Genomic DNA, 225,847 nt, shown 5'->3' with positions numbered 1-225,847 from the left:
GTATTTTAGAAGACATTCTAGAAGTGTGAGAAGGAAGATTATGCCTTCGAATTTTCATCTGGTGGACTAGAACCTTAAACATTTTCCATGTGTCCTGTGAGAAGACTGGCTGACACTCCCTCAGACTCACTATCTTTCCCACCTCTACCTCCATTAAGGCTCCCCACCCTCTGCCTCTCCATTTTCCATCTCTGTGACAGGACTAGTAGAAACGTGGGAATTTCTTTAGGCCTCTAACAGAAAGATGTGTACTTGATTTCTACCTCTCACTAATTCACCCATTTCTTTTTTTTAAAAATTTTTTTTTCAACATTTATTTATTTTTGGGACAGAGAGAGACAGAGCATGAACGGGGGAGGGGCAGAGAGAGAGGGAGACACAGAATCGGAAACAGGCTCCAGGCTCTGAGCCATCAGCCCAGAGCCCGACGCGGCGCTCGAACTCACGGACCGCGAGATCGTGACCTGGCTGAAGTCGGACGCTTAACCGACTGCGCCACCCAGGCGCCCCTAATTCACCCATTTCTTAAAAAACAATGTGTTTCTTATTATTTTTAAGTGAAATTTTGAGTATTTTAAATAAATATTATTTAAATATCTCATTTTTAACTTCTAATATCATAAATATTGATAGCTATAACCAATATAAACAAGATCTCTTTAGGTCCTCAACAATAGTTCAGAGTGTAAAGGGGTCCTGAGACTAAAAAAATTGCCAACCACTGCTTTAGATAATATAACCTTTTGTCCTAGTAATCTAGAACATAAAATTGCACAGAAAAATTCATGCACAGTATGTTCATTGCAGCACATTTATCAATATAATCAACCTAAGTCTCTGAGAAGACATATATTTCATACTTGTTCATAAGGTAGAATATTATACAGTTACTGAACATATTTTCAAAGACTTTTAATGAATACAGACAAACTAATTTTATTTAAAAAAATGTTTTAAATGTTTATTTTTGAGAAAGAGAGAGGGACTGAGTGTGGGTGGGGGAGGGGCAGGGAGAGAGGGAGACACAGAATCTGAAGCAGGCTCCAAACTCTGAGCTATCAGGACAGAGCCCAATGTGGGGCTCAAACCCACACACCAAACCGTGAGATTATGACTTGAGCTGAAGTTGGACACCCAATTGGTTGAGCCACCCAGGCTCCCCCAGACAAACTAATTTTAGACAAAAGTGCCAAGAATACACAGATGAAGAAAGGGTGTCTTCAATAAATGGTGTTGGGAAGACATTGTATCTACCTGCTAAGAATGAAATTGGATGCGTATCTGACACCATACACAAAAATCATCTCAAAATAGATTAAAGACTTAAATCTAATACCTCAAACCATAAAATTTCCAGAAGAAAACAGAGGGCAAAACTCCTTGACATTGGTCTTGGCAATGATTTTTTGGACATGACACCCAAAGCACAGGCAACAAAAGCAAAAATAATCAAATGCGACTACATCAAACTAAAAAGGTTCTGCACAGCAAAGGAAACTGTTAACAAAATGGGAACACAACCTATGGAATGGGAAAAAGAATTGTAAATTGCTTATCTGATAAGGGGTTAATATCCAAAATATATACAGAACTCTTACAACTTAATAAACACAAAAACAAAACAAAACCCAAATAACCTGATTAAAAAATGGGCAAATGACCTGAATAGACATTTTTCCAAAGAAGACATACAAATGGCCAACAGATGCATGAAAAGGTGCTCATCATCACTAATCATCAGGGAGATTCATATCAAAACCAAAATGACCAGATTTCAAGCTGTATTACAAAGCTGTAATCATCAAGACAGTATGGTACTGGCACAAAAACAGACACTCAGATCAGTGGAATAGAATAGAGAACCCAGAAATGGGCTCACAAACATATGGCCAAGTAATCTTTGACAAAGCAGGAAAGAATAACCAATGGATAAAGACAGTCTCTTCAGCAAGTGGTGCTGGGAAAACTGGACAGCGACATTCAGAAGAATGAACCTGGACCACTTTCTTACACCATACACAAAAATAAACTCAAAATGCATGAAAGACCTAAATGTAAGACAGGAAGCTGTCAAAATCCTTGAGGAGAAAGCAGGAAAAAACCTCTTTGATTGTGGCCACAGCAACTTCTTACTCAACACATCTCCAGAGGCAAGGGAAACAAAAGCAAAAATGAACTGTTGGGACCTCATCAAAATAAAAACTTCTGCACAGTGAAGGAAACAATCAGCAAAACTAAAAGGCAACCAATGGAATGGGAGAAGATATTTGCAAATGACATATCAGATAAAGGGTTAGTATCCAAAATCTATAAAGAACTTATCAAACTCAACACCCAGAAAACAAAGAATCCAGTGAAGAAATGGGCAAAAGACACGAATAGACACTTCTCCAAAGAAGACATCCAGAAGGCCAACTGACATATGAAAAAATGCTCAACATCACTCATCATCAGGGAAATACAAATCAAAACCACAATGAGATACCACCTCACCCCTGTCAGAATGGCTAACATTAAAAACTTAGGCAACAACAGATGTTGGCAAGGATGCAGAGGAAGAGGATCTCTTTTGCACTGCTGGTGGGAATCCAAACTGGGGCAGCCACTCTGGAAAACAGTATGGAGGTTCCTCAAAAAATTAAAGATAGAACTACCCTACGACCCAGCAATTGCACTACTAGGTATTTATCCAAGGGATACAGGTGTGCGGTTTCTAAGGGGCACATGCACCCTATAGCAGCACTATCAACAACAGCCAAAGTATGGAAAGAGCCCAAATGTCCATTGATGGATGAATGGATAAAGAAGATATGGTGTATATATATATAATGGAGTATTACTTGGCAATCAAAAAGAATGAAATCTTGCCATTTGCAACTATGTGGATGGAATTAGAGGGTATTATGCTAAGCGAAGTTAGTCAGAGAAAGATAAATATCATATAACTTCACTCATATGAGAACTTTAAAATACAAAACAGATTAACATAAGGGAAGGGAAACAAAAATAATATAAAAATAGGGAGGGGGACAAAACATAAGAGACTCTTAAATATGGAGAACAGAGGGTTGCTGGAGGGATTGTGGGAGGAGGGATGGGCTAAACGGGTAAGGGGCATTAAGGAATCTACTCTTGAAATCATTGCTGCACTATATGCTAACTAACTCAGACGTAAATTAAAAAAATAAATTAAATTTAAAAATTTTCCAACCCCCCTCCAAAAATCCATAATGTGATATCACCTCACACCAGTCAGAATGGCTACTATCAAAAAGACAAGAAATAACAAACGCTGGCAAAGACATGAAGAAGAGGCAACGTTTGCACACTTGGTGGGAATGTAAACTGATATAGCCATTTTGGAAACCAGTGTGGAGTTTCCTCAAAAAATTAAAAATAGAACTACCATTTGATCCAGCAATCCCACGTCTGGGTATATTCCCAAGGGAAATAAAATCACTATTTTGAAGAGATATATACACCCCCGTGTTCATTGCAGCAGTATTCACAATAGCTAAGATATGGAAACCACCTAAGTGTCCATCAACAGATGAATAGAAAAGAAAATGTGATATATATATCTACATATACAATGAATATTATTCAGCCTTAAAAAAAAAAGGAAATCCTGCCATTTGCAAAAACATGGATGAACATAGAGGGCATTATGCTAAGTGGAATAAACCAGAAAGAGAAAGACAAATACTCTATAGTATCACTTAGATGTGGAATCTAAAAGAAAGAAAGAAAAGACAAGAAAGAAAAGACAAGACAAGAGAAAAGAAAAGAAAAGATCAAACTCCTAGAACAATAGTTGCCAGGGGCACCTGGGTGACTCAGTTGGTTGAACGTCCAATTTCGGCTCAGGTCATGACCTCATGGTTCATGAGTTCGAGCCCCAAGTATTGCTCTGTGCTGACAGCTCAGAGCCTGGAGACTGCTTCAGATTCTGTGTCCCTCTCTTGCTCTGCCCTCCCCAACGTGTGCTCGCTCTCTCTCTCTCTCTCTCTCTCTCCCTCAAGAATAAATAAAACATTAAAAAAAATTTTTTTAAAGAACAGTAGTTGCCAGGAGCTGGGGCGGGGTGGGGTGGGGGGGACATGGGAGGATGTTGGTCAAAGGGTACAGCTTTCAGGTGTAAGATAAATAAGTTCTGAGGATCTAATGCAGAATAGTGACAATAGTAAATAATACTGTATACTTGAAATTTACTAAGAGAGTAGATCGTCAGCACTCTCATATACAAGACAAGATAACTGTGAGGTGATGGATGTGTTAATTTTATTTGTAACTTGATTTGATTTCACAATATATCTGTTGTATATTTTAAATATATTATAAACTTATTTGACAATTATACTTCAATAAATCTGAGGGAGGGGAAGAATGGTAATGATATGGGGAAAGGCTGGCAGGATAATATTAATTGAAATATGAGACAATATTAGGTATAATCCCAATTTTGTATATATGTGTGCTTATGTGTGTGTAAAGGCTTAAAGAAAATTTACCAAATACACTAAATCACTCACAGTGATTAGCCATCTTTGGGTAATTGGGCTTTGATCGATTTTGTGTCTTTATATTTACCGGTATTTCACATGTTGTCTGTAAAAAACTCAAGTATCATTTTTATACTTAGAAAAACACAAATGTTATTTTTTAAAACACTTATAACATCACATTTATATTTTTAATGCAGAAGCTTCCAGCCCTCCAAAAGGACAGGGATCCACAATTTACATTTTTTTGGAGAAGGAGCATTTGCTACAGCACTTACAAATTTGAAAATTTATATAGCCACTGCTTCAATATCCAAGCATGTATCTGGAATCTGAAAAGTCATTTCATTCATAAAACATCTTGTTCATAAACTACGACCAGGATAGGCCAGAAATCATGGAAAACCAGTGGGAGCAGGTGGAGGCCACTGACCTGACATAGGTGCACGGCTGAGGGTGAAAATGCCAAGACCAAAAGATGAGTGTCAGGGGAACAGACAGGTGGACTTTGACTTCTACAAACCAAGTCACAGTAGGATCTGAAGGTCAGCCCAAGCTGAGATGGAGTAGGCAGTGGCAGGTGATTGGAAGAAGGCCAAGGAGACTAGCAACAGGGAGATTCAGCAGCAGGCACTCAGGCACCAATCCCAGGTACTGGAACTTATGGGTAATCTGAGGCAACTGAGGAACCAGAGCACATAGTTCCCCATTTCAAGAGGCCATAGATAAAAATGGGAAGGGCACCTGGGTGGCTCAGTCCATTAAGCGTCCGAATCCCTGCTTGGGATTCTATTTCTTTCTCTCTCAAAATAAATAAATAAACTTTGACGGCAAATAATGGGAAAACCTTGGTTTCACAGACACACCCGAGAGACCTAGCTCAGACATACTCAGTTCAGCCAAGTGACCTCGTGCTAATTTCTACCTCACAGGGTAATGGCGGAGATTAAGTAAAATATGGCAGATGAAATACCGAGCACAGAGCCTACGTAGGAGAAATAAATTGAAGTCGCTACTGTTATTAATGTTACTGCTTTTTCAACTCTCATCAAATGGGGACTTGGGTATATGTAGGTAAGAATCGATGTTCCTCAGAAACAAATATTTCCTCGGAAACGTTTTGCCTAATGGACCCAGCCTAGAAATTCTTCAGTAAAGTCCACTGGGACACATGTTCTCACTAGACCTGCAGGAGCGCAGGTCAAGGGGAACTTATAGTGACATGCTGATTATTTTATCTTCAGGCAAGGCTTTTTCGCCGGGAGCTCCTTGTCTGTACCACGCCTGTATGTGCAACCTGTAAAAATGAGGTTTTACTGCCTTTATTGGTCTCTGTTGGGAACAGAGGGACTCAAAGCAGAGTTCTTTTTTTTTTTTTTTTAATGTTTATTTATTTTTGAGAGAGGGAGAGAGACAGAGATGGAGCATGAGCAGGGAAGGGGCTGAGAGAGAGAGAGAGAGAGAGAGAGAGAGACAGAATCTGAGGCAGGCTCCAGGCTCTGAACTGTCAGCACAGAGCCCGATGTGGGGCTCAAACTCATGAACTGCGAGATCATGACCTGAGCCAAAGGCGGACGCTTAACTGACTGAGCCACCCAGGCATCCCAGAGTTCACTTTCTTAAGCCTTTAATCATAATGTTGACAAACATTATACCTTTTATGATTAAGAAACAGAATCACACATGTAGACTATGAATCATATCTTAATCCAATTGGCTAAGAGTTATATAACACAGTTGCAACTTTTTCTTGGAGGGATTATAAATGTTTACCTTCAAATTTCCAACATTATATCAACCATAACAGGAAAAATAAGGGGAATTTCCCTCCGGATTTTAATGCCCTTCACTCAAAACTAAGAAAACGTGCCGATACCTTTTGCTGCTACCTGTGTCAGATTCTGCGTTCCCAGCCTTGTTTCCCTGTAGGTTCAAGGTCAAGTCCACTCAGATCCTGAACTAAAATAAGACTTAGGCACAGCTAATAATTGCTATTTGGTCCCAGTGTATGAACTTTAAGCTCTGGGTACAATTAGACCAACTTAATAATTAGTTTTAATTTTTTTTCCCCAGATCCAGAATAACCCCCTGCTTCTTTTGGTAACACTATCATATCTTTTTTTGGTGGGTGTGGGGTAGGAAGAGGAAAAGTGGGGGATGAATTCCTCCCTGGCTGCGTGTAGTCAGAGTGGAACTCTCACAGCATTCTGCTTTCCTCACATGGAGGCAGGCAATGTGTTTATGAAATAAGACTTTCAGGCTCCAGATATGTGGTTGGATATTTAAACACTGGCTGTACCAACCATCCTCGGAGATTCCAATTCAGTTGGGGCCAGGGCCTCTGTATTTTTTTTTAATTAAAAAAAAATTTAAAGTTTATTAATTCATTTTGAAAAGAGAGGGAAACTGGGACAGGCAGAGAGAAAAGAGGATAGAGAGATAATCCCAAGCAGGCTCTGCACTGTCAGCACAGAGCCCAACGTGGGGCTCGAACTCAGGAACCATGAGATCATGACCTGAGCTGAAACCAAGAGTCAGAGGCTTAACCAACTGAGCCACCCAGGCGCCCCAGGGCCTCTGTATTTTTTAAGCTCCCTGTGTGGTCCTAGTGTGCAGACAATGTTGAGGTCCACTGGATCTGGGCAAGCATTCCATGACAGTAGAGCCTGACAGTTCCTGTCTCTCCCCAACTCAAGGGACTCTCTTTCCCCCTGCCCTTTCCCCCTCTTTCTCCCTCTTGAATTTCCATCTGGCTTATTCATATTATAGAGTGGATATTTGTGCCATGAAGTTAATACGGAACTAAGGTTTTTAGATTTGAAAAACCCGCTGGGGGATAGTGGCTCATTTGTGACATTTTTTATTATTCTCAGACCCAATTGCAGGTTTGTGTTATCTTTAACAGACTCTACCGTTCCCAACATGGCATATTTGTGTTAACAGGAAGATTGTTCTGCCAGTCTTGTGAGAAGGAGACTAGTAATGAGAAGCAGAAAGAAGTTTGGAGGCTGATTCTAGGGTGTAATGGGCATATTCTAACACCCTACAGTGGAGGGAGACATGGGGTCCAATAAGATTAAAATGAGCCTTGTAATTCTGTAAAAAGACCTACTCTTCTCATTTTTGTGCTATCTGGACACCAGAATTTTGATATAGATACTTATGGAGGACTCATACAGTTCAGAAACTAGATATAGCTAGAGGTCCAAAACATATATTTTTAATTCCTTAAATCAAGACTTTATAAAGATAACAGACAAATGAATTTGTTTGAAAAGACCGAGCCCATGCTCTCAATGCAAACCATGTAGTTTACCTTCACAGAGGTTCCTGTGTAACAAACTATAACATGATACTTTCTGTGGAACATCACTCAATCTCTCTCTGGCAGCAGCAGCTGGAAATTACTGTTTAAACATCCATGCTCACTGATCCATGGGCTATCCAGGCACAATGCTGAAAGTATTTAACTCCCTGTCTGAGGTTAGCTTTCCACCTGCTTTCCAGTTCAGTGACAGAGACACCTGTTGTAAATGCAGTCTGAATTAATAAAAGCCAATGATCTCTGGCCAAGCCACAATTTTTATTAGTAAAATTTGGAGGTAATACTGTGACAGTTTTCCTCATTTCCCTCATCCATTTCACACGCAGCAACCAAGGAACTTCTCTGTGTCAGGCATTGGGTTAGGCACTGGTGATTCGAAGATAATACACAATTATAAGAAATTGTGCTACACGTGACTCAGAAGTATGAACAAAGTAGCATGGAGAAACGAAGTTTTCTTAGGAAGTATTAAGGCTTTTTTTTTTTTTAAACAGGGGGAAGTCATGTTCAAGTTGGGTCTTGAAAAGTAAATGGGAGTTTCCCTAAGACAAAGGTAGAGAATGGTACTCCAGGCAGAAAGAATAGTATGTACAAATGCAAATGAGGGAAAAAAAAAAGCGTGGCAACTTTGAGAGCAGTGAGAAATTCATTGTCACTTAGAGCAATGAGTATCGGGAATAGGGTTGCACATGAGACTAGCCAGGTATTTTTGAAGGGTTTTTGTAAGCCTTGCTTGAGGGTTTAGATTTTACTCTACAAGCACACAGAGTAAAGTCATTATTTCCAAGCACAGCCTGTTCTTGTTACAAAAGAAAATCAACCAGCTATATGAGGAAAAGACTAGAGGAGAGAGGCAGAAAAGGCAGCTTCAAGGCTCTTTCAAGAGCAACAGTTTTCAACCAGGGGAGATTTTTGCATGCAGGGGATGTCTGGCAAAGTCTGGAGACATTTTTAGTTTCATGAAGGAGGTAGAAGGTGGGGAGAAGGGGTGGTGGTGGTATATAGTGAGGAGAGGCCAGGGATGCTGCTAACATCTTACAAGGTACAGGACTTCACCCCTTCTCCCCTACCCACGCCTCAAATTATCCAACCCAAAATGACAACGGTACCAAGGTGTAGAAATTCTGTTCTAGGCTGTTAAGTGGACAGTTGCTGCTTTGGGTTGCTGGATGTCCATCCCTTCTTCTTTGGAAAAGCACCTTGATTTGTTTTTCATTCGGATGTTCCCCTTCTCCTAGAAAGCCAAGTGCTTCAGGGGAAGCTGACCCCGCCCCCACCCTGGAGGTAAGGCTGAATCGGATTAAGCCAATCAGCTCATCCCATTCCCCTCAAGCTTTCATTTGAGTAGAGACCAAGCTAGGGTAACAAAGAGACCCAAAAATAGAGCTTTAAATAAGATGGAAATTCACTTCTAACTCTCATGAAAGTCAGCGGTCAGAGATCTAAGGCTAGCTGGGTAATTCTGTGCCACCTGCGGTTAACTAACACAGATTACTTTGATTTTACTGTGCCACCATCTCCTGAGGTGCCATTCTCCTCTCCTGGTGGAGACTGGCTGAGCTCCGCCTCTGAGTTCCAGTCTGCAGGAAGAGCGAAGAGAGTTCACTGCAAGCATTTTTGGTCTTTAAGGGGCGATCTAGAAGTTGCACACATCACTTTCCCTCCCATCCCATTGACCTGAATTTAGTCACTTGATCCTGTTCACCCAAAAGAGAAACAGGGTAGTGGCCCTGTTTTCAGCTAAAAATCGTGGAAGGCACTGGTTCTTCTGCTGGAAGGAAAATGGTTAGTGTGGAAACTGAGGGGTAATTAACATCTCTGTAACACCTAGATTGAGTGGGTGGTATGCTGTTCAGGACCTTGACTTAATATAGGCCCATGAGGTATGAAAACATGTGAAAAACACATTTGCTGGAAGCTTCTGGGAAAGAAGCTAGTAAAATTCAAATCAACCTAAAAGTAACTTACAACGCCCTGATATTTTTTCTTAACCTTATTAGATCTCTTCCTCCAAACTGCATTTTTATTCTTTCAGTTTCCACACTGTCCTATTTGCATCAGCGGAAATCACTGTCATAGTTTCCCCATCATAATGAATTGATGATACTTGACATTCTCTTTGTAGCCCCTGTAACTAGTCACTTATGAAGGCAAAGCTCTATTTTCTAATGTCCCTCTTTTTTTTAAACAACTTTGTTTATAATTCACATACCATGCAGTTCACTCATTTATAATTACAATTACACCCAACTGCAGAGTACAATTCTGTGGTTTTTAGTATATTCTCAGATAATGTGCAACCATCACTGTAGTCAGTTTTAGAACATTTTCATCATCTCCAAATGAAAGCCCACATTGTCTGGCTGTCACCTCTGTAGATCCCCATCACCCCCCTCAAACTTAAGCAACCACTAATTTGCCTTCTATCTCTATAGATCTCCCCATTCTGGACATTTTGTAAGAATGGAATCATAAAACATACGGTATTTTGTGACTGGCTTGTCTCACTTAGCATAATGTTTCCAAGGTTCATTCATGTTGTAGCCTATATCAGTACTTCATTCCTTTTTATGGCTGAATAATAATCCAATTATGGCCATATTACATTTTGTTTATCCATTTCCCAGTTGAAGGACATTTGGGTTCTTTCTACCTTTCATCTATTGCGAATAATGCTACCCTAAACATTTGTGTACGCATCTTAAATGGAGTACATTTTCATCTCTCTTGGGTATATACCTGAGAGTGGAGTTGCTGGTTCATACGGTAACTCTAAACATTTCACGAACTGCCAGACTGCTTTTCAAAGCAGGTGCTCCATGTTACCTTCTGACCAGCAGTGTCAAGAGTTCTGATTTCTCCAAATCCTCATCAACACTTATGTAACTTTTTTATTCTAGCCATCCTCTGTTCTTTTCCAAGAGGTATCATCTAGGCTAAGCCTTCAGCTGGTCCATTGGTCCCTGATTTCACACCTTTTCTAGCACTTCCAACCTCTGTGTTTTCCTGTCTCAAACTCTCAGTTATTCATACTGAGCACCTGGCTTACTCCCATCTGCCTGGCCTTGCCCTCTTGAACCAACGAGAGAGACCCATCAGGCAACATGCAGGTGATTATCTGCTCCAGAACTGCCCAATCCTCCCTACACACACTGAATTTGAAAAGAATTAAAATACCATGACCACACGTTGGTAGAGCTGGTTGGTATAGCAGTTGGTATAGCAATTATGGAAAACAGAGTGGTAGTTCCTCAAAAATTTACACATAGAACTACTGGGGTGCCTGGGTGGTTTTGTGGGTTAAGCATCCGACTCTTAATCTCAGCTCAGATCTTGAACTTAGGGTCGTGAGTTCAGGCCCTGCATTGCGCTGTGCGCTGGGCATGAAGCTTACTTAAAAAATAAATAAATTTAAAGAATAATAATAAAATAAAATAAAAATAGAATTACCATCTGATTCAGTAATTCAACTTCTGGGTATATATCTGTGATGGTTCACTTCTGGGTATACACCTGAGATGTGTCAACTTGATTGGGTCACAGGATGCCCAGATGTCCTGTTCAACAATATTTCTGGGTGTGTCTGTAGGTTGTTTCTAGAAGAGATTAGCATTTGAACAGTTGGGCTGAGTAATGCAGATGACCCTTCACAATGTGAATGGTCACCATTCAATCTGTTGAGGATCTGAACAGAACAAAATGTGGAGGAAGAAAGAATTCTCTCTCTCTGCCTGATGGTTGAGCTGCTCTCAGAATGGGACTTACATCATCAGTGCTCCTGGTTCTCAGGCTCAGACTTGGATTAGAACTACACTACTCGCTTCCCTGGTCTCCAGCTTGCATATGGCACATTGGGACTTCTCCAGAATCACCTGAGCCAATCCCTCATAATAAACCTCATTATGTATATAATTCCCATTGTTATACATACAGTTTCCTATTGTTTCTCTGGAGAACTGTAATACAATATACAAATGAATTGAAAGCAGGAGTTTGAACAGATATTTGTACACCCATCAGCATTACAGGTGAACAGATTTTTGTACACCATTCATAGCAGCATTATTCGCAAAAGCCAAAAAGTGGAAAAACCCAAGTGCCCAAGTGCCCATCAACAGCTGAATGGGTAAACAAAACGTGGTGTACACATTTGGAATGGAATATTATTCAGCCTTAAAAAGGGAAGAAATTCTGCCACATGTTGCTGTGTGGATAAGCCTTGAGGACATTACGCTAAGTGGAATAAGCCAGTTACAAAAAGGCAAATACTGTGTGATTTCACTCATATAAAATACCTAGAGTGTCTTCACAGAAGTAGGAAATAGCATGGTAGTTACCAGGGACTGGGGAAGGAGGTATTGAGAGTTATCTTTTAATGGATACTTCTCAGTTTGAGAAGAAAATGTTTTGAGATGCATGGTGATGTCAGTTGCATAACAATGTAAATGTAGTTAATGCCACTGAATTGTACACTTAAGAATAGTTAAGATGGGGGAGCACATGGGTGGCTCAGTTAGTTGAAACTGACTCTTGGTTTCAGCTCAGGTCATGATCTCACAGTTCGTGAGTTCGAGCTCCACATCGGGCTCTATGCTGACAGTGCAGAGCCTGCTTTGGACTCCCTGTCGCTCTCTCTCTCTGCCCCTCCCCCACTGGCTGTCACTCTCTCTCTCAAAAATAAACATTTAAAACAATTTTTTAAAAAGAAAAGATAGTAAATTTTATGTTGTGTGTATTTTACTACCATTAGAAATTATAAAAATCATGATGCCAAACATGTATAAATGAGGTACGATTGAGCCATAAAGAGAAATGAAATACTGATACATGCTACAACATGGATGAACCTGAAAATATTACACTATGTGAAAAAAAAACCCAACAGAAAAGGTTACATTGTGTGATTCCGTGTATATGACACATCTAGAATAGGTAAATCCACAGAGACGGTATGCAGATTGGTGGTTGCCAGGGGCCGGGTGGAGGAGGAAACGGGGAGAAAGTGCTTAATGGGTACAGAGTTTTATTTCCGAGTGATGGAAATGCTTTGGAACTAGACAGAGACTGTGGTTGCACAATCCTGTGGATGTACTAAATGCCACCGAATTGTTCACTTAAAATGGCTAAGCATGTGGTATGTGAATTTCACCTCAATACATTAAAAATTAAAAATATACGTATGGGGTGCCTGGGGGGCTCCATCAGTTAAGCATCTGACTATTGATTTCGGCTCAGGTTGTGATCTCATGGCTCATGAGTTCAAGCCCCACATTGGGCTCTGCACTGACAGCAGGGGGCCTGCTTGGGATTCTCTCTCTCTCTCCCTCTCTCTCTTTCCCTCCCCCATTCTCGCTTACAGTCTTTTTCTCTCTCTCAGAATAAATATATAAACTTTAATATATATATTATATACTATATATGCCATTATATACCATATATACTGTATATACTATTATATACTATATATATATATATATATATATATATATATATAAATTTTTTTTAATCTCGTGACTGGTATCTGTTTCCTGCTCGACACCAAGCACTGCAGCTGCTCCATAAGGGGCAGCCCTGATCATGTTCCTCTGAGGGGAGGCTGGCCACTCAAGTGACCCTCTTCTTCTCTCCTTTCTTAGGTACTCCCCTTTTTTCCTTCTCTCCTTTCCTCATCCCTCTTACCATCTTCATTACCAGGCCTACCCACCTTGCCCCCAGCCTGACCCTTTGAGCCCTTTCTTATCACCCTCCCCTTGGCTTACCGTCCTCCATGGACACCGGCCTCACAGTTGAACAGACCAAATAAGCTGCCCCCTCGCCGCTTGCACTGGCTGCACCCCCAGCAGCTGTAGTGGTGCCCGGCTACTTACTTGCTTTGCCCTCCCTTTGGGTCCCCACTCTAATGTCACCTACACAGAAAGGCCTTTTGTAACCACTCTGTCTACATTTTAAGTATTATCTACCATGTTCTCTGTCTCCTTCCTCTGCCTTTTCTTTTCCTTCAGAACAGTTATCACTAGACTTGTCATATTTGCCTCAGATCTTTCTAAAATAAAAAAATATATACATGAAGGTCCTTTTTCCATCTCCCCCAATATCACTCCCTTTTTCCTCTTTTACCAAAGGAACTATCATAATTCTGGTCTCTGATTCACATATTCTTCTACTTACTTACTTACTCATTTATTTATACTTCATATGTGTGGGTATAAACAACAGACAGGAATTGCTTTTTCTGTTTGTTTTAAATATTATTTTATTTTATTTTATTTTAATTTTTTGTAATGTTTTGTTTATTTTTGAGAGACAGAGACAGAGCACAAGCAGGGGAGGAGCAGAGAGAGAGGGAGACACAGAATCTCAAGCAGGCTCCAGGCTCTGAGCTGTCAGCCCAGAGCCCGACATGAACCGTGAGATCATGACCTGAGCTGAAGTTGGACGCTTAACGGACCGAGCCACCCAGGTGCCTCTGTTTGTAATTAATCGTTTTTATAGTTATCTATCATGATGCACGTATCTCTACAACACACACACTCACATGTACATGCACACTTCTATCTATCCAGTTCATTCATTTTAATGGCTGCACTATATTTTAACAAATGAATATACCTCAATTTTTCTAGCTCCTTATTAATGAAGCTTTCCCTCTAGTTTATGGCTACTATGAGAAATGCTACAAGACAATATTTGTGCATACCTTTCACACACGTGGAGTTTCTATAGGGTGTAAACCTGGAAGTAGAATTGTGGTATGCCAGATGTTTTCCATTTGCCCCTCAGTTCCACTCTCTCCTCTACTCTGTTCTGCACCCCAGGAAGCTGACCTTTATGGACTACATCAATGAATGCCCTTTTCCTCTGCCTTCTTGTTGGATCTGGCCAGTGGGAGGTACCAGCAGGAAAGCAGGGGAGTGGGTGGGTAGGAGGAAAGGGGGTTGAGATCAGGGCATTTATTCTCCTGGTCTCTATCATGCTGGGTCTCTGTGGGTTGGCTACATTCCTCTCCCTAAGGCTCCCTAAGTTTCCCTAAGACTGTTGCTCCTTGGATTCTGGAGATCTGGTAACCACTTTCTCTCTTTTCCCCTTCAGACCTAGGGATAACCATGAAGTTCCCCAAATTTCCCTGCTACTGCTACCCTCATTGATTTTTTAAATTTCCATTAACTGTACCTGTGTTCTTGTAAATAGTCCTTTTATGAAACTGTCCTCAATAACCCAGGGTTAGAGCACATTCTGTTTCTTGCAAGATGCTGATCAGTACATATGATGATATGTGCATTTTCAACTTTACCAGATGCTAATCAGTTAAAGGAAGCTAGCTTCCTGTCTCTATTTCTCCCAGAGGATTCATTGATGAGATCTCAAGATATTTTCCAATGCCACTAAAATGTGACTTCCTTGCTTTTCACCACATGAAATCCCTGCTCTAGGTAGATTGGCCTATTCACTGGTCCCTGAACATCCTTGTGCTCTTAAGTCTTCCTTAGATAAAATATTCCTCCCCATTCTATTTCCTCCTTTTTCATTCTGTGATGATCTGCACCCTTCCACTTCTCTTCCCCGCCCCCCCTCTCCCCCTTCCAACCAAGCTTCCTAGGAAGGAATCTCACTTGCTTCATGAAATCAAGCTACTAAGGGAGCTAATGACCATGAGCTCCTAATACTTATTGTCCCCACTATGCAGCTGGTCCTCTGCCTCTCAAAAATCTCTTGTGCTTGTGGGGGCACCTGGGGGCCTCAGTTAGTTCAGCATCCGACTCTTGATTTCAGCTCAGATCATGATCTCGTGGGTTCGCGAGATTGAGCCCTGAGTTGGGCTCTGTGCTGACAGCATGGAACCTGCTTGGGATTCTCTCTCTCCCTCTCTCCCTCTCTCCCTCTCTCCCTCTCTCCCTCTCTCCCCCTCCCCAGCTCATGTGTGTTCTCATTCTGTCTCTTTCCCAAAAATAAGTAAATATACTTTAAAAAAATCTCTTGTGCTTGTTTTCCACTTTTAGTTTTCCCTATGTATATGTCTAATGTCTTCAACTATACTATGCTTCCTTGAAATGTAACCGACTTCGAGCTCTGTTTTTTTTTTTTAAGTATCTACCCACATTATTTAACTGTCGTGTTCAAGAGGTACTCAGTTAATATCTTTGATGGCTCAGTAAATAAATCTATTGCCCTAATATCACTAACCAACATGCAATCTGATGACCTGGAGTCCTCTCTGCACTTATAAATAGATATAATTTCCCTTTTTCATGCCAGTTGAATTCATTCGTATGTTAAATGCATCCTATTAAATAGCCTGTGTGTCTGAGCTCTGAGAAGTATATGTTTTGGGTAATGAATGAATTAATGCCTGTGAATTTACTGTAGACCTAAAACTACTATTAAAATTAAAATTAAATTAAAGTATTTGTATTCTTGGGTCAGTTGCCTGGCTGGGTCAGTTGGAAGAGCATGGGACTCTTGATACCGGGGCCATGAGTTCGAGGCCCATGTTAGGTGTAGAGATGACTAAATAATAAAATAATAATAATAATAATAATAATAATAAAAATAAATTAAAAAAATTGTATTCTCATTATGAAAAAAGTTCTTAGCAGTGAAAACAAGGATGATGATACCCAACCAAGTTAGTTACCAGGGATCAAGGGCCTTCCATTCTCCACCCTCTCCAATGTGAAAATCTGAGGTTTCTTTGTTGACTTTGAAGTATCTGTTAACATCTGCAGACATCCTAAGGGAAATTGGCAAACGATAAATAGATCCATGCTATTTTTAACTCTACTGGGGGGAAGAAAAGCAAGGAGAAATTAGGTTTCTCTAGGTGAAAACAGGAAGAGAGATGTTTTTCAGGAGCCTACCTAAGCAAAAAGAAACAAAAATTAGTCCTAACCTCCTTCATGGCCACCCCAAACGCAGTTGCCTATCTCTATCTAACATATACCCAGTAGTCATAAAGTTACAAATAATCCTTGAGAACGATCAAGTAGTGAACAGAGTAGAAGAAAGGTTACAGAACATTAACAGAGGGGATGAATGGTGAAGAAATGAAATTGATCAGCATAAACAATTGTAATCATTTGCAAGAAAAAGAGAGAGATAAGACGATGTTAAGGAGTAGCTCTATCAAGGGAAGGTGTTTTTGTCATCAGAACTCTTGCATCATGGGCGACCACGCTTGGCTCAGGGAAAGGACGGGCAGGTTTATCTGTTGAGGAGAGAGATGTGGAATGGGTGCTAAGGTGGTGGTCCTCCAAATATTGTCCCCTGTCCAGCAGTGCCACCTGGGAACTTGCCAGAGAGGCAAACTTCAGACCACCTGACTCAGAATCTCTGGGGGACAGGACTTAGCAGTCTGTCTGTTAACAAGCCAGGCAGTCGATTCTGATGTCTGCTCAGGTTTGAGAACTACCGTGCCAGGTGATTGTTTATACAATACCTATCTGTATGTGAGCCTCTGCCGTTAAACTATTTGAGGTTTTTCCTGTCAGGAAATGTTTCCCACTTGGCTCTTCATTGTTCACTCCAGGCAAGGGGAGCGGTGGGTGCCTGTGGGCTCAGGCAGACTCTGAAGCACTTCTAGTCCTGAGGAAGGTGTATAGAATTACAGGTACACTAGGAGGTCTACTGTGGAGGTCACTAGGAGGTCTAACTAGGAGGTCACAAACCGTGAGATCATGACTTGAGCCAAAATCAAGAGTCAGATGCTTACCCGACTGAGTCACCCAAGTGCCCCCAAGAGTTTAATTTTTAAGCAATCTCCACACCCAATGTGGGGCTCGAACTCACAACCCCGAGATCAAAAGTCACATGCTCCACTGACTGCACCAGTCAGGTGCCCCGCAAATGATTTAAATAGAGAGAAATTCAATGCTATGACAAAAGTCTGTATGGGGAAACGAGGAAGCCCAAAGAGAGGACATTTAGATCAGGGAAGGTCTCCTGGAGAAATTAGTACCTGCTCTTCAGAACACAGAAGATGTACTTAAAGAAAAAGTATGAAAGTAGCTGAGAGGAAAAGGGGGAGGTATATGTTTCTGGTGAAAGGAATAGCATAATCAAAGACAGGGAGTTCCAACAGGACGACAAATACTGGGAATGAAGATTCTCAGAAGTCAGCCTCGGACAGAAGCACATAGGAGCTGGAGAGAGGGATAGAGGGTGACCACCTGTCTGGCTTTCCCCAGAATGGTCTCAAGTTTAGCACTGAAAGTCCCCTGTTCCTCCATTCTAGACAAACCAGGATGGTTGGTTGGTCATACTTGGATAGAGGCCAGAGTGCAGAAGATCAGATGTGCCATAAAAAGAAGCACATATTTGATCTACAAGGATGTCCGTCAGGATGTCACTAAAGGCGACAGGATATATTTGGGAAAATCTTACATGGCTGAATTAATAAGAATAGGGGCTCACGAGAAGGGAAGGCAAAGTCAACCCTCCTCGCTTTTGCTGTTCCACACAAGTGGGGACATATAAAAAACATTGTTAAAGAGGGAGGAAGGAAAGGCAGGAAGGCAAGGAGGGAGGATAAGTCTTGAAGTCGGGAGTTCTGTGTTCACTCTTTCCACTTACTCATACACATTCTGTAAGCTTCAATTTCCACATCTGTGAAATGGGATAATACCTACCTCCTTGGTTTGTTTTGATGATCAAACAACAGAGTGCTTGTGAAAAAGCTTTGTGAACTCTAAAGCACTATATGGGTATTACTAATAGGAGCACTATCAAACTCCAAATATATCCAACCACATCAATCTAGAGAGTGTAATTTGGGTTGTAATTGCATCACACTGCCGCCTGCTTTTCTACCAGCACCGTCGTCATTAAAACGCCTGTATGTTGGCTGGCTTCAGTGGGATTCAGAGTGGCTGGGGAGAACTGCCAAGGGGGAGGCAGTCCAGGTCCTTCCTTCTCTTCCCCCACACCATAAACATTCAAACCAGGCAAAGTGGGATTAAAAAGAACAAGAGAGGGGTAGGGGGACAGAAAGGAATGGAAGCGATTTATTCTAGAGCCCAACAATACTGTTCTAAGGGTTGATATCAAGTCAAGTCATGGCCTTTTTATAATTCTCTTTGCCCATGGGACATGACTCATACTTCTTGATCAGGTCCCTGCCTACCTCTCCAGGTTGTCTCCGGTCCGTCCTCCATATGCTGCATTGCCACCACAACAAACTGCTAGCCATGGTGGAATTTGTCCTGGTCTCTTCCTGCCTGTGCTCTCCCCTTTGCCAACTTCCCTCCTTAGACTTCTGGGATGGGCTCAGATGCTACCTCCAATGTGAAGTCTACTTTGGCTTCCCCGGGCAAAGCCAGGCATCAGGGGGCCCGAAGCATCTTGGGCACTTTTCTAGCATGGGGAGCGTGTAATGCTGTGTCGCAGACAAAAGCTTAGGTTTTCAGTCATATTCTGGCTTTTATGCCCAGGTGGGCCATTTACTCTTCTGCGCGCAAGGCGTAAGAGAAGCCTTGCAGTGGATTGTGAACAGCATAGATTCTGTCTGGAAATCCAGACAGCCCGGATGTGGGAACGTGGACCAAACTCTTGGGTCCCTAAATATGTCAAAAGGGGGTAATGAGGTTAGTATTGACGTCATAGGGTAGTCGTGAGGGTAAAACGAGTTAACACATGAAAACCACTGAGAACGGGGCCTGGCATATACTTGTTAGTTCTTGCTGTTACTCTCATGGTTTCTTCTCTCGCGAAATGGGAATAGCACTCACCAAAGAGGGCTGATTGGAGAATTACTCAAGCGGAAGTGCTTGGCTTAGAGAAAGTCCCTGATAAATCTTTTACTTGCCCTTTCAGCTCTTGCCATTTGTATCACACTTCTTCACTTAAAGATATTTCCACCGCTAAAAACTCTTAGCTCCTCCAGGGAAGAGAGACATTCATCCATCTTTGTGTCCTCAGTGTCTGGCACATACTAGGTGCTCAAGAAAAACTTGGGAAATGAACTGATAAAAATGTAGTCTTGGCAAAACTCAAAATGGCCTTAAGTGGCCTCTTAGCTATATACTAAAAGGCCACCAAATAGGAATGCAATCCCTAAAAATCTGTATTTTTATAAATCTGTGTAAAATTCATCATTTGACTATTAGGTCTTTTGTGTTTGTGTTTCTTGTTTTGTTTTATTTTATTTCTTCCCTAGCCGTCTCTCTTCCCTGTTTTCATCTTGGGTAGGGTTTCTCAATCCTGGCACCAGCAATGGTTTCGAGACAGTCCTGTGATTGTCGGCTGTTTAGCAACATCCTCGGCCTCTACCCACAAGATGCCAGTAGCATCTCCCACCCCTAGTTCTGACAATCTAATGCCTCTAGACACTGCCAAGAGTCTGGGAGACGGGGCAAAATCCACGCTCATACCCCACCATTGAGAGCCACTGGTCTAGGGAATCTGCTCAAACATTTCCAGATAAACTAAATTTTGGTAAGGACTGATTTTTTTTTTCTCTTTTTCTCCAACGCAGAAATTTGGTTCAAATGCCTCCAAATTGAATAGACTCTGACAACAGTGAAGGAAAAGGAATCCCTTCTTCCTTGACTGCAGTATTCCTCTAGATTCTCATCCTTAGAAATGGAAGGGTTGGGGCGCTTGGGTGGCTCAGTCGGTTAAGCATCCGACTGTGGCCCAGATCATGAGGTCATGATCTCACCATTCATGGGTTTAAGCCCCGTTTCGGGCTCTGTGCTGACAGCTCAGAGCCTGGATCCAGCTTCAGATTCTGTGTCTCCTTCTCTCTCTGCCCCTCCCTGCTCACAATCTGTGCTGCTCTCTCTCAAAAATAAATAAAAACATTAAACCAAAAAAAATTTTTTAAATAAAAAAGAAATGGCAAGGTTAGGGAAAGGGCTTAAGAGCACATTTTATTTATCTAGACATACGCCCCTGACATAGCAATTGCATATTTCTCTTACTTCATTTTGTGGGGAAACTCAAAGAATGCAGTGTTTTACAATTCAAATTAAAGCAACAAACACATCAAGCTGTCTGATTTTCTGGGAGTGAGAAGTGGGGGAGGGGCTTTATGATGGCATAACTGCCTGAAAACTTTTCAACACCAGAAAAACGGTTTGCAGCACGAAAGAAAAATGTGCATGTTGAGAAAGAACATGAATGCTAAAAACGCATTGTTACTATAAATTTTGAATCTGAGACACAATTCACAATGCTGCTTTACTAATAGTGCAGTTTTAAACCTATTTAAGCTGGGAAATTTGTTATCAGGTGACTCATACATGTGGGGAAATCCAGTTCATGTGTGCCAAAGATGAAAGAAAGCGATTAGGTGTTTAAATGTTAAGATTCCATTCAGTCTTGTGAATGAACTGCAGTAATCTCAGATGAGAAGAAAAGCAAGAGGGCAGTTATTCATCAAGTTAAAAAATGTTAAAGGACTCTCTGTATTTAAATAATAAAACCTTACATTTATGACACATTTATCTTTCAAATACCGTAAGGACTTTTCTTTTTTATTTCGAAACATTCACAAAGTTAAAAAAAAAAGTTAAGTACAGTGCAAACAACTTTTTGTCCTTAAGCATATTGAAAGTACAGACCTGAGGCCCTATTGCCCACAAATACTTTTTCCTACAGACAAGGACTCTCTCCTGTATAATCACAATGCAACCGTTAAAAGCAGGCAATTAACACTAATGCGTGACTGCTAGGTAAGCCTCAGGCTCTGCTCACGTTCTGCCAATTTATCAATGATGTGTTTTCTAGCAACAGGTTCAGAAGCACAGCCTGCACTAAGTTGTCCTGTCTCCGTCATCTGCCTCTGCCTGAAACAATTCCCTGGTCTTTCTCAGACTTTCATGACTTTGGCACTTCGGAGTTATCCTGTAACCTGTCCCTTGATTTGGATTTTGCTGGTGTTTCCTTAGGATTATATTCAGGTTATACAACCTTGGCAGGAATATCATAGAAGTGATGTCACTTTCATCGCTTTATATCATGTCATGTGGCACATAATTTCAGTCTGTCCCATTACTAATGATGTTTACTTTGATTCCTTGCTTAAGGTAATATCTGCTAGGCATATCCTCTGTGAAGATATTCTTTTTCCTAGTGAAACCATGTAAATACCCCATTCCTCAGCAAACTTTTGATGTACTCATTTATTTATGTCTTTGTAGTCATAATTTTCTATTTTATTCAATGCGTGATGATATTTTACTGTCATTTTAAATTTTGATGCTCGATTTGTTCCTGACTTGGCCAATGGAAGGCTCTTCAAGTGGTTTCTATGTCCTTGTGACACTTTCACAGTATTCCTTGAGCCCTTCCTTGCTCTGTCACAACAAAGTGTTCCAAGCTTATACTTCCCCTGCCCCAGATGTGGGATCAGTCATTTCTCTAAGGAGCCCTGGTTCCTCTTGGAGAAAAGCGTTATTTAGAAGCCAAGATCTTGACACTACCTGTGATCACTGGTATCAGGCTGTCACCATGCCTAAACTTGCTGTGGTGCCTATAAAATGTGCCACTTGGGGGCAGCTGGGTGGCTCCACCGGTTGAGCGACTGACTTCGACTCAGGTCATAATCTCGCGGTTTGTGGGTTCGAGCCCCACGTCAGGTTCTGTGCTGACAGCTCAGAGCCCGGAGCCTGCTTCGGATTCTGTGTCTCCCTCTCTCTCTGCACTTCCCCTGCTCACTCTCTGTCTCTCTCTCAAAAATAAACAAACATTAAAAACAATTAAAAAATGTGTCACTCGGATCTCCTGCTACAGGTAACATAATTGACTGACAGCCCCTACTACTGCCCCCCCCCCCAATCTATCACCCTGTTTGTACTGAGGCCATACTCCCCAAGGGTTACTCCCAGTCAATACTTAAGCATAGCAGGCTCAGGGGGCCCATTCTGCAAGACATAGGAATTCTTCAATGGGCAACTTTGGTTTGGGAACTCCCCATCTACTTAGTAAATCCATTCTTGGAACTGTGCGGCTGTGCAAGACTTGTCCTACTCCTGTCCTTCTTTCCTTGTCTCCTTCCACAAATGTCAGAAGACATCTCAGGCTGAAGGATCTCTCTCCCTTCTCCTTTCTTACTTGTATTAGTTACCTATCACCGTGTAGCCATTACCTTCGAAACATATTAACTTAAAACAAAATACATATTTATTATTTCATAGTTTTTGTAGGTCAGGAATTTGAGAGCAGATTACCTGGTCCGGAATCTCTCATGATGTTGCTGTCAAGAGGTCAGCCACAGCACAGTCATCTGATGGCTTGACTTGACCCTGGAGGGTGTATTTCCAAGATGACTCAGTTGGCTATTGGCAAAAGGTCTCAGTTCTTCACTACAAGGACCATTCCTTAGGGTCCCTTGAGCGTCCTTGTGACATGACAGCTGACTTTAGCCCTACACAAGTGCTCCAAGAGAAGGCAGAGCCACTGTTAAAGACAAGCCAACAGGTCCAAAATGGAGTCACTTATGCTAAGCCCCATGCCACCAAACTGAAACTTACAGTTTCGCCCTCTCCCAGAAATGGAATCTTAAACCAATCAATTAGGAATCACCAGGTCAGCACTGGTGAGGTAACCTGCCTGATAGACCCTTGCCATTCCCTGAAGGAAAGTGACTGTGCCACAACGGATCCATTATTTTGCTAGTATAACTTTCTTGTCCCACTCCCTTCTACTGATAAAAGTCTTCCATTTTGTATAGCTCATCGGAGCACTTTTCTATCTGCTATGTAGGTTGCTGTCTGATTCATGAATCATGGACTAAAGCCAATAACATCTTTAATTTTTTTTAAGTTTATTTATTATCTTTGAGAGAGAGAGTGAGAGAGAGAGAGCACAAGCAGGGGAGGGGTAGAGACAGAGGGAGACACAGGATCCGAAGCAGGCTCCAGGCTCAGAGCTGTCAGCACAGAGCCTGATGTGGGGCTCGAACTCATGAAATGTGAGATCATGTCCTGAGCCCAAGTCGGACACTTAACCAATTGAGCCACCCAGGCGCCCCGCTAATAGCATCTTTAAAATTTACTCAGTTGAATTTCTTTTTAATACATGTCTTGTATTGTCTAACCTTAAATTCACATCATGTCATTGCAGAAATAGGTAAACTCTATTCATTTTGGGAAGGACTTTCCAGGTGTGAGAACGCCAAGAAGTAAGAATCATTGGGGGCCACCTTGGAGGCTGCCACGCTCCTCCTATATATCTCTTGCACATCTAATCTTGTGCAAGAATCTTGGTAACTCCTTCTTAGTAAACATGAACTGACACACCTGCTTGGTGGACAGAGCTAGGGAATACACACACACACATACACACACACACACAAAGTCACATATTCATTTATAGCTATTTATTTCTATATCTATCCACATATACTGAAAACCATAAATTCATATCGATACATCCAATATCGATACATTCCAATAAAGAATCACAGCGTCTGTTCTAGTGTTTTCTCTTTCTGTATTTGTAACTGCTTTGTACGTGTTGAGATACCTGGACATGTAGATTTACCTATTTTATCAAATATGGGAAGTTTTTGACTCATTCCTTCAAATATTCTTTTTTTTTAATGTTTACTCATGTTTTTGAGAGAGAGAGGGAGAGAGAGAGACAGAGATAGAGAGTGTGAGTTGGGCAGGGTCAGGGAGAGAAGGAGGCACAGAATCTGAAGCAGGCTCCAGGCTCTGAGCTGTTAGTACACAGCCCAATGCAGGGCTCGAACCCACGAACTGTGAGATCATGACCTGAGCCGAAGTTGGACACTTAACCGACTGAGCCACCCAGGTGCCTCCTTCTTCAAATATTCTTTATGTCCCTTTCTCTTTGTTACTGGAAACCCTGATTGCCACCTTCTACATTGCTACTGCACCATGGAAAGAAGGGCAGACAAGAGTAAATTAAAACACAACAAACTTCTTCTACCATGTTTCAGTGCTCATTCTCTCTCTTTTTTTAATGTTTATTAAATAATGTTTATTATTTTGAGAGAGAGAGAGAAAAAATGTGAGCGGGGGAGGGGCAGAGAGAGAGGGAGACACAGAATCTGAAACCGGCTCCAGGCTCTGAGCTGTCAGCACAGAGCCCGATGTGGGGCTTGAACTCATGAACTGTGAGATCATGACCTGAGCTGAAATCGGACGCTTAACCAACTGAGCCACTCAGGCGCCCAGTGTTCATTCTCTTAAAAAAAAACCAAAAAAACAAAAACAAAAAAACCCTTTATTTATTTGTTTGTTTAAATGTTTATTTATTTATCTTGAGACAGAAAGAGAGAGTGCAAGCAGGGGAGGGGCAGAGAGAGAGGGAGAATCTCAAGCAGGCTCCACACTGTCAGTGCACAGCCTGACACAGGGCTCTATTTCACGAACCGTGAGATCATGTCCTAAGCCAAAATCAAGAGTCAGATGCTTAAATGACTGAGCCACCCAGGTGCCCCTCAGTGCTCATTCTCTTGACTAAGCATTTGCTTGGTTGCTATAAACCTTTCACTGTCTTGTAGAGCTCTGATAAAGTTGACTCTGAGAGTTTTTGCCAGTGTTTTTTTTTTTTTTTTTTTCAGTATTTATGGGAAGAGACAGGCCCCTGGATTTCCCCACTCCATCATTTTCATTGACATTGACATCGATATATCTGCCTTCTATTTGTGATTCCGTCCTCCAACAGAAAGCCAGCTTCTATTATTCTTATTTACTTTTTGATTAATCCCTCTGTATGTAACCAATATTCCGCTCCCTCTATCATCCCCTTCCCTGCATGGACCCCTCCTCTCTGCTCCGTCTACATCCAAGTCCCTGCGACAGAGTGTCCTCTGCTGTAGGAATCCTTTAATTCTGTTGGGGCTAACCTGAGTACTTCAGTGCACAGTGTTTTCATTTATTGATCATTAAAAAGTTTTATTAGGTTTTACTGAGGGGTTATACGGCCACTGATGAAATAAGAAACAAATATTATTAGGAACAAAGTATACTTCTTTTCAAATTATAACTATATTTAGGCATCTCATGCAATACTCTTATTCTGTAGCTAGGAATGACTATTAAATCCCATTCAAAGATGGAAAAATAGAGGTAAGGTACTCTTATGGTATCCCCCAAATTTATGGTGAGCAGCTGCAGTCACACCCTGTCCGATGTTAAGAAACCTTGTAACACGTCCTTTGTCACTTCCCTCTTCCATTTCCAGCAGCAACTCTTCTACATCTTTATCACATTTCTGAAGCCCACGCTGTATTCTTTCTTACTTCACTCTGAATAGATTAACTTTGCTTTTTAAAAAAAAATTATTTATTTATTTTTTTATTTTAGAGAGGGGAGAAGAGGGGGAGAGGGGCAGAGGGAGAGAGAGAAAGTCCCAAGCAGCGTGGAACATGACATGGGGCTTGTTCCCACGACACCGGGATCACGACCCAAGCCAAAATTGAGTCGGATACTCAACTGACTGAGCCACCCAGGCACACCAAACTTTGCTTTTTGAATACAGTGGTCTCCCCTTACCCATGGGGTACACATTCCAATCCCCCTGAGGGTGCCTGAAACCATGTTTCTTCCTAAACATAAAAGCTTAACTTATAAATTAGGTGCAGTAAGAGATCAACAATAGTAACTAATAATAGAACAGGGGTGCCTGCCTGGCTCAGTGGGGCATACGATCTCGATCTCAGGGTCATGAGTTCAAGCCCCGTGTTGGGCACAGAGCTTACTTAAAAAAATGGAACAATTATAACAATATAGTGTAATAAAAGTTCTGTGAATGTGGTCTCCGTCTCCCCAAATATCGTATTGTACTATACTCACCCTTCTGCTTGTGATGACGAGATGCTAAAATGCTCCCATGATGAGATGAGATGAAGTGAGGTGAGTAACATTGTGCCATAACATTAGACTACTAGTCTTGATCTTCTGATGACAGGGACTGTGGTTGGCTGTGGGTAACTGAAACCAGGGAAAGTGAAACTTTAGATAAGGGGGGACTACTGTATTAAGCAAATAAAGGCCATCAAATGTAAACTCTTTCAAATATTTGTCTCTGTTATCCCATTGCCCCCAAACCTATAGTTACAAGGGGCAGATTCGGGTTTTGTGGTACCTGAGCACATGCAACTGGAAAAGGAGGAATTAAAAAAAAAAAAGAATTCAAAAAAATTTACCCTGGAAAATTTTATAAAAACATATGACCATGTCATATCCTGGTCATGGTCCCTCCCAGAGCCTCTGGAAGCAGCCTGTGAAAGTAGGGGTGGAAAAAGGGAGTTGGAACTTCAGCAGCTTTTGACAGGTCTCCTCCTTCTCTCGCATCTGGAAGTGGTGGTTTTCCTCCTCCCCCCGTCCAAGGCCAATTCATCCTGTACGCTCTCTCTCTCTTCTTCCCTTCTAAACAATTCCATCACACAGAACATACTGTTCTCTAACTTGTTCTTCAATTAACAGTATATCAAGGCTACACTTCCAAATCTACACAATTCTTTTTAACAGCTGTATAGTATTCCACAATAAGGACAGACCATTGTTTCTTCAACTATTCCCTTTTGAATGCATTCAGGTTTTTTTTTTTCTTATTAGATTGAAACATATAAAACTGGGGCGCCTGGGTGGCGCAGTCGGTTAAGCGTCCGACTTCAGCCAGGTCACGATCTCGCACTCCGTGAGTTCGAGCCCCGCGTCAGGCTCTGGGCTGATGGCTCAGAGCCTGTTTCTGATTCTGTGTCTCCCTCTCTCTCTGCCCCTCCCCCGTTCATGCTCTGTCTCTCTCTGTCCCAAAAATAAATAAACGTTGAAAAAAAAATTAAAAAAAAAAAAAAGAAACATATAAAACTACCATATTTGTAGGCTTGTTTGTTTTGTTCATTTTATATTACAACGTTTTACTAAATATCTATGTCTCTATAAATTTTGTTCCTGTGGATAAATTCTAAGAGGTGGGATTCTATTTTAAAAGAGGTGGATATTGGGGGGGGGGCACTTGAGTGGCCCAGTCAGTTAAGTGCCGGACTCTTGATTTTGGCTCAGGTCATGATCTCACAGTTTTGTGAGTTTGGGCCTTGCCAAGAACACTGTGCTACAGGTGCAGAGCCTGCTTGGGATTCTCCCTCTCTGTCCCTCCACCACTCGTGTGTTCTATCTTTCTCTCTCACATGCAAAATAAACAAATAAAAAAAATTTTTTTTAAAAAGGTGTGTAGGGGCGCCTGGGTGGCGCAGTCGGTTAAGCGTCCGACTTCAGCCAGGTCACGATCTCGCGGTCCGTGAGTTCGAGCCCCGCATCAGGCTCTGGGCTGATGGCTCGGAGCCTGGAGTCTGTTTCCGATTCTGTGTCTCCCTCTCTCTCTGCCCTTCCCCCGTTCATGCTCTGTCTCTCTCTGTCCCAAAAAATAAATAAATGTTGAAAAAAAAATTAAAAAAATAATAAAATAAAATAAAAAGGTGTGTATAACGGGCTACCTGGTTGGCTCAGTGAGTTAAGCATCGACTTGATTTTGGCACAGGTCATGATCTCATGGTCCTGAGATAGAGTCCTGGCATCAGGCTCCTTGCTTGGTGTAAAGCCTGCTTAAGATTCTCTCTTCCTCTCTCTCTCTCTCTGCCCCTCCCCCATGTACACCCCTCCCCTCCCTAATAAAAAAATAAAATAAAAGTTGTGTATATTTTACTCCTAGATTGCTTTCCTAAAATGTTGGCATAATGTATGCTCCCATCAATGACCTTTTATAAGTCACAGCAGCCTTGTTTCAGTGCTTCTCAGAGCAGACTGTCTCCACCATACCCTGTATTCGCCATTATTGACCGCACCTTCTCTCACAACTCTTCAACCAGTTTTCCACCTTCCCCCTTTCGGTTTATGTCTCTAGCTTCTCTTTTTCTATTTATTCCTAGATACTTGTATTCCACATGCATCTGCTCTGGCTCACTTTTCTAGCCACAACGAGTGCTCTCTTCTCCCCTTAGGTAAGTTTATGGCTTCAGCTGTAACCTCTACCCTCAGCCCACCAGTGAGGTGGCCCCAAGTTCACTTCACCTGAATTATGAAAATGCCCTCCCTTCCTGCAGATGTCTTACTGTCATCCTCCAGAAAATTGTGGTAATAACTATTTACTATTCTACAGCACATTCCTGGATTGTGTGGTGTATAAGTTCCACAATCATCACTGAATAGCTATATTTTCTGCTCCTCTCCTGAGTCCAAACTTCTACATCAAAACTGTGTACTGTATATCTCCAGCTGGAAGTTTTACAGGTAGGGCCAATACAAAAGACCCATTGTTGAACTTATCATCACCTCTCCTGAAATCCTCCTTAGGCATTTCTTTTCTTAGTAAATGAGACTCTCATTCACTTGGGTGCATAACTTAGAAACCTGGAAATTCACCCTAGACTTCTTCTCTCTCTCTTTCTTTCTCTCTCTCTCTCTCTCTCTCTCTGTCTCTCTCAATTCACATCGGATAGGTTCCCAAGCCCTGTGGTTTCTACCCCATATTCCTCAAATCCATGATCTCTTTAATCCCCTGGGTTGTTGGCCTGACCATCTCTTTCAGGGGCTAAAAATAACTTCCTCCTTGGTCTTCCTACTTTTTGCCTTGCCTCCCTTCTATTATCCACACTGCAGTCAGAGATATTATTTAACACGTAAATCAATTCTCTACCATGAGAAAAATGCTTCAAACTCCACACTGTCAGCAGGCTAAAATCTGAATGACTAAGCATGACTTAAAAATCAATTTATCCAATATCTACTTAATGGCCTGCCTCATTTTCTGACATTCTCTAAAAGCACCCTATGCTTCAGCTATATGGATCTACTTTCAAATCTCCAACATGCCAAGCTCTCTAATAATTCAGTGCCTTTGCACCTGCTACCCTTCTGCTTGGAATTCCTTGTCAGTCTTGTTGGCCTGACAGACTCCGACTTAAATTTCAGGCTTAAGCTCTCAGGTTATTTTCCTTTTTTTAAATGGTGCAGGCAGACAAACACTCAAGTTCCTTATTGATATTCTGCACACCTACACCATAGCAATTTTAACATTTAAATTATTTGTTTTATCAATTAGTGTTTCTAAACACAGTTGTAAGCTTTTGGAGGGTAGGAGCCATGATTAGTCTCATCTTTGCATCCCCAACACATAACACAGTGACCTGCATCGAATATTTAATAGGCATTTGAATGAATGCAAAAATAAATTAGTTAAGTAGTAAGAATGATGTCCAGGCTAGGGCTTAACCTTAAGCTACATAGATTTTTCACTTAAGTACCTCTTAAAAAATTGGAAAAACAGAAGAATATATTAACGGAAATTTAAGAAATAAAAAGTAAAAAAAATCTCATATTACTTTACCATCATAATGCCTGTTTTAATGCAGTTACTATTTACTTTTGGTCTTTTTTCCAATATGTGGTAAATAAGGAAGTATATTTATACTATATGCTTGTTTTTATATTTACATTTTACATGGTTGTAATGAAGACATACGTGCACTTTCACGTTTTTAAGTTTAACTAACTGTAAACATTTTCCAGCACTGTTGTGTAGTCATCTGAACCATCACTTTTCAACATTGTATGATACTTCCTCTCTCTACTTAGGATGACGGCTATAGAAACTTAGGTTGTACTCGGTTTCCTATTATAAATAGGAACAGATCCAGGTTTTATGGAACTTGAAATTTATATAATTTTGAGAGACGTTTTCAGTAAAAGAATACAAAAAAGCCTTACTTTTGCAAACTTTGTGAATACATTGTTAGGGACCCTCCCGGGGTCTGGAAGGGGCCTGTGAAAGTGAAGCTTAACTGTCACTTAATTTAAGTGAAGGTTAATTTTCATCAGCTTCACAGTTGTCTACCTCCAATTATAAATAATCCTGTGATAAGCATTTTGAGCATGTGATTTTTCCCTCTCTTCTATTATGTTCCAAGGATTCCAAGTTATTATAACACCATAATATGGTCATATTATGACACCTTTCTCACCTTGAGGTTGAGAAAGGAAATGATTATTTATTGAGCACCTATTATATACTGATATATTATTTATCAATATAGTTTAGATATATTTAAAAAAATTTTTAATGTTTATTTATTTTTGGGAGAGAGAGAGAGGGAGAGAGAATGAGCAGGGGAGAAGCAGAGAGAGGGAGACACAGAATATGAAGCAAGGAAGCTCCAGGCTCTAAGCTGTCAGCACAGAGCCTGACACGGAGCTCCAACCAACGAATCGCAAGATCAGGACCTGAGCCAAAGTTGGACGCTTAACCGACTGGGCCACCCAGGCACCCCAATATACTATTTAATTTAATCCTTACTACAAGCCTGAAGGAGGTATCATCCCCATGTTACAGACGAGAAAACTGAGGTGCAGTGGGTTTTGTACATCACGTACATCTTTGAGTAGTTACATCTTGTAACTGGTAGGGTTTGGATCCAAAGCTCACGCCTTCTCTTCTCCACTACATTATGGTGTTTCCACAGCCTCACTAGCTTCACAGTAATACATTTTCTAGGCTATTGCTGAAAAACCTGGTTCACAGTTACCTGTTTTGAGGAGGCCAGGAGGCCAAATTTGCAGTCTTGACATGGTTCTTGGAAGAAGGTAATTTAAATCAGTGGTGGCTAGATTTTCTTCAGGTGAATTTAGGAGAAAGTGATTTGACTGTTTCTGCCCTCTGTCTGCTTACAGACCTGTATCACTTAGTTCAGCACATATTTCTTGGAAGAAGCAGTGTCTGAAGTTGAAAGACCTGGGCTGGGTTTGGGTCCTGCTGTTAACTACTTGAGTGGCCTTGGCGAAGTCATTGAACCCCTCATTTTCCTCCTCGGTGCAATGAGGATAATAAGTAACAGATCCTGCCTCACTCCAGGCTAGTGTCCAATACGATAATGTGCGTGCAAACCCTCAGTGAACTCCAATGTCACTGAGGTACAGTAGTGCCCCCTTATCAGAGGTTTTTGCTTGCAGTGGTTCCCCGCAGCCAACCACGATGGGAAGCAGATCATTCTTCTTCTGACTGTTGTCAAAAGTCAATAGTAGCCTAAGGCTACGTCCCAATGCCTGCATCATTTCACTTCACTTCATCTCTCGTGTAGACATTTTATCATTTCACATCATCACATGAAGAGTGAGTACAGGGAAGATAGTTTGAGAGACAGACCATAGTCACATAACTTTTATTACAGTATATTGCTGTAATTAATCTATTTTATGGTTAGTTATTGTTGTTAATCTCTTCGTGTGCCTAATTGATAAGTTAAACTTTAACTCAGGTACGTATGCATAGGTAAAACCGGTATATGTAGGGCTGGGTGCTATCCATGGTTTCAGGCACCCGCAGGAGGTCTTGCAGTTAAGGAGGAATTTTTGTATAAGTAACATGGTGGAAGTTCCTCCACTTGCTCGCCCGTCTGCCTCCAGGTAAGGGCCTGTGACAGCCGTACAGAATTCACCTGATGGCTCCCTTATGGTTAACTCTGGCTGGAGTTGCCTCCTCAGCTGAAGTTGCCACTTCTTTTTATGGGGTGGATGTCTGGGCTGTTCCACCGGGAAGCATCAAAAGCAGCAGAGGCTGTGCAAAACCAGGCTGAGATTCTGGTGAATCTTTTCCTCCTCAAGCTGCGAGCTGATCAAAAAAATGGTAAAGATTTATCTATAAATGCAACTCGTAAAATCCCAAGCGCAGTCCTTACCAGAGTCCCTTTGCTCTGTCTTAGGTGCTGACGCATTTATCCTGGAATTTTACCTGGCCGATTAGAAATCTTTAGTCCTTGTGGGACCTAATTCTGGGGATGGTCTGTAATTCTGGAAAGCCACGAGAAAATAAAAATCTCTGTTCTGAGTTGGCGTTTGGACATCCTCCCCGTATCACGTTTAAAGCTGGTGTAAGCAGCATTAGTCTTTATTTTCCTTAACAGAGAAAAGCGTAAACCCATTTCCAAGCCCCAAGATTGAACTCGTCACCCTGTGCCGGACCCCGCGCGGCTCCCCGCGCACGGCCTGAAGCTCCGCAGCCGGCCCGCCGCCTCCCGCGTCCCCAGCCCAGGTGTCAGGCAGCGGGTGCCCGGACCTCCACCTGGCTCGGCCGGCGGCGACCGCACAAAGAGCGGAGCAGGCGGAGGCCCGGCCGAGCCGCAGAAAGTAGTCCCGACCACGCCGGGCCGATGTTGTTCGACGTCGCTTCACGCCCTCCGCGGGGAGGGCCGCAGCGGCCGACCCAGGAAAGAATCCCATAGGAATGCGCCGGCGGGAGGCCTTTTCCCTCCAGTTCGCCACTGCTCGCCTGGCAGATCTCCCGGGGTCTCCAAGCAGAAGCCGTGCGCGCGGCCCCCCACCTTCTTCCGCAGCTGCTCGGGAGGCGGTGCCGAGGGAGGGGCTCGCCCGCGCGCAGGGAGACCTTCGCGGCGACCCGTGGCGGCGGCGGGGCCGCGGTATCCCTGCGCCGCTGCGTGAGAGGAAGAGGCTGAATGAGGAACTGCGCGGGGGAAGCGGGGCGCCGGGGGAGGAGGCGGCGGGATGGAAGCAGACGCTGGCGTCGCGCGAGCCCCCGGCAGAGCGGCGCGGTAGAGAGGGCGGCGGCGGCGCGCGCGGAGCCTTGACGTGCCCCTTTCTTTCTTCTCTCTTTCTGGAAAGCTGGGAAGCATGAGCGTGCAGACCTGCCGCTGCGGCGGCCGCCCCGGCTCCTCGCCTCCCCCTTTTCTGGCCGCCCCTCGCCGGTGAGAGAAGAGAACGCGAGAAGGGAAGATGGGGGCCGTCCTGAGGAGCCTCCTGGCCTGCAGTTTCTGTGCGCTCCTGAGAGGTGGGAAAGGGGGGGGAGCGGGAAAGTTGGTGGGATTTGGGGGGGGAGGTGGCCTTGTTTTGTGTGTGTCTGGGGGGAGGGGGAGGGAGGGAGGAGAAGGGGAAGAGGAGCCAGGAGAGGCCTGGTCGTGGGGAAGGAGAGAGAAAGGGGCCCGGGAGAAGGGGCTGTGCGCTCCGCCTGGCCACAATGCAGACCCCTTCCTGGGGTTCCGGACCTTCCCTGGACACAGAGGAGCTTCATCCGGGCTGCTTGTGTAGGTGAACCCCTGGAGCTCCATTCTATCGCAGTGACTGAGGGTCTGCGTGTCCCTTTCTGCCGGGAGTCATCTGGGAGAAGGGTCTTTGTATGGATTTTGGCTTTTAAAATGTTGGAGCCGAAGATGCTTTAACGTTGGTCTTCTCTCTGGAAGCCCCCACCTTTTCTGTGTCTCTTACGTGAACTTTTAGAGCCTTCTTACTATTTTTCCAGGCCTTGTTACTACTAATAATTGGCTTCCGTTGGGGATCTAATGATCCTGGGTGAGAGCACAGTTGGAAAGTGACTCCGAGGTTATAGGTCGAGCGTTTCAGCACTGGGAATCTTCTGAGCTTCAGCCCATAATAAAATAGAAACGTTGCCCTTGTAACCCCTGGTATTCAGGACTTGCCCCTATTTTCGGAGCCTGCAAGTGTACAGTTGGCACTGAATAGGAAAGTCATCCTTGTGTGAAGAGGAGCCTGTCCTGGGACCTAAGTTATCGTTTGCTGCGCTCCCCTGGGGGACTGCTTGGCACTTTGGTAAAAAACGTGGGCTATTCTAGGTATTTTGCTCCGAGAATCGCATAAATTCGACGGCCCTGTGGTTTTTTGAATTGCCCTGTAAAGCTGTCACATACGCCGTGACTTTTATTTTGTGACAGTTCACTAAGGTTTTTGATTGGCCCGCAAGATTTCAACAGCTCTTCTCAAACTTATCCGTGTGGAAGTGGTGATGAGTCTTGCTATTGAACATTTACCAGCAGAGGAATTTACGTGTGGATCGATGCAGTGGCTGTGGCTTTGGTTTTGTTAAAATTCTCACGTGTTCATGGCAAATTCTTTTCAGGTATAAGACCTCTTGAGTCCATGGAGATTTTTAGCTCTTCATTTAACAAACTAAACTTTTGTTAAGCCTCCATAACTTGCTAAAGTTTACAGGGCACGATAGTAACTCATGGTCTTGTGCAAATGAACCCAAGATGCCTTCTGTGTGTGTATATTTGTGTTGGATGAATGTGATTGACTTTTTTTTTTTTTTTTTGAGTAGGAGGAATTTTTTTTTTTCTGTAGTTACTCTTGCAGGATTATTACGTTTGCATGTTATATCTACTTATACTTAATAATTATGACTCACTGTCAGCATATTCCAAACTATTTTCGCATGTCACCCCCAGAAAGACAGTGCTCGCTTAATTGTCTTGGCAGAGAATTTAATACAGTGTTGTGTACTTGAAAGGCTTAATAAGTGTATGTTTATTTCATCATCGTATAGTCTTTGTTGAAAGGGGATCTTGCTCTAGTTGTGAGAAACATATTTGACCTAAGAATATGCATATATTTTAAGACAGAATGTTAGTAGTTAAATATGAGAGTCAGCTGGTTGGTTAAAGTCCTCGGGAAATCTAAGTCCATAACCTGGGATGCTTCTGGTTGCCTGGCTGTATTTCTTGGAGGGTAAGGGTGTGACATAAATGCCATTTGTTTAACACCAAGTTTGAGTCTAGAGTTGGGTTTGTTCGTTACTGGACTTCAGAGAAATTGTACTTGAAGTATTAATTTGAAGTACGGTGTTATGTAATAAGACCTAAAAGAGTTAATAGTTTAAACTGCCTCATTTCTACCGGCAAATTTCCAAAAGTGGACCTCTCATTTTCAGTGTAGCATAATGATAGTATAAGGTGGTCTTTGAATTTATCAGTGCTTAACTGTGAGTACATATTATTTGAACTAAAAAATAGTCTTTTGATGTGAAAGATTTTCATTCATAATTTAGGTTTTTTTCATTCCTTGATAATGTCATTCTGTGTTATAATAGTGGCATTAGTTGACCTTGGACTCTGAGGAGAAAAATGTGATTAACTTGTCGCGTTAAGGTAATTTTTTCTGTAGAGGAGTTGTTATGAGGAGTTAATATCGGGATGATGGGTTGATGAGAGAGTTCGGGAGACCTTTTGTCCTGTAGCGCTGTTAAGTCAATAGCTGAAAGCCAGGGAATAATGCGGTCATCTCTGGGCTGCATCCCTAACCCCTATCATCTGAGGACAAAGTGTAATGGAAAGATTTGGGGATTTCAGCACTAAAATCTTGGGTTCAAAGTCTGTGCTTCTCTGTTTAATAACCTTGTGATTCTGGTCTAGTCAGTCAATTTCTCTGGGTCTCAGTTTCTTTACCTGTAAAATGTAAATAGTAATACTGACCTAATTTGCATGTTTAACAGACATATTAAGTGAAATGACTATCAAGTGATTTGCTAATGTTATTTTTTGTTATAATTTTTTATTGTGGACATATTCTCAAATGCCAGGAATTTGAGACTTAATTTGTGTAAGATTTACAAATTCTTTTTTTTTAATTTTTTTTAATTTTTTTTTTTAAATTTTTTTTTTTCAACGTTTATTTATTTTTGGGACAGAGAGAGACAGAGCACGAACGGGGGAGGGGCAGAGAGAGAGGGAGACACAGAATCGGAAACAGGCTCCAGGCTCTGAGCCCATCAGCCCAGAGCCTGACGCGGGGTTCGAACTCCCGGACCGCGAGATCGTGACCTGGCTGAAGTCGGACGCTTAACCGACTGCGCCACCCAGGCGCCCCAAGATTTACAAATTCTTGTGGCCAGAAGAGATTTTGATCATTCTGGTCTAACTGCTTAATTTGCAAGTGAGGATACTCAGAATCAAACAGATTATGATCTGATTAAGCTCCTGTAGCTAATTAACAGTGGAAGGATGGTAGGGATTTATTGGTAGGGATTTATTAATAGTAGGGATTTATTGTTCATTCTTTTAGCAAATATGTATGGGAATACCTGCCTACTGTATATCAGGCTCTGATGGTATAGTGGTGAGCAAAATAGCCATGTCCCTGTTCTAATGGACCTCACAATCTCGGTTGCCATCCTTACTGTTCTCTTGGTTCCATCCAGGTACTGATTAGAAAAGATTATATCTCCAATTTTCTAGAGCAAATATATACATATATATATATATCTTTAAATATTTATTTATTTTTGAGACAGAGGGAGAGCGAGAGCATGAGCAGGGGAGGGGCAGAGAGAGAGAGAGACACAGAATCTGAAACAGGCTCCAGGCTCCGAGCTGTCAGCACAGAGCCCAATGTGGGGCTTGAACTCACAAACCGTGAGATCATGACCTGAGCTGAAGTCGGACACTTAACCGACTGAGCCACCCAGGTGCCCTTAGAGCAAATATTTTTATAAGATTTTTATAAATTTTGGAATACCATTGTGTGTATAATCTGTAAATACTATGTCCCAACTTATGTTGAGGAGGCTTTGTTGTTTCATAAAAATTTTTTGCTACTTAGTTTTTTAGAAAATATTATTAGTTTTTGTGGGATGGTGGTAAATACTGTACAAACAAGCCACTAGTGTTTTCTGTCTTACATTTTGTAGAAGTGGTCCTTGGAAAAGCATTTGCTTTAATATCAAGTGGAACAAAATCTTGAGGAGGTAGAGTGAATTTTGGAGTGGGAATCAGGAGAATTAAGTTCTCATTCTAAGTTTGCCATTAGCTAGCTGTGTCGTGACCTTGGGTAAGTCACTTAATCTCTGTATACCTTATTTTCATTAGGTATACAGAGATGCGTAATTCATATTAAAATGTTAAGATCTCTGAGAGAACGTGAAGAGACCAATTTTAATTTTGTTTAACTATTTCCCAAACTTGGGAATATTTTTTCCATAAATTTTTTTAACATTCTGGTGAATCTTCGATCTAAGCAACACACCTGGAGAGGGCTGGACTGGATGACCTTTTGAGCATTATGTTGATTAACATGATTGATGCTTTTTAAAAACTTATTTTGAGAGAGAGAGATTGCACGTGCACATGAGCAGGGGAGGGGCAGAGAGAGAGGGAGAGAGAGAATCCCAAGCAGGCTTTGCACTGCCAGTGCAGAGCCCAGTGTGGGGCTTGAACCCACAAACGGTGAGATCATGACCTGAGCTGAAGTCAAGAGCTGATGCTTAACCGACTGAGCCACCCAAGCACCCCTGATGTGATTGATACTTGATGGTAATTTCATATAGTTAAATGTGATACTTTCATTCCTAGTTACTTGGCTTTAGGTTTGCTTATCTGGCTAAGGAATAATTTGATTGGGTACGAGTAAGATTTCAGCTCTTTGTTATTATGAGGCCTAACAGATTTTTCCCATTGGTTTGGTTTTTCAGCGACTTCTTTGTTTTGCCTTTTTTTTTTTTTTTTAAGTTTATTCATTTATTTATTTGGAGAGAGAGAGTGTGCATGCATGAGCAAGGGAGGGGCAAAGAGAGAGACAGAGAGAGAGAGAGAGAGAGAGAGACAATCCCAAGTAGGCTCTGTGCTGTTAGTGCAAAGCCCACTGTGGGGCTTGAACTCATGATCCATGAGATGATGACCTGAGCCGAAGTCCAGAGCTGGACGCTTAACCAACTGAGCCACCCAGGCGCCTCTGTTTTGCTTTAATTGGAGGTTTTTCCATTTGCTGAACTGAAATATTCTTTCCGTATAGTTATACATGCTTTGGCTATCAGAAAGGACTCTTTTTTGAATATCAAATAAGACTCTGTGGAGGGTATATAAATGAAAATGTTTTACGTGAGTTTATAATTTGAACATGTTGGAAAAACAAGTAACACAATAACCTGTTTAGGTCATTGTAGATACTCTTGAAATTTTAATTTCATCATGGAAACTTCATTGCAAGTTATATTTAGAGAAGATTATAAAGAGGGGCAGGAAGATATAGGCTTTGTGGATAAATTAAGTTCAGATATTCTACTACTTTATGTAGTCTTGGACAAGTTACTTAGCTTTAGTTTCCTCTCCTGTTAAGTAGAGGTAATATCGTACAAGATTTCTATGAGAACTGATGGGATAATATTTGCAAAGGGAGAGTATGGTGCACAGTCAGTAGTAGACTTTGAATAAATGGCTACTAATATTAGGATGGCTAAATTAAAAGAAACATTAATGCTCAGGAAAGACTAGTAAAACATTTAAGTGTCAGGCACTGTTTTAGGGAGCCAATAATTTTAGGCCAGTGGTTTTTGAACTTTTTGACTCTTCTACAACTGAAACAAAAACTCCATGAAATACCTTTATTTCTGATATTGTCTTTTTTTTTATTAAAAAAAATTTTTTTTTAATGTTTATTCTTGAGACAGAGACAGAGCATGAACAGGGGAGGGGCAGAGAGAGAGGGAGACACAGAATCTGAAACAGGCTTCAGGCTCTGAGCTGTCAGTCAGCACAGAGCCTGACGCGGGGCTTGAACCCATAAACTGTGAGATCATGACCTGAGCCGAAGTCGGATGCTTAACCGACTGAGCCACCCAGGTGCCCCTGATATTTTCTTTTTTAAGTTTTTATTTATTTTTTTAAGTATTCTGTACCCCCAACGTGGGACTCAAACTCTTGACCTTGACATCAAGAGTTGCATGCTCCTCTGTCTGAGCCAGCCAGGCTCCCCACTTCTGATATGTTATGTTTTATTTTATATAACTAAGATGGTCGCTATTAAGTTTACTTTACCTTCTAAAGGATTGAAGCTTTATTTAACACTATTTTAGGTGAGTATTATAGATAAACCAGAGGATAAATAGTGCAGTTGATTGTGATACTTATTTACTTGTTTAAGAGTTTAGTATGGGCAGAATGATTTTATCAAAACATTGTCTAATTGAGAAAAAATTTTAAAAATGTTTATTTCTTTTGAGAGAAAGAGAGGTAGAGCATAGGCAGGGGAGAGGCAGAAGAGAGGGAGAGAGAGAATCCCAAGCAGCCTCCGTGCTGTCAGTGCAGAGCCAGATGTAGGGCTTGAACTCACAAATCATGAGATCGTGATCTGAGCTGAAATCAAGAGTTGGCCGCTTAGCTGACTGAGCCACCCACGTGCCCTGAGAAAATTTTTTTATTCTATTATTTTGTTATAACAGTTAAAATTATTCAATTGATGAACTTCTCCCTGCAGGATGGGTAAATGCTATACCAACTTCCAGCATTGCATGTTTCACTCTTCATATGAAAGTTTTTAATGTGTCTTCTGTAAAATGAGCCTTGCATTGTATGTTTTACTCTTTTTTTAAAAGTAGTATATTTTATTTATTTTTCTTATTTATTTTTGAGAGAAAACGTGTGTGCACATGCACGAGGTGGGGAGGGGCAGAGAGAAAGGGGGACAGAGGATACAAAGTGGACTCTGCACGGATCAGCAGAGAGCCCAACGTAGGGCTCGAACTCATGAACCATGAGATCATGACCTGAGCCCAAGGTAGATGCTTAACTGAGCCACCCAGGTGCCCCCATGTTTTATTCTTCATATGAGAATTTTTATGTGTTTTCTGTAAAATGAGCCTCACCTTAATGAATAGAACTCTGCTCCATGTGAATAACTTTGAAATTACATAGTCAAATACGTAGACTAGGTGACCTAAGAATAGGATATTTGCCCTTGAAATTACTAATTTAAAATTAGAGGAAAACAGTGTTAATTTGATATTATTAGCACACACTTTGTTTCTCAACTGTTTATTTGTGGCAGTTGACTATCTTCACAAAAAGTTCAAGACATTCAGATGTGCCTGGGCTCTGTTGAAAATTAGTGGTGCTTTAATGCTGTGATCCTCTTAGCTGTAATGTAACTTGCTAATTTTTGTTTCTGTGATACCTTGCTTGGCAGGGCCAGGAGATTGGGGATACAAAGTGAAATCATATTTTTAGCTGAAAAAATTTATTAGTTAAGTGAATTTTTAAGTTATAAATTGACATTAGGCTTAAAATTATTGATTACATTCTCAGTAAAAATAAAAATGCAGGGCGCCTGGGTGGCTCAGTCAGTTAAGCAGCCGACTTCAGCTCAGGTCATGATCTTATGGTTCGTGGGTTCAGGCCCCGCGTTGGCCTCTGTGCTGACAACTCGGAGCCAGGAGCCTGCTTCAGATTCCGTGTCTCCCTCTCTCTCTGCCCCTTTCCCGCTCTTGCTCTGTGTCTCTCTCAAAAATAAATAAACATTAAAAAAAGTTTATAAAAATGCAGAGGTGAATATGATTTGCAGTAGCCATGTTTTTCAAGAAAATAGTCACTCACTTATTGGAAAATGATACCTTTATCAAATTCTATATGTTTGGCCAGGAAGCTCTTTTCTCTGATGGCCTTGGTTAGTCATCCTAGACCATTTATCATCCTAGACGTTATCATTCCTAGACCAAAATCACTGGATATAGGGAAAGGAGTCTTTCTCATTATTGGCCAGCTTTTATTGAAAGATGGAATTTAAGTGTATCCATATATCCAATTTAAAGATTCTGTATTTTGCAAGTCTGAGAAAGCTAACATCTGAACTTGATTAATATGAACTCTTAGCTACAATTTATATGGTCTTTATTTGTAGGTTTCTTGATTTATGCCAGTGAAGACAACAGCTCTTTGTTAGATATAAGCTGTTTCAAGAATAGGTATTTTTCCTTCAGTACTACCATGTATCAGAGCTTTGCCTGTATTAGGTATTCTAAATTTTACATTTAAAGCGGTATAAAAAGATGTGAATTTTTATGGCATTTATACAGTTTGTTTTGGGGCTTCATTTTGTGTTTTGTCTCAAGTCATTTATTAGATATGGTATAAATTTGTAGGTACTGTAATTTCTTTTAGCACAGATTAGATAGAGAAAACTGAATCAGAAATAAATCAGCATGTTTCTATGTGAGAAACTAATCAGAAATAAATCAGCATGTTTCTACCTGAGAAACTAATCAGAAATAAATCAGCATGTTTATATATCTGAGACTGAATTTGAAATGTGAATTATGTAATATGTTGTCTGGTTTTAGGATATAACTCTTGCATTGGTAATATAATTAGCAATCTCAAGTACTTTTTTAACCCTGTTTTTTTTTTTTTTTTGTTAAAGATATACTTCACATACCATAAAGTTCTCCATTTTAAAGCGTCCAGTTCAGTGGTTTCTAGTATATTCACAGGATTTTACAGCCATCACCACTGTCTAATCCCAGAACATTTCATCACCCCCAAAAAGAAACTCCATACTCCTTAGTAGTCACTTTCCATTTCCCCTTTCCCCCAGCCTCTGGTAATGAGTAATCTACTTTTCTGTGTCTACAGATTTGCTTATTCTGAACATTTCATATAGAAGGAATCATATAACATGTAGCCTTTTGTGTCTTGGTTTCACTTAGCATAATGTTTTAAAGGTTCATTCACATTTATAGCATGTATCAGTATTTCCTTTTTATGGTTGAATAATCATTGTATGGATACATGAAGTACTTTCGAATGAGTGTGGTTTTGATCATTGGGATCTTTATTTGGAGAAATTATTTCTGAAATCTCTTTCTGAAGTTATAGACATTAAAAAAAGTCCCAAGTTCCTCTTTTTTCTGCTGGAGAAGCACTGAGTAGTTCACCAGCGTCTCGTTTCTGTGTACTAACTTATACAGAGCCCTGTCTCAGTTAACCTTTTTTTGCCAAATTCATATTAGATTAATAGGATAGAAGGGATATTAGAAATTACCTGGCCCAAATTCTTCATTTCATGAAGGAGAAAGGTGAATGACTAACTTAAGTCTGGATTGCTGGTACTCTGGACGGTAATTTCACATGCATTGCTTTCTGTATGTACTTAATTTTACCTGGGCCTTATTACAGTTTTGAAGATGATACCCGTCATTTAAAACATTTTTTTAATGTTTATAACTGAGAGAGAGAGAGAGTGCAAGCGACGGGGGTGGAGGAGGGGGAGACAGAATCCGAAGCAGGCCCTAGGCTCCGAGCTGTCAGCACAGAGCCTGACGTGGGGCTCGAACTCATGAGCCGTGAGATCATGACCTGAGATGAAGTCGGGTGCTTAACCACCTGAGACACCTAGGCTCCCCTATACCAGTCATCTTTAATAGAGGAAAATAAATATCAGTGTTATTTTAGACTTTGCAATAGGTGGTTTGTCATTATACTGTTAAATAAAAACTAGTCCGGATTTAGGTAAGGAGAGACTATTTGAAAAGATTATTATAATAGGGAGAATGCTCTGACTGAAAGATCTGCAAGTGTCTCAAATTAAAACACAAAAAACTTTTACAGAGTAGGGTAAGCTGGGCCAGCAGGAGCTTTCAGTGGAGGTGAGTAAAGTGGGTGGGGGTGAGCAGATTGCATGATCAGGATAGTTTAACTGGATTTGTTTCCCCCCTATGGTCAGCAGATGCATGGAATGAGCTGTTAAGAGAGGAAGTCCTGGGGCGCCTGGGTGGCTCAGTCGGTTGAGCGTCCGACCTCAGCTCAGGTCACTTCAGCTCAGATCTTGTGGTCTGTGAGTTCGAGCCCCGCGTCAGGCTCTGGGCTGATGGCTCAGAGCCTGGAGCCTGCTTCCGATTCTGTGTCTCCCTCTCTCTCTGCCCCTCCCCCGTTCATGCTCTGTCTCTCTCTGTCTCAAAAATAAATAAATGTTAAAAAAAAAATTAAAAAAAAAAGGAAGTCCTGCATCTACTTCCTTAAACTTAGGGCAAGCCAAAGTTTAGGGGCTTGTGGGAAAGGGGAAAAGCCTGACTAAAGTTTGGTCAAGCCAACTCAGTGGATTAAGTAATGAACAGTTGTGAACACTTGGTTAGTCCCCCTGTTCAAAACAGAATTTTTCACTATTAGGGGTATGTTTTAGTCTGCTAAGGCTTAGAGGCTTTTTGCTATAACAAAAATAGTGTAGGGGTGCCTGGGTGGCTCAGTTGGTTAAGCGTCCGACTTCAGCTCAGGTCACGATCTCATGGTTCGTGAGTTCGAGCCCCGCGTTGGGCTCTGTGCTGACAGCTCAGAGCCTGGAGCCTGTTTCAGATTCTGTGTCTCCTTCTCTCTCTCTGACCCTCCCCCATTCATGCTCTGTCTCTCTCTGTCTCAAAAAGTAAATAAACATTAAAAAAATTTTTAATAAAAAAAAAACAAAAATAGTGTAGTTTGGGTAGCTTATAAACAACAGAAATTTATTTCTCATGGTTCTGGTGGCTTAAAGTCCAAGATCAAGGTTCCAGCATGATCAGTTTTTGGTTGAGGATCTTCTGTGGATTGCAGACTACTTACCTTGCTATCCTCACATGGTGGATAGCAGAGAGAGGAAACAAGCTCTCGACTCTTGAAAGGGTACTAATCCCATTCATGAGGACTCCATCCTCATGACCTTATGTAATCCTAATTAGTCCCCAAAGACCTCATCTCCTAATACCTTCACATAGTGGGGGTAAGGTTTCAACATAAGAGTTTTAGGGAACACAAACATTCAGTCCATAACAGGGTAGAGTAAGAGTAATTGTGAAGTTGATATCATTAGATTTGACCTGATTATTTATGTAGGTATAGGCCTTATAAGTTTGCTTTGCTGAACATTTTTATAAGGAATCTTGGATTGGACTTGGAGGAAAAAATTTAGTATTGAAGTATAATTGCCATGCAATGTTATTATTAGCTTCATGTATACAGTACAGTGATTTGACAATTGTGTACATTACTCAGTGCTTATCATGATAAGTGTAGTCACCTCTGTCACCATTTAGTGTTACTACAGTATTATTGGCTATATTCCCTATGCTGTACTTGTCATCTCTGTGACTTATTTTATAAGTAGAAGTTTGTATCTCTTAATCCTCTTCATTTTTTGCCCATTCCCCCACCCATCTTCCCTCTGGTAACCACCAGCTTGTTCTCAGTATGTATGTACGAATTTATTTATAAAATGTATTTATTTAAATTAGGTTCCATGCTCACTGTGGGGCTTGAATTCTTGACCCTGAGATCAAGAATCATACACTCTACTGACTGAGCCAGCCAAGCGCCCTTGTTTTTTGTATTTAATAGTTTGCTTTGTTTTTTAGATTCCATATATAAATGAAATCATATGCTATTTGTCTTTGTCTGACTTATTTCACTTAGCATAATACCCTCTAGATCCATCTATGTTGTCACAAATAGCAAGATCTCATTCTTTTCTATGGCAGAGTGATAGTCCTGTGTGTGTGTGTGTGTGTGTGTGTGTACATATACCACATCACCACACTTTCATTCATTCATCTAGTGATGGACACTGGATTGCTTCCATATCTTAGCTATTGTAAATTATTGTAAACATAGGGGTGTGTATATCTTTTCAAATTAATGTTTTGCATTTTCTGTGGATTAATAGCCAGTAGTGGAATTACTGGAGTATATGGCATTCTATTTTTAATTTTTTTTTTTTACGTTTATTTATTTTGGAGACAGAGAGAGACAGAGCATGAACGGGGGAGGGTCAGAGAGAGAGGGAGACACAGAATCCGAAACAGGCTCCAGGCTCTGAGCTGTCAGCACAGAGCCCGACGCGGGGCTCGAACTCACGGACCGCGAGATCATGACCTGAGCCGAAGTCAGCCGCTTAACTGACTGAGCCACCCAGGCGCCCCTCTATTTTTAATTTTTGAGGAACCTCCATACTGTTTTCCACAGTGGTTGCACCAGTTTACATTCCCACAAACTGTGCCTGATATTCCCTTTTCTCCACATCCTTGCCAATGCTTGTTGTTTCTTGTGGTTTTGATTTTAGCCATTCTGACAGGTGTGAAGTGATAATTTCATTGTGGTTTTGATTTGCATTTCTCTGATGATTAGTGATGTTGAGCATCATTTCATGTGTCTCTTGTAATGTGTATGCCTTTGGGAAAATGTCTCTGCAGGTCCTCCGCTTATCTTTTTTTTTTTTTTTTTTAAGTTTATTTCTTTACTTTTGAGAGAAAGAGAGCAAGCACGTGGGGGAAGGGGTAGAGAGAGGGAGAGAGAGAGAGAATCCCAAGCAGGCTCCGCATTGCAAGGGTGGAATCTGATGTGGGGCTTGAATTCAGGAACGTGAGATCATGACCTGAGCTGAAGTTGGACGCTTAACCAACTGAGCCACACAGGCGCCTTTGTCTGCTCATCTTTTAATCAGATTGCTTTTTGTGTGTGTTAAATTGTATAAGTTCATTATGTATTTTAGATACTAATTCCTTACAAGTATCAAATTTGTACAAATTTGCAAGTATCTTCTCCTACTCAGTAGGTGGCCTTTTTTTTTTTTGTTAATGGTTACCTTTGCTGTGCAGAACTTTTTATTTTGGATTTCATTTTTAAAAGCTTCTTGAAGCCAGGAAGCCAACTCAAGAATTCACTATCAGGTTTCACTTGTAGTACCTATAGATGCCGGTGAATTCTTGACATTCTCACATGTGTCCTAGGGTTCTTGGGCCTGCCTGGGAGTGATCTTGCTTACTTCTGCAAAGCTTGGAACTCCAAGCCAAGTACCAGTCCTTTTTTTCCTAAGAGGACTGTGAGCACTGGCTTCATGAAGTCAGCCACAGCTCCTTAAATCTGTCTAGTCATATTTGATTAAATGAGCACCACTTTCAAAAATGGCATGCCAGTCAAAGCCTTGGTTGCATAACCAATGTTTCCAACTAGTGGGACAGACTCTTATTGAACTTATGCAAATAACTGTATTGCTGGGAAAATAAGAATACACAATGAAAGTTTTTGAATTATGGAGGAGTCAGACAAGGAGGAAAAATGTTTTATTTCTGTTTACAGAAGCATAGTCTGCTTAAATCATTAATGAGTTATAGATAACTTAAAAGAAAAAAGAAAAGAATTTTTTATATCCAGAAAATGGGACATTTAAAGCATCAGCAGTATCTTAAATAAAACTTGTGATCATTCTTCATCAGTTTATTCAGTCCTGTTAATTCTTGTCCTTCTAGATCTTTGGTTAGTAGTCTTATGAACCTATCTGCTTCTCCACTGGCTTTTTAGAAATCCTGATTTAGTCCACTGGTACAGTCTCAAAGTTATTTAAGTGATCAGAAGCCCCAGAGTACCTGGTATAGTCCTTTTTCAACAGTCCTTTGAAGATGAGCACTCTAGCTAGCTTATACCTGATTTGCAAGCACTTTCAGGAAAGCATCAGAATAAAAAAAAAACAAACCTGTAGATGACAAAAGACTTAAAATGGTGGTGATTAACTTACTCCTGATTATTTAATTTAATTAACCAATTTATTATTAAGTAATTTCTATGGTCAATGTGGGGCTTAAACTCATGATCCCAAGATCAAGAGTTGCATTCTCTTCTGACTAAGTCAGCCAGGTGTCCCACTATGGATTATTTTATTTTTAAAGTTTATTTATTTTAAGAGAGAGAGAGTGGGGGAGAGGGAGACAAAAGGGGAGAGGGAGAGGGAGAGGAAGAGGGAGAGGGAGAGAAAGAGAGAATTCTAAGCAGGCTCCACACTGTCGGTGAGGAGCTCGATTTGGGGCTCGAATTCATGAACCATGAAATCATGACCTGAACTGAAGTCTGATGTTTAACTGACTGAGCCACCCAGGTGCTGCCACAACCCCCCCCCCCCCCCCCCAGTAATTTTAAAAACGAAAGATCTGATGAGAGTTTGTTATAAAACATAATGCAATTGGTTAGGAAATTTGGTTTTGTGACATGCAAACCAAAGTCAGGTCAATCCAAAAAAGTTTTAGACAAAATATAACAATAATGATTAACCTTATTTTAAAGAAGAGTGGATATTATATCATCTATGTGATGAATGTATATGATCTTTGCAGAGAATAAAACTGTAAAATATATCATAATCCTGGGCCACATGTCCCATCAAACATAGAGTTAGCACATCAAGAATATATCAAAATTAAGAGGGAATGGGGTGGGAAGGAGGCCAAGAACAACAACAAAGAGAATATATCGAGATTATTAAGTAAAAATTTTAATAAGTCTGGAATAAGTCCTAAACATCTATATAGTAAAATTCCTTAAGTAAGTGATGTGAATTCTGACTAACACGAGCCTATTGTATATGACGAAGTTAACATAAAAATGTGTAACTGAAATGATCACTGATGACACAGTATTGTTGTCTAATATTAGGAAAAGCAGCACCAGGACTCCTGATAAATAGAAACATATCATTAACAGAATATTGATAAATTCCTAGGAACTTCATGTAATTTGTTAAATAATATTTTACTCATATGATTTAATCTAGGGAATGTAAGCATCACTTCTGATTTGCCATGTAATAACATTTTTTTTAAAGATTTAATTTTTTTTTTTTTTTAATTTTTTTTTTCAACGTTTATTTATTTTTGGGACAGAGAGAGACAGAGCATGAACGGGGGAGGGGCAGAGAGAGAGGGAGACACAGAATCGGAAACAGGCTCCAGGCTCCGAGCCATCAGCCCAGAGCCTGACGCGGGGCTCGAACTCACGGACCGCGAGATCGTGACCTGGCTGAAGTCGGACACTTAACCGACTGCGCCACCCAGGCGCCCCTAAAGATTTAATTTTTTTAAGTAATCTCTGTACCCAACGTGGGGCTCAAGCCCATAACCCCAAGATCAAGAGTTGCATGCTGTACCAACTGAGCCAGCAAGGCGCCCCACAAATCATAACATTGATCAAATTAACCTAGTTATTTTTAACACCTCTTTTTAGAAGATGAAAGAAGAAATTCTTTGTGAATTCCCAGGGACCCTTTGGGAAATTTCGAAGATAGTCATAGGGGCAAAATATATCATTTAGGACTTGATTTAGTAAAAGCAGAGTGTCAGAGTTGTAGGAGATTTGGAGATTTGAACGTTTGATTAGATAGGATGATGGGTCACTGAGAAGAACTAGTTGGCTACCCATTTAACCAAAGTGTAAAAAATTTTATTTAAAGTAACCATAGGAAGGAACATGATGAAGCATAGCTCTCTCAAAAGTGAGAAGGATTTTTGTTCTGTTTTGTTTTTTTAAATAATCAAGATATGATAAAGTCAACATCAAGCACAGGAAATTCTAATTTTTTTTTTTTAACATTTATTCATTTTTAAGAGACAGAGACAGAGCATGAATGGGGGAGGGCAGAGAGAGGGAGACACAGAATCTGAAGCAGGCTTCAGGCTCTGAGCTGTCAGCACAGAGCCTGATGTGGGGCTCAAACTCATGAACCATGAGATCATGACCTGAGCCAAAGTTGGACCCCCAACCAACTGAGCCACCCAGGCGCCCCTCAAGCACAGGAAATTCTGATAAGATACGGGATTTTCACTTTCTAGGGAGATTATTTAGAAGGCAAAGAAAAACCTTTTATAACCTCTTTATTAAGAGCAGACCAGTAACCCGAGAAAATTTTGTCATTTTAATAGACTGAATTTTACTTTTGTGCAAGTAACAATATTTGATACTAAAGCACTTTTTGAAAATCTAACAAATAAACCCATCAGATCCTAGCCAGCTTTGACCACAACAAAAAAATGTCTTTTTCATAAACTTTTTGTAACTTTCTGTAACCATTCAGCTTTTGTCTTGCATCTTCTTCTTTCTATTCTGGAATAATTAGTCATTTTACTTTGGGACTATTTTCTTTTTCTTAATAAAAACACATCCTGCACACCTGTATACAAAGTTGTTCTTTTCTGTCACTTTTTCTCCTAGTAGAGTTTCATTTATGAAATTATGGGGGCACCTGGGTGACTCAGTTGGTTAAGTGTCTGGCTCTTAATTTTGGCTCAGGTCGTGATCTCATGGTTCGTGAGATCAAGCCCTGTGTTGGGCTCTGAGCTGACAGCTGGGGGCCTGCTTGAGATTCTCTCTCTGTCTCTGTCTGTCCCCTGTGCATGCACGCTCACTCTCTCAAAAATAAATAAACGTTAAAATAAATGTAAGATTATGACTTAATAATTGCTTCTATTTTACGGAGTTGGAGACCTGAACTGCCTGTCATGCACCATCATTTTTCAGTAGACTGGCAGAGCTTATGAATATATGTATCTTACAACTTTTTATAGCCATACACTTCTCAATGTGGCAAAAATGAATATGCTTATAAGTAAACTCAAATATATGTATATATAGCTGCTCGGTAACCCTCAAAGTAAGGGGTAAAAAAAATATATAAACTTGAAATGCTTATGCTGTATTCTATCTTATAGAAATGACCTTGTTATTTAATAAATATTGGTGAATTAGCATAGTTCTTGCAGTTTTTTTAAACATTTTTTTTAATGTTTATTTTTGAGAGAGAGAGAGAGCACGCGGGCGAGCAGGGTAGGGACAGAGAGAGAGGAAGACACAGAATCCGAAGCAGGCTCCAGGCTCTGACCTGTCAGCACAGAGCCTGATGCAGGGCTCAAACCCACAAACCGTGAGATCATGACCTGAGCAGAAGTCGGATGCTTAATCCGACTGAGCCATCCAGGTGCCCCAGCATAGTTCTTAACGTGTTAAGAAAATATTTTGGAAACTATCTTCAAGTTGGTTTATTACAAAACATAGTTACCAGCTGAAATAATGATTGCCAGAACAACTTGGCTGAATACAAATGTAGATGTAAAGCTAGTTTATTCTGTTAGTAAACCTGTAAAAGTTTAGGAAGAACATATCCAGATAGAATAAAAATGTATGCTTGTCTTAATTTTATGTCGATAACTCAGAAGACATAGCTATTTTTATTATACCAACAATATTGAACTAGTCTCATTTTCCAAAGATTTACTTAAATATGTGTTACTTTGGATTCTTAAAATACGTGGGTTAGTTTCTATGAAAAATACTTTTGAAAGTAGAAGAAGGTTAAGTTCCTTGATTTTTGGAAATCTTAGGAATATTCAATTTATATGAACAAGTGTTTACTTTCAAACCAATTAGAATAGAACTCTTTTAAGGGATTTTATAATCTAAAATTATAATTGGTAATACCATCTAGAGATAGGAAAATATTTTATGTATGTATAACACATGTTACATTAAAAAACATGTATTAAAATACTGTAATAGCATTCTGTAGTGACAGTTGGTAACTACACTTGTGGTGAGCATGGCATAGATTTTTGAAATCATCATGTTGTACACCTGAGAGTAATGTAACATTGTGTATTATCTATACTTAGTTCACTTGCTCTGCATGAATAAAAGTTCTTTTAAAAAAGATTATGAAGGATTCATGGAAACAACTAGTGCCCATTTCAGGTTTGACACGGTACTGACTATAGGAGAGGGAGGTGAGAGCCTTAGGCACTGAGACACAGGGAAATTTGGGTTGGTGTTTGGAGTCCAGCTTTGGAATCAGACCTGGGATTGAATTTGTTCTCCACATCATAAGCTTATTAATTGGATGGTCTTGAGTTAGGTAGTTAACATCATTGATTCTTGATTTCTTCATCTGTAAAATTGGCATAATGATACCACCTACTTTACAGTGTTGTAAAAATTAAATGAAACTATATGTAAAGCACTAAGCATGCTGCTAAGTTGTAGCTGATGTCATCCTCGTTATGTGTATAACTGTATTCTGGCATTTTTGGCATTATGATGGAAAAGTAGAATTCTGGTTAATGGGAAAGCACTGTGGGTAGGTGTCAGAATGAGCAGATTTTTGTAAGAAAATATGGAACCTAGGAGAACTCTAGATTCCTTACTGACTGGCTCTGTGACCACGGATAGGTCACTTCTTTGTGTCTTAATTCTCTTAATTACCAGTGAGGTAGGGACACCTGACTCAAAACCCTCACAGGGAGGACATGGAAATCAAGTGGAATCATACGTGTTAAACTGTTCTTTAAAATACAAAATATTGTATGCAAAAGTGATGGCTCTGTTATTTTTGTTATGAAGGTTAAGCATCAGAAGTTTTGCTGTGTCTCCCCAGTGGGGCTCTATTAACAGGCTACTTTAATGCCACTGCTCACATTTTTATTAATATTGGTTATTAATTTGGCCATATCATTATTAGAACTTTATTTATTTATTTATTTATTCATTTATTTACTTATTTATTTACGAGAGAGGGTGCGAGTGAGTGAGGGGCAGAGAGAGGAGACAGAGAAGTGGGGCTCATCCGAAGTGGGTCTCGAGCTCCCCCAATGTGGGGCTCTAGCTCATGAACCATGAAATCATGACCTGAGCTGAAGTTGGACGTTTAACCAAAGGAGCCAGCCAGGCGCCCAGCATTGATCTTGTTGAACATCTCCATCAGCGCTTTTGAGTGACCAGATGCATTGTCAACGAGGAGTCATATTTTGAAAGTAATCTTTTTTTTTTCTGAGCAGTGGGTCTCAACAGTGGGCTTAAAAACCAGTAAACCATGTTGTCATCCAGGCTTTGCTGTTCCATTTATAGAACAGGCAGAGTAGATTTAGCATAATTTTTTTTTTTATATATATGAAATTTATTGACAAATTGGTTTCCATACAACACCCAGTGCTCATCCCAAAAGGTGCCCTCCTCAATACCCATCACCCACCCTCCCCTCCCTCCCACCCCCCGATTTAGCATAATTTTTGAGCACCCTAGGATTTTCAGAATGGTGAATGAGCATTGGTTTCAATTTAAAGCCACCAGCTGCATTATCCCCTAAGGAGAGAGTCAGTTGGTCCTTTGATGATTTGAAGCCAGGCATTGACTTTTCTCTAGCTGTGGAGGTTCTAGATTTGTGTTTTTCTAATATAAGGTTGTTTTGTCTACATTGAAAATGTGTGATTTAGTGTAGCCACCTTCCTTAATTATCTTATCTAGATTTTCTGAATAACTTGCTTCTGCTTCTATATTGATACTTGGTGCTTTTCCTTGCACTCTTATGTTATGGAGAGGCTTCTTTCTTTAAACCTCAAGAACCATCCCGTGTTAGCTTCAGACTTTTCTGCAGGTTCCTCACCTCTCTCAGCCTTCGTAGAACTGAAGAGAGTTTGGGCCTTGCTCTGGGTTAACCTTTGGCTTAAGGGAATGTTGTGGTTGGTTTGATCTATCTAGACTGCTAAAACTTTTTCCATTATCATCAATAAGGCTGTTGTGCTTTCTTATCATTTGTGTGTTCACTCTAGTAGTACTTTTAATTTCCTTCAAAAGCTTTCCCTTTGCATTCACAACTTGGCTTATTGGCACAAGAGGCCTAGCTTTTGGCCTATTTCTGCTTTTGACATGCCTTTCTTACTAAGCTTAATCACTTCTAGCTTTTGATTTAAAGTGAGAGATGTGGGCCTCTTACTTTCACTTGAACACTTAGAGGCCATTATAGGGTTATTCATTGGCCTGATTTCAACGTTGTTGTGTCTCGGGACCTGAGGAGAGGGAGAGACACGGGAATGTCTGGTTGGTGGCACAGTCAGAACACATAAAACACTTACTGATTTTGTTGTCTTTGTGGGTACAGTTTGTGGTGCCCCAAAACAATTACAGTAGTAGTATAACAGGTCACTGATCAAAGATTACCATAACAAATACAACAATAATGAAAATATTAGAAATATTAGGAGAATTAACCATAAGGTGAAGTACATACATGAAGTGAGCAAATGCTATAGGAAAAATGGCACCAGTAGACTTGACGCAGAATTGCCACAAACCTTTAATTTGTAAAAAAGGCAGTATCTGCAAAGTGCAGTAAAGTGCAAAGTGCAGTAGGGTGAGGTGTGTTCCCTTGTGATGAGCCAAGGAAATTGCCTCTGTAATCTCCACTGGAGGAGTCAAGGGAGAATAGAAAAGGCCTCACAGAATAGCTGGGAATATTCCTGCTCAAGGTTAGGGTGTGATTCTCTACTCAAAGAGCCAGAGAAAAAAATTTCTTGGCTGGAAAATATCAAAGTACCATGTTGCAACAGACTAGATGTATGGAGCACTGATTCAGGAGTTGAAATTGAGGAAAGATACATGAATTTCTGGACAGGAGAGAAGTTTACATAGAATTATCAAGGTAGGGATGGTGTATGTCCGTAGTTGAAGCCCAGTCCTCATCCAAGTCATGTCACCATACCAGCGTCAAAAATAAATCCCTACTTAGGATGACACTTTATTTGGAAAGACTGTTGTGATGCTCTGACCATGAGGTACGTAGGTGTCTGAAAATCAAATACCAAAAGGCTTTTCTCTTATAGATACAAGTGAATAGTTCCAGCAGGATCTTTGTGGGAGAGTGGGATAAACTGGTGGGGGTGAGCAGATGACATGACCGTGGTAATTTAACAGATGTTTTTTTCTGTGGTCACCTTATGCTCGGAACGAGTCCTTAAAAGAGGATGTTCTGCATTGTCTTGCTTAAGCTGAGAGCTAGCCAAAGTTTAGCAGTGCGTGGCGAGGAGGTAAACTTGACTAAACTTTGGACAAGTCAATAGGTAAGAAATGGGCATTTGTGAGCCCTTGGCCAGTACTTAATGTAAAATCCTTTTGGGTTAATGGCAGATATATTGGTTCTGGAAAATACCTTTTAGATATTAGTGCAGGTTCTAGAAAATACCTATTCGATATTAGTAAATATGTTTACCGTATTATTGTCAGGCAGTAAACTCTGCCAGGGTTTGGGGATAAACTTAGTTATAAGATATTGCTGCTGTTCTCAAGGGACAGAGGTCTTGGTTGAAATAGTAAATGTATTTTTAAAAATGCTAATATCAAATACATGGTAAAGACTGTAAGGTCTCAAAGAAGGAAAGCTGAGGCAGTAGGAAAGATTGATGGAATAGGTAAGGTTTAAATCTGGCCTTGAAGAACTTGCTTGCTGGGATAATGAGAGAGAAATACGGAGTATGGAAAATGAATACACTGTGGTGATGTAGTGCTCACAGTATGTTAAAAACCAGTTTGTATGATCCAGAGGCTATGAAAGTAAGTTAGAGTCATAGGTAGAAGTCACCTGGTGGTGGCCTGAAGTATTGAGCCTTTTTTATTTTAGGCAAAGGAAATCAGAAAGCTTTTTGAGTGAGATAAAGCAGAAGTATTTGAGGTGGAAAAGGATTGGGAGAGTATTGAGATCACTTACTATTAGTTTAGGTGTAAGGTCATGAAGGTCTAGAGTAGGATAGTGGTTTTAAAAATGGAAAAGAAACAGATTTAAGGACATCTAAAGAAGGATCAGCAAGACAGTAATTGGCAGACTGGGGGAAGAGGGAGGTGTCAAAGAGGGTACCAGTGAGATTAGAAAATGGTACTGTCAGTGTACCAGTGAGATTAGAAAATGGTACTGTTGACTCTTGAAGTGTTGTTTTGTTTTGTTTTTGGTGGGTTGGGGGGCAGGTGATGAATTGAATTTAATGGCTAGAGGAGATAGCCAACAAGAGGTTATAGGTCCAGTAGTGAAGATTAGACTGGAGATGAAAAAATTACCTGAATAGAGTTGCTTTATTGACCAGGTGAACTTGGCTTTCTCTACTATACTTTTGCATTTCAGGAACAAGAAAGAGAGAATCTTGGGGATATCTATAATTGAGAAGTGGGGGGGGGGGAGATTTGAAACTAAAAGGCAAATGAAGCATGACCAGAAAAATAAGAATAATAGCGTAGTATAGTATAAGGAGAACATTGTGTATAGGTAGAGCTATCGTCAACACTGTTGAATGCTAAAGAGAGGTCAAGAATAAGGACTGAGAAAAGGCCATTGGATTTGGTTAGGAAGACTTGGAGAGAGTAGGATTAGTTGAGTGATGGGTGGAGAGTTACTGTAAATTAGAATAAGAGGTGGTGGTATGAAGTATATTCAATATTGTAAGATTTTGTGGTGAGGAGAAATACAATTCTCTTGGTGGTAGCAAGGTTTAGGATATTAAAGTTTTTGATAGCAGGGACCTGGCAGGAGTCATTGAAGATCTAAGAAATAGGGAATAATCCATAGAGCAAAGTTGCAGAGAGGAAGTAGGGAGGCTGAATCAAAAGTTTTGCTTTAACCTTAAAAAGGAGAAAGGGTAACTTGTCATTTGAGACTGTGGACAAGATAAAGGAGGATGGGTGGGACATGTGGAGATTTTTGAGAAGTTTAAATTAAGTTGTTGGGGATATATGACATTTACCTTGTTAGAGTGAACTCTAGGATTTCCTTTTAACAGTTCGTAGGTTTAAGTATAGTCCTTTATTTCTTTCTGTATTTTTTTTTTTTAAAGATCTTATTTTTAAGTAATCTCCACACCCAACATAGGACTTGAACTCAACAATGCTGAGATCAGGAGTTGCATGCTGTAGTGACTGAGCCAGCAGGAGTCCCTAAGTATAGTCCTTTAGAAATCTTAAACAGTACTGCTAAGTTAAAAGAAGTTAACTTGTTCCCCACCCCAACCTTCTTTTATTCCTCTTGTACTTAGGCTTCTGAAGCCTTAAATTGTCAGATGGGTTCTTTGGATTTTGTAGACCACATGTTCAGTAGAAATGTTTGACTTGAAAGTCATAAACAGACTTACTATTACTAGATTTAGCTGATACTTAATGCCATATGCAGATTTGGTCCACAGTTTTCCAAAGATAGTGCCAAAGAAAGGTGCTCAATAAATATTAGATTATTATCAGTTTTGGACTTTAAATTATAAGTGCTCAGACTTAGCCTTGTGCAGCACTTGGCATTGTACCCTTCATTAATAGAGACCTTTTTCCTGATTTTTTGAATTGGCTCCTAGTATGAGGGGCTCAATATAAGAGAGTGCACTGGACACTGTGAGTACTGATAAATCAGTGTGATGAATGAAGGCATGAAATTAGTTAAAAGTGAATCTGTGAGGGAGATTTATAAATTTGTCAGTAACAGTATCAGATGTACAGAATAAGCAGAAAGAGCTCTTAGTCACTTTTTAAAAAATCTATCCACCCATTTGTTTTTGACTAAGAAAGTTGAATTTAAGCTTTGTTAGAAGGGAAATTCATGTTATACTTATAGATGAAAATAGTGGATTTTATAACTCCATTTGGCAGCCATAATCCATAAACTGGCTTAAACATCATTTTTTTTCTTTATGCTTTTTTGAGCACCTTAATTTTTTGAAATTAATTTCTTAAAAACGAGGTAGAGTTACTTTTAAATGGTATGTGGTATTGGCTTTGGATGACACAGTTTTAGACCTTCAGTAAGTAATTGTGGGAGAAGATTATGTAGATTATTGTATAATTCTGGTATTATTTTTCCTTCCTCATTTGTCTTATCTCAGCCTTTAGATCTGTGCTATCCAATACGACCACTTGTCTACTTAAATGTAAGTGAATTAAAATAAAATAAAAGATTTGATTTCTTAGTCATACTAGCCATGTTTTGGGTGCTTCCTAGCCACATGTGGTCAGTGGGTACTGTATTGCCCAGTGGAGAGTCTATTTCTATTATCATAGAAAGTTGTGTTGGATAGTTGTAGTCTAGATCTTTAATTACTAATAATGCCTGGAAAGTAAATATCAGGAACTTGGAATAGATACTTAAAACACCCCACACCATGGAATTTATACAACTTCAATCCTAACAAAGTCAGCCTTCTAAAAGTTAAATATTATTTCTTTAGGATAGCCTTTGTATTTAATTTTATTGATAGCAGGGACCTGGCAGGAGTCATTGAGTAAGGTCTTAGGCCTTACTCAGAAGTCATTCTGATAATAATGTAAGACAGAATAAAGTAGTTGTGCTAAGAGCTGTCTCTGCCAGACTGTTTCTTTAACAGCTTAATTAAGATATAATTGATGATACAATAAATTGTGCGTATGGAAAGTATAACATTTAATAAAGTTTTGATATGTATATATCTCTGGAACCATCATCATAGCCAACCTAATATATCTATTACCTACAGGTTTCCTCATGCCTCTTTATAATCCCTCCCTGTATAAGCCCTGTTCTTTTTTTACCCTTTCTGTTCACCTCTAGACAATTGTTGATTTGCTTTCTGTCACAATAGAGTAATTTGAATTTTCTAAAATCCTGTATAAGTGGAGTCATGCAATCTATACTCTCTTTTTTTTGGTCTGACTTCTTTCACTCTCCATAATTATTTTGAGATTCACATATTGTATGAGATTCCATATTACATGTACACATAATTCATTACTTTTTATTGTATGGATGTATCACAGTTTGTTCGTCTATCTGTTGATGACTGCTGCTGTTGATAAGCTGCTATGAACATTTATGTACAGGTCTTTGTATTGACATATGCTTTTATTTCTCTTGAGTAAATACCTAGGCATGGAATGGCTGGATAATATGGTAGGTTGTATGTTTAACCTTTTAAGAACTATTTTCCAAATTGGCTGCACCATTTTACATTCTCCCCAGTAGGGTGTGAATGTTCCATTGGTTCCATCGTTGCAAATTCTTGGAACGGCCAAGCTTTTTAATGTGACAGACTATTTTAACCAGAAAAGACTGTCCTAGGAGAATTAATTCCTTGTTCTTGCAACTTTTTGTATTTAAGTGCTACAAAAATAGTATTTTGTGAAAAGATTTTAAGACAGTCTTCTACAGATTTATTTACTCTTATTTTTGATAGTATTTGTTCATTAATGCTGATTTGAAACTCAATTTATGAGAGCCATTACATTTCCTTTCTTACTTATTTCTCTTTTTTTTGTTCTAGCGGCCCCTTTGTTGCTTTATGCAAACAGACGGGACTTGCGATTGGTTGATGCTACAAATGGCAAAGAGAATGCTACGATTGTAGTTGGAGGCTTGGAGGATGCAGCTGCGGTGGACTTTGTGTTTGGTCATGGCTTGATATACTGGAGTGATGTCAGCGAAGAAGCCATTAAACGAACAGAGTTTAACAAAACTGAGAGTGTACAGAATGTTGTTGTCTCTGGATTATTGTCCCCTGATGGACTGGCATGCGATTGGCTTGGAGAAAAATTATACTGGACAGATTCTGAAACAAATCGGATTGAAGTTTCTAACTTAGATGGATCTTTACGAAAAGTTTTATTTTGGCAAGAGTTGGATCAACCCAGAGCTATTGCCTTAGATCCTTCAAGTGGGTAAGTTTTGTGCAATGTACAAAGGCTATTGCATCTCTGTTTCCTGGTTTCTTTCTGCTAGCATAGACTCCTCCATCCCCAAGAGAAAAGAGGTCAAAAACCCAATTTTAGATTCTTTGAGCTTCTTTTCAAGTAGACTTGAATGTGGAAGATTGTGTTGTGTTCTTTAAGATGTTTCTGTAAACCGTTTTGTTTCTAATATCACTTACGGGACAGCAATATATAGAGTTCTTGGTTTGTTTTCTACATTTAATAAGTACAAGAGGATAATTAGAAGAAGGAATGAAGACCTAAAAGAGTAGTATTCATTTATGGATCTTAAAACTTTCATTGTATATGCAATCATTTTGTAGTACTAGTGTTTTTTTAATTGAACTCTGAACTATTATTTAATAATTTAATATGCCAGTATTGAATGAACAATAAAAATTAAGTTGTTAACTCATTTCTAATTCAAGAGATTTGCTGTAAAGATTTATTTTCTAATGAGAAGGGAATCGTAAAGCCAAGGGTAAATCCTGTTAGAAAATGTGAACTGTGTCATTATATGCTTCTGTTACTGTGCTTCACTTCTACCATATACCATTCCTTGATACTTGTTTATTGAATATGTTGTCATGCCACCTGTCATGGTAGGGGTAGATAAACATCTAAACATGAACCTGAAATGAATTACTAGTAATTTAAAATCTAAAGATAAATAACCTGCAAATAACCATTTTAACACTTTGTTTTCTTTGACTTCCAAGTATGTTGGAATGTTTTAAAATTCATTTATAGGAGTGCCTGGGTGGCTCAGTCGGTTAAGCGTCCGACTTCAGCTCAGGTCATGATCTCATGGTTCGTAAGTTCAGGCCCCTTGTTGGGCTCTGTACTGAAGGTCAGAGCCTGGAGCCTGCTTCAGATTCTGTTTCCCCCTCTCTTCTGCTCCTCCCCTGCTTGTACTCTGACTCAGTATAGTGAAACTTTAGGATGAGAAGTCTGGAACACACATGTAATTTTTATGTGTGTGTATTTATATTTATATATATGTGTGTGTGTGTGTATTAAAATTGTATAATTTTCAGAGGGGCATTAAGAGGTATCTGCTAAAGTCAGGATGGTCTTTTAATAAAGCATGATAAAATACAGTGGTTCTAGTGGAAGGAAAAAGTATTGAGTGGCCCAAGGAGGAGGTCACAGATGTTGGATATGCAATAAACTGTACAGATTGAAGAATTTGGTTGTTGAGAACTTGAAAGATATTTTTGACAAATGGAATCTGTGTTTTTCCAACAGAGTTTGAGAGTCTCAGTGTTGAAATGTTTGTGAGGTTACTGCTTTATAGAGCATACAGGGTTTTTGGTGCTTTCAGTGGTCATTAGGGAACTTTGGTGAAAAGACAAATAGTTCTTAAAATTTTTTTTTTGACAGACTTAATTTTATAACTGTAAGGGTAATGATGGCAATTTAGCCAAATATCCATTAAATAGTATGTTTAGAGTTCTGCTTTTTGTGTTCTTGTTGGGGAGAAAGAATATCTTTAAGGATTTTCAGTGTATTTAAAGACAGAAAACTTGGGAGAGAGAACTTTCCCTTCTTCAAAAGCCTGTTTACTTGCATTATGTAGTGTGTAAGTGGAGAGGGGAAGAGTGTTAAAAAAAATTGGAAGGGCCACAGAGCTCTTGTGGAGGATGGGTAGATAAAAGAGCTTGATTACCACAGTTCTGGAGCAGCATGTAGATCATTTCTATAAGGAATAATACGATAGTACATCATATAAGGGATAATGTGATGGTACCTATTCAAGGAAGGTAACTCTTCACTCAGGATTTGATAATTTAATGATTAAATGAGTCATTCTCATTTTGTGCCCTAAAGCTGATCAGCTTTACTTCTGGGTGTCACGTCTGATAAGTATCTAGGAAGTAAGTTTACCGTATGATTAAAAAATACATTAGAGTTTTTCTGTGGCTAACTTCCCAGTATTGAAGATGAGAAACCACCAAAGACTCAGCTGATCAAGAATATTACTGGAAGAATCAATAAAACTGTGCTTTGAAGGTAGACAGTAGTGTTATTTAAGCTTCTAAGGGATGTTCAGTGAAGGCGTAAAGTTTGCTCAGACACTCAAATATTTTTTCATTATTTTTGAAGGTTGTGGTTAGTGTTGCTTATGTGTAGGAGTGTGTATGTAAATTTACTCCCCCTCCCATTCTTAAAATCTTTTTAATTTTTGGAAAGTTATGTGTCATATGGCTATTTTTAAAATTACACAACTGGAAATAAATAGAATGCAGCCAAATGGTATACATTTGGTAGTTAGCATGATGGAGTGTAAAATTATATTTTAAACTCATGCATTTAAAAATATATCCTATCAGTCTTCAGTGTTGATCTTAAATTTATGTTAAGGATTGTGGTTTTACTGGAAAAGTAATTTTAGATTGAGTACATCACTTATCAAACAGAAGAGATGATTTCCAGATTTATTTTTGGGGGGAGAAATGAAGTTTACTTTCCAGAGAAAGTACATGAAAACAGTGCTGAAGAAAAATGTAGGCCTTATCAAAGTTCCAGTATCCTGGGTTATGGGGTTCAGAAGAGCTGACTGAGCTCTCTCACATCAGCTTATGTAAAAGGAAAGCTATTGAATGACTGGTATTGTTTGAGCCCTGGGAACTAGTGCAGACATCTGTGTGCTTTCGGATGTATGGAGTTCTTTGTGTGATCAGTCCATTTAGCCTAGACTGAAGGAAGATTTTTATTTCCCTCCCTAAATTTGGCCTCTGTTAGTCTGAGATTTTTTTTTTTCTTTCTTTTGAGTGATGGCAGTGTAGAATTCAGAATAAGGGGCAGGAAAATGTGTGTATACAAATTGTTCCAGAAATGAACAACCATAGTTAGAGAAAGCAGTATCCTTACTTTATAGGGAGAGATATTCCTGACTGTGTGGCTGCTCTAATTGTAAGTTCCTTAGTCTGTTTCACAATGACTGTACTAATCTTAGTGATGTTGAGGGCCAGCTGTTTCAGGTACACATAAAGCAGTTTTAAGGGTTTTTTGTTTGTTAAGGATCTGTTCATATTTCAAATCCTTTTGGATATTTTTGAAACAGTTAAGCTTTAGTGATTCAGTCTGAAGTGAATTCATACTGAACCACTTTGAATGATACATATTTTTAAAATATATTCTTATCATGAAGAATAATATTTATAGTACTAAGAGCTCTGCTTTAAAAATGCTTGCAGAACTCAGTGGAAAAAGAATAATGTATACTTTCCTCAACAATTATATACATTTAATTGTCATATCTTGAGTATGTTTAAAAGTATTTTCTACACTGTTTTGTTCCAGGTGACAAAAATCATTCCTGCCACATAGAAGGTGTTCAATAAATATTTAAAAAATTTTTTAATATTTATTTAATTTTGAGAGAGAGACACAGACAGAGCAGGAGTGGGGGAGGGGCAGAGAGAGAAGGAGATACAGAATTCAAAGCAGGTTCCAGGCTCTGAGCTGTCAACACTGAGCCCACTGCGGGGCTTGAACCCATGAACTCTGAGATGACCTGAGTCCAAGTTGGCCGCTTAACCAACTGAGCCACCTAGGCACCCCAATAAATATTTTTTGAGTGACTGGATTTTTTATTTTCTTTCATAATCCTTTTAGTTTTCCTTGTTAAGAGGAGAAAATGTTTTCTAAGCAAATGTAAATTTTAGCATCATCTCATGAATTCTACCTCAGTATGGTTTTGATTATAATTTCTTACTTAAAACATAATAAGGTTTTTAGTTTTTTCAATTCAGTTCATCAAGATTATATTTTATGGAAATAGAAAAGTCACTTATAAAGTCACTTATAAATAGAAGTCATTTTATCTTTTTGGACTTCAGTTTTCTCATCTCTAATACGATGGGTTTCTTTCAGTTTTGACATTGTTTAAACTTAAAAAGTGAAGATATTTAAATAAGTACTCTATATCAATTTAAAATTTTTTACTTTACAATTACACATTCAAGTCCATAATTTAGTGTATGTTACACTTAGAATTATTTCTGCAGAACAGATTCTTTTTAAAAATTTTTTCTAAAGTTTTTTTTAATGTTTGTTTATTTTTGAGAGAGAGAGAGAGAGAGAGTGCACAAGTGGGGGAAAGGCAAAGAGAGAAGGGGACGGAGGATCTGAAGTGGGCTCTGTGCTGATAGCAGAGAGCTCGGTGTGGGGCTGGAACTCGTGAACCTTGAGATCATGACCTGAGCCAAAGTCAGATGCTTAACCGACTGAACCACCCAGGCGCCCCTTTGCAGAACAGATTCTTAAAATTTGTTTCTACTGCTCTTATTGCATAGGTCATCACACTCAACAACTCCCCCCCCCCCTTTTTTAGGGCTATTCGACTCGTAAAACCAGTTTGCCAGTTCTATGTGATGTAAATTGGAAAATACTGTAAACTGTCAAAGGTTCTTTTTGTTTGAAGAATGAAAAAGATAGCAAATTACTTTCAGGCAGATTATATAGGTTAAACATATGTTTGGGAGGTGAGGTTTTGAGATTACTACCCAAAATTTAAGAGAAACGTATTAGAAAAGCCACTAATCCAGGAAATCTGGATTATTGGTTTGGCTTTACCCGCCTCTGGGATATGATGCAAGGTCCTTGAAAATGAAAAGAAAACTTTTTAAGAATAAGTGTGTGTGTATATGTATATTTTCAAATGTTAGCGTAGGGATCTTTACTTAAAAAAAAGAAAAATCTTAACCCACATCCAATTTTTACAAGAAATCTTAATCCCATCCAATTTTTAGTTCTTTATGTCTACTATTCTTTATGTCTACTATCCATTACCCTTAGATTGAGTTTTAATTATGTAGTCAAAATTTTTTTATGTCCTCTATCTCCAGACCCACTTTTATTGAAGGAATATTAAAAAGGAATATTTGCAGTATAACTAAATGACTTTACCTAGCCCAGTCTCTTAATAGTTTTGGTTTTTCAGTAAACGCTTTCCTTACTTGCAGCACTGACCTTTTAATTCAGCCTAAGCAGAAAGAAGAATAAAATTTTGTGAGAGTAAACAACAGGATACCTTTAACTGTCTGTATTTTGGTGATCTTACGTACCCTTGCTGTATTCCACTGTGACTGGCTCTTTAGAAACTACAGTAAATTATTTTTAACTGGCACCAAATATTTGTGCCATTGAGCCTTTAAGATTTTGGAAGGAGTTTGCCAGAGAGCTGATTTGTGAGGTAGGAATAAAATGATTGTCTTTAGTCTTTTTCACATTATTTAATATTGATACTGTATTCCTTTTAGAAGTTTTTCTCTTAAGACTTCCTGATTTTTATACTCTTTGGTTTTCCTATCACTTGGACCACTCTTTTCCTTCCTTCACTAGCTCTTGAGATACGGAATAGTAAAAGTGCATCATTTTCTTTATTCTTTCCCTGAGATTATATCCATTTCCATAGCTTTTGCATAGAAGCAGATAGCCAATTATGCTAAAATAGAAAGCTTCATACTAGTCTTTGCTGTAAAACACTGGTTCTGTGTATGAAGGATCTTGCTTCATATCTCAGCAACGTACAGTTTTGAAAGATGTCCTGCAAACTGGGGGAGCCTATTTTCTACCCATTAAATCCTAGAACTGGTAGGAAATCTTGAGGATCTTATAGCTAAAGGCCTTCACTTTTTGGCTAAAGAAACCAAGGCCTTGGCCAAAATAAGAGACAGCTAGATTCTAATTTACAATTTTTTTTTTCTTTTTTTGTAATTTGAGAGAGAGAGAGAGAGTGAGCAGGGGAGAGGGGCGGAGGTGTGGGGGGGAGGATGCAGGAGAGGGAGAGGGAGAGAGAGAATCTTAAGCAGGCTTCATGCTTGGTGCAGAACTTGATGGAGGGCTCAGTCTCACGACCATGGGGTCATGACTGACCTAAGCTGAAATCAAGCGTTGGACGCTTAACCAACTGAGCCATCCAGGCACGCCAAGACAGCCAGATTCTTAGCTGAGATTTTCCAGTCTCACAGTTGGTGCTTTTTTCTTCATGAAAAGCATCTTGATAAAGCTGTGTTTTTTGTTTTGTTTTGCAAATTGAATTACTTTAAAAATGCAACATGGTAGCTTTATTTAAAGAAGGATTTTTGTAAATTCTTTGTTTTTTAGATTTATACCCTATCATTTTTTATTTTACCATTGCTTTTTGCATGCTCTTAGTCCACTTGGGTTCAGCTTCCTTATATTGAGGTATGTTCTTCAGCCTTTTTTAGCAAAAGTTGATTAATTACAAACTCTTGGTCTTCATCTGAAAATGTATTTAGTTTGCCCTCATTTGTTAGTGAAAATTAGTTGATTATAGAATCTGGGCAATAGTTATTTTCATTCAGTTGTAGGAGGGTCTTATGATTTTAATTGTTGCTATGAGAGGTCTGTTATTTTCTAATTAACATTGTGGCTAAGTACTTTATCTGTTTTTTTTTTTTTTCCTGGTTCTTTAGAAGCAGCCCATAAGCATCTCTTAAGTTTTGATATTTTGCAGCTTTTCCTACACTGTCTAGATGTAGCTCTATTTTTTTTTTTTTTTTTTTTTTTTTTTTTTTTTTTTTTTTAGTCCTGCTTAGAACTCATGTTTGTAAAATCTATTATTATTGTTTGGTAGTTCTAGAAACTTATCATCCATTATTTTTTACTTTTCCCTCATCATCCTTAGAATCCTTTGGAACTCCTTTCTGCTCCATGACTCTTAATCTTGCTTTCATATCGTCTCTTTATTTCTCTGGGCTAGTGTGTAGTTTATTTTTTTACTTGTCTTCCAGATAACTAATTCTTTTCTCAGGTGTGCCTAATTTTGCAGTTTAATGAATCAGTTGAGCTTTTAATGTCAGTGACTATGCTTTTCTAGAAGCTCTTTGTACTCCTCATTTAAAAGACTTATGAGAAAATGTCAGCCTACATGAAAGTAGAGAGAATAGCATACCAATAATTTTAGACTTATAAAAAAGTTACAAAAATAGTACACCCTGCATCCCTTAAGATTAACATTTTATTTAACCATAGAACAGTTATATAGACCAAGAAATTAATGTTGATATAGTACTGTATCTCTGTATACCATATTTAAATTTGTTCAGTTTTCCTACTAGTGTCCTTCTGGTCTAGGATCCCGTATTGCATTTAGTTGGTATCTACATGGTCTTTTCTAATCTGGGACATTTTAGCAGTCTTTGTCTTCATAACCTTGACCTTTTGAACATTACTGGACAGTCATTTTTTAGAATGTCTCTCAATTTGTGTTTGTCTGATGTTTTCTTATGATTTGATTAAGGTTATACTTTTTTGGCAAGAATACCACAGAAGTGATGTGTGCTCTTCTCAGGGCATCCATCATATCAATAGTGCATGATATGAATCCTGGCGATGTTATATTTGATTACTTATGATGTTGTCTACCAGAGTGTTTTTTTTTTTTTAAACTGGATTTACTGTTATTTTCCTTGCAATAAATATTGGAAGCTATGTAGTTACCTTGTTTCTCATCATTCTTTTATCCACTAATTTAGGCATTCTTTGATGGTTTTTGCCTGCCAACGATGATTGCTGTGGTTTTGCCACATGGTGATTTTTCTAGTTCCATTGTTTCTTCCACATGTATTATTAAATTCTACTTTAATGAAGAGCTATCTTGTTCTTCCCACTTATTTATTTAAGTATTGTTTATATTAGTATGGGCTCATGTGCATTCCTTTAATTCTATAGATTATAGTCCAGTATAATGTCATCATTTTTTGCTTAAACTGTCCCAGATTTGGCCATTGGGAGCTCCTTCAAATTTGTTTCTGTGTCCTTTTGATAAGTCCTCATCATTTTTTGAGTACTTATAATGGTCTTACTGTGGAAGATGTTTCAGACTTATCTTGTCCTTTTTCTACTTCGTGCTTAGAATCAACCATTCCTCCAAGGAGCTCTGTCTCCTTTTATTGGAAAATGGTATTTATTTATTTATTTATTTATTTATCTATCTATCTATCTATCTATCTATCTATTTATGAGAGAGAGCGAGCGAGTGAGAGAGCTGGGGAGGGGCAGAAAGAGAGGGAGACACAGAATCCAAAGCAGGCTCCAGGTTCTGAGGTGTCAGCACAGAGCCTGACGTGGGGCTCGAACCCACAAACTATGAGATCATGATCTGACCCAAACTCGGACACTTAACTGACTGAACCAGCCAGGCACCCCTGGAAAATGGTATTTAGAAACTAAGATCTGGAAGCTAAGTGTGTTCATTGCTACTAGGTTTTCATTGCTTTTAAGACCTCTCAGTACACAGAGTTAAGAAATACATGGATGTGTACACGTGCACATAGTTCTGTGTATTTTCATCTTTGTCTATATATTCAAAAAAACATGAGTTCATTATATCTAGTTCCAACCCACTGCTGCAAAATTATATTACAGTCTTGTCCTTTTCTTCTTTTGGTCTGTTCTGTGATATTGAGAAACCTGGTCTTATGCACAGTATATTTTTGTATACCTAGTGTGCAAGGGTTTCAGAATTGCTAACCTATTCTATGAGTAACAAATTTACTGTCTAGAATACAATGCTATGAAACTACTGTCCATAGAGTCAAAATACTGTCTTTGAAATTTATTTAGGTAATTTCTTTCTTATCTGTTGCAGTGTGGCTATGTTCTTCATTTATAAAACAATTGTTACTGTTTGTATTCCATTTCGAATGTTCCCCTGTATCCTAGCTGATTTTAAGTATTGATTTATATTGGAGTTTGTCAAACAATTGCCATTTTTTAAAAGTTAGAAATAACACAAAAAGTTATACTCTGAGTAGTGTCCTTCTTCCCCATCTCTTTTACCCTGGTCCTATTCCCCCTTCCTGTCCAGTCTGTTCCCTCTTATTTATAGGTATTTTACTTTCATTAATTTTTGGTTTTATCTTCTTGAATTCCTTTTTGCACAAATGAGCTAATGACGAGTGTTCTTTTATAGTTCTGTGTGTTTCCGTCTTTGTCTACATATGAAAAGAACATGAGTTCATGTTGATAACTCCAGTTCCAGTCCACCACCACAAAATTACATACTAGTCTTGTCCCTTTCCTCTTTTGGTCCATTCTGTGATAGTGGAAGCCTGGTCTTATCCACCTCCCCCTGCCTTTTTTCCCCTCTCATCCTGTTGCCTTACTGGAAAGATTGTACAGTTATCCAGTAGAATGTTGTAGATTTTGGATTTTCTAAGTGATCCTTGTAATGTTTTACTTATTTTTATGTCTTTACATTTCTTATAAAATGAAATTTAAAATAGAAGACTTAGTGACAAATTCAACATTTTGCACGAATGCTTCATAGGTAGTACTAAGTACTTTGTATTCATCACATCAGAAAGCACATGATATCTTGTCCTCCTTGTAGTGATAATAAGATAGTTCATTAGGTTCAGATGGTGAAAGTTAACATCTTTATTATAAAGCTGAGTTTTTCCTCTTATATCCTTCACATATTTGTGGGATTATCCTTTTGTACCATGCCAATATCCAGTTCCTCACCTATTGATTGTTTTAACACCCACTGAACATTATTTTTTTGTATTATTTCATTAGGAATATGTGTTACTGTTTTATGATGTTCTATCTCATGTATTTTATTCCATATTTCATGTGTTTTAATCTTTTTAAATATTTATAATCTCTATCAGATTGCTCGGTTGTCTAAAGTTTTTAGAAATTCACTTCTGTGCTTTGTTATATTTGCTGTTTCTTGCTTAAGGTGAACTGTTGTTTTTATAGGTACTGTATAGTTTCGGATTGTGAGCTGATCTTCAGAGGAGTTACTGGCCTCGGGGGTAGGGGGTTGGTGGTGCATATCCCTCCAGAGAGGTTTTAGTTTGCTTCTGCTAACTACCCTACAGGGTTTCCAGGGACAACTTTATTTTCTATTTTTAAATTGAAATATAATTTCTATACAGTAAAATGCACAGACCTTGTTTATGCGGTTTTAGCAGATGTGTACACCTATGTTATCACCTTGTTTAAGCAGAGATCGTTTCTTACATTTAATTTTTGGAGTTCGAAGTTCCTGTACCATGTACAGAGAATTAATTCAACCTCTAAACCGATGTGAGGGCAGTGTGTGGTTACAAAGTCTTTGCTGATTTTTCCTACCTTTTCAGAACCTAGGCCAAGACTGAAAAGCTCCTTTGCCTTCCTCTGCCAGTGGCAGATTTTTGTATTTCATTGTTCCCAGGGAGTCTGTGAAATGTGCAAGAATCTTCTCACAGTGTGTTTCTTATGTGTCAAGGCCTTATCTTCCCTGTTTTGCTGCTGAAACAGAAGTCCCTCAGTTTCTGAGATGAGAACATCCTAAAGGGTTGTTGTAACATCAAGCATGTACTGCTTTTTACCTCCCTGTTCATTTTTGGCTGTCTAGAGATTTCTTCCCCTACTTTCATGATACTTAGCTCTATATTTAAAAGCTTGTTTATGTATTTTTATTTTGTGTATATGTATGTCTTAGTCTGTTTGGGCTGCTGTAACAAAATAGTGAGTGGCTTATAATGACAAATTTATTGCTTACAGTTTGGAGGCTGGGAAGTCTAAGATTAGGGTGCCAGCATGGCCCCTTCTGGTGAGGGCCCTCTTTTTGGTTCTTAGCTGGTGCCTTCTTGCTGTGTCCTTACACGGTGGAACAACGTAGGGGTTTCTTTGTAGCTCTGTCCTCATTACTAAGCACCTCTCAAAGGCTCCACATCTTATCACCTTTGAGGATTAGAATTTCAACATACGAATTTTGAGGGGACACAAACATTCAGACCATGGCAATGTATAAATCAAATAAAAGTGGTTCTAGAGGTTTTGTAAAAGAAGGGTTTTCTGCTTATTTTATTATTAAATTATCAGAAATAGAAATTCTAACTTTCATGTTTTTAAATATTGCCTTTTCTTATTGTGGATATATATGCAAGATAAGCATTATTCATACTTACTAATATGTGTATTAATGACTTTTAATTATAGGTAGGATTAAATAGGTAACTTCAAGAATCACAAAATGATTTATGATCAAGTATAGATCTGGTTCATTTAGTTTTTATGACTCAATTCTAAATGTTCTCTTTATTAGCCACCTTTGTGTGTAATTACATCTTGTAAAGGGTACAAAACCTAAACCAGTTTAGGTTTATTGAAACTGAGCGCTTCTGGATATTTTTGTTAGGGGAAACTGGATTCGGAATGGAGAACATACTAGACTAGGGTTTGTGAACATTTTGGAAAATTTATTATTTTATCCTTACCTAAATTGTAGACATTATTATGCTTTGGATTGTAGTAAATTTGTATAAAATGGTTGATATCTAGTCTGATTGTCAATTGAGGTATTTTTACTTCCTGGTATAAGAAATTTTGATGTTTTAAAAACTTAACAGTTTCTTTACTTACTGTAATTACTTCCTAATTAAAATAAAGCCTGTCTTCAACCCTTCACTTCATTTAAAATTTATTTTCCAGAAAGTATTGCAGTGGATATCAGGCCAGATACAACAATAAAATTACATTTGTATGGAAACTAGTGAATAGCATTTAACAACCTGGTACTGGTTCATGATTTTTGATGAATAGCAGATGTGAATACTATTGCAAACTGGCGCTGTAACCGTATATGTTTAATTCTTCAGTATCAAGTCAGAATGTTTATCTTCTCTTAAGTCAAAGCCAAAACAGAACCCATTGAAGCCAAAATAAATTAGGGGCCAAATAGACCACATAATTGAGAGCTAGTAATAATTGTTGCTGAAGATTTTTTCTATATGAGCCTGTAGCCTGGCCTGTGAGAAGCCACAGGCAACATTTATCAAACAGTCTTGCATCCTAAGGATACTAAAATTGGCTTTTCAATATGATGCGGATAAAAAACTTTTGCAGAATATATTACACAGCTAGTTGAATTTAGACACTTTATTGTTGAGTACATTCAGGTAATCATAGAGTTTCTAAGCTAGGTTAACTCCCCAAACAAAAAACCTAAGCTAAACCAAACCTACTTTTTAATATGTGTTATTTTTTATTTTTGGAAAGATACAGTGATGTAGTCAAGGAGTTTACCTTGTAGTCTTATTTTAAAGCAGGTGGTTTAAGAGGGAGGTGTCAAGCCTCAGTGTCAGATATTCCTCATTCTAATAACAAAATATTTAAGTCATATTCTAACAGAGAATATAGAGAATGTTTTTTTCCTCAGAAATCTTTTTTTCCCTGCATCCTAAAATCTCTATTCTGCTGCAGTCTGTTTTTATTTAACTGATAGATCTTTAAAAAGTTTACACCTTTCTCTTATTGGCTGGTGCCCAACCCCCTTTAAAGATTAACTTTGTCTTAAAAGTACTAGCACCCAAAGATTGCTCTTTATGAAGTCTGACACCTTAGTATGACTGACACTCAGGCTTCTAGCAGGTGCTCCACACTCAGCGTGGAGCCTGACACAGGACTTGATCCTACAGCCTTGGGATCATGACCTGATCCAAAATCAACAGTTGGTCTCTCAACTGACTGAGCCACCCAGGTGCCCATATGCTGTATATTTAGTTCTGGAAATGGCCTTCACTTACCTTTCCAATGCAGATGTATCTCTTGATGACTTATTTGACATTCATTGCCCCCATGATGCTTTCTATTGGCAACTCTACCCTAGCTGTTTCTGGAAATTTTGAAGTCAGAATTATTTTGAAATATGACAAACAAAAGTCCCTAAAGGATCCAATTTTGTTTTTAAATTGTCTGTATTTAATAAATTAATGTGAAAAACTCTAAAGTTAAAGTTTACTGAGAATTTTTAAAGCTCTTTTATAAACTTGGGATTTTTCTAGTTTACATAATCTTTCTGATACATAGAATGGACCTTTAATTTCTTTTAATACCTAGGTGTCTGTTAAGTTTATAGAGATATCGTATCTTTGTACCATGTCTGGATTATACATATTTGAGAACAGAGCATGGTACTCTTATCTTGTACTACACTTGTACTAAGGGATGTAAATTGGTATTCATTACTGTAACTCAGCTTTGTCTCCCCACCTGGCTCAAATAAAGTCCTCAGATAATCATAACCCAGTTTAACAGAGTAAGTCTTCTGTATCTACTTTGGATACAGGAGATACTTTATCTGATTTTGGAGGACAAATCAATCCCATTAGATGTTTTCTTTCCTCTGTTAGGGTTGTTCTTTTCCCCTCATGCTGAATGATGGATGAGTTTGGGTTTACAAAATGGAACTATCCGTGTGATCAGCTGCCATAGTTCTCCAACATCACATCCCTTTATAGTGTCCTCTGAGCAGGGCTCAATAACTTCCACTCCTTTTGGATCAGCTTCATTGATGCATCCCTGAGTGCCATGAATGCTTCTCTCCTGACTCTCTAGGACCTGTTGCCATTTTACTGTGCTCCTTGGAGAGGGACAAAGTTGAATAAAGCAGATTCTGAGCCTGAAGCCTAGGGAAAAATATAATGTGACTGCTGTGGAGAGGACCCAAGCACAGAGCCTCATTCTGCTGTCAGGTCATTCCGTTCCTGGAGACACCCACTTGTTGCATTTTAAGAATAACATTAATTTCTTTCAGGCTCTGTTTCTTATTCTTTCCTGTGGATACATAATTTAGCTGCCTTTGGGAAAAAGTACCAATTGAAGATTTGGTACCAATCTTACTGACCAATACAAATGAGTACTAAGCTTTATAGAACAGTAAACTGAAGCAAAAGGGCTTTGTCTTTTTTTTTTTTTTTAAGTTTACTTATTTTGAGAGAGTGAGAGAGAGAAAGAGAGTGTGTACACATGAGCAGGGGAGGGGGTAGAGAGGGAGAGTGAGAGAATCCCAAGCAGTCTCCACACCGCCAGTGCAGAGCCTGATGCGGGGCTCGAACTCATGAACTGTGAGATCATGACCTGAGTCAAAACCAGGAGTCAGATGCTGAACTGACTGAGCCACCCAGGTGCTCCACAATTTTTAAAATTTATTTTTATTTTTAAATTTTTATTTAAATTCAAGTGAGTTAACGTATAGTTAACTGTATGTTTCAGGAGTAGAATTTAGTGATTCATCACTTAAATATAACACCCAGTGCTCATCCCAACAAGTAAGTGCCCTCTTTAATGCCCATCACCCATTTAGCCCATCCTCCCAACCCAGCACCCCTCCAGCAGCCCTCAGTTCTCTGTATTTAAGAGTCTCTTATGGTTTGCCTTCCTCTCTGTTTTTATCTTATTTTTTCTTCCCTTCCCCTGTGTTCATCTGTTGTGTTTCTTAAATTCCACATAGGAGTGAAATCATATTTGTCTTTCTCTCACTGACTTATTTCACTTAGCATAATACATCCCACCTGTTATTTTGTAGACTTATTTATTTTTTTAATAAATTAAAATTTTTTTTAGTGTTTATTTTTGAGAGAGATAGAGACTGAGTGCAAGCAAGGGAGGGGCAGAGAGAGAGGGAGACACAGAATCCGAAGCAGGCTCCAGGCTCCTAGCTGTCAGCACAGAGCCCGATGCGGGGCTCAAACTCGCAAACCACGAGATCACGAATGACCTGAGCTGAAGCCGAACGTTCAACCGACTGAGCCACCCAGGCGTCCCTTATAAAATTTTTTTAATGGTTATTTGTTTTTGAGAGACAGAGAGAGAGAGGGAGACACAGAATCCGAAGCAGGCTCCAGGCTCTGAGCTGTCAGCACAGAGCCTGACATGGGGCTCAAACTCACGAACCGTGAGATCATGACCAGAGCTGAAGTCAGACGTTTAACTGACTGAGCCACCCAGGTGCCCCATTTTGTAGACTTTTTTAAAGAGAAGTTTTAGGTTCACAGCAAAATTGAGTGTGACAAAATCTTTCTTTCTTTCGTTCTTTCTTTTTTTTTTTTTTTTAATTTTTTTTTCAATGTTTTTTATTTATTTTTGGGACAGAGAGAGACAGAGCATGAACGGGGGAGGGGCAGAGAGAGAGGGAGACACAGACTCGGAAACAGGCTCCAGGCTCCGAGCCATCAGCCCAGAGCCCGACGCGGGGCTCGAACTCACGGACCGCAAGATCGTGACCTGGCTGAAGTCGGACGCTTAACCGACTGCGCCACCCAGGCGCCCCCGTTCTTTCTTTTTTAAAAAATGCTTATTTATTTATTTTGAGAGAGACACTGAGAGCGTGAACGGAGGAGGGACAGAGAGAGACACAGAATCTGAAGCAGGCTTCAGGCTCTGAGCTGCCAGCACAGAGCCTGATGTGGGGCTCAAACCCTTGAACCGCAAGATCATAACCTAGGCCAAAGTTGGATGCCTAACCGACTGAGCCACCAGCACCACCCCCTGCCCTCTCCGCTGGGACAAAATATTTCTAATTCCTCCCTTCTGTAATAAAAACTTTTATTTTCTATTCATTTATTCCTTCTCTAATGCTCTTCCTTTCTTTAATGTAGATCTGAGTTTCTTATTTATATCATTTTCTTCTCTTTTCAGAACTTCTTGCAAGGCAGGTCTACAGGCAAAAATTCCCTCAAGTTTTGTTTGAGAAAGTCTTTTTTCACTTTTGAAGAATAATTTTGGAGGGTACAGAATTCTAGGTTGGTAGGTTTCCCCGGACCTTTCATCTCTCTAAATACTTCAAATATTTCCATCCAGTCTTTTCTTGCTTGCATGGTTTCTGAGGAAAAGTTAGATGTCATTCTTATCTTTGCTCCTCTGTATCTGAGGTGTGTTTTTTTCTTCTGCATTTTGTTTTCCCAAGATTTTTTCCATGTCTTTGAATTTCTGGGGTTTAAATATTTGCTTAGGTGTAGGTTTTTTTTTTTTTTTTTTTTTGTATTTATGCTGCTTTGCTGTTCTGTGAGCTTCTTGGATCTGTGGTTTGGTGTCTGACATTAATTTGGAGAAATTCTGAGTCATTATTGCCTCACATATTCCTTTTTCTTTTCCTTCTGGTATTCTCATCATGCATATGTGTATCTTTATGTTATATCTTTTGTAGTTGTCCCCCAGTCCTTGGATATTCTGTTCTGTTTTACCCCACACCCCCCCCTCCCCCCCCCCCCAGTCATTTTTCTCTTTGGCTGTTTCTGTGGACATATCTGTAAGCTCAGATTCTTTCCTTAGCTGTGTCCTGTCTACTATTGATTCCATTAAAGTCATTCATTTCTGTTACAGTGTTTTTGATCTCCATCTTTTTTTTTTTTTTTTTTATTCTTAGAATTTCCTCCATCTCTTGGGTCCTATTACCGATCTGTTCTTACATGTTGCCTATCTTTTCCATTAGAGTCCTTGGGATATTAATTATGATTGTTTAAATTTGTAGTCTGATAATTCCAACATGCCTGCCATATCTGAGTCTGTTTCTGATGCTTGCTTGCCTTGTCTTTTCAAAATAATTTTCTTTTTAATATGCCTTATAATTTTTCGTTGAAAGCCAGCTATAATATACTAGGTAAAAGGAATTGCAGTAAATTGGCCTTCAGTAATGTGTTGAGTAATGTGTTTTGGGAGAGAAGCATTCTATAATTCTTTCACTGGGGCCAAGTTTTGTTGGTTTGGTTTTTTTTTTTTAAGTTTACATCCAGGTTAGTTGGCATAAAGTGCAACAATGATTTCAGGAGTAAATTCCTTAATGCCCCTTACCCATTTAGCCCATCCTCCCTCCCACAGTCCCTCCAGCAACCCTCTGTTCTCTCTATATTATTTTTTATTTAAAAAAATTTTTTTTTAACGTTTTTATTTATTTTTGAGACAGAGAGAGACAGAGCACGAACGAGGGAGGGTCAGAGAGAGGGAGACACAGAATCTGAAATAGGCTCCAGGCTCTGAGCTGTCAGCACAGAGCCCGACGCGGGGCTCGAACTCATGGACCGCGAGATCATGACCTGAGCCGAAGTCGGCCGCTTAACCTACTGAGCCACCCAGGTGCCCCTCTCTGTTCTCTATATTTAAGAGATGTTTTGTTCCCTCCCTGTTTTTATATTATTTTTGCTTCCCTTCCCTTATGTTCATCTGTTTTGTATCTTAAATTCTTCATATGAGTGAAGTCATGATATTTGTCTTTCTCTGACTAATTTTGCTTAGCATAATACCCTCTAGTTCCATCCACGTAATTGCAAATGGCAAGATTTCATTCTTTTTCATTGCCAAGTAATACTCCGTTGTGTATATATACCACATCTTCTTTATCCATTCATCCATCGATGGACATTTGGGCTCTTACCATACTTTGGCTATTGTTGATAGTGCTGCTATAAACATGGGGGTACATGTGCCTCTTTAAAATCGTACACGTGTATTATCCCTTGGATAAATACCTAGTAGTGCAATTGCTGGGTCATAGAGTAGTTCTTCTATTTTTAATTTTTTGAGGAACCTCCATACTGTTTTCCAGAGTGGCTGCCCCAGTTTGCATTCCCACCAGCAGTGCAAAAGAGATCCTCTTTCTCCTCGTCCTCGCCAACATCTGTTGTTGTTTGAGTTGATGTTAGCCATTCTGACAGGAGTGAGGTGGTATCTCATTGTGGTTTTGATTTGTATTTCCCTGATGATGAGTGATGTTGAGCATTTTTTCTTGTGTCAGTTGGCCATCTGGATGTCTTCTTTGGAGAAGTGTCTATTCGTGTCTTTTGCGCATTTCTTCATTGGATTCTTTGTTTTCTGGGTGTTGAGTTTGATAAGTTCTTTATAGATTTTGGATACTAACCCTTTATCTGATATGTCATTTGCAAATATCTTCTCCCATTCCATTGGTTGCCTTTTAGTTTTGCTGATTGTTTCTTTCACTGTGCAGAAACGTTTTATTTTGATGAGGTCCCAGTAGTTCATTTTTGCTTTTGTTTCCGTTGCCTCTGGAGACGTGTTGAGTAAGAAGTTGCTGTGGCCAAGATCAAAGAGGTTTTTGCCTGCTTTCTCCTCGAGGATTTTGATGGCTTTTTGTCTTTTGTTTAGGTCTTTTCATCCATTTTGAGTTTATTTTTGTGTATGGTTTAAGAGAGTGGTCCAGCGAGGTTCATTCTTTTGCATGTCGCTGTCCAGTTTTCCCAGCACCACTTGCTGAAGAGACTGTCTTTATTCCATTGGATATTCTTACCTGCTTTGTCAAAGATTAGTTGGCCATACATTTGTGGGTACAATTCTGGGTTCTCTCTTCTGTTCCATTGATCTGAGTGTTTTTGTGCCAGTACCATACTGTCTTGATGATTACAGCTTTGTAATACAGCTTGAAGTCTGGGATTGTGATGCCTCCAACTTTGGTTTTCTTTTTGAAGATTGCTTTGGCTATTCGGGGTCTTGTTCCATATAAGTTTTAGGATTATTTGTTCTAGCTCTGTGAAGAATGTTGGTGTTAGTTTGATAGGGATTGTGATTAGGGACCAGTTTTTTTTTTTTTTTTTTTTTTTGAATGTTGTATTTATTTTTGAGACCAAGAGAGACAGAGCATGAGCAGGGGAGGAGCAGCAAGAGAGGGAGACAAAGAATCCTTAGCAGGCTCCAGGCTCTGAGCTATCAGCACAGAGCCTGACACGGGCCTCAAACCCACAAACCATGAGATCATGTCCTGAACCGAAGTTGGATACTCAGCTGACTGAGCCACCCAGGCGAGGGCCCAGTTTTTTAGTGAGCCTGTGCTCCTGAGCTGTGAGCTTGACAAATGCTTCTTAGTTTTTTTCCTCATTAGGTGGGTCAAGGTGGCTACAGGATGCTGGAGTTGGGTAATTCCCTTCCCTTAGGTGGCTTAGGCTCTGATAAAACCCCAATAGTTTAGGCTCTGGTAAATTTATGTCCCTCTAGGGCAGGCCTTGCTAAGAAGAATACAATGTGTTGATGTATTTTAAAATGGTTAGTTTATCCTTCCTCCTGCTGGGAGCATGAGGTGATTTTTCTTTGATCTTCACTGTGAGGACCTGGTAGAGTTCCTGGAGGTAAAACTTTCCGAAGTGTGAGGGCCCCCTCATGACTGACTCCCTTTAGAATTTTTAACTTTCAGATTTGTCTAAGCTAAGGCTCTTACAAGTCAAATACAGTTTAGGTTTCCTACCCTACTACTGATTCTCCTGGAGGTTTCTGTTTATGGGTTTCTGCTCTTGTAAGTTGTGATATTCTGGATTTGCTTTTCTCCAGTTTTGAGGGCACCAATTTGCTATGTGACCCTGCCTCTCTGATGGATCTAAGAATTGTTGATTTTTCAGTTCAGGTTTTTGCTGGTCATGAGAATGGAGTGATGACTTCTGAGCTACTTTCACACTGGACTTAAGTTGGAAGTTAGAGCTTTGTTTTTTTTTGCATTGAAAATATGAATACATGACACATGGGAAAATAATAATATATTTATTAACCAAGAGGATCTTACACAGTATAGTCTGGAATTTTAGTTTTGATAGATGAGTTCTAGGAATATTCAGAGGTCTTTATCTGGTTTGGGGCAGGCTTTAGGGGCTAGAACCTATGTGCAGTTGTATCTTATTTATATTCTCAGTCAAATTCCCTGAATCATTAGTATTGGATTTAATAATATTGTTATTTATTAAAATAAACTTAATCTACAGTAAGCAGATACTGTTTAGACTAGACTGACTTTGTGTAAAAATCTTTACAGTGAGACTGAGATAAGCAAATCTGCCTCGTATCAGTTTGTATATGGGAGGACCAAAGTGGAAGTGAAATCAGCAAAATGAATTCATAACTGTCTTTATATGCTTTCATTAATTTATTAATGATAGAGGTGTGAGTAAAACTCTCAAAACTTGGTTGTAAAATAAGATGAAATCTGTTTTCTTATATACTGTAACAATTTTTCTTTTAAGCCTAATCATGAGCAGACAACTGTTAGTAATCTGAAAGCAAAGTTTTCTGAAATGAGTCTCCTCAGAGATTGTGGAAAGAGTGGTATGTGCATAGAGATAAGACTACAAACATGAAAACTCTGTATCCTGTTTAGTAGAATTGAAGATGACTTTGGAAATGTGTGTGTTTGCCTGTAGAATGAGTGGTAAAATTGTAAGATGCTTTATGTTTATAAAAGATGAGAAGCATCATAAAAAAGCTCACTGTGCATTTGTCAAAACCCATAGAACTTTAACTGAGAAAGTGAACCTTAATATATGCAAATTAAAAAAAATCATTTAGAAGGTTGGAAGACCTTAGGTAGATTGCAGATTGAGACAGAAGATTCTAATTCTGTTAGAAATTATGAAAGAATCTCACTGACAGAGTTGGGGAGGAAAGGTGCTGACTTAATTAACTTTGGAAATGCATGGAACCTGAAAGACTAAAGGCGAAAGGAACTGCACATAAGCAGTGTACTCCAGTTGTCAGTGTTGCTTCCCGTAGCTGTGATTGCATGCTAGAATTAAGCAGTTAAGTAAAATAGATCGTACGAGGTAGGAACCAAGTTTCTTACTTGGGATGGGAAGGTACAAATAAACAAGGGGAAGGATGATCCTCGCGGTAGTGAATTAGAATCGAAGACCTCAGTATGAGCTCATGTGTAACTTAATACACAGTGTACATTTTAAGTCGGTTTAGTTCATTAACCTCAAAGCAATCAAACGTAAAAAATCTCAGCCCTGGAATTAATGAACAGTTTTTCATATTTAAGGTAGAACTAGTAGAAAAGTATATTATAGTTAATTATTTTCAACATTGGCTTTCAAAAGCATTGTAGGATTTGTTAGACCTCACAGAAAGAATGTGGGAGAGTCCTAAATCCAAACCTGTGTATTAGCAATCATATTGTTGAATGACTTTGGATATGAGGGAGGTTGGATTGATACAAACAAATACATAACCCATAATTGTAGAGTAATGATTGCATTTTGCACTATTTGTAATTTTATTTAAAGTACTGGTAAATATATGTGGTATGCTTCTTTCTTCTCTGTCTCTTTCTCTCTTTCATTCATTCCCAGGAGGAAACACAGCAACAGAGTTTCAGTGTAGCTAATACTTGTACCTAATTTTCAGTTAAACAGTTTGTGGCAAGACTTGTAGAATGACCATTTTCAAGTCATTCTGGGGCTGAGATAAATGACTGTAGTATGCCATATAAAGTCTTGGGAAAATTCAAGTCCTGTTTTTTCTTTTGATGAAATGAAGGGCTTGAGTGAAATAATTAGGGAGATATTTCTTAGAAACCTTGGAGCATCTTTGTAATTTTTTATTATGCATGCTTATTACCACATTTTCTGGGAGAATGATTTAAAATATTTTATCTTAGTGTTGCATTGTATCAACTATAATTTTGAATTGGGAAAATACAGTCACAATATCACTGAGATTTAATTGATGCTTTATCTGAATTGATGGTAGTTTTATACTAGAAATATTGCTTAGTGTTTTCTAGAGTTGTATATACTACTTATGTTATTATATATTTACTGTGTATTTTCTGATATTCCAAAGACCCATCTCTATGGAAAGGTAATACTTTGGTTTTACTCTGTTACAATGCATGTTCTGATTTAGTACTTTTGGATGGAGCTTGAGATTTTCTGAGGCTGTTGCTACATGGTCTATATTTTGAGTTGTAAGGCTTTAGAGCAAAGGGTGGTCCAAGTTTTCTAGAAACATTCAGAGTGTAAACATTTTAGTCTTTGTGGGCCACATACAGTCTCTGTTGCATGTTCTTTTTTCTTTTTCTTTTTTTCTTTCTTTCTTTCTTTTTTTTTTTTTTAACAACCTTTAAAAATGTAAAAACCATTCTTAGCTCATAGGGCCATACAAAAACAAAGCATGGGCTAGATTTGAAACCCTTGTCATAGTTTGCCATTTTTGCTTTAGAGAAAAAGGATGTATGCATTCAGTTGTTGATACAAGCAAAAATTCTAGAATTGGTGTTTGTAGCTTTTCAGCATTTCAGATCATATGATTTTTCTCTGACATAATTAATGAAGTGAATTATGGTTCAGAAGCTGATGGTTCAGAAACTTGTTGCTTTCGTTTTTTTGCTTATTGTAATTGAGGTATAATGTTACATAAAGTAAAATGTACCTTTTTTTTAGTATATGATATTGCAAATTTTGACAAATGCATACAATTCTGTGTTGTCAAAGATGAACAAAGCTTGGGGCGCCTGGGTGGCGCAGTCGGTTAAGCGTCCGACTTCAGCCAGGTCACGATCTCGCGGTCCGTGAGTTCGAGCCCCGCGTCAGGCTCTGGGCTGATGGCTCGGAGCCTGGAGCCTGTTTCCGATTCTGTGTCTCCCTCTCTCTCTGCCCCTCCCCCGTTCATGCTCTGTCTCTCTCTGTCCCAAAAATAAATAAACGTTGAAAAAAAAATTAAAAAAAAAAAAAGATGAACAAAGCTGGACCCTAGTTAAAAGGGTAAGTTCAGATTTTAATCAGTAATATATTATTGCAGTGTGGAATAGAGTGCAGTGTAAATTGAATTCTACTTTGATTTGTACATGGGTAACTCAGTGTTTTAAAGGGAGAATGAAGGAGTAGGGAGGCGGTGAGCAGGGGTTCAGTAGAGTCAGGGGAGTGATAAATTACAAAAAAACTGGAAGGGGAAATTGGTCTGTGTGAAACCATCTGGGTTGGTTAACTGGCACTTCTCCAAGGCTCCTGCCCTCCCACAGAGACTGGCAGACAGGGGCCCTATGTTCAGGTGTTGGCTGGAACAAACAGTAAATTCTTTTGGCAGCAGTGAGTTTTCTCAGGCAGGCACTTTATGAGGGACTAGGGTCATCTTAGGGATGCAGCCTTGAGCTATTAGAAGCTATGTTAGTATTCTGTTCAAGTCTTTGTAGGCCAAGGTTGAGGCCTAGCTGAGAAAGGACTCAATGGAACCTAGATAGAGGTTAGTCAGAGAATCTTTGTCAGTACCAGCACCACAATTGAGATATGGAAGTGTTCTACTACCCCCCAAAATTTCCTTGTGTGTTTTTGTACTTCTTGCCCCCCACTCTCAGCTCCTTGCAGTTACTGACTTGTTTTCTGTTCCTATAGTTTTGCCTATTCCAGAATGTCATATAAATGGAATCATGCAGTATGTAGCCTTTGAGATTGGCTTCTTTGAGGCTGAATAATGCATTTGAGGTTTATCTGTGTTGCTGTGTGTATCAGTAGTTTTTATTGTTGTGGCTGAGTAAGATTGTATGGATGCTTTACAGTTTGTTTATCCACTAATTAGTTCAAGAATATTTGGGTTGTTTCTAGTTTTGGCAGTCACAAATAAAGCTGCTTTAACTATTCGTATTATGTATGAGCCTAAGTTTTTATTTCTCTTTCATTACTCTTGGGTAAATACCTAGGAGTCAGATTGCTGTGTTCCGTGGTAACTATAATTAACTTTATAAGAAACTGAAAATTTGCCAAAGTGGCTGTGCCATTTTTCATTTCCACTAGCAGTGTATGAGAGTTCCAGTTGCTTTGCATCCTCACGAGTACTTGATATTGTCAGTTTCCTTTAACCCATTCTTACATGTATGCAGTGGTATCTTGTATGTGTATTTGTGTGTGTGTGTGTGTTTGTGTGTGTGTGTGTGTGTGTGTGTTTTAAACTGTCAAATCAGCTTTATTATTCAGAGCCACTTTGCGGAATTCAAAGAATATGGCACTTTCATAGGTTGTTTGCAGGCATCATTCTAGAGATATGGAAGGAAGGTTTTAAGTATAAATACAGTGGATTCTGAGCCTTGCCATATGCTGCTTCTATTGGAGGGTGGTGTTTCCCAGTCTAGGGAGCACATGGCCCCCATTCTCAGGGCTGGTTAATCCCTGGGTAAAGTCACCAACCTAGGCTCTACCTGGGTTGGCATATAAGTCAGGGTATGGCTAGTAAAACATAAACTACTAGGCTTTTTAGACAGAATTTAAAAAAATAACATTCCATTTATTTAAAAGTACAGTTCTTTCCAAAGCTTTTATTTATTTTTAATGTTTGTTTATTTATTTATGTATTTATTTGTTTTGAGAGTCTAAGAGAGAGCCTGGGTGTGTTTGTGTGTGAGTGGGGGAAGGGCAGAGAGATAGAGAGGAGAGAGAATCTTAAGTTTCTGACAAGCACAGAGCCTGATGAGGGACTTAATCCCGTGAACTGTGAGATCGTGACCCAAGCTGAAACTGACTGAGCCACCCAGGCACCCTTCTAAAGCCTTTAAATTTAGCTGATAGATCTTATTTTTTTTAATTAAAGTATGGTTGACATAAAACACTATATTAGTTTCAAATGTACAGCATAGTGATTCAATAATTACATATACATTATGAAATGCTCACTGTGATAAGTGTTGTTACCATCTGTCAACATAAAAAGTTATTACAGTATTATTGATTATATTCCTTATGCTGGACTTTTCATGCCTGTGACTTATTCATAACCGTAAGTTTATAACTCTTAATCCGAGTCACCTATTTTGCTTATCCCCCCTTCCCTAAAACCATTCTCACTTTTGACCCAGTTGCAGATTGAGGGTTGTCATAACTACCTGTAGGTTCAGTAATTCACTAGGACTTCCAGAATTCACTGAAAGTTGTTATATGCTGGTTATGGTTTATTTCAGTACAAGTAAAAATCAGCCAGGGAAAGAGGTGCACAGGACAGGGTCCAGGAGAATTCCAAGTGCAGACCTTCAGTTGTCTTCTCCCAGTAGTGTTAGGTGTGTGGACAGCGCTGACTTCTCCCAGCAATGTGTGCCAACATGTGAAGTGATGCCAAATAGGGAAGTCAGATGAGACTTGGTGTGTGTTTTATTAGGGTTTGGTCATGTAGACATGATGACTTCCTGCTTTGCTGACTATAGTCTCTAGCCCCCCCAGAGGTTGGGCTTACACTGAGTGGCCCAAAGCCCCTACACATTATCTGAGGTGGCTTATGGCCTCAGATCAACAAAAAGGCACTCTTAGTAAAGACAATTCAAGGGTTTAGAGATTACCTTACACTGGCTGAGGGCAAAGGCCAGCCCTATGTAAGGAAAAGGTTAATCATCTACTGCAGTTATGTATTTAGAAGTGTATTGGTTAATTTCCAAATTTTTAGGATTTTGTAGATATCTTTCCTTATATATTCTACTCTAATTTTCTTGTGGCCAGAGAACATACCATGTATGATTTCAATTCTTTGTTGCATAGCCCATATTCTTGTGAATATTCTGTATGTACTTGAGAATACTGTTTATTCTGCTATTCTGGAATGTTTTCTTTTCTAGTACATTGCAGTAATTTTTGTCTTAAGATTAGAATTATTTGGTCTTTGAAAATTTTAGAGAATTTACCAGTAGATGTATGGGCTATGTTCTCCCTCCCTTTTTCTCCCACCTGGGAAACATGAATTTACTCTCTTGATTTTATTAATAGTTGTAGCTTATTCAGGTTTCTAAAAACTTGTCTTGATGTAGTTTTGTAAGCTCATGTTGTTCCTATACTTTTGGAAAATCTGTGGTACTTTTTTTATTTTATTTTTTTACTTTAGGGATTTCTTCTCCCTTTATTTTTCTTATACTTTTTTTGGATTAGCTCTTTACTTCTCATCCTTTTAGCTTTTATAATTTAAACATCCTTAGTACTATTTTTACCTGTACCTCAAAGTTTCATTATTTGCATCTAATATTTAGTAATAATGTAATAATCTAATAACGGAAATTTACAATTTCCATTGAGGTTTCTTTGAACTGTGTTTTTTTAGAAATGTGATTCTTAATTTCGAAACAGATATGGATTTTTCCTAGTTAATATTTCTAGGTTAATTAATTACAATTGCTGTGTGGCATGTATGGTAGTCCTGTACTTAAGGTATGCATTATGGTCCAGTGTGTGGTTATATCTAGAAAATATTGGGGCGCCTGGGTTGCTCCGTCATTTGAGCATCTGACTCTTGGTTTTGGCTCAGGTCATGATCTCACAGTTCTTGGGATCAAGCCTGTGTAGGGTTCTGCACTGACAGTGGGGAGCCAGTTCAGATTTCTCTATCCCTCTCTCTATGCCCCTCCCCCAAGCACACGTGCTCCCATTCTCTGTCTCTCCTTCTCTCTCAAATAAGTAAACTTAAAAAAAATTCCATGTGGGGCATGACTCTTGGTCTTGAGGTTGTGAGTTTGAGCTCTATGTTGGGCGTAGAGCTTACTTTAAAAAATTTTTTTAAAATCTTAAAAAAAAATAAAAATATTCTATGTGTGCTTAAGAAGATTGTATATTCTGTGTTTTTTGAATGCAGTGTTCTAGATGTGTCCATTCAATCAAATTTGTTCTGTTGAAATCTTCTGATTCCTGATTTTTAAGTCTCTGATTTATTGCTGAGAGAAGTGTGTTAAAAATATTTCGCTTGGTGATTAATTTGGCAGTTTCTTTCTATAGATATGCTATTTTGCTTTATGTGCATTAAGGTAGTGTTTTGAAATAGAGGTAAGATAAAGACTTTTCTTCCTAACGTACTTATACCATTATTTATTGACTTAGTTGCTGCTAATGCATTTTGCCCCAGAGTTTTGTTAGGTATTGCTTGCCATATCCACTTTTCTCTGGTAAGTTTTTGCCTCATTTATATAGTGTTCCATCTTTTTACTTTTTGTGTGTTTATATTTTCTAGGTGTTTCTTTTTTAAGTAGCATATAGTTGCAGTTTTTGGGTTGATTTTAAATCCATTGTTAAAGTTTGTCTTCTACTGAAGCTTTTTAAAAAAATTTTTTTAAAAATGCTTTTATTTATTTTTGAGAAAGACAGAACACAAGTGTGGGGTCGGGGACAGAGAGAGAGGGAGACCACAGAATCCGAAGCAGGCTCCAGGCTGTCAGCACAGAGCCTGATGTGGGACTCGAATTCATGAGCCGTGAGACCATGGCCTGAGCTGAAGTCTGACTGAGCCACCCAGGCACCCATCTACTGAAGCTTTTTAAAGTCCTTTTACAACTTGTGCTTATTGTGGTTGCTCATGTATTTGGATTCATATCTGACATTTTATTTTGAGTTTTCTATTTGTTCTGCCCATTTCTTTTCTCTTCTTTCTTGTCTTTCATATCGATTATATTTTGTCATTCAGTTTTTTCCATCTGCAAATTTGCAGTCTTTTGAGAATTTTAAAAATTTTATTTTTTTGAGAATTCTTAAAATTCTAGGATTTTTTTGACATGTATACTTATGAAATCCTTAGTATACTTTATCTCTGCTTATTATCCTTTTGTTTTATATATGTCATTATCGTGAGTTTAAGTTCTCCTGCATTGTTTCCAGCCCACAAGACATTATTTTTAAAATTGAGGTAAAAAGAATAACATAATAATTATGGTATGCCTACTATATATACAAGCTAATCAATAGAATATTACCAGTACAGATTGTTGTCTATACTGGTTGCCTCTTTGCTTGCACCATACATCATACTTAATTCTTTAATTGTTTTTGGCGTTGTGAAGTAGTGTGAGACTCTAAAGAGAACCCCCCTCTCCACCATGAGTTTTAAAAATATACACTAGATTTTCAATTTGATAAATTTTGAGAGTTAGATTAGAAATTAATTCCTAGTCAGGTCCCATTTTCTTTTTGTCAGTTATTTCAATTTAAGGAAAAAGTTTATTCTGTAGCTTTCAAACGATTTTGTCCTTCTTCTTTTCTACCTGCTTTCCATCTCTGGTAGATTAATGAATGCCTATTGAAATGCCTACTGAGGGGCGCCTGGGTGGCTCAGTCGGTTAAGCCTCCGACTTCGGCTCAGGTCATGATCTATGGTCCATGAGTTCGAGCCCTGCGTCGGGCTCTGTGCTGACAGCTCAGAGCCTGGAGCCTGTTTCAGATTCTGTGTCTCCCCCTCTCTCTGACCCTCCCCCGTTCATGCTCTGTCTCTCTCTGTCTCAAAAATAAATAAAACATTAAAAAAATTAAAAAAATGCCTACTGAAATGTACTCTTCGGTTTTTTTTAAGTAGTATTTATATAGAACTTAATAGCAAATTAATATCTTACCTGTTGCTTTATATTCTTTTGGTAAGTAAATCGGTGTGAAGTCATCCTATTTGAAATACGTGTTTCTGATGTTTTAAAAAGTAAGTATTAAATGACTGTTTCTCTTTTGTTATTTTCTGTGGTTACCTTGAAGTTTTTTCTTTGACTTGTTTGATTCCAGGGTGAAGTTGGAAGTAACTAATTCTTGCTTTTTGGCCCTAGTTAGTATCCAGGTAGCTCTAAAATTAGCACCATTATCAGAAGACTGGAGATTTTCTAGCTACTATTTCATTCTGAGTTTTGGAGTCTCAGAAAAAAATGGAGTCTATAGTTTTGTCAAAGAATCTTAATCTCCCCCCTTTCCCCCCCCACAAACAGTAGGTCTACTGTGGGTGTCTGATTAAGATTGCAGACTTTTCTCTGTTGATTTATGTGGATTTGAAAAAGAGTGAAAAGTGATGGCTTTTTATTTTCAGGAGTGTTTAAACATTTGGAAGTATACCAGTTTTCCCAGGTGAAATCTCAGCATTATTAATTGGTTTCGAGTAATGCAGTTTTTTTAAAGGCACGATGGCTTCTCCTATTTGACTGGACCTACTTGAAGGACAAAACAAAAAATTTATGATTATTTTAAAAAACATTAGTTTTGTGGGGCACCAGAGTGATTCAGTCAGTTAAGTGTCTGATTCCTGATTTTGGTTCAGGTTGTGTCCCAGGTTGTGTTATGGGATTGAGCCATGTGTTGGGCTCTGAGCTGAGCATGGAGCCTAGTTGGGACTGTGTACCTCTCTCCCTTTGCCTCTCTCTCTCGCGTATGCTTGCTGTTTGTCTGTCTCTCTCTAAAATAAAAACAACAACAACAACAAGAAAGCATTAGTTTTGTGATCTTTTTCACACTTTATTAAGAATAGCTAATGGTTGATGTAAGTCACCCAGTGTCAAAGTAATACAGTGTCAAAGTGACTGCACTATTTATATTGTGTATATTTTTATGAAAATTCGTAGGTAAGTTAACATAATGCCTCTTTTACCACTTTGGCAGAATTTTCTAAACTGAGAATACAAGCGTTTAAAGGATATTTAATTATATTCATTTGTTCATATCTTATAAGTAAAATGAGACTCTGGTGTGTATAATATATCGAGTGAAGAAGCAAACTAAAACATCACTGAGGGTTACCACTAAATATTTATATATGTAAAGAATTGGATACTAAAAGCTTGAATTTGTAATAGAAGTTTGACAGTCTATTTTTATCTTCACAGATCTTTGGATATTTATACTCAGTAAAATATAAGCAGTAATTGTGAAATCTAAAAATTCTACTTCTCAAGTTATAAAACTTTTGAGGAAAATATGGAAGACTGTTGTGTGGGAAGTAATTTATTTGGTGCTTTTCTTCCTAATATGATTTTCCATAGCTTTAAGAGCTAATTATTAACTAATATTTAGGGCCAACTGGCTAGTGAGTTAAATACATTAACACCACTGTAAAAGAACAGAGTGCTAAGGACAAACAGATGCTTCAGAAAGTCGGATTCTTCTTCACTAGTTTTGAGCCCTAAGTGAATTAGAATTCCTTGAGGATCTTTTATTTTTATTTATTTTTTGCTGGAGAGTATTTAATGTGGATGCTCAAGGCCTGGGCAGAGTGGGGAGTGCTCTGGAATTAGGCAGACAGACAAGGTGGGTGGTTTGCAAGTCCACACCTGACCCTAGGAGAGGATGCTGGGTGGTGGGGGCTGGCTCAGGCATGCCAAGGGGAGTACCAGAAGGATGGCCCAGGCAGGCAGACTCACCAGGGGACTCGCAGGCCAGCCCATGAGAAGGTATCTAACCCAGGTGGTGAGTGCCCAGGCCAGAACATAACCCAGGGTTGTAGCTGGTTGGTGGTTCCCAGAGCCTAGGAACTGGCATTGTTAGGGATCTTCCTGAGCTGCTGCTGGAATGCAAGGCATATCTGCTGGGTGGACTCAAGCAGCTTCTGGAGGCAGGCATGGAGGGGGTCATTTTTCTCCTCCTAAGTGGTCCAGACAGGAGTTGATCTGGTCCATCATGGAGTTGACGGCAGCATGTTCTGCTTCGCAGAAGCCATCATCCTTGCCTTTTGTGCCTGCCTCCATCGGCATGCCCAGGTCCCTGTTGGGGCCTGACATTGTGCTATGATGGAATGCTGTGTTGGGTGAAAGGTCAAGGTGCTTTTAGACAATATTGATGCTTGGGTCCCAACCCAGACCAATTTAATCAGAATCTCTGATGGAAGAGCCGAAGTTATTGATATTTTTAAGAGTTTCTTTTTTTCTTTTCCTGATATTTTTTTTTTTTAATTTTTTTTTTCAACATTTATTTATTTTTTGGGACAGAGAGAGACAGAGCATGAACGGGGGAGGGGCAGAGAGAGAGGGAGACACAGAATCGGAAACAGGCTCCAGGCTCTGAGCCATCAGCCCAGAGCCCGACGCGGGGCTCGAACTCCCGGACCGTGAGATCGTGACCTGGCTGAAGTCGGACGCTCAACCGACTGCGCCACCCAGGCGCCCCTCTTTTCCTGATATTTTTAAGAGTTTCTGAAGTAAGTCATTCCCAAATGCTGCTGGGATTGAAAATTTATGCTTTTGGTATTTCATCCTGGTGGTGGTGATGGTGGCATCGTCATCATCATTAGTGTGTGTGTATATGTGTGGAGGAGGGAGCACAGTCTAAGAAACACTATGTTAAAGAAAACTTGTATTAGTCTGTTCAGGCTTCTATAACAAAATACCATTACTGGTGACTTAAAAATAGCAGAAATTTATTTCTCTCAGTTCTGGAGGTTGGAAGATCCAAGATCAAGGTGCTGGCAGATTTGGTGTCTGCTGAGGGCCTGCTTTCTAGATGGCTGTTTTTCACTGAAACCTCACAAAGTAGAAGAGACAGGGGAGCTTTCTTGGGCCTTATTAGTAAGGGCAGTAATCCTATTTATGAGGGCTCTACCCTAGTGACTATTTACCCCCAGAAGCCCTACCTCCTAATACCATCACAGTGAGAGTCGAGATTGCAACATACGAGTTTTAAGGGGGATGGACTTTCATACCATAGCATAATTGCTATATTTACAATTCTAGTTTCTGAATATTCAAGGACTGATGATTGGGTTTTGAAGTTACGAAAGTGTGAATAAATCAGACAGTTTAGCTGAGTTTTCTTCCTTTAACAGTTCATTGTTTCATTGTTTATGGTGACATAAATATCAAGTTTTATTTATATTTTTAAAAAAATGTTTTTTAACGTTTATTTTTGAGACAGAGAGACAGAGCATGAACAGGGGAGGGTCAGAGAGAGAGAGAGGGAGACACAGAATCTGAAACAGGCTCCAGGCTCTGAGCTGTGAGCAGAGCCTGATGCGGGGCTCGAACTCACAGACCTCAAGATCATGACCTGAGCTGAAGTCGGACGCCCAACCAACTGAGCCACCCAGGCGCCCCACAAGTTTTAATGTTAAGTTGGCTTTTCTGTCACAGATTGTTCTCTTTATATCAGTTTTCATCAAGATACTGTTTTAGGTAAGACCACAGATGGAAGGTTCAGGATGTGATTTCCCTGGTCTTTCTCTGCCAGTCATTCTCATGGATGTTGACATTGGCCCTTATGAGAGGAGTCCCGGTAGATTGAAGGAAGAGCTGTGAGACTTTTGAAAACACACCATTTGTAAGATGTTGCGAATGGGGGTAGTTATATGAGGCCTTGTTGGGAGAAGAGTTGAAGTGACTGTCTAAACTTTAAAGTGATGCTTTTGGGTGGTATTTGGATCTAAAAATTGATGTTCGTGTTCACAGTTTATTTTTATTTTTAGAGAGCAAGCGAGTGGCGGAGAGGGGCAAAGGGAGAGAGAATCTAAAGCAGGCTCCATGCCCAGTGTGAAACTGGACACAGGGCTCAATCTCACGACCCTGGGATCATGACCTGAGCCAAAATCAAGAGTTGGACGCTCAACCGACTGAGCCACCCAGGCATCCCCATCGTTTTAAGTAACAGAAGTCCCTGTGATTTAAACAGAAAAAGTATTTTTAAAGAGGTTATTGGGTTACTCCTAATAATATTGGGTTATTTCCTAAATGGTAGGAGAACCAGCCTTCGAATCTGTAGCCAGGAACAATGCTACAAATCATACCACAGATGTGATCCAGTGATAGCACTGGATGTTAGGTAGCATATTTGCCACTATTTGTACTCTCACTGACATGAGGCAACAGATATTCCTAAAATTGCTGCTAGTTCTTTTTGCAAAAGTGGATTAAAGAAGGCTGAATTAATTCAAACTAGATTTAATTTTCTTTTGCTATTGCCCCCAACCTCACCAGCATGGATTGCTTGTGGTCCTTGCTGTGCTGCTCTGCTGTTGCTTCCTTCTTCTCTGCCTCCTCTTCCTCCTTTTCTTGGTTTGTCTGACTGGCAAAACCCAAATCTTATGCACCTGTCCCACTTGCAGGGGAGGTTCGGAAAGCAAATAGCTGCTGCTTTCAGTTTCTTTAGTTTCAAGTGATTCTGTCTCATAAAGTGGAAGATTCTTTAAGCATAGGAAGGTAGTTTAGATACTAGATGGCCCCCTCAGATGCCAGGTATCCATGGCAGACATTTTGTAAGTGAATGATCATAGGATTTGTGGCTATCTTTGCCATGATTTGAGTATTGGTTCTATTTTCCCCCCTTTTTAATGTTGAAAGAGTGAATGAGGTATGGTGGTGGACATAAAGGAAGAAGAGAGTTAATAGAACTATAAGTTTTGTAACTGGAATGGGCCCCAGGAAAAATCTTAAGCCAATCTAAAAAAGAAAATACCAATTATAAGAGTTAATGTTCTTTAGGTAGATGTCGTTCTCTGAGAAGTCATCTTGACTCCTAATAATGAAACCGATTTTTACCCCCATTAGTCCTCATAAGAAAGCTGCTATATAATGTAATGAACAATACCATTATAATACCCACAAGTCATAGATTTCTTTGGCATTTATCCCTGTTGCATCAGGGCAAAGTGCAATTTTGTAAAAGCAGGTAAGATGAGCTGGAGAGGTGAACTGAGGAAATATTCAAGGGTAAAGGCAAGATTCTCCTCAAAAACTAATTTTGGGATTTCTGTAATCGATAGTAATTAAAGGCGTGACTGAAGTAATTTTACCTTGAAAACATAAATTCTCTCCACCAGGCCATTAAAAAAAAAGTCCATGAAACTATCTATGTATAACTTCTGGTTTTGAGCGATGGGATGTTCTAGTATACCCTCTAATGTGACCTTGTAGCAAAATGTGTCTTGAGTAGACTAATTATATGGGTTTATTAGGTATAAACCAGTTTTAAATTTAGGGGAAATATTGTTGCAGTAAAGTGTTACAGGTATTTCTATATCAATCTGTACAGTAGGGGAACAAAGGAGAGAGTATTCAGTTTTATTTTGGGGGCTATTTCAGATTGACCTTTTCTAGCTGAGCAGTTGATTTCCAGAGGGACAAGGTATGGAAATGGGTAATAGTTTTTAGTCAGTAGGAACACTATGTGCCAGACTCTTTCATGCTGTTGCACGTTCAAGGAATAGCAAACAGCTTGTAACTGGAACATAGTAGAAGAATAATGATATTTGTTAAAATAAAATTCTGCCTTTATTTTTTAAGGTTATGGTTTCTGTAATACACACATACAAAATGTCCCAAGAGCAGGTGAATGCAAACCATTATTAAGCATTTGAGTGCTGACTGTACATACTCTTGCCATTATATTAGATTGTTTTGTGATAGGGGTTACAGTAATAAGTAAGGCAAGGACCTGGAATATAGAGGGGTGGGAAATGTGTGAAGAGCCCTAATATTTTATGTATTTGATGTACAGGGGATATTGAAATGTACAGGGAGAGTGTGCTTGAGGGAGTCATGAAATTCTTCACCAAATATCACTAATGGTGACATTTGAACTCGTCTGAAGAATCAGGATATTTATGACAGTATAGAAGGAGGAGAGAGACATTCTAGACAGTATATCCTCTATTATATTTAAAGGACCTCAAAATGCATCACCTATGATTTCTTCAGAAAGGATTGTAGACAATAGCAATTTGGGAAAATGCATAACTTGGAGATATTGGGGGTTTAGTTCCATACTACGGCCATAAAGTGAATATCACAGTGAAGTGAGTCAAGTGAACTTTTAGGTTTGCCAGTACATATAAAAGTTATATTTACACTATACTGTAGTCTATTACTGTATACTGTAGTCTGTTAAGTGTGCAATAGCATTATGTCTAAACAATGTATATACCTTAATTAAAAAATACTGCTAAAAATGCATACCATTATTTGAGCTTACAAAGTGAGTGATGATCACAGATCACCATAACAAATATAATAGTAATGAAAAGTTGAAATATTGGGAGAATTACTAAAGTGTGACGGAGACATGACGTGAGAAAGTGCTGTTGGAAAATGGTTCTGATGGACTTTCTTGATAAAGTGTTGTCACAAACCTTCAATTTGTAAAAACAAAACAAAACAAAAAAACATAGTATCTGTGAAACGCAATTTAACAAGGTATGCCTGTATTATAGTTAGCATTTTGTTTGATAATAGGGAATTAAATGGATTTAGTATGTTATTTATTTCCAGGTTTATAAACTTTATCTTCTTAGAGTGGTATATTAGTATTATTTCTGAATTAAATTTATTCTTTTTTTTTTTATTTTTTTTTTCAACGTTTATTTATTTTTGGGACAGAGAGAGACAGAGCATGAACGGGGGAGGGGCAGAGAGAGAGGGAGACACATAATCGGAAACAGGCTCCAGGCTCCGAGCCATCGGCCCAGAGCCCGACGCGGGGCTCGAACTCACAGACCGCGAGATCGTGACCTGGCTGAAGTCGGACGCTTAACCGACTGCGCCACCCAGGCGCCCTTAAATTTATTCTTTATATTATGTCCAACTTTTTGAAATTAGTCAACTAGACTGAGTGTTTAAGGATCATTCTTAGCAACCTAATTTTCTCCAGGATAACCAGTTTATATATGTAGAATTCCATTATGATGAATATTATCACAGCAAAGAGTCTATTTAATAGAGCCATCCCCATGTTCCTTCTTGTCCCTCAATAGTAGAATCTTTTTCATATGGTTACTGTACATTTTCTTTGAAAAAAAAAAACAACCTCTAAAATGAATGCTTTCACTGCCTTTTGTCAATCACCACTTATTGTTAAAATGTGATACAAACACAGTCAAGTAGAGGGGAAGCATGGAATTATAGCCGACTTCTTCACAGTTCTTTTTTTTCTTTGTTGTTCTATCAGGAAACATATCCTTGAATTCTCCAACCTCCACTTCACTTAAAAGCCCAATTTACTAACCAAAGTAAGATGGAACTGGTGCAGGGGTCAGGAAGAGGAAGAGTGTATGAATTTCACATGATACTTTTTTTTTTCACTTTCATTAGAGTAGTCAAAATTTTTTTCACTGGTTGTAAAATTTCACCTTCTATATGTCACATTATGTTCTTAGAATGTGGCATGACTCCTACACTTTGGGGCTGGTTTGGTTTCATATGCAGCTTTTTATTGCAGTTTCTTTTGCCCTGTTCCTATAGCCCAACTTTTTATTTTACTAAGTAAGACCCTTTTTATTTTATTTACCTTTTCTGCCCAACTCTCCTAATTTTTGCACTAATTTTTCTTTTACTCTGTTGAGTGGTTCCATGGTTGTAGAAGGAAAAACAATGAGATAAAGATGCTCATTTCATCCTTCTCTGAAGTCATCATGCTGCCCCCTAAACTCTGTCTCTATTCCGTTTTGTTGAATGACACCAATGTGGACTCATTCACATTTGCCAGCTCTTGAGAGCCATCCTGCTCTATCATTTATCTTTCTTCTCCCACATTGTTCCATCTTTCCACTTTTGTTTTCATCAGTTCTCATTTGGAATATTTCAGAAGTTTTGTGCTTTGCTTTTCTTTCTTGAATTTCTTCACCTTATCACCAGTGATTAAAACGATCATCTTACTGCTTTAATTTTCTGTTTAGAGTCTAAAATACCTTTGCATCACCTATAGGTCATGCAGTTCAAGCTTCTTTGCACATCAGAATAGGTCCCTTCTGTGGGATTTCTTTTGTTGGCAGGTGTTCCCCTCAATCCACTATATTCTGCAGCTCTACTGATCTTGCTCTTTATTGAATGTGTCATGACTTCTGATGTCTTTTGCATATGCTGTGTCTTCCTGGAATGCTGTTTCTCATTTTGGGAACTGCCTAAATAAAAGTACTGTTTCTCTGGCAAGCTTTTATTGACAGCTGTTAACATTTACTAGCTTGATTAAGTATCACTTCCTTGTACTCTCTTAGCACCCTGTTCATACATCTCCTGCTACGTTTATCACTCCTTGCCTAGATGCAGGTTTCATAGGAACAGTTGTTTTGCCTTGCTTATTTTTGTATTTCTTATGTCAAGGATGATGCTTAGCTCCTAATAGGTGCTTAGTACATTTTAAAAAATTGAATAATATCTTGGTAATTTATAAAATACTTCTGTGTTTTTCTACTTCCTGTGGCTCTTTCTCTTTCTATATTAAACTTGTAGTGAGTTTTTAACTTAAATGTTAATCAGGTAACATAGGGAAATTTTAGTATTTATAGATGAAATTTATTACTTTACATTTTAAATATTTGAACAAATGAAGGTATCAGCAAGATTTACTTCTAAATTTTTATCAAATTTTCATCTTGACAAATGTCTCATTTTCACTTGTATTTGAAGCTTTTAACCTTGAAGTAACATGACTTGGTATATTTTTTACTATTAAATAGTGTGAGAATTATCTATTAGCTTTGATAAGCAGTGGCATACAAATAATTTTATTACTAAAATTCTAATTGAGCTAATTTATTAACAACTTTTTAAAAAATATAATTTATTATCAAGTTGGCTAGCATACAGTGTATACAGTGTGCTCTTAGTTTTGGGAGCTTACATACAACACCCAGTGCTCATCCCAACAAGTGCCCTCCTCAATGCCCATCACCCATTTTCCCCTCTCCACACCCCTCCCCCCGCCGCCCCACCAACCCTCAGTTTGTTCTGTGTATTTAAGAGTCTCTTACGGTTTGCCTCCCTCCCTTTCTGTTTGTAACAATTTTTTCCCCCTTCCTTTCCCCCATGGTCTTCTGGTAAGTTTCTCAAGTTCCACATATGAGTGAGAACATACGATATCTGTCTTTCTGTGACTGACTTATTTCACTTGGCATAATACCCTCCAGTTCCATCCACGTTGCTACAAATGGCAGGATTTCATTCTTTCTCATTGCTAAGTAGTATTCCATTGTATATATAAACCACATCTTCTTTATCCGTTCATCAGTTGATGGACATTTAGGCTCTTTCCATAATTTGGCTATTGTTCAAAGTGCTGCTAAAAACATTGCGGTACCTGTGCCCTTATGCATCAGCACTCCTGAATCCTTTGGATAAATTCCTAGCAGTGCTATTCCTGGGTCATAGGGTAGGTCTCTTTTTAATTTTTTTGAGGAACCTCCACAGTGTTTTCCAGAGTGGCTGTACCAGTTTGAATTCCCATCAACAGTGCAGGAGGGTTCCTGTTTCTACACATCCTTGCCAGCATCTGTTGTTTCCTGAATTGTTAATTGTAGCCACTCTGACTGGTGTGAGGTGGTATCTCAGTGTGGTTTGGATTTGTATTTCCCTGATGGTGAATGATGTTGAGCAGCTTTTCATGTGTCTGTTGGCCATCTGGATGTCTTCTTTGGAGAAGCGTGTATTCATGTCTTCTGCCCATTTCTTCACTGGATTATTTGTTTTTCGGGTGTTGAGTTTGGTAAGTTCTTTATTAGATTTTGGATACTAACTCTTATCCGATATTTCATTTGCAAATATCTTCTCCCATTCTGTCGGTTGCCTTTTAGTTTTGTTGATTGTTTCCTTTGCAGTGCAGAAACTTTTTACTTGATGAGGTTCCAAAGTTCATTTTTGCTTTTAATTCCATTGCCTCTGGAGATATGTTGAGCAAGAAATCACTGAGGGTGAGGTCAAAGAGGTTGTTGCCTGTTTTCTCCTCTAGGGTTTTGATGGTTTCCTGTGTCATATTTAGGTCTTTCATCCATTTTGAGTTTATTTTTGTGTATAGTGTAAGAAAGTGGTCTAATTTCATTTTTCTGCATGTTGCTGTCCAGTTCTCCCAGCACCGTTTGCTAAAGAGACTGTCTTTTTTCCATTGAATACTCTTTCTTGCTTTGTCAAAGATTAGTTGGCCATACATTTGTGGGTATGATTCTGGGTTCTCTGTTCTATTCCATTGGTCTATGTGTGTGTTTTTGTGCCAGTACCATATCGTCTTCATGATTACAGCTTTGTAGTAGAGGCTAAAGTCCGGGATCATGATGCCTCCTGCTTTGGTTTTCTTTTTCAATATTACTTTGACTATTCGGGGTCTTTTCTGGTTCCATACAAATTTTAGGATTGTTTATTCTAGCTTTGAGAAGAATGCTGGTGCTATTTTGATTGGGACTACACTGAATGTGTAGATTGCTTTGGGTAGTATTGACATTTTAACAATATTCTTCCAGTCCATGAGCATGGAACGTTTTTCCATTTCTTTGTGTATTCTTCAATTTCGTTCATAAGTTTTCTGTAGTTTTCAGCATACATCTTTGGCTAGGTTTATTCTTAGATATTTTCTGGTTCTTGGCCCAGTTGTAAATGGGACCAATGTCTTGATTTCTCTTTCTGGTGCTTCATTATTGATGTATAGAAATGCAACTGATTTCTGTATATTGATTTTGTATCCTGTGACTTTGCTGAATTCTTGTATCAGTTCTAGCAGCTTTTGGTGGAGTCTTTTGGGTTTTCCATGTAGGGTATCATGTCATCCGCGAAAAGTGAAAGTTTGACTACTTCTTTGCCAATTTGGATGCCTTTTATTTCATTTTGTTGTCTGATTACAGAGGCTAGGACTTCCGACACTATGTTAAACAACAGTAGTGAGAGTGGACATCCCTGTCGTGTTCCTGATCTCAGGGGGAAAGCTCTCAGTTTTTCCCCATTGAGGATGATATTAGCTGTGGGCCTTTCATATATGGCTTTTATGATGTTTAAGTATATTCTTTCTATCCCTACTTTCTTAAGGGTTTTTATTGAGAGAGGGTACTATATTTTGTCAAATGCTTTTTCTGCATCTATTGACAGGATCAAATGGTCCTTATTCTTTATTTTATTAATGTGATGTATCACATTGATTGATTTGCAAATATTGAGGCACCCCTGCAGCCCAGGAATGAATCCCACTTGATCACGGTGAATAATTCTTTTTATATGCTGTTGCATTCGATTTGCTAGTATCTTGTTGAGAATTTTTACATCCATGTTCATCAGGGATATTGGCCTGTAATTCTCCTTTTTAGTGGGGTCTCTGTCTGGTTTGGGAATCAAGGCAATGCTGCCTTCAGAGAATGAGTCCGGAAGTTTCCCTTCCATTTCTGTTTTTTTGGAACAGCTTGAGAAGGAAAGGTATTAATGTCTGGTAGAATTCCCCTGGTAAGCCATCTGGCCCAGAACTCTTATTTGTTGGGAGATTTTTGATAACTGATTCAATTTCTTCACTAGTTAGTTATGGGTCTGTTCAAATTTTCTATTTCTTCCTGTTTGAGTTTTGGTAGTGTTTGGGTGTCTAGGAATTTGTCAATTTTTCTGACATACAACTTTTCATAGTATTCTCTGATAATTGTATTTCTGAGGGGTTTGCTGTGATAAGTCCAATTTCATTTGTGATTTTATCTATTTGGGTCCTTTCTCTTTTCTTTTTGAGAAGTCTGACTAGGGATTTATCAATTTTATGTTTTCAATAAACCAGCTCTTAGATTCATTGATCTGGTCTGGTTTTTTGTTTTTTTTTTGTTTTTTTTGAGTCTTTATTGTTTATTTCTGCTCTGGTCTTTATTATTTCTCTTCTTCCCTTGGCCTTGAGGTTTCTGAGCTTTTCTGCTTCTTGTTCCTTTAGGTGTGCTATTAGATTTTGTATTTGGGATTTTTCTTGTTTCTTGAGATAGGCCTGGATTGCAATGTATTTTCCTCTTAGGACTGCCTTTGCTGCATCCCAGAGGGTTTGGACTTTTGTGTTTTCATTCATTTGTTTCCATATATTTTTAAATTTTCTCTTTAATTGCCTGGTTGACCCTTCCATTCTTTAGTAGGATGTTCTTTAACCTCTATTCATTTGGAGGTTTTCCAAACTTTTTCCTGTGGTTGATTTCAGGTTTCATAGCATTGTAATCTGAAAATGTGCATGGTATGGTATGATCTCATTTCTTTTATATTTATTGAGGGCTGTTTTGTGACCCAGTATGTGCTCTATCTTGGAGAATGTTCCATGTGCAGTAGAGAAAATGTGTATTCTGCTTTTGGATGAAAAGTTCTGAATATATCTGTCAAGTCTATCTGGTCCAGTGTATCATTCAGGGCCACTGTTTCTTTATTGATATTCTGTCTAGATGATCTGTCCATTGTTGTAAGTGGAGTATTAAAGTCCCCTGCAATTACCACATTCTTACCAATAAGATTGCTTATGTTATTGTTATATATATTTGGATGCTTCTGAATTCGGTGCATAGCTCTTCTTGATGGATAATTGTTAACTCGTCTTGATGGATAGACCCTGTAATTATGATATAATGCCCTTCTTCATCTCTTGTTACAGCCTTTAGTGTAAAATCTAGTTTGTCTGAAAAAAGTATGGCTACTCCAGCTTTCTTTTGACTTGCAGTAGCATGATAGGTGGTTCTCCATCCCCTCACTTCAATCTGAAGGTGTCCTCAAGTCTAAAATGGGTCTCTTGTAAGACAGCAGGTAGATGGATGTTTTTTGTTGTTGTTTTTTTTAATCCATTCTGATACCCTGTGTCTTTAGATTGGAGCATTTAGTCCATTTACATTTAGCATTTTTATTGAAAGATAGGGATTTAGTGTCATTGTGTTATCTGTAGGTTATCTGTAGGTTTCATGCTTGTGGTAATGTCCCTGGTCCTTTGTAGTCTTTGCAACATTCCACTCACGGAGTCCCCTTTAGGATCTCTTATAGGGCTGGTTTAGTGGTGATGAACTCCTTCAGTTTTTGTTTGGGAAAACCTTTATCTCTCCTTCTATTCTGAATGACAGCCTTGCTGGATAAAGGATTCTTGGCTGCATATTGTTCCTATTCAGCACATTGAATATTTCCTGCCACTCCCTCCTGACCTGCCAAATTTTAGTAGATAGGTCTGCTACTACCCTTGATGCATCTACCCTTGTCGGTTAAGGCCCATGTGTCCCTAGCTGCTTTCAGAATTTGCCAGTTCAAGTACACTTTCCGCCCCTTTCTCTCTGTCTTCTTCCGGAACTCCTGTTACATGGATACTATTTCATTTCATTGAATCACTTAGTTCTCTAATTCTCCCCTCGTGGTCTAGAATTTTATCTCTCTTTTTCTCAGCTTCATCTTTTTCCATAATTTTATCTTCTGTTTCACTTATTCTCTTCTCTGCCTCTTCAATCCTTGCTGTTACTGCCTCCAGTTTATTTTGCACCTCATTTACAGTATTTTTTAATTCATTATGACTATTTTTTAGTTCCTTGATCTCTGCAGTAATAGATTCTCTGCTGTCTTCTATGTTTTTTTTTCAAGCCCAGAGATTCATCTTATGACTATGATGCTACATTCTTTTTCTTATACTGCTTTTATCTATTTTGATCAATTCTTTAACGGTCACTGCTTCCTGGAATTTCGTCTGAGGGGAATTCTTCCATTTCATCATTTTGGATAGTTTTCTATCCCTTGTGTGTTTTAAAAACTTGTTATGTATCCTGCACCTGTGAGCAGTACTGTATTAAAGAGGGGTCATACACTGTCTGGGGCCTGGCCCTTCAGGAAGTGTTTTTTGGAGTGTGTTGTGTGCTCTCTGTTGTTGTGATTCTGGTTGCTGTATCTCCCTACTCGTAGTGATTGTTTTGGACCCTCCACCAGGTGTGCTTTGATTTGTTCATTGAAGTAACTTTGGAAGAAAAAATTAAAAAAAAAAAAAAAAGAAGAAGAAAAGCGGGGGGGGGGTGGCGGTGGTGGTGGTAGTGGTAGAAGAATCCTTAACCCATACAAAAAGAGAAATGACAGGAGTGGGGAAAAATAAAAGAAAATTGATTGGGCAGAGAAACTATGCGGTTTAATCCAGAGAGAGGGAGAGGAAAATAAAGAAGGAGATACAGAACAGGTGTAAAGAGAATATATTAAATATGTCTTCTTAAACAAACCAACAATCAGAATAACCAGACTAGAAGAGGGAAAAAAGAAAGAGAAAGGGAAGGAAAAAAAAATATACACACACACGTGTGTGTGTGTGTGTGTGTGTGTGTGTGTGTGTGTACACATAAAATAAGAATTGACCAAGAATTAAATCAGAAAATGCAAAACCTCTGGGTGCCTTGGATCCACTGACAGCGCTGGTCTGGAGGAGAGGCTGTCTGGTTGGTTAGCGTCAGTCGCAGGTAGATGTGCAGTTACCAGGTGTGGAGGGGTGTGGTTTGGTATAGGTGGGTCCCCCATCCACTGTGGGCCGCTGTCCATTCCCTGAAGCCCCACCTTGTTGGTGATGTGGAGAAAAATGGCGGCATCCCAGACCAGGTACCCTAAACCACTCTGTTCAGGCCATTAGTGGGCTGTTTTTTGTTTTTTCTTTTTCCCTTCCCTCCATAGTCTCCTATGCCTCCCTGGGGCTTGTGTGGGATTCAAACCCAGATGTCTTCAGGGGTCCCGCTCCACGCTCCCAATGCCAGGGGAGTACCACTCTGCCCCACCAATGGATGACCTCACAGTGCTGTGCGGGTGCTAGCGAGGCGGTTTGTCCTGCTCCCCTGACTCCCTTGCTTCCTTTGCCTCCCTTGCCTCCCTTGCCTCCCTTGCCTCCCTGGCTCTGGATTGGGATTCTAACTTCTTAAAGGGTCCCAGTCCACGTGCCAAGTTTCAGGGAAGTGCCTTCTGCCCTGCCCATAAATGGCCTCTGGCTGTTGGGTGCAGGCAGTCTTTGTTTTTTGAATGGTTATATATCTTCTTCCCATAGCGGTTATATATCTTCTTCCCATAGCACTCGAAGGAGGGGATTGCTTTCTCCCTCTATGCCTCTGAACTAGTTACCGATCCTGGGGCTGGCTCCCTTCCTCCCCAGGTGCGTGAACAGGGCAGCCGGCCCCAGTGTGGAGAAAGCCCTGCAGTTAGAAATTGGATCTTTCTCTTTTTTTCCGATCCCAGTCAGTGGTTTTTCTCTTGTCCAAATACAGTCCTACACTTCCACAGCCTCTCTTTCTCTTCCCTTTGTCTCTCTGCAGAAGGGGATCCCTCCCCTCCGTGCCTATGCTGCCTGTTTTATCTCCTCAGTTCTCAGTTACGCACCTATGGCCCACCAGGTTGTCCCCGTGGACTCCTGTAGACGTCTCTGTCACTGCAGCCTGGACTCTTAGAATTCAAAGCCCTTTGGCCTCAACACTGCTGTGTTTGAGGGACAAGGGAACTTCAGGTCCCCCTACTTCTCCACCATGTTGGATTCCCCTCGTATTAACAGGTTTTTATTTCACCATAAACTAGACACTGAATTCTTATTTATTAAATAAGTTTAATGCTTATTTAGGTTAATAACAATTTGTAGAGCTGCCTAAATTTTATTGTACAAAATAGACAACACCACTTACTGCTGTATACATCTTGATAGTGTGCAAAATCACTTATGATCAGTCCATATAAATTCTTCATAGTTTATATACAAACTGGGATAAGTGCTACAGCACAGTGAAACATGCTGCGGGAGCACCTAGGAGGGAGTAACTCTGGGCAAGCTAGGAAAGGCTTCTATAGAAAAGAAGGTACTTTTGAATTAGTTTTAACATTTTTTTTTTTAATGTTTATCTTAGAGAGAGACACAGAGACAGAGCACAAGTTGGGGAGGGGTAGAGAGGGGAGACACAGAGTCTCCTTCTGTGGGGCTGGAACTCACCAACTATGAGATCATGACCTGGCTCAACTGACTGCGCCACCCAGAGGCCCCATCGTATTTGTGCTTTAAGCAGCTTTATTGAGATATAATTTATATGCAGAAATATGCATATTTTTACATTTGTAGCTTGATGTTTTGATAAATGTATATGCTTACCTTTCCTCCCCCTAAGTTTTTCATCACATCACTCCAGAAAGCTGCCTGAGCCCCTTTCAAGTCAATCTCTGCTTCTACCTAGTAACTACTGATTTCTATCACTGTAGATTGGTTTTGCGAATCTGGAACTTCATAGAATAGAGTCATGAAGTAGGTACTCTTTTTTGTGTCCGGCTTCTTTTGTTCATCCTAAATTTAAAAATTCATCCTGTTTTGGAATGTAATGTGGTTTTTTTTGTATTGCTAAGTAGTATTTCATTGCATGAATATACCAGAATTTTATATCATCCTATTAATGGATATTTGTGTTGTTTCTAGATTTTAGCTATTATGAGTAAAGTTTCTGTGAACTAGCATGTACAATTGTTGTGTAGATGTGGTTTTTTTCCCTTTTTTTTCTTTAAATTTATATTTTAGTTAACATACAGTGCACATTGGTTTCAGGAGTAGAATTCAGTGACTCATCACTTACATACAACACCCAGTGCTCATCCCAACAAGTGCCCTTCTTAATGTCCATTACCCATTTAGCCCATCCCCCATTCACCTCCCCTCCAGTAACCCTCAGTTTGGCCTCTGTCATTAAGAGTCTTTTGTGGTTTGTTTCCCTCTCTTTTCTCCTCCCGCCTTCCCATATGTTCGTCTGTTTTGTTTCTTAAATTCCACATATCAGTGAAATCATATAGTATTTGTCTTTCTCTGAATGACTTATTTCACTTAGCATAATATTTTCTAGCTCCATCCACATCATTGCAATTGGCAAGATTTCATTCTTTTTGATGGCTGAGTAATATTCCATTGTGTGTGTGTGTGTGTGTGTGTGTGTGTGTGTGTGCGCGCGCGTGTGCACGTGCGCACGTGCGCGCGTCACATCTTTATCTGTTCATCAGTTGATGGACATTGGGCGCTCTCTATAGTTTGGCTATTGTTGATAATGCTGCTATAAACATGGGGTTGCATGTATCCCTTTGAATCAGTATTTTTGTATCCTTTGGGTAAACACCTAATAGTGCAGTTGCTGGATTGTTGGGTAGTTCTATTTTTAGTTTCTCGAGAAACCTCTATACTATTCTCCAGAGTGGCTCCATCAGTTTGCATTCCCACCAATAATGTCAGAGGGTTCCCCTTTCTCTGCATTCTCGCCAACACCTGTTGTTTCTTGTGTTGTTAATTTTAGCCATTCTGACAGATGTGAGGTGGTATCTCATTGTGGTTTTGATTTGTATATCCTTGAGTGTATATCCTTGAGCATTTTTTCATGTGTCTGGTAGCTATCTGGCTGTCTTCTTTGGAAGAGTGTCTGTATTCATGTTGTCTGCCCATTTCTTAACTGGGTTATTTGTGGATATGTTTTTATTTCTCTTGGATAAATACCTAAAGGTAGAATTGCTGGTTCATAGAGTTAGATGTATATTTAACTTTATAAGAAACTGACAAAGTGTTTTCCAAAGTGATTATACTAGTGGTGTATGAGAGTTCCACTTGCTCCATTGTTACCAACACTTAGTATTGTTAGTCTTTAATTTTTTTAATTATTTATGTTATTTTATATAGAGAGAGAGCACAAATGAGGGAGAGGGGCAGAGAGAGAGAGAGAATCTCAGGCGGGCTCCACACTGAGTAACCTGATCCCACGACTCTCAGATCATGACCTGAGCCAAAATCAAGAGTCGGACACTCAACCAATTGAGCCACCCAGGTGCCCTAGTATTGTTAGTCTTTTAAGTGTTAGCCATTTTAGTGGGCGTGGAGTGATATCTTACTATGGTTTTAATTTGCATTTCCCTGATGATTGATGATATTGAGCATTCCTGTATCTAGTAAAGTCTTGCATCCATTAAAAAAATTAAAGTAAAATTTACCTACATTACATTTATATTTTTGGACCAGTATTGCTTGGGATAATAGCCCTCTCTGATTGTTTGCCATGGAGAGCACTCTTGTTTTTAACAACATTCCTGGGCATAGGTTTTTCCATTACTTGCTTCAAATAAAGTCAGCATTCTCTTGCAGGGCCAGGTAGCTGCCAAGTTTTAAGGTCTGCCGTGTCTTCTAAGGTGTGCCACACACTTAGCAGGGTGGATGGGGTGCACATAACTTCTGGCTGAAATGTCACACTTCCTCCTGAGATTTAGTAGATATTCCTAAATAAATGCTTCTCATTTTGTTGTTTATCCTTTGGTCAATTTTCACAGACTCTAATTACTTTTGACTGTCCCTTTTTTTCTTTTCTTTTTTGGTTTTAGAGGAGAGGATTTGCTGAGTTTCTCACAGAGCCATTTTGGGAGTTCTGGCCTCTTTGTATTCGTTTTTTTTCTTGTTTTCCTGCAGTCTTTTTCTATACTGCAGCCACTCTTCTCCTCCTTGGCTGCTCCACTCCTCCAAACCTCACAAAGCCAGTCATATCACTTTCAATCTTAAGTCTTCAGGTGTTGTTATTTGCTCTTAGAATAAAACCCAGAAAATTTTAAGATGGTCTAAAATTGTCTGGCTTGCTTTTTTTGTGTACTTTTATCTTGCATGAATCTGATCATTCTCCTCATTCTGGACAATATCCAATCATTATCCTCATTTTAGGGGACACTGCCTTCTCTATTCCTTACAAATCAAAGGCATAATAAGTGTTGGCTTTGCAATCGGGGGATGTAGGTTTGAATTTCTGTTCTGCATTTATTAGCTGTGTGACTTTAAGTAATATGCTAACTCTTCTGAGTTGTCTGAAATACAGTGATGGACAAATATATTTCATAACACTGCTATAAGGCCTAAGTGAGATAATGTATGTAAAACCATCAGCACAATATCTTGTATCTAGGTACCTGATATTCTCTTCCCCTAATTCCCCTGAGTAAACAGTTTATATGAAATACCTATTTGTACAAGCGGAATCATTTTAGTATTACCATTCCAACATTATTTTTGAGTAAAATTTATGCCTGAATTTCTATTGTGTTTGAACATGTTTATTTGGGTATCTCATATCTAATTCAGAGCACCTTCATTAACTTAAAAAATATGCTTTTAATTGAAATATAACACATTAAGAATTTTACCTTTAACAAGGAAAATTTTCTCCACCCTCCCCCCCCCCCAAAATGAGACTATTAATAATAGATTTCTGTTTTTTTTTAATTTTGGAAAAAGCTTCAAACTTGTAGAATAGAAGCAAAAATGGTACAATGAACTCCTATATACTCTAACCACAGTACAAGGATCGTATTTAGGAAATTACATCAGTACATTTCTGTTAGGTAATTTGATAGTCCCTTAGATTTTCCCAGGTTTCCTAATAATGTTTTCATAGCATTTTCCCCAGCTGCTTGGTCTAGAACCATGCACTTTATGTAGTTACCATGTGTCTTTATTGTGTTCTAATGTAGATTAGATTTATTCTGCTCAAATCTAATCTAATCTAGATTAGTTTCTCAGCCTTTCTTTGACTTTCATGACATTGATATTTTCAAAGGCCATTTGTTTTCTAGAAGTTTCTCAATTTTCTCCACTTTTTCATAATTGTGTTCAGGTTATGCATTTTTTGGCAGATACTATTTAAGAGAGTCTGCATGAAAGATAGCATATCCTTTCCAGTGCATCACATATGTGACACCAGTTTGTTCCCTCTCATTAATGATGTTAACTTAGGTGATGTGGTTAAGGTAGTATCCACCAAGTTTATTTTCTCTAAAGTTACTGTTTTCCCCTTTGTCATCAATAAGTAACCTGTGGGGAGATACATTGAGAGTGTGAATACCCTTTTTCTTAGTAAATTTTGATCACACAGTGTTTGCATGCTTGATGGTGCTTATCTGAATCAGTTATTACCATGGTGGTGACAAAAAGGTAAATTGTTAAAATTTTGATAATACCCAGGGGTTTTAGTTTTAGTGTTCTTTAGGGAGCTTTCTTTATCTAATAGTGATAGTTAAAAATTATTTGGGTATTACCTTGCTTATGTCATGGATTTGTTTATATGGTTTTTAGGTTCATGTACTGGACAGACTGGGGAGAAGTACCAAAGATAGAACGTGCTGGAATGGATGGTTCAAGTCGCTTCATTATAATAAACACTGAAATTTACTGGCCAAATGGACTGACTTTGGATTATGAGGAACAGAAGCTTTATTGGGCAGATGCAAAACTCAATTTCATCCACAAATCAAATCTGGATGGAACAAATCGGTAAGATTGCCTTATTAAGTTTATTTTTAAACTTTAAGTAAACATCATGGTGTTTTGATATCGTAAGCAAATTATAAAGGCCTAATTTTATTATGAATAAATTTATGTATTTTTGGCCAAGTGTCAAAGAGGAAGAAGAGTACCCTTTTAGTTTGCTCTTGACAAAAGGTAACTACATTTCATCTATCTTGATAGGACTTAGAACTTACAGACTGTATTTTTTTTCTTCTTTCTTTCTTTCTTTCTTTCTTTCTTTCTTTCTTTCTTTCTTTCACTCTGAGCTAATTTAGTTATAATACACAAACATGGAATTTCTTGTCAGATCATGTTCAGAATTTTACTGACACTTTCTATTTATGTTCTTGTGTTTGAATGATTATTTTGTTTTCTAGTGGTCTCATTCTTAAGACCTCAACAGAAACAGAGAACCTTACATAGTTGAAGGAATTTTTCCAAGTGTAAACATTTGTAAGTTATCTGAACCATGAATCAGGAAGCATTTAGAAGTCTTGAAAATCATGAAAGGTTTAAATAATTTATTAAAATAAAGTTTTTGTAACTATGGAGTTGGGAGTATTTTCTTGCCTTGTTTTAAAAAAGAATGAAACGACTTATAACAAGATGGTTTAAAAACAATTGGAAATAAATGAAGGAAAGTAAGAAGTATGTGATGAATATAAAAACATAATTGCTTTCTTTGTACTTCTCTCGCTTTGAGAGAGATGCTAGGAAGTAAATCTGGTCATGTCATAGTTTTTTTGACTTTCTCAGAATACTCGTACAAAAACTAATGAAACTAGATAGCAAATTCAGAAGCATACCATAAAACTAACCTCAGGCATCCAGAAGTCAAAGCAGGTAAGAGCAGACCACTAGCAGCCACAAGAGAAAGTTGAATGGGGTATTGCATAGAACTTGAAAACAGAAGACCTCCAAAATAGCTTCAACTATTTAGTAGACAATTTGCTGGACTATATTAAGAGCAGCAGCTGAAATGAGACAGTGGCGGGAGTTGCCCACTCCAGTATCAGCCAAATACAGTGTGTTCATGGTAAAGACAGAAGAGGATAGAGCCGTCTGGCTCCTGAGAATTCTTGAAACAGAACTTCTAGAGTTCTCTACCAGTACAGGGTGTAGCGCACTGAATGGAAACAAAATACAATAGTAGCATCAAATGAGCAGAATAGGGAAAGTTAGAGGGTCAGAAGAGGAAGAAAAGAGAAAGTTCAGATAAGAATTGGCAGAGAAACAGCTGGGAGGTCTCAGAAAGGAAGCTGCCATATTGTTTAACATTACAGGAAAACAATAAAAGAGTCAGTTCTGTAAAACTGGAAAAACTACCTTGAACGCCATCTTCTAAAAATTCAGGAAAACTAATTTTCCATTAACATGAGAAACACAATAGTGTCAAGGTAAAATCCCATTTAAAATTATTATAAAGAATATCTGACATTTATAACAGTTTTTTAAGCTAATAACAGCTTTGAATGCATCTTAGCTTTATAGTTTTTACTCTCCCACATTTAATGTTTCTGTCACAGTTTGCATCTTTTTACCTTATGTATCCATTAACACATTATAGTTACTTTTACTACTTTTATTTTTTAACCTTCATACTAGATTTATAAGTGATTTACCCACCAATATTACAAAATTAGAGCATTCTGAATTAAACCATATACTTACCTTTTTACCAATGAGATTTATACTTTCATGTTTTCTTGTTACTAATTAGCGCTCTTTTTGTTTCAGCTTGGAGGAAGTCCCCTTAACATTTCTTGTAAGGCTGGTCTAGTGGTGATAAACTCCTTCTGCTTTTCCTTTTCTAGAAAATTCTTTATTTCTTCTTCCATTCAGACAGCTTTGCCAAGTAGAGTATTCTTGGTTGGCAGTTCCCCCGCTTCTCGGCACTTTTAATATATTTTGCCATCCTCTCCTGGCTCCCAAAGTTTCTGCTGAAAAATATGCTGATGGTCTTACGAGGATTCCCTTGTGTGAAACAAGTTCTTTTTCTCCTGTTGTTTTTAAGATACTCTTTGTGTCTTTAACATTTGACAATTTAATTAAAATATATCTTGGAGTAGGTTTTTTTGGATTCATCTTTTTTGAAACTTTCTGGGCTTCTTGTATCTGGATGTCTATTTCTTTCCCCAGGTTAGGGCAGTTTTCAGGCATTTTCTTTCAGTAAACTTCCTGACCCTTTGTCTTCATCCTCTCCTTCTGGGGCCATTATCATGTGAGTAGTGGTCTACTTGCTGATCTCCTAAAATTCCCATAAACTATCTGGGACACTTGGGTGACTTAGTCGACTAAACGTCTGACACTTGATGTCGGCTCAGGTCGTGATCTCACAGTTTGTGGGATTGAGCCCTGTGTTGGGCTCTGTGCTGACAGCATGGAACCTGCTTGGGAGTCTCTCTTCCTCTCCCCTGCGTGTGCTCTCTCTCTCAAGATAAAAAAAGTAAATTTAAAAAAGTCCCTTAAACTGTCTTCACTTTTATTGTTTTTTCTTTCTGTTTCTTTGGATGAATTCTACTGCCCTGTCTTTGAATTTCCTGATACTTTCTTCTGCTTGATCTAGTCTGCTGTTGAACTCCTCTCTCAAATTTTTCAGTTCAGTTATTGTATTCTTTGCTGTGTAATTTTTATTGGTGCTTTCCTATATTTTCTCTCTTTGTTAAAATTCTCACTTTATTCATGCATTGTTCTGACCTTGGTGAACATGTTTATGACTGTTACTTTGAACTCTTTATCAAGTAAATCACTTATCTTGTTTCACTAAGGTCTGTTTCTGGAGTTTTTTCTTGCTCTTTTGTTTGGAACATATTCTTTTTGTTCATTTTTCTTTACTCTGTGTTGGTTTCTACACGTTAGATTAAAAAAAAAAAAAACCGGAGTGCCTGGGTGGCTCAGTCGGTTGAGCAACTGACTTCAGCTAGGGTCATGATCTCACAGTTCATGGGTTTGAGCCTCATGTCAGGCTCTGTGCTGACAGCTCGGAGCCTGGAGCCTGCTTCAGATTCTGTGTGTCTCTCTCTGTTCCTTCCCTGTTCGTTCTCTGTCTCTCAAAAATAAATAAACGTTAAAAAAAAAAAAACCCAAAAAAACCCAAAACACCACCCCTCCTAGTTTTGATGGACTGGTATTCTGTAGGACATCAACCTTATCAACCAGCCTGATGTGAGTTCTTGGTTGTCTCTCATACTTGGGTGATTGCCCAAAGTGCCTTCTTCTTCTTCTTCTTCTTTTTTTTTTTTTTTAAATTTGTTGTTTATTTATTTTGAGAGAGAGAGACAGAGAGAGAGAGAGAGAGAGAACGAGAACACAAGTGGTGGAGGGGCAGAGAGAAGGAGAGACAGAATCCCAAGCAGGGTCCACACCATCAGCACAGAGCCTGATGTGGGGCTTGAATTCACGAACTGCAAGATCATGACCTGAGCCCAGATTAAGAGTTGGATGTTTAACCAACTGAGCCAGCCAGGCACCCCCCAAACTGCCTTCTTTATTCTTAGTGGCTCCCAGTAGTTGAGAGTATGCCCAGATTTATCAGGTGTGCCAAAGGGAAGGATCACAATCAGCACCTGCAGGCTGATTGGAAGCTAGATCACCCAGGAAATAACTGGGAAAGTATATAGTTAGGGGCCTTACAGGGAGAGACTTAGAGATGGACATTTCTGCCTGTTTCCACAGCATTGGACCCAGGTATACAGCCTGGGTACACAGGTATATATACCCATTAAGAACTACCTCATTGCTACAGCCCTGTGCAGCTTATAAATGTAAACCCCATTAGTTTTCAGAGACAGGTGATCCAGAGTCCCATCTCTTGGGTGGCATCTGTAAAAGCTGGGGCTTCAGATGTGTCTGTAAGCTGATTGTGTGGAGATACTGGAGATTTGGATTGGGCTAGAGAGAAAAGGTGGAGGTGGTGTCTGTAGAACTCCCTGGTCTCCTGGGATGATTGTTGTCAGCCCCTGGATATCTGCTAAATTAGAAACCTTACTTCAGGTTTCTTTCAGGGAAATAGACTTCCTATAGGGAGAGATTGGGACATGGGTGATTCTGACTATTTCCTCTGTGCTGAGCCCTGCTGGGATAGATGTCCTACATAAGTTTCCTGGTAGCCAACAGCAAAAATCTATTGTATACACAGAAAAGATTAGTAGGAATCTAAGCATACCAATATAGAATATCATCACAAAGAGAGCAAGAAAAGAACAAATGAAATACAAAACAGCCAGAAAACAATGAACTAAATGGCAAGATTAAGTCCATATCTATCAGTTATTACTTTATATAGAAATGGACTAAATTCTTTAATGAAAACTCATAGAGTGGCTGAATGGATAAAAACACAAGACTCACTATATTCTGCCTACAAGAGACTCACTTTAGCTTTTAAGGTCATTGAGGCAGAAAATCAATAGGACTAAAATTACCTGTGAGACCAGGTAGACTTAAGAGACATTTAAAAACATTCCATCCAGTAGCACCAGAACACTCATTTTTCTCAAGTGCATATGGAACATTCTCCAAAATAGATCTTATGTTAGTCCACAGACAAATGTTAATAAATTTAAGAAGGTTAAAATCATATCATGCATTTTGCTGACTACAGTGGTATGAAACTAGAAATCAGTTACAAGAAGAAAAGTGGAGAATTATCATCTCATACCTGTTAGAATGGCTGTTATGAAAAAGACAAGAAATAACAAGTGTTGGCAAGGATGTGGAGAAAAGGAAACTCTCGTGCCCTGTTGGTGGTAATGTAAACTGGGACAGCCACTGTGGAAAACAGTATGAAAGTTCGTCAAGAAATTAAAAATAGAACTACCATGTGATCCAGCAATTCTACTTCTGAGTATTTATCTGAAGAAAATAGAAATACTAGCTTAAAAATATATATACACCCCCATGTTCATTAAAGCGTTATTTATAATAGCCAAGATATGGAAATAATCTCAGTGCCCTTTGATGGATGGATGACGAAAATGAGGTAAATTCCAAAAAAGAATATTACTCAGTTTTAAGGAGAGTGAAATCTTACCATTAGAGTGAACATGGATGGAACTTAAGGGCATTCATTATGCTATGTGAAAAAAGTTAGAGAAAGACAAATACTATATGAACTCACTTATGTGTAGAATCTAAAAAACAAAACCAAGCTCATAGATACAGAGAACAGATTGGTGGTTGCCAGAGACAGGGGATGGGCATGGGCAAAATGGATGAAGGGAGTCAAAAGAAAAAGGTACAGACTTTAATTATAAAGTAAGTAAGTCAGGGGGATGTAATGTACATCATGGTGACTATAGTTAATGGTACTGTATTGCATACTTTAAAGTTATTAAGAGTAAATCTTTTTTTAATGTTTACTTACTTATTTTGAGAGAGAGAGTAGGGGAAGGGCAGAGAGAGGGAGAGAGAATCCCAAGCGGGCTCTGCCCCAGCATGGGGCTTGATCTCACAAATTGTAAGATCATGACCTGAGCTGAAATCAGGAGTTGGATTCTTAATCAGCTGAGCCACCCAGGTGCCCAAGAGTAAATCTTAAATGTTCTTGTTGTATGGAAACCAATTTGACAATAAATTCCATATTAAAAAAAAATCTTAAATGTTCTTATTACAAGAAGAATGTTTTGTAACTATGTATGGTGATGGATATTAACTGGACTTACTGTGGTGATCATTTTGAAATATATACAGATATTGAATGCTTATATCATACCTGAAACTAATATAAAGTGTGTCAATTATTCCTCAATTAAAAAAAAAGAAAATTAGAAAATTTACTGATATGTGGTGGTGAAACAAGAAATTCCTGAAAAATCTCTGGGTTAAGGAAGAAATCAAAGGAGAAATCAAAAGTATCTGAGACCAATAAAAATCCAAATGCAACATCTCTCAAAACTTAAGAGATACAACAAAAGCAGTTTTAAGAGGGAAGTTCATAGGGATAATTGCCTATAGTAAGGAACGAAAGCTCAATCTACATTTATTCTTCAAAGAACTAGATAAAGAGAACAAACTAAGCCCAGAGTTTTTGGAATGAAGGAAATACCAAAGAATTAGAGTGGAAATTCATGAAATAGAGACAATAAAGGCAATAGAAAAGATCTATCTAATCAAATTAAGAGCTCTTTTTGAAGAGAGGAACAAAATAGACAAACCATTAGCTAGGCTTAACAAGAAAAAAGAAGACTGAAGTAAAATCAGAAGTGAGAGAGTAGACATTACAACTGATACCACACAAATACAAAGGATCAGAGGAGACTACTATGAACAAGTATACACCAAACAAATTGAGCAACCTAGAAGAAATGGAATATTCCTAGAAACATACAGTCTGTCAAGACTGAATCATGAAAGGGGTGCCTGGGTGGCTAAGGGGTGCCTGGGTAGCTCAGTCGGTTAAGTATCCAACTTCGGCTCAGGTCATGATCTCAGGGTTCGTGAGTTCAAGCCCCGTGTCAGGCTCTGTTGTCACAGCTCTCAAAAATGAATAAACATTTAAAAAATAATAATAATAAACCCTGAATCATGAAGAAACAGAAAATCTGAATGGATCAGATACTTACAAGGAGATTGAATTAGCAATCAAAAGCCTCTCAAAAAACAAAAGTCTAGGACCAGACTGCTTCACTGGTAAACTCTACCACACCCTTGAGGAAGAATTAATACCAACCCTTCTTAAAATCTTCTACAGAATAGAAGAGGGGGGAGTACTTTCCCATTTTATAGCTATTATATTACCTTGATATTAAAATCAGACAAGGGACCTACAAGAAAGAAAAATTACCATCCAATATTCCTAATGAATATAGATGCATAAGTCCTTTTTTTTAAATGCATAAATTCTTAACAAAATACTAGCAAACCAAATTCAACAGTACATTAAAAAGATCGTGATCAAGTGGTATATATTCCAGTGGCAAAATTAAATATTCATGATTAAATCTCAACAAAATGAGTATATAGGGAACATACCTTAACATGATAAAGGCTATATATGATAAACCCATAGCTAATACTATACTCAAAAAGTGAGAAGCTGAAAACAAGATAAGGGTGCTCACTCTTGCTGTTATTCAACCTAGTACTGGTGGTCCTAGCCAGTGCAGTTAGGCAAGAAAAAGAAATAAAGAGCATCCATAAAAGAAAGGATTAAGTAAAATTGTCTCTATTTGCATAAGACCTGATGTTATATATAGATAATCCTAAAAACCACCAAAAAACTATTAGAATGAATAAATTCGGTAAAGGTGCAATATACAAAATCAATATACAAAAATCAGTTGCATTTCTATATGCTAGTACTATCAGAAAGAGAAACTAAGAAGACAATTGTATTTACTATAGCATGAAAAATGTATGTATATAACACACAGTAAGAGATTTAAACAAGGAAGTGAAAGGTCTGTACCTTGAATACTATAAGATGCTGATGAAAGAAACTGAAAAAGACAAAAATAAATGTAAAGATAATCCTTTCTTATGGGTTGGAAGAATTCGTTTGTTAAAATGGCCATAGTACCCAAAGCCACCTCCAGAATCAGTGTAATGCCTATCAAAATTCCAGTGAAATTTTTCACAGAAATGGAATAAACATTTGATGACACCACAAAAGCCCCCTAATAACCAATGCAGTTTTGGGAATGAAGAACAAAGCTTAGAGGCATCATGCTCCCTTATTTCAGACTATATTCCAAAGCTACAGTAATGAAAACAGTATAGTGGTGGCAAAAAAACAGGCACCTAGATCAGTGGAACAGATTAGAGAGCCCAGAAATAAACCAGTGCATATATGATCAATTAATTTATGACAAAAGAGCTAAGAATGTACAGTAGTGAAAGGATAGTCTTGCCCATATAATGATGTTGGCAAAATTGAGCAGATACACAAAAGAATAAAACTGGACAGGGTGCCTGGGTCGTTCAGTTGGTTAAGCTCAGATCATGATTTCATGGTTCACGAGTTCGAGCCGTGCTATCATTGCAGAGCTTGCTTGGGATTCTCTCTCTCTCCCTCACTTTCTGTCTCTCCTCCCCCACTTGTGCTCATGTTCTTTCTCTAAAAAGTAAATAAACTTAAAAAAAAAAACAATAAAACTGGACCTGTATTTTATACTATGCACAAAAATCAACTCAAAATGGGTTAAAGACATACATTTAAAACTTGAAACCATAAAATGCCTAGAAGAAAACATGGGGTAAGCTCCTTGACATCAATATTGACAGTGATTTTTTGGTTTTGTCAACAGAAGCAAGATAATGAAAGCAAAAATAAATAAGTAGGACTGCATCAAACTAAAAAGCTGCACAATAAAGGAAACCATCAACAAAATGAAAGGCAGCATGCAGAATGGGATAAAATATTTGTAAATTTTGTGTTTGATAGATTGCTAACATCCAGAATGTATAAAAAACATACATAACCGAATCGTAAAAAATCTCAAGAAATGGACAGATGGGGCACCTGGGTGGCTCAGTCGGTTAAGCATCTGACTTTTGATCTCAGCTCACATCTTGATCTCAGGGTCCTGAGTTCAAGCCCTGCATTGGCTCCCTGAGGCACACGAAGCCTACCTTAAAAAAAAAAAAAAAAAAAGGGCAAAGGAACTTAATTTTTCCAAGGAGGACTTGCAGATGGCCATCAGGCATGTGAAAAGGTGCTCAATATAACTAATCATCAGGGAAATGCAAATTAAAACTACAGTTATCACTTCACACTTATTAGAATTTCTACCATCAAAAAGTTGAGATAAGTGTTGGCAGGAATGTCAAGAAAAGGGAACCCTTTTGCACTGTTGATGGGATTGTATATTGGTGCAGCCAGCATGGAGGCCCCTCAGAAAATTAAAAATATTATTACCATGTGATCCAGTAATCTCACTTTGGGGTGTATGTCCAAAGGAAATCAAAATAGGGTCTTGAGATATCTGCATTCCCATGTTCATAGTAGCATTATTCATAATACCCAGTACATTGGAAATATTTATGTCTGTCAGTGAATGAATAAAGAAGATGGTGGTATATATACATTCAGTACAGTATCATTCAGCCATGAGAAGGAAGGACATCCTGCTGTTTGTGATGACATGGGTGGACCTTGAGGCCATTAGGCTTAGTGAAATGAGCCAGGTAGAGAATGACAAATACTGCATGGTATCAGATGTATGTGGAATCTTTTTTTTTTTTTAAGTTAATTTCATAGAAACAAAGAGAAGAAAAGTGGTTACCAGGGAATGAGGGGTGAGGTAAATAGGAAGAGGTTTTGTAAAAAGGTGTATAAACTTTCAGATTGAAGATGAATAAGTTCTGAGATTTAATATGTAACATTGTCTTTTTAGTTGATAACATTGTACTATATAATTGAAATTTGCTAAATGTTTCCCCCTCCCCAACAAAAAGAAAGACAAAACCAAAAATGCATGAGATGTGATAATTAACTAGGTGTGGAGAATCATTTTACACTTTATGTGTATGTCGTATCATCACTATGTACACTTTAAATGTTTTTCAATTTTATGTCAGTTATACCTCAATAAAGCTGAAGAAAAAGGATGAGAAAAAGAATAATGTCCTTACATAGAAAACTCCTCCAGAAAGATATGTCAATAGGACTGATCAAACCTCCATTTAGAAATGCACAATCAGATTGAGACACCAATGTCACATGTCAAAGATCAAAAGAAATTAAAATGAGAAAATTCAGAAATGAGATGACAACTAAAAATTATAAGTGAAGAAAGATTATTTGAGGAAAGATAGCTAAAGTAGAAGGGACATAAGACTGAATAAACAGAAAAGATCTTTAAGTAGGAGTTGAAAAAGAAGAAACTTTTTTTTTAATTTTAATTTTTTTTTCAATATATGAAATTTATTGTCAAATTGGTTTCCATACAACACCCAGTGCTCATCCCAAAAGGTGCCCTCCTCAATATCCATCCCCCACCCTTCCCTCCCTCCCACCCCCCATCAACCCTCAGTTTGTTCTCAGTTTTTCAGAGTCTCTTATGCTTTGGCTCTCTCCCACTCTAACCTCTTTTTTTTGTTGTTGTTTTTTCCTTCCCCTCCCCCATGGGTTTCTGTTAAGTTTCTCAGGATCCACATGAGAGTGAAACCATATGGTATCTGTCTTTCTCTGTATGGCTTATTTCACTTAGCATCACACTCTCCAGTTCCATCCACGTTGCTACAAAGGGCCATATTTCGTTCTTTCTCATTGCCATGTAGTACTCCATTGTGTATATAAACCACAATTTCTTTATCCATTCATCAGTTGATGGACATTTAGGCTCTTTCCATAATTTGGCTATTGTTGAGAGTGTTGCTATAAACATTGGGGTACCAGTGCCCCTATGCATCAGTACTCCTGTATCCCTTGGGTAAATTCCTAGCAGTGCTATTGCTGGGTCATAGGGTAGGTCTATTTTTATTTTTAAAAAAAATTTTTTTTTCAACGTTTATTTTATTTTTGGGACAGAGAGAGACAGAGCATGAACGGGGGAGGGGCAGAGAGAGAGGGAGACACAGAATCAGAAACAGGCTCCAGGCTCTGAGCCATCAGCCCAGAGCCCGACGTGGGGCTCGAACTCACGGACCGCGAGATCGTGACCTGGCTGAAGTCGGACGCTTAACCGACTGCGCCACCCAGGCGCCCCTTAATTTTCTGAGGAACCTCCACACTGTTTTCCAGAGTGGCTGCACCAGTTTGCATTCCCACCAACAGTGCAAGAGGGTTCCCGTTTCTCCACATCCTCTCCAGCATCTATAGTCTCCTAATTTGTTCATTTTGGCCACTCTGACTGGCGTGAGGTGATATCTGAGTGTGGTTTTGATTTGTATTTCCCTGATAAGGAGCGACGTTGAGCATCTTTTCATGTGCCTGTTGGCCATCCGGATGTCTTCTTTAGAGAAGTGTCTATTCATGTTTTCTGCCCATTTCTTCACTGGGTTGTTTTTCGGGTGTGGAGTTTGGTGAGCTCTTTATAGATTTTGGATACTAGCCCTTTGTCGATATGTCATTTGCAAATATCTTTTCCCATTCCGTTGGTTGCCTTTTAGTTGTGTTGTTTGTTTCCTTTGCTGTGCAGAAGCTTTTTATCTTCATAAGGTCCCAGTAGTTCATTTTTGCTTTTAATTCCCTTGCCTTTGGGGATGTGTTGAGTAAGAGATTGCTACCGCTGAGGTCAGAGAGGTCTTTTCCTGCTTTCTCCTCTAGGGTTTTGATGGTTTCCTGTCTCACATTCAGGTCCTTTATCCATTTTGAGTTTATTTTTGTGAATGGTGTGAGAAAGTGGTCTAGTTTCAACCTTCTGCATGTTGCTGTCCAGTTCTCCCAGCACCATTTGTTAAAAGAGACTGTCTTTTTTCCATTGGATATTCTTTCCTGCTTTGTCAAAGATTAGTTGGCCATACGTTTGTGGGTCTAGTTCTGGGGTTTAAGAAGAAACATTTAAAGACCAAAGTGAAATGTAAAAATTTTAAAAAGGTGTGAGAGAGTGACAAATATTGAAGGTAGTCAAAGAAGAAACAACAGAGATAAAAGACCCTTTTAGGAAGATAACCAAAGTGAGGGAATAGACCACATAAGAAAAACTATAATTCAGGCAAAGTTAAAACAAGATTTGAAACTACAGATCGAAAGAGAACACTATGTACCTGAGAATAATAGTCAAAGCAAACAACACCAAGACATTCTGGTAAAATTACTCTATAGAGAAAAAAAATACTCTCTTGATCTCTAACATAATTTAAAAGGAAAAGAGAATTGAATTAGCATCAGACTTTCTCTCACAGTTTCACTTCATGTCAGGATTAAATAGAATAATAATTTCAAGATACTTGAGTAAGAAAATGTGAGGCAGTTTTTTTTTTTTAATCATAACTGGCTTTCTCTTATAAAGGTATAGATACACTATTACCAACATGCAGGAGGTCGAGAAATACTGTTTCCCTGAGTCATTCCTGAAAATGTGCCAGTGCCTGAGCTTTAGACAACCAAAATGATGAGTGAGATATTTTTTAAAAAGGTTTGGTGAAGAGCATTAATTATATAATTATTTGTAGTATGAAAACTAAAAGAGGATTGAAATTGAGAGGGTTATAGTATGTAGCAATTACATTTTAGATAAGATAGCTGAAGTGCCACTATAAAAAATGAAGCAAGAATAGAGGGTACTATATGCAGAAATTCTGTTGAACTCTTCATAGTAACTACATTGGTGTATTGGCATTAATGCTCAATTCTGAGGGGTTTTTTTTTTTTGAGATTGTTTAATTTTGGATTAAGTGAGTAATCATTGGATATATTCTTTTGCCCTTGGATAAGCAGGATTTTCAGTGTGGAAGAAGTGAAATAAATGTAATATTTTAGAGGTTAAGGAAGGAAGACTGATAATTCTGCATTTTAATTGGAAGTAATGGCATGAGCTTAGTAGGTATTTTATGTTACACAGATACATATACAGAAATATGTATGTTTCCTCACTATGACTGCTAAACTATGACTGCTAAAGAGGAATAGGGAGAAAAAACATAAAATAACTATGTTATAACCTTAGAAAACTCTTCCACCTTAAAAGAATTCATACATTTCAGGTGAAATGGTTGATTTTATGTCTATGGCAAGAAATGTACAAGATAAGCTGGAACATATGAATTCATACATTTCAGGTGAAATGGTTGATTTTATGTCTATGGCAAGAAATGTACAAGATAAGCTGGAACATATGACGTACCAGATAGCAAAGAGTCTATTACAGACTACTGGGGTCATTTTAGTAAGCCTGGAGAAGTAACTTGAGAAGTGCCTCTCAGGTCAAAGATGGAAAGAAACTCATCAAGTATGTTTAAATCCTTGAGTTCATGATGACATTGTAGAAGGGAAGTGGTCAGTTTGAGAGGATGACAGGGAACCAATTCATTACTTCTAACGTCGGTGATAAAGGGAAAGAATCAAGCAATTCATTTTCCCTTTCCTAACTGAAGCTACCAGTAGTTGACAGAATAGTAGATACGAGAAAGCTATTCCCACTAATATATGAAAAATAAATGATAAAATCAGCATATCAGCATTTTATAATTTCCAGTGAAATTGGATGTAGGCAGTGAAGGTCAGTGGCTGCTGACATCATAACCAAGAAAAAAACAGACGTTATTTGCCAATGGAAGAAAAGTACACCATCTTTCATTTTGCCAAAGGTGTCAGTTTGACATGCATCTGACCAAACTTTGAATTTGCAGGAAATATGCAGGAAAAACAGGGACAGAGAAACATAACTGAATTGCTCTATGAGTATGCATCAGTGGACATAAAGGTCAAATATAACTCGGGTCCGTCAACAGATAAACTGTGAAGAATGATGATGGAACTTGTAGATTAAAAGAGACTAAAAAGGGGGTTGAGGGATGAATAGGCTGCACACAGGATTTTTAGGTAGTGAAAATAATTCTGTATGATACTATAATGATGGATACATTTCATGGATTTGTCCAAGCCTGTAGAATGGACAACATCCAAGAGTGAACCCTAATGTAAGCTATGGACTTCGGGTGATTATGATACATTAGTGTAGATTCATCAAGTATAACAAAAGTACCAGTCTGGTGGGGGATGTTGATGATGACGAAGACTGTGCATGTGTGGAGGTAGGAGGTATATGGAAAATTTTCTGTATCTTCCCCTCAATTTTGCTGTGAACCGAAAGCTGCTCTAAAAAAATATGACTTAACAGACTTAGTAAATGAAAAAAAAAAGGTGGTAAAGGCTAGACTTTTTTGTGGATGCACACTTAGCTAGTAAAACTATAAAGAAAAGTAAGGAGGTGATTACTGTAAACTCAGATTAATGGTTACTTTTGAGGAGAAGGAAGGGTTGGTACAGGGTCCATGAATAACCTTCTGAGGTGGTTGACAAATTTCTTTCCTGATTTGGGTGAAGGTTATGGGGTGTTTACCATATGATAACACATTAAATTATTCATTTATTTTCTGTATTTTTTTCTGTATCAGTGTTATAATATAATAAAAGGTTAAAAACAAGTTATCTTTAAGCTTCTCATCAGATAAAGTTCATTACCAGTACACAGTATTGGAAAGGTGGAAGCCTATGAGTTCTTTGCAAGAGAATGTTTTCATCAGATTAAATTTGAGAGGAAAATTTTCACATGGAGTCACTAAGAGTTGTGGTGTATTAAAAAGTTGCAATTTTTTGTGTATGTTAAGTTTATATTACTTTCCCATGGTGGTCTCTGTTTAAAATTGGGGGCATAATTCAGTAGAGGTAATTCTACAAATGAGTAAGCTAATGTTATTCAAAATAGAAATCTTCTGGAAGTTAAACTAAAGATAGGCCTTGGAGTACCCAGGGAAGGTGTAAACTCTACATCCCTTAAATGGTCGTCCTTTAATCATCATTTGCTTTTTTTTTTTTTTTTAATTTTTTTTTTTTATTTTTTTAAATTTTTATTTATTTTTTTTTTCAACGTTTATTTATTTTTGGGACAGAGAGAGACAGAGCATGAACGGGGGAGGGGCAGAGAGAAAGGGAGACACAGAATCGGAAGCAGGCTCCAGGCTCTGAGCCATCAGCCCAGAGCCCGACGCGGGGCTCGAACTCACAGACCGCGAGATCGTGACCTGGCTGAAGTCGGACGCTTAACCGACTGCGCCACCCAGGCGCCCCAATCATCATTTGCTTTTGATAAGAGTATGTAGCAGACCACAGTAGCCAGTACTTATTAGGTGTTCAGTAAAAGTGTATCAGTTGATATTATTTATTATAGAATAATAATTGTGTGCTATTCTTTATGAAAATGGTTCTTTGAATTAGTCATTAGCAAGGCGTGAGCTTTTTAGCCACCCTTCTACTGAGAATGGATTTTTCCTTAAACTTCCACACTTTGAGTGCCTTTTGAGACGAACATCAGTGCATTTGTCAGAAAGCCATCCAAGCACTTGAAGGATTGCACTTTGGTCTTAGAAGGAGTAAGCTAATTGATTATCAGTTGAGAATAATAACCTTAGATCTATTACATGCTACAAAGAAATCTCACACAAAAGTAAAAAACAGTCTTACCATTCAGTTCTGGGAAAAGCTACATAATTGTTGATTCCAAATCTGGAAACCCACACGAGCAGTGCAGTTTCCATGATGAGCTTCAAAGATTCTTAATTGCTTCTCTTCCTTAACAGAAAATAAACAACAGGAATTTGTAGCATACACTTAGTTATTCTATATTTGTATATCTCATTTCAAGCAGTCTTCATATAAGCTGTGGAATATAGTTTTAAGTATATCAGTTATTTTTGGACATAGATAACTCAAAGCTCTCATATGCATTTCCCAAAATGCATTAATAATGCCTCCTAAGCACTATCTCTGCAGAAGGTACATTACCTGTAAGACTGTTTTTATTTTATTTTTTTATGTTTATTCATTTTTGAGAGACAGAGGGCAAGCGGGGGTGGGGCAGAGAGAGAGGGAGACACAGAATCCGAAGCAGGCTTCAGGCTCTGAGCTGTCAGCACAGAGCCTGACATGGGGCTCGAACTCGCCAATGGTGAGATCATGACCTGAACTGAAGTTAGATGCTTAACCGACTGAGCCACCCAGGCGCTCTTACTACCTACTGTTACATGTGTTGTGAAATATAAAACGCATAGTTCTTTCATTTCCAGTTGCAACAGTGGGAAGACTGCAATATTTATCTTTGGGAAGATTTGCAGTATTTAGTTTTTAAGAAAAAAATTATCAATATCCAGTTGACTCTTGAACAACATCAGTTTGAGCTACACAGGTCCACTTGTATGCAGATTTTTTATAAATACAGTACAATAAATGTATATTTTCTGAGTAGCATTCTCTAGCTTTATTATAAGAATATAGTGTATAAAACATATACAAAACATGTGTCAGTGGGCTGCTTATGTTATCAGTAATGCTTTTGATCAACAAACGGTAGGCTATTGGTAGTTAAGTTTTTGAGGAGACAAAAGTTATTTGTTGATTTTCCACTGTGTTAGGGGTCAGTGCCCCTTAACCCCCTGCCTTGTTCAAGGGTCAACTGTATTGTTAAGATGGCATTTCTCCCTAAACTAGTCTATAGATTCAGTACAGTCTCAACAAAAATTCCAAGAGTTTTTGAGACAGTGTGTGTGTGTGTATGTGCATGTGTGTACATGTGCACGCACACTTTTTAAATAAATGACAAATTGAATCTAAAATTTGTATGGTTATGCCCAGGACCCATTAAAATAGTTCAACAGATTTTTTTAAGATTTAAAAAAATGTATGACATTTTTCAACTTGATTTCAAGATTTACCATAAAGCTAGAGTAATTAAAATGTATTAAATCTAAGGATAGAGATCAGTGGAACAGAATACAGTTCAGAAGCAGGTGCATTTAACTGACTTTAAAGCATGTATCAAGGGTGTAAATATGTTATTTTAACCTGCCTTGACAGACATTGAAGAAAAATAATAAACTTTAAAATCTTGGGGAAATAATAAAAGCCCTCTCTATGGAAAATAATTCCTAATGACTAGAGTCAGGGTTTTTGTTGTTGTTTTGTTTTGTTTTTTAAAGGTTATTCCTTTATTTTGAGAGAGAGTTCAAGTGGGCAAGGGGTGGAGGGAGGGGGAGAGAAAGAGAGAGAAAGAGGGAGGGAGAGGGAGAGGGAGAGGGAGAGGGAGAGGGAGTGGGGGAGAGAGAGAGAGAGAGAGAGAGAGAGAGAGAGAGAGAGAGAGAGTATCCTAAGCAGGCTCCATGCTGTGAGTGCAGAGCCCAACATAGGGCTCGATCTCAGGAGATGTGAGATCATGACCTGACCAGAAATCAAGAGTCAAGACACCTAACCGACCCAGGCGCCCCTAACAGTCAGGTTTTTAAATTAAGGTTTTTAAAGAACACTTTGTTTTGTCAGTGTTATTCAGCAGCAGTAGGAAATGTGGGGGAATGGTTGGAGGCAAGTCTAGGAGGATGGATAGGAGCCAGATCATGTAGGGCCTAGTATTCATTCTAAGATAAGGCATTTGGATTTTATCCTGAAAAGTAGTAGGAGTCTTTGGAGATTTTCAGATAGCAGATTGACCTAGCTGGATTTATCTTTTAGAAGTCCCAATTTGATGGTTGTATAGAAAATGGTTTGAAGATGAGTTATAATTAGTCCTCTTCCTTAAATCTTCCAGTAAATCATCACTATTCTCAGGTGAAGCACAAACTCTTTTCATTGTGACTTAAACCATATAATTCCTTTCTCTCATTTTAGACAAATGTTCTCACCATTTCCTCCCTTGTACACTGTGCCCAATCCTGATAAACTACCTGTTGCTCTCTGAAGATGTCTGTGATGACTCCTGTTTCTGCTTTGAATGGCTAGTTAGATGAAAGTGCCACTCATTTGAGATGGATTCAGAAATGTAGAATAGATTGTTTTTCCTTTCTTTACTTGTTTCTTTCCTTTTTTAAATGTGGGAAGAGAGCTGAGTTCAGCTTTGGACATGTTTGGGTTGCTTAGAGAAAACCATGGTTATGAAGTCTGGAGAGCTCTGAATATATGAGCCTGCAGCTCAGCAGAGCAGTCTCAGAGGAAGATATAGATTTATAGTCATTATCAAGTTAATGATTATTAAAGCCATGAACTATAAACATAGGGGAATTTTGCATCAGTGTCAGAGACTTAGGCAAAGATAATAACATAACAGAAACCTTGAAGAGTTTCTGCAGGGTTCAAGATTGAAAGATGTCTCAGTCTGACTGAGCTGTTGTGTGATTAACCATCGTTTTTTGCCCGGGTTTCAGGAAACCCCTCAGACCCAGGCAGATGGACATAGTTCCATCACTTACTCAGCTTGTGAAGAATCTGTTTCCCAAGGAAGCAAGTTGAAGAGATTTATGCAAATAAGTAATAATAACCATGGCTCTCCAGAGATGGTGGCTGGAGTGAGGTTGATGAGGGGGAGGAAGTGTGGGGTGAGATAAAAGGTAGGCCTCATCTGGATTCTTTTAGCACTTTTGGGAAATATATACCAGGTATGGAAGGACACATATGTTATGGCAACCATACTTGACATGATTGAGCATGTTAGGCAAAGGTCAGAGGTGTAGTTACAGCTGGCTTGTGAATGAGCACAGTGGTGTCAGAGAATAAGCAGTCTCACTATATAAACAGACTTCTTGGTGCTACCAGAAATTTGAAAAAACAATACATGAATATGCTATTATTGCTAGTGTCAAATCCCCTGCCCCCGACCTAGTGTGAATTGATTTCCAAATTAAAGCTGCAAATTGAAAATTTATTGCCTTCTCCCTTCTGGATCTGAAAGCCTGGACTAGGAATTTGTAGACTGCAACAGAATTGACATCAACTTCCAATTAAGTACAGACCTCCCTCTGAAATACAAGCAAATAGGAAAAAAAAAAAATAACAGGGCGCATAAGAAGATACTACAGTTCAAATGAATGACCCATATTAAGGAATCAGAGCAAATGTCTTCCTGTAATTTCCTTTAAGATAGAGGAGGAAAAAATATCAGCGTTCAAAAGGACACAGTATACATGAAAATAGAGTAGGTAGTGTGAAAGAATACATTTAAGATCAGTAAAAACAGAATGATGATAAAGAGCATGATTGTTTAAAACAGTTTAAGCAATGGGGGATCTAGACAGATGACTAAAAAGAAATCAAATCAGTGAAATGGAATTTAACCTTGAGAAATTATCCCACAATTTGGAGAAGCAGAGATGAAAACAGTGGAAGAAAAGAAAAGATTTGGGATTTGGAGGTTGATGCAGGAGTTGTTATGTGTTACTGCAACAGAAAGCTATACAAGGGAATATGCAAGGGAATATGCAAGATATGCAAGGAATCAAAATACACTATATTGCTCTTTCTGAAAAAGTTACTTGATATACCTCAGAATTAAAATGTAGAGCTTGAGTGAGGAAGTCAGATAAGTAAATATTTGTGAAGAAGTTAAACATGGAGTTAAATCTAGTAATTGCTGTTAATGTGCTTTTAAAACTTAATGAAACCATGAGATATTTTGAAATAGAAGATAAAAAAGTACATAATAAACATCTAAATATCAGGTGTTATCAATAAAAAAATGAGAAATGGTAGTGGGATGGTCAGATGAAGAAGAAAGACACACAGGAATAAAACCCTATTAACATCTTGCCTTAATATATGGCAGTGTCAGTAGATACTGTCTTATTCTTGAAGTTGGTTATCATCTAAAATAAGATCAAATATTTAAAAACATAAAGGTAATTAAAATTGAATAAAACAGTTTGTATATCTTCCCAAACCCTAGAGCCTAGAGACATAAAAGGAGCATATAAATTCAATCTAGTGGGAAAAGTCCATGAAAAAGGAGAGAGGAGGAGTGTAAGGAAAGAATAAAAGTAGAATATAAGAAAAGAGTATGATCAAACAGTTATGTTATTAAATATAAATTGAAGATATAAATAATACAATCTGAATGTTGAATAATGTATTTTTTAATGTTTGTTTGTTTTTGAGAGAAAGCAACAGTATGAGTGGGGGAGGGGCAGAGAGAGAGGGAGACCACAGAATCTGAAGCAGGCTCCAGGCTCTGAGCTGTCAGCACAGAGCCCAAAGAAGGGCTTGAACCCACAGACCGTGAGATCACGACCTGAGCCGAAGCTTAACTGACTGAGCCACCCAGGTGCCCGAATAATATCTTTTAAGCATACTGCCCTATTGTGAACCACTCAAGTTGTAATTTTTTACTTTTACAAATAATTGTTACAATAAAGAAGAGCCTATATGAATTTGCATCTTTGATTACATCTTAGAATTAATGATTAGAAATGGGATTTATATATCAGGGTACATAGAGATTTTAAGGCCATCTTTTTTTTAGTGGAATGATTTTATTGATTTTCACTGTCACAAAGTGTATGTCCACATATCATTTTTTACATGAAGTTTAAGAAAAAATGTTATTCACTCTGAAATTTTAAAATATATTTTACTTGTATTAAGTGTATTTTTTCTTTACTAGTGAGAGCAGGTATTTTCCATAGTGTTAATTATAGTGGATTCTCGTTGTTCATGGTACTTAATTCTACAGAGTTGTTGCAAATATTGAAATAGTGAATACAGAACCAGTGCTCTTGGGAAATACAGAATTAGATTTCTGCCAGCTTGTGGTCAAAACATTTTTATCAACTGATTATTCATAATCTTTATTTTTAATGCATGTTTCTGTTTAAAAATACCTTATTTAGAGGCTCGTGGGTGCCTCAGTCAGTTAAGCATCACCTGACTTGATTTTGGTTCAGGTTGCGATCTCTCAGTGTGTGGGATCGAGCCCCGTGTAGGGCTCTGCAGTGACAGCGTGGAGCCTGCTTGGGATTCTCTCCCTCCCTCTCTTCTGCCCCTGCCCTGCTCATGCTCTCCCTCCCTCCCTCTATCTCAAAATAAACAAATGTAAAAAAACCCTTATTTAATATATAATGTTGAATGTTGAACAATACGGGTGTTTAAATTATAGCACCATCATTCAATGCAGTGTTACATAGCCATCAAAAATAATGTGAAAGAGATGTTTAATAACATGGTAAAAATCTTTATGTTGTTAAACGAAAACAGGTCATTATGATGCAGCAAATGCCTCGAATTTACAACAGCTCACTTTTGTGGGGAAAAAAATCCAGAGGAGAGGGTGAGTTGGAGTCTTTCAAAATAAATTGACCATTTTCTCAAGGCAAATTCACCACTGTTACAGGGAAACGAAGACTTTGGGGCCTGCTGCATATATTCCCAGTGAAGAAGCTCAGTAACTAGGGTGCTAAATATAAATACTCTTTATTCTTGGCTTAGTGCAGGTGGCTCCATCATCTCTTGGTTTGGCTCCGCTCTTTTCCTTCTGTGCTTTGGGGCTCTATGATTTAGAGCGAGTGGATTTTTACTAAATTGTAAATTCTAAATCTTGTTGGTTATTTGGGCCTTAACTATTTTAAAAACAGAAACCAGTTGTTCCATTCCTTGATGATTGGGAATTGCTTGTATGTGTATATAGAGATGTACATATTGTTCATATGCATAAAATAAAGGACTAGAAAGATGCTCTTTATATTTCTTTTTCCAAATTTCTATGGGGAACATTCATGTATTTCTTCTATAATCAGGAGAAAACAAGTAATTTGGATAAAACTAAATACTAGATTTTGATAAATTGAGTTAGATCCCTTTAATGTGTCTCCCATTTCTACTCCAGATACAGTATTAACTGTACTTCCTGTCTGGCCTACTAGACTACAGTCTTTTTGAACACAGTGTGGTTCAGCTCGCTTCATGTGAGGCCCTGTTATGTCTAAGACACTATTCAAGTTGTTTACCCATTTTTAAATTATTTATCTCACTGAATTGTAAGAGTTTTCTGGAAACACGTTTTTCATTGGGTATGTGATTTAGTAATATTTCCTGTCCATCTGTAGTTTTTGTTTTCATTTTCTTGTCAGTGTGTTATGAAGCACAGAAGTGTTTAATTTTGTAAAGTTTAATGTGTTAGTTTTTCTTTTGCTAAAAGTGTACTTGATATCTTTAGAAATTATTGCCTGATCCAAAGTCATAAAGATTTACAGCTGTGTTTTCTTCTATGAGTTTTATTATTTTAACTTACATTTAAATTTGTGCTACATTTTTTGTATGGCATCTTATACTCTTATGTCAAATTTATTCTGAAGTATTCAGTTATTTTTTGTGGTGTTCTGAGTGAATTATTTAATAAATTTCAATTTATGTATTCTTTTAAGATGCCACATCTGAGACCATATCTGTCTGTCTCTGACTTATTGCACTTAGTATAATATTACTGTTGTTGCAGGTGACAGGATTTCCCTTTTTTATGGCTGAATAGTATTCCATTGTATATATACACACCACATTTTCTTTATCCATTCATTTATCCATGGACACTTAGGTTGTTTCCGTGTCTTGGCTATTTTAAATAATGCTTTAGTGAACATGAAGATACAAGTATCTCTTGGACATAGTGATTTCATTTCCTTCAGAAGTGGGATTGCTGGATCGTATGGTTCTCTTTTTAATTTTAGAGCAACTTCCTTACTGTTTTCTGTAGTGGCCGTACCAATTTACATTTCCACTATCAGTGCACACAGGTTCCCTTTTCTGCACATTCTTGTCAGCATTTGCTGTCTTGTGTTTTTTTCTCTTTTTAATGGGTGCCTCGCCCTGTGGAAAGGTCTGCTGGAGGGCCTGTGGTTGAGCTGATTTATCATTTTCCTCCTCCTTATGAGGAAGCTTCTGCCACATTCCTCACAGTCCCTTAGCCTGGGGCTAAGCTGTTTTTTCTTCTGAAAATGAGATTTGAGATTCTGTCTAGGGGGTCCCTGTCTGGGTGAATCCAGAGCAGAGATCCTTGAGGGTGAGCACATGGGACATTCATCAAATACATAGGAAGCCCCACTAGGTTCAGGCAACTTTCTAGGCATTAACCATGACCATAATCCAATGCACAGAGCAGACAACATTACTGCCCTCCAGGGTTCCCGTCTAGTTGGGAGTCAGACAGTCACACTAGACGTTACAAGCAGGTAGTGTCCACAGTGCAGTTGATATGACATCATCCTGGCTTCCTCTTGAAATGGATGAATCTTCCTTCCTTCCTTTCTTCTTTTTTTTAAATTGAAGTACAGTTGACACACAATGTCACATCAGTTTCAGGTGTACAGCGTAGTGATTTGACAAGTTTATGCCTTATGTTATGCTTGCCACAAGTGTAGCTACCATCTGTCACCATACAATTCTTTCACAGTATCATTGACTGTATTCCCTATGTGTTATCTCTTGTCTTTTTGATGGTAGCCAATTTGCAAATATTTTCTCCCACTCAGTAGGTTACCTTATCATTTTGTTAAGCACTTCTTTTGTTGTGTAGCGCTTTCTAGTTTAATGAAGTCCCACTTGCTTATTTTTTATCTTGTTGTTTGTGCTTCGGGTGTCCTATCCAAAAAATTGTTGTCAAGAAGCATGCCAAGGAGCTTTTTCCCTGTGTTCTTTTCTTCTAGGAGTTTTATGTTTTTCAGGTCTTAGGTTTAATCCATTTTGAGTTAATTTTTGTAAATGGTATTAAGATAGGGGTCTAGTTTCATTCTTTTACATGTGAATGTCTAATTTTCCCTGCATCATTTATTGAAGAGGCTGTTTTTTCTCTACTGACTATTCTCGGCTTTCTTGTCAAATACTAATCGTATCGATTTCTGTATTTTTCATTGCTAGTATATAGAAATACAGTTTATTTCCATATATTGACCTTATATACTGTAACTTTACTGGATTAATTAGGCCTGGGAGTCTTAAAAAAATATTCTTTAGTATTTTCCACTCGTAGAATCATGGACTGTGAACAATGACAGTTTTACTTCTTCCTTTCCAATCTAGATGTCCTCTATTCCTGTTTGATTGTACTGACTAGGTCCTCTGTTACAGTGTTGAATAGAAGACATCCTTGTTTGTTCCTGATCTTTGGGGGAAAATAATTTATTATTATTATTATTTTTTTTTTTTTTTTTTTTTTTTTTTTTTTTTTTTGCCATTGAGCATGATAGCAGTAGGTTTTTTTTGTAGACCCCTTTTGTGGAAGTTTCCTTTTATTCCTGGTCTCTTCACAATTTATACCATGACAGAGTATTATATTTTGTCCAATCCTGTTTAGTATTAGCAATAGATACTACCAGTGCTTTTAGCAGTAGATTCAGTCTATGGAGATGATTATATGATTTTATTTTTTAATTTGTGAACATGATGAATTGCATTAATTGTTTTTAGTTGTTAAACCAGTCTTGCGTTCTTGGGGTAAATCCCATTTGGTTATGGTTTAGAATCCTGTTTAGATGTTAAGAGATTCAGTTTCTGACAATCTGTTGAGGATTTTTATGTCTTTATTCATAAGAGGTATTGGTCTGTAGTTGATTTTTCTTATCCTGCCTTTGTCTGGCCTTGGTGTAATACTAACCTCATGGAATGAGGTGGGAAGTGTCCCCTCTTCCACTGTTTCCTGGAAGAGTGTGGGATAGACTGATATTATTTCTCCAGTAACTATTTCGTAGAAGCCATCAGTGAAGCCATCTAGGCCTGGGGATTTCTTTATGGGAAGATTTTAAGTTGTTAAGTCAATTTCTTTAATTGTATTGGGTCTTTAGATTTTTTTTTATTTCTTCTTGATTCACTTTTGTTTGTCTCTTTCCAGGAATATTTCCATTTTATCCGAGTTGTCTACATTGGCATAAAGTTATTCATTGTATCTCCTTATAATCCTTTTAATTTCTGTTAGGTCAGTTGTGATGTTCTTCTTGTATACATGATTTTATTCACAAATTGCCCAATTTATGTCTTTTCTCTTTTTTGGGAGGCCAGTCTGAGTCTAGCTAAAGGATAGTCAATTTTGTGAATCTTTTCATAGAACTCACATTTAGTTTTACTGAATTTGTCTTCCTCTACTGTTTTTGTGTTTTAATATGCCATTGATCACTACCCTAATATTTTTGTTTTCTTATGCTAGCTTTGGATTTAGTTTACTCTTTTTTTTCTAGTTTCTTAAGCTTGAAGCTTAGTTTATTGATGTGTAATTAGCTTCTTTTCTAATATAGGTACCTAAAGGGTAAATGTATAGAATTTACCCTAGGAAGTTCTAGGGTAACTTAGAACCCTAGTTTTTTTTTGCAAAGTTAATGTATGTTGTATTTTCATTTCCTTTTATCTCAAAACATTTAAAAGAACTTCTTGTGATTTCTTCTTGGGCCCATTGCTTATAGAGAAGACATTAAGAATTTAGAAAATTCTCATTTGTGGACTTCTCATATATTATTGTTGTAGATTTATTAATGAATTCCGTAGTTCTCAGAGAATATACTTCATATGATTCAGTCTTTTAAAGTGAATTGAGACTTGTTCTGTGACCTAGTATGTGGTCTCTCCTAGAGTAACTTCCTTGCATAGTTTGAAGAATGTATATTCTCTTGTTATTGGATGGGACTTTTCTGTAGAGGCTAGTTTAAATTGGTTAATAATGTTCAGATTTCCATATCCTTAATGTTTTCCTGTCTAGTTGTTGTTGTTGTTGTTGTTGTTGTTCTTCTTCTTCTTCTTCTTTTTTTTTTTTTTTAAGATTTTATTTTTAAGTAATCTCTACTCTCAACGTTGGGCTCAGACTTACAACCTTGTGATCAAGGTTGCATGCTCTTCCAACTGAGCCTACCAGGTACCCCATTTCTGCCTAGCGGTTCTAAACTTTATTAACATAAGAGTAGGATGTTGAGATCTTGGACTGTTAATGTTGAACTATTTATCCATTGCTGTCAGTTTTTTCTTCATTTGTTTGAGGCTCTGTTTTTATGTGTGTATATGTTTATAGTTGTATCTTCCTCATAATTTGATCCTTTGTCATTATAAAATGTGCTTCTTCTTTACCTCTTATATACTTTTTGTCTTGAAGTATATATTATCTGATAGAGCCTCTCCATCTCTCTTAATGGATTTACTGTTTGTTGTAACGTTTTACCTTCAACCACTTTGTATGTTTCAATACAAAGTACGTCTTTTGTAGACAGCATATAGTTGAATCTTGTTTTGTTTTACCTAGTCAAACAATCTTTGTCTATATAGATAGAAGTATTTTTTTTGAAAAGGAAAAACTGTATCTATTTAAAGGGTTCAGCCTTTTGCCTTTTGATTGAAGTGTTTAATATATTCACATTTAGTGTTATTAATGATGTGGTTGGGTTTACAGCTGACATTTTGATGTTTTTTTTTTTATATCTTTCTTTTTTGTTTAGTTTTGGCTCTTTTTTGCCTCCTTAAGTAGATATTTTCTGGAGTGCCATTTTTAATCCCTTTGCTGATTTTTTAAAACTATATTTTGGACAATAAAATAATTTTAGTGTTATTCTAGTGCAATTTTTTGCATTTTGTCAAAAAATACTTTATGATAATACTGGGTCAATTTCTGTAAAGTATAGAAGTTTCACTCTAGTATAACTCCATTTCCTCCCTCTTTTTTGCTGTTGTCATTTGTATTACATTTCTGTTGTAACCAATATGAAGTCATACTAATTTTTGCTTAATAAGATCTTACGTGTTTTAAAGGGTTAAAAAGAAAAAAGGAGAAAGCATTATTTGTAGTCTTTTGTATTAACGCACATATTTGTGGTTTCTGGTACTCCTTCATGCTTCCTAGGGATTTAAGTTCCCATTTGGTGTCCTGCTCCAATATAATTTTATTCTTTCCCATGTCCTTTGTGTTCCATATCTTTTACTTTTTAAACTTTTTTTGTGCTATTTCTTTTTGATTTTTAAAAATCCCCCCTTAGGGGGGCGCCTGGGTGGCGCAGTCGGTTAAAGCGTCTGACTTCAGCCAGGTCACGATCTCGCGGTTCGTGAGTTCGAGCCCCGCGTCGGGCTCTGGGCTGATGGCTCGGAGCCTGGAGCCTGTTTCCAATTCTGTGTCTCCCTCTCTCTCTGCCCCTCCCCTGTTCATGCTCTGTCTCTCTCTGTCCCAAAAATAAAAAAAAAAAAAAAAAAAAAAATCCCCCCTTAGGGATGTAATATACAGCATAATGACTATACTTAACACTGCTATATGATACAGGAAAGTTGTTGAGAATAAATTCCATGAATTCTCATCACATAGAGAAAAGACTTTTTCTTTTCTTTTTAAAAGTTTCTACATGATGAATATTAGCTGAATCTATTATAATCATTTCACAATATATGCATACCAGATCATCATGTTGTATGCTTTAAACTTTATAGTGATGTATGTCAATTATTTCTCAAAACTGAAAAAAAATCACAAAAAATTCCTCCTTTTCACCTTCTATTTCTGTTTCCTTATTTTTTTTTAATTGATTCTTGTGTTATTTCTACTTTAGACTTCATTTCTGAAGTGATTTATTCTTGTACTTCTAATTCTTTCATCCTGTCACCTCAGTTTTGAAGTTTGTAATTTTGTTTTATTCTTTTATGGCTAGTATGAAAGTATTATTTTGCAGTAGGTGATAAATTATATTCTAGAGCCATATATTTCTGTCATATTTTAATTGTAGGAATGTTATTTTTTATTTTGTTTTGAATATTAACTTTTTAAATTTTTTTTTTCAACGTTTTTTATTTATTTTTGGGACAGAGAGAGACAGAGCATGAACGGGGGAGGGGCAGAGAGAGAGGGAGACACAGACTCGGAAACAGGCTCCAGGCTCCGAGCCATCAGCGCAGAGCCCGACGCGGGGCTCGAACTCACGGACCGCGAGATTGTGACCTGGCTGATGTTGGACGCTTAACCGACTGCGCCACCCAGGCGCCCCTGAATATTAACTTTTTAAAAAAAATGTTTAATGTTTCTTTTACTTTTGAAAGAGAGAAAGAGACAGACAGACAGACTGTGAGCAGGGGAGGGGCAGAAAGAGAGGGAGACACAGAATCCAAGGCAGGCTTCAGGTTCTGAGCTGTCAGCACAGAGCTTGATGTGGGTCTCAAACCCGTGAACTGCGAGATCATGACCTGAGCCGAAGTTGGATGCTTAACTGACTGAGCCACCCAGACACCCCTTGAATATTAGCTTTTAAAATGGGATTTGCCCTTAATACCTTTATTATTTTATTTTCATGTATAATTATTTTTCTTAAACTTGTCAAAGAAGGCAGTGTTCGTCATAACTTTTATAACTTCACAGAACTCTTGTGTGTGTTTCAAAATATGGCAGCTTGCTTTCTGAGATTTACTGGCTCTGTTTCCTCCTCCCACTTTTTTCTGTGCCTTATTTTTCCATCATCTCTCATTTTTCATTCTACTACCAGTAATTTATCTTCAGTATGGAGCTTTGTCTGGAAGGTCAGCTTTAAGAGTTCATAGTGGGTTAAAGTGCACTAGCCCCTTTAGTGCCAACCGTGGATTCATTGTATTTCCTCATTCTTGGAGTGGCCAGAACCCTTCCTAGTCAGCTGACTTTCTCAGATTTGTTTGCACTGCTTTCCATTGTTACCTAACTTGTTTTTAGGTCTCCCAAATGCCCTATTGTTTCTTTATGATTCCTCCTGCAGAAGTGCTGATGCCAATCAGATCTTATGGCTCTTGGTAGTTTTCCATGCCTTTTTGTATTTTGAGGTTTTTGGTGATATATTATATTACATTATGTTATGTTATGTTATGTTATATATATTATATGTGTGTGTGTATATATATATATATATATATATATTTTTTTTTTTTTTTTTTTTTGCCTAGCTCTGTTGTGAATGGATTTTCGGTTTTGCTACCTAGAGTTGCTCTCTCTGTTTTTATGTGAAGGACTTGTGGAGATTTTTTAAAACCTGTGCTGCTACCAGTACTGTCACATTCTTTTTTTATTGTTATTATTTGAGAGAGAGAAGAGAGAAAATGCAAGCAGGGGAGTGGGGAGAGGTAGAGAATCTTAAGCAGGCTCCACACTCAGCATGGAGCCTGACACGGGGCTCTATCCTACAACCATGAGATCATAACCTGAGCTGGAATCAAGAGTTGGACGCTCAACCCTTAATACTTTTCATGTCTTAACCATCCAGGTGCACCTACTGCTGTCATCTTCTTAGGTGTTAAAACAACTTCCCTTTGGGAGCTCCCTTCCAAGGTTAGGTTCACATGTCAAAATTTTTGACAGTAGTACTTTGGTATGACTAAACAAAGATTTATTACCCACACAGGTGGGGGAAATTCTGAGACAGGGGCAGAGGACAACTTTCTGGGAAGAGGTCCAGAAACAGAGAAAGTGAATGCAAGTGCGCAGGTGTTCTATAAAGGATAAGTCCAGTTGGTGCAGAATTTAAAAGAGGAACCCACCAAACATGGAATATGAAAGAGATAGCAAGGGGCTCATGTACTTGGGGGTATTGGCGGGGTTGAGACCTATCAGTACACTGCTGATAATGACAGATACAGGGAAGGGATGACACTCAGAGATTGTCAGCACTAAATCAAAACATCAACAGGGTCTGTTTCTTTCCTTTGGTCTTCATAGTAGAGATCCATTTTTTAACTCTTGTTGTTGTGGCCTACTGCTGAAGAATGGGGCTTTGATCTTGCCTGCCATGTTTGTTTTTGGTACCCATGATTAATTTCTCCTTGGAAAAACTTACATTTCCAGGGAGAAACTAAGTAGGCCTATTTAGTAATCCCAACCAGAGAGATTAAAGGTGAAGACTATGTATTATCTCCACTTTGAGTAACAAGTCACTGTTGGTTGGATGAATCAATGAATGACCAAAAACTATGTTAAGAATAAGTGAGGAGCCCCTGGGTGGCTCAGTCTGTTAAGGGTCCTGACTTTGGCTCAGCTCATGATCTCACGGTGTGAGTTCGAGTGCTGTATCAGGCTCTGTGCCAACAGCTCAGAGCCTGGAGCCTGTTTTGGATTCTGTGTCTCCCTCTCTCTCTGTTCCTCCCCAGCGCTCTCTCTCTCTCTCTCTCTCTCTGTCTCTCTGTCTCTCTCTCTCTCTAAGATAAATAAACATTAAAGAAAAAAAGAATGAATAATAGCTTTCTTAACTCTGCTTTCTGTTCAGCTCTATTAATTACATATATCACTTAAGGTATCTAATTTTATCAAGTATTTACTGAGTGTCTAATCATTCCACCTAATTTGGGCACAGTGAGATCCTGGGAATATAAATAAGCAGTCTAGTATTTACTGGACTCTGATATGATATTGATTTTAAGAACTTTTTTATTTACAAACTAATACAGGAAATGTGCAACTTCAGTTGTAAAATGTTACCCCATCTCAGAAATGTTAAAATGTTGAAAAATATATCCTGCAACTGAGGAATTATTTATGAAATGTTATAAATGGCCAAGCATAATGCTAAATGCTTTTGCACATATTATCATTTAACCTTTAACTCAGTGAGGGTAGATTATCTTTCATTTGCAGATAAAATAAAGCTTGCAGAAATGGTGTAAGTAGTTAAGTGTTAGAGGGACGTTGAACTCAGGTCTATCTCATTTCTGACCGATACATAAATCTTTTCAGCCAATATATAAAATTAGTGTATCTTTTAGGGAAGGTTTTTATTTTTCCTGTCTGTTTTCCTGTGTTTACTTCAAAGAGTGAATTTTAATTTTTTATTTAATGATATACACGACTTAGAAGGCTTTTTTTCCTTCCAAAGTTTTTCAAAGATCTGATTATGGAATTTGCAGTTCTTTAAGATGGTTAATGAAATGCTAAGTAATTTAGGGTTTTTTTTTTCTTTTTCTTTTCTTTTTTTTTTTTTTTTAACTATTCCTCATTTTTCAGTTGGATTGCTTGTCTTTCTTGGCAGCTTCTCAGGGCTCTTTTAATGTCTTACCATACTGAATTTTTGGTCGATTTTATTTTATTTTATTTATTTATTTTTTTTATGAAATTTATTGACAAATTGGTTTCCATACAACACCCAGTGCTCATCCCAAAAGGTGCCCTCCTCAATACCCATCACCCACCCTCCCCTCCCTCCCACCCCCCATCAACCCTCAGTTTGTTCTCAGTTTTTAACAGTCTCTTATGCTTTGGCTCTCTCCCACTCTAACCTCTTTTTTTTTTTTTCCTTCCCCTCCCCCATGGGTTCCTGTTAAGTTTCTCAGGATCCACATAAGAGTGAAACCATATGGTATCTGTCTTTCTCTGTATGGCTTATTTCACTTAGCATTACACTCTCCAGTTCCATCCACGTTGCTACAAAGGGCCATATTTCATTTTTTCTCATTGCCACATAGTATTCCATTGTGTATATAAACCACAATTTCTTTATCCATTCATCAGTTGATGGACATTTAGGCTCTTTCCATAATTTGGCTATTGTTGACAGTGCTGCTATGAACATTGGGGTACAAGTGCCCCTATGCATCAGTACTCCTGTATCCCTTGGATAAATTCCTAGCAGTGCTATTGCTGGGTCATAGGGTAGGTCTATTTTTAATTTTCTGAGGAACCTCCACACTGCTTTCCAGAGCGGCTGCACCAATTTGCATTCCCACCAACAGTGCAAGAGGGTTCCCGTTTCTCCACATCCTCTCCAGCATCTATAGTCTCCTGATTTGTTCATTTTGGCCACTCTGACTGGCGTGAGGTGATACCTGAGTGTGGTTTTGATTTGTATTTCCCTGATAAGGAGCGACGCTGAACATCTTTTCATGTGCCTGTTGGCCATCTGGATGTCTTCTTTAGAGAAGTGTCTATTCATGTTTTCTGCCCATTTCTTCACTGGGTTATTTGTTTTTCGGGTGTGGAGTTTGGTGAGCTCTTTATAGATTTTAGATACTAGCCCTTTGTCCGATATGTCATTTGCAAATATCTTTTCCCATTCCGTTGGTTGCCTTTTAGTTTTGTTGGTTGTTTCCTTTGCTGTGCAGAAGCTTTTTATCTTCATAAGGTCCCAGTAATTCACTTTTGCTTTTAATTCCCTTGCCTTTGGGGATGTGTCGAGTAAGAGATTGCTACGGCTGAGGTCAGAGAGGTCTTTTCCTGCTTTCTCCTCTAAGGTTTTGATGGTTTCCTGTCTCACATTTAGGTCCTTTATCCATTTTGAGTTTATTTTTGTAAATGGTGTGAGAAAGTGGTCTAGTTTCAACCTTCTGCATGTTGCTGTCCAGTTCTCCCAGCACCATTTGTTAAAGAGGCTGTCTTTTTTCCATTGGATGTTCTTTCCTGCTTTGTCAAAGATGAGTTGGCCATACGTTTGTGGGTCTAGTTCTGGGGTTTCTATTCTATTCCATTGGTCTGTGTGTCTGTTTTTGTGCCATTGGTCGATTTTAGTGTGAAATAATGTAGACCTATTTAAATTCGGACTTAAACTATGATATCACTCTTATAAATGACATAATCGCTTTAGTAAATTCAATAAAGCCATTCATTTAGAAAGTGGAAGAAACCACCTCAGAAGTTGACATTGTGACAGTTCTTTTGGGGAAATGAGAAGGAAAAGTAATCTGCTAGGGAATAAAGAAAAATGGGAGGATAAAATTGTGGTGATGTGGGCTGGCAGAATTGGGATGAGTTTCTAAAATAGAAATTTGTTTGGTAAACTAGTCATGCTAATCTTGTGTTCAGTTTTTTAAAAATCTAGCCTGAATTTAAAACACCTTAGTCTAGGACCATTCCATGTGCAATAACAGATACTAACTCTGCTTAGATAAAAATTATCATACTGTCCTTGAATTTAATTTAGTATGCTGGTAGTCTTCCTCAGTATTTGAGATCATCATGTAATGTCCAGGACCTGAAAATTGGATTATCTTCCCAGAAATATGTGATGCTCTTTATTTCTCTTCAGTTGCTTATATTTTCCATTCCTCTCTCCCAGACTATTTATGAAAATATTATATTTGATATTAGGTAAACATCAAATAATTTTTTTCTTGAATATTATTTCGGCTCAGAACGTGATTTACTAATCAGGAGTGTATACTAATAATTCTCAATGACACTGCAAAGTTCTGTGGTTGCGCACTAATCAAGCTGTGTATTTTAACTTTGGTATAGTATGGATGGCTTGTGAGATTTTTGGGTCTGCTTTGTCTCATGAACACAATGCCTGTGGCAGCACTTGTTCATTTTGCTACCTGACTTGTGGAGGTCAAGTAACCAGATAGCAGAAAGCAAGCAGAAATGATCATTTGCTGGAGCTAGACTGGGTTTTGCAGAAACAGCTCCACCAGAACACCTTTTTAAGCCCTTTCAAGTATATGTTTTTACTTTTGTTTATTGAAACCATAAATGATGGGAGAAGAAACAGGCTCAGGTTCTTTGTTTTTACACCTCAAGAAGGGGAAAACCTATTGCAGATTTAAAACTATTTCACAGTGCCAACTGTGAGTAATCCCTGGGATTTTTCTTTTTGCTGTAATAATTTTGGCCACCTATCTCCTAATGAATTTTGTGGAAGGCTGGAAGATGTGAGTCCAGAGGTGGAAATTGACAGTAGTGCTAATACTGGGAGCTTCTCTCTGCTAGCTTGTAGTGAACATGGGGCCTGTTGCCAAGTGCTTGGGGGTTTTGGACACCATGAAAATACGTTCAAATTTACTGTGTGACTTATTTTTCATAGGTGTATTTGACCTTAAGACATGTGTTACTTGGGATTTGTATGTGTTATTGCAGACTGTAAGACTGTTTTAATGGGCAAGATCAAATTTTGATAAAAGAAATTTTAGAAATGTTTGAGTTTTTCTGTTCTTGTTAATAGGCAGGCAGTGGTTAAAGGTTCCCTTCCACATCCTTTTGCCTTGACATTATTTGAGGACACATTGTACTGGACTGACTGGAATACACACTCCATTTTGGCTTGCAACAAGTATTCTGGCGAGGGTCTGCGTGAAATCCATTCTAACATCTTCTCTCCCATGGATATACATGCCTTCAGCCAACAGAGGCAGCCAAATGGTAAGTGATCTTGATTTTTAAATTGCAAGTTGGAATAGCTTTAGCACTCAGATGTCTGGCTTTAGTGAGGGCAGGAGGAGAGAGGACGTATCCAAAGGTAGTGGAAAGGAATGAAACATAGGAAAAATGTCAAAATATAATTCAGGTTAAGCAGCAGCCTAAACCATTTGTAGCTTGTTATCTATCACTGTTGGCCAACTCAGCCCTTTGTTTGGGTCAGGGATTATGGTGGTAGAGAAGAGAGAAAATAAGAAACTGAGATAGCTAAGCTTATACACAAATGCGTTTCTTGTTTATATTATTTCTCTCTAATGTGTGTTTGATTTTGTTCAGATGGGTGTGTTTGAAAACAAACTTTTCTTAAAAAGAAACCTCTGTGAATGAATCTAACTACCTCAGGTTGCCTAATAAAATACCTGCTTAAGCTTTTCTATGCACACTCTCTCTCCACCTCCCCTCCTTTTTTCTTAGTTTTGCTTCTATTTTTGGTCAACCTTTGCAGTGACTTGAGCTTTGGCTGCTGGCAACAATTTATTGTAAGAGAGGGATAGAATTAGGTTTAAAAGGAATATGAGAATGTTAAGTGTTTGGCACTTGTATATAAATAAATGTCTGGCATTTGTCTGAGTGTATTTCAGATTGTATTCCAAAGCCAAAAATGAAGGGTTTTTTGGATTATGCATTGCTTTGTATTAGTTCTGTCTGTTTAGGGGGAGATAGTCAAATATTGAATGTGTTATATTGCAATCTGGTGATCATGAGTCCATAAGAATGTTTTTAAATGTAGGGGTTGGCCTTTTGTAAAAATGTATGAATTTTTCTTCCCATGCTTAGCATATTTTAGAGAATTTCCTTTTTGTTTGTTTGTTTTTTGATTTTGTTTAATGGTACGGTTGGTCTTTTGTTTTACTAGTTTGAGAATTTGCGGTTATTACTGCTTTCATCTTTCATATTTTGTTGGTCTCCATTTTATGTTGATTTTTTTCTATGAATATTATTTAAATCCATCCCTTTCCATAGTTTCTACAAGTGTGCTAATTAATCCCCACTTTTCAGTTTTCTCTCTTTTAGTCTATTATGTTTATCTTTTCCATGTTAATATTTCCACAGTATTTTTCAACATTCTAGTTATTTTTCTTGGCTTTCAGTACCCTCCACCACAATTTGTTCCCATTCTCTGTGCTCACTTAGGTTTAGCTCTTACTAGTCAACAGAAACCTTAATATCCAGTTAGACTATTTGCCTTAATGTCTCACCCAGTGTACAGTCTCTAAGCTTTTATTCATACAGTTTTACCACATTTGAAATGTTCTCCTGTCTATCCTTCCTATTCTTCAAGGATCGTGTTGCGTCCTACATCTTCAATGAAAGTTTTCTTCTTTAATCCTTAGTGATTTATTTTCCATTTGGTTCAGTAATATTTAAAGTCTATAATGTATAAGATAGCACATAATTTCATTGTTTTATATTGTTTCCTAGTTTGTTAATTTTGGCATACAGACTAGATTGTAAGCTCTTTTAGGGCAGGGGTCTCCTGTTTATTTCTTGTGTATTCCTCTCAAGGTACAAAATGATAAGTCAATTCTCATTGATTAATTTCCTTCCTTGCAGATGTTTTGGTAGTCAAGCCACCTGGATGACATTTGGTAATAATTTGGTTTATCACAGTTGCTCTTGTTATGGTTGTTAACCTTTGTGTACCTAGCGTGAGGGAGGGCATCCATAATCATTGGTATTAATCAGTGTGATTTATATTTGACAGCTACAAATCCATGTGGAATTGATAATGGTGGTTGTTCCCACTTGTGTTTGATGTCTCCAGTCAAGCCTTTCTATCAGTGTGCTTGCCCAACCGGGGTCAAACTCCTGGAGAACGGAAAAACCTGCAAAGATGGTAAGAAGGTGGTCTCCCAGAAGGAAAAATTTTAGATAGCAGTTGGAATTCTGTATGATTTATTTTATTTCTCTATCATAAGCTCTGTAGATTACAGTGTTTTGGGAGAGTAGTCACTTAATCTCTGCCTTCACAGTTGGTTATATAACAAGGGTGTTTTGTATTTGAGGGCGTCTCTTTAATACTATTTTATAAATTAGTATTTCAACTAAATTTTTAACATGCTATTTTTGAAAAAAATTAGGTGCTATTTCATTTTTCACGAGATGTCAGCCATTGATATCACAATTGATTTTTGTGAAAATGAATATTACTTTTCTTAAAAAATGTATTTTTAACAGTAGGTTGCACTTGAAAATAAAGAACCTCAGTGAAAGAAACAATATTTACTAAACTTCTAACTATAAAGACTATCATGGGGTAGATAAATTTTCTAAAAGTTTATTGGATGCTATTTTTAATTGCCTTTTAACAACAGAAGTGCTTTCAGAAGAAGAAGAAAAAAATTCCAGTTTCTACTATTTAAAGCAAGCAACCTCTTTCTGTACTTAACCACTGCTACTTCTGCTTACTCTCTTTACTTCCCCTACAGAGAGAGGGCACATTGGAGAAGTATGTTTAATTAGGACATTTCAAGAGACTTGTGCTTTGGGAGAACACCAGTTTTTCTCTTTTTCTTCTTAATGAGAATGTTATTCTTCTTTCTTACCCCTATGGCTAGCTATCTGGTTTTCTAGCCACCAGCAAGACCTAGTAAGAAAATTGTTATATTTAGCAGTGACTTCTTTATCTAACTCTGAAAAGCAGAAGCCTTTATTTCAGTTGGGTTAGAGTGTTCCTGGCAAGGGGGTCAGGGAGTCAGAGAGATGGAATTGAGTTGGTGTACAGGATATTTGTCATGACTTGGCATTGATAAATTATCCTCCTAGTCAAAGGTGAAGCTGGCTGACTCTTGTCAGGCGGTTTCCATGGCAAACAATAATTTGGTTTCAATTTAAAACAAAAGGTTTTTGTAATGTTGCTTTTTTGTTTAAAACATGTAGCCTGACTTTAAAACAGAGGATTTATTTTAGTAATAGTGGTCTGTCTACTCCCTCACAGCAGTGTAAATGTACATGTTTAACTAGTATTTAAAATTTTAGATGTACATTTGGTGTGTAGTAGCTTTAAGTTAACTATTCTGTTTTGATCACCTTGCTCAAATTAACAGCTTCACTTTCTATGACTTCTTTGTTTGCAAAGTTTGGGCTGGCTCTTTTTGGTAGTTAGCAGAGGCAGTGAATGGTACAGTTATGCCTGCTTGGTGCCTGCTGTGGTATTTAGGGCTGTATTTTCTCTAAGATGAAGTTTATCTATAGTTATCAAGTCAAAAAGTTGATCTTGAGAGCTTGACTCCTCTTCATATTTTTTTTTGCAACTATAATTCCAGATTGCTGTGAAACTTAATACCAGTGTTTTATTTAAAAAAATTTTTTTTCCTAATATTCTTGAGAGAAAGAGACAGAGCATGAGCTAGGTGAGGGGCAGAGAGAGAGAGTGAGAGAGACACAGAATCCGAAGCAGGCTTCAGACTCGGAGCTGTCAGCACTGAGCCCAACATGGGACTCAAACTCATGAACTGCTAGATCAGGACTTGAGCCGAAGTTGGATGCTTAACTGGCTGAGCCCTCTAGGCGCCCCACCCGTATTTTCTTTTAGACTCACTTCTTTCGGAATCTTTTTTCAGTCTTTCAGATATCAACTTGCTTACTATCTTTTATAGTTATATGACTTTTTTTTTTTAAATTTTTTTTTTTTCAACGTTTATTTATTTTTGGGACAGAGAGAGACAGAGCATGAACGGGGGAGGGGCAGAGAGAGAGGCAGACACAGAATCGGAAACAGGCTCCAGGCTCCGAGCCATCAGCCCAGAGCCTGACGCGGGGCTCGAACTCCCGGACCGCGAGATCGTGACCTGGCTGAAGTCGGACGCTTAACCGACTGCGCCACCCAGGCGCCCCTGATAGTTATATGACTTTTTGCTGGTGCCTTACTTGGACACTAAAAATCAAAACAAAAAAAAGATTGAATTTAATGTTCTCATTCTCAGCTATGTTTTTATTGAATATTATTTTGGGTTTAAAACATTTCATAAGCAAATCTGATTTAAAACTCAGTGAAATAAAAATTTGAGTGTTTCTTTTTTACTGATAATATATTAGCTAATATTTATCCAGTGCATGTTCAGTACGTTCCTGAATTTTACATTCACGTTATTTTTAAAAAATGTTTTTTTTATTTTTGAGAATAGAGAGTACAAGCAGGGGGGAGAGGTAGAGAGAGATGGGGACAGAGGATCGGAAGCGGGCTCTGTGCTGACAGCAGTGAGCCCAATGCGGGACTTGAAATCACAAACTGTGATGAGATTATGACCTGAACTGAAGTTGGCCACCCAGGCTCCCATACATTGATCTTGTTTAATCCTCACAGCAACTCTGTGAGAGATAGATGAAGAAAACTAGGTTTAGGGAGATCAAGTTTTGCCTAAGTTTGTATAGGAACTTGAATCTGTTTCTATCAGATCTACAGCTCTTACTCTTAACCACTGTTTTGTTAACTGATTCCCTCTCTTTGCTACTGCTTTCCTTCACCGTAGCCTTCTTTGTTCTTAATTATGTCAGGCATTGCCTTATAGTTCTCTTTGTTAAAACAGCTTTACTGAAATATAATTTGCATGCTATAAACTTCAGTCACTTCAAGTATACAATTCACTGGGCTTTTTAACTAATTTACAGTTGTACAACCATCACAGTCTACTTTTAGAATATTCTCATCAGATACAAAAGACCTTTGTCTTGGATTTATTTACCTTTTTAAACATACTTCTTGAACAAAGGACCTATATCCTATGTCTCCTTCCTCCTTTAATATTCAACTACTTAACTTCTTAGTCATTACTTAGTCGTTATTCATTATACCTTTTAAGTAACTGTTATTAATTTCAGGACCTATATAACGAATGAAAATAGAGAAGGAATCAAAACTTGATTTGGAGAGCTGAGCCATTATAGAGCTTGGCCTTGTAGTCAAGCTATTCCTAGTTCATTATGTTTACCTTCCATTTCCACCCTAAATAGACCCTGAGTATCCTTTTGTACCCCTTTACTTTTCAATTCTTGAAGAGGTTCTGCATTCTTTATTTAGAATGACTAAATTTTACCTGTGGGTTTCAATTTTTTTCTTCGTTTATTTCACTTTGTCGTTCTAGGTGCCACCGAATTACTGCTTTTAGCCCGAAGGACAGACTTGAGACGCATTTCTTTGGATACACCAGATTTCACAGACATTGTTTTACAGTTAGAAGACATCCGTCATGCCATTGCCATAGATTATGATCCTGTGGAAGGCTATATCTACTGGACTGATGATGAAGTGAGGGCCATACGCCGCTCATTCATAGATGGATCCGGCAGTCAGTTTGTGGTCACCGCTCAAATTGCGCATCCTGATGGTATTGCTGTTGACTGGGTTGCCCGAAATCTTTATTGGACAGACACTGGCACTGATCGGATAGAAGTAACAAGGCTCAATGGGACCATGAGGAAGATCTTGATTTCAGAGGACTTAGAGGAACCCCGGGCTATTGTGTTAGATCCCATGGTTGGGTAAGAAGCTCTGCCAATAGAAAATTTTGCCTGGTGTTTCTGTTTTCTACAGGTTTCTAAAAACATTGACAAAAACAATATGAAGTATATATTGGTTTTCAATAAACAGCTCTTTAGTGGCTGTTCATTTTTAGAACATACTGATTGGAATAAAATCTCAAATTAAAGAATTCTTAGTTTTTTTTTCCTTGAATGATTTGAATAGTTTTTCTTTATAAATTAAGTCAGTACTTGCTGACTTTGGGTGTTGGCTACAGATTTTGCCGAGGTTGCATCATGACCATGAAAAATGTGGAAAGAAATTGTTTTCAGAACTCTTTCTCTTCCTCTAGAAGATTTAATTCCATCCCATTTTTAGTACTTCTAGAATGATATGGTAAAGGATATATCTAACTTTATATATCCCAAGATATATGAATGACTTGAAAAAAATTTTTTTTTTTGTCAGAACACCCTGACCACAACCCAGGGAAACATAGCTTTCTGTATACTCACCAATGTTATTTGTTACTATGCAACTCACTCTGAGGGTGAACATGGTGACAAAGTATTACACTTCAGTGTATATCAATGCCTTAGAGCTACTTAAACTCCCAGCAGCCACAGCAGTTACTTAGCACTACAAAAAGAATTAGTTATTTTAGGAATTCAGTTTGTCATCTGAATATTACTACTGGGATAGCCTTTTTGTGTCAGAGGTGACAAGCCAGCAAGAAGAAGAGATGACTGGGGCGCGTGGCTGGCTCAGTTGGAAGAGCATGTGACTCTTGATCCTCCGGGTCATGAATTCAAGCCCATTGGTGGGGTGGAGATTACTTAAATAAATAAAAAGTTTGGAAAAAAGAGATGACTATTAATGGGAAGGAGCACAAAATATTTTGGAAAAACATAACTAAAAATGAAATCTTATTATTGGAAGGCATTATCAGTTCTAGAAAACACTGTTTGATCTGAAAATTTCCTACAAGCATATGCACTGCTATTATGTCTTAAACATAACTTTTGAGTGTGTTTAAGTCCTATTTTTTTCCCTTCTGTGGTGTTAACTGATACCAGTGGAATATGAGGGGTGGACCTCACCTTTAGGATATCTGAAAGTTACAGTTTATTATCTGTGTTTAGCTCATTTTCTGTGTACTTCTGTAGGTACATGTATTGGACTGACTGGGGAGAAATCCCGAAAATTGAGCGAGCAGCTCTGGATGGTTCTGACCGAGTAGTGTTGGTTAACACTTCTCTTGGTTGGCCAAATGGTTTAGCCTTGGATTATGATGAAGGCAAAATATACTGGGGAGATGCCAAAACAGACAAAATTGAGGTTTGTTTCTCACTTTTTCATTTTAAAACCAGTTTTATAATGGTTTTTGAGTTGATGTTAATTTGATGCAGATATTCTTGCCTCTTGTCTGGGGTGCCAGAGGTATCTTTTATGGAAATTTTATTCAGCCTTCAGGATTCTAGGCATTATGTATTTTCTTCCACTGAACTCTGATAGATATCTGAGCTATACTGGTATGAAAAGTGGATATTCCTCTATTTCTAGTCCTAAAAGCTTACGTGACTGATTTCCCTCATTATGGATAAAGCCACTGCTCGAATTTCCTAGGGACAGTTTCTGCACAAATCAAATATCATATAAGATGTATACTGGGAGAGCTGGTAGTCCTGTCAGGAAAACAGCCCATTTGTGTACATATAACCTCTTTTTGTTGTTACTGGTGTTGGGGGCAGGTAGTGTCATATATTAAGTGTTAAGATGGTTACATGCAAATAGTTTTTAAATTGATTTATGAGCTGTGTAGAAGAAAGATTAATTAACCAAAGCTTGGGGAAATATTTACTAAATGGTAGAATTAAGTTGTAGCAGTCACAATAGAATTATGGTCGAAATAACCAGTGGTGAATATTTTACCACAGTGTTTTGTAAATGGCACATATGTTGACGTTGAATGTGAACTCTGAATTTCACAACTTTGAGTTAGGCTGTGCTAGAAGTCTTATGGATCACATTCTTAAAACAGTTTCTTTCACGATATTTCTTTGTGGGGGGACGTGGGACTTCTCATATAAGGAATGGCTTGGAATGGCTCATCAGAGCCACAGCACATAATCTCCTAACAGATAGATAATTTGGGCTGCAGAATTTTAGAAAGGTAATTCTTAGGAGTGCCAGGGACTCTGAGGGAATAATGAATTAAAGGGCCTTCCTTTCAGAATGGAAACTTGGAATAGAAGAACCCATTAGTGTTCCACAAGGCTCAAATACTGCAAACTGCATCTCTTATTCTTGCAGCTGGTTTGCATTAATAGGAGATTTTGCATAGACTTGACTATATAAATTTTCTCCCTGTTGTTAGTGGTTCACTGCCTCCCCCCTCCTTAAATCCAAGTTAGGGTTTGAATCTTTAACAGCTTAGAAGGCAGTGCTAATGAGACCAAAGTTATGATTTCTTTTTTTTTTTTTTTTTTTTTAAGACAGGCTATTAGCTTCACTTGGGTCAGCTCGAGTACAAACTGCATACTCGTTCACAAGCAGTTCACAGATGTATATTGTTGATCAGCTATGGACTGTACATGAGGGTATAGGTATTGCTACTCTTAGAAAAATAGTTAAAAGCTCCTATGTCCTACAAGAACGTTTGTAGGGAAGAACACTTGATTTATTATTTTGTAGGGATTTAAAAATTCTATACTTGGTATTATCTTTTTAAGGTTACTATGACTGATTAGATTGTAAATAAAACATTTGTTTCTTACTGGGAATTTTCCACACTTCAGGTCACTTTAAGTACTTTAGATACAGATATGTATTCAAAATCACTAATAGTTTAGGAGGGATTTAGGTAGAAAAGTGAGAATTTTTGGAGGTTCTGAGTGACAGGGTTGGAGAACACAAATGAATCACATTATATAACAGTATGTAATATTGATTAAATAGGATTTATTTTCTTGGCTTACAGTAAGTACAGTAGATTGTAAAATTAGTATTCATTCTGGCCTGTTCTGTCTTCTTGAGCTGTACATATATATACAGTGGTGTCATTTGTTCCTCACTTTCTTCTTTCTTTCTCCCCTTCTTCTTTGAATGGTAGCATCCTTAAAAACCTGCCTTTCAGATCTGCTTCTCTTCCTCCAGGTTTGCTGTCTGTCCTCTTTTTGACAGATTATTTGGGGTTAATGGTACATCTACCTCCACTAGATTATACACAAAAAGACCTCCCCTTTTTCTTTGCCTGGAGATTCTGATGAAGTTTCTCTAATTGAGCATGGGTGCTTTTGTCACTTTTTTTTTCATAGACACATTTGGGAGATAAAGAGAGCAGGTTTTGTTATTCTCTTCTTAATTTATGATGATGTGTAAAATTTCTAGTATATGGCATACTAAGAAAAGAGCACAGCTCTCCATCTAAATTAATCTTGCATAATTGGGGGAGAAAAACTGTTAGTTTCTCTTTCTGAGACTAGTGGTGGTTACAGGAGCAACTGCTGCAACCAGCTTTTCATCTCACTTTACTTGATAGTAGGTTAAATATAGTGAACTTGAAAACTTTTGGAAAAATACATAATTTTTTAAGTGCTTCTTTTTCTAAGGAGGTTGTTTGCTTTTGTTATGTAGCTGGTGATGCTAACTACCGATCCTGCTCTGGGCTAGGTGGCAGTGCTCCCTCCCAGTCCATCCTATTAAGAAATCTTCCCAGTAGGACTCCTCCAGTCACCTGAAACTAACGTAGCATTATGTATCAACTATAGTTTAAAAAGAAATAATGGAAGAGGGGTGCCTTGGTGGCCCGACTCTTCATTTCAGCTCAGGTCATGATCTTATGGTTTTAGAGTTTGAGCCCCACTTCAGGTTCTGCGTCAACAGCACGGAGCCTGCTTGGGATTCTCCCTCTCTCTCTCCCTCCCCCTCTCCCCCTCTCCCCCTCTCCCCCTCTCCCTGTGCCCATCCCCCACTTGTACTTGCTCTCTCAAAAATAAAAAACATAAAAAAAAAAAAAAGAATGGAAGAAAGCTTCCCAGCTTTTTTCATGCCCAAGAATGAAAGCTGCTTTTTCCAGGAAGTGTAAGGAAATATTAAATAACAGTTGTATAGCCCTGTTGCCTTCTGGAAGATTGCATTTACTTGGGATCAAACTACCCTTTATGTGTTTATAGTATATTTGAAAAGAAAAGAGTGATACTTGGGAAATTTATATGTAGCAATTGTAAGACACAGTAAACTTTTGTGTTTTGATTGGGTCTTATGGGAAGAGCTCAGAATGTTTATCTGCTTACTCTATCTGCACCTTCAGTGGAGGTTCCTTAGATCAGGTTCTCCCTTTTTTTTGTAAGTGGTGAGTTAACCAGGTGTTGGATATATTGGAAAGCTGTAGGTTTCAGATTTGATTTTTATTGTGCAGAGTTGGCAGAAAGAACAAATAGGTTTATCTAAGGTTTATAACCAGCTTCTGCAAAGAAGGATAGGACAAGGGGAATTGCTAATGGTGTCACATTTTTTTAAAAGACAGTCATAATTTTGGCTGATGCTTTAGGATAAGGCTGTGTCTGTGAGGATATATCTGATTTCCCTACTTGTCAGCTGATACTGGCCACTTACCTGTAGGTGTTATTTGAAAGGTACAGTGCTGGTGCTTGTTTATACTTCTTATTCATTATGCTGAAATCATTTCATCACCCTTTAGAAACAAGCTTCTAGTTTACTTGTCTGCACTGAGCTCCCCCTCGCCCTCCACCTCTGTGCCCACCCAAGTATTACAGTGTTCTGGGGTTTCTTATAATACATACGAAAGCATTATCAGAAGGGATAATTTCTATTATTCTGATAGGACAGTTATCAAATAAGCCTTCGTATCTATTTCATAAGACCGTGCAGTAGGCAGAAGCACATTGTGTCTTAACATTCTTATTTTGATTGGTCAGGTTTCACTGCCAAAAACACCTGTTGCACTGAGGGCCTGGAAAACTGGTGTTCAGTAGCAAAGACCTATCATTGATAATTTATAAGTTTAAAGCATCTTTTTTGCCATTATACAAAAGTTAAGAAAGTTGGGGGCACCTGGGTGGCTCAGTTGGTTAAGCATCCGACTTAGCTCAGGTCATGATCTCGCAGTTCTTGGGTTGGAGCCCTGTGTCAGGCTGTATGCTGACAACCCTGAACCTGGAGCCTGCTTCAGATTCTGTGTCTCCCTCTCTCTGCCCCTCCCCCACTTGTTCAGTCTCTCACTCAAAAATAAGCATAGAGGAAAAAAATTATAAAAAAGGAATGTTATCATTAGCTTTTTTTTTTTTTGAGGATGCTTTTCTCATTGCATACAACTTAACTGATTGACAGAATAAATCGCTGTGTTTTGAATCACTGGTTGTATTGAAAATGACATCGTTGGTTCAATTTTTCTCATAATTTTTTTTTTTAGTATATATGTTTTACTTCATTTTTTCTTCTTTCAGTTCTCAGCTTCTGCTGACAAATGCAGCAATACATACTAGTTATAGGTAAAGAGAGATTTCTTACCTACTTGGAGGTCATCTCGATTTGTTTTCAGTCTCTTATTATAAATTTCCTTGCTTTAGAGAATGTCTGTAGTTAGTTTTGTCCAAATCTAATTATACCTGGCACAACTTTGGGAAACAGAGATTGTTAGAACTTGGAGTATTAAGAAGTTTTGAATAAAGAGTGTATTATTTTATAGGATGTGTGCTGAAAAGTTGGCAATTGGTGAATGATCTATTTTATATTCTAAGCCTGAAATTGCAGGGCTACGTTTTCCCTTCATGACAATTTCCTCTATTTTGTCAATATCCTAATAAGGGAATTTGTTTTCCAAGTATTCAGATTTCTTTGTAAAGTAATTTCTTTGGCATCTTTAGCCTGTGTATTGTGAAAGTCTGTTATAACACAAAAGGGCCCATTTATGATGATTTTTCTTGTTTGTTTTAAAGATTAATTTCTTCCTTAAGAAATAATAATAATATGATCTGCCGTTGAGATAAAGCTCTTTTGATTACAAGTACCTTTTGAATCTTTGCCAGTTTATAACATTCAGTGCTCCTTAAAATTGATTTTATTTTTCAGTTTCAGAGAAATATTCAAGATAATGAGCTTAAACACCTGAATGTTTGCCCCTTTCAAACTACTTTACACCACTATATGTATGTATGTTAATATATATATTTTTTTCTCCACATGTTGCTGACATACAATAACTGAAGAATGATGTTGATAAACACCATCATTAGATCCCTTAGCTCAACAGAATACCTGGATTAGGGGCTTATATTCATTGAGTTGTAGACATGGCGCTGTCCTTCTATATCACTTGGCATCTGTTTGGGATGTATCTTATGATAACACATTTTTGAATTCCTATTTGAAAGTTACCTTTTGATGTACAATTCAAGCAACATTATTTAACTTGTTATAATCTACGGCAGCCAAAGTAGTACATCATCTAATTATATGCTCTGTTGTCTCATTATGCACTCTACCCTATCTGGCTCTGAAAAAATTATTGCACATATATAATGAGAGAAACTTGCGTGATGATGAGTGTAAACATGCTTTCCTGAAATGCCACCCCAAACCCTAGACCCTTACCAAATAAGATGCTTTGCCTTACTTAGGAGTTAGTATGGTTTTATCTATGTAAATTAGAAGAATCTGATGCATGTTGTTATTTTAGTGACCATGTTTGAACTTGCTCTTGGATAATTTTTAAAATGTTCTGTTACCCTTCTTCTTCTCATGTTTTAGTATAAAACCATTTAATATGTGTGGAGATATTTGTAGTTTCAGTCTACCTTTTTTGTTCCTTTGGTTTTTATACTCCTGAAGTGAAAGAGTTCTGATTTTAAATATGCTATTTTCTTGAGAAATCAGCTTCTTTACAATTTGGAATGGTGTTTAATTGTTAAAAGTTGTAATCTCTCGATCTTTATTGAAACATTTTATAATATTGGGTACTGACCTTAATTCTTGTTTGATTTTCCATGTAACTGGATGACTTTAGATAATTCAGATAATAATCTGGTCTTTGTATTTTGACCAGTAAGATCGTTTGAACCAGATGATCTTTACGTTTCTTCCCGTTACATTTTCTGGTGTTTTTTTGTACTAACTGTACAAAATAACTATGTTATTTTAGATTAAGAACAGATAATACATTTTGCCTTGGGAGAGTTGCTTAAAGGAAGTTTGTATTCAGATGACTAGAATATTTTCTTTTTTCTTTAAAGTTTTCTTTAGTTACTATACATTTAATCCCTCTTAACTGAAGAAGACTTGCATTTGGGGGGTTTAAATCTTTAGTAACTCAGTTTTCTTTTTAATTTTTTTAATGTTTATTTTTGAGACGGGGGGTACAGAGAGAGAAAGAGACAGAATCTGAAGCAGGCTCCAGGCTGTGAGCTGTCAGCACAGAACCTGACGTGGGGCTCAAACTCACAAACCACAAGATCATGACCTGAGCCAAAGTCAGATGTTTAACTGACTGAGCCACCCAAGCGCCCCTTTAGTAACTCAGCTTTACTGAAAGCCATATCTTGTAATATCCGTTTATATTTTGTATTGACCCATATATAAGCTACTTCGTTATTAACATGTTTGGTAGGTTTAAATAAATGTTAAAAGCCATTTTTTGAAACCTGCAAAACATGTAAATGTATTTTACTGACAGAGTCCATGTAAAACATTATTTTTCAGGAAGAGATTTCTCTGTAGGTGGAAACTATTATGCTTTTACAAGGGTCACAGAGATCTTATTTTTACTGTTTTTAGTAGGTTTGGAAAGGGTAGGTAGTCAGATAATGGCAAAGGCCACAATTTTGGGACTTCTTGGGAGGGAATTTATGAATCCTTGAGCAGTTAAAAGTGGCCAGTATTTTAACTTCTTATTTAAATTTAAAATTATTACCAGCTATTTAATGATTCTGTGTAATAGTTATTCCTAAAGTTATCCCTAATGAACAAAGGCTTCTCCTTCAGTTATTTTTTGCACTTTAAGTGTAGTTTACAATTTAAAAATTTCAGTGTGCCTCGGTGGCTCTGTTGAGCATCCAACTCTTGATTTTTGCTCAGGTCACTATCCTAGGGTCATTAGATCAAGCCCCATGTCCGGCTCTGTGCTGACAGCAAGGAACCTGCTTGAGAGTCTACCCCTCCCCTCCCCCACTCATGCGTATGCTTGCTCACACTCTCTCAAAATAAATAAATTTAAAAAAAAATTTAGACCTTCTAAGAATATTATAATGCAGGCCCTGTAATTATTTTTGTTGAACTCCTAGATTTCCCACACTGTTAATTCATTGCACTATATATATATATATTTTTTTTTGTTTGTTTGTTTTTTTTTTTTTGTTGTTGTTGTTGTTAGATTTGATCTGAAATAACTAAAGCTCAGAGAAGGATTAGAATTCCTTTGGCAGGGTGCCTGGGTGGCTCAATCAGTTAAGCTTCTGACTCTTGATTTCACTCAGGTCATGATCTCACAGTTAGTGAGATCAAGCCCAACGTTGGGCTCCATGCTAACAGTGCAGACTTGGAATTCTTTCCCTCCCTCTCTCTCTGCCCCTCCCCCCACTATGCTCTCTCTCTTTCTCTCAAAATAAGTAACTTTAAAAAGAATAGGAAGAGGAATTTCTTTGGTTGTAGTGAAATTTTCGGTAGACTGGTATTTATTTAGTATTTCGTTTATAATTATGAGCTTCTGAAATCTTTCAGTCTTCTAGAGTTTGTAAGTAAGAATGAAATTAGAGGCTTTATGCAATTAATATCACCCCTATTCAGAGTTTTTTGTTTTGTTCATTGATTTTTTATTTTGGATTGACAGTGACTTGGCTTTTATATTCAGTTGAGATTTATAATGTTGCTTTTATATTTTAGCTATAGTGTTATTCTTAAAATATGAAAAAAAAACCCTTCTATGCCACAGTAGATTTCATTAGGCTAAAGATAGTAAGTAAACAATGTTTCATGGGTTTGCAAAGTTGTTTTTGCATAAAGAAACTTTTATAGTTTTCATAAAATTAGCTGTTTTCTAGATACAATGCTCATACAAACATTTGTTCTTTCTGTCCCAGGTTTCTCTTCCTAAAATTCAGCATTCTTTGGCGCTTTTTGCTTAGTTAGCTTCTTGTATTTGCCCAAGATCATATAACTTTCTATTTAGGAAAAAAATGCAATTCCAATTTTCTGATTTCCTGATGTAGTACTTTTTGTGTTGTGCTGTGTTGCTTCTCTTTGAGACTGTTCGTTTTGAAATAATTTGAGACTTACAGAAAATATAGAAGAATAATATATCTTTCACCCAGTTTGATTTTACCTACTCCTAGAACAGTTATCAACACCAGGAAATTAACATTGATACAATATCCATTATTCCTATTGTATTTATTAATTGGAATTCTCCTGTAAGGAAGAGCTGTTCTCTCCCCTTTATTCAATTTTTCATATATATACATATATGTTAGTATGGAATCATGGATACGTATTTTACTCTATAAAATTATGGAATATTATAAGGTAATATTTCATTATTATCATTAAATAGTTGCAAAAATCCCAGAATTGGCATTAGGAGCACCTTCAAGCTGATTCCTGTGTCCTTTTCATGAGCGTCCTTCTCTTCTTTTTAAATTGTGGTAAAAAACAAAACAAAACAAAACAAAACAAAAACGCTTAATATAAAATCTGCCATTTTAACCATTTATAAGCAGAGAGTATAGTAGTGTTAATTATTTATGCATGCTGTTGTACAACAAGATCTCTAGAACTTTTTCATTTTGCAGAACTGAAATTCTTCCAAACAGCTTCCTTTTCCCCCCTCCCCCTGCCCTGGCAACCACCATTTTAACTTGCCTTTCTCTAAGAGTTTGACTTCTTTTGATACCTGAAGTGGAATCATCTAGTGGAATAAGTGGAATAATACAGTATTGCCTTGTTGTTGCTGGCTTATTTCCCTTAGCATAATGTCCTCACAGTTCATCTGTTTTGTAGCATATAACAAGACTCCCTTATTTTTAAAGGCTGAATAATATTTTATGTATGCACCACGTTTTCTTTACCCATTCATCCATCAGTGGATATTTAGGTTGGTTCAACCTTTTGGCTATTATGAATAACGCTGCAGTGAACATGGATTGCAAACATCTCTGAGATCCTGTTTTAGTTCTTTTAGATATATACCCAGAAGTGGGATTGCTGGATCATATAGTGATTCTATTTTTAATTTTTCAAGCAACCCCCATAATTTTAAAGCCTTTTTTGGGGGCGCCTGGGTGGCGCAGTCGGTTAAGCGTCCGACTTCAGCCAGGTCACGATCTCGCGGTCCGGGAGTTCGAGCCCCGCGTCAGGCTCTGGGCTGATGGCTCAGAGCCTGGAGCCTGTTTCCGATTCTGTGTCTCCCTCTCTCTCTGCCCCTCCCCCGTTCATGCTCTGTCTCTCTCTGTCCCAAAAATAAATAAACGTTGAAAAAAAAAATTAAAAAAAAAAAAAAGCCTTTTTTGGAAGAACAGTATATTCAGCTTTATCTTATATTTCTCTTGCCTCAGCCCTGGAATCAACTGTTACTCCAAAGAACCATGGTTCTTTTTAATGAAGGGTAGTATTTAAAAACCAGTATCTGGGGGCGCCTGGGTGGCGCAGTCGGTTAAGCGTCCGACTTCAGCCAGGTCACGATCTCGCGGTCCGTGAGTTCGAGCCCCGCGTCGGGCTCTGGGCTGATGGCTCAGAGCCTGGAGCCTGTTTCCGATTCTGTGTCTCCCTCTCTCTCTGCCCCTCCCCCGTTCATGCTCTGTCTCTCTCTGTCCCAAAAATAAATAAACGTTGAAAAAAAAAAATTTAAAAACCAGTGTCTGGGGGGCGCCCGGCTGGTTCAGTTGGAAGAACATGCAACTCTTGATCTTGGGGTCATGAGTTCGAGCTCCATGTTGGGTGTAAAGATTATGTAAAAAAAGAAACTTTAAAAAAATTAAAATAAAATGAAAAAACAATATCTGGACATAAGGCATGCTCATTGATACTGGAGTAATTTGCCTTTCAATAATAAGGTATTGATTATTATTTCTACTCAGACTCCAAATAGAATTTATTTTAGTTGTGCTTGAAAAGAATGAGAGGAAAGAGAACAGTTTTCCCTTGTTAACATGCTAATGTTTTCTGCATTAGGGTTTTTGGAAGGCCCTAGGACAGTGGGACTCTTAAAAGTGTCTCATGAAGCAATTGATAGAATTGACCAAGGTGGTATTGTGTTGATCATAATAATGCCTTCAACTGAAAATCTGTTTTCAATTTTCTAGTTTTCCTGAGTAATTTTGGCTTTAGAAAGCTTTGGCCACAGTAGCAATTCTTAGCTCTCTGTAAGAGCATACTAACTGCAAATGTTTAATATTCTAAACATGACTCCTTGAAAAAATAAAATTATGTAATGAAACTATGATATTTTCTCTTTTCATATTAAAAATCACTTGTGTTGGGGCACCTGGGTGGCTTAGTTGGTTGAGCATCCGACTTCGGCTCAGGTCATGATCTCACAGTTCGTGAGTTCGAGCCCCGCGTCGGTCTCTGTGCTGACAGCTCAGAGCCTGGAGCCTGCTTCAGATTCTGTGTCTCCCTCTGTCTTCCCCTTCCCCACTCGTTCTCTGTCTCTCAAAAATGAATGAACATTAAAAAAATTTTTTTTAAATCACTTGTATTTACCGAGACATAAATCTTAAACTAGGTTAAAAGGCTTTAATGCAACACTGTAATTGCCCTTATGCTCTCTTACACAGGTACATGACATCTCTTTACTTCCCCTACTAGATTCAAAGCATTTCTCCCAGTGAGCATCTGCATGATTGAACTGTTACTTCCACAGATATGTATTCCATTTTTTTTTTAAATACCACTTCTGTGAAATTCTGTTTTATACCCTGTTATCAGTGAACCTCCAATGAGGTATATTGTCTCTTTATATATAAATTTTAATTCACTACTTGTTGTAGACATTGGGTGGAACATTAGAAGAGGAATGGTTCATTGTGAACATAACTTAAATTTCTCTTTTAGGATGTCATAATGTTCCCACTCTAGCTCATTTTATGATGGGTACCTGGTTGTCCTGTTGTCATCTATCTCTTGAACGTGTCTAGTCAAGTGGAATTGCATAGCAACAACTTTGGTAATAGACTGGCTGCGTTCCCAATTTATGGGTAATCCGGTCTTGACATTTAATAAGCTGATGAAACTGCTCAAGAAAACAGATGTGATACCTATAGAAGGTTTGCTATTACCTCCTTTCTGTGGAGCTATTCTGGTTAACCCACATCTGTTTCCTGTTGTAGTCTCTATTCTCATTGCGGTTTGTAATATTTGGGAATGCCTCAGAATAGTTAAATCCCTACCACAATGTGGTTGAAGCAGTTGAAACCACTAGAGACTCTGGTTCAGATTTGGAGGTAGATTTTAGAAGTGACAGAAGCCCAATTTCAGTGTAACGAATTAAACCACTCTGAGGTAATACAGTGAAGCACACCGTCAAGAGTTGCCAGATTTAATTAGTGTTGGCTCCACCTTGAAAGCATAAGGGTAATCTTTTGGAATCACTTAAAATGGTTCATTTGTTCTGGGTTCAGAATGTACAAGCAAGCTTTAACCAGGATTTGTGTTGTTATTTTAAACATAAGAAGCTTAAAACCATATTTACAAACCTAGTAACCTGCCCCAAACTGTAACTTGTTGGGTATGAGAAATATAATAGTGATTTTCTTTGAGATGAAGCAGTATGTTCTTGTTTCACTGTGTTGCTTCTGTCCAGTAGAGATTGTGTAGCTGGTAAAAGCACAGTATTTAGGGGAGATGTCATTTTCTTTTCTTTTTTTTTTTTTTTTAACGTTTATTTATTATTGCGAGACAGAGAGATACAGAGCGTGAGAAGGGAAGGGGTAGAGAGAGGGGGGAAGACGCAGAATCCGAAGAAGGCTCCAGGCTCTGAGCCGTCAGCACAGAGCCCGATGCGGGGCTCGAACTCATGAACTGTGAGATCATGACCTGAGCCGAAGTCGGCCGCCCAACCAACTGAGCCACCCAGGCGCCCCATGGGAGATGTCATTTTCTAATGGAAGTGTCATCTCTGCAAAAGTAATGCAAAGAAACAGATTTCAGAAAGTAATCATTGGACTCTGTATAAAGAGAAATATATGGTTCTTTAGATGTAAAGTCTCACAATCAGATTTTGTTTAAGCTGTTGATCCCTTAATGTCTTCAGGAGATTCTTATAATTGGTTTCCACATCATATCAACAACAAAAGTGATAACAGCATTTGTTAATGACAGCTATTATTATCATTATTATTATTATTCAAGTACCCTTGGACTTGCACCTTATCTTTCCTCCCTTCTTTATTTTTTAATTATGAAAAATATCAGACATAAAGCAGAGATTCTCATGAATCACCATCTTTAACCATTATTATTAGCACATGGTCAATCTAGAATACTCTTAGTGGGAAAGCCAAGGAGATGGCAGATATGGATTATCTTATTAAACTTAAATATTGGGATAACCTAAAAGAAATCAAAGAATCAGTCCTTTGTCCTTGCTGTTACAAGTCTCAGCTAGTTCTTTGAAATGTGGACTTGGAAATGTGATAAAAGCTGGGGAAAAAAAGTAGAATTCTATTAAATTTTTTCATCATAAATCGTTTTTTGAAATAATTTTAACCTATGTTAGGATTTAAGTATAGTATAGCTGAAGAGGAAGTAAAGACCAAATGGAAGACATTTCACTGTTGTGGCTTTACTGAGCCTTTACTGAGAGAGACAGAATGTGAGTGGGGGAGGGGCAGAAAGAGAGAGAGAGGGAGACCCCGAATTCGAAGTAGGCTCCAGGCTTCGAGCTATCAGCACAGAGCCTGACACAGGTTGGAACCGTGAAATCATGACCTGAGCCAAAGTCAGACGCTTAACGAACTGAGCCACCCAGGTGCCCCTCAATAATAAATTTTTAAGTTTTGATTACGTGTTGAAATAAAAATATTTTGGATATATTGGATTAGATAAAATACAGTATTAAAGTTAATTTTACCTGTTTCTTTTTACTTCTTAGAATCTGGCTACTAGAAAATTTAAAATTACAATGCATGAGTCACCTGTGGGGCTTAAATATTTCTCTTGGGCAGTATTATTCTAGACCCAGTCCTCTTATAAAAACTACAAGAAACATAGGGAATTAAGGGAAACAATGTGCTTCTAAAATTTCATTTAAAAATCTTTAGCACATCTTAATTACATGGTTTAGGTGGAAATAGATGTGATGTATCTAGCTTTAATGTGCACTTTATTTACCTCCTTCCCCTCTACCCCTGGGGGGGGGGGCGGCGGGGAACTTCTGGTTTTTGCTTTTAAAGTGAAAGAAAAAGGATTAGCTAAAAGGGACTAATGCTAAAAGGGACTAGTGGGTAAAGCTACAAAATCCTTAGTTGTGGCTTTTAGGAAAACTGTATTTGAGTTCCTGGCCACTGTGCTAAAGATCTTTGTAAGACCTTCATTACCATTTGTTGTTGTTGTTCTGACAGATGTTGCTAAAAACCTTTTATTTTAAATGTGGTCTTTGCTCCTTTTTTCTTCTTCCTGAGACCCTGGCTTGCACTTAAAGCAGCATTAACACTGATACAAACACCGGTTTGGACAAGGGCCTAGACCAAAGCATTTCTAATCTATAATCCCTTATGTGTAATTCTGAAATTGAAAAAGCTCTCAAAACCAACTTATTTCCGTTAATTCATTTGGTGGAAAACCTGACTTGAAGCAATGTAAGACTATCCGTAGTCTTTATTTATCCTTTTTTTGTGGGAATATATATGTATTTTGCTGCAAAAATACTAATGTGTTTGGCAACCAGGTGCTCCCTGAAGCCAGGCAGAGGTGATATGCCATGTGCGTTGTGTTCACCTTTCTAAAGTTCACAGTAAATCTGAAGTCTGAAATATGGCTGGCCCTAAGCCTCAGATAAGGGATTTGGACCTCTATTACCATCCCACAGTAATTGAAAATATTTTATTAACCCTAATTCTGTATTTAAGATGACTATTTTCAGCACAATCTGAACACAGTAACAGAGGTAAATGAGGTCCTCCCAAAACAGAATTTTGTCATATCACTCTCCTTTAAAGTGCCCTCAGAAGTATCTTGTTTTCTATAGGTCTCATCCTGAAGTCTCATCCCTGCCATAGGATGGTATCTATCTGCCTAATGTTGTCTCCTTTGAGTCCCTTTTGTGTTCTCTCTGCCTCAAAGCATTTGTTTCAAAGTCAGTCACACAAGGCATCCTTGACTGTGTCTTAACATGTGTTACTTCTTTTATTCTGAAAAACCCTTTTTCTGTTTGTCAAAATTCTTCTAATTCTTCAAGATGGATTTGAGCTCCTCTATTTCCTATACTTCTTGATAAGATACAGGCCAGAGAGGAGTATATGTGTATGGTTTTAATGTAAATACAGTTTACCTCCTCAACTAAATTGTAATCCCTCAGCTACAAGAGGCCCTGTAATAAACTTCTTAGCATTCCTCATGAGGTCTTTCACGGCGATTTGCCTTCATTAGATGTGTTTGTTAATGTTTGATTTGGGGCTGGGGGAGTGGAGCAAGGATCCGGTACAGCAGCAAAAATATTTGTGATCGAATTGTCAAACTGTTTGCTCCTTTTTATCTGCTGTTTTAGTTATGTACATCTAAGTGGCGTAAGCAAACAATACAAATTGGGGGTTGGAAATGGGAATAAGGCTGCAGCCCTGTAGTTTTCCACTAGTTGCCAGGATATAGAAAGGTCTGTATTGTTTTTATCCTTCTGTTTTATTCTTCTGTTTTATTTCTGTTGTTTTTATTCTTCTGTTTTATTCTGTTGTTTTATTCTTCTGCTAGACAGTGTGGTTGTTTTGGTCTTCAATTTCCACATATTCTTTTATATTAATGTATCAGTTTTTATTTTGAAGCACTACATTTTAATCAATTAGTTACAGCCATTTAAATGTAACTATTTACTAAGAGGTACTAAGGTATTTATTGAAATAATTTTAAAAGGCAGGAACCAACATCTGCAGGGCATCTGCACATCTGATACTGTGCTACGTATTTAACATTATTTTATTTCATTCTTAAATAATTCAGTGTTACAAGTTCTCTTCCTGTTTTACGGTGAGAAATTGCCTAAGGGTACCCAGTGAGTGATAGAACTTATATTCAAACTCTAAGTCTGTCTAGTTGTGCCAGAACATTGTTTGCCAATCATGAGAGATTTTTAGAGAGCAGAATGGAGAGTCACCGCTAAATAGAAGACGCTTAATTGTGTAAACTAAAAGCATCTTTTGGAGTTGTGATTTTGTTATTTTTCCCACTGTGATTTTCAGTTCCGTTTTTTGCCTGTTATCCAAATTCATACTTATGCAGCCATCTTTTAAGTTGTTCACTTATTAGAATGAACAGAAATGTTGTAGGCTAACACAACTGAAAGAAAGAGTTGGTTGATCCTGTAATGTTTTTGGAGGAGAAATTTAAATTTTATTTCATTTCATTTCATTTCATTTTTTAATGTTTATTTATTTTTGAGAGAGAGGGAGAGAGAGCATGAGCAGTGGAGGGGCAGAGAGAGAGGGAGACACAGAATCTGAAACGGGCTCCAGGCTCTGAGCTGTCAGCAGCGAGCCTGACACTGGGTGAACTCACAAACCCCTGAACCATCGTGAAATCATGACCTGAGCCGAAGTTGGATGCTAACCAACTGAGCCAGCCAGGTGCCCGTAAATTTTATTTTTATGAAGAAGTTCGATATTAGGCATTTAGTGTGTGCCTTTAGATGAGGAAACAAATCTTAACAGGAAGGTCAGTATTTGGGCATAGTACAGCAAAATTAGTGTTAGTTTATTAAATGTAAGATAATGCAGAGTAATTGATTTAAGATCATACTGAAACTAGAAGAAAATCAAGTCAGACATTTTAATATACCAGAAGCTGGTGAGGAAGTAGTATTTTAGGGTGGTACAGTGCATACTATTTAGCACTGTGTGTTGGAAATTCTTCGATTGGATGGTGAACTCCCCCTAACAAGAGAACATAAGTTCACTGTTAAGTATATGACATTTTAGATGACATAGTGGTACATTTTCCAGGAGATGCAGTTGGAAATACTGCAGTAGAAACTGATGAGACCTTAGACTAGAACTTTACATATTTATTTTTTGTGTATTTATTTTTACATAAGATAACAGAAGCTGTAAGATTTGATGGTCTAAAGGTGATTTGCAGAGGAGAACTCAGGAAACCTTGGAAAATATACAACCAGGTCTGAAAAAGGAAGGGAGAACCAGTAAAAATGAAGAGATAAAAAGCCTTTCTGGCTGTAGAAAAAGGGAAAAGGTCATACTGTGCCATGAAAATCCAGTGCATAGTTTCAGTGGGTGGTTAAGAGTATCAAATTAAAAAATAAATAAGTAAATAAGGCAAAAGAGCACAAGAACTGAGGAAAGCAAGGAGGTAGTCACTGACCATTTTCAGTAGACTTATTTCATCTGAGTCAGAGATTGGAAGTCAGCAGAGTAAGGGAATGAATCTTAAGAGATGGAGGCAGCTGTTACAGATCATATTCAAAGAATGTGGCAGTAAAAACAGAATCATTCAACTTTTAAACAGTGTCTTTCTAAGTTGGAAGAAATTGTGTTGTGATAAAGGCAGAAAAAAAGGACCCTATGAAGAGGGAGATATCAAAGATCCTTGGGAAGGAAGGAAATAGTACTAAAAGGAAGTTCTCATGAAAGGGTAGAGTCAAGAGATAATCTCTGGAGGAGCGTACCTCTGGATGGAGGTAAAATAAAAGTACAGAGTTTTAAAAAATAAACTTTCCCTACCTAGAATAAAGATGTTTCTGTTACACATCTTACAAAGGGAAGATTTTTCTCTCCGATCACAGTTTCCAATAATACAGGGGGGCCAGAAATTCTTTCTTGGAGCTCTGCTTTTAGGGAGGGTTCAGGAATGTATCCATTCTCTAAAAGTAGGGAGTAGTGTGGATTTTTTTCTTACATGGATTTAAATTTTTTACATGGATTTAAAATTTGGGCAAGAATACCTTTCATTCAAATGGCTAAACTGTAGAATCTGAGGATAATGTTAAATTTTCATTTCCCTTTTTAGGAAGGTTTCTTGAGTGAGTGTCTTAGGAAACCTATCTCTTTTTAAAAATTATTTAACAAATATTTATTGAGTTCTTTGTCAGACTCTTTAACAGTAGATGTGGCAGGCACGTAAATGGATGAATTAGGTTCCTGCTATTCTAGAGGTCACATTCTAGTTAGATACGTAAACAAATTATTGACCCTTTTTCTCTACTCAGTCCTTTTGCTCTTAAACACCAAGGTAATCTTAAGATATAAATATCATTGGGGCGCCTGGGTGGCACAGTCGGTTAAGCGTCCGACTTCAGCCAGGTCACGATCTCGCGGTCCGTGAGTTCGAGCCCCGCGTCAGGCTCTGGGCTGATGGCTCAGAGCCTGGAGCCTGTTTCCGATTCTGTGTCTCCCTCTCTCTCTGCCCCTCCCCCGTTCATGCTCTGTCTCTCTCTGTCCCAAAAATAAATAAACGTTGAAAAAAAAATTAAAAAAAAAGATATAAATATCATAAAGCATATCCAGGAATGATCTGTTGCAAGAAAATATGAATGTAAAAAGTCAAGAGTCATGTCTCAAATGAAGGAGAAATTATTAACTTTAAGCAGCGTTTAATGTAGGAATTAGGATAGTATTCTTTTAAACTATGTTTTTTGGGGCTCCTGGGTGGATCAGTTGGGTGAGCATCCGACTTCGGCTCGGGTCATGATCTCATGGTTCGTGAATTCGAGCCCCACATCAGGCTCTGTGCCGGCAGCTCGGAGCCTGGAGCCTGCTTCAGATTCTATGTCTCCCTCTCTCTGTCCTCCTCCCCCGCTTGCACTCTGTGCCTCTTTTTCTCTCAAAAATAAATATAAAAGAAATAAACTATGTTTTAAAAAATACTCTTTTTAAACAAAGATTAAATAAAGATTTAAACATATAAATGAAATATTTATTGATATTTGCCCATGAAAATGCAAGGATATAGCACAGTTTTGCTCACTCAATTTTTTAAGTACTTTGTTTTCAAGGTTTGGCTGTTCTTGGAAGGTCAGCAAGAGTTTTTAAATTTTAGAGAGGAGAGATAAAGATAACATCTGGTTGTCATTCCATTTAGGCAATCACAGTATTGACTTATATGGACTATTTCCCACTAATTTTATGGATAAAAAAATTAATTCTTGCATAAATCATAATACTGTTTGTAGGAGGGTAGGGAAGATACTGTTTGCATGTATGTACATGATTTTAGTACCAGAATAACATTTCTGAAGTCCAGTTTGCCTGGCACACAGGCCACTTAATGGTAGAAATGGTTTCAGTTGGGGACTTCCAAGTTTTTGCTTTAGAAGACTGACTCCATCTTTCAGAACAGAAGATGAGTACATGTTGCTGGAATGTCAGGGACAGAAAAGATGCCTTTGCCACTTGTACAGAAATTGTTGAGTTTATGAGAGTTTCAGAATGAATTTAATAATGTTGCTAAATGGGGTAGTTGGAGACAGTAGGTACATCCCAGTTCCTGGAAGCTTAGTTGCAGAGAGTGTTGTAAACTCCAGATACATTTATAATTATAATCTTAAGAGACTGAGAGATGTTCTGAGAGCCCTTTTATCTTGAGCTTTCAAAAAATTTTCAAACAAAACCATAAAATAAAATAAAAAAGTATAATAAGTGGAAGGAGTCCTAAACAAGACATTTTGTTTTCAGCTGTGTGATCTTCTGTGAATCTCTGTTTCCTTATAGATGTAAAACAGACAAAACTCTCAGGAAAAATAAAGTATGTTATAAAACAAAATATATAATAAAATAATGTGTATGAAGGTACATTATAATGTAAAAACAAATGTAAAGGCAAATTTAAGGTAATGATACTGTATTTTTAATTTTTTTTTTATTTTTTTATTTTTTTTTATTTTATTTTTTAATTTTTTTTTCAACGTTTATTTATTTTTGGGACAGAGAGAGACAGAGCATGAACGGGGGAGGGGCAGAGAGAAAGGGAAACACAGAGTCGGAAACAGGCTCCAGGCTCTGAGCCATCAGCCCAGAGCCTGACGCGGGGCTCGAACTCACGGACCGCGAGATCGTGACCTGGCTGAAGTCGGATGCTCAACCGACTGTGCCACCCAGGCGCCCCTGTATTTTTAATTTTTAAAAGGCACTTAATAAAAGAGATACATACTAAGGCTAATATTGCCAGAATTTTTAGAAGGAAGAGTAATAAGAGATAGAGAAATAGAGGGAAAATATGAGCTTATACTGAGTATTTTAAATCATTCTTGTTAAATTAGCATGTTGTTATTTTGTGAAAACATTGTAATAAAAATAACTAAGATGACTCTTTTCAGTTTTGATACAACAGGCAGTTGGATTTGTCATTTTATATACATTCGAAGATTAAGTACACATCTTTTCCTCTTGTCTTTAAACTTAAACTTGAAGGTTATGAATATTGATGGCACTGGGAGACGAGTACTGGTGGAAGACAAAATTCCTCACATATTTGGGTTTACTCTGTTGGGTGACTATGTTTACTGGACTGACTGGCAGAGGCGTAGCATCGAAAGAGTACACAAACGAAGTGCAGAGAGGGAGATCATCATAGATCAACTTCCTGATCTCATGGGCCTAAAGGCCACAAATGTTCATCGAATCATTGGTAAGTAATTAAAAAATTCCTTCAAAGATGGACGCCAAGAATGAGACAAGTTAGAGATAGTGGTTTATCAAGCAGCAGTGTAAATTTTTGGTGTTTTGAGGGAATATAGTAATTATCTGTTAATTCTTTTTTTTTTAACAAGAAATGGGCCTTTTGAATGTTGGCTTAGTACTCTGGCTACATAGTTTGACTTGAAGGGCTAAATATATACACACACACATGCACACACACCTGCTTCATTAAAAGAATTCTGTCCTATTGTATGAATAATGTAACTTATTTTAAAGCTTACTGTGGGTACAAAGGAAAGTATTTGCATACCTTTATTTCCAGTTTATTAGCAGGGGGTTTTGACCTGTCCCGTTTCCGACTTGGGTCAGTGCACAGTCCTTAGGTAGTCTGGTGGTATCCCGTGCCCGGGAGGGCACCACATTGAAGCTAACTTAGTGTGGAGGGCTGGCCTAGCAAAGTGCATGCATTACAATGCAGAACTTCTGGGCTCAAGCATTCCCCCTGCCTCAGCCTCCTGAGTAGGTGGGAATACAGGCCTGCATCACTGCGCCTGGCTTTTTATTCCCTATTAATCTTCATGGTATTTATGACATTAGGATTGAAACTATATTTTGGAGCAGATAGAATCATAGGTCTTTGTGAACCACATGCCTAGTCATTTTAAAGTGAAAATATGTTGATTGTGTCAATGTGTGTGTCTTTCTGTATCCTTTTATAATTAACATATTTTTTAGGTTCCAACCCTTGTGCAGAGGAAAATGGGGGATGTAGCCATCTTTGCCTATATAGGCCTCAGGGCCTTCGTTGTGCCTGCCCCATTGGCTTTGAACTCATCAGTGACATGAAGACTTGCATTGTCCCAGAGGCTTTCCTTTTGTTTTCACGGAGAGCAGATATCAGGCGAATTTCTTTGGAAACTAACAATAATAACGTGGCCATTCCTCTCACTGGTGTCAAAGAAGCTTCTGCTTTGGATTTTGATGTGACAGACAACCGAATTTACTGGACCGATATATCACTCAAGGTTAGCTTAAAAGAATTGAAATGTTAAAACCAAAGACTAAAAGGGAGAGGTTCTAAAATTTGAGTCTTCATGCTGTGATCACTCTCCCTTGTTGTTTAATAGGCAGAATTCAACAAAAGCCCTTAACTTTTTAAAGGAAGGAGAAGGTCCATTCCGTATTTAATTAAGTGCTTTTTTAAAATACAGGATACTTTGCTTGAGTGTTCTAAATCTGCAAGACATAATCTACCTCTGCTTTATTCCATTTGAGGATAATGAGTGACATTTTCTGCAATTAAAGAGTAAGCAGTTGAAGTCCCATCTAAATGAGTTATAGAGACTTGACTTATTTTAAACACAATTCTGTAGTCTGGCTGAGGTAGAAAATGCCAATTATGAGTTAGAGTATACCTTTATTTTCTTTTTCCTAAAATAAATATTGAAAAGCACTACTAAGTCAATAAGAGGGAGGAGCTCCTGAACAGAAAATCTGGAGAATAATCTCTCCTTCTTCTAGATTGTTTTGGGCCTATTTCATATAATTTGTGTAAAATTTGTTTAATATGCAAAAATCACGGGGTATTGGAGCCAGAATTGGATTCTAATGGTGTTCAATAACATCTTTAACTTGAATGAATGAATAAATGAAGTAAAATAAGTATATTTTGGCTTGTATTGTATGGCCTTCTAAGTTTTCATCATCTTGAAAATAGAGGTAATGCCTATCTTGCAGGGCTATTTTGAGGATTAAATGAGAAAATATGTGTACACAAGGTACTTAAGGTAGTGCTTGCCAAGAAGTAGCCATTATTAATGGCTTGAAATTTTGGGAACTCAGAGCTGCAGTGGTAATAATCTGATAATGGTTATGGACATTTTATGATGTATAAGGTTGTTGAGATCTTTGCAGATTGACACAATGACATGGCATACTCTCAGGAACCTTCAGGAAGTTGACTACCAGTTACAAGTCTACAGCATTCTGGCCATATTTTTTTCACTTGATTACTAATAGATTTTAAAAGCAAAGTCATTCCACTGTCTTACTTGAGTAAATTTTTGGTCCTTAATAATTACAAAAATTTCTCCTCGGCTTGATACTAAAACTTGAGGTCACAGTTGCATTTATTAGAGATTGACATCAGGCTTTTTCTGTGCTTGTAAAATACATGAATTGTATTAAGAAACTATGCTTCTGGATCCTCACACCCAACGAAAACCAGAACTCTTCTTTCTCGATAGTGTTTTATACTTAAGCCATGTGATTTTGTTGTTAATCTCATTCTTGCAGACCATCAGCAGAGCCTTCATGAATGGCAGTGCACTGGAACATGTGGTGGAATTTGGCTTAGATTATCCAGAAGGCATGGCAGTAGACTGGCTTGGGAAGAACTTGTACTGGGCAGACACAGGAACGAATCGAATTGAGGTGTCAAAGTTGGATGGGCAGCACCGACAAGTTTTGGTTTGGAAAGACCTAGATAGTCCCAGAGCTCTTGCACTGGACCCTGCTGAAGGGTAAACAGCTTTTATGTATGCATTCTTTGCAACTGTGTTGCCCATAGCCTCGTTATGGATTGTATTTTTGATGTCTTAAATAATGCTTACTAGGAATCTGGTAACTAAACCATAGGTAGGCTTTATTTTAAAACCCATTAGTTGAGATTTCACTGATTTAGAACTAATTATTAGCTATATTTTACTTTTGCCATTATTAACATTAGGTAAAGGAAGATTGGTGAGATGGACTAGTAATTAAATATTACCAATCCCATTTGTATGCTAATAAACAGCCTTTTTAAAGGTATCGTTTGCATTTTGCTTTACCCTCTCTGAAATTAAATCAGATCTAAAACCCACTGAAATAATGCCGTGTACTAAGAAATAGCTGCATTTTAAAAAGTTCCATTTTAGAATATTCATCAGTTCAAAGTGAACAATTAGTTTGATCATTGTTAAAAGCTTAGAGAAACTTTGATATGAGATGGTAAACTGTTTTCGATTAAAAAAACATTTATTTACAACATGACGTTTTTCAAAGGTAGGTGATCCTCTTACATGATGTAGCAAGTTTTAAAAAGCCAACAGCTAAGAAATCTGAAATTTGAAGAATAATTCTACTTTTAAAAGCAGAAGTTAACAGTGTGAACATACAAACATATTTACCATACCTGTAATTAAAAATAGATCCTTGAAATCACATTAATTCCATTATTACCTAGTCTCCATCTCGTTAGAAGGCCAGAGCAAAGATAGCTTCTCTGTGCTGACATGTTGTGGTTGGATTACGGTGATCTTAACTCTAAGTTACCACACAGATAAATTTAATAATTGGGACTAAGGACTCCACAGTTTATTTGGCTGCTAGCAACTGTGACATTTGTCTCACAGTTGTTTTTGCTTCTTGTGTGCACGTGCCTGTCAGCTGACAAGTACAAATGCAAACAAAGCCCAAGACTAACTTTAATTTTCAGAAAAGCATGTTCATGCATTGCTACCAAGTCAACCATCAGCTGACAGACTGATGAGTAAATGTCTGTCCTCAGGTATTTGATGAGAGTTGGCATGTGGAGTGCTTTTCTAGTTCCAGTATTCAGAATGTCTCAAAACTAGCACCTTACTAGTTTAGTTGAAAAAGTACTTAGCTAGGGATTAGGTTCTAGTTCTAGCCCTGCCATGTGATGGAGTTGAAGAAATTAGATCATTCACATTTCTTTTATTGCTTTGGCCTCTTTACATCTATAAACAGCCTATACTGTGGGGCTGCTCTGAGGTTAATGTGAAAAACTTGGAAAAATAATATAAAAGCAAGAAAGTATTCTAAAATTTTACAGGGATTATAGCAGTAGTGTTCAGAGCCCAACCGACACAGTAAGGGGTGAGTCACTGCTCATACACACATAGTATGTTCCCTTGGACTGCACGACCAAATACATTTCAAACTTTGCTTTTTAGTTCCATTTAAAGACTATTAATTTTTACCTTTGATATACTCCTGCAACTTGTTTTTGGGGAGAGTTGATTATACAAGTTGAAAAATAAGTCTAAAAATTTAAACCTCAAATTACTTGTGTTCAGAAATATGTAAAGATACAAAAATATTTTTTGCAGAAGTGAATCAGATTCTGAGCCCAGAACTTTAATTTTTTGGTATCTTCTTGAATATTAGTTGCATAAATGCAAGTGCTACAGTATGGATATCATTAGTTTGTTTCCAGTTTCTGGGTTTTGGATGGAACAAATTCATTGGAAAGACTAAAGAAAGCTGACTCACTTCCTTTTTAGGATATGAGAAAAAATATTTAGGTGAGGGTGCCAAAATAATTGAAAAAATGATAGCCTTGATTTTGCTTTACCGATTTCCTTGATTTAATGTATATTTTCTTTAAATTTATTTAGTTACCATGCATGAATATTACCCTTTTTCCCAAATAATCAAAAGTGACCTGTTACATATCTATTGTTTTGAATTTAGATTTATGTATTGGACTGAATGGGGTGGAAAACCTAAGATAGACAGAGCTGCCATGGATGGAAGTGAACGTACTACGTTAGTTCCAAATGTGGGACGGGCAAATGGCCTAACTATTGATTATGCTAAAAGGAGGCTTTATTGGACAGACCTGGACACCAACTTAATAGAATCTTCAAATATGCTTGGTAAGCTGTACTTCTTTTTTTTTTTTTTTAATCCAGACGGATAGTATGTTATTCTTTCTATACAAAAATCCGTGACTGATGTTTACCATTGGTTAGATACTATTGACAGAACTTCCTATGAATGTCTAGATGCTCTGACATTGTGTCCTGTTTATTATTATTAATAGTGGGCCAGGTTCTTGGATTCACATCTCTTTATTTTGTGGAAATTTCATTATTGTTGGGCTTGTAGTGGAATTTGTAACTCCCTAGATATTCCTGAAGTGATTTTTTGTTCTAGTAAAGTACAGTATATGCATTTCCATCTTTTTATGGAAGGAAGACTAAAAGTTCAACTTACAGATCCTTATGGAGAGAAAATAAAACTGCAGTCAAAACAGACCACTTGGAGTTTAAACAAACTCAGTGATTTACAGCAAGAATATAAGTTTGAGGCATGGGGTCAGACTGCAGATGGATTGATTTCAGAGGACTGGTCTGGTTTTAAAATTGCTGTTAAATAAATTGTTCTATCTTAAATTGCTTACAACTGTAATATTTTATATGTTACAACTTTCTTTCTTTTGGCCAATAAGGCTCTTCTACTCTCACATGTTTCATGCCTCTGCTTTTCCCGTCTACTGCCTTTCTGAAAACAGGACTCAACCGGGAAGTTATAGCAGATGACTTGCCTCATCCTTTTGGCTTAACTCAGTACCAAGATTACATCTACTGGACGGACTGGAGCCGGCGCAGCATTGAACGTGCCAACAAAACCAGTGGCCAAAACCGCACCATCATCCAGGGCCATTTGGATTATGTGATGGACATCCTCGTCTTTCACTCCTCTCGGCAGGCAGGGTGGAATGAGTGTGCTTCCAGCAATGGGCACTGCTCCCACCTCTGCTTGGCTGTGCCAGTTGGGGGTTTTGTTTGTGGATGCCCTGCGCACTACTCTCTTAACGTCGACAACAGGACTTGTAGTGGTAAGCTGCGTCTCCCCCAGTGCAAACTAGAATTCGAAGAGAAAGCAGGATTTTGAAAACACTGTAGTTCATGTTCTTTCTAGAGCTAACAAGTTGTAGAAGTTCAGAGTTGATCATTTAACGAAAGAGAAGGACTAAAGATGGAAAAACGCACGTTTTTGTAACTTAACTGTTTGATGATAGCCAGTTGCTGTTATGGAAAAATTGGTATTACAGAAAAAATTAAGTCTTTTACTTTTGAGCATTTAAATATTTAGTGCACAATTGCATAGCTTCAGTGAGACAGACTGTCATACATGCGTGCTATTAAGAATTCATATTATATTTTTCTTATTCGTGTTATATTTATTATAAAATACAGACAGTAAAACAAAGAGAATTTTCAAACTACAACCTCCTTGTCCTTTGAAGTTCATAGTATAGACTAAAGATAAAAAATTTAAGCAAATAAGAGGCCAGGTGGAAAATGCATATTTTTCATGTAAATTTATCCCGGTATAAAATAATTGTAAATATCTGGGGAACTAAAGAGCACATGCTCTGAGCATTGTGTGTGGTCACTACTTAATTCCAGCTGATTTACCAGATCTTCTCCATTCATCCAGATTTTTCTTGGCTGTAATATCTGCTGATACTTAAATATTAGCAGTACATATTACATATTAAATACACATTAACCACACATACACTGTGCTAATGACATCAAAACATAATGTGTAACAAACATTGTTGGCTTGGGGAAACCTGGTTTAGGGCTCAAGTATATGTGAAGGCCCATGTCTTGATGGATAGACGAGAACAAATTGCTAGATATGATGAACAAATAGAGAATTCGACCGGAAAGAGTAAATTCATGTTAGAGAAGTGTAGGGTATGGTTCACTAGGGTGGATGGTAACAAAACTGCTATAGGATATTGGATTAGCTATTAATTATTCAATTAGTCACATATATGACATAATGTAATATACAAAAATATATAAAACATATATAAAAAGAGTATAAAATAAATATATATTATTCTACATGATATATAAACGTAATGTTTAAATTTAACATATAATAATATAAAATATTAAATGATGTGTATAATAATAATAATAGCTATTAACTATTCAGTTCACTATTGAAATTACTTTATTCTGTGACTGAAAGTATAAGAAGTCACATAGGAAAGGATTCAGTGTGTTGTGACACAAGGCTTCAGTTGTGAAAAAGAAAGAATATAAGTTTATAGTTTAATGATTTAATGGAGTCTTTGGCACATAATAGTTTTGAGTTTTACTAAAGTCACATAAATTTTTTAAGCTTTAAACTTCTCATTTGTAAAATGGGAATAATAATATTAACTACCATGTAAGGTTGCTGTGAAAATTAAGGTATAACATGATTTGATTATTGTGTAGAATGGATTTGAAGAGAGTTGTGGTAGCAGGGAGGTCAGGCAGACTGATGTGGTAAGGGACGTGGCAGTGGTGACAGAAGCTGATGGATTGAAGGTATATTTTGAAGCTAGAATGAACAGAACAGTAGGTTGTACGTGAGGAAGAAGAAGAGAGAGGAGGCAAGGGTGACTTTTAGATTTTTGGTTTGAGTAGTTAAGTAGGTAGGAGATGAGAAGACTAGAGTGAGAAGTTTAATTTTAGGCATGTTTATATCGATTTCCCCATGGGACATTGACATAGATACATTTAATAGATAGTTGGATAGAAGAGGGGAGACATGAGGTTGAAGATAAATAGATTTTGGAATTGCCAGCACGTATTAAAATGGGTAAGATTACTTAGGGAGAGGGTATGGAGCTAGAGTTCGCAAACTTTCTGTACAGGGCCAGGGAGTAAACATTTAGGCTTTGTGAGTCATACAGTTTCTCATACCTGTTCAACTCTGTCTACTGTAGCATGAAAGCCATGGACAAGACATTTTTAAAATGTGTCTGAATTCCAATAAACTATTCTAAAACAGACAGCAGGGCAAGATATAGCTGTGGGCTGCAGTTTGCCAGCTCCTGTTAAAGAGAAAGGAAGGGGTCTGGTAACCTAAGGAATTCTGTCTGAGGAGGGAGAGCTTGCAGTGGACACTGAAGAGTAGCATCCAGAGAGGGAAAAGGAAAAACAGGAGAGAATGGGGCACCAGAAATGAGATTATTCCAAAACAGAGAACTGTGCTGAATGCTGCTGACAGGCTGAGTTAGGTGAACCCTAAAATAATGTCCACTGGATTCTTGAAGAAGGTGGTGATTAGTAACCCTAAAGAGATTAGTTGCAGGGAAATAATGGTTAAAGATTAGAGTTGGTCAGAATGTGAATGGAGAAAGGGAGAGAGGGGTAGTTGTCTTTTTCAAGAAGTTTGACGTTGAATGGAAGGAAAAAAATAGGAGTAATGACCAATGGAGAATGGAACCAAGGGGAATATGGAAAGACCCTTTGAGATCATTATTGTTTTTACTGCTTATATTTGTGCATATTAGTTGCTGAGTGAAGGCCTGAGGAATCAGTGCTGAGAGTCCCCATATCTGTCTTTGGCTGCCTTTTGGAGATAGATCAACAGTGCTTCAAGTGGCTTTCTATTGTGTACTTTTTTTTTTTAAGTTTACTTATTTTTGAGAGAGAGACAGTACAAGTGGAGGAGAGGCAGAGAGATAATCTAAAGCAGCTCTGTGCTGCTAGAGGAGAGCCTGATGTGGGGCTCAAACCCACACACTGAGATCATGACTTGAGCCACATTCAAGAATCAGGTGTTTAACCAGCTGAGCCACCCAGGTGCCCCTGTTGTGTCCTCTTTTTATAATTAGTACCATTTAATATTTGTGTAGAGATATATTAGAATCCAAGGCAGATTATGAGAGAAATTTATCACAAAGTGCTTGCCTTTAGATACTTTTCCAACATTGTGGGCAATTTACTCCTTGACCTGTGTTTCATGTATGTATGTATGTATGTATGTATGTATTTATTTATTTTTCAGATTTTTATTTAAATTCTAGTTAGTTAACACACAGTGCAATAGTGGTTTCAGGAGTAGAATTCAGTGATTCATCACTTATATATAACACCCAGTGTTCATCATAACAAGTGCCCTACCTAATACCCATCACCCATCTAGCCCAATCCCCACCCACATCCCTCTATCAATTCTCAGTTCTTTATCTTTAAGATATGGTTTGTTTACCTCTCTTTTTTCTTTTTATTCCCCCCTTCCATATGTTCATCTGTTTTCTTTCTTAAATTCCACATATGGATGAAATCATATGATGTTTGTCTTTCTCTAACTGACTTATTTTGCTTAGCATAATACACTGTAGCTCCACCCACATTGTTGCAAATGGCAAGATTTCATTCTCTTTGATGGCTGAGTAATATTCCATTGTATATATACTACATCTTCTTTATCCATTCATCAGTCAGTGGACATTTGGGCTCTTTCCACAGTTTGGCTGTTGCTGATATAATGCTATAACCATTGGGACATGTGTGCCCCTTTGAATCAGTACTTTTGTATCCTTTGGGTAAATAGCTAATAGTGCAATTGCTAGATCGTAAAGTAGTTCTATTTTTAACTTTTGAGGAACCTCCATACTGTTTTCCAGAGTGGCTGTGCCAGTTTGCATTCCCGCCAACAGTGTGGGAGGGTTCCCCTTTCTCTGCATCCTCGCCAACACCTGTTGTTTCTTGTGTTGTTAATTTTAGCCATTCTGACAGGTGTGAGGTGGTATCTCATTTGTGGTTTTGATTTGTATTTCCCTGATGGTGAATGATGTTGAGCATCTTTTCATGTTTGACCTGTGTTTCAAAAGCTAAATCAGATCATGCTGTTTCTCTTCTCAAAACCTTACAGTGGCTCCCCATTTCACACAGAGTAAAAACCTAGTTCTTATAATGGGCTACAAGTTCCTACATGATCCGTACCCCTCACTTTGCATCCCTCCCCCTTTGCTTCTCTTGGCTTTCACTGTTTTCACCGTGGCTTTCACTGTTCTCCCCTTGCTCTCTTCATGACACAGCTACCCTAGCCTCGTTGTTTTCGAATATGCCAGTTACTCCCACCTCAGGATTATTGTGCTGCTTATCACCTTTTGGAATGTTTTTCCTGCAAATATTTACATGGATATACTTCATCTCTGAGTCTTTGCTTAATTGTGACCTACACAGTGAGACTTGATCTACCCTTTTAAAATGGCAAATCATCCTTCCACCCTATTTAGCATTGCCAGTGCTCCTTACCTGTACTTTTTCTTTTTCCTATAACATTTATCATTCTTTGTTATCGTATGTAATTTATGTATTCTAATATTTATATACTATAACTTCTTAATTATGTTAATTGCTTTTATTGTCTGTTTATTGGAACATAAACTCCCTGAAGCAGTGTTTTTGTTTTGTTTTTTTCACTGATCTTATGTGCCTAGAACAATGCTTGGTGAGTAGTAATGATTCAAGAAATCATTGTAAAATAAAAGAATGAAGAAGCAGGGGAGGACTTGGAAAGATACATATACTCTTCCACTTATCAGCTTTGTGACCTTGGGAAAATACTTAACCTTTCTGAGTTTGCTTACCTAAAAATGGAGATGATAATTTTGGGGATTAATATCTAGAATGATGAGTGACATGTTGGAGGTCCTAAATAAACATTTGTTTGTTTTCCTTCCCAATTATCTGAAATAATTTTATTCTCTTTCAAAATTGTGGCTACAGGGCTGCTCCTTAGTTATTTTGATCTAATGCTTGTTTCTTCATGTGTTTATTCATTTATTCTTCCAATGAATATATATTGAATGTCTGCTACATACTGGGCATTATTTGAGCCAGTGGAAAATGTAGCAGTGAATGAAATAGACATCAGTCTCTGCCCCCATGGAGATTATATTCCAGTGGGACAGATAGTGAACAAAGTAAGTAAACTATATCATGGGTTAGATGGAGATAAATGTTTTGGAGAAATATTAAGAGCAAGAAAGGGTGAGGAGGAGAATTGCAATGTTAAATACACTGATCAGAGAATTCCTTACTGATAAGGTGACATTATGTCAAGAACTGAAAGAGGTGAGGAAATGAGTTATGTGGATATCTGGGAGAAGACCTATTAAGCAAAAGAGACAGCAAATGCAGAGGCCTTAGGAAGAAGCATGTCTGGCATGTTAGAGGAACACCGAGGGGGCCAGTGTCACTGGATTAGAGTGAATAAAGAAATCAAGTCAGGGAGGAAACAAGAAGCCAAATTGTGTAATCCCTTGTTCAGTACTGAGGTGGTTGGTCTCTATGGCACCTTTGTGCAAATCAGGAAAAAATGGTTTCCTTTCAGCATTTGCAGCCACAGAGGTGCATGGCTTGGCTAGTGAAGTGTGGACTGGACTTTGGTCCCTACTCATGCCCTTGGCACAGGGCACAAGTGGCACAGTCAGAGGTGATGGGCTTGTTGGCCTTGTAGTTTATGAAGTTCTTCCACAAGAGCGTGGCCTTCCTTTAAGCGGCAGGTGAACAATTGTGCCTTCAAAAGGAGCTGAAAACCTCCCTCCTACTTAACATCTCATCTGTCTTCATTGTGACAATGTAAAGCTCAGATAGTCTGTATGACAATTTCTTAAAGTACCATTCTACAGGAGATAAGGGAGTTAGAGGTTACATAAATTAGGTTGGATTTGGGCTTACAAAATTGCATATTCTTTATCACTTTAAGCACTGAATGACAGAATCAAGTCTTCCTTGAAATAAGTGACAACATCAGCTTCCATTAATGTCATATGTAGACTTTTCAAAACAAGGATTTATTTGAAGCCATATTTGACTTTGTCTTAATCTACGTTTCTAAAACACCTAATTGTAGAATCGAATTGAAGGTTAAAACTTGACTCAAAAAAAAAGCAAGTGCCCAGTAAAACATGGTAGGGGCCAAATATATACTTGATTAATTGTTTCCCAGGCAGGAAAAGTTGGCAACTAAAACTCTGGAGTCTAAGCTTCATTGTATGTCTTAGTATAAGTGGTGATTATTCTGTCAGAAACTTAAGAGTTTAGAGCCCCCCTCCCACCCCTTTTTTCTTCAGTTACAAGAAAGCAGTACTGCCAAAAAATAATTCTTAAAAAAAAAAAGCTACCTTGTTGTGACATATATTTTTACTACCTAGTGTATGTGTTCTACTAAAATTGCTAAAAGTTGTTAAGTCAGTATGTGATGGAGTTGACTCCAGATAATGGAGGGTTCCAGTGGGAGACTTTCTAAATCTTCCAAGCTAGGTATGGGCTTCTAGCTGGTGAAGAATTTACACAAAGCAGAATTTCAGTGTTGCGAACGTAGCATTGTGTGTCAACTATGTTTCATTAAAAAAAAAAAAAAAAAAAAATTCAGTGTTGTAAATACCAGGTTTCTTTATGAGTACCAATGAGTTTCTTTGGGAAACTCAAATTAAGCCAATGTACATTTGGGTATAAATGTAAAGTAAACCAGGGAACCACACATGATGGAATCGTGAAGAATGGGGCTTAGGTCCTCCTAAGCAAGGACTTCTGGATTGGCCATTTATGTTTATGTCCACGAAAAGCACAAAATTCTACTGGATTTAGGTGATGACTGAATACCAAGAGACTGGAGTATAATTGTGGAATTTTTATATATGGTTTAATGAAGATTTTCAAAATACTTAGTAGACTTTGAAGTTGTTGGTAGCACTGTGAAATGCTGTTTCTTTTCTTTACTTTTCTTTTTCTTTTCTTTTTTTTTTTTTTTTTTTTTGTAAGTGAGAGAATATGCAGGGGAGGGGCAGAGAGAGCGGGAGAGAGAGAATCCCAAGTGGAGCTTGATCTCAACCATGAGATCATGACCTGAGCCGTTATGCTGATATCAAGAGTTGGACACTTAACCAACTGAGCCACCCAGGCGCCCCAAATGCTGTTGTTTTCTAGATGTTTTCCTGCATAGTAATCAATGTCTTAGTCCCGAGGGTTAGTCTCTGTTGCATTTCCCCATTTCATAAATTTAGGACATCAACTTAATATCAGATTAATATATTTTTTTGGTAAAAATATAAATACAAGGTTTTTTGTGAAGATAGAGACAATGAGTATAAAGCAATTGTTATTACTAGTTTTGTGTGTGCATGTGTGTGTGAGAGAGCAAGAGAGAGAGAGAGACATTTTTACTGGCTTTCCTTGCAATTATCATCCACACAATGCAAAATAAAACCTGTAACTGCAATCCATGAGGATTTAATTTCTATTAATACTAACTTTATTACTGCTACTACTGATATAATTAACAGTAGTTATTTTTACTTTACATTTATATAATACTTTACACTTTTTTATTGAGGTATAATTGACAATAATGCATTATTACATTTTTTAATGTTTATTTTTTAAATTTATTTTTATTATTTTGTTTTAATGTTTATTTATTTTTTTTTTCAACGTTTATTTATTTTGGGACAGAGAGAGACAGAGCATGAACGGGGGAGGGGCAGAGAGAGAGGGAGACACAGAATCGGAAACAGGCTCCAGGCTCTGAGCCATCAGCCCAGAGCCTGACGCGGGGCTCGAACTCACAGACCGCGAGATCGTGACCTGGCTGAAGTCGGACGCTTAACCGACTGCGCCACCCAGGCGCCCCTTAATGTTTATTTTTGAGAGAGAGAGAGCATGAACAGGGAAAAGGCAAGGAGAGAGGCAGACACAGAATCTGAAGCAGGCTTCAGGCTCCGAGCTGTCAGCACAGAACCCGATGTGGGGCTCGAACCCACGAACTGTGAGATCATGACCTGAGCTGAAATCAAACACTCAACTGATTGAGCCACCCAGGCTCCCCAATGTTTATTTATTTTTGAGAGAGAAACAGACAGAACGTGAGTGGGAAAGGGGCAGACAGAGAGGGAGACACAGAATCTGGAGCAGGCTCCAGGCTCTGAGCTGTCAGCACAGAGCCCCCTGTGGGACTCAAACTCATGAACCGCGAGATCATGACCTGAACTGAAGTCGGAAGCCCAACTGACTGAGCCACCCAGGCGCCCCCCCTTACATTTCTTTTAATGTTTGTTTATTTTTGAGAGAGCCAGAGCGAATGTGGGGGAAGGTCAGAGAGAGAGGGAGACACACGGAATCCAAAGCCAGGCTCCAGGCTCTGATCTGTCAGCACAGAGCCTGATGTAGGGCTTGAACCCGGGAACTGAGATCATGACCCGAGCCTAAGCCAGATGCTCAACCAACTGAGCCACCCAGGCGCCCTGAGAGAATCCCAAGCGGGCTCCACACTCACAGTGCAGAGCCCGATGCGGGACTCAAACTCACGAACTGTGAAATCATGACCTGAGCCAAAATCAAGAGTAGGAGGCTTAACCAACTGAGTCACCCAGCACCCCTGTTTTTTTTTTTTATGAAATTTATTGACAAATTGGTTTCCATACAACACCCAGTGCTCATCCCAAAAGGTGCCCTCCTCAATACCCATCACCCACCCTTCCCTCCCTCCCACCCCCCATCAACCCTCAGTTTGTTCTCAGTTTTTAACAGTCTCTTATGCTTTGGCTCTCTCCCACTCTAACCTCTTTTTTTTTTTTTTTCCTTCCCCTCCCCCATGGGTTCCTGTTAAGTTTCTCAGGATCCACATAAGAGTGAAACCATATGGTATCTGTCTTTCTCTGTATGGCTTATTTCACTTAGCATTACACTCTCCAGTTCCATCCACGTTGCTACAAAGGGCCATATTTCATTTTTTCTCATTGCCACATAGTATTCCATTGTGTATATATACCACAATTTCTTTATCCATTCATCAGTTGATGGACATTTAGGCTCTTTCCATAATTTGGCTATTGTTGAGAGTGCTGCTATGAACATTGGGGTACAAGTGCCCCTATGCATCAGTACTCCTGTATCCCTTGGATAAATTCCTAGCAGTGCTATACCCAGCACCCTTAATTCTTGAAGTATCTTCATATATCTTGTAAAATTCTTACAGGAACTCAATGAGCAGGACAAAATAGCTGTAACCTTATTTTAGAGTTGAGCAAACTTTGACCCAGAGAGGTTCAGTGACTTAGTTATTATCAAGTGAGTAGATAATGAGAGAGCTGATACTAAAACCTTTCTTGGAATTTCTGCTTTGACCTATGGAAACCCAGGTTTCCTGCCACCCGCAGAATAGCTTATGGAAGAGTAGGATTATTCACTTGGCACACAAGGAGAATTTTGATATCTTTATCAAATGCTTTATTGAAATCAAGTCTCCTTTTATGACACTGTGGACAAAATGGAACAAAATAGGCTAGGGTTATGACATAATACCCTATGTCATTGGGTAAATTCATAACTGGTTTGATAGCATAGTGCTATGGTTTGATAGCATTAGTATCACCTTGAGGAGAGTTTCTAGGGACATTCCAGAGGGTTTTGTCCTCAGTCTTACCTCTTCAACATCTGTGTCTGTTTTGCATGAAATGCAGACAACAGGTTGATCAGATCTTTGAGTGATACAAGATTTAGAGTAATTGTGTTTAAAATTTGCTCTTTTCTTTCTTTAAGCTCCAACTACTTTCCTACTCTTCAGTCAGAAGAGTGCCATCAACCGCATGGTGATTGATGAACAGCAGAGCCCTGACATCATCCTTCCCATCCACAGCCTTCGGAATGTCCGGGCCATTGACTATGACCCACTGGACAAGCAACTGTATTGGATTGACTCACGACAAAACATGATCCGAAAAGCACAAGAAGATGGCAGCCAGGTAATTCAGGGCTCGGTTCAAATTCTGTTTTTTTTGCTATGTAGTTGGACTAACCATCCTCTTTTACTTAATTCTTGAGTGTGTGCATGCGTGTATGTGTGTGTGTGTGCACGCACGCGCAGAGAGAGAGAGAGAGAGAGAGAGAGAGAGAGAGAGAGAAGAATGTGAAATTCTGGACCTAGCAGCTTTTTTTCCTCCTAATGATCTTTGATCATTATCAAAGATCCTAATTGTTTGATAATGCTGTTGGAATAAAAATTGTATAAGGAAAACTTAGTTCGTATGTTGGTAATGACTTTGTTACTGCCACTCATATCTGTTTGTTTAGTTTTTTCCATTATGGTTTCATTTACATGGAGTGTTGGAAGCTTTGAAATTAAATAGACCTTGGTTTTGATCTATCTGTGTCACTCACTAAGATTCTTAGGAACTTTTTAGCTGAAAACAATGTAAAGCACATAGCCCATTATCTGTTACATAGTATGTATAAACTCAGTAAATAACAGTTCTATTATTATTAATTTTTTTTGTTATTAATTATTTTTAAAAGGTTTAGAGGATAAGAAACATATAACACAGTCTTGGTAAAATTAAAAACACCTAAGGATATGTTATCACTAACTTAATGATGGGGGGGCTATTATTTGGTGACTAGGGAGGGGAGGGAATAAAAATATTATCAATATCTTCTCTATGCTTACATACCAGTCATGGTTTATATCACAGTTATCCATACTACTTTACTTTCTTTCTGTGACCAAGCAGTTTTAGACTGGGAATTACTATGAATAATCATTTGTCTTCCTTATAGCAGTGATGTTGAATTTTGAATATATTAGAATTTAGGGAGATTGGATTAAGTTTTGGTATGTCACTAAGGGTGAGGTGATCATGTATTTAGGGGCTGTTGAGGGATCATTGAGAGGTCTAGCAATAGTGGTATATTACAGATGCACCTTACACTATATAGACCAGGACTAACAGACTGATAAATAATAGAAATTATAGCTGTTATTATACAGTCAAGGGCACAGCAGATAAATGAGATAGCCTCATTAAGGAATATATTATCTCAGCGTTGCCAAGTAAATGAAATATAATTTATTCATATAGAACATTAGAACAGAACCTCCCTATTGCTTTGCTTTGTTAAAAACATTTTTTTTTTTTTGGTGGTTTGAGGATTGGAGAAGGACATGACTGGTCGATGTGGTTTCTAGCCCTCATTGCTGTTGTCTCTGTAAGCGATTCACACCTTCAGCACTATTGACATTTTTAGGCTATATAATTCTTTGTTTTGGAGGTATGACCTGTATATTGTAAGCTGTTTAACAGCATCCCTGACCTCCACCCACTAGATGCTAGTTGTACTCGTATAGATGTGGCAATCAGAAATGTCTCCCCATAGTGCCAAATGCCCCTGGTTGAGAACCGCTGCTTTGGAGGACTTGTAGGGATGTTTCTAGCTGCAGCTGTAGCCACTTTACAGGAGACTCTTGCCACCTTCCCACTCGAATCAATGCACTGTCTGGTTCCTAGAGCAACTAATACGCCTCAGCTCACTCCTCTGCTACATGTCATAATAGCCAAAGGGAACATTTAAAATGCCTGATAAAAAAGAAGCACATTACCCATAAAAAAAAATCTGTTAGTAAGAAATGTCTGGTGAGACTTGAGAGTTCCTTCTCAGGTTTGTACCATGTAAGTGTAAGCTTTGTGAGCGATCACTTCAGGGCTCTCTGGCTTGGAGTCTAATTTTCTATGTGTGCGTCTTTTTCTTTCCCTAGGGTTTTACTGTGGTTGTGAGCTCAGTTCCAAATCAGAACCTGGAAATACAACCTTATGATCTCAGCATTGATATTTATAGCCGCTACATTTACTGGACTTGTGAGGCCACCAATGTCATTAACGTAACAAGATTAGATGGGAGATCAATTGGAGTGGTATTAAAAGGCGAGCAAGACCGACCTCGAGCCATTGTGGTAAACCCGGAGAAAGGGTATGCTACTCAAGTTTCTTTCAGATATCTTGGCATGTGAGATCCTCATCAGCCTTCCTTTTCAGCTCATTAGTTATTTACCTTTAATATACTGTGCTTCAGTGAAAAAACTCGATATGTTCTATCTACCTGCCACTGCGTTTTCTTGTATTTTTGCTTTCCCTGACTTTCCTGCCTAGAATTTCTTTCCTTTGTCACTATTGCTTTAGTTCTAATTTCTGCCCATACCTCCAAGACTGAACTGCAGTGAAGTTTTCCTTGAGCTAGCCCACCCCAGCCTGGCGTGGTTTTCCCCTTTCCCAAATACCCAGCACTCTGTATCTCTGCCTCTCTAGTTATGCTTAGACCTCTACCTCAGACTTGTGTTTTTGGTGTTATATTTTCTCCTAGACTTTAGGTTCCTTTATGACAAGAACTAATGTTTTCTGTCATTCAATACAGAGCTTTACATTTGGTAAAATAGTACTTTTTTGCATCTGAATGAATGATAAGGAATTCAGCAGGGGAAGTAGCTTACTTTAAAAGAGTTACTGGAAAGAGATGAACTTTAGAATTTAAATATAAGAAATAACTCATATGTGACTTATTTTTAGTTATGAAATAGACTAATTGGAGAAGGAATTTAAAATTTTGAGTCCAGGTCTCTCTGATCACTGTTCTTTTATTTCTGTATTGTAATATTCCAAAACCATAGCTGTGCCTGTGTCTATCATTTCATTTTATTAATTCATGAAAATTATCTCCCCAAGAAGTTCTGTATACTCTGTGTTACTGTTATCAAAAATAATAAAAGTATCCCATGGCCTTAAAAATAACACATACTGCAACATTTAAAAATAAGATTTTAAAATATTCTACTCCTTATATCTTTAAGGATAGTCTCATTTTGTATGGTTTCTTACTTTGATAAACTTACTGTTTCCTCCTTTCTCTTCAGGTATATGTATTTTACCAATCTTCAGGAAAGGTCTCCCAAAATTGAACGGGCTGCTTTGGATGGAACAGAACGGGAGGTCCTCTTTTTCAGTGGCCTAAGTAAACCAATTGCATTAGCCCTTGATAGCAGATTGGGCAAGCTCTTTTGGGCAGATTCTGATCTCCGTCGAATCGAAAGCAGTGATCTCTCAGGTACCCAAGAAATGTAATTCCTTATTTTAATTTCAGTTATTGAGATAATTCATTAATAGAATTTATATTTTTCTTCCATTTTATTATTTTTGTGGACATTTGTTTACAGTTCTTTCTAATTTTTTTAAAAAAATTTTTTTTTTTTCAACGTTTATTTATTTTTGGGACAGAGAGAGACAGAGCATGAACGGGGGAGGGGCAGAGAGAGATGGAGACACAGAATCGGAAACAGGCTCCAGGCTCCGAGCCATCAGCCCAGAGCCTGACGCGGGGCTCGAACTCACGGACCGCGAGATCGTGACCTGGCTGAAGTCGGACGCTTAACCGACTGCGCCACCCAGGCGCCCCTCTAATTTTTTTTTTAATATTCATTTTTTGAGAGAGCACGAGCGAGCATGAGTGGGGGAGGGGTAGAGAGAGAGGGAGACACAGAATCTGAAGCAGGCTCCAGGCTCTGAACTGTCAGCACAGAGCCCAACGCGGGGCTTGAACTGACCAAAGTCAGACGCTTAACCGACTGAGCCACCCTGGCGCCCCTTCTTTCTAAAGGGTAGGTGGTTAGTATCAGGTTGGTTGGGAAGCACTTTTTCTTCAACCATGTACGTGATTGATCCCTCTATTATATAATACTTTCCCCGTTTTCTTGATTTGGCCTCTATAAATAATACATTTCTGATGCATCACTTCTCCATTCCTAATTCTTGTGCTCTAGTTTATGTTCTTATCTGAACTCTGGCCTGAGTTGTAGCCAGTGAAATCTCCTCCCTGCTGATTCCCTCCCATCCCCCAGAAAGCTTATGCATTTTTCCCAACCTACTTTTCTGAAGCATGGTATCTGATCATGTCACTGCTACTAAAAAAAAATCTTCAGGATAATCTCATAACCTGAAGAAAGAACACTAGTTGTATACTTAAGTTGGTATTTGCCTTTCACAAAGCCATCGTCAACCTCAAATGATCTTAACTCATGGTATTTTAACCAAATTAAATCATTTGCTGGTGTTCATTTGTCTTCAAACCTCTGTATGCAATCATAGTTACTTCACCTACCCACCCCCCGTTTCTGATGTCCAAATATTCTGTGTGCCCTCACTACTGATCAAGTAAATGAAATTAAAATAATAAACTATATCTATCAGAGTGGCAAAAATATGTTAAGGTTTATTATACCCAACGTTGGCCAGAATGGTAAAGAATGGCATGCTCTCGTGCACTTTGGTATAAGTGGAATTGGTAAGACCTTTCTGGAGGGCAGTTTGCCAATGCATTTCCCTTTTCCTTTTTTTATTGATTATTCATTTTTGAGAGAGAGAGAGTGCACCTGAGCAGGGGAGGGACAGAGAGAGAGGGAGACACAATCTGAAGCAGGCTCCTGGCTCTGAGCTATCAGCCCAGAGCCCGATGTGGGGCTTGAACCCACAAACCTATGAGATCATGACTTGAACTGAAGTCAGATGCTCAACCGACTGAGCCACCCAGGCGCCATTGAATTTCCCTTTTAGATAGTTTTTTTCTTTACAGAAATAATGACCCATTTGTACAAGGGTACCTGCTCCGCATTATTTATAATAATGTGTCACAGAGAAATACATTCTGATATATCAAGTGTATGCAATATAACAGTCATCCCAAAAGAAATGAGGTAGATCTGTGTGCACTGACATAGAAGGATAATTTTTTATTTTCTTTTTTCTTTTTTGAGAGACTATATGCGTGTACATGGGAGAACCAGGGGAGGAACAAAGGGAGAGGGAGAATGAGAATTCTAAGCAGGTTCCATGCCCAGCGTAGAACCTGATGTGGGACTCAGTCCCATAACCATGACATCATGACCTGAGCTGTAATCAAGAATCAGACGCTTAATTGACTGAGCCACCCAGCTGCCCCAAAGGATAATTTTTAGAAATTAAGTTGCATGACAATGTTTTTGTTTAAGGTTAAATTAATTTTATATATGTATGTACATGCCCACACTATATTTGATGGCAGATGGCTCTTTAAAAATACTTAAACTGTTTATACCCATGTGTACCTATACACACATACAAATAGGTAGGTATACTATTAAGAAACACATGGGTATGTTTGTATTTTCTTCAAGGAATAGGCAAGCAGATATACCTTGAGGAAGGTCTGGAAGGCTAGCATACTAATATGTTGAGAGTATTTCTGTATCACTTGAATTTTATGTTTGAATACATTTATAACTTTCTTAAACTAGAAAATACTCTCTTTTCAGGTTCAAATGCCTCCTTCCATTATGCCTTTTCTGATTCCAGTCATGCACACATTTATCCATATGTATACACATACCTCACATGGAATATTCTTTCCCTCATCTATTCACCTATATCTTTTATGTCACCTCTAATTTGAATAATAGTTATTTATGTCAGTGTTTTAACTCTTATTGGTCTTATTAGCCTTCTTTCCTTTTCTCTACATTTATCATGTTTTTTTTTGTTATGAAATTAACACATGTCCATTAAAGACAGTTTAGAAAAGAAAAAATCCAAAAACACTATCATTATTAATTTAACTTCCATTTTTTTAATGCCTTTTTTTTTCCCTACCCTTAATTATGAAATGGTTCCAGCATACAGAAAGTATGAGTTCCTATCATCCAACTGGTTAAATCTTAGTTTTTTGGGCCATTTTTGCTTTTGAACTATTTCTTGTCCTTGAGACAATACTTCGGAGAGAATTTTGAAGCCCTTACATATCCATCCCCAATTCTATTCTTCTCCCTCTTTTCCTTAAGGTAACTTTTGATGTTTTTCTTCGTCATGCATATTTTGCTGTGTGTGTGTATGTGTGTCTTTTGCCATGCATACACATTACACATATATTTGAACTTTTGTTTCACTTTTTAATATAAATAGTATCGTGTATTCTTTTGTAACTTGCTTTTTTCCAGATATATCGTGGTTTTGACATGATCCCTGTTGATCCAAAACTCTGTCATTTGTTTTCAAGCTAAATAGTATTTCATTACATGAATCATTCTATAATTTCTCTATTCTGCTGTCTCAACTGCTATTTCCAGTTTCTTGGCATTAAAAGCAATGTTGTAGTGAATATTCTTGTGCACATATTTGAACATTTCTCTAATGGCCTGAACCTAGTAGTAGAATTGCTATTTAATGTGTTATGTATATATTCACCTTGAATAGATATATCCAGATTGCTCTTCAACATGATTATATCAATTTAAGATACCCACCAGAAGTGTGTGAGTTGTCCCTCTAGTATTTGGTATTGTTAGACTTCTAAATTTTTAGTACTGCAGTAGTTTAAAAGTATATCTCAGTAACAAAATTCGCGTTTCCCTGTTTGATATTAATTTATTGGTCATTCATTTTTTTCTTCTGTGAATTGCTATTTATTGATATTTTTTCTATCACTGATTTTTAAAAACTCTTTATTCAGACTATTAATCCATTATCAAGTTACATATATATTGGAGGATAATTGGCATATTAAAGAAATTCAGTCTTTTCATCCATGACTGTGATGGATCCCTCCATTTGTTTAGGTCTTATTTGATAATTTTTAGTACATCTTTATACTTTTCTCTATAGAGGTGGGTATGTGTTGCATAAATCTTCCAATTTGTGATTTACCTTTTCACTCTTCCAATAGTGTCCTTAGATGAAAAAGTTCTTAATTTTAGTGCAGTACCGTTTACTAATTTTCCCCCTTATGATTAGTACTTTTTATGTTCTGTTTAAGAAACCTTTGCCTACTGCAAAGTTACAAAGGGATTTAATGGGTTTTGTTCCTAAAAATTTTTTTAATTTTTTTTTTTAACTTTTATTTATTGTTGAGAGACAGAGACAGACAGAACATGAGCAGGGGAGGGGCAGAGAGAGAGGGAAATACAGAATCTGAAACAGGCTCCAGGCTCTGAGCTGTCAGCACAGAGCCCGACGCGGGGCTCGAACCCACGAACTGTGAGATCATGACCTGAGCTGAAGTCGAACGTTCAACCAACTGAGCCACCCAGGCACTCCCTAAAATTTTTTTGTTTAACTTTTCTTAGTTAGATCTATGATCCATTGGCAATTTATTTTTGGGCATGGGGTGAGGTAGGGGTTAAAAATTTTTTTTTTCATGTTACTATTTAACACCAGTTTTAGAGAAGACCATACTTTCTCCACTATTTTCTAATGTCACCTTTGTTGTAAATGAAGTGACTGTATTTCTGTGAGTTTGTTTCTGTGTTCCCTTGGTTACTTTGTCTTATGTGGTATTTTATTGTCTTACTCATTATAATGTTATAAACAAATTTATTCGGCAATGTTCATCCTTAGTATTTCATTACAATGGCTGTTGCCTTTTTTTTTTTTTTTTTTTTTTTTATTTCCGTATACATTCTAGAATCTACCTCTGAGTTTCCACCAAGAATGAAAGAAACCTAGTGGAATTTTGACTGGGTTTGCTTTGAATTTATAGGTCAATTTAGAGAGAATTATTTTTATATTAGTCTTCCAAACTATGAACATGGTATATCCATCCACTTTTTTAGAACTTTAATTTCCCTCAGTGTTTTATAGTTTTCTTCTTAGAGGTCTTTCCCATCTTCACTAGAGTTGTTCGTTGGTATTTGAAGCTTTTGAATGCTAGTGGTAAAGCTAGTGGTAATTCTAAATTTTTAATATTTTAATCTCTGATTATGGCTGGAATATAGACATAGTTTCTTTTTCTTCCATTCCTGTTATATTGAGCTTATTCCCAGGGACCTTGTTAAATTCATTTATTTGTGGTTTCTTTATGATTTTGTATGTCATAGAACCATTTGTCTACAAATAATGAAAGTTTCATTTCTTCTTTTGCAGTACTTTTTCATTGTTACCTTATAACACCGACTGGTACCTCCAGTACAATGTTGAATAGAACAATAGAATCCTTGGGTGTTTGTTTTGTTTTGTTTTGTTTTTCTTGATTTAGAGGAATGCATTCAATACTTCATGATTAGGTATTATGTTTGCTAAGGTTTTCTGTAAATAACATTTTTATCAGATTAAGAAAGTTCCTTCTGTTCCTAGTTTTCTAGAATAAATCAAACTCGGCATGATAACATTTTCCTTTTTATATATTGCTGGATTTTATTTGCTAATGTTTTGTTTAAGGGTTTGTATCTGTGTTCATGAGAATGATTACCCTATAATTTTCCTTTCTTATAGTGTACTTGGCATTTTGCCATCAAGGTTATGTTGACCTCATAAAATGTTTCCTCTTTTTCTGTTTTCTGAAAAAGGTTAGTGTAAAACTGATAGTTTTATTTTTTCCTTGCTTGTATATTCACAGATAATCATACACTTTTATCTTGGGATCTCTTTCTGCTTCATATTTTGAGCCTGCCACAAAGCCTTTTACACTGGATTGCATTTAGTACATGCGTAGTTTGTTGAATAAATAAGTGTATCTTCATTGTTGGTTCCAGTGTTTTACTTCCCCTTTTATCACTGCCATCAAAGTAGATCAGGTCCTTATCATGTCTGGGATTCTACAGTGACACTGTTGACAGCTCTTTTTTTCTCAGTGGTCCACTTGAAACCATCCTTGCACAACTAATCCTTTTAATTCATTCTTCTTCTTATTTTTAACTTAATCTCATCAAAGTAATACATGTAAATATTTGTGGAAATCAAATGCTTATACTCAGTTATAACAGAAAATAAGTCTACTGTTCTCCTACATACTCACTTCCCACTCTGAGGCATCTGTTTTAAAATAACTTGCTTAAAGCTGCTATTTCTCCATTTTTCAATTTTAGACATCACAAGTTGACTTATTTAATAGAAGATAAAGATTTTGCTGTCTTAAACCATATAAGGCCAAAATACTCATATGAACTCTCTTCCTATCCTCCCAGGATAGTTATATCGTAATTTTTAAGTTCATACTTAATTGTTATTTATGGCTATGAAAATATTACCTTTAACTGTGTTGCCTTCTGTAGCTTTTTTCCCCCCTGAAGTTAATCTTGTCTAATGTAAATATTATTTCAGTACATACAGATGGATCAAGCAATCCATCTTTTTTCTTTTTAATTGAAAGCATACCTCTTGAATTTCTTTATCATCTTGCTCCAATCTGGATTTGCTTGCTTTTTTAGGCCAACTTCCTTTCACTGTTATCCTGGGAATGCACCTGCCTTTCTCCTTGGTGCTGAGCCCTATTTACTGGATTCCATGTCTCTGGCTAATTTCTTTTTCTTGGTAGAATGCATCCTCTATTATTTCTTGAAAGGGGTTCATAGGAGGTTAAAAATTTTCATTTATTTGTCTGAATTTTTTCCCCTCACATTTGATTGATAATTTGGATATGTATAGAATTCATGTTTCATAACTATTTTTATCTCCCCGTTTTGAAGGCAGAACTCTGTTGTCTTCAACCATCTCATGTCATTGTGATTCCCAACTGTTTGTATATGATCCTTTATTTTCCCCTTCAGAAACTTTTAACATCTTTTCTTTTTCCTAAATATTCTAGAATCTAATGATAATATGCTTTTGTGTGATCACTCCCTGACTTCCCTCTTCTGTTTCTTTCTTTTCATTGAACTCGTTACTAGGTGAGTCCTTTGTATCTGGAAATGTAACATCTTTTTTTTGTTTTTAATGTTTATTTTTGAAAGAGAGACAGACAGACAGACAGACAGACACAGGGCATTTAGCAGGGGAGGGGCAGAGGGAGAGGGAGATATGGAATCCGAATCAGGCTTCAGGCTCCAGGCTGTGAGCTGTCAGCACAGAGCCAGACACGGGTCTAGAACCCATGAACTGTGAGATCATGACCTGATCTGAAATTGGATGTTTAACCGACTGAGACACCCAGGCACCCCTGGAAACTTACATCTTGAGTTCTAGAAAGGTTGTTTTGTTTTTTAATGTTGTTTCTTTAATGATTTGTTTTCTCATTCTGGAACTTTTACTCAGATGTTGAATCTTGATTTTTCCTCAGATGTTGTGAGTATTTTTCTCTCTTATTTTCCATCTCTTTATCTGAGAGAGTTTTTCCAATTTATCTTCAAACCCTCCTGTTGGATTTTTTTCGAGCTTTCATATATTTAATTTCCAGGGATTCTTTTTTGTTCTGTGAATGCCTTGCCCCCATCAAAAGCATCCTGCTCTTCAGGGTTTTGTTGCTCTTGATTTGTTTTTTTCTGCTTTATCCAGAGAAGTACCATTTTTATCTGTTTTATATGTTAAGGCTTTTCATAAAGTTTAATTTGAAGAATAGAATTTGCTTTTTAAAAATGTTTGAAAACTGCTCTTAAGTTTTTGTCCATGTTTCTATGAACTAAAGTATTTACTGTGTGTTGGGCACTTACTTGCTTTTGTTTGTACTTAAGTGTCTAATCTGTTTTCTGATATATATATCTTCTCAGAATGATTTTTAATTCTTGTGGTAAAGAGCTTACTTACCATATTTTCCTTTTCAGTACTTTTAGAATCTAACTGGTATTCAATCAGTAATTACTGAATGCATGACTTGACCCACATGAATCATTGCTGTTGAATGTTCTCCTTTCCAAGGTGCCAACCGGATAGTATTAGAAGACTCCAATATCTTGCAGCCTGTGGGACTGACTGTGTTTGAAAACTGGCTATATTGGATTGACAAGCAGCAGCAAATGATTGAAAAAATTGACATGACAGGTCGAGAGGGTAGAACCAAAGTCCAGGCTCGAATTGCCCAGCTTAGTGACATTCATGCAGTAAAGGAGCTGAACCTACAGGAATATAGTAAGTGCTGATGACATACTGCTAATTGCAGGATTCATATTTGTTGTAAGAGATTAAGATGGAATTAAGATGTTCTTCTGTGTCTTCTTACCTTTTTTTTTTTTAACAGATTTTTGTGCACTTTTAATTTTGCCAATTTTTAAACTCTGTGTTTTTAAAACCTTACATCAAACTCATCTGGGAACTTTTTCAAATTAAACATCATTTCCCCATAAAACAGGAGTGGGGAAAGCAATGGTTTTGTTCATTTTCAAAAATTGCCCCAGATACAGCAGACTCTTCTTTGCATGCCTTCTTTCTCACCTTCAGCCCCTTGAAGAATACTGGTATAAAGTATATATTTCTTTCGTTCCCTGTGCCCCCATAGTTTGAATTAAAACAAAAATTATATAATGATGAATATAGTTGTCTTGGAATAACCTTATGAAGCAAAAACAACTAAAAATTAATTTTCAAAAGTTTTTGAAATAAACTTAGAGAAGACTGTGATTAACAAGTGTTTGTTTTGTCCTCCTGCGTAAATTTTTCAGTTGTCAGCTTAGAAAAGTACCCATAATTTTTTTTTTGACCCTACTGGAAACTTTTTAATATGGCTCATCATCTTGCCCTAATTTCTTATTAGTATCAAAAGACCCCTCATAGCAATCACTACTCTGGGTTTTATGTGATTGTACCAGGAATGCTAATGTTAAATGAAATATTAAAGAGAGAGTTATTGAAACTCCTTAACTTCTCAGCACAATGCTTTCAAATCAAACTGGAGTATGAGAGGAGAATAGCAGAAGGAGAGCACCTTTGCTCGTTCAGGTCTTCATTATGTTGTCACTGTTCCTGAACTTTAGAAGTTCAGGGTATTTGAGAATTAGAATTGTTGTCATTCTAAGTTATGACATGTGACTTAATGCTGAACACTTAATAGAAATAAGGCAATGATTTCGTGGTCCTGGGTGGCTCACTCGGCTGAGTATCCAACTTTGGCTCAGGTCATGATCTCACAGTTTGTGAGTTCAAGCCCTGCATCGGGCTCTCTGCTATTAGCCAGAGCCCACTTTGGATCCTCTGTCCCCGTCTCTTTGCACCTTCCCCACTCACGCTTTCTCTCAAAAATAAACATTTTTTAAAAAGGCAATAGGGGCGCCTGGGTGGCTCAGTCAGTTGAGCATCTGACTTCGGCTCAGGTCATGATCTCATAGCTTGTGAGTTCGAGCCCCGCGTCAGGCTCTGTGCTGACAGCTCAGAGCCTGGAGACTGCTTCAGATTCTGTGTCTCCCTCTCTCTCTGCCCCTAACCCACTTGCATTCTGTCTCTCTCTCAAAAATAAATAAACATTAAAAAAATTTTTTTTAAATAAATAAAAAAGGCAGTAATTTCTAAGCTGTTTATTCAGTTGACAAATGATTATTTTATTGCAGAAAATCTCAATGGAGATTTTCAGAATTTTAGGGGGAATGTTTTTATTTTTATAATCAACATTTAAATATGGTTTTATAATTGGAAAACCCTTTTTTTCCAATTTCTAATAACATTAAAGAGAGTGAGATTTTTATCAAATGTGTCATGGAATAAAGTTTGTGCTATGTAGGTTGTGCATTCTAGTACACAGTATGACTGATGTCTCTCTTGAGACATCTATATAGTATAGCACATCTTCGCATTTATAGATAGCTGACTTTCAATCTCATCAACACACACTGAAAGCCGGGTGATGTGTTATTGAGAAGGCAGAAGATAAATGGGTGGCTACTTTAGATGCTAGTATTCTGATGACAGATGTCAAGTTACTTTTAACACAGGCTAAGTAGAAAATTGAAAGCAACTCTATTAAATACAATTTGTGAGACAGACTTTGAAAAGTTACTTAACTTTGTATTAGTTTAATTTAGCCTAAATATAAGGAAATTAAACATTTGTAACATTGCAAGTTACCTTTTGCAGTTGATCAAGCAAATAGTTTTTATTGTCTCTGAGTGGTTGCAATCCATGTGAACTTAAGTTTCTTTAATATAACAACTCTAATTTTCTGTATTTTATTATTTCTATATTTCATTAAAATAATACAGTTTTCAAGTAAAATCATCTTTTATAAAGGTAGAATTTCTGAGTTAAAATCTTTAGAAGACTTTTTATATTTTAAATAGAAAAACCCAGGTTTCTGCATTCTCCCTAACAATGTTTTTAGTTTCAATAATCAACTTTATTTTAGATACAAATATTTAAAGACAGTGGTTAAATACAAGTATTTTGCATTTTAAAATTGCTCTTATTTTCTTGCAATTTTTTGTAGGGATTAGAGTGAGGAATTATACTGCTAGTGAAATTAAAATCCGAGGTAATTTTACATTTGGTTTTCTTGGCAGTTCATAAATAGATTTTGACTGAACTGTCTTCCTTTCTTTCCTCCCTCCCTCCCTCCCTCCCTCCCTTACTTTCCTTTCTCTCTTTTCCTCTTCCCTCCCTCCTTGCCTCCCTCCCTTTCCCTTTTTCTCTTTTCTTTTCTCTTTTTTTCAGGACAGCACCCTTGTGCTCAGGATAATGGTGGCTGTTCACATATTTGTCTTGTAAAAGGAGATGGTACTACAAGGTGCTCTTGCCCCATGCACTTGGTTCTGCTTCAGGATGAGCTATCATGTGGAGGTAAATACGTTACTTTCTTGTGCAAGGCCAAGTGCCACTTAACATGTTCCATAACTGTCTAGCATTCTGTGAATTGTCAGTGAAATTGCTCTTTCTCCTAACTTGATTAGTCCCTTGTATTCCATTCATCTGCATCATCCTAGCCTTCTGGGTTATTCGGAGAGTGAATCCATCATGACAGGTAATAAGTGTAACCTAATCTTGGGACTAAGGAGGAAGTGCCCTTTTGGGGGGAGGGGAACTCATCTTGTGAATGACTGTATTTCCTAATTATAAAGTAGCTTTTTTCACCCCAGAGAGTAACGAAATGAATTAATTCTACCTCCTATAATCTCCATCTACTGAATTCTAGATTCTACCAAGTTTAGGTATCATTGCTGGGAATGTATCCAGTGAAAAGAATATTCTTTTATTCAAATCTATTAGTAGTTCCCTATTGTTTTTACTTATTTACCTAGCAAAAAAATTTTTTTAAGATATCACTACAATAATGTTGTAGTGAAATTGGTTCAGTCATTCATGAGAGCATTAACAAATTGGTACATTCCCTTGTTAAAGCATATTGTGGTAACATTAAATACCATAGTAATATTCATTCCCTTGATTCAGAAATAATCTTCTTGCGGATAATTCTAAATTAATTCAACTGAAAGAAAAAGACTGTTCTTTCTCTACAGTGGCAGGAATCTGAAAGCAATCTAATTTCTAATGATAGGAAAATTAGGTTAAATAACTGAGTTTATACAGCTATTAAACATTATGACCATAAGCTCATGTAAAAATGTAGCCAAAATTTGGCTCAAGTAGAAAAAAAGTTTTAATGCTGTTTTCTGCTATGACAACAACTACTTAAATACATGTTTCTGTAAACAAAGATTGGTTTATACACTCAGAAAAGTTGTTGATAAGGTGTTATGAAAATATTTTATTCTTCTAACTTTACTTTAAAAAATAAGTAAATAACCATGTATTTAGTAGCACCTGTGAGGCACTCTGCTCGGACTACAGGAGATTTGAATATCTTTGAGATAGAGCATACAGTTTAGTTGGGGAGATCAAATATGTACACAGTAAAAGTTAAGCTCTGGTTCTTGAAGTATCTTCCCTCAGAATAACAAGTGTTGCACAATAATGTGAATGTACTTAATGTCATTGAACCACGTACTTTAAAATGGTTAAAATAGTAAACTTTGTTACATATATTTTACCACAATAAAAAAAAGAGCAATGATATGTTCCCGTATCAAGGTGCTAGATTATTATTACTCTAGTAAGGCAAATCTTAGAAATGCTTACCTTTATGTAATGATAATATAGATAAAATTGAGTCAAATATACCATCTTCCATTTAGAAAATAAATGTCTTTTAGGGGCGCCTTGGTGGCTCAGTTGGTTAAGCATCCAACTTTGGCTCGGGTCATGACCTCAAGGTTCATGGGTTCAAGCCCCGCCTCAAGCTCTGTGCTGACAGCTCTGAGCCTGGAGCCTGCTTCGGATTCTGTGTCTCCCTCGTTCTTTGCCCCTCCCCTGCTCACACTCTGTTTCCCTCTCTCTCTCTCAAAAATAAACATTAAAGAAATTTTTCTTTAAAGAAAATGTCTTTTAAAAGAACTTTGATTTTTTTCTTCATATTTTGTGATTATTTTCAATGTATGTATTAAAATTTTTAAATGCATGTATTACATTAATAAAGCATTTTAACAAATGGGTTACCAACACTCAAGATATACAGTGTGTCATTAAGAAAAGTACCCTGGAGCCCTTTTCCAGCTGGTTCTCTTCCAGAAGTAAGCACTATTCTGATTTTTATCCCCATAATTTAGATTTGTCTGTTCTTGCATTTTATGTAAGGAATAACGATGTATGTATTCTTTTTGTGTCTGATTCTCTTGGTTAATATTTTTGAGATTATTTTTGAGATTCAACCATATAGTGGAATGTATCAGTAGTTTTTTTCTTCTTATTGCTGAGTGGTGTTTCACTGGATAATATGCCACAGTTTTTTCTCATGTTGAGTGACATTTTAATTGTTTTCATTTTTTCTGTTCTTAAGAATAAAACCGTAGTCAGTGTTTGTATACAACATTTTTTTGCGGGGGCGCCTGGCTGGCTCAGTTGGTATGACTCTTGATCGCAGGGTTGTGAATTTAGGTCCCATGGTGGGTGTAGGGATTACTTAAAATCTTTAAAAAAGTGTGTGTGTGTGTGTGTGTGTGTGTGTGTGTGTGTGTGTGTGTGTGTGTGATTTAACATTGATTATACAGTGGAGGTAAATGAAACACAGAATCTTAATTCCTGACCCTCAAGATGTGTTTTCATTTGAGCTCATCTTACCTGTCCATCTCCTTTCGTTTCTCTCTTTACTTTCGTTTGGCTGTTTAGAGTTTGATGACCACTCTTGTATGTTCTGTTTTGTTCTGTTTTGTTTTGCCTCTGTGGCTTTACTTGCGGTACTTCAAAGATGTAGTTCTCTTCTTGCATGCCGTCCTAAGTCTTATTTTTCAAGGAGTGTCTTCTCATGATCTTTAAACCTTCACTAGCCATTATTGTCCCCGCCCCCCTTTCTCTGAATTGTAACTCTTGTTACCACAGTTTGCCTGACATACAGTTCAGATAATGTTTTGTTTTATATTCATTAGTCTCTTTCTCTTCCTAGCCCCAGATTAAATTATAAGCTCTTTAAGGACATGGACCCTATTTTACCTATTTTTATTCTCCACATGATCTAGTATAGTGCTGGATACAAAATAGGCTCAAATTCCCTCTATAAATAATACTTCAAATTCCCCATGTAAAATGTTCACCTGTAATTTGCAGTGTTCTCTAAAGTTTTTTTGTCTGTTTGTTTGTTTGTCTATTTATTTAGAGACAAGAGACAGCGTGAGTGGGTGAGGGACAGAGAGAGAGGAGAGAAGGAATCCCAAGCAGGCTCCCAGCTGCCAGCACAGAGCCCAGTGTGGGGCTTAAACCCATGAAGCCATGAGATCATGACCTGAGCCAAAACCAAGAGTCAGGCCCTTAACTGACTGAGCCACCCAGGCGCTGCCCCAGTATTCTCTACTTTAAAGATAAGAGGTTTTCTGATATTAACAAAGTTACATTATCTAGAGAATTTACTAAGAGAAGGTTTTAAATGAAGTCCAGGAGCCTGGGATATAAAGGCAATGGGCTAAAACTAGAGAGGCTGTCCTTTTGGTCCTGTCTTTTATTTTTAATTATCCCTTTGTGTAGGAAGCTATATGACCTTGGGCAGTCACTTAGTCTCTCTGAGCCTGTTTCCTTATTTGCAAAACAAGGAAATTGGGCTTGAATGGCAATTTTCAAAGTGGCCTTAGCAACTTTTACATTTTTAAAAATTAAAAGGGCCCCAAACAGCTTGTGTTTGCATGGGTTATGTTTATCTGTATTTACTGTAGTAGAATTTAAAACCAAGAACTTTAAAAAAATTTGTTAAAAATAATAATAATAAGCGCTTACATGTTCTAAAGTTAAACCTGTTAAGAAAATTATAACTATATTGGAGCCCTTGGGTGACTCGGTTAAGTGCCCCACTCTTGATCTTGGGTAAGGTCATCTCACAGTTTGTGAGTTCAAGCCTGGCATCGGGCTTTCGCTGATGGTGTGGAGCCTGCTTGGGATTCTGTCTCTCCTCTCTGCCCCTCCCCCACTTGTGAGCGTGCACTCTTTCTCTCTCTCAAATACATAAATATTTAAAAATTATTTTTTAAAATTTATAACAATATTTTCTGAAGCAAAGTAATTTTAGTGAGAAATGTGGCATTGTTTTTACATTTTTGTATATCTCTTTTAATGTTAGGCCAGATTCTCATGTCTACTTCTGCATTCAATCTGTTGTAATATGTAGTTTGGGTTGAATATGAGGAAATTTAGCCTGAAATGTAGTTGGAAAATAGAAAACTATAATAATAGTCTTTTAAAATAATTATACATATATCTTGAATTCTACACCAGGTATTGACCAGTGGTAGTTTACTGTAGATTTAGTTGCAATGTGGAATTTGAAACCATATGAACTTTTCATACTCTCTTAAATTAAAATCCACTGATCTATTTTGTCTTCTAATTGGATATTTTACCCAGACCTGATTTTGTAACCTTACACTGTGGTCATTTGGAAATACTAGAATTCCAACCAAAAATTCCCAGATCTTCAGATTTTGATGAATTTCATTATTCAATATCAAAAACCCCATGTTTATCTCACTACCAGTCTCATTAGAAAAAACTTTAGGGACACCTGGGTGGCTCAGTCAGCTAAGTGTCTGACTTCAGCTCAAGTCATGATTTCACAGTTTGTGGATTTGAGCCCCACGTCAGGCACTCTGCTGTCAGTGTGGAGCCTGCTTTGGATCCTCTGTCTCCCTCTCTCTCTGCCCCTCCTCCACGCTCTCCTCTCTCTTCTTTTTCTCTCTCACAAAAATAAACATTAAAAAAGAAAAAAGAAAAAACTTTTAAGTACTGGGAATCTGTCAAACTTACCATGTTAGATACAGATTGTCCAAAATTATAATTTCTGGTTGAAAGCTCCATTGTTACAATATGCTTCAAAAGTACAGTGTTATGATTTTGCCATTATTTTCCTTGAAGTAACAGGCTCACTGGTTCATTTTTTAAAAACTTCCTGCCAAATACCCAAGTGTAAATAACTAGTTTATTTGTCAGTTCTTTTAAATTAAAATTAAAATGGTGTTCCATTTTGGGTTGAGTTTACAACTCAAAGTGCTTTCCCTAACTTTAAAATATTTAGAGGTTGGTGATTATAGTGATTATTCCTAAATTATGTGTCAGATTATAATGGATTGCAAATAATCCTACTTGAATTATAATATTTGAGAAAACTTCTGCCTTATAGTTTTGCAAGTTAGTGAATCTAAACGCGGTAGTGTAAAAATTGTACTTCTTCTCTGATTAGTAGGGATAGTTTACAAACTTTATTAAAAAGTATTTTGTGCATGTTAATATTAAATGAGCTTCACTAGGTGTGTTTGTACCTTTGTGTGACTGTTGTGTTTTTGTCACTCCCCTCCCCCTTGGTCATTTGAAGAACCCCCAACATGTTCTCCTCAGCAGTTTACTTGTTTCACCGGAGAAATTGACTGTATCCCTGTGGCTTGGCGGTGTGATGGGTTTACTGAATGTGAAGACCACAGTGATGAGCTCAATTGCCCTGTATGCTCGGAGTCCCAGTTCCAGTGTGCCAGTGGGCAGTGTATCGATGGTGGCCTCCGATGCAACGGAGATGCAAACTGCCAGGATAAGTCAGATGAGAAGAATTGTGAAGGTATCCAGACTTCCTAGGGCCTGGCTGTGTAGTCTTTTTTTCCCATTAATGTTCAGTTGTTTGAAATTCAGAGTATTGCTTTGGCTCAGTGGTAAGTAGTCCTTGTTTCCAGTGAGCTCTGAAGTAGTGGATTAATTTATTACAGTGTAAAATAATTTCACATTTTCCTCTTTGCACTACTAACCTTTAACGTGGTAAAAAATGAGCAAATAAATTCTCTAGAACTTTTTTAGTATCTAGAAATGCACATAGATAGAATTCTTTAATTCTTTACAGAGTAGAGCAAAATAGGAAATTTCCTGCTGGATTTCTTTTTCCACTTTTTTCTCTCTACCAATGGAAATCTCTAGAGAATAATTTTTAAGTTATATTTTAAAGTCTAATTTGTTTTTCATTTGTACCCAGAAAGTACTTTTTGTCTCTTGGCAGAGTTTCACTTTACATGATAATGAAAATAAGAAAATTGTTTGCATTTTTTTCCCAGTGCTTTGTTTAATTGATCAATTCCGCTGTTCCAATGGTCAGTGCATTGGAAAACATAAGAAATGTGATCATAATGTGGATTGCAGTGACAAATCAGATGAACTGGATTGTTGTAAGTAGGACTAAAATCTTATATATTACGCTTCTGGGAGACTTTTTAAAATACTTTTTTTCTTTAAAGATGTGTTTCACTTAGAATTTCCTTATTGAGAAATAAGCATTAATGTTAAGCTAGTTATTTGTACCAAGATCTTTTATGTTTTCTTGTAATAATTCCTTAAAGACAGTGGTTTTCTTATGCACAAAACTCTTCACAGAAACATTTAGGAAAGCATCAGAGAAGAATAAGTATTATTTTGCCACAACTAGAGTTAGGAAATTCTCAAATGATTTAGATATGTAGAAATCAGTTGGTGGCATAAGCTTGAGAGTTTCTGAACATCATTTCTGATGTTTATCATCTCTCATTTTTTTCTAGACATATTTCTACCAGTTTCTCAGTGACTTTAATAGCTTCCTTAAAATGTAGCCTGAAGATACTTATGCCATCTTATACCCCTAGGCCTAAAGACTCTAGGGTACATAACCCATAGTTTCTTCAGGGTTCATAACTATTGACCATGCCCTGACATAAAATATATCCCAAATTGATACACTTAGTTCTGAGTGGAATTCAGCATAAATCAGATCTACCCTGTCAAACTGGTTTAATGAAATTTAGATAAAATTCATTTAAAAGCTCTTTACTCATAGGTTGCCTGGGTGGCTCAGTCGGTTAAACATCCAACTCTTGATCTTGGCTCAGGTCATGATCTCACAGTTTCATGAGTTCAAGCCCCACGTCAGGCTCTATACTGGCAACACAGAGCCTGCTTGGGATTCTCTCTCTCTCCCTCTCTCAGAGTCTCTTATGGTTGAGGTTGTAGTAAGAATAGTGATTTTATTTTATTATTATTTTTTAGTTTACTTATTTTGAGAGAGAGATAGCGTGAGTGGGGGAGAGGCAGAGAACAATGGTGAGAGAGAGACTCCCAAGCAGACTCTGCACTGCCAGCGTAGAGCCCAATGCAGGGCTCGAACTCATGAAACCGTGAGATCATGACCTGAGCTAAAACCAATAGACGCTTAACTGACTGAGCCACCCAGGCGCCATAAAAATAGCGATTTTAAAGCCAAGTAGAGATGGATTTGAATTCTGGCTCCACCTCTTACCAGCAAATTATTTATTGTCAAACTTTAGTTTCTTTATCTTTAAAATGAAGATAATGTTTAGCCTGGTGGTTGTGAGAAAATTAAATAACTTAATGTATATAAAATATATAGCTTGGCTCATAGTAGATACTGTTGATAAAGGAGTGTGGTAAATGATACTAAACATGCTGTTGTAGAGATCTGTATGAGTGGTAGCACAACACAGCGAGTGGTCAGATCTTCAGGAATAAAAACAGGGTTCATCAAGGAAGACATCTTAGAAAAATGGTGCTTAAAATTGGGTATTGATCAGTGAATAGAGTTAATTGTACAGATAAGTGGAGAGATTGTGGGAAACTACATGTGAATGGGATGCCAAAATGTAGGCTATGTCTTGAGGAGGGATATCAGCAAAAGAACATACGTTAAGGGTGAGATCATAGAAGACTCTGCTTTTCTTCTAAAAAGCCCAGACAGCATCCAGAATAACAGCCATTGACAAACTTAAGTGAAGGACTGGCATGGCTGTGTAATTGTGAAAGCTGTAAAAGCAGATGCATTGCCAATATAAGATTAGAGGCAGCTAAATGACACATTGGTTGCTTTCACACTTTTTGGATCACCTCAAGAGGAGTACAAAGATGGGGGTGCACACGTAAACGAGTCATGCGATAGTATCTACCTATATTATGTAGAATGTATTCTGAAGTTTTCTGTTTTAAAATGCTTGTTGTAACCCACTAAATTTTTTTCACCATCTAATTACTTGGAGCCTATAATTTAAAAATTCTCAAGGGGCGCCTGGGTGGCGCAGTTGGTTAAGCGTCCGACTTCAGCCAGGTCACGATCTCGCGGTCCGTGAGTTCGAGCCCCGCGTCGGGCTCTGTGCTGACAGCTCAGAGCCTGGAGCCTGTTTCGGATTCTGTGTCTCCCTCTCTCTCTGCCCCTCCCCTGTTCATGCTCTGTCTCTCTGTGTCTCAAAAATAAATGTTAAAAAAAAATTTTTTTTTAAAATAAAAAAATAAAAATTCTTAGGGGGCGATTGTAGTTTAGGCAGAAGATGATTATCTAAATCAAGAGGAGCAGTGGTGGTGGAAAGGAAGGGATAGAGTTCAGAGCTATCTCAGAAATAGAGTAAAAAGCGTTTTGTAACCACTTGGATGTAGTTGATAAGTTTAGGTTAACTCATAGGTATCTCACCGAGTGGCTGGAGTCATTAACTAGAATATGTAGCAGGGACTGAAAACTGAAGGACCATTCCATATCTTGGCTCAGATGTAATGTTTGCCTGATACAGGTTTTTTTATTAATTTTTTAAATTTAAGTTTAATTTAAATGCTTTTGATTTGCCACAGGTGCCATCATTTATTTATGATCTGCTTTACCCCTGGAATCTAGGAAGCATGTCAGATATTGGTGAAGACGGCTGCAGTGTAGACAGGTCGCTTCAAAGTTGCTGATGAGCTTATCCCATTGAAGCTATTCAGGAAGTTGTCGATTGTATGGGTCTGTAGCTCAGGAGAGAGATTTGGCCTCTACTGTTAAAGATAATTAAAGCTGAAGCAGTAGATGAAGTCTCTCAGGGAGAGTTACGTAGAAGAGGAAAATAGTAGAAGATAGAAGGAAGTCTGGCAGGCACCTGCACCTAAGAGGCAACAGAAGAGAAGGAAGCCAACAAAAGGAAACAGAAAAAAGAAGAATCAGAGACAGTAAAATTAAGAGAGTGGTATCTTGGAAGGATACTGTTTAGACATTTTTGAGAAGAAAACATAGAGCCAGCAGTATTGAATGTTTAGAGAGGTCAGTAAGATGAAGAGTTAGTGAAAATAGCAAATAGGAGAACTCTGACCTTTGCCAGACTAGTTTCACTGTGGCGATGAGGATAGGAGCCTGATTTCAGTGAGTTAGGATGTGACCCAGAGACTAAGCATTGGAGATAGTGAATATAAACTATTCTGTCTTGACGCTTGGCCTTAGAAAGCAATGCCAAGGCACTGGAAGGGAATACGATAGATGGCTGCTCACAAGGACTGGGGAGGATCTGTAACCCAGAGTCCACAGACAAGATATGTAACTGACAGCCCCTGCATATTTTGTAATTTAATGATACCATTTTCTTTCATTTCTTTTATTTAATCTATTAGGGGCTGAATTTAACTCTGTGGGTGGGAGATTTAAGGTAAGATGAAGCAGAAGGAAGGTTTTTTAAAAGATCTGCAGTTGCGAGATACAGTCTGACTATTCGGAATGGAAGGAATTTCCTTCTAAATAGAAGAGTAATACTCTAAATCTGATGAGGCCTTTTGCTGTTTCCCTCTACCTGTAATATTGATGCCACCTGCTTCTAAAGCCTCAGATAGCTCAGGGATCTGATGAAGGTGAATGCCACGGGCAGGGTCTTCCCCTGGTTCTCATGCTCTCACCTTTCTAAGTCCTCACGCACTCAGGTACCAGACACCTTATGTTTCTTGCCCTCAGGCAACTAGACTTACCCTGAAGGTACCAGCATATTGGGCCTGAGAGCTAATGTTCATCTTTAGCTTCTCATCTCCCTTCACCAGGCCTATATGTCACTTTTCAAACCTAAAATCAGGCTCAGAGCTCGTGCCTTGCTGGTGCAGAGTTGGCTTCTTTGTTATTCCATTTAAAACATTTGATGACTTTTCTAGGTACATCCCTTTTGGCCCTAAAATTTTCTCTGAAATTTCAAAATAACCCTGTTATTTTATGATACACAAAATGAAGTAGGATGAGGCGCCTGGCTGGCTCAGTTGGAGGAGCATGCAACTCTTGATCTCGGGGTCGGGAGTTCGAGCCCCATGTTGGGTGTAGAGATTACTTAAATAAATAAATAATTTAAAAAAATAAGGTAGGATGGGGCGCCTGGGTGGCCCAGTCAGTTGAGCGTCTGACTTCGGCTCAGGTCATGATCTCGCGGTCTGTGAGTTTGAGCCCCACGTCGGGCTCTGTGCTGTCAGCTCAGAACCTGTAGCCTGCTTCCGATTCCGTGTCTCCCTCTCTCTCTGCCCCTCCCCCGCTCATGCTCGCTCGCTCGCGCTCTCTCTCTCTCTCTCTCTCTCTCTCTTTCTCTCTGTCAAAAATAAATAAACATTAAAAAAATAATAAAGTAGGATAAATTTTAACTGTCTCTGTATTAAAGCTTAATGATTAAGTATAATTCACTTACATCTTTGTTATCAGTTTGCAGGTATACTTCTCAGTGTATCGTTTTATTTCTATCTTCGCTTAAGGATAGTTCATTTTGATTTCTAATGGTATTTATATACCCATAGGGCATGGTGTACATGTATTCATAATAACTATTTTGAGTCTGCAGTTGTTTCTCCATTATATAACTGTACTGCATTTTCATTTTAGATCCAACTGAGGAACCAGCTCCACAGGCCACCAATACAGTTGGTTCAGTTATTGGAGTAATTGTCACCATTTTTGTGTCTGGAACCATATACTTCATCTGCCAGAGAATGTTGTGTCCACGTATGAAGGGAGATGGGGAAACCATGACTAATGACTATGTAGTTCATGGACCAGCTTCTGTGCCCCTTGGTTATGTGCCACACCCAAGTTCTTTGTCAGGATCTCTTCCAGGTGAGCTAAGACTGATCCATTGAGAATCAAGTCTTGGGTCCTGGCAACATTGCCAAGTTTCCTTTATAGAAACAAGATACTGCCTAGAGTCTGTTTCTTTCTTTTTTTTTTTTTTTTAAATCTTTTTTAATGTTTATTTATTTCTGAGACGGAGAGAGACAGAGCATGAGTGGGGGAGGGGCAGAGACAGAGGGAGACACAGAATCTGAAGCAGGCTCCAGGCTCTGAGCTGTCAGCACAGAGCCTGACGCGGGGCTCGAACTCACAGACTGTGAGATCATGACCTGAGCCGAAGTCGGCCACTTAACCGAGTGAGCCACCCAGGCGCCCCTAGAGTCTGTTTCAAACTAGACTCCTTTGGGTTTAAAAAATTATAAGAATAAATATTTTATTTTACTTTTAGCACTCTTTATACAGAAGATCTTAGATCTTAGTAGAAATTGTCCAAAAAATATAAAGCAAATACGTACACATTTATATACACTGATTGAGGGGCGCCTGGGTGGCTCAGTCGGTTAAGCATCTGACTTCGGCTCAGGTCATGATCTCGCGGTCTGTGAGTTCGAGCCCCGCATCAGGCTCTGTGCTGACAGCTCAGAGCCTGGAGCCTGTTTCTGATACTGTGTCTCCCTCTCTCTCTGACCCTCCCCCGTTCATGCTGTCTCTCCCTGTCTCAAAAATAAAATAAACGTTAAAAAAAATATATACACTGATTGCATTTAGTGCATGCACTACATATACTGCATTTCTGGATGTACTCTACTGAAAGTGAAAGCTAGACATTTGGTAAAGCGTCATAAACCACAAGTCCTTTAGGTGCACTATTAGGAGACCTCAGGACCACTGAGGACAGGAATTGAAGGTGCAAACAAATAGATTAGGATTCCTTTTCAGCAAACAAAGATTTGGAAATAGCTGGGTTGATAGCAGGTTTGTTTTGGCATAGCCAAGTAGCCAGAAATTCTGTGTACTTGAGTAGACGATACTGCTCTAGCAAAGTACAGCTTTCTTTTAGTGCTTTCTGGTGCCCATAGTGAAAAGAAGCCCCCCCCCCCATTATTTTAATGAATATGGAGAAGGAGTTATCAGGCAAAAGCTGTCAGAAAATAAGAACTTATTCTGGTGTAACTCTAAGTAAACAGGATTTTGAAACTTAATGATAATGATTCCTTATTTTGCTATACCTATTTTCAGTTAGTGGAATATGGGAAGTCACTTGGGAAAAAATAGAATTCTGGCATTGGTGGTTGTGATTCCAACAACATTTGCATACATTAGATGAAAAAGATGAAAAATCTCCCATACTTTGTATTCATGCCCTTAAAAGTGGATTTAGTTTCCTTTTGAGCACATCTCTTGTTTAATCTACCCTGCTTTACAGCCTCCACTCTCCATAGGCCTTTTCTTCTGCAAATCCTCTAAAGTTGAAAACTTCTTATTTTGAAGAGTGCTGCTTCTATCCTTGGGGGGAAGGGATGGAAGCTATTCTTGGCCTTGTTCTAGGCCAGCTCTCAGTGGAAGTGTTCACTTCTAGAGAACATTCGTTTCCCTTCTGCATTAAGCATTTTCAATCATTGTTAGGAAACGAGAGCACAAATTGTTTTAAAATCAAACTATTTGGCTATTGGTATTTGTAATCCTAGTATTAAATAAAAATATTTTATACATAAAAATAATTTGTATAGATCTTAATCATCTTCAGTATTTATCCTCCTTCATTTTAGGAATGTCTCGAGGTAAATCAATGATCAGCTCCCTCAGTATCATGGGGGGAAGCAGTGGACCCCCTTATGACCGAGCTCATGTCACAGGAGCATCATCAAGTAGTTCTTCAAGCACCAAAGGCACTTACTTCCCTGCAGTAAGCAGTCTGTTTTCCTTTGTTTCACTTTGAATGCTAAGATAAATAGGATCCTAGACTTTTAATAAACTTCTTTAAATGTGGGTGCTTAGTGATGGTAACTTAGAAAGTTTTTTAGTATACTATTTAGGCATATAAGGCTCCTAGGAAAGATTTGCCACCACCATGCAAGCACTTTTAAAGTCTTTAAGTTTACTGTGTATTAACCAGCATATTTGAAGGCACTAGACAGTAATTTCATATTTTGGGTAAAAGTAGAACTACTAAATAGTATCTCCTGAGAGACTTAGGACGACCTTCATTCTGTAACCTCCCAAAAAAGGAAGCATGCCTGTTATTTCTCCTAAGTCAGTGATTTTTCTCTAAATGTTTATAATTTTAAAAAATCAGAACCCTATTGTGCTGAACTTAAACCAGTGACTTACAGATTATAGATATTCTGCTTATTACCTTGCACTGTTTAGCCATGATGAAATTGTATCTTAAGGAGTAGAGAGCCCCACTCCTGAAGCACTATTTGAGGTCAGTTCTTTGAAAGAAAGATTGTGCTAACTGTGTAAGGGAAAGGAATACAAACAGATGAAGGAAGAGAGTGTAAAGAAAGTCTAATGGTCTTTATCTGGCATTATTATTATTGTAATAATTATTGTAATAATTTAATTATTGTTCCATTTAGATTTTGAACCCTCCACCATCCCCAGCCACAGAGCGATCACATTACACTATGGAATTTGGTTATTCTTCAAATAGTCCTTCCACTCATAGGTCCTACAGGTAAGATAAGTGGAAGTATTTATTAGGAGAAAGAAGTAGTGGGTTTGATGTAGCCCTACATAAATAGATGATGGTCACTGAGAGAGATTAGGCATCTTGTCTTAATAATGCTGATGTTGTCCCTACCGCACATCCTTTTCTTTTGAGGCATTACACATTTTTTTAGAGAGAGTCACAAGTGTTGACTTTATAATAATGAAGTAGAGTCAGCTCCCAATACTGCTTTGGCAGTATTGTAAGGAAAAGTTACCCACCAAAATAACTGATTACAAAATGGGCTACTGCTCAGGTTAGCTTTGTTTGGTGGCCTAGGAATGGAATATTGGCATAGGACTGGAGTTCAAAGAGTTGTGAGAGCTGTAAAATTGCAGGGGTGCAAAGAGCACAGAATTTGAGAGAAGTTGGGAGAAGCTTAAGTTCAGCCCTTGCTTCAGTATTACACCATCTGGAATGAAGAATTCTTCATAAAGTTGCCTGGAATAAATCACAACTCACTAAAATAAATGAAATCTATTTGTAGGACAAAATGGGGACATTTTCCCCTTGTGCTGATTTGTGTCTGTAGAGCATGTTAAGCAGGAGAAGGACTAGTGTTTACCTTACTCTTTCCATCTTGTTTCAAAGGCCAGCAGAAAGTCAGCGGCTTGATACTCTCTGTGTTAACCTAGTGCTGTGTTTATCAGTGTCCCTCAAGTGCCTATTATCTTCTAGTTAAGTGTTTCCTAGACTTCCAGTCAAATTGTCCTGATAAAACCGTACAGATAGGTAGAAATCAAGTGAAACTGTTGATAGTATCTTACTCAGAATTCCCGTTTCAGTTTATATACATAAGATTAAGGTCTGATTCTGAGCTGATATTTTTGTGTTTTATTGTAAATTGCTTTCCTTGCCACTAGTTTGTTCTAAAAAGCCGAGAAAGCAGAAACCTCAAAACTGAAAAAAACAAAATGAAAGACCCCAAATTTTTACTTTTAAAAAGTTATTTCTTTAAATTGAATAAAACATTGTTTCATTAAAATCAACATAATTGCATCAAAAACATTTCTTACTTGACCATTTCCCACGTCTCAAATTAAGCCCAGTTTCTTTCTTCTGAGTCACTTTTCATCATTTGTTGAGATTCTTGTCTGAACTGGAATGTAAAAGAATTTTGTTGATTTTCTTTCCTTTTTTCCTAGCTTTTTTTTTTTTTTTTTTTAACATGAAAATGGAAGTGTTTGGCCTTTTAGTTGAGCCTAGAATGTTCATCAAGGCTCAAACCTGATTGGACAGAAAGATAAAACCTAAAAAGTGCTATGACCTCATGTCAATATTGGTAGTAAAACCGCTTGAGAACCTGCTCAGCAGGTCGTGTAACCTTTAGCCATTTGTTTTGAGACCAACCCTGGGTGCTAGCAGATGGTTTCTGTGTTGGGATGGGGTCTTGTGGCACACTCTGTAGCACTGGGTGTTTAGTGGATTGTTACTTCAGCTTTGCACGTGCTCTTGCCCCTCTTTTGTCACTTTGGCGACGGAGTATATAAAGAAACCTTTATTGGGATAAATATGAAATAAGATCAGCTTTACTATATTTCAAATGTAAATGCTATATGAAGTTACAGATAGAAGTAGAAGTGAGAGCTAGCACTTTGAAATGAGCGCTCCTTTCACTAGTGTGTTCGTCTCTTTTCAATGCCTTTTTTATTAGTTAGCCATGCTGCAAACTTGCTGAACTTGAAAAGGCAGAACAACAAGAAATAAATTAGGTCTCAGTCGGTTAAATGTCCGACTTGGGTTTGGGTCATGATCTCACAGTTCTTGGGTTTGAGCCCTGCGTTGGGTTGTGCTTGACAGCGCAGAGCCTGGAGCCTGCTATGAGTTCTGTGTCTCCCTCTCTCTCTCCCCCTCTGTTGCTCATGCTCTGTCTCTCAAAAATAAAGAAACATCAAGAAAATTTTTTTAATTGTAGTAGTGTATGATCTTCAACCTGAAGTTTACATCTAATACTTCTGTATTCTGATAGAGAAGAAACTGCTTTTCTATAAAACTTAAGTGTCTGCTTCTTGATTTTCTCCCCCTACCAGCTACAGGCCATATAGCTACCGGCACTTTGCACCCCCTACCACACCCTGCAGCACAGATGTCTGTGACAGTGACTATGCTCCCAGCCGGAGGATGACCTCAGTGGCAACGGCCAAGGGCTACACTAGTGACTTGAACTATGACTCAGAGCCTGTGCCCCCGCCTCCCACACCCCGAAGCCAATACTTGTCAGCAGAAGAGAACTATGAAAGCTGCCCACCCTCTCCATACACAGAGAGGAGCTACTCTCATCACCTCTACCCACCACCACCCTCCCCCTGTACAGACTCCTCCTGAGGAGGGGCCCTCCTCCTCTGACTGCCTCCAACACAAAAATGTAAATACAAATTTGGTTGAGATCTGGAGGGGGGGAGGGAGCTATTAGAGAAAGATGAGGCAGACCATGTACAGTTAAAAATTATAAATGGGGTAGGGAATACTGGAGATATTTGTACAGAAGAAAAGGATATTTATATATTTTCTTAAAACAGCAGATTTGCTGCTTGTGCCATAAAAATTTGTATAAAAAATAAATTTGTACTAAAAGTTTTATTTTTGCAAACTAAATACACAAAGCATGCCTTAAACCCAGTGAAGTGACTGAGTACAAAGGAAACAGGAATAATAAAGGCATCACTGACCAGGAATGTCTGGGCTTTATTAATACCAAAAAAAGAGAGAGAGAAAGAGAAGAAGAAGAAGAAGAAAAATTCAAGTCCATCTCAGAGCAGCAAACCATAGATACTTGGAAGTAGCCAAATAGCCTTCATGTTAGCTAACATTTGAGGGCCAATAAGTTTAAGAAATCACAAAAGGAAAAAGAAAAAAAGGTATTAAAACTAACTTTGGACAAAGGGCTTTATTTTCTCTAGGAATCCCATTATTTTAGTGAGGAAAATAGGTCTTTATAAAAATCCCTTCTGGGTGTTGCCATTGGAGGAGATGAGCTGTCCAGTCAGATGGTGTGGGGCTCTTTGTGTGTGCAAGTCTTCTGTCCCTACCTTAGAACCCACAGCCTCTGTCAGAAGAATTCGTTTTTTCTCTAGGTGTTTTTACCTTGCTTCCTCCCCCAGCAGCTTTGTAGGCCATTTTGCCAAGATATCACGATTTATTCAAAGCTTTTTTATCTGAGGATTGATAAAATGGAATTTTCTAAATTAAGGTTTCATTTTAATATTTCTACTAGCTCTGTTCCTCTGTAGGCTTAGCTCTTCAGTTTGACTGATGTTTTTGCTTAATGATCAAAGGTTAGACATATTAGTGCTCCTCTTCCAAAATTGTTTTAATGCTCATTAAAATATCTTTTCACAACACATATAGGCAATGTTTAAGAATTACAAATTTAACCATTATGTTTTGTTGTAAATTAATCATATATCCTTGCAGTACTTTCAGCATATAATACCACAATATGAAATCATTTATATATATATATTTTTTTCTAGTAAAACATTTAAATATGTTCCAGTTAGAGACAATCTATTTAAAAAGAGAATTTTTTTGTTATCATTAGGTTTTCCCTTTATTAGCTGTTTGTGTCATTTTCATGTTCTTTAGGCCAATTTTTCTGAGTGATGTCTACATACATACCTCTTCTAATGTGTGACGTGACTTTAATATCTTCCTGTTACCCAATGTGAATGTTAGATTGTTTTCAAATTATCCACAAATTATTCTTATAATCACCTCTTATATATTTTTGTGTGTTCTCTCTTATCCTGTTATGGATTAAGATGATTTAACAAATTTAACAATGTGGATTAAACGAGAAGGCCAACCGTTGACTTCTCAGCTGTCAGAACTTGGGTGGAGGGGAGTAACGGAAGGCTCTTCTGCCACCTGCCTGACCTGCGTGGTCCTGGGGCTGCTGCGTCTTCAGCTCTTAGGGCTGACGTGTGGAATGATTCTAGCACTGCTCTGCCACCTTGCCAGAAGTTAGTTTCCTGCTTTTTACATTTTTCCAGCACTTCTCTGCTAAAACTGAATGTGTTTTTAAACTAATGTATTTTTACCTTAACAGATGTTGGTCAGTCAGTTATTTGAATGATTTCTTTTTTTTTTTTTTTTTTTTTTAATTCTGTCTTGCTGAGGCCTCTCTGGATTTCAGGGCCCAAGAGAAAACCATGGAAGAAAAGATTCAGACTTTTGGCAGGGGTGAAGTAACTTTATAAGCAATTAAAAATACCTGAGGAAACTTTTTAATGAGAAAAAATGTGGTTTCAGAATAATGCTTAGATTGTCAGGGGCACCTTCTATGAATCAGGTGCCCTTGAGTTTGCATATAAATGAATGGTGATCCATCAGTGTCTTGCATTAACTCTTCCTGTCGGTGGAACAAAGTGCTCACAGTCTAACAGAATGGACACTGGAGTTGCATTCTGTGACACGGGGGCCTCTGACACTTAAATGAAGATGGAAAGGTTAGCAATAACTGGGTATCAATTAGAATTTAAGAATTCTATATGTTTACATTTTTTAATGTGCATCTTTATCCGGTGGGCTTCCCATGTGGAAACTTGCACTATAACGAATTAAGAAGAATATTGCCTTGTTATATCTCAGTTCAAGTGCTTGTACTGCGATGGCAATGGCCTCTTCTTGCAAAATACTGATTTGTGTGCCAATTTGTTTGAAATTATTTGAAGGCAGTTCCGCTTAATCTCAGGGTCCTCTTTCTTGGGTAGTTGAGATGGATTCTTAATATTGGGGGGGTGTACCTTTAAATGAGAGAATTGTCAAAAATCGGGAAAGATTGGCCCTCGGGCTACATGGACAGTTAAGCTTAAGTAACAAACTATCTTGATTAGTATTAAACACAAGAGGTTTAATTGGAAAAACTGAAGATAAAAAATAAACATGAGCACAAATCAGGGGGAAAGTGGATAAAGGTTTTGAATTTGATGTATTGCTATATTCACTATCCATGAGGGTAAAATGAATAAAATGTCATTATTTTCCTTAAATACTTAAGTATTTAATTTTGAACACCGGTCTTAAAGCATGTCTAGTTAGTGATGTGATTAAAATTATCTGAGAAATGAACTCTGGCATCGTATACTTTGTGCTTATGCGCTATAGTAGGCTCACCTTCATTGAGGTGGTCTTTTATAACTGTGCTTTTATAACTTTGAACTTGGCTCCTGCAGAACCCTGGTCTTCTGAACAGTGGCCCAAGGGGTTTTGCTGCTTAAATCAGATAATGGCATATTCACAAGAAAAAAAAGAGCTAAGGGATAGAATTTCTCAGTATTAATTTTTCTTTCGTGAAATATTATTACGCCTTTGACCTTTGCTGCCCCTCTTCTATAGCAGCATATGTGAGATGTCTGTCCAGCAGAACATTAGTTATTTTAACTATCTTAATTTTAATATAACAGTACTTTGAGATATATCAAGAAGTATCTGACACTTGAGAATATCTGTTCTAAAGGGATGATATATATTTAGAAATGAAGACTTTACAGTACATTTTCATCTAATAGGCCAATAATTTGGGGGCAGAGCTTTTGAGCAGTAAAATTTTAGCTTGACTGAGGATTATATATTTGTTCATCATTTTAAAACACTCTGAAGTCAATAATTTGTAGAAGGCCAACTCCAACTTTGATAATATACAAAAATCTCTACCATCTGTGTTAGGTAGCAATTAATTTGGGGGAGAATCTTTTTGTTTTGCCATAAAGGCCTATTAATGAAGACTACTTCAAGTAGAGTTAGTAGCTATGGCTTACCTACTTAGCCTGTTAAATGCGTCTGTGTGTGTTTATGTAACCTTATACCAGTAATCCTAGTAGAGACTACTTCTGGTACCAGAGAGAGAGGCTTACTGTAGGCAGGTTGGCTCCTCTGTGATAGTTGTGCTAGTCTAGTCAGTCATGTGCCTAGATTTGATTCCTAGAAATGTAGTTTTTAAAATTGTTTTTTCTCTTGCTGAGGGAAAACTTGCCACTTCATTGATTTGCATGCCGTAAGAGCTTCATATTGGTTACCATTACACATCTAACAAAATTCAGAAGCAAAAATCTTGGGCTTTTCATACCCCAGATATGCCATGCTTTTAATAAGCTTTAAGTCTGTATAATGACATACATCGTATGTTTGGGGTGTGGATTTGAGTATGTGAATATCAGTTGGCCAACAAATGTTAGGGCATCCACAAATGAGACTATACACTAAGTGTAGACAGGGACTGAGTCATAAGTTTATAATCAAGTGTTGTTTAAAACATGTTCTCAGAATTTTTAAACTCAAACTTAATTTTATTTGGTATTCCTTTCTTTATCCCAAGCCTGAAATGAGCCAAGAGAAATAACAGATGATTTTAGAAAGTACTGGTAGCATATGTGTGGTTTCTGACTTCTGGGATGGCATCATTTTATACTAGTCTCAAAATTTGCCTTTTGAAATTTTCAGTTTCAGGAGATAACATTTTACATTTATAGTTTTAAATTATGAGCATTGTGAATCCATATACTCAGGATATTTGTTGGACTTGATTCTGCATCTCATGAAACTAATAAGCCTGCACCTGAGTAGAAGGGGAGGTAGATTCTTCGGTCTTACTGACGATCCTCACCCTCCTTCAGTCCAGGTAATTTTACTTGGTTTTTCATTTTCATAAAGCATCCTTAAGCTATTGCTAAGTTTATTGCTGTAAACAATCCTCATGACTTTACAGATAGAACTATAAACAATGATTTCCTGTACTCAGAGTATAGACCTAACGAAAACTTTTACATTTCCACCATTATCTAGGGTTTACCCAAAAGTCTACACCAAAGATGTAGAGACAATGTGCTTTTTGCTTATGCTTAACTGTCCATTTTTTTTTAACAAATATAAGAAGGCCAGGGATATATATATATCATATATGTATGATATGTATATATATCAATGCATAAATATGAATATTAAAAGGAAAAGAAAGTGAATAAATCTAATTTTACATGAAATTAAGTATCTGGGGTTAGTAGGAAAATGTAAAAAGAAGAGGATACCAAGAGCTTAAGCTGGACTAGCCTTATTTGCAAGTGAAGGATCTGGTGCTGCTTTCAGATGTTTATCCTTTGTGTTTTTAAATTTTTTTCTTAAGCTTTAATCTTTGTTATTGTCTTAAAGTCAGCTGGTGTTTCTTGTTCATGGACTTTGGTACGATGGTGCTTTGCAAGGATGTATTTATATTTAAATGGCCAACATTTGGTCAGCCCTTGTCCACTATTCACTTCCCCCTTTTTGTAAAATAAGTGCTTTAATTGTAAACTGTATAAAAATACCTTGTATAAATCCCCTTTTGATTATTACAATAAGCTGAGTTGTAACAAATGAAATGTTGATTTTTATAATAAAACAGTGGAAAATAAAAGTGTCAATTCTTTTCAGCAAGAAATTAAAATAGCTGATTGTTCATTGCTGTGACTTGCATTTCAGAGGCAACAAAACCCACTTTTATTGTTTGTATTTCAAATAAAATACAACTTTGGAAGAGAGGTTTGAGCATAGTTCAGTGCTGCCCATACCTGTGATTGGGAACAGATAATAAGGGAAATATTTTGTGTTTCCTGCTCTTGTTTTCAGTAAACTCCTGGAAGGAGCCTGCTGTAGACTCTGAACCTCCCCCCTCTCGAAATTAGCTTTAAAAATGAACATTGCTTTTCCTGACACAAAGCCCAATATGATACGAGGATACCGAAGGAGCCGCACAATATACCCCTTCAAAATACGCCACTGTGATTCAGGTGGGCACTTTAAAAACAGCAAATACAGATAGAGGCTTTCTCTGAGCTCCCCTTGTCTGTCTAAAGACCGATCCTCCAAAAGGAACACAGTTGTCATAAACCATAAATCCCCTCCCTGGGAGCTTGATCAACCAGGGAAAAATGATTCTTATCCCTGGAGAGAAGACTAGGGAAAATAGCCAAACTTCGTCCCGACTGTCACACCTCCCACCTATTCTTCTAAGGACCCATTCTTCTTTCCTAAAATCACTTCCTACTTACTCTTCCCTAAGAGGCCTACATCTTCCCTCCCCTTTTCCTATTCATACGGTAGTTAAGCCTGAATTGTAAGCCATCTAGGGGAGTTTCTCACTTTTCCCTGGGTATCTCCCATGTATATGTAAGTTAATAATACATGTTATTTTCTGTCTGTTTTGTTCATCTGTTTCTTATTACAAGGGTCTCGGCTAAGAGCAGAAGGGTAGACAAGGTTATTCTCCCCTACAACATTTAACATGAGAGTGAATAGAAAAACCAGTGAGAACTCACAGCTACTAGATCCCTGCTTGGGTCTAAGTTTGCTGGTTTGATAGGAAGAGAGGAAAGCTTTATTATTTGGCATTAGTTAAGCTCAGACATCAGGGGGTTAAGTGGAACAAATGTTAGTGTAAAGTCTTCTCTCTGAGACTCTTTCTCTTAAGTGAGCTTACCTTGACTTCTTTGCTGACCCCTCCCATTCTTTTCTTTGGAAAACAAAGTTGTGCTGTTCCCAGTGGAGTCCAAGAAAGGAAAGACAGAACCGAGGTTGCTTTGCCTAATTTAAAGGCAGGCTCAAGAGTGGGAAGGACAGTGCAAGTTGTTTTGGACTTTTCTCTACCCAGGTAAGTTTTCTGCTAAGTTAATACGTACAGTCTTTCTTACTTTTAATTCTTTGTGTACAGTTGCAGTATTTCTGCAAATGTCATTTAAAGGATGAATTACTGTTGACAGGGTCCGGGACATGATACCCCAAAATGCGACACATTAGCATAGTGAGTATTTCAAGGAATTCGAGAAATGGCATGTGCAGGAAGAACCCTCTGACCTTTCCCTGAAGCAGGTCGTTAACCCTAATGTGAGAAGTGCCCTCCCTGTACACAGAGGTAAGGGGGCATCCTTATCTCAGAAGAGAAAGGAACAAAAAGGAACCTGAACAAACAGGCCTTGCTAAGTTTGCCCCCATTTATTACACATAGCTCATACTCTTTGTTCTATCATATCTTTCCATGACTTTACAGTTCTCATCAAACCTAGCATAAAACACAGGTTTAACCATTTCTTTGGGTTTTCATTTCTTTATGAGGGCTCCTGTGTCACTTAAAACTTAAAAGACATTTGTATGCTTTTCTCTTGTTAATCTCTTATGTTACAGGGATCCAACTCAAGAACTTAGAAGATACTTTTCCTTTCTTACAATGTGCTCTGATTTCTGGTTCCATTTATTTGTACTATCATGCCGTCTTCATAACACCACCGACCCCACCACCACCTGTCCCTCCCACCCCGAAAATTCTCCACCCAAGATTTGCATTTGTAACTTCAGCTTTCATCACCATATAAAGCCAATCTTTCCCAATTAAGAGACTAAAAATAAAGGATTATTTTGCTAAGATTTGTCCAGCATTTACTGTTGCACCAAGTACTAAATATCCCCTCTGTCTCCCCCTTAATGTAATCAACCAACCGATTAACACCTAAGCTAGACAGGAAACGTCCAGTTTGAGTATGAAAAACTCCAGTGCAAAATTTTGATCAGAGGCAGTTGGCAGTGGGTGGAGGGGAAAGGACATTAAATTAAGATTGAGATTCTAATCTTTGTTCCATTTTAATTAACTGCCAAGGCATGCCTGAACTCATTTAATCTCTCCGTATTTGTTGGCATAAGGCTCTGATAGAGTTTTCCCAAGTTCTTGGGAAGGACTTGGGAAGGGTTAAGGGAATCAAGTTTTGTACAGTGCTGTGATTCTCATGACAGGGCTTTTAAGAACTCAATGTAGATCTGGAGCTATTTATATTTTCTATTATGTCAATTTTTGTCATTTATGTCTTTCAAGGAATTTGTCCATTTCCTCTTAAGTAGTCAGCTTATTGGCATAAAAGCGTCTCTTATCCTTTCAATGCCTGTTTCCATTTCTGACATTGGTAACTTGTGTCTTGGTCAGTCAAACTGAAGGTGTATTGATATTCTTGATCTTTAAAAAAAAAAAAAAAAAAATCAGCTCTGGAGTGCCTGGGTGGCTCAGTCGGTAAAACGTCCCACTCTTTATTTTGGCTCAGGTCATGAACTCAAGGTTCGTGAGACTGAGCCCTGCGTCACCGGACTGTGTGCTGGGCATGGAGCCTGCCCCCCTGCTGCTTGCACTCTCTCTCTAAAATATAATAACAATTTTTTAAAAAATCAGCTCTTGGGGCGCCTGGGTGGCGCAGTCGGTTAAGCGTCCGACTTCAGCCAGGTCACGATCTCGCGGTCCGTGAGTTCGAGCCCCGTGTCAGGCTCTGGGCTGATGGCTCAGAGCCTGGAGCCTGTTTCCGATTCTGTGTCTCCCTCTCTCTCTGCCCCTCCCCCGTTCATGCTCTGTCTCTCTGTCTCTCTGTCCCAAAAATAAATAAACGTTGAAAAAAAAAATAAAAAATCAGCTCTTGTTCTAATTCTTCTCTGTTGTATGTTCATTTTCTGTTTCATTGTTGTCTGCTCATTATTTCCTTCCTTTAACTTATTTGGAGTAAATATGCTAGTTGCTTAAGATAAAAGCTTAAGTCACTGATTTTAGACATTTTTTTTCTGATAAAAATATTTAAAGCTGTATGTTTCTCTCTATGCATGCTTTAGCCGCATCCCACAAATCTCGGTGTTTTCATTATCATTCAGTTCAAAACACTTTCTAATTTCACTTGTAATTTCTTTGAACCCTAGATTACATAAAAGCATGTTTAATTTCTAAATATTTGGGGATTTTCCAGATACCATTTTGTTATTTTTAGATTTAATTCCATAATGATCATAGGTCCTCTGTATGAGTTTAACTCTTTAAAATTTATCGAGACTTGTTTTACCAGCCAGACTACGGTCTATCACAGTGCATGTTTTATGGGCACTTGAGTACTATTAAAAACGAAAATCACAGGTCCAAAATGGAGTCACTTATGCTAGGCCACATCAACAAACCAGGGTGTAATGCTTAACCTAATTGCAGTTTCAACCTCCCCCAGAAAGTAGTCTTAACCTGTCAGGAATTTTCTAGTCAGCACCAGTAAGGTAATGTGTCACATGGGCCCTCTGCATTCCCCAAAGGAAGGTGACTTCACCCCAAAGAATCCTTTTTTCTGTTTATGACTTCCTTGTCCTGCCTTTAAGAACCTTTCCTTTTCTGTAGCCCTTTGGAGCTCCCCTCTACTCGGTACAGAGGATGCTGCCAATTCATGAATTGTTCAGTAAAGCCAATTAGATCTTTAAAATGTACTTGGGGGGCGCCTGGGTGGCTCAGTCGGTTGAGCGGCCAACTTCGGCTCGGGTCATGATCTCGCGGCCCGTGAGTTTGAGCCCCGCATCGGGCTCTGTGCTGACGGCTCAGAGCCTGGAGCCTATTTCGGATTCTGTGTCTCCCTTTCTCTGACCCTCCCCCGTTCATGCTCTGCCTCTCTCTGTCTCAAAAATAAATAAACGTTAAAAAAAAATTTTTTTTAAATGTACTTGGTTGAAAAAAAAAAGATAAAACTTACTTGGTTGAATTTTTTCTTATTTAACTATAGTATGCTGTAGTTGCATACAGTGTTCAGTAAAGGTCAATTAGGTCAGTTTGGTTTATACTGTCGTTCAAGTCTTCTATATCTTTGCTGATTTTCTATTCAGTTCTCCTGGGAGAAAAGTGTGGAAATCAACTTTAATTGTGGATTTGTCTATTTCCCCTTTTAGTTTTGTCAATTTTTGCTTTGAGCTCTGCATAATTTAGGAGTATTGTCGTAATAATTCACCTTTTTATTGTTATGTAATGTCCCTCTTTGCCTCCATATTCCTTGACTTGAAGTCCACTTTGATATTAATATACCCATTCCAGCTTTCTGACTAGTTTTGCATTCATTTTTCTATTCTTTTACTTTTAACCTCTCTCCCTTTCATGTTTAGACATAAAATATGTAGTTTGGTCTTCATTTTTATCAATACTATTTCTGCATTTTAATGGCAGTATTTAGCCATTTCCATTTAATGCAATTATTGTTGATTTGATTTGTCTACCATTTTTATATTTTCTCTTTGTCCCAACTATTCCTTCTTTTTACTCTTCTCTGGCCATCTTTGGAAGAGAGTATCTTTCAGGATTCCATTTTATTTCTACTATTGGCTTACTAGCATGCTCATGTAGTCATCGCTGTACGATTTACAGTATGCATCTTTAACTTGCTGTAGTCTACATGAAATAATACACCACTTTGCATATAATATGAAACCTTAAAACAGTCTCTTTTCATTTTTCCCTTCTAGTCTTTTATGTTTTATTGTCATACATGTTCTGCATGTTATGTCATGAGACATTGTTTTTGCTTTAATCAATTTTCTTTTTTAAAATTTAAAGATGAGAGGGGCGCCTGGGTGGCGCAGTCGGTTAAGCGTCCGACTTCAGCCAGGTCACGATCTCGCGGTCCGTGAGTTCGAGCCCCGCGTCAGGCTCTGGGCTGATGGCTCATAGCCTGGAGCCTGTTTCCGATTCTGTGTCTCCCTCTCTCTCTGCCCCTCCCCCGTTCATGCTCTGTCTCTCTCTGTCCCAAAAATAAATAAATGTTGAAAAAAAAAATTAAAAAAAAAAAATTTAAAGATGAGAAAAATATTTTTATTTACCTACATATTATTCTTTGGTGCTCTTCATTCCTTTTTATAGATCTGGGTTTCTAATACAGTTTTCCTTCTGGCTGAAGAAATTTCCTTCAGCATATCTTACAGTGTTGATCAAATCATGATAAATTGTGCCTTTGATTGTCTGAAATGTTGCCATGTTGTCTTAAGAAAATTTATGACAGCTTTATTGAGGTATAATTGACATACAATAAACTGCATGTATTTGAAGTATGCAGTAATTAATTTTGTGTTTTTATATACACACAAAATAGTAAGACAAGGTAACAACAATTCTATCACCCCAAAATGCTTATGCCCCTCTATAATTCCTTCTTTCCATCCCTCCGTTCCAGGCAACCAATGACCTGTTTTCTGTCACAATAAATTAATTGCATTTTCTATAATTTTATATAAGTATATATGTAGTGTATGATTTTTTTGGTTTTGGTTGAGCTTCTTAGAGATTCATTCATATGCATGTTACAGCATATACTGATAGTTTATATATATATATATAATATACATATATTCATATATATATGAATAGTATCTCATTGTATGGATATACCACAGTTTGTTTATCCATTCATCTGTTGATGAACATTTGGGTTGTTTTCCATTTAGGGCTTTCACAAATATAGTTACTATATTTGTACTTTATTTTTTTAAATGTTTTTATTTATTTTTGAAAGAGAGACAGAGACAGAGCATGAGCCGGGGAGGAGCAGAGAGAGAGGGAGACACAGAATCCAAAGCAGGCTCCAGGCTCTAAGCTGTCAGCACAGAGCCGATGTGGGGCTCGAACTCACGAACTGTGAGATCATGACCTGAGCTGAAGTCAGAGGCTTAACTGACTGAGCCACCCAGGCACCCCTATAGTTACTATATTTGGTACAAGTTTTAAACCAATTCATTTCTTTTGAATAAATTCCTTTTTTTTTTAAGTTTTTTTTTTAACGTTTATTTCTTTTTGAGAGACAGAGAGAGTGTGAGCAGGGAAGGGGCAGAGAGAGAGAGGGAGACACAGAATCCGAAGTAGGCTCCAGGCTCTGAGCTGTCAGCAGAGAGCCTGACGTGGGGCTCGAACTCACAAACTGCGAGATCATGACCCGAGCTGAAGTTGGACGCTTAACTGACTGAGCCACCCAGGCGCCCCTATAGTTACTGTATTTAGTACAAGTTTTAGACCAATTCATTTCTTTTGAATAAATTCCTAAGAATTAAATGGTTGGGTCATCTGGTAGATGTTTAACTTTTAAAGAAACTATGGAAGGGAAGGAAAAATAAGATACAAACAGGGAAGCAAACCATAAGAGACTCTTAAATACACAGAACAAACTGAGGGCTGATGGGGGTGGGGGTTGGGGGCGGGGAAAATGGGTGATGGACATTGAGGAGGGCACTTGTTGGGATGAGCACTGGGTGTTGTATGTAAGTGATGAATCATGGGAATCTACTCCTGAAGCCAAGACTACACTGTATATTAGCTAACTTGACAATAAGTAAAAATAAAAGCAAGAGAAAGAGATGCAATCCTATACTCCCCCCCCCCCCCAAAAAAAAAGGAACTGCTTAAAATGTTTTCCATTTTGGAAATGTTAAGTTTGCATTCTAGTTTTTTAAATGTTTTAACTTATTTCTTTTGAGAGAGAGAGAGAGAGTGAGTGCACATGCGAGTGGGAAGGAGGGACAGAGAGAGAAGAGAGAGAGAATCCCAAGCAGGCTCCCTGCTATCCATGCTCCATCTCATGAACTGCAAGATCATGACCTGAGCTGAAATCAAGAGTCAGAGGCTTAACCAACTGAGCCACCCAGGTGCACCTACATTCTATTTTTCTTGAGTGAGCTTTGGTAGTGTGTCTTTTAAGAAATTTGTCCATTTCATCCAAGTTGTTGAATTTTTGGTATACGATATTCTCTTATTATCCTTTTAATATCTGTAGAACCTATAGTGATGTTCCCTCTGTTTATTATTGGTAAGTTGTGCCTTTTCTCCTGATCAATCAGGCTAGAGGTGTTACTGATCTCCACAAACCATCTTTTGGTTTCATTACTTTTACACCATTCTGCTTTCTTTCTCTTTATTTCCTTTCTTTTTTATAATTTAAAAAAATTTTTAAGTTCTTTGAGAGAGTGTGTGTGCACATGTGATCTGGGAAAGGGCAAAGAGAGGGAGAGAGATGCTCAGCTCGATCTCATGACCATGAGGTCATGACCTGAGCCAAAATCAAGAGTTGGACGCTCACCTTATTTCTCATCTCTCAGGGACTACTCCTTCATTGCCTGATGCACAATGTCTTGAAAACTGAAAGCTATTCTTTCATATAGCTTGTCTTTTTTTTTTTTTTCCAGTTGTTTTAAGCAGGAGTTTAAACTCAGTCACTATTACTTCATCTTGGCTGGAAGCTGCAGATGATTTGGAACATTTGGAGAGTTTGTTAAAACTACACATATCTTGGGCCATACTCCAATCTCATTGATTTACTGGTTATAGCAGTGAGGCTAGGGTATATGATTTTGCAATTGTATATTAAAAGTAGGCCAGGCATTAGATAGACAAAGTTAAATTAGACATAATACTTGTTTACAAAAGCATTTTTGTTAACAGAAGCATTTATAATCCAATGCAAAAGATGAGTTCTTATGGCATAATGTCTTAAGTATAATGTCCATAAATAGTGTGCTATGGAGCATCTCTATGAAGAAAGGTATCCAAATGTAGCCCTATGGCAGCCAAGGGAGGGTTAGCAAATGCTTCCTGGAAGAAATGAAGGAGTGAATTTGGAAGGATGGGCTGGAGTTCATTGAATTAGTGGAAATAAGGGGAAAGAGGACCGGGAGGCAAGGACAGACCAAGTGGAGAAAAAATATCGTTATAAAGGCCCAGAGGTGCAAGGTTGCAAATGCATAATGTAGAATGGTTGAATCAAAGTGGGAGAAGAGGTGATCCCCCATTGTCGCCATCCATAAGAAGAAACTCCTTTATCCCGGATGTTTTTCTGACTTTCTGTGTGGGGGCAGGAAGCAAAAGGGAATATTTTTTTTTCCCACAGTTACCTGATTTACATTCTTTAGTTACCCTTTCCCACAGCTCCAGGTTTGATTCAGCATTACCTAAAACCACCATCCACCATTTATCAACAGTGGTATCAGGGTTTACTAATCATTGATTCTTCCTCTTTCATCCACTCAAGTCACTGTTGATTTCTCAGATTGTCACACTTTACAGATCAAACATAGACTTCCCCTCACCAGCCCCTATCATTTGTGTTTCTTGTAGATTAATTCCACAAGGAGCCCCAAACAATTGCATTCTGAACGCTGTTTAACATTAGTTATCTTTTTTTTGTACTTGGATTAAAAAGTACAAGAATACCTTTAATTAATTATCTCCTTAGAGTTTTTACAGTCTTTCCAATGAACAAGTCAGAAAACTATGAAACAATTACACAAAAGCCACGTCACAAGAGTTGTTGAACAAAGAATTTGGCCCCATTTGATTGCAACTCACTCAAAATTCTTTTGGCTTTTGTGGTCACGGTAAGCAGAAGGAGTGGGGGTAAAAAGACTTGTATAGTGGATGTTTGCCACTATAAATGGGGACAGCCCCTATTTGAGCCCTCCTCTTCCTCTTAGGGAATGCCCTACCTTATGTAACTTAAATATGGTAAACAGCCTTCTCCCATAATGAACTGAAAATGTAGAAAGCCCACTCTCCTAGCTCTTGACAGCTGGAGCACAGGCATATGATCTGGGGTCAGCTAATCCAAGTAATCCACCTGGAAGTTTACCTTGGAGACAGGCAAGATTGGGAAGATTCTTCCCGGTGGGGAAGAGAGATGGGAGTGGGGGTAGCAGCATCATTTCTCAGTAGCAGTGGGGCCAGTGATGGCACACAATTTCTGGTTCAGTGGTGGAGACTGGGGCATGCGTGTTCTGTGGTGACACCAGACGGAAGTGTGATTTAGCCTGTGCTTCTGGCTGTGGAGGCTTACTTTTACTCTTGCCATTTCCAAATCTGAGAAAATAACTCATTTTAGTTAAGATGGGTAGAGTAGTGATATTTGATGTGATATTAGACGGGTCCAATTTTCCCTTGGAGCTGGAAGTATGTCTGTTTAACGCATTCATTTATTTGCTCATCGCAGGTTTATTAAACACCTGTTTTACATCAGGCTACATGCTGGGTGCTACAGATCTAGACATTTTTAAGGCTATAATTTGATAGTATTTTAAAAATTATTGTTTCAATAATTATTGTTAAACAATTGCGAAACATACTTCGCTTACTATAAAACCTCATTCTGAACACTAATTTCAGAAAAGCAATCAGTGACTGCTTTGGGAGGAGAGGAAATTTTGTTTTAGCTGAGGGCAGCGCATATTAAACATAAGTGAGCACTCAGCACTAAATACCAAGCACTGTTGTAAGCACTTTTTATAAATTAACTCATTCGATCTTCATGGAAATCTTAGTACTATTACTTTTTACTTGTTTTAACCATAAGATACTCTGTTTAAAAAATTTTTTTAATGTTTATTTTTGAGAGAGAGAGAGAAAGCACAAG

At 37.9% G+C, this 225,847-nt stretch overlaps 1 protein-coding gene, 1 long non-coding RNA gene and 1 pseudogene across 2 annotated transcripts; 2 read left to right on the top strand and 1 right to left on the bottom strand.

Moving 5' to 3' along the window:
- The first annotated feature begins 33,252 nt into the window (after positions 1-33,252).
- LRP6 (LDL receptor related protein 6) lies at positions 33,253-215,667 on the top strand. Its single transcript, XM_030321740.1, has 23 exons — positions 33,253-33,570; positions 58,165-58,558; positions 106,585-106,782; positions 140,035-140,231; positions 141,994-142,125; positions 145,373-145,769; positions 146,916-147,087; positions 166,329-166,545; positions 167,292-167,581; positions 168,852-169,078; positions 171,036-171,220; positions 171,859-172,185; positions 181,697-181,899; positions 183,687-183,898; positions 184,836-185,026; positions 192,571-192,780; positions 195,289-195,414; positions 200,480-200,716; positions 201,201-201,311; positions 205,769-205,999; positions 207,724-207,860; positions 208,537-208,634; positions 210,698-215,667. Exons 1-23 carry the CDS (start codon positions 33,516-33,518, stop codon positions 210,990-210,992), a joined length of 4,842 nt encoding a protein of 1,613 aa, XP_030177600.1. The 5' UTR covers positions 33,253-33,515; the 3' UTR covers positions 210,993-215,667.
- LOC115518020 lies at positions 88,325-88,577 on the bottom strand (annotated as a pseudogene).
- Positions 215,668-216,272: 605 nt separating the features above from the next.
- LOC115518439 lies at positions 216,273-217,771 on the top strand. The gene is made up of 3 exons (XR_003970262.1): positions 216,273-216,430; positions 217,168-217,290; positions 217,400-217,771. It is a non-coding gene; the product is annotated as an uncharacterized LOC115518439 (long non-coding RNA).
- The last annotated feature ends 8,076 nt before the right edge of the window (positions 217,772-225,847 follow it).

Source organism: Lynx canadensis, chromosome B4 (assembly GCF_007474595.2).
Source record: "Lynx canadensis isolate LIC74 chromosome B4, mLynCan4.pri.v2, whole genome shotgun sequence".
In the NCBI taxonomy this organism is placed as follows: Eukaryota; Metazoa; Chordata; class Mammalia; order Carnivora; family Felidae; genus Lynx; species Lynx canadensis.
Note: the sequence above shows the minus strand (reverse complement) of the source record. Positions and strands in the feature narration are given on the sequence as shown.

Coding starts and splice junctions, on each gene's coding strand:
- LRP6 (XM_030321740.1), top strand. CDS start 33,516: ATGGGGGCCGTCCTGAGGAGCCTCCTGGCCTGCAGTTTCTGTGCGCTC. Junction 33,571..58,164: donor TTTCTGTGCGCTCCTGAGAG/GTGGGAAAGGGG, acceptor TTTTTGTTCTAG/CGGCCCCTTTGTTGCTTTAT. Junction 181,900..183,686: donor CACAAGAAGATGGCAGCCAG/GTAATTCAGGGC, acceptor TTCTTTCCCTAG/GGTTTTACTGTGGTTGTGAG.